The 240,240-nt window shown below is 46.8% G+C and overlaps 4 protein-coding genes across 12 annotated transcripts; 2 read left to right on the top strand and 2 right to left on the bottom strand.

Moving 5' to 3' along the window:
* Positions 1–13,850: 13,850 nt before the first annotated feature.
* LOC119972162 (interleukin-17B-like) lies at positions 13,851–19,129 on the bottom strand (the record flags this gene model as incomplete). The annotated part of the gene is made up of 3 exons (XM_038808490.1): positions 13,851–14,030; positions 14,959–15,164; positions 19,071–19,129. Coding segments are annotated over 3 exons (309 nt in total), but the record flags the coding sequence as incomplete, so codon positions are not given.
* Positions 19,130–31,250: 12,121 nt separating this feature from the next.
* On the top strand, positions 31,251–116,101 carry ano10a (anoctamin 10a). The gene is made up of 13 exons (XM_038810346.1): positions 31,251–31,351; positions 44,573–44,725; positions 46,527–46,709; positions 54,376–54,510; positions 58,289–58,408; positions 65,272–65,841; positions 69,884–69,939; positions 74,793–74,867; positions 78,377–78,559; positions 92,498–92,689; positions 97,312–97,440; positions 106,487–106,603; positions 115,534–116,101. Exons 2-13 carry the CDS (start codon positions 44,587–44,589, stop codon positions 115,597–115,599), a joined length of 1,965 nt encoding a protein of 654 aa, XP_038666274.1. The 5' UTR covers positions 31,251–31,351; positions 44,573–44,586; the 3' UTR covers positions 115,600–116,101.
* Positions 116,102–119,779: 3,678 nt separating this feature from the next.
* snrka (SNF related kinase a) lies at positions 119,780–170,535 on the bottom strand. Of its 4 annotated transcripts, XM_038810343.1 has the most exons (7): positions 170,409–170,497; positions 165,000–165,118; positions 156,460–157,183; positions 137,858–137,999; positions 136,349–136,561; positions 131,008–131,142; positions 121,636–122,821 (listed from the first exon to the last, which is right to left on the bottom strand). In XM_038810343.1, the coding sequence occupies exons 3-7, from the start codon at positions 157,046–157,048 to the stop codon at positions 121,636–121,638; spliced, it is 2,265 nt and encodes a 754-aa protein (XP_038666271.1). In that variant the 5' UTR covers positions 157,049–157,183; positions 165,000–165,118; positions 170,409–170,497. The 4 variants fall into 4 exon arrangements, with proteins under 4 accessions (XP_038666273.1, XP_038666272.1, XP_038666271.1 ...); XM_038810342.1 differs by lacking the exon at positions 165,000–165,118 and having other exon boundaries at positions 170,409–170,528; XM_038810345.1 differs by lacking the exons at positions 156,460–157,183; positions 165,000–165,118 and having other exon boundaries at positions 119,780–122,821; positions 170,409–170,535.
* Positions 170,536–194,911: 24,376 nt separating this feature from the next.
* On the top strand, positions 194,912–213,807 carry pomgnt2 (protein O-linked mannose N-acetylglucosaminyltransferase 2 (beta 1,4-)). 6 transcript variants are annotated; one of them, XM_038810336.1, is made up of 5 exons: positions 194,912–195,050; positions 196,053–196,123; positions 197,282–197,436; positions 208,277–208,371; positions 209,104–213,807. In XM_038810336.1, exon 5 carries the CDS (start codon positions 209,176–209,178, stop codon positions 210,928–210,930), a length of 1,755 nt encoding a protein of 584 aa, XP_038666264.1. In that variant the 5' UTR covers positions 194,912–195,050; positions 196,053–196,123; positions 197,282–197,436; positions 208,277–208,371; positions 209,104–209,175; the 3' UTR covers positions 210,931–213,807. The 6 variants fall into 6 exon arrangements, with proteins under 6 accessions (XP_038666264.1, XP_038666265.1, XP_038666268.1 ...); XM_038810337.1 differs by lacking the exon at positions 208,277–208,371 and adding an exon at positions 197,702–197,830; XM_038810340.1 differs by lacking the exon at positions 197,282–197,436.
* Positions 213,808–240,240: the final 26,433 nt, after the last annotated feature.

The raw sequence follows: 240,240 nt of genomic DNA, 5'->3' as shown, positions 1-240,240 counted from the left end.
CCCCCCCCAAGCCCCGGACCACGCTTCCCCCCAGCCCCGGACCACGCTCCCCCCCCCCCCCCCCCCCAGCCCCGGACCACGCTCCCCCCCCCCCCAGCCCCGGACCACGCTTCCCAAAAGCACAGATATAAGCCTTAAATACTGAGGCTCGCACGGTGGTTAGCATTGTTTTTTTTAAAATAATTTTTATTGAGAAATTTTGATTTTATACAACAATAACGCACCTTAGTAAAATACCGAAAATAACAATAATATTAACAATCATATACATTCGCCCCATCCCCATGAACAACCCAGCATTTTAACAACAACGCAAATTAACACACTATAAAGTTACAGAATAAACACTACAATAATGCACCCCCCCCCCCCCCCCCCCCCCGGGTTGCTGCTGCTATTGACCCAGTTACCTATCTCTGAGCCAGGAAGTCCAGAAAAGGCTGCCACCGTTTATAGAACCCTTGTGTTGATCCTCTCAGGGCAAATTTGACCTTTTCCAATTTTATAAATCCCGCCATGTCACTGATCCAGGTCTCCACGCTTGGGGGCCTCGCATCCTTCCACTGTAGCAGAATCCTTCGACGGGCTACTAGGGACGCAAAGGCCAGGACCCCGGCCTCTTTCGCCTCCTGCACTCCCGGCTCCACCCCAACCCCAAAAATCGCGAGTCCCCACCCTGGCTTGACCCTGGATCCAACCATCCTCGACACCGTCCCCGCCACCCCCTTCCAGAATTCTTCCAGTGCTGGGCATGCCCAGAACATATGGGCGTGGTTCGCAGGACTCCCCGAACATCTGGTGCATCTGTCCTCACCCCCGAAGAACCTACTCATCCTAGTCCCGGACATGTGGGCCCGGTGCAGCACCTTAAATTGGATGAGACTAAGCCTCGCACATGAGGAGGAAGAGTTGACTCTCTCCAAGGCCTCCGCCCAAGTCCCGTCCTCTATCTGCTCCCCGAGTTCCTCCTCCCATTTAGCCTTCAGCTCCTCCACTGACGACTCCTCCACCTCCTGCATTACCTTCTAGATGTCAGACACCTTCCCCTCTCCTACCCACACCCCCGAAAGCGCTCTGTCCATCGTCCCCTGCGAGGGCAGCAAAGGGAATCCCTCTACCTGTCGCCTAGCAAACGCCTTTACCTGCAGGTATCTGAACATGTTCCCCTGGGGAAGGCCAAATTTATCTTCCAGTTCCCCCAGGCCCGCAAACCTCCCGCCAATAAACAGGTCCCTCAATTTGCTGATGCTCGCCCTTTGCCATCCCCTGAATCCCCCATCCGTGTTCCCCGGGATGAACCGATGGTTGCCACCCAGTGGAGCCTCCATCGAGCCCCCTGTTTCCCCCCAATGCCGTCTCCACTGTCCCCAGATTCTTAGGGTCGCCGCCACCACCGGGCTCGTGGTATACCTCTTGGGGGAGAGCGGCAACGGTGCCGTTACCATGGCACCCAGGCTCGTACCTCTACATGACGCCATCTCCATTCTTTTCCACGCCGCCCCTCCCCCCTCCATCACCCATTTACGCACCATTGACACATTGGCTGCCCAATAGTACCCCAGAAGGTTGGGCAGCGCCAGCCCGCCTCTATCCCTTCCTCGCTCCAGGAACACCCTCCTCACTCTCGGAGTCCCATGTGCCCACACAAAGCTCAGAATACTCCCGGTCACTCTCCTAAAGAAGGCCCTGGGGATAAATATGGGCAGGCACTGAAAAAGGAACAAGAGCCTCGGAAGCACTGTCATTTTGACGGACTGCACCCTCCCCGCCAACGACAATGGCAGCATGTCCCACCTCCTGAACTCCTCCTCCATCTGATCTACCAGTCTGGTAAAGTTATGCTTGTGGAGAGTCCCCCAGTCCCTGGCCACTTGCACCCCCAGGTACCTAAAGCTCTCCCCTGCCCTCCTAAGCGGGAGCCTACCAATTCCTTCCTCCTGGTCTCCAGGGTGCACCACAAACACCTCGCTCTTGCCTAAGTTTAATTTATAACCTGAGAAGGTCCCAAACTCGGCTAGTAACTCCATCACTCCCGGCATCCCTCCCACCGGGTCTGCCACATACAGTAACAGGTCGTCGGCATACAACGACACCCTATGTTCCTCTCCACCTCGCACCAAGCCTCTCCACCTCTCTGAATCTCTCAATGCCATCGCCAGCGGCTCGATTGCCAGTGCAAACAACAAGGGGGACAAGGGGCAACCCTGCCTGGTCCCTCGGTAAAGCCGGAAGTACTCCGACCTCCTCCTATTCGTGGCCACGCACGCCATCGGGGCCTCATATAGCAGCCTTACCCATCTAATGAACCCTTCACCAAATCCAAACCTCCCCAACACCTCCCATAGGTACCCCCACTCCACTCTATCGAAGGCCTTCTCCGCATCCAGCGCCACCACTAACTCTGCCTCCCCCTCAATCGCCGGCATCATAATGACATTCAGCAATCTCCGCACATTCGTGTTCAGCTGCCTTCCCTTCACAAAACCTGTCTGGTCCTCATGCACAACCCCTGGCACACAGTCCTCTATCCTGGTGGCCACGATTTTTGCCAGCACCTTAGCATCCACGTTGAGGAGAGATATGGGCCTGTATGAACCACACTGCTGGGGGTCCGGTGGTTAGCATTGTTGCTTCGCAGCGCCAGGGTCTCGTGTCCGATTCCCGGCTTGGGTCACTGTCTCTGTGGAGACTGCATGTTCTCCCCGTGTCTGCGTGGGCTTCCTCCGGGTGCTCCGGTTTCCTCCCACAAGTACTGAAAGACATGCTGTTAGGTGAATTGGATATTCTGAATTCTCCCTCTGTGTACCCGAACAGGCGCCGGAATGTGGCGATTGAGGGCTTTTCACAGTAACTTCATTGCAGTGTTAATGTAAGCCTGCTTGTGACAATAATGAAGATTATTTTTTTTTAGGATGCTTTAGGAGATTGTATCAATTAGGTTGGAGCCGACTCTTTGATGTTCACTGGATGAAGTGCTTGCCGCAGGCTCTCGCTAGCCCAGAGACTCTCACGGCTGGGAGCGATCAACAAGGCAAAGCCTAAAACAGCTCCTGTCTGCAGCTCTGGCAAGTCTAACACCCTGAATATGGCCCCCAAAGGATGGGCTCAAGTCCAAGTGCAAGATCCCCGACATGGTGCTGAAGGACAACGTCCAAAATGTCTCCAACTTCGGGCAGGACCAGTACATGTGTACATGATTGGCTGGGACCCTCCCGTACCGCTCACACATATCCTCACTCCCTCAAACATCCAACTCATCCTCAGGTGCACTCTGTGTATCAGCCCCAGCCTCACACACGAGGCTGAGGCATTCACCGTCCGCAGCACCTCACACCACAACCCCTCCTCCAGCGCCATCCCCAACTCCTCCCAGTTACCCATCACCCCCTCCAGAGACTCCTTCTCCTTCTGCTCCAAAACCCTCCCATAGATCACCGAGATGACCTCCCCCCAACTCCATCACCTCCAGAAATGAGGAGGGCGGTGTCACTGGAAAGGTCAGAAAAACCTTTTTAGCAAAATCCCGCACTGCTTGTACCTGACACCTCCTCATGTGGGACCGCAAACATCTCCCCCAACTCCTCCAAATTTGCAAACCACCTTTCCAAAAACAAGCCCTTCGTCCCCAGTACCCCACACTCCTCCCATCCCTGGAACCTTGCATCATCCATCTTCCCTGGCTCAAACCCGTGGTTCCCGTGGATCGGCATCAACTACGACCTTGCCCATAACCTAAAGTGCTGCCGAAATTGCCTCCATATTTTCGGCGTGGCCACCACCACAGAACTCCCCGAGAACTTACCCGGGGCAAATGGGAGGGGCGCCATTCCCAGCGCCCGCAACCCCAACTCCTTCAAGAGCCTGCCTCCATCCTCACCCACAAAGCCCATTTGGCTGAAACATAATTGCCCCTATAAAGTGCTTAATGAATTTGGATCTTTAAATTGTTTCACCATCACTGAAATTAGGTTTCTACTCATTGGAAGGGCCATGTGTCATTAATTGCAGTACTGAGTCAGACACACACCAGGAAGGTTCCGCGGTTTACAATCGGTCAGTTGCTTTCAGCTGAGACACTAATTGGATTTTTAAAAAATCGGCCAGCCAATGGTGGGGTTGGGCAGTGTACTCTAGCATGAGTTAGCATCTTCAAGGGCTCTGCTGGAACTGTGACCTGCACGTAGAATCCCGACAGGGCAGAATGAGGCCATTCAGCCCATCAAGTCTGCACCGACCATTCGAAAAACCTCACCGCACAGGCCCAATCCTTGCCCTATCCCCGTAACCCCACCTAACCTTTGGATACTAAGGGGCAATTTAGTGTAGCCAATCCACCTAGCCTGCACATCTTTGGACAATGGGAGGAAACCAGAGCGCCCAGAGGAAACCCACATGCAGACTCCGCACAGTCACCCGAGGTTGGAATTGAACCCGCGACCCAGGTGCTGTGAGGCAGCAGTGCTAACCGCTGTGCCACCATGTTGGAAATTTCAAGACTGCCAAGTGAAGTTATATTTCTGACATGAGTCAGCACCACCACACCACGAGGGGGAGGGGGGGGGGGGGGAGAGAAAATTGAAGGGGGGAAATTCACAAATGGACCCAGCCCAACACTCCTTTTCCGATTAAAGTAAGTCTAAAGTAAGACCATGTACCCTTGTTTACTCCCGACGGAGGTCACGTGTGTTGAGAATGTGGGTGGGAGGCTTGCTTCTAAAGCTATTCTTGAGAAAGGCTATCGACCTGGACATCAACTTTGTTCCTCTGTCCACAGAGGCTACCTGACCTACAGATTGCTTCCTACAGTTCCTATTTTTATTACACAATATTGCTGTTGCCTTACTATCAACACTGTCTCCTAGCATTGTCATCTCTGAGTTCCCAGGGAAAGGTTCCCATTTGGCACTAGCCCACACAGCACTAGCCATAGGAATTTCACACCACAGCAGCCTGTCTAAGGCCCTCTCCTTGTATACAACATTCCTTAACAGCAATGTTGAAATGCACAATTAAATATACAAATAATCTAAAAGCAAAATACTGTGGGTGCTGGAGGTCTGAAGTAAAAATAAGTGTGGAAAAGTTCAGCAAGTCTGGCAACAGAAGTTTTCTGAAGGAGCATCACATTGGACTTGAAACATTAACTCGGTCTCTCTCTCCACAAATGCTGCCATCCCTGCTGAGTTTTCCCAGCACTTTCTCATTTTTACATTTAAAAATATCTGTCTATTTCTATCGCTGTCAGCTGTGAGTCAATGGACAGCACTCTCTCATAGTCAGAAGGCGGTGGCTTCAAGTCCCACTGAAGAAACTTGAACACAATGTGCGCTGAGGTGCCGTATTTAGGATGAAACACGAAACCGAGGCCCTGTCTGCTCTCTCCAGCGGCCGTATACAATCTTGCAGCAGTATTCAAAGAAGAGCAGGCGATTTCTCCCTGGCGTCTGATATTTGTCTCTCAACCAGCCCCGAAAAACATTCGCACGTTATCACATTGCTGTTTGTGGGAGCTTACTGTGAGCGAATTGGCTGCCCACTTTCCCACATCACAACAGTGACTACACTTCAGAAGCACTTTGTTGGCTGTAAAAGTGCTTTGGGAGGCTGTAAAAGATGCTCTATAAATGCAAATGTTTATTTTCTATTTGGGTTTATTTCATGCTGATCGTTTTTAGGTGATTGATGAGATAGCAGGCTTTTGATAGACCACACTGTCGGCATTGACTCAGTTATTTGAAGACAATGGTGGAGTTTTTCACAGAAACTGGGGAGGATTTTCCATGTGATGTTCCTGGTAATGGATGGCAAGGTGATGAAGGCAACAAACGCCAGAAATTGGCAACCCAGTTTGGGTTTTTTGGTATCAACGCCCATAGGTTTAGAATTATTACCATAGAATTATCAGAGCTCTTTGACATTAGGGTGAATGTTCACGAAAAATCCCATCTAATTCATAGTGTTTCCTTCAAGCACATGTTCTGATTCAGGTAAATCCAACACCTGAGGTGTCTGTTGTGTTATGCTTCTTGATGTAGCATAAGCTGCTTCCTTGATGTATGCTCTGACAAAGGAAGGTTCAGACTTGGAGATGGGTTTAACACATTTATTGAACAGTTAACAATTCTCTTACTTGAGTTCGACTCTCCTGCTGATCTTGCTATAGTAACTCAGTCTAACTAACCAGTCTGCTCTAATCCATGTGGTAGGTGTGATGCTTCTGATCTGTCCCTGACTCTCTGAGTGTCGTCTATGGAAAAGAGAAAGAGCATGTGTGCCCTGTCCTTTTATATGGGTAGCCCCCTTGTGGTAGTGTCACCTCTGTGTGTATCTTGACTGCCCATTGGTCGTGTCCTATCTTACTGACCTATTGGTTGAATGTCTGTGTGTCATGATGTCTCTGGTGCTCCCTCTAGTGTTTATTTAGTTCTAGTGTATCTATATTAACCCCTTGTGTATTTACAGTGATGCATATCACCACAGTGTCCAGGGACATTCATTAGTGAAACGATATTTATCATGAATTCTTTCCCCACAATATTCTTTACACAAATCTATTAACTCCTTCTGTAAACAAATAAGCATGATCCGTTATCTGGATGGTGAACCGTGATGTCGATATTTTATTCTTCCACTGAAAACTGTGACAATTTGTACAGAAGAAACTGCTAACTGTGGGATACATTTTATCACATAGATAGGATAACTGAATAATAGACTGCTGCTCTGTAACTAACCCCTTTCTTAAACACACTTTGACTGTGTGCGATTGGAGTACAACTGGTCATATAGGATTGGACACTCCTCATATATATCAATGTTTCCTGATTGGAGTCCGAGAAGATGGAAATAGGGAAAGATGCTGAAACATTCGCCTGTCTTATATTTTCGACTGAAAATAAAACTACTCCCAAGTGTTGGTGATTCCCAGAATCAGGTTCCAGATCTCAAAGTTCCAATATCCCGAGAAGTAATATCTTTTACATTCTTCAACACAAAAAGTCCCACTTTGTTTACAATACTTGGAATTAACTTAAACTGCCGTAGGCGGCATGGTAGCACAGTGGATAGCACTGTTGCTTCACAGCACCAGGGACTCTGGTTTGATTCCCAGCTTGGGTCACTGTCTGTGCGGATTCTTAACCGTCCCCTCGTATCTGCGTGGGTTTCCTCCGGGTGCTCCGGATTCCTCCCACAAGTCCCGAAAGATGTGCTTGTTACATGGACATTCTGAATTCTCCCTCTGTGTACCCGAACAGGTGCCGGAATGTGGCGACTAGGAGATTTTCACAGCAACTTCATTGCAGTGTTAATGTAAGCTTACTTGTGACATTAATAAAGATTATTATTATGTCATAGAACGTTACAGCACAGAAAGAGACCGGTTCTCCGACCTGTGTGCAGGACCCCCCTCGGCCTGAAGAAATCCTGGCCATTAGTATCCTTAACATAATAAAATGCTCCAGGGCACTTCACAGGAAGGCCTATCAAATCAACATGTTGACACACGTACAGTGCATTGCACTTACACAAATTCCCTCCGCAATCGTCACTTTTTTTGTGTCTCTGAAGGATGCAAATTCAAAATAATGTTGCTCCGCTCAACTCTTTTCGACAAGAAAGTATCTTCTGTGTGTTTTGTCAGAAAATACCTGTCAGAGGCAGCTGTGCTGCCCTGGGAAGCACTATTTAGATTACGTTTCTTTATTCAAAGGGTGCTGCCACAATGCTGTTGGGATAAGACGAGGCCCTTGTGAAGCACAAACATTGGCCGAGATAAGCTGGCCTGTTTCTGATCGCAAGAATGCCCAATATACACTTATTTTACATTCATTCACAGAACGTAGGTGACGCTGGCTAGGCCAGCATATATTGCCCATCTCTAATTGCCCTTGAACGGAATGACTTACGTGGCTATTTCAGAGGGTATTTGAAAATTAACCACTTTGTTGTGGGTCTGGAGTCACATATAAGCCAGGCCAGGTAAGAATGGGTATTCCTTCCCTGGAGGACATGAGTGAACCAGATGGAATTTTTAACAGGAATTTAGTTGTTTCATGGTCGCCATTACTAAGACTAGATTTGGCTTTTAACTGAATTTAAAACTCCCCAGTTGCCTGGTATGATTTTAGTCTCGATCATTAGTCCAGGCCTCTGAATTAGTAGTTTAGTAAGGTGACCATTGTGCTGCCATTCCTTAGAATTTGAAGCGGGAAAGATGAGAAAGTTGGGATGTAGTTTGACGGTCTTAGGTGAGTCAAGGGGCAGGATTCTCCATAGCCCGACGCCGAAATTGCGCTTGGGTGGAGAATGGCTCCCGATGCCAGATCCAGGGCAGGCACCGGATTGATGCCGGTTCATGTTGCTCCGCTCCTTCCAAATCGGCATCATCGGAACGCACGGCCTGCGCAGTCGCAAGGCCATCAGCTGGCCCATCCGGGTGCTCTGACCCCGATGGGCCACGTGTGGTCCCAGCGGTCGGGAACCTGGCGTGCTGGCTGCAGACAGCGTCCAGCACCGCCACACACATCCGGGATCCGTGCCACTGGCTGGGGGCTACTGCCAGGGCTGGAGGGGGTGGGCTGTGGGGTGGGGGTGGGCGGGTCAGGGTTCCAACGGGGCCGGTGCCATGTTTTGCAGCATGATCAGTGCAGCTTGTCAGCCCTGCGCATGCGCAGCCCGGGGCCCGGCAATTCTCCGTCCGTTTTCCGCGCAATCTGCGGGTGTTCCACGCGGTGCCGGTGCTAGACCCTCACTGGTACTGGAATCGGTGATGGGCTCGTGCCGATTTTCCCATCGTGAAGCACCCGGAGATTCGCCGTTGGCGCCGGCACTTAGCCGCTGGAACGGAGAATTCCGTCCAAGGTATTTGTGATTTGAAATGAAAACCAAACATTCTGGGAAAACTCAGCATGTCTGGCAGCATCTGCAAAGAGAAAGACAGCGTTAACGTTTGGAGTCTGTGTGATTCTTCATCGTAATATTTGAGGTTTAGTTTTGTGGTGAATTCATCCTGTTGTAATTCACACTGTATTGCATTGCATTGTATTATGGCCTTGTGGGCTCTGTATGTGAGTCGTTGCGCGGCTCTGCCCATAGGGGGAGATGAGGAGCTTGTACAGGGTTCCGCCCATGGCCCCTCCCACTACCGGAAGTATAAATTGTGGCAGCCGTAAGCCTGTTCTGAGTTCTTCTGGTCGCAGGCAGGCTCAGTTGTGAGACTATTAAAACTACAGTTTACTTCCAATCGTGTCTCTAGTGAATTGATGATCACGTCAATTTAAGTCTTAGAAAACTTGAAGAAAACTACTATGGAATCAGCCCTCAAACCTGATCGACTAGAACAGGGGTGGGCAAACTATGGCCCGTGGGCCGCATGCGGCCCGCCAAAGGTCTTTATGCGGCCCACCAAGATCAAGTCATTAAAAAAAAATTTTTTTTTAAAATTTTTTAATTTAAAAATTTTTTTTTAAATATTTTTTTTATAAGGTTAATGGGGGGGGGGGGGGATGTTGGGTTACTGGTATAGGGTGGATACGTTGACTTGAGTAGGGTGATCATTGCTCGGCACAACATCGAGGGCCGAAGGGCCTGTTCTGTGCTGTACTGTTCTATGTTCTATGTTCTATATGAGGCGCCCAGAATCATAACCGGGTGAAGTGCCATTTTTGAAAAGTAGAGAAAAAGAGGGCTAAAGGCAGGATGCCACCGGGGGAAGCGCTGAGGTATATGCCGCATGCTAATTTGTTACAACCGGGACTATTAATTAATATACTATGCGGCCCTTTAAAATTGTGAATTTCTGAATGTGGCCCTTGCACGGAAAAGTTTGCCCACCCCTGGACTAGAACTTGACCCACAGGCTGCAGAGGCGAAGGAAATCTTCCAACACTGGCTTCGATGTTTCAAGGCCTACCTGGCTGAATCAAGCACATCCAAGACTACAGAGGAGCAGAAACTCAGCCTACTGCACACACGGGTGAGCCATCGTATCTCTCCGCAACTCAATTGTACCATCTCATATACGGAGGCACTGGCTATGCTCGACCGATTGTACGTGTGGCCGATTAACGAGGTCTACGCGCGGCACATTTTCACGACCTGCGCGACTTAAAAGCCCTTGCTCGGGACTGCAATTTTCAGGCTGTAACGGCATCCCAACACATGGAACTCGCTGTCCGTGATGTATACGTCCCCATCTTGGGCGTAACCTCAATGTAACTTCAAGAGCTTCACACTCAGCTTCGGCGGACCCCTACCTCCACTCACTATCTGCAGTCTAGCGACTCTGAAAATTGACCCCCCTTCACTCTTCACTAATCTCACTGCTAACTGCAAACCCGTAGCCACTCGCAGCAGGCGGTATAGCCTGCAGGACAGGGTATTTATTAGAACCGAGGTCCAGCGGCTCATACGTGAGGGAGTCATAGAGGCCAATAACAGCCCCTGGAGAGCTCAGGTGGTGGTCGTCAAAACCGGGGAAAAGTTCCGGATGGTGGTTGATTATAGCCAAACCATTAACCGGTTCACGCACCTCGATGCGTACACCCTCCCCAGAATTGCAGACATGGTCAATCAGATCGCCCAGTACCGCATATTCTCCACGGTGGATCTGAAGTCTGCTTACCACCAGCTCCCAATCCGCCCGGAGGACCGCCACTACACGGCGTTCGAGGCAGATGGCCGCCTCGTCCACTTCCTCCGGGTCCCCTTTGGTGTCACGAATGAGGTCTCTGTGTTCCAACAAACAGTGGACCGAATGGTGGACCAGTACGGGCTGCGGGCCACGTTCCCGTACTTGGAAAATGTCACCATTTGCGGCCATGATCAGCAGGACCACGTCGCCAACCTCCACCGATTTCTCCAAACCGCCCAGAAACTCAATCTCACGAAAAACATGGAGAAATGCGTTTTCCGCACTACCAGACTAGCCATCCTTGGCTACGTTATGGAAAACGGAGTCCTGGGCCCCGACCCGGACCGTATCTTACAGCTCTCTCTCCCTCATTGTCCCAGGGCCCTCAAGAGGTGCCTGGGATTTTTCTCGTATTACGCCCAGTGGGTCCCCCAGTATGCGGACCAAAGCCCGTTAACTATTTAAGACCACACTCTTCCCACTGTCAACTGAGGCGCGCCAGGCCTTCAACTGCATCAAGGAGGACATCACCAAAGCCGCCATGCGGGCGGTGGATGAATCCGTCCCCTTTCAGGTGGAGAGCGACGCCTCAGAGGTTGCTCTCGCCGCCACTCTGAATCAGGCAGGGAGACCGGTCGCCTTCTTCTCCCGAACCCTCTCCGCTTCGGACCTTCGTCACTCCTCAGTCAAAAAGGAAGCTCAAGCCATCGTGGAAGCCGTACGGCACTGGAGGCACTACCTCGCAGGTAGGAGGTTCACCCTCATCACCGACCAAAGATCAGTTGCCTTCATGTTTGACAACTCGCAAAGGGGCAAAATTAAAAATGATAAAATCTTGCGGGGAGGATCGAACTCTCCACCTATAATTACGATATTATGTATCAACCGGGGAAGCTCAACGAGCCCCAGATGCCCTGTCCCGCGGCACGTGCGCCACCTGAAGGCTATCCACAATGACCTCTGCCACCCGGGGGTCACCCGGCTCGCCCACTACGTCAAAGCCCGAAACCTGCCTTTCTCCACCGAGGAGGTAAAAGCCATCACTAGGGATTGCCCGATCTGCGCGGAGTGCAAACCGCACTTCTATAGACCAGACAAGGCCCACCTGGTAAAGGCTTCCCGGCCCTTTGAACGCTTGAGCATCGATTTCAAAGGGCCACTGCCCTCGACCAATCGAAACGTGTATTTTCTTAACGTCATCGACAAATTCTCCCGCTTCCCCTTTGCTATCCCGTGCCCCGATATGACCTCCCATACAGTCATCAGAGCCCTGCACAGTGTCTTCACCCTGTTCTGTTTCCCCAGCTACGTACACAGCGACAGGGGTTCGACCTTCATGAGCGACGAGCTGCGTCAGTACCTGCTCGACAAGGGCATCGCCTCGAGCAGGACTACCAGCTGCAACCCCAGGGGGAACGGGCAGGAGAGGGAGAATGTGATGGTCTGGAAGACCGTCCTACTGACCCTCCGGTCCAGGAATCTCCCGACCCCCTATTGGCAGGAGGTCCTCTCCGACGCGCTCCACGCTATTAGGTCCCTCCTATGCACTGCCACCAACCAGACCCCTCACGAACGACTATTTGTTTTCTCTAGGGGCACTACCACAGGGGCTTCGCTCCCTTCCTGGTTGAGGACACCGGGTCCGGTTCTCCTCCGGAAGCACGTCCGGACACACAAAACAGACCCGCTAGTAGAGAGAGTGCTACTGATTCATTCAAACCCCCAATACGCCTTTATTGAATACCCCGACAGCCATCAGGACACCGTTTCCCTCCGGGACCTGGCGCCTGCAGGATCCACCACCACCACCGCCGCCGAGGTACCCCTCACACTACACCCCACCCAAATCCCCACGCCCTGCGCCCCCGCGCCTATAGGTTCCCTGCCCACGCTCGGCACCCCCGCGCCTATAGGTTTCCTGCGCCTCCCATCACCCGTCGCACCGGTCAGGAATGAAGCTCGGGCCAAAACACCCCCGGAGTCCACCCTCGTACCCACACCGATCGTCACCGCCCAGCCACCCGAAGAGGCTGCAACCACGGTGCGCTGCCGATCCCAAAGGACGACTCGGCCACCGGACCGACTCAACTTGTAGACCCGTCACTTGATTTTTTTACAGGGGGTGAATGTGGTGAATTCATCCTGTTGTAATTCAGACTGTATTGCATTGCATTGTATTATGTCCTTGTGGGCTCTGTATGTGAGCCGTTGCGCGGCTCTGCCCATAGGGGGAGATGAGGAGCTTGTACAGGGCTCCACCCTTGGCTCCCCCCATGGCCCCTCCCACTACCGGAAGTATAAAGTGCTGCAGCCGTAAGCCTGCTCTCAGTTCTTCTAGTCGCAGGCAGGCTCAGTTGTAAGACTATTAAAACCACAGTTTACTTCCAATCGTGTCTCTAGTGAATTGATTGTCACATCAGTTTTATTATGCCTCCAGGTGAATGCCTCGGTAATGGTGCAGGTCACAATCAGCCTTTTCGCACAATTAAACTTTTTCCTTTTAACGCAAGTGCGAACACTACCAAAGTTTGGAACTGCTTAAAAATAAATTGATCCAAGGTGTGCCAGGGCAGGAACATTGTCAAGGAAAAAGCCTGTAATGGTACATGAACATAAAGTTGCATGTACTAGGGCGGCACGGTGGTTAGCACTGCTGCCTCACAGCACCAGGCACCCAGGTTCAATTCCAGCCTCGGGTGACTGTCTTCGTGTGGAGTTTGCACGTTCGCCCCGTGTCTGCGTGGGTTTCCTCCGGGTGCTCCGTTTGGTCCCACAACCCAAAGATATGCATGTTAGGTAGATTGGCCGTGCTAAATTGCCCCTTAGGGTGAGGTTACAGGGCGGGGGATAGGGCCGAGGTAAGGTGGTCTTTCAAAGGGTCGGTGCAGATTCGATGGGGCAAATGGCCTCTTTCTGTACTGTAGGGATGCTATGATTCTATGAATCAAAAAGAACCAGAGAGCGCATGAGAGAAAAAAATGCTGCAAATTGTTACATTGCCTGAAGGGTGGGGGAAATAGACTCAAAGGAGTATTCGATAAACACTAAAAAGGTTCAGGGATAAGGCGAAAGAGCAGGAAAATTGGGTCAAATTAGATAGCTAGTACAGGCACAAAGGACTGAATGGCCTTCTCTGAAAAGTAACTTGAGTTTTATTTTTCTTTCTATCATTCGTGTTTTTTTCCTTTTAGGCTGAGATTTTCTTTCTCTGCCAGAAGCCTCTTTCCTTCCTCTCTTCCCTCCTTTATTCGGTCCTCGGTTTATTTTCTGCCTCCAACCGCTTCAGTCAGGGATGCGTTTTGGATCCAAGACTGCCACCTGGGGAAATGGTTGTAAAGGCTGTTCAAACTCCCTCAGAAAAATACCCAACCAAGTCTGGTGTTTTGTGAGGGTCTACCTAAAAACAGGCAGCAAAAGAAAATTGTAAAGATAGAGACACATTTTTCTAGATTTCCCACTGTGCTGCTACCTCATAATTTGATACGCAGAAGAAACATCTCCTTTTACTTTGTGCTTTGCTTTACTCAATCCAACCTAGACAACGTGAGCGCACCTTGCAACTTAGCGGCTTTTCACAGTTACTTCATTGCAATGTTAATGTAAGCCTACTTGTGACGATAAAGATTATTATTATCTTCCTATTCTGGATCCTTTCCATTCTATTTACTTTACCAGTGAGAATAAAACTAACAAACTGACTTACCAAACTTGGCTCACAACAACAGCTTGTGTTTAAATGGCACCGGTAACTTAAGAAGATGTCCCGAGGATGCTTCATAGGAGCATTATAAAACAAAGCTTTACACCAAGCCACATGAAAAGATATAAAAGACTGGTGACCGAAAAGCTTGGTCAAAGAGGTGGGTTTTAAGGAGCATTAAGTGGGGGGGTGGTGGGGTGTAGAGAGGCAGAGAGGGTTGGGAAGGAGCTGAAGGCACGGCTGCCAGTAGCGGAGTACTTCAATTTGAGGTGGCAGAAGAGAGCAGAATTAGAGCAGTACAGCTATCCCAGTGGGGGTGGGGGTGGAGATTATACTGATGGGAGGGAGGGAGGGTGAAAATCACTTCTCGTACTGCCCCTTTGGACCGAAACAAAAATATGAAAAAAGACACTGTTTCTCCAAAAATTCAGATCTTTATAAAGCGACAGCTATGGTGGAGGGATTTGTAAGTCTGTCCCCCAATTTACAACTGTAGAAAATTGCAACACAGTTCAGAGTATCTTGGTGCAATACAATTATTCTGCCAAATACAGATACAATTACAGCAAGGAACATTTGCTGTGGACAATGATTAGTTAACCCATCTTTGGTGAGATGCACGTACCGGCAACAGCAGTATCAATCCATTTAGTTTCATACCAAAACTTATGTTCTCCACAGGATGTGCGATAATACACCTGCACAGTTGTTGTAACAGGTACTGAGGCATAATCCAGCGTATGCTTCACCTTACGAAAGCTGATGCAGCCGTGACACAGACAAACTGCTTCGGGGATTGATTCAGGGATCCGTTCAGGATCTTCATTAATCCTAAACCATTGGAAGACAGAATTTGTTAAAGTTGTAAATATTTTAACTTGAGTTCATGAGCTGTACGCATTCCATAACCTCCACACACACACACCTCTGCAATACATCCTACATATCTGACGTAAAGTATTTAAATCTAAATAAGGCTAAACTAGTCTTGGTCAGACCCCCATCTAGAGTAACTGCATTTCGTTCTGGGCACCACAGCTCAGGGAGAAGTGAATGCAGCTCAGGGAGAAGTGAATGCAGCTCAGGGAGAAGTGAATGCAGCTCAGGGAGAAGTGAATGCAGCTCAGGGAGAAGTGAATGCAGCTCAGATTCACCAGAACGAAAGTAGTTGCTTCAAGGTTTAAGTTACGGGGAAAGGTTGCATAGATTAGGGGGTCGGTTAGATCAGTTGGCTGGACAGTTGGTTTGTGATACCAGAGCGAGGCCAATGGCGCGGGTTCAATTCCCCTACAGGCTGGTGTTATTCATGAAGGCCCTGTCTTCTCAAGCTCCCCAGAGGTGCGGTGAAATCACCACCAGTCAGCCCTCAAAGGAGAAAGCATCCTCTGGGACTGAGGCAACATTTACAATTTGTATTGCCTCGGGTTTAGGAGGAGTGATTTACTTGAGGTGTTTAAAATGGTAAATTGATTTAATGCAGGAAACTATTTCTGCTGGTGGGGGGGGGAATCCCGAACATTAAAGTCAGAGCCAGGCCGTTCATGGGTGACACCACATAAAGGAAACCGGAAATCTGGAACGCTGGATAGATAAAGTTACGGTACAGATCAGCCATGATCCAATTGAATGACAGAGCAGTACTGAATAGCCTCCTCTTGTCTCTGTGTTTTTATGTGTTAAAGCACACAGACTATTAATTTGAATGCATTTGAAACCTGTGGTAGTATGACTAGAGGTACTATGGTACCTGGGAGTGTGAGCCGCTATTGGTGTAGAAGGCTATCTGCCCATTGACCCAGGTGTTGTCTTCTCATTGGTTGAGAGGAAGGTAGCTCCGCCTACGAGGCGGAGTATAAGAACCCGTGTTTCCCAGCAGCCATCGTTCTTTCAGTACTCATGCTGTTGGGCACACGTCTTGTAGATTAAAGCCTTCGATTCGGACTACTCCTTCATTTCTGTGTTCATTGATCGTGCATCAAAACCCTTCAACTTACAAACTGACAACATTGACTTGCATGTCTGAATTTCTGATGTGTTTCCACCCTATGAATGCTCATGGCTGAAATGCTAATACCTCATTCTGCTAACATAGAAAAATGTCCCAAGACAGTTTACCTAGATGCCATTGGAAAAATAAATGACACCAAGCTGAAACTTGGTCAGAGATGTGGATATCCCGCTTGTGGGTGACACATCAGAAGCAGGAATTTTATTTTGACTCGCCAGAGGAGGCGATGGACTTTATGCGAATCATGTCCACAGGTTCTAGGTGTGTTCAAGATTGAAGGGGTCCTGGGAGGGGTTCACGGACGTGATGTCCGAGGTGCTGGGCGTGGGAGTGGTTCTAAGTCCAGAGGTGGCGAAATTTGGGGTGTTGGAAGACCCAAGAGTCAGGGGGCGAGAGAGGCCGATGATTTGGCCTTTGCCTCCCTAGTAGCCAGGAGACGCATTTTGCTTAAGTGGGAAGTTGGGTTGGAAAAAGTTAACTTCACTCTGTGGAGGTCGGTCGAGGGGTTCGCCTGGAGGTGGAAACCGTTCATCGATATCTTCAAGGAGGGGTCAGCAAGGGAGAGGGAGGGTGTTCTTGTTGTTGGAGTAAGGGGGTTAAAATGGGGAAAGTGGGTCTAGTGGGGTTGTTGGTGTCAGGAGAGCTCGAGGGTTGTGTTTGTTTATTGGGCTGATGTGTTCTTCTGATGGTCTGTGTATTTGCTAAATGCCTTAAATAAAAATATTTTAAAAACATATATTTTTTTAAAATGTGGGGCGTGATTCTCCGCCCCCCACGATGGGTCGGAGAATAGCGGGAGGGCCTTCCCGACATTTTTCCCGACCTCCCGCTATTCTCCCCCCCCCCCCATGGCCACCCCACGACACGAATCGCTGCTCGCCATTTTTTTTACGACGAACAGCGATTCTCCCCTATCCGATGGGCCGAGTTCCCAGGCCTTTACGGCCGTTTTCACGAACGCAAACACACCTGCTCTCACCGTTCGTGAAAACGGCCGCAAAGTTCCGTTCCCGACAACCATGGCACCAATTGGCACGGCCGCACCACGGCCGTGCCAAGGGTGGCATGGGCCCGCGATCGGTGCCCACCGATCGGGGGCAGTGGGTCCGAAACCCGTGCACCCTTTGTTCCTCCGCCGCCCCGCTGGATCAGTCCGCGGGGCGGCTGAGGGGCATGACGGCCCGCGCATGCGCAGGTTTGACGCATATGCGTGATTACATCATCCGCGCATGCGCGGGTTGGAGCCGTCCAATCCGCGCATGCGCGGCTGACGTCATCGTGCGCATCAGCCGCCGTGACCCTTGGCGCGCGGGCTTAGCGATGTTCGCTAAGCCTGCGATGCCGTGGTTCACGGGGCCCTGCTGCTAGCCCCGACCGGGGAGCAGAATCGGGTCCCGGGAGGGGGCGCGGAGGCTGCCGTGAAACACGGGCAGTTTCACGGCAGCCTTTACGACTCTCCGCATTTGCAGAGAATCGCGCCCATGGACTTCCTTCCTTAAAATTCTCTGCTTCTCTATATCACTTTCCTCCTTTAAGATGCTGTTTAAAACCACCCTCGTTGACCAAGCTTTTGGTTACTGTCCTAATATCTTCTTGTCATAGAATTGTACACGGCCCTCCAGGCCATTTGGTGCTTCATGGCCCAAGTTTTTGTTTGAGGAGGAGAGGGTGGTGCAAAGACAGGCATGTTAAAGGAGGGAATTACAGTGGGTGGAGTTAAGATTGCCAATGGTTGGACAAAGTATGGGGAGTGGGGATGGGATGGGGAACTTTGAGGAGCAATGTAGGGCTGGCAAAGAATGTGGAATTAGGCCGAGGAGAAGACATGAAGGGTTTTGAAGACGAGGAACAGAATTCAAAATTTTGAGCCATTGGACTGGGACCTAATGCATGGCAGCAAGGAGAGGGGTGAGGGGGGAGAGGAATTTAGAGTGGAATAGAATGCAGGTAGTTTTGAAGAACAAAGAACAAAAAAAGTACAGCACAGGAAATTTAGACAAAGGCATGGATGAATGTTTCGACAGCAAGTGGGAAGAGGCAGAAGAGGGGATGATTGATATGGATCTATTGGGGAGAAAGTAGGATTAGGCTATTGAATTGGATGATCATCCATGGCCATGTTGAATAGCGGAGCAGGCTCGAAGGGCCAAAAGGCCTCCTCCTGCTCCTACTTCTATGTATCTATATCACTGAGGTGGAAGTGGGTGGTTTGCGTGATAGGAAGCATTTGAAATTAGACACAGCTTACAGTTCAATGGTGAGTGGGGGGGGGTAACAGAATGGCAAGGGTATGGGGTTCCATGCTGAGGTCTGTCATTGATGTCTTTGATCTTCTCAAAGTTTAACTGGAGGAAATTGGAGTTCATTCAAGACTGGATAGCTGACAACGCAGAGGCAGTGGCAGGTCGAGTGAGAGGAAAGTTGGATGTTAACAGCCTACCTGTGAAAGCTGACCAGCCGTCTACACATGATGAAACTCACCCCACACTTGTAATTATGCACCTGAACCCCAGGCAGCGCACAATGTACCATACCTCTGTGAACTTGATTTCACAACACGTCATGTGCAGGTATTAATTTATGATTTTCGATCTTGTCTAACATGCTGCTGCACGCACTGCTTATGTTAGGATCTGGAAAGAATGGAGATATTATGCTTTTCGAGTTATGGTAGTAGAACATGAAAAACCACAATACTAAATTGCTGTTGCCAGCAGCTTTCTCCTTACCTGTAGCTCAAAGGTGAGAACTCAATGTGTGAACTTGTCAGCAGTTCAGGATCCAGCCAGGTAGAGAGTATTCCATCACACGTCTGACTTGTGTCTTGTAGATGGTGGACAGCTTTATGGGGCAAAGGGTCAGTCAGGAGGTGAGTTACTCGCCGCAGGATTCCTAGCCTCTGACCTGCTCTTGTAGCCACATTATTAATATGGGTAGTCCAGTTCAGTTTCTGATCAATGATGTTGATAGTGGGGGATTCAGTATTGGTAATGCCACTAAATGTCAAGGGGCAATTGGTTAGACTCGCTCTTGTAGTGATAGTCATTGCCTGGGACTTGTGTCACATGCTGGGCAGTTGTGATTTTCCTTTTGCTCATGTCTTCCCAGCTCTTTCAAAATGCTTGAAGGATATGTAATGATCCTTTTCTTTAGCAACTGAAGTGGAATTTCATCTCTACAATCTGAAGGTAATTCTGTACATTCTTTTGCATTAACAACCGCAAGGAAAGCAGTGAATACCATCTGGGAAAGAGAGATCAACGCAATTCACAGTAAAGTTGTAAACTATTTTTACACAACACCTCATTGTTTGTGGAGTGCTTTGGGATGTTGAGGCCAGGAAAGACACCATAATAATGTATTGTTCTCTTATATCAGAACACAAAATAGTAGGATTAGGCCATTCAACCCTACCACCTGCTCCATTCATGAGATCCTGGCTGATCTTCCACCTCACCTTCCTGCACTCCAGGTACACTCTCAAACCGTCAGTGTTCGGACTCAGACTGCGCCAAATGTTGCCAGATTTTGGGTCAGAAACCTATTTAAGTATTTGTGCATGTGGTGTAGGTGTGGCCACTTATTGGACATCCCTAATTGCCCTTGAGAAGGTGGTAGTAAGCTGCCTTCTTAAACTGCTGCAATTAATGTGGTGTAGATACATCCACTGTGCTGTTAGGGAGGGAGTTCCAGGATTTTGACCCAGCGACAGTGAAGGAGTGGCAATATATTTCCGAGTGAGGATGGTGTGTGTCTTGGGGAGGAACTTGCAGGTGGCCATATCCCCAAGCAGGTGCTGCACTTGTCTTTAACTAGATGGTCGTGGTTGTGGGTTTGGAAGGTGCTGTCTGAGGAGTCTTGGTGAGTTCCCACAGTGCATCTTGTCGATGGTGCACACGGCTGACACTGTGCATCAGTGGTGGAGAAAGTGAATATTTGTGGGTGGGGTGCCAGTCAGGCGGGCTGCTTTGTCCTGGATCATGTTGAGCTTCTTGAGTGTTGTTGGAGCTGCACTCATCCAGCCAGGTGGAGAATATTCCATCACATTTCTGACTTGTGTCTTGTAGATGGTGGACAGCTTTGTGGGGCAAAGGGTCAGGAGGTGAATTACTCGCCACGGGATTCCTAGCCTCTGACTTGCTCTTGTAGCCACATTATTAATATGGGTAGTCCAGTTCAGTTTCTGATCAATGATGTTGATAGTGGGGGATTCAGTGATGGTAATGCCACTAAATTTCAAGGGGCAATTGGTTAGATTCGCTCTTGTAGGTGATAGTATTTGCCTGGCACTTGTGTGGCACAAATGGTACTTGCCACTTGTCAGCCCAAACCTGGATATTGTCACTGTCATGCTGCATTTGTACATGGACTGCTTCAGTATCTATGCAATCATTGACAAACATCCCCACTTCTGACCTTTTGATGGAAGGAAGGTCATTGATGAAGTAGCTGAAGATGGTTGGGCCTAGGACACTACCCTGCTTTACTTTGGGTAATGGGCAGTTCAGACCAATCTGGGTCAGGTGGGGTGAATGATTGCTTGGAGCACTGGAACATACTGGTGCACAGCGGTGATGGGGATGACCAATCCGGCACCATGCAGTGCCTAGCTGAATTGTCCAGGTAAGTTGGTTTTGAGTAAAATCTAAAAGAAAATGATGTCCAGCACATTCTAAAAATGACCATTTTTTTGATGATTCCAGTTTTGTGAGAGCTGATTAAATTTTAGAGTGTACCTGTCACCTGTAATCCTTTACTCCCCTAATATCCAAAAAATCTATAGATCTGACTTCAATATACTCACAACGAAGCCTGTATAGCTTTGTAAGGTAGATAATTCCAAAGATTCACAACATTTTAAGTGAAGACATTTCTCTGACCTAAATGGTTGACCCCCATTATCCTGAGACTATGACTTCTGATTGGAGATTCCCAATCAAGGGGAAACATTCTCCCAGAATCTACCCTTACAAAATGTAAACATTTAAATAAGATCACCTCTCATTCTTCTAAATTTTAGGGGAAAAGGCTGAGTCTAGTCAATTTCTCTTCATAGGACAGCAGCCTCTTCCAGGAATCAGTGTAGTGAATCTTCATTGTACCAGCTCTGTAGGAAGCATATCCTTCTTTGGGTAAGGAGACCCGAACTGTGCACAGTACTTGTGGTGTAGGCTCACCGAGGCCCTATATAATTGCAATTATCCACCTTTACACTAGTACTCCAATCCCTTTGCAATAAAAGCTAACATACCACTTGCTTTCCTAATTGTTTGCTGCGTGTTAACGTTTCATGATCCACGTACAAAGACACGTAGATCCCTCTGAATATCAACAGTTTCAAGTCTCTCACTATTCACAAAGTGTTCTACATCGACCAGAAGTGAAAACGTTCACACTTCTGTGTGTGATATTCCATCTGTCATATTTTTGCCCACTCACTCAATCTGACTTTATTCCCTTACAGCCTCTGCGTCCTACTCAGTTTAATTTTGCACCTGATTTTGTACCTTCAGCAAACTTGCATACGTTATGCCTGGTTGCCTCATCCAAGTTATTGACATACACCTGTAGATTGTAAAGAGTTGAAGCCTAGCAACTGATCCTTGCAGTACCCCACGTTATGGGCCAAACAATCTGAAAATTATCTGTTTCAAAGAATCATAGAACCTACAGTGCATAAGGAGGCCATTCGGCCCATCGGGTCTGCACCAGCCCTTGGAAAGAGCACCCCACCTAAGTCCACACCTCCACCCCATACCTGTAACCCAGCAACCCCATCTAACCTTTTTGGTCACTAAGGGCAATTTATCATGGCCAATCAACCTAAACTGCACATCTTTGGCCTGTGGGAGGAAACCGGAGGAAACCCACGCAGACACGGGGAGAACGTGCAGACTCCGCACAGACAGTGACCCAAGCCGGGAATCGAACCCGGGACCCTGGAGCTGTGAAGCACAGAGCTAACCACTGTGCTACCATATTGCGTTTATCATGGGATTCAGGATTATTGATTCTCAGCCCGGGTCTAATTCAGGATTGTTGTCTATCTAGCCAGGTCTGATTCAGGCTTTTTGATTCACAAACCGGGTCTGATTCAGTAATGTTGTCCTCGGCCCTGGACAGTTTATTCACTGTTTTCTATACATTACCTTCTCCTTAATCCAAGGTAATATACTAGCCCTAATCTCATCATCTTTTCTTTGGTGTAGTAACCTCTCGTGTAGCCCCTTATTCAATGCATTTTGAAAATCCAAATGCACTACATCTCGTGGTTCCTCTTTATTTATCCTGTTGGTTACACATTCAAAACACTCTTCGCCAAGCGCACTTTCCCTTCCATAAATCTGTATTGGCTCTGCTCAGTCATTCTAAGATTTTTCTAAGTACCATGTTATCACATCCCGAATAATTTTGGAAGATCTAATACAAGTAGGGAATATACAGTGAATGGTAGAACCCTCAAGAGTATTGACAGTCAGAGAGATCTAGGTGTACAGGCCCACAGGTCACTGAAAGGGGCAACACAGGTGGAGAAAGTAGTCAAGAAGGCAGACGGCATGCTTGCCTTCATTGGCCGGGGCATTGAGTATAAAAATTGGCAAGTCATGTTGCAGCTGTATAGAACCTTAGTTAGGCCACACTTGGAGTATAATGTTCAATTCTGGTCGCCACACGACCAGAAGGATGTGGAGGTTTTAGAGAGGGTGTAGAAGAGATTTACCAGGATGTTGCCTGGTATGGAGGGCATTAGCTATGAGGAGAGGTTGAATAAACTTGGTTTGTTCTCACTGGAACGCCGGAGGTTGAGGGGCGACCTGATAGAGGTCTACAAAATTATGAGGGGCATAGACAGCGTGGATAGTCAGAGACTTTTTCCCAGGGTAGAGGGGTCAATTACTAGGGGGCATAGGTTTAAGGTGCAAGGGGCAAGGTTTAGCGGAGATGTACGAGGCAAGTTTTTTTACACAGAGGGTAGTGGGTGCCTGGAACTCGCTGCTGGAGGAGGTGGTGGAAGCAGGGACGATAGTGACGTTTAAGGGGCATCTTGACAAATACATGAATAGGATGGGAATAGAGGGATATGGACCCCGGAAGTGTAGACGGTTTTAGTTTAGACGGGCAGCATGGTCGGCGCAGGCTTGGAGGGCCGAAGGGCCTGTTCCTGTGCTGTACTTTTCTTTGTTCTTTAATAGATTCTGGTGTTTTCCTAATATTGATATCAAACTAACTGGCCTATGGCTATGTGTTTTCTGTCGCCCTCCTTTCTTGAATAAGTGGTTAATGTTACAGAGTTTTATAGTAAGCATCTTCCTATTTGATTATATGTATGGATGTCTTTAACAGGTATAAGCATGCATGCATGATGTCATCGGGTGCACGGGCCTGCGTGGGTTTTCAGTATCGCCACGAGGAGCGTGTGTGTAGTCAAGTAGAATTGTTGCTTGTGTCTGAAGTCAAGCTGTACTGTTGTCTCGATATTTTCATAAGAAAAGAAGATTGAATTTTTACAACCCGTTTGGCTACCATAGTTACCACAGTGGAAACTGTTCTAGATTCTAATGAATTCTGGATGATCAAAACCAATGCATCCACCATCTCTGCAGAGATGCCTCTTCTAAAAACCTAAGATGTCGGAACTGAATAGTCAGTTCCAGGGAATTAGTCAAGTTTTCATCCTATTAATTTTTTCAGTATTATTTCTCCACTGATATTAATTTCTTCAAGTTCCTCCTTTTCTCAACCCTTGGTTCTTCACTATTTCCCGAATGTTTGTGTGCCTTTTATAGGGTGCAGAGTTGCACAGTACTGTACTCGCTTAAAGTCTCAGCCATTTCCTTGTTCCCATGATGATTTGTACCTCTAATGAACTTTTGTTTTCTTTTTCTGTTTTTCACACCTATAAAAACCTTAACTCTCTTCCTTTCATCAATTTGTCTCCTTGGATAAGCTCACGTTGCTTTTGTGTACCCAATTCATTTTTTCTAATGAAGGGACAATTTAGCGTGGCCAATCCACCTGCCCTGCACATCTTTGGGTCGTGGGGGCGAAACCCACATAGACACGGGGAGAATGTGCAAACTTCACACGGACAGTGACCCAGAGCCAGGATCGAACCTGGAGCCTCGGTGCCGTGAGGCGGCAATGCTAACCACTGCGCCACCTTGCTGCCATCAGTAGCTCACATTGTTTTTTTTTATATAAATTTAGAGTACCCAATTATTTTTTCCAATTAAGGGGCAATTTAGCGTGGCCAATCCACCTATCCTGCACATCTTTTGGGTTGTGGGGGCGAAACCCACGCAGACACGGGAAGAATGTGCAAACTCCACATGGACAGTGACCCAGGGCCGGGATTCGAACCCTGGTCCTCAGCGCCGTAGGCAACAATGCTAACCACTGTGCCACTGTGCTGCCCGTAGCTCACATTGTTAAAGGTAATTGAAATATACTCACCAATGCCTGTGAGCACATTTTCCTATTCGTTCCCAGCGCCGCTACCTTCTCAGTTAGTTTTCTGTCAGTCCCCCACTACAGTTTTCTGCCCGTTTGCTCTTATATTTATTTTGCCAATCCTGAAGGAGGAGTTATAAAGCAAATTGAGCGCAGTTCTTCCTTTATACAAATGATGAGGTTTCTTAGGCAAATTGTTATCAGAACCTGCAAAAACATGTCTATGAATAAATCTGATCAGAGATAAGCAAGCGTTCTTGTCTACTCAAGCACTAAACAAACTGAGGACTGCACTGCAGTTTACTAATGAATCTAGCTCAAATCAGTTACCCCCTACTGCAGAGGACATCGCAGGGAAGTAACCCAACCACGTGGGTATACTCAGGCAACTGTTCAGTCCCATGGATATAATAATGAGTGACTTTAATCCCAGATAAAACAACAGTCACCCCAATACCCAGATATATCAGGAAGACAACCCACCCCCACAGGAACAAATGTAGGACATTCAGCTCCACAAACCTCTTCTACCATTCAACAAAATCATGGCTGCTTTGTATCCATCCCCCTTCCCTGGCTCCATATCCTTTTATACATTTGTACAGCAAAACGTAGCACGGTAGCACAGTGGTTAGCACTGTTGCTTCACAGCGCCAGGGTCCCAGGTTCGATTCCCCCTTCGGTCACTGTCTGTGCGGAGTCTGCACTTTCTCTCCGTGTCTGCGTGGGTTTCCTCCGGGTGCTCCGGTTTCCTCCCACAAGTCCCAAAAACTGTGCTGTTAGGTGAATTGGACATTCTGAATTCTCCCTCAGTGTACCCGAACAGGCGCCGGAGTGTGGCGACTAGGGGATTTTCACAGTAACTTCATTGAGGTGTTAACGTAAACCTAATTGTGACAATAAAGGTTATTATTAGTATATGAAGGCTCTTCATAATCTAACCTTTGGCACCCTTATAACATTCTGATAAATCTGCACTATGCTCCTTCTGAGGCTGCGTATACTTCCTCGGTGCAATGATCAGAACTGTAAACACTGCTCCCGATGTAGTCAGACAAGGACTTTGAATAGCAGCAGCTAAACTGCCTCCCCTTTATATTCTAGACCCGTAGATTATTTCGATACCCTGGGCTAGTGCGCAGTCAATTCCAGCCCCATATGCGCCAGAGTCACAACACATGTGAATTAACCAATAATACTTAGAAAAATACACAAAGTCTTTGGCCCCTGGCTACCCAATAATTACAGTCACCAGGTTTGTAAATGTAAACACGATTACTGTTTATTTATAACAAGGACTATAATGAAATGTGTGTCTGCTGATACTTTACCCTGAGCTGATTCCTTGGCGGTTTTCCTCAGCTGTGATTCGCCACTGCCTTCCACTCTCAGGCTCAGAGCGAGGAGGCAAGTCCCAAGTCTCCCTCAGTTGGAACAGGTATCAAACCCGTGCTGTTGGCATTCTTCTGAGCAGCACGCCAGCCATCCAGCTCACTGCACTAACTGCCCCCCCCCCCCACGTCTTTAGGTACTTCCTCAAAAAATTCGATTGGGTTCATTTGTCATTTTGTTCTATTATAAATTTAGAATACCCAATTCATTTTTCCAATTAAGGGGCAATTTAGCGTGGCCAATCCACCTACCCTGCACATCTTTGGGTTGTGGGGGCGAGACCCACGCAAACACGGGGAGAATGTGCAAACTCCACACGGACAGTGACCCAGAGCCGGGATTCGAACCTGGGACCTCGGCGCCGTGAGGCAACAGTGCTAACCTACTGCGCCACCGTGCTGCCCAGGGTTCATTTGTCATGACCTGTAGTTTACAAATCCTTGTTAGCTCTCCTTAATGAGTGTTCATTTCTCTAAGTGCGTGGTCATTCTGTCCTTAATTAGGGATTCCAATAACTCTCCACAACAGATGTTAGTCTAACAGGTCTATAATTTCCTATTTCTCTCACTCACTTTTTGCAAATAGCAGAGTTACATTTGCGAGTTTCCATTTTAAACTTCCTGAATTGAGAGAGCTTTGGAAGACTCTGGCAAAAACACCCTAAAATTTCCTCTCCTATTTCCTTTAACAGTAAAATAATCTTTATCAGTGTCACAAGTAGGCTTACATTAACACTGCAATGAAGTTACTGTGAATAGCCCCTAGTTGCCACACTCCGGCGCCTGTTCGGGTACACAGAGGGAGAATTCAGAATGTCCAATTCACCTTACAGCACGTCTTTCAGGACTAGTGGGAGGAAAACGGAGCACCCGGAGGAAGCCCACGCAGACACGGAGAGAATGTGCAGACTCCGCACAGACAGTGATCCAAGCCAGTAATCGAATCTGGGTCCCTAGCGTTGTGTGGCTAGCAACAGTGCTAGCCACTGTGCTGCAATGTGGTGGAAACCATCAAGCCCAGGGGATTTAACAGTCTTCAGCACTAGTATTTCTTTTTCTAATACTGTTTTCTTGCTTAAGTTAACTTTAGAGAGCTCCAGTCCTTGATTTGTTATTAGTTTCTCTTGCTGGAATGTCAAGTATGTTATCATCTTCCTCCGTAAGACATGACACAAAGTCATTATTCAACAAGTGTCATTTCTTTACATTCATTTGCAGCATTTCCCACTAGAGGGCCCACATTATCTTTGACTGCCTTTCTCTTCTGACATAATTGGGAAAACATTTTCTCTTAATCTTGATAGTCCTCGCAACTTTATTTCCATCTTCCCTGTTTGTAGCTCTGATCGATTTTGTCTTCCTTTGCTGCTCTTTATGTCTCGGTTCGACAGCACGGTTCGATTCCCGTACCAGTAGGGGCTTTTCACAGTAACTTCATTGAAGCCTACTCGTGACAATAAGCCATTTTCATTTCATTTTCATTTCATTAAATTTCAAGCAATGCTTGGCAGTTTTTTCATTTCTTCAAGTCGCTGGGGGGGGTCTAAACTATTCTTTGCATTTTTATACACTCTTTCCTTTAGTTTTACGATAGCTCACCTCTTTTGTCGACTATGGCTGTTTCATTTGGTAAGTATAATCTTTCCTCTTAGGAGTATTTACTGGCCCTGCATGAAGCGAAATAAATTTATTGATCAGCTGCTATACTTTTACTCAACAATACTTTTGACCAGTTTGCTGTTCGCAGTTTCCATTTCACCCTGCTAAAATTAGCTTTCCCAAAATCTACAATCTTAGTAATCACGTTAACACTCTCCACCTGCAACATAAAATTAAATTCAAGCATACTATGATCACCGTTAGGTGTTTCCTTACTTTAGATTATTAAATGAATCTGTTTCATTCTTTCCCCATGCAGGGTCCTGAGGGTTGTTGTTCATGGTTCACGTTGTGATATCATTATGGGGCTAGGCACAGGGACAGACCCCAAAAACTACCTCTGCTGGTAGGGGGATAGGACCTGAACTGTAGGTATTTTCTGTACCATACTACAGCCATCCAGCCAACTCAGCTAACCAGCCCCCATCTGGTTGATTATTCATTACTAAATCCAGTATGGCATACTCTCTTGCTGGTTCTAGAATATATTACATGGGCGGCAGGGTAGCACAGTGGTTAGCATTGTTGGTTCGCAGCACCAGGGTCCTAGGTTCGATTCCCGGCTTGGGTCACTGTCTGTGCGGAGTCTGCACGTCCTCCCCGTGTCTGCGTCGCTTTCCTCCGGGTGCCCCGCTTTCCTCCCACAAGTCCTGAAAGATGTGCTGTTAGGTGAATTGGACATTCTGAATTCTCCCTCTGTGTACCCAAGCAGGTGCCGGAATGTGGCGACTAGGGGCTTTTTACAGTAACTTCATTGCAGTGTTAATGTAAGCCTACTTGTGACACTAATGAAGATTATTATCAGAAAATTAACTTGATTGCATTCAAAAATGTTCATTACCTTCCTGGTTGAGCTACTTTGCACCTCCCAATTTAAATGTAACTAAAATGTTCCCCAGTGAAACAACTTTGCGGCAGGGCAGTGGCACAGTGGTTAGCACTCACGGCACCGAGGTCCCAGGTTCGATCCCGGTTCTGGGTCACTGTCTGTGTGGAGTTTGCACATTCTCCCCGTGTTTGCGTGGGTTTCACCCCCACAACCCAAAAATGTGCAAGCTAGGTGGATTGGCCACATTAAATTGCCCCTTGATTGGAAAAAATGCATTGGATACTCTAAATTAAAAAAAAAGAAACAACTTTGCTTTTTCTACAAGCCTCCAGGATATGAAAACAGTTTGCACCATTATTCTTATCTCCTAGTTTTTACTATTCTTTTCCGTTTACGCAACCTCAGATTATGTAATCTCAGAATTAGTGCAGCCTGCCATTTCATTGCTGCTGCTGAGACTTGTAGATAACTCCCGTCAATTCTAACCACATAGTCTGCACAGATTGCTTTCCTTTACCTATATCTTCTCTTATTAATATCATAATAAATGTGATGAATGTATTCTGCCAATAATCCACCATTGTATTTGTATCTGTGCTATGCTGTTGCCCTTGTTGGCTTCTCCTATGGGCCATTGTATGGCATTATCCACAGGGGAACATGTTGGGGCATGTGCGGGCTCCGCCCATGGCTTCTCCCCTTGAAGGGAGGTATAAAGAGCAGTCGACCTGTAGGCGGTTCTCAGTATTGGATCAGTCGCAGGCAGGCACTGTTCTAAGTTGATTAAAGCCACGGTTTACTTCTACTTATGTCTCGAGTGAATTGATGGTCGCATCAATTGATTGGGGCAGCAGGGTAGCATGGTGGTTAGCATAAATGCTTCACAGCTCCAGGGTCCCAGGTTCGATTCCCGGCTGGGTCACTGTCTGTGTGGAGTCTGCACGTCCTCCCCCTGTGTGCGTGGGTTTCCTCCGGGTGCTCCGGTTTCCTCCCACAGTCCAAAGATGTGCGGGTTAGGTGGATTGGCCTTGCTAAATTGCCCGTAGTGTCCTAATAAAAGTAAGGTTAAGGGGGGGGGGGGTTGTTGGGTTACGGGTATAGGGTGGATACGTGGGTTTGAGTAGGGTGATCATGGCTCGGCACAACATTGAGGGCCGAAGGGCCTGTTCTGTGCTGTACTGTTCTATGTTCTATGTTCAATAAGATCTTTAGTCAATAAAGCTACCCCTCTTCTCCATGGACAAGAAAGTATCCCAGTCTGTCAGATATCAACTGTACCCCTGGATATAAAACATTATTGTTTTAAAATTTTGCCACCCATTAAAATGATCTGTTCTGATGATCTGGGAAAGCTTTACCCCTCTGTATTTTAGCTTAAATGACATTCGCAGTTGTCATTATTCATACACTGATAAACTTCACCTTTCTACTGCCACTGGAGCGTTTCACTGCTCAAGGCTTTTTATGCTCGATTCTTCGCATCGATCCTTCTGCAGGTATTTATCCTGGACAGTAAACCAGGTTTGTCCATTGCTTGGAAGCTGAGCAATCTTCAAACAAGTAGGACTGATACATGATTTGAGGGAGCAAATTGAAAATTAAGATGGTAAAATGAAAATGTAAGAGGATGTAAGGCGGCGCGGTAGCACAGTGGTTAGCACTATTGCTTTGCAGCGCCAGGGTCCAGGTTCGATTCCCGGCTTGGGTCACTGTCTCCCCGTGTCAGCGTGGGTTTCCTCCGGGTGCTCCGGTTTCCTCCCACACTCCAAAGATGTGCAGGTTAGGTGGATTGGCCATGCTAAATTGCCCTTAGTGTCCAAAAAGGTTTGGTGGGATTACGGGGATAGGATGGAGGTGTGGTCTTAAGTCGAGTGCTCTTTCCAAGGGTCAGTGCAGACTCGATGGGCCGAATGGTCTCCTTCTGCATTGTAAATTCTACAAATATCATTTTTTTTGTCAACTAATGCTGAAAAGGGGCAGCACGGTGGCGCAGTGGGTTAGCCCTGTTGCCTCACGGCGCCGAGGTCCCAGGTTCGAATCCCGGCTCTGGGTCACTGTCTGTGTGGAGTTTGCACATTCTCCCCGTGTCTGCGTGGGTTTCGCCCCCACAACCCAAAGATGTGCTGGCTAGGTGGATTGGCCACCCTAAATTGCCCCTTAATTGGAAAAATGAATTGGGTATTCTAAATTTATAAAAAAAAACTAATGCTGAAAATGGAATGAAAATCGCTTAGTGTCAGAAGTAGGCTTCAAATGAAGTTACTGCGAAAAGCCCCTAGTCGCCACATTCCGGCGCCTGTTCGGGGAGTCGGGCTGGGGGGTTAGAGGTTGGGGGTTGAGGTTAAGAGTTGGGGGTTGGGGGGTTTGGGGCAACAATCCGAGTCTGCGCATTGGCTGCAGCGCCGGGAGGTGGCAGGGCGCAGGGAGCGGTTGCCAGGCAACCTGGGTTGGGAGGGGGCGGGGCTTGGCGAGTGACGGTAGGGGCGGGGCGAGTGACGCGAGTGACGGGCGGGGCGAGTGACGCTAGGGGCGGGACGAGTGACGGGCGAGGGGCGGGGCGAGTGACGGGCGGGGCGGGGCGGGGCGGGGCGGCGGGTTGACTGACAGCTGGACCAGGCGCCCGCCCTCCCGGGTGTGTGTCAGAGGCGGCGGCTGAGGGTGAGAGGCCTCGGGGGAGCCGGTGAGTAAGGAGGGCAGGGAGGGAGCGGAGAGTCGGTGCAGCCTGTGGGGAAAGGCAGGTTGGACCGAGGCCTGGGGCTCCGGTTCTGCTGCTCCCACCGATGGGTATGCACCCCCAGCCCAGGGAGACACTGCAGCCCAGGCCCTGGGGGCTGGGCACTGAGCTGGCTTGGCTGGGGGCTGGGCTGACTGGGCACTGGGCTGGGCATGGGCTGGGGGCTGGACACTGGGCTGGGGGCTGAGCTGGCTGCTGGGCTGGGGGTTAGCTGGGCACTGAGCTGGGGGCTGGACACTGGGTTGGGGGTTGGGGGCTGGGCTGGGGGCTGAGCACTGGGCTGGCTGGGCGCTGGGCTGGGGCCTGGGCTGGCTGGACACTGGGCTGGGGGATGGACACTGGGCTGGGGGATGGACACTGAGCTGGCTGGGCACTGGGCTGGGGGCTGGGCTGGCTGGACACTGGGCTGGACACTAGGCTGGGGGATGGGCACTGGGCTGGGGGCTGGACACTGGGCTGGGGGCTGGGCTGGGGGCTGGACACTGGGCTGGGGGATGGACACTGGGCTGGCTGGGCACTGAGCTGGGGGCTGGACACTGGGCTGGGGGCTGGACACTGGGCTGGGGGCTGGACACTGGGCTGGGGGCTGGACACTGGGATGGGCTGGGCACTGGGCTGGGGGCTGGGATGGACACTGGGCTGGGGGCTCGGTTGGCTGGGCACTGGGCTGGACACGGCTGGCAGGGCACTGGGCTGGCTGGGCTGGCTGGACACTGGGCTGGGGGGTGGACACTGGGCTGGGGGATGGACACTGGGCTGGGGGATGGACACTGAGCTGACTGGGCACTGGGCTGGGGGCTGGACTGGGCTGGGCACTGGGCTGGGCGCTGGGATGGACAATGGGCTGGACACGGATGGGTGCTGGGCACTGGGATGGACACGGATGGGCACTGGGATGGACACGGCTGGGTACTGGGCACTGGGATGGATACTGGGCTGGGCACTGGGATGGACACTGGGTGCTGGGCACTGGGATGGACACTGGGATGGACACGGATGGACACTGGGCTGGGCACTGGGATGGGCATTTTGCTAGGCACTGGGATGGGCAGGACACGGATGGGCGCTGGGCTGGGCGCTGGGCACTGGGCTGGGCACTCGAATGGGCTGGACACTGGGATGGGCACTGGGATGGGCTGGGCACTGGGTTGGGCACTGGGCTGGGCTGGGTGCTGGGCACTGGGCTGGGCAGTGGAATGGGCTGGGCACTGGGATGGGCTGGGCACTGGGTTGGGCACTGGGCTGGGCTGGGTGCTGGGCACGACTGGGCACTGGGATGGGCTGGGCACTGGGATGGACACTGGGATGGACACGGATGGACACTGGGCTGGGCACTGGGATGGGCATTTTGCTAGGCACTGGGATGGGCAGGACACGGATGGGCGCTGGGCTGGGCACTGGGCTGGGCGCTGGGCACTGGGCTGGGCACTCGAATGGGCTGGACACTGGGATGGGCACTGGGATGGGCTGGGCACTGGGTTGGGCACTGGGATGGGCTGGGCTGGGTGCTGGGCACTGGGCTGGGCAGTGGAATGGGATGGGCACTGGGATGGGATGGCCGGAGCTTTGTGGTTGGGGAAACGTTGGCCCGAGGTACCAAATGGGGCTGTGGGATCTTTCTGTGCACTTTTCTTTGTGGGGGAGTGGTTTCTGCAAAATCAGGTGTGACCCTGGGGATTAGGGGGTGTTGTGGGCATCCCTCAAATCAGAGCCCAGCCTATCCCCGTGGCACGGGGGCCAGCTTCCCACTGCTGCCATGTCAGAGCAACAACCCAAAACAACAACCACTTAAATTGATATAGCACCTTTAACATCATGCAGTGTCCCAGGGTGCACACAAATCCTCAACTAACAGCGCAAGGGAACCCAATGAACAGTAGGATGCTAGGAAGTACAGAGGACCAGGGGCACCTCGGAGGGGGGGGGGGGGGGGGGGGGGGGGGGGGTGGGAGTGGATGTCCAACGACCCCTGAAAGGCAGCTGGTCAAGGTGGTTAAAAAGGGAAGTGAGATACTTGCCTTTATTAGCCAAAGGATAGGATATAATAGCAGAGAGGTTATGATGAAACTGTATAAAACACTTGTTAGGCCACAGCAAGAGTACTGTGTACAGTTCTGGTCGCCACACAATAGGAAGGACGTGATTGTACTGGACTGGTTGCAGAAGAGATTCACCGGGATGTTGTCTGGGCTGGAGCACTTCAGCTATGAAGAGAGGCTGGTTAGGCCGGGCTTGTCCTCCTTAGGCTGAGAGGGAACTGCTTGAGATGTACAAATTATGATAGACATAGATATGGTAGATAGGCAGTAATTTTCCACCTTAGCGGAGGGGTCAGTAACAGGGGGCATAAGAACTCGGAGCAGGAGTCGGCCATCTGGCCCCTCGAGCCTGCTCCACCATTCAATGAGATCATGGCTGATCTTTTGTGGACTCCGCTCCACTTTCCCGCTGGAACACCATAATCCTTTATTCCTTTATTCTTCAAAAACTATCTGTCTTTATCTTGAAATAGATTTAAGGTAATGGGCAGGAGATTTAGGGGGGATTTGAGAAAAAACTTTTTCACTCGGAGGATGGTGGGAATCTGGAACTCACTGTCTGAAAGGGTGGTAGAGGTGGGAACCCTCACATTTTAAGAAGCATTTAGATGAGCATTTGAAATGCGATAGCATACAAGACTACATGCAAGTGCTGAGAAATGGGTTTAGAATAGATGGGTGTTTGATGGCTGGTGCAGACACGATGAGCTGTAAAATTCTAATGACTTTATGATGATGACTCAATGGCATCCACTCACTGTCTGTCCTTCCCTCCCTCGACACCATAGTCCTGCCACCCCCTGTAACAATTCACCCCCTTGCTAAGCACAAACCTATCCAGCTCTGCCTTAAAAATATTCAAAGAGTCTGTGTCCATCACCATTTTTTTGGAAGAGAGTTCCAAAGACGCACAACTCTCTGAGAGAAAAATGTTTGCCTCTGTTTTCAGTGGGTGACTCCTTATTGTTAAATAGTGACCTTCTCTGACAAGAGTAAACATCCTCGCCACATCCACCATGTCAATATCCCTAGATTTCAATCAAATCGCCTCTTATTCTTCTGAACTCCAGTGGATACAAACCTAACCTCAACAACCTTTCCTCGTAAGACAAGCCGCCCATTTCTGGTATTAGTCTAGTAAAGCTTCTTTGAACTGCTTCTAACGCATTTGCATCTTTAAATAAGGAGACCGATACTGTACAAAATGGAGATGCGGTCTCACTAATATCCTGTACAACTGAAGCATAGCCTTTCTACTTTTGTAATTAATTCCCCTCGCAATAAACAATAACATTCTATTTGCTTTCCTAATTAATTGCTGTACTTGTAATCTAGCCTTTTGTGATTCATCAGCGAGGCCACCCAGATCCCTCTGCACCTCCAAACTCTGCAATCTTCACCGTTTGGGTATTAAGCTTCTTTTTATTCTCCCAAAATGGACAATTTCACAGTTGCTCACGTTATACTCCATTTGACAGCTTTTTACCCACTCACTTTATCTGTCTTTTTGTAGCCTCCCTACGTCTTCTTCACAATTTACTTTCCTAGCTAGCTTTGTGCTGTCAGCAATTTACCGACCATATCTTCAGTCCCTTCATTCAAGTAATTTATATACAATGTAAAAGGTTGAGGCCCCAGCACAGAACTCGGACATTTCCTGACTTTCCTCATGTCATCTTCAGCCTTGTTTAGTTCACAATACCCCCTCTTTGCTATTTGATCCCATTCCCACTGACTCGCTCCCGCCCTCCCTCCCCCTTCTCCCTCCCCCCTCCATCCCCCTATCCCAAATTTTATTATATATACAAAATATCAAAAGAACAACCACAGAGCATCAGAAGAACATCACATCAACCCAATAAACTGCCCCAATCCTCCAGCCCCCTAGGCCGATCCCCATCCATGTCCTGCCTTCCCTGTTTTAACTCCCTTACACCCCCCTCCTGAAACCTCCTCCACCTTCTTTGCTGACCCCTCAATCCTCCTTGAAGAAGTCGATGAATGGTTTCCACCTCCAGGTGAATCCTTCTACCAACCCCCGCAGAGCGAACATGATCTTCTCCAACTACAGGAATCCTGCCAGGTCGCTCCCTGCCTTTAGCGGCTCTGAGTCCCACCACTGCAGGTGGAATTGCGGCAAATCAGGAAGGCAAAGGCAATTCGTTGGCCTCTTTGCTCCCCACCTCCTCCCCACTCCCACCCCCAGCCCCGTACTCCTGGGTCTACCGACACGCCAAATATCCCCACCTCTGGACTCGGGGTCACCCCCACATCCGAGAACTCCTGCCAGAACCCCAATCTTGGACACGCCCAGATCATGTGGAAGTGGCCCACCCCGCACCACCCACAACCAAACTCCACCCCCTCAAAAAACCTGCTCATCCTCGTCACCGTCATGTGGGCCCGATGCACCACTTCAACTGGATGAGGCTCAACGTGGCACCCGATGAGAACGCATTCACCCTCCGCAAGGCCTCAGCCCATGTCTCAGGCCCCACCTCTCCAAACCCCTCTTCCCATTTGTGATTAACCTCCTCCACCAGGGCACCCTCCCTTTCCATCAGTTACTTGTTAATATCTGACACCTTCCTCTCCCCGTCTCGTCCTCTTGCAACATCGGAGGCTGCAACCTCGGGAAGGACCTCACCTCTCTCCTCACGAAATCCCGAATCTGCAGGTACCTTAAACCATTCCCCTTGGGCAACTCGTACAATTCCTTCAACTCCTCCAGCCCTGCAAGTTTCCCCCCTATAAACTGGCCACTGAAATAATCAATCCCTGCCGGCCTCCACCCCCGGAACCTCACACCAAATCCCGTCAGCACAGACCTATGGTTATCACGAATAGGTGCCCACGACGACATAACGCCAAGTGCTGCCTACACTACCCCCACACACTCAAAGCCGACACCACCACTGGGCTAATGGAATACCTGGCTGGCAGGAACGGCAAAGGCACCAATAACAAAGCCCTCAAACCCGTTCCCCTACATGATGCTGCCTCCACCCAAACCGACCTCTCCTCCACAGCCCACTTCTTAACTATCGCAATGACTGGCGGCTTAACATTCCCGGGTATAGGATATTCAGGCAGGACAGGGGAGGGTGTCACAGAGGAGGAGGTGTTGCATTATTAATGAAGCAGTCTGTCACTGCAGTAAGGAGGGATGATACCGTGGAAGGTTCTCATAAGGCTTTGTGGGTAGAGTTTAGGAATAAAAAGGTCACATTGCTGGGAGTCACATTGCTGGGAATATATTATAGACCACCAAATAGTCAGTGGGCAATAGAGGTGCAGATATGTAGACATTTCACTGAGGTGTGTAAAAACAACACTGGAGTAATTATATTAGGGGATTTCAACTTCCCCAACATTAATTGGGATAGTCAGATTGTGAAGGGTTTAGATGGAGCAGATTTCTTGAAGTGTATTCAGGAGAACTTTTTATATCAATATCTTGAAGGTCTGGTGCAGGGGATGGTGCAGTGCTAGACCTAGTTCTGGGGAACATAGCCGGACAGGTGGTCAAGGTAGCAGTGTGGGAGCATCTTGGTGATAGCGTCAATAACACAGTACACTTTAAATCTGTCATGGAAAACGAAAAAGATGGTCTGCTAAAAAGGGTTTTGGATTGGGGGAAGGCTGATTTTATTAAAATAAAGCAGGATCTGGGAACAGCCACTTCTGGGAAGAATGTGTGTGTGTTTTGGGGGGGGGGGGGGGGGGTGTTCAAAATGGAATTGGCAAGAATACAAGTCCAACATGTTCCCTTCAGGGTGAAATGTAGGAGCAACAAGTCCAGAGAACCCTGAATGTCTAGGAATATTCAGGACTGGGTAGGAAGGAAAAAACTGCTTTTGACCGGTACGAAGGAAGCAAATCAACAGAGGCTGTCATGGAGTATAGAAAATGCAGGAAGAAACTCAATAAAGCAATTAGGAGAGCAAAGAGGGGGCATGAAACAGCCCGGGGCGGGGAAGGGGGGGGGGGGGGGGGGGGGGAGTGAAAATCCCAAGTTATTCCATATGTATATCAAGGGGAAGAGGATAACTAGGGAAAGAGTAGGACCCATTAGGGACCAAGGGGGTAATCTGTGCATCAAGCTGAATAACATTGGTAGGGTGTTAAACAAGTACTTCACATATGTCTTCACTTTGGAGAAGGAGGATGTGGGTGCAGGATTAAGACAGAGGGACTGGTAGGTTCTTGAGCAGTTTGGCATGGCGAGTGAGGAGGTAGTGGAGATTTTAGCAGGCTTAAAAATAGACACATCCTTCCTTCAGATGAGTTATATCTCAGGCTGCTGTGGGCTCCATTCCTAAAGTTACAAAGCCAATGTGCAGAGTGGACTGGGCAAGCCCTTAACTCAACTCCTTGCCTGCTCCAAAACCAATTCCAATTGAATCCAATTCATGGTCTTCACAAGAGAGACATACAAGATCCAAGCTGTCAAATAAAGGCATTGTACCCCATCTTAGGCTTGACCTGACGCTTAGAACAGTACAGCACAGTACAGGCCCTTCAGCCTACGATGTTGTGCCGACCATTTATCCTAATCTAAGATCAACCTAACCTGCACCCCTTCAATTTACTGCCACCCATGTGCATGTCTAAGAGTTGCTTAAATGTCCCTTGTGACTCTGATTCCACCACTCCTGCTGGCAGTGCATTCCACACACCCACCACTCTCTGTGTAAAGAACCTACCTCTGACATCTCCCCGAGACCTTCCTCCAATCACCTTAAAATTATGTCCCCTCGTGACAGCCATTTCCACCCTGGGGAAAAGTCTCTGGCTATCCACTCTATCCATGCCTCCCATCACCTTGTGCACCTCTATCAAGTCACCTCTCTGCCTTCTTCACTCTAGTGAGAAAAGCTCTAGCTCCCAAAACCTTTCATCATAAGACATGCCCTCCAGTCCAGGCAGCATCCTGGTAAATCTCCTCTGTACCCTCTCCAAAGCATCCACATCCTTCCTATAATGAGGCGACCAGAACTGGACACAATATTCCAAGTGTGGTCTAATTAGGGTTTCATAAAGCTGCAGCAAAACCTCGCGGCTCTTAAACTCAATCCCCCTGTTAATGAAAGCCAACACACCATACGCCTTCTTAACAACTCCATCAACCAGGGTGGCAACTTTGAGGGATCTATGTACGTGGATCCCAAGATCCCTCTGTTCCTCCACACTTCCAGGAATCCTGCCTTTAACCCTGTATTCAGCATTCAAATTCAACCTTCCAAAAAATTTTGGGGCCTCACGGTAGCATGGTGGTTAGCATCAATGCTTCACAGCTCCAGGGTCCCAGGTTCGATTCCCAGCTGGGTCACTGTCTGTGTGGAGTCTGCACGTCCTCCCCGTGTGTGCGTGGGTTTCCTCCGGGTGCTCCGGTTTCCTCCCACAGTCCAAAGATGTGCGGGTTAGGTGGATTGGCCATGCTAAATTGCCCGTAGTATAAGGTTAATGGGGGGATTGTTGGGTTACGGGTTACGTGGGTTTAAGTAGGGTGATCATTGCTCGGCACAACATTGAGGGCCGAAGGGCCTGTTCTGTGCTGTACTGTTCTATGTTCTATGTTCTATATTAATCACTTCACATTTATCAAGCTTGAACTCCATCTGCCACTTCTCAGCCCAGCTGTGCATCCTGTCAATGACCTGCAACAACCCTCAACACTATCTACAACTCCCCCAACCTTCGTGTCATCGGCAAACTTACTAACCCACCCTTCCACTTCATCATCCCAGTCATTTATAAAAACCAAAAAGAGCAGAGGTCCCAGAACAGATCTCTGCGGGACACCACTGGTCACCGACCTCTATGCGGAATACTTTCCATCCACTACCACTCACTGTCTTCTTTCGGCCAGCCAATTCTGTATCCAGACAGCCAGATTTCCCTGTATCCCATGTCCCCTGACTTTCTGAATGAGCCTACCATGGGGAACCTTATCAAATGCCTTACTGAAATCCATATACATCACATCCACTGCCCGACCTTCATCAATGTGTCTCGCCACATCCTCAAAGAATTCAATGAGGCTTGTGAGGCATGACCTGCCTCTCACAAAGCCATGCTGACTATCTTTAATCAAACTATGTTTTTCTAAATAATCATAAATCCTATCTCTCAGAATCCTTTCCAATATTTTGCTCACCACAGACGTAAGACTGATGGGTCTGTAATTCCCAGGGATTTCCCTATTCCCTTTCTTGAACAGGGGAACAACATTCGCCTCCCTCCAATCATCCGGTACTACTCCAGTGGAGAATGAGGACGCAAAGATCATTGCCAACGCGCAGCAATCTCCTCCCTCGCTTCCCGTATTAACCTTGGGTATATCCCGTCAGGCCCAGGGGACTTATCTATCCTGATGCTTTTCAAAATTTCCAGCACGTCCTCCTTCTTAATATCAACCTGTTCGAGTCTATTAACCTGGTTCACACTGTTCTCATGGGCAACAAGGTCCCTTTCTCCAGTGAATACTGAAGCAAAGTATTCATTTAGGGCCTCCCCATCTCCTCAGACTCTAGGCACAAGTTCCCTCCACTATCCCTGATTGGCCCTACTCTCACTCTGATCATCGTCTTATTTCTCACATAAGTGTAGAACGCCTTGGGGTTTTCCCTAATCCTTCCCGACAGGGCTATTTCATGCCCCCTTCTAGCTCTCCTCAGTCCATTTTTGAGTTCCTTCCTGGCTACCTTGTAACCCTCTAGAGAAGAGTCAGATCCTTGCTTTCTCAACCTTATGTAAGCTTCCTTCTTCCTCCAGACTAGAAGCTCCACTTCTCTTGTCATCCAAGGCTTCTTCACCTTACCAACCTGGCTTCTACACATTCCTTCCTCGTCTCAGTGGGACAATACTATCCAGCACTCGCAGCAAGTGCTCCTTAAGCAACCCCCACATTACTGTTGTGTATTTCCCCAAGAACAATTGTTTCCACTTTATGCTCCTCAGCTCCTGTCTAATAGCAGTATAATTTCCCCTCCCCCAATTAAATACCTTCCCATACTGTCTGTTCCTATCCCTCTCCATGACTGTGGTAAAGGTCAAGGAGTTGTGATCACTGTCACCGAAATGCTCTCCCACCGAGACATCTGACACCTGGCCTGGTTTGTTGCCGAGCACCAAGTCCAATATGGCCTCCCCCCTAGTGGGCCTATCTACATATTGAGTCAGGAATCCTTCCTGTACACGCCTGACAAAATCTGCTCCATCCAAACCATTTGCACTAAGGAGGTTCCAGTCAATATTAGGGAAGTTGAAGTCACCCATGACAACAACTCTGTTACTTCTGCACTTTTCCAAGATCTGCCACCCAATCTGTTCCTCCATCTCTCTGCTGCTATTGGGGGGTCTATAGAAAACTCCCAATAAAGTGACTGCTCCTTTCTTGTTTCTGACTTCCGCCCATACTGACCCAGTAGACAAACCCTCCTCAACTACCTCCTTTTCTGCAGCTGTGGTGCACTCCCTAATTAACAGTGCCACTTCCCCTCCTCTTTTACCTCCCTCCCTATTCTTCTGAAAACATCTAAACCCCGGAATATCCACCAACCATTCCTGCCCCTTTGAAATCCATGTCTCCCTAATGGTCACAACATCGTAGTTCTAAGTTCATCTCCCTTATTCCTGACACTCCCTGCATTGAAACAGATGCACTTTAACCCATTCCACTGAGTGCAACTTTGCCCTATCAACTGTCTATCCTTCCTCACAGATTTGCTGCATACTATTTCTGCCGGTTCAACAGCTACCGTATCCTCTGATCCATAGCTCTGGTTCCCATCCCCCTGCCAAACTAAACCCTCCCAAACAGCTCTAGCAAACCTCCCACCCAGGATATTGATGCCCCTCCAGTTTAGGTGCAATCCGTCCTTCATGTACAGGTCCCACCTTCCCCAGAAGATATCCTAATGATCCACATATCGGAAGCTTTCCCTCCTGTACCAGCCCTGTAGCCATGTGTTCAGCTGCACTCGCTCTCTGTTCCTTGCCTCACTTGCACGTGGCACCGGTAGCAATCCTGAGATCACTACTCTGCGTGTCCTGGCTCTTTAGCTTCCAACCTAACTCCCTAAAATCACTTTTTAGATCCTCATCCCTTTTCTTAGCTATGTCGTTGGTCCCTATGTGCACCATGACTTCTGGTTGCTCCTCCTTCCCCTTAAGAATCCTGTATACTCGATCTGAGACATCCCTGGCCCTGGCACCCGGGAGGCAACATACCTTCTGGGAGTCATGTTCGCGACCACAGAATATCCTATCTATTCCCCTAACCATTGAATCTCCTATCACTATTGCTTTTCTATTCTCCCCTCTTCCCTTCTGAGCCTCAGTGCCAGAGACCTGGCCCCTAGGGTCTTCCCCCGGTTGGTCATCTCTCCTCTCCTCCTCTCTCTCTCTCTCTCTCTCTCTCTCTCTCTCTCCTCTCTCTCTCTCTCTCTCTCTCTCTCTCTCTCTCTCTCTCTCTCTCTCTCTCTCTCTTCTCCCTCCCCCCCCCCCCCCCCCCCCCCCACACACACAGCGTCCAAAATGGTATACTTGTTTTGAAGGGGAACGGCCACGAGAGATCCCTGCACTGTCTGCCCTTTCGTTTTCCTTCCCCTGACTGTAACCCAGCTACTCTTGTCCTGTACCTTGGGTGTGGCTACCTCTCTGTAACTCTTCTCTGTCACCCCCTCTGCCTCCCGGATCATCCGAAGTTCATCCAGCTCCAGTTCCCTAACACGGTCTCTGAGGAGCTGGAGTTGGGTGCACTTCCCGCAGGTGTAGTCAGCGGGGACACTGGTGGTATCCCCCACCACCCACATCCTACAGGAGGAGCATGCAACTGCCCTAGCCTCCATCCCCTCTGATCTTACAGAATGTAGCTGCGCTGTGAACCAACTGGAACTCCGCCCTCCGACTCTGCTCCCAATCAGCTGTACTCTCGGTAAACTCCCGGCTCCCTTCACGCTCTTTGAGGAAGTATAGGAAACAAAATGAAAGGAGCATCTTGCTCCCTCCTCACCTAACTCCCTCAGTCACCAAACTCGCACTATGGCACTCAACTGCACCCACATTCAGCACTCAGTGCAAACAAAGTCTGCACTGTAAGCTGGCTCACCTTTATACTGTGTGACTTGGCTTGATCTTAGCCAAAAGGCCGAGAAGAGATCAAGGGAGGAAATTACAGGGGCTCTGACCCCAAGTTTGAATTCTTCTCTGGCCATCGGGGAGGTACCAGAGTACTGGAGGATAGCTAATGTTCCGCTTTTCAAGAGGTAAAGGTAGCACAAGTGGATAGCGCTGTGGCTCCACAGCGCCAGGGTCCCAGGTTTGGTTCCCCGCTGGGTCAATCTGTGCGGAGTCTGCATATTCTCCCCGTGTCTGTGTGGGGTTCCTCCGGGTGCTCCGGTTTCCTCCCACAGTCCAAAGATGTGCAGGTTAGGCGGATTGGACATGATATATTGCCCTTAGTGACCAAAAAGGTTAGGAGGGCTTATTGGGATCTGGGGATAGGGTGGAAGTGAGGGCTTCAGTGGGTTGGTGCAGACTCGATGGGCCGAATGGCCTTCTTCTGCACTGTATGGTCTATGTCTATGTCTATGTAAAGGTAAACCAGGGAATTACAGACCAGAGAGTTTCACATCAGTGGGAGGGAAACTAATTGACAAAATTAATCTCCACTTGGAGAGGCTCGGTTTGATCAGGGACAGTCAGCATGGCTTTGTCAGAGGGAGGTCATGCCTAACAAATTTGATTGGATTTTTTTGAGGAGGTGACCAGGTATGTAGATGAGGGTAGTGCAGTTGTTGTAGTTTATCTGGATTTCAGCAAACACTTTGACAAAGTCCCAAATGGGAGACTGATAAAGAAAAAAGTAACTGGAATGCAGGGTAAGGTGGCAAGTTGGATCCAATATTGGCTGAGTGATAGGCGACAGGTGGTGGTAGAAGGCTATTTGTGTGACTGGAGGCCGCTGTCCAGTGACATGCCACAGGGCTCAGTCCTGGGTCCCTTATGTTTGTGATATATATAAAGGATATGGAAGAACATGTGGAGGGGGGATGATAAATCAGTTTGCAGATGACACAAAATTGGCAGGGTGGTTGACAGTGAAGAAAGTGGTCTTGGGTTACAGGAGGATATAGATGGATTGGACGGATGGGCAGACCAGTGGCCGATGGAATCTAACCCTAAAAAGTGTGAGGTGATGCACTTTGGAAGGAGTAACACGACAAGGGAGAACTCAATGAATGGCAGGACAGTAGGAAGCTCAGAGGAACACGGGGATCTCGGGCGTTTGTCCACAAATCCCTGAAGGCGGCAGGACAGGTTAATAGGGTAGTTAAGGGGCAGTGCTTAGCACTGCTGCCTCACGGCACCAAGGTCCCAGGTTCGATCCCGGCTCTGGGTCAGTAACAAGGGGACATAATTTTAAGGTGACTAGGAGGGGATTTGAGGAAAAGACCGTTGACCCAGAGGGTGTTGGGAATTTGGAATGCACTGCCTGGGTAGTTGAGGCACCTCACAATCTTTTCAAAAGTACATGCCATGAGCACTTGGAATGTCATAACATTCGCGGCTATGGGCCCAGTGCTGGGAAGTGGGATTAGTGTAGTTTTTTTCTGTTGGTGCAGGCTTGATGGGCCAAAGGGCCTCTTCTATACTATGTGGTTCTGTGAATCTGAAGTCTTGCAAGGGTCACACCGGGTGAAGATGGCAGATTTCCTTCCTTTAGTAAATCAGATAAGTTGTTATGGTTGCCATTACTGGGGACTAGCTTTCGCTTGCAGATGATGGGACTTGAACCAGTCACCCCAAAGCATCAGCCCGGGCCTCTGGGTTGCGGGTCCAGTGACATCCCCACTACCCCACCGGTTACCTTGCCGAGGGAGTGCTGCCCTGTCTTTCAGATAAGACATTAAACCGAAGCCCCTGGCTGTCCTCTCGGATGGACACGGGCGATCCCACAGCATTGTTTGTTTGTGGGGGAGATGTAGTCTCTCACACAACGACTTTGCAAGATTGGCTTTGACAGTTGGTACTGAGCTCTGCCCGACACCATACCCTCGTTAGCACAGCCCACCTGCAACAGTGCTGTTAACCTTTCTATCATCATTTCTACCTGTTTCAGAGAGTGCTGCAAGGATGAAAAGAATCGGCTCCATTTCTGAGGATAATGAATTTACTTTTACACCACTAGTGATATTAGAGCTTGCCAAAGATGCCCAGGAAGAGACAATAGAATGGCTTGTTCAAAAAATCACAGGCAAAAAGCACCAGGGTGGTGAGTATGATGCACTTGTGTATCTATTATATGGTCTGAATAAGGGCAGCACGGTGGCGCAGTGGTTAGCACTGCAGTCTCACAGCGCCGAGGTCCCAGGTTTGATCCTGGCTCTGGGTCACTGTCCATGTGAAGTTTGCACATTCTCCCCGTGTCTGCGTGGGTTTCGCCCCCACAACCCAAAGATGTGCAGAGTAGGTGGATTGAACATGCTAAATTGCCCCTTAATTTGAAAAAATTAATTGGGTACTCTAAATTTTTTTTTTAAATAAAAAATTATATGGTCTGAATTGATTAATTTGTTCAGTTACTATAAGCGAATGTATATTGTGAGACTGCATAGCTGAAGGGAATTTTGCTCTGGAATGTGCTTTTTGGATTTCAAAACATAAAACCCTGAAAAAAATGTGAGACAGCTACAAAAATCACCAAGTTATTATTAAAAGAGAAAATGTTAGGGGCAGCACGGTGGCAAAAGTTAAAGAGAAAATGTTTATTTGTTGGAATGGAACAGAGGTGTCAAATTTTGTTTTATAATCGCTGCTGTGCAATGTCCTGGTGGGTTTTTACGATGTTACGGGTGTTGTATAAATGCAATAGAAACAGAAAATGCTGGAAATACTTGGGTTAGGAGTAAGATTTCGGATTGACGACCTTTCATCAGAATTGACCTGAAATGTTGGGTGAGATCTTAAGTCACTCGGAACTGATCCACAAGAGTTAAATTCAAGCCCATGAACTTGGTTAACAGACCCACTAACCAATGCTGACAAACTGCCTGAGTATTTCCAGAATTCTCTGTCTTTGTTTCTGATTTCCAGCATCTGCAGTCTTTTGCTTTTATGTTGAATCAAAAGGGTGGTGGAGGGAATAATAATAATCTTTATTAGTGTCACGAGTAGGCTTACATTAACACTGCAATGAAATTACTGTGAAAAGCCCCTAGTCGCCACATTCCGGCGCCTGTTTGGGTACACTGAGGGAGAATTCAAAATGTCCAATTCACCTAACAGCACGTCTTTCGGGACTTGTGGGAGGAAACCGGAGCACCCGGAGGAAACCCACGCAGACACGGGGAGAACATGCAGACTCCGCACAGAGAGTGACCCAAGCCGGGAATCGAACCCGGGACCCTGGTGCTGCGAAGCAACAGTGCTAACCACTGTGCTATCGCGCTGCCTTCAAACCCGCACGCATCACGTTTTACAGGAGGAATGGAAAGTTTGCGACTGTCTGGGTAAATGCCTTTACTGAGGTCCTCGGGATCTCCTTTTCACACTCACTGACCCCTGGACCACTCTACCCGTGCTTCTTGAAGCCACAGCATTAGTCGGCCCTCAACGACCCTGAGATCACCCTTCCCATGTCCCAGTGCATGTCCTAGTGTTACCAGGATCCCCTTTCCCTATGTACCCGGGATTCAAAATACTGCTATACCCTTCAGAGATCCATCCCTCTTTTTGCCAAATCCCAGGGCAGCCCTCATTATCAGTTAGCAAATCTCCCTGCTTTTGTAAAAATCTAACTGGCCTAGGTAACTGTTTGGGCGACCTGGCAATTGTATATAAATTCATTTCATGCTTCATGGTATTGTGCTCTTGTCTGTATAATGAATGCACAGCCAGTATGAGCTGTGCCAGTATTGTGCCTGTGTATGTAATTCTACATTAAAATCAAAGCAGAATTAGCATCTTGCACCTATCGTAGTCACCAATAAAGTCGTGCTGATGGAATCAGAGATAGGTGGCTGCTTGCCCTCAGGCCTGTGATATATTAAAGGATGTACCTATTTATTTTAAAGGAGCTGATTTGAATATTAGACCTTTGCCAGACCAGGGTAAAAACCCCCAAACATACCTTATTGGAGCTTCTTGGAGAAGATTACTGCTGGGAGCTGAAAGCTTGGGTTTGTTGAAGGAGTATCAGGATGGATCAATAAGAGTCTTTACTTATCACAACAAGGAAGATTACAAACATTTTACCAGTAAGTTTCTCATGAAGTATTTCATTGGTAACAAACATTTTGGAATGTTGAAGTGCATTTCTTCCACAGCAAAGATTTCAGAAGCATATTTTACAGCAAGATATTTAATATCCAGGCAGGTTCTGATATCTCTTGTCAGTTACTGCAGGTGGTTTTAATTCATTTGAATTCAGTTTGTTAATTAATGATATAGGTTAATAAAATGTAACACTTTAATAGTTATTTTTAGGGGAGGCGTTTCTGCCAGAGATTGGGATTTGATGTAGAATAGATGCCTTGTACAAGAGCAGAAAAGGAAGCAGGATAGTGGAATTATGAAAGGTGGATGGGAGTTGATACAGAAAAGAGCAAGTTTTGCCAATTTCTGCTAATATGGCAGACTTCCCTGCTGTTTAGTGATCTGAACAACAGTCAATTCTTTGCAAGTACAGTCAGCAATTATTGGAACCAGCTGCACCTCATCCAAGGCCAGACTTCCTTCCATTCGACATTTTGTTTTGAAGCTGAGAAATAGAAGTATAATTTTATGTGTCGAGCATGCATTGTAGTCTTATTGAACTCCATTTGTAATCACCAAACTACTTGTAAGTCTAGGCAGTAAATTTCTATACTGCTAGAGTTCAAGACAAGTTCTTCATTGTCTGTAAAGCACTCTGAGATGTCCGGTGATCATGAAAAATGCTATATCAGCTGCAGCTGTACATAACTCTGGTGCGGCCGCACCTGGAGTACTGCGTGCAGTTCTGGTCACCACATTATAGGAAGGATGTGGAAGCTTTGGAAAGGGTTCAGAGGAGATTTACTAGGATGTTGCCTGGTATGGAGAGAAGGTCTTACGAGGAAAGGCTCAGGGAATTGAGGTTGTTTTCGTTAGAGAGGAGAAGGCTGAGAGGTGACTTAATAGAGACATATAAGATAGTCAGAGGGTTAGATAGGGTGGACAGTGAGAGTCTTTTTCCTCGGATGGTGATGACCAATACGAGGGGACATAGCTTTAAATTGAGGGGTGATAGATATAGGACAGATGTCAGAGGCAGTTTCTTTACTCCGAGAGTAGTAGGGGTGTGGAACGCCCTGCCTGCAACAGTAGTAGACTCGCCAACTTTAAGGGCATTTAAGTGGTCACTGGATAGACATATGGATGAAAATGGAATAGTGTAGGTCAGATAGGCTTCAGATGGTTTCACAGGTCGGCGCAACATCGAGGGCCGAAGGGCCCGTACTGCGCTGTAGTGTTCTATGTTCTATGTCTGTCTATCTTTCCATTTCTCTCTTTTTGCTGTTTGTTTAATTACCAATTGCACAATTTACCTATCAGGTTTCCACTAATCTCTCCTAATACACCTGGAAAGAAAATTCCTTTGCTAATGTAATTAAAACTTCAAATATCCCAAATAAGAGATTAAGCAAAAGAAAATGTCAAGGAGTCTACTGTATTCAAATCCAAGAAAATTGTCAAGAACTTTTAATTACGTCCCATTCATTGATCTGACCAAAGTATTTGACTCAACAAATTGAGAGACTCCTGGATTACGCTGCAAAAGATTTGGAGATCCAAGAATCTTCATCAAAATCCAGTCACTTCATGATGATACGACGGCACCTGTTTTGAGTACGGGATTTGAAATAGTCGCCTTCAAAATCCAGGCCAGTGTCAAGCAAGACTGTGTGATAGGCTTCATGCTGTTTACATTCCACCTGACAGTCTCTATTTGCCGTATGAAAGATCAACTGTCGTCTGATGTGAGTATTAAATACTGTCTAGATTGAAAACTTTTCAACCTCCGTTGCCTCCATGCCAAAACTAAATTGACCTCCATAGATGCCCATGATCTACAGTTTACGGATGCCACAGTATTGTTACCCACTCTGCACTAGATTTACCAGACACTCATGATCTCTTCAATTCTGCATTCAGAGACTCTGACTGTCCTTGAATGTTGCCTAAACAAAACTCGTACCCCAACTCACAACTGATCAATCAACTATCTCACCCATATATGTTGAAGGAGAGATTTTGGGCTTTGTTAAGAGGTGTTGGATCTCATCAATGGTTGTCTTTTGAGAGAGGCGAGTGTCTTTTGAGAGGGGCGAGTGTTGAGATATGGAAGTGGATTAGTTGCACCAGCTCATCTTTCCACAAACCATGTGTTTGACAACAAAGACAAAAACAAAAGTCCTATTGTAAAATCAGTTGTCGCCACCACATACCTGTACTGTAGTGAAACCTGGACTGTGTATCGGCGATACAAGAGCACTAAAGAAATTCCATCAGCAATGCCTCTGCCACGTTTTCTGGATTCAATGGAAGGACTGTGGAACGACTGCTCGTGTCCCTCTTGAAGCCAGCTTCACAAGCATCCAGGCAAAACTCATGCAAAAGCAACTATGTTGGACTGGACACTATCAGATGAGCAAAAGCATCTCCTCCCACCAGGTCCTCAACTTTCATTAGGCCAAGGGGGCTACCCGCGTGGTGGCCGCACAGCGGGCAACCATGGTGGGGGCCCCCTGGACGTGGGAAAGCCCCGGAGCACAGGGGCCCGGCCGCATGGAGAGAGCAGTGACAGCGACCATCCAGGATGGCCTCCTAACAAGGGGGAACCCCGGAGGGCAGGAGCGCGTCCACCAGGTGTATATGGTTAATCTCACAGGAGCGAGGGGACAGAAGCTCCCCATCAGGATAGTCACCTGGAACGTAAGGGGACTCAACGGCCCAGTACAAAGATCCAGAGTCCTCAGCCACCTAAGAAACATAAAGGCAGACATAATCTTCCTTCAAGAGATGCACCTGAGAGAGCAGGACCGACTGAGGGTAAGAAATGGCTGGGTGGACAGACTTACCATTCCTGTTACGGGACGAGGGCCAGGAGGGTGGCAATACTGGTCAGCAAATGGACGATTTTTAGGGTGACAAAGACGGCTGCGGACCCAGGGAGACGGTATGCTATGGTTAGCGGGACCCTGGATGGGGCACCGGTAGTACTAGTTAAAGTGTACGCGCCCAACTGGGACGACCCGAGCTTCATTAAGAAGACCATGGCAGAAATCACTGACATAGCAACGCACCGACTAATCATGGAGGGGGGGGGGGGGACTTCAACTGTGTACAGGACCCAACGACTGACAGATCGAACCCCAAGACGGGGAACATGGCAAGGGAACTCGGTCACTTTATGGAACAGATGGGAGCGGTGAACCCCTGGAGGTTCACCTCGACCGTAGACCTCCTGGCGGAGAGGAAAGAGTTGCAAAGGAACTTCGATCTGCTCTCCACCAGGAAAGCAGTGCTTCAACTCTGCCAAGCACGTGGGACCCTGTACAAACACGGAGGCAAAGCCAGCCGCCTGCTGGCACACCAGCTGAGAAAGCAGGCAGCCGCCAGAGAAATTGCGCACATCAGGGATACTAGAGGCGCATTACAAACAAAGCCAGAAAAGATCAACAAGGCATTCAGGGCCTTTTACCAAGGGCTGTACACCTCAGAGCCCCCAATGGAGGAGGCCGGGATGAAACGGTTCCTTGATGGACTGGACATACCAGAAGTGGGGGAGGGCAGAAAACAGGGCCTGGAAGCACCACTAGCACTGGGAGAGATCATGGACAGCATTAGCTCCATGCAGACGGGGAAGGCACCGGGACCAAACTGATTCCGGGCGGACTTCTACAAAAAATATGCGACAGCACTGGCCCCGCACCTGTGGGAGATGTTCACAGACTCGCTGGCCAAGGGCGCACTGCCACCCACGCTAGCACAGGCATCAATCGCGCTGATTAAATAAAAAACTTTCATTAGGCCAATCTTTTAGGGAAGGATAAAGGTGAGGCTTCAAAGACACTCTGAAGCTCTCCTTGAAGTGCGGCATCAATGACATCAATAACTGGAAGGAGGTTGCTACCAATTGTTCAACATGGTGACAACCTTTCCATCAAGCTGCATTGTGCCTTGAATCCAAATGCATAATGATGAGCAGCAGCAGAGCAGGAAAGGAAAGGAAACACATTGAGTTCAATTACGACCTTGGGTAACTGTGTGTGGAGGTTGCAGGTTCTCCCTGTGTCTGTGTGGGATTCCTCTGGGTGCTCCGGTTTCCTCCTACAGACTAGGTGGGGGTCACGGGTTTGAGGTGGAGTGGGCCTATGTTGGGTGCTCTTTCAGAGGGTCGGTGCAGACTCAATGGGCCGAATGGCCTCCTTGGTTTTCTTCACTGTGCGGATTCTGTGAAATCCTACACTACAGATTCCACGACCTCGTTGGACATCCTGCTCCATATGCCGATGGATTTGTGGGTCAAAAATTGGCCTGTTCAGTCTCATGAAGACCCGTGGCAGAAACTCGTGACCCTGTGTAGACATCGTCCTGGAATCAAGGGATAACCACTGATGAATCATTACATGAGGATTTACTCCTATTTGGAAGCAAATGGACTTATTAGTGAGAGGCAGCATGTTTTTGTGAAAGGGAGGTCGTGTCTCACTAACCTGAACGAGTTTTTCGAGGAAGTGACAAGATGATCGCTGAAGGTAGGGCAGTAAATGTTGTCATTCAGTAAGGCCTTTGACAAGGTCCCTCATGGCAGGCTGGTACAAAAGGTGAAGTCACACAGGATCAGAGATGAGCTGGTAAGATGGTTACAGAACTGGCTAGGTCATGGAAGAAGAGAGTAGCAATGGAAGGGTGCTTTTCAGATTGGAGGGCTGTGACTAGTGTTCCACAGGGATCAGTGCTGGGACCGTTGCTGTTTGTAGTATATATAAATGATTTGGAGGAAAATGTAACTGGTCTGATTAGTAAGTTTGCAGATGACTCAAAGGTTGGTGGAATTGTGGATAGTGATGAGGACTGTCAGAGGATACAGCAGGATTTAGATCAGTTGGAGACTTTGGCCTAGAGATGGCAGATGGAGTTTAATCCGGATAAATGTGAGGTAATGCATTTTGGAAGGTCTAACACAGGTGAGAAATATACAATAAATGGCAGAACCCTTAACAGAGATCTGGGTGTACAGGTACACAGGTCACTGAAAGTGGCAGCACAGGTGGAGTTGGTAGTCAAGAAGGCATACGGCATGCTTGCCTTCATCGGCACTGAGTATAGCAATTGGCAAGTCATGTTGCAGCTGTAGAGAACCTTAGTTAGGCCACACTTGGAGTATAGTGTTCAATTCTGATCGCCACACTACCGGAAGGATGTGGAGGCTTTGGAGAAGGTGCAGAAGAGATTTACCAGGATGTTGCCTGGTATGGAGCGCATTATCTATGAGGAGAGGTTGAATAAACTCGGTTTGTTCTCACTGGAGCAACAGGGATTGAGGGGTGACCTGATAGAAGTCTGCAAGATTATGGAGGGCATGGACAGAGTGGATAGTCAGAAGCTTTTTCCCAGAGTGGAAGAGATAATTACTAGAGGACATAGGTTTAAGGTGCGAGGGGCAAAGATTAGAGGAGATGTGCAAGGGAAGTTTTTTTTACACAGAGGGTAGTGGGCATCTGGAACTCGCCGCTGGAGGATGTGGTGGAAGCAGGGACGATAGAGGGATAAGGACCCAGGAAGTTATTAGGTTAGAAGGTTTTAGATTATATGGGCAGCATGATCAGCGCAGGTTTGGAGGGCTTTTCTTTGTTCGTTAGAGAACCTGTTTTAAAATTATTCCACTAAATTGCCTTTTGTGTCTTTTAATGCCTTATTTAAACATTTGACATTAAAGCCTTCCAATCTCAGCCGAAAAGCCTTGGCATTTTACCCAGAACATTTACTTTGAGATGAGTATGGATTGTGCAGTGTTTATATGCAATGTGCCTAATGCCTCAAGATAATCAATATTGTTCAGTTAGTGATATTGATACAAAAACTGATCTTTTTCTGTAGCTTCCAAATGTTTTGCAGAATTATTCGAAGTGAGATTGTGAATTTGATGACCTTCTGACTGTGCGAAACGTTTTCTGCAGTCATACATAGAATCATAGAATTTACAGTGCAGAAGGAGGCCATTCGGCCCATCAGGTCTGCACCAACCCTTGGAAAGAGCACCCTACCTAAGCCGTACCTCCATCCCATCCCAATACCTCCACCCTTTCCCCGTAACCCCACCTATCTCTTTCTTTTGGACACTATGGGTAATTTATCATGGCCAATCCACCTAACCGGCACATCTTTGGACTGTGGGAGGAAATCGGAGCACCCGGAGGAAACCCACGCACACACGGGGAGAACGTGCAGACTCCACACAGACAGTGACCCAAGCCGGGAATCGAACCTGGGACCCTGGAGCTGTGAAGCAACAGTGCTAACCACTGTGCTGCCCAAACATATGTTAAGCTGAAAACTAATGTCTTTCGTTATTGTTATACAATAGATGTCATTTTTTAACAGTCACATTTTGATGCATACGAGCAGTAATTAGTTCACAATAAAGGTCAGAATAACCCGATTATTGCTTGTTTTGTGTTGATCGTTAGAAAGTGGAAACTTCCTAATGCCAAGAGGTTTGTAGTGCCCTGCCTCAGATATGCTAACTTGGTACACACTAGTCTCTGTACATTCACTCGTGAACTATTTTGCTTTGACTCAACTATTCCAGCGTTCCCCTGGCCCGCCTCCCACCGTGTACATTTTTAAAACTTGAACTCATCTAAAACTCCACTGCCTTTCACACCAAGTCCCATTCACCCATCGTCCCTTGTGTTCATTGATTTCTATTGACTCCTGGTCTGACAATGTTTCTTTTTAAGTCATCATTGTTTTCAAATCCCTCTATGGTCCCACCCTCTCCCTTATGGTCTCACTCTCTCCCTATCTCTGAAATCTCCTTCAGCCCTCTAGCTCTTTGAGATCTATGTGGTCCTCTAATTTTTAAGAACATATACAAGAACAGAATATGTGAGTTAGAGGACCGGAGTAGATCATGCAGCACTTCAGGCCTACTCCACTCTTCAATAAGACCATGGCTGACTTTGCCCTTTATCCCTTGATTCCCCAGTCTTGGATACATTCAACAATGAAGCATACACAACTCTCTGCAGTTGAGCAATCCAGATTCACACCTTCTGATCGAAGACATTTCTCATCATCTCAGCCCTGCTGGGTCAAGTCCTTATCCATGAGTCCACAACATCCCCTGATTCTAGCAGGCCTGGGGAAACCGCCTCTCCTCATCAGCCCTGTTTCAATGAGATCACCCCTCATTTCTCTGAATTCTGTAGAGCATAAGCCTGGTCTCCCCAATGGGCAATCCACTGATCCTAGAAATCAGTGGAGTGAACTTACATTGCATTTTGTCCAGAGCAAGTAAATCCTTCCTTCGATACGGAGACCAAACTGTACTCTGCGTGTGATCTCACCAAAGCCCTGTACAATTCCAGCAACACTACTTTTATCACTGGTCTCTTGCACGTTCCCAATTTTAATCACTCCACCAGTAACTGCCATGCCTTCAGCTACCAAGGCTCCAAGCTCTACAATTTGCTCCCTAAGCCTCTCTGCCCCTCTCTCCTTTTAAGACACTCTTTAAAACTATCTCTTTGACCAAATGTTTAGTCACTTGGCCGAATATCTCTTTATGTGGCTCGGCCTCAGATTTTGTTTGATGATGCTCCTGAGAACCACCCTGGAACAGGTCACGGTGTTAAAAGTGCCATATAATAAATGCATCATGTTTGTTTTCAGATGACGACAGTGATTTTCTGACCATGGGAGAAAAGCAGTTCATCATCAAGCGTGAACTAGAAAACCTGAGGGCAGTAAATGAGACCATGGTACCTGGCCACCCACGAGCCAAACTTTATCCTGGGAAGTCAATCCGTGAGTAGCTCATACTTCTGAATTTCAGCTTCAACTGATTCTTAAGGATCAGGGAAATGGGAAAGCAATAGTACGGTAATAAATCTAAGAGCTGCCATAGAGCATGAACAAAGTTGGGTTGGGGGGGGGATTCGTTTAAAGGAAATTGGTAGAATCATGGAATGCTGTCTACTTGAGCACATGTCACAAAACATGTACAACAGTGCCAGTTACTCCCTCTCTTTCTGAGCTGTTGGTTTAAAATGTTTTTTCAGGAACAATTGTTAGTATGGAATGAAACCAGAAAACATTGGAAACATTCAACAGCTCAAGCAGTGTCTGTGGTGTGAGAAACAGTTCAATGTTTCAGATCCACGACCCGCCAGAGCTGGAAAAGTTAGAGATGGAGCAGGCTTTAAGCACAAACAGGAGCAGGGTGATGGGGAGGAGAAGAGAGGAGAGGAATAAACAAAAAGAGGAAGAGCTATGATGGGGTGGAAGTAGAGATGCCAACCCTCCAAGATTGGGCTGGAGTCTCCAGAAATTGACGATCGATGTCCAGGATCATGCTGTGTGCGACCCTGGGGAAAATTCACTGGGACATTAAAAATTCCTCTTTACCAGATGTAGAAATATTGAAATTGGATGGTGAAAGGCTGTTTGACAGTCAGCCAAGCATCGCCCAATTGGGTAGTGAGTCTATTTGCTTTCCAGTTGGTGTAGGAAGGCCTTGCGTCACCAGCATGGATGTGTTGGCTGACTACTGGCTGGAGTGTGGGATAAACGTCATGTGGTGAAACCTCCAGGAATACATTTAATCACAGTTGGCAACCTAGGTGGAAGGCTGTAGAGATGAAATGACAAAAGGGATGATGGAGCAGGGCAAAAGAATGGTAATGCAGCAAGTCGAGAAACAAACATTGGGTCTACAGGAGTAGTAAGCGCTTAGTAGAATTATGGTGATAGAATATGAAGCCTATTTCCGAAGGAACTTCTATCTTGGTGAAATGGAATAAGTTATTGGAGGGGGGGAAAAAAACTGAATATGCTGGAAATAATCAGGCCAGACAATATCTATGAAGGGAGGGACAGAATTAACATATCACAGCATTGTTACAGTGCAGGAGGAGGTCATTGTCCCATCATGTCTGCACTGGCTCTCCGATTGAGCAATTCACTTAGTGCCGTTCCCCCACCTTCTCCCCGTAAATCGGCACATTAATCCTTTTCAGATAACAACCCTTTTGAATGTTTCCGTTGACATGGCCTCTGCCACGCACGCCAGGCACTGTGTTCCAGGCCTTTACCACTTACTGTGTGAAAATACTTCTCTTCTGGGGAATCCAGAACTATCAGGTACAGTTAAAAATAAGGGGTCTCCCCTGACCGTGTTTGAGGAGCTGTTCGTCACAGGGGGGTGGGGGATGGGGGGGAGGGGTGGAATCTGTACAGACTGTATAGTTGATTGTTGGGAAGTATGTTTCCTGGAGTATTTATTTGCTGCAACCTGCTTTGATACATGTTTATAATAAAATACATTTAAAAAAAAAAGGGGTCTCCCATTTAAGATGGCGACATGGAGGAATTTCTTCTTGGAGAATCATTAGTCTTTGGGATTCTCTTCCTCAGAGAGCTAGGTGGGGCAGGTCATTGAATATATTCAAGATTGAGCTAATCAGATTTTTGATTGAAAAGGGAGTCAAGAGCTATGGGGGGGGGGGGGGGGGGGGGGGGGGGGGGGGAGAGGAATGTGGAGTTCAGGCCACAATCCAATCAGCCATGATTTATGGAATTTTGGAGCAGGTTCGAGGGGCCGAATGGCCTACTCTAGCTCCTGTTTCTTATGGTCCCTGAATCTGGACAAGGTTACATGACCTCAGCTGGGGCAGGAGAAAGGTGTTACCATTGACTTCACCTCTCCTCTTGGTGAATCATCACTGGGGTTTTCCCTGGTCCCGGCCCACTTGTAGATGAGATATTGGCAACAATAGATAGTTGGATTGACTTAGTGGATGCTTCTTGACCTTTTCATTTGGGGGGAGAAAAATGATCCCGGTTTACCAGGAAACCGAAAGTATCCAAATCATGTGAAACTCTGATGTCAATAACTAATCCTAGAATGCTTCCATACATCAACTTGTTATTAAATGAGTAAGATAACCCAGTGGGACAATTCGGCTAGATACCACGCTCATAGAATCTCTACAATGCACCTGGAGGAAACCCACGCAAACGCGGGGAGAATGTGCAAACTCCACACAGTCACCTGAGGTCAGAATCGACCGGGTTCCTGGCACTGTAAGGCAGTAGTGCTAGCCACCGTACCGCCCCAAATGTTGGTATGGTGCAGCACTGGACTAGCTTCTGGCATTGTGCGCTGGTTTCCTGTGGTCGGTGGCCCAAATGACCCTTGACCCCACCTGAGCCTGTGAGTCAACTTATTTCATTTTTTTTTCAAATGTTACTCCTTCACTATTTTTTCAAACTTGTATCAGAAACTTATTTGATGTCACACGTCTCCTAATAATTGAATTAAGATTCCTATTTCCGTTTCTCTGTAAATCAGCAAGATCTGATATTCAGCATGGACTCCATCCCGAGGCTGGCAGTTTTGAGACACTGTACCTATAGCAGCATTTGGTCCATTGCTTTAACTGCCTGAAAGAGCTAGGCTTCTGGTTATCAGAAGAGGATATTGCACTAAAGGCACATTCTGAACAGAGCACGATCTGGACTTCCTTTCCACTCTATTGTTACAACTCTATTGTTCAGACTTTCTATTCGGTTTGCTGTTTGTTGTGCTTCTTTTGGAAAGAGCCAGTGTAGAATTGATGGGCTGAATGGCTTCCTCCTGTTCTGTATGAACCTACGAGTAAGTGACGGCAACCTTTTTGGATTAAAATGTCTTTTTAAAATATTTTTTAAATTTTAGATTACCCAATTCATTTTTTTCAAATTAAGGGGCAATTCAGCGTATCCAATCCACCTACCCTGCATATCTTTGGGTTGTGGGGGGCGAAACCCACCCAAACACGAGGAGAATGTGAAAACTCCACACTGTCAGTGAACCAAGGGCCAGGATCGAACCTGGGACCTTGGTGCCGTGAGGCAGCAGGGCTAACCCACTGTGCCACTGTGCTGCCAGATTAAAATGTCTTTTAGCTTCTCCCTTTTTGTTCTTTGTGCACTTGAACCTGTGTCCTCTAGTACTGGTCAATAGGAATGTTCTTTTTTCTCCTCCTATAAAACCTTCCCTTGAAAATAATCCAGGTTTGTGTGATCTCCAATCTTGGCTCCAAGGTGTCCTGAGGATTTGCCTGCAAGTGATGACCCCCAGGTTTTTTGAAGGCAGCGGATAAAGTTGGGTGTCTTGGGAACTGCAGGATAGCGCGCACCCCCCCCCCCCCCCCCCCCCCCCCCCAATGAAATGTTGCATCATCGACTAGACCCAATGTTTTGCGTCAATTGGTTTCGCTATTTATTTAGGCCTGTGACCAACACTGTCCAAAATTGGTGATTTTAATCAAGGCCTTGTGTGACCGTGTGACCTCTAATATTAGCAGCTCCTTCAACTTCAAGGGTTTATGCTCTTCCTTGCATGCATACGTGCATGCAGCAGGGAGCTTTTGGAAGTAATTTCATTTGTTCACGTACAGTAATACGGAACTGCACGTTTACTGCTCAATCGACCTTGAATGTCACTCGTTTCTCTCAGTACTTTATGTATTTGCAATATTTTTATACTTTTGAGTCTTAAAGAAATAATTACCTATTAAGAACAACGCATTTTTTCATCTAGTTCGCCGTTTGCAAACCAGTAGGCTTCTAATTCAGCTCTATCCACTACATGACCCGGCAGAACTGAAAAAGCTCAGCTTCCTCTGGTATCGGCGAGTAAAGATTTCCTTTCAGCCCCTTGGTAAGTCATCAGATTTGGCAAATCATCAATGTCATATTTGCATAAAACCTCAGCCCAGTACAAGCCAGATATTTGTAGGTGTGTGTGTGTGTGGTGTTTGCTCCCTGGAGGAGAGAGAGTCCGCCTTTCACAACTTTGTGTTGCAACAGCTCATGTACTACCCCCAGGCATCTGGCTGGGAACCGCTGTGCTCCGTAAACTGATATTCTTTCTCCTGATGCTTTATTGGCTGCATGTGGAGGTCTTGTGGTGGGGTGGTGGCACCCCTGCCTCTGAGCCAGAATCCCGCCAGGACTTGCTGGCCATGGAAGGGATATTCGTGACATGGTTCAGTGGACTGATAATCAACCCGGGGTTTGACCACTTCCCCACTATTCCCCTAAGGGAAAAAGGTGCCTGTGAAGATATGCTCTTTGGGAACAAAAGTATCTGCAAATGCTGACACCGCTAACCCCTGGTGGAGTTGAGATAATTGATTAATTTCCCTGTCAGTCATGCCTGGAGACTGTACTTCTGTAAGTGATTGGGATTGACTTGAAGCACATTGTAATATGTAACTATCCTTCACTTACCTGCATTTTACTGGAGAATTTGCCCTGCTTTTAAATAGGTGTCGCTGGACTTGTGGTTGTGAGTTTTATTTGCTGTAGATCAAATAATAATGATACATCACAGATAGAGGCCTTTGGGTCCTCGTGTTTGTACTGACTTTTTGTTTGAAGGAGTTGTCCAATTTATCCCACTGCCATAAGCTCTTTTCTCATGCCCCCTCCCATGTACTTAATCAATTCTCCCTTTGAAATATTCTGATTATCCTTTCAGGCAGCACGTTCCAGATCGTGTATTTTAAAAAAATATTGCTACATTTATTAAAAGAGATCTCTTCCCATCACCTGGAGCAGTTGCTCAGAGACTTAATTCCCAGCTGCTGAGCACAAATCGAGGAGCCTCCTTACTGGTTACGCCAAAGCTAAAGCTATAAGTTCACAGAGATCCGGTTGAAAGGAACACTGTTTCCTGAGTAAATAGACTTTGTTGCAAGTTAGACTGCTCGCTGTGAGTCCTGCAGTGTGTTATCTAAAATCATTGGCTGAGTGTGGTGACTTCGAAATTTATTTGTGACTTGATTGCAATTGGTGGAATCTGATCTTGCGATCAGGGATTTCTGCACGCAGGGCAGATAACTGGAAGCAGCATATTCAAGTAGGAGTTACAGAGAGGACCACATTAAGGTGGGAGTGAGTTTACGTGTAAGGGAGTCTACCTACAGTTATATCGGCTTTTCTGTGACTACACTTCGGGTGCCATTGTCCTTACTTCAGGAAGGACATACTTGCCTTGGAGAGGGTGCAACAAAGTTTAATTGGATTGATTGCTGGGGTGAGAGGGCTTCCCTATGAGGAGGAATTGAGTGAAACTCTCTGGAGTTTAGATGTGATTTCAGTGGCACATTACAAACTGGGATTGATTAGACTTTTTAAAAAAAATAATTTTTATTGAAATTTTTACAAAATATAAACATCTTGACTCTATTGACAAACAACCGCAGTAACACCCCAAGAACAATACCCCCCCAACTTCAAGAGCAACTTCAAACAAAAGGAAAAAGAAAAACAAAAAAGCACCCAAACAACAAAAGGGAAAGAGATAGCACCCGCCACATCCCACAGATCCATGTACACAGTTCTCCCGCCCCCCAATCCAGACCTTCCACTGGAGCAAGATCCTCCGCCGGGCTACTAGGGACGCAAAGACCAGAACACCGGCCTCTATCACCTCCTGCACTCCCGGCTCCACTGCCACCCCAAAAATTGCGAGTCCCCAGCCTGGCTCGACCCTGGATCCCACCACCCTCGACACCGTCCTTGCTACCCCCTTACAAAACTCCCCCAACGCTGGGCACGCCCAAAACATATGGGCGTGGTTCGCTGGACTCCCTGAGCACCTCGCACACCTGTCCTCGCCCCCGAAAAACCTACTCATCCTCGACCCAGTCATGTGGGCCCTGTGCAGCACCTTGAACTGTATGAGGCGGAATTCACTCTCTCCAGGGCATCCGCCCACGTACCCTCCTCAATCTCCTCACCCAGCTCCTCTTCCCATTTACCCTTCAGTTCCTCCACCGCGGCCTCGTCTGCCTCCTGCATCACCCGGTATATGTCCGAAATCCTCCCTCCTCCAACCCACACCCCCGAGAGTACCCTGTCCCGTACCCCACGTGGGGGCAACAAGGGGAACCCCTCCATCTGCCGTCTGGCAAACGCCCTAACCTGCATGTACCGAAACATGTTTCCCGGGGGGAGCCCAAACTTCCCCTCTAACACCCCCAAGCTCGCGAACCTCCCCTCCACAAACAGGTCCCTCAACCTCCTAACCCCTGCCCTGTGCCAGCCCAGAAATCCGCCATCAATGCTCCCTGGAACAAACCGATGGTTCCCCCGTATCGGGGCCTCCATCGAGCCCCCCCATTTCTCCCCTATGCCATCTCCATTGCCCCCAAATTTTGAGGGTAGCCGCCACCACCGGGCTCGTGGTATACCTCGTTGGAGGGAGCGGCAAAGGCGCCGTCACTAGCGCCTCCAAGCTCGTGCCCACACAAGACGCCGCCTCTTCCATGCTGCCCCCTCCTCGTCCATTACCCACTTACGCACCATCGCTGCGTTGGCAGCCCAATAGTACCCACAGAGGTTGGGCAACGCCAGTCCCCCCCCCCCCCCCCCCCCCCTATCCCTGCCTCGTTCCAGGAACACTCTTCTAACCCTCGGAGTTCCATGCGCCCACACAAATCCCGTGATACTCCTGTTGACCCTCCTAAAAAAGGCCTTTGGGATAAGGATGGGAAGGCACTGGAACAGGAACAAAAATCTCGGGAGCACCGTCATCTTAACAGACTGCACCCTCCCCGCCAGTGACAGCGGTAACATATCCCACCTCTTAAACTCCTCCTCCATCTGCTCCACCAACCTTGTGAGGTTGAGCTTGTGCAGAGCCCCCCAAGTCCCTGCCACCTGGACCCCTAGGTACCTGAAGCTCTTCCCTGCCTGCTTCAATGGGAGCCTACCAATCCCCTCCTCTTCATCCCCCGGATGCACCACAAACACCTCACTCTTGCCCAGGTTCAACTTGTACCCCGAGAAACCCCCAAATTCACTAAGAATCCTCATCACCTCCGGCATCTCCCCCACCGGGTCCGCCACATACAGCAGCAGGTCGTCTGCATACAGCGACACTCGATGCTCCTCCCCACCCCGCACCAGGCCCCTCCAGTTCCCTGACTCCCTCAATGCCATGGCCAGGGGCTCAATTGCCAGCGCAAAGAACAAGGGGGACAGGGGGCACCCCTGTCTCGTCCCCCGGTACAGCCGAAAGTACTCCGACCGCCTCCTATTTGTGGCTACACTCGCCATCGGGGCCTCGTAGAGCAGCCTCACCCACCGGATAAACCCCTCCCCAAACCCAAACCTCTCCAACACCTCCCACAAATACTCCCACTCAACCCTATCGAAGGCGTTCTCCGCATCTAATGCCACCACTATCTCCGCCTCCCCTTCCACAGCCGGCATCATAATAACGTTGAGGAGCCTTCGTACGTTTGTGTTCAGCTGCCTTCCATTCACAAACCCCGTCTGGTCCTCGTGAATGACCCCGGGCACGCAATCCTCTATTCTAGTGGCCAGGATCTTTGCCAGCAGTTTAGCGTCGGCGTTCAGCAGCGAAATCAGCCTATATGATCCGCACTGCAGAGGGTCCTTGTCCCGCTTCAGGATCAAGGAAATCAGCGCCCGTGACATAGTTGGGGGCAAAGCCCCCCCCCTCCCTTGCCTCGTTAAAGGTCCGGACCAACAGGGGGCCCAACAGGTCCACATACCTTTTATAAAATTCCGCCGGAAACCCGTCCGGCCCCGACTGCTTCCCCGACTGCATGCTCCCTATCCCCTTGACCACCTCCTCCAGCTCGATCGGCGCCCCTAGTCCCTCCACCTGCTCCTCCTCCACCCTCGGGAATCACAGCTTGTCCAAGAAGCGCCCCATTCCACCCCCATCCACCGGGGGTTCAGACCGGTACAGTTCCCCATAGAAGTCCCTGAAGACCCCATTAACATCTACCCCCCTCCGCACCACCTTCCCAGCTCCATCCATCACTCCCCCAATCTCCCTGGTCGCATCTCGGGGATTGATTATTGTGCACAAAATTAATTTTTTGTGCACAAAGTGAATTAAGGGTTGGAGGGAAAGTGGGGCAGTTTTAATAAATAAATAAATTTAAAGTACCCAATTTTTTATTTCCAATGAAAGGGCAATTTAGCATGGTTAGTCCACCTACCCTGCACATCTTTGGGTTGTGGGGGTGAGACCCACCCAGACATTGGGAGAATGTGAAAACTCCACACGGGACAGTGACCGGGGCCGGGATTCGAACCTGGGACCTCAGCGCCGTGAGGCAGGTGCTAACCACTGCGCCACCGTGCCTCCCCTGGAAAGTAGACCAGTTAACGAATTTTGGCCATAATATTATTGAATAGTGGAGGAGGCTTAGGGCCTACCCCGGCTCCTATTTGGCATGGTTTTGTGTTCTTAGAAACAGAACGACATTGGTAAAGGCACAGCAGCTGAATTAGCCTTTGTGGTAAGAACAAATAGTTATTGACTTGATTGAAAGTTATTTCTCGCCTTTAACACGGCAAAGCACCCCAAGGCACTTCGCAGAGGCAAGCTAAATATTTTTTAAAAAGTCAAAGAAGGAATTTGAGGAAGGTGACTCAACTGCTCCACATTTTGGCAGATCTGTCCAAGTTATTGTAGTCTTTTCTTGTAAGGGTTCCCACTTCTGATTAATGACAATTGGTCAGTCACTTGTCAGATGTGGAGGATGCCAAGAATGAAGAAAAGGGAATACGTCTGCTATCACTGCTCTTATTTCTTGAACTAAAGGGTGCTGCACAAGCCAGAGACAAGGACTGCCTTTCCCTCGAGTCTTGTTGTTCTCATTGTTTGGAGTAGAAGGCTGATTGAGTGTGGCGCTTCCTTTATAAGTGACACATGGGCAGCACGGTGGCCTAGTGGTTAGCACAACCGCCTCATGGCGCTGAGGTCCCAGGTTCGATCCCGGCTCTGGGTCACTGTCCGTGTGGAGTTTGCACATTCTCCCCGTGTCTGCGTGGGTTTTGCTCCCACAATCCAAAAATGTGCAGAGTAGGTGGATTGGCCACGCTAAATTGCCCCTTAATTGGAAAAAATAATTGGGTAATCTAAATTTATATAAAAAAAAATAAGTGGCACACGTCTGCTTTTCATTAAAGAACTTGCTGTGCTTTTGGGGGGGGGGGGGGGGGGGGGGGGGGGGGGGGGGGGGGGGCGGTCTTGAAACTTGCTAGAACATGCCACTCCTGACACCACCAGGCCCTCTACACTCGCCAGCGAACCTCATTATAACCTGTTTAAATTCTACAGTTACAGTTTATATATCTTTGTTAAAAGAAGCAGCATTTGAAATTGGTGTGTGACTCACTGCTTGGGAGGAGCTTGAAGAGCCATATTCACAGATAATGGCCAGTGAATGAATGGTGGGTACGGCAAGAAGACCTGCATCTAGCAAGTGGTGGAGCAGGGGTTGGAGGTGTCCACAGAAGTCCAATGGTGGTGGAGGCAGGTGGCATTTTGAAATTGGATTCCCATCACAGAAGCTCAATACACAGCTGGTATCCATGTTGCGTTGCAGCCTCCTCCCACCAATCTGCATATCACCTCCTCAACAGTACTTTAATTCCTCCCATGTATATTTTCTATCCTCCCCTTAAATACGTATCTGCTATTCATCTCAACTCCTCCATGTGCACCATTCTCTCGAGAAGAAGTTTTTTCCGAATTCCATATTGGATATATTGGTGACTATCATAGAGATGTGATCCCCTAGATAGCACTTCTTCCAGAAGTGAAAACATGTTATTTTTTCCCCATAAATTTAAGAGTACCCAATTCATTTTTTCCAATTAAGGGGCAGTTTAGCGTGGCCAGTCCACATGCACATCTTTGGGTTGTGGGGGCGAAACCCACGCAGACACGGGGAGAATGTGCAAACTCCACACGGACAGTGACCCAAAGCCGGGATCGAACCTCGGACCTCGGCGCCGTGAGGCAGCAATGCTAGCCACTGCGCCACCATGCTGCCCCGAAAACATGTTCTTTATGTCTATCCTATCAAACCCTTTCATAAACTGAATGACTTCCAGGTCAGCTCTGTCAGGGAAAAGAGCCACAGCCTGTTCAATCGTTCCTGAAAAACGCAAGTTATTAAAGTGCTTTTTGTTAAATTGTATTTGATTGTCTTTTGTTGCAGATGACGTGGGAACAAAGAAAGTTATATTGCGCGGCATACAATTTGGTTAATCATTAACCAAACATTGCAGGAGATCTGCTAATGTAAATGAAGTCATCCACAAATGGCATTATTGTGCACATATACCCATTGCACTTCCATGTCATTTGCAAAAATGCAAATTTCCGTGATGCACTTTCGAGAAGAACGAAAAAGTTGGGTGATTTTATTTCCAAGTACCAGTTCAAAATTGCAGAATGTCATTCAATAGGGGCCAGATGGCCTTATTAACCATAAATCAGCAATCCTTTAATACTTTCTGATTTGCATGGTACACCAACCCTGATATTGGGGAAACAAGTGACTGACCACAAGCACTATGATGGAAGAAGTGCTGGGAGATTTTTACGAATGTGTGTGTGTTAGTGACCAATGTGTCCGACGGAACTTCAGTTTTAATCAATTTTGGTTCCTACCAACACATTTTGAAATTGTGAAATGTTTGTTTTTAATGGTTAACTGTTCTACTTTCTTTTTTCCATTGCAGACGAGATCCAGCGATACTTTGGACAGAGTATTGCACTCTATTTCGCATTTTTGGAGTATTTCACCTTTGCCTTGTTTCCCATGGCTGTGATTGGTGTGCCTTATTATTTATTTGCGTGGGAAGATTACGATAAGTATATAGTGTTTGCCACTTTCAACCTTGTGTGGTCGACCATCGTCCTGGAAGTCTGGAAGCGTCGGTGCGCTAGACTCTCCTATAAGTGGGGGACACTGACAATGAAGAAAGAGTTTGAAGAACCCCGGCCTGGTTTTCACGGACCGTTGGGAGTGAATCCAGCAACCAGCAGAAAAGAGCCCACGTATCCATCTTACAAGAGGCAGCTGCGCGTCTATCTGATTTCAGTGCCCTTTGTCTGCTGCAGCCTCTACGTGTGCCTTATCATTATGATGACATACTTTCTCATGGAGGAACTTGTCTCAGCTTATAATGAAGAGGCTCAGTCAACGTTCAGCTCTATCTTGATGTTTGTCCCCAGTATTGTTTATGCTTTAGTTATTGAAATTATGAATCGTATCTACAGATATGCTGCTGAATTTCTAACCTCATGGGGTAAGTGCAGACTGCTCTTAATGGTGAGGTCACTTATGAGTTAAATTAACACCAGGACCTTTTCTCGTGTGCCGTTAAAGCTGGCCAGCTTTCACCTTAAATACAACTCTCTAGTTCAGTTATGGTAATTGGCAAACGAATGAGAGATGAGATAATGAGCGTTGAACTGCCCTGCCTGCCAGCGGTGTGAATGCAGATTCAACAGTAACTTTCTAAAGGGAAATGTGGGATAAATGCTTGAAAAGGAAAAGATTGCACGGCTAGTCCCACTAGTTGTTAGTCCCACTCACCAGTGGTCTTTCCCCACAGAGCCAGCACCAACACAATGGGCCGAACAGCCTCCTTTGCAGTAGTATTCTATAGATTCTGTGATCGCAACTGCTGATTTGATGATGAGAAAATCTTTGGAGGGAGATCCACTTATATTTGCCTCCCTATTGATTGAAGCTTGTATGCCTGTTCTTCACCACCCTTGGATTGGGAAGAGAAGTATCTGTAAAAACATTAGAGAAAAAAAAGTCAGATACCAACCCCGCAGTCACTAAGGCTGAACATCCGATCGAAGTAGTGATCGAGACTTTGAACTGGTCAAATTTTTTGTGGCTTTAATTATAGGTTAATAAAAATGGAGGATAACAACTGAAGGGGAGGGGTGCTGTCCTGAGATGAGACCCCTTAAAACCGGATAGTTAGGATAACACTCGCGCTATTCCCCGGACACCCCCATCCTTTCCAAAGAGTAAACCCAATCACAGAAATAACACTGCACAAGGAGGTAAATCATTCCATTGTACATGTGCCAGAGTTCAAATCTCATTTGCCTGCCCATACTCTCCATGTTCTCTCTGAAATAACTATCTAATTTGTTTTTCTTACATGATTCCAGTCTCTGCTTCAATTGCTATTTCTTGCAGAGTGTTCCATGTTATAATAATCCCGTGTGTGAAAATATTTGTCCAAAATTTCCCCTTCACTTTAGTGACAATCTTTAATCTCAACAGTTAGTGGAAATAATCTTTCACAACTTTTCATTACTTTGAATGTTTCTTTCACATCTTCATTATGATCAATAATTATACTTTAGTTCACTGGAATCATACTTTACTGTTCTATCCCTTTAAATTATTTTAACCATCTTTCCTAGGACAACTAATACGTTTTGGGGAAAGCAAAATATAAATATAGCTAAATTGCATCATAGAATGAACACCATGGGGCAGAGGTATAAAAACCTCCACAAACGCAAAATATTGTGGATTCTGGAACTCTGGAATCTACCCGGCAACATCTGTGGAGAGAAATAGTTACCCTTTCATCAGAACTGTCATCTGGACCTGTAACATTAACTCTGTTTCTCTCCACAGATGTTGCCGGGTAGATTCCAGATTTCCAGAATCCACAGTATTTTGCGTTTGTGGAGGTTTTTGTACCTCTGCCCCTTGGTGTTCATTCTATGATGCAATTTAGCTATATTTATTTTCTCCTTTCCCCAAAATGTATTCGTTGCCCGAATTCATCACTCGACACGTAGGCTAAACTGCTTAGTCAGATTTATTGGCGTTTTAACTGATGCATTGAAGCAGTAAGAACAAGATACGCATAGATTCGCTACAGTGCTGAAGGCTCATTTGGCCCATCGAGTCTCCTCCGACCCTCTGAAAGAACATCCTAACCCTAACTGTTCCAAGTAGAACGTCCAATTGCCCATGACATAATAGAAGACAATGTGGTATTCCATAAGAATTAAATAAGTCCTTTTAAATAATGTGTTTCTTTGTTGTCTGAGCAAGAGGGCATCTGGTTAAATAATAGATTTGGATAATACAAATTGTAGTTCAGTCTTGAATTTGGGTAAACAACCCAAGACCTGGCACCAAAAGCTGTTTTTGTGACATTGGATATCGTTGGTGTTGCAAGAACTGAAGAGAGATTAGTAGCTGTTGTGCCTTATGGAATGAGTTATAACTGACTGGATGCACACCTCCTCCTCTAGCTATTTGCTTTGATGACTGCCGATTTCTTGACCTTGTGTTTATTCCGCTGCCTGTCAAGTTTCATACGTCAACATTTTAAACAAAATGCTTCAGCTACTAAGCAGTTTTTAACTTGACAGGTTAACAGAAACCCTGTATTCCATTGAATACAATGACTAGGTTTGACTGAATGTAACCAGCTGAGTATCGTGATCACTACACATCCAACTTTGCCACACAGCAAACAATTTATTTCTAAAACTCGCCCTAACGATGCAAAATCACATGCAGAAATTTCTCCATTTGGCACACATTCCTCCAAATACTTTGCAGGAATGACTGTAGACTTCAGATACTTGAGCAATGGTGAAGGAGAAATGTGTTTTCAAGATTTGCAGCACCAGGTGTTCTGATAATGCAGTGAAGAAACTATTATGTCACGGGCAATTGAACGTTCCACTTGGAACAGTTAGGGTTAGGGTGTTCTTTCAGAGGGTCGGTGCAGACTTGATGGGCCGAACGAGCCATCTGCACTATAGTGAATCTAAGGGTAGACCATCTGGATAAGGTGCCTACACATGGGGCGAATTTCAGCCTTTATTATTAAAGCCTGTCTGAAGTCACCAGGCAATAGCTTGTGCATCACGTCTCATTCCTGAAACATTCTTGCATCTCTTAGATTATTTTCAAAGATTGTAACGAGCAGAAACTATTTAATAGCCTACTCCTGTAATGAAGCAGTATGTGTCAGAGTAAACACATTTCATACACAAATCAGACAAAATTCTGTAACTTACGATGCCTCTGAGCAACCATTTTAAATGTAGCAAATATACAGCCTTTAACTCGCTCTATTCAATGAGCCCCCCCCCCCCATCCCTCAAAACACCAATGAGAACATACACCGTGTATATGTACAGTCGTTAAAGTCTGTAAGATCCTTCTGCATTTTCAAGAATTTGTCCTCGGATGTTTTACTTGCCGGTAATGGTAATGTTACTGAACTAGTAATCCAGTGGCCCAGGCTAATGCTGAGTGGACATTGGTTCAATTCAGTCTCAGCAGGGTGGCACGGTGGCGCAGTGGTTAGCCCTGCTGCCCCACGGCGCCGAGGTCCCAGGTTCAATCCCGGCCCTGGGTTACTGTCCGTGTGGAGTTTGCACATTCTCCCCGTGTCTGCATGGGTCTCACCCCCACAACCCAAAAAGATGTGCAGATTAGGTGGATTGGCCATGCTAAATTGCCCCTTAATTGAAAAAAAAAGAATTGGTTACTCTAAAATTTAAATAGAAAAATTCAGTCTGCGTAATGGTGACCATGACAGCCAACGTCAATTGTTACAAAACCCCATCCGGTTCATGAATGTCCTTTAGGAGGGCAGCACGGTGGCCTAGTGGTTAGCACAACCGTCTCACGGCGCTGAGGTCCCAGGTTCGATCCCGGCTCTGGGTCACTGTCCGTGTGGAGTTTGCACATTCTCCCCGTGTCTGCGTGGGTTTCGCCTCCACAACCCAAAAATGTGCAGAGTAGGTGGATTGGAGATCCACTAAAGAATTGGAGAACACTAAATTGCCCCTTAATTGGAAAAAATAATTGGGTAATCTAAATTTATATTAAAAAAAAATGAATGTCCTTTAGGGAAGGAAATCTGCCGTCCTTGGCAGCCTGGCCTACATATGACTCCAGACCTGCCTCTTAACTGCCCCTGTGAAATGGACCGCAAGCCACCATGCTACAAACTGCTACAGATACCAGATGGGCTATAGCAGTTCAAGAAGGTGGCTCACCACCACCTCCTTGAGGGGCAACTAAGGATGGGCAATAAATGCTGATCATGCCAGCCGTGCCCTCATTCCGCATCAAATCACTTTTAAAACTTTTACAACGATCATATAGTAAAACCAATAAAAAATGATGACTTCTAAATTTTACCCAGTGAACTATGAGAGAATGGTACTTGTTTCTTGAATAAATCTGTTTCAACAATTTTCTACTCTTTTTGTTATCTCTCTAAGGAAGACCCTTATTTGACTTGCCTGTTGATCAGTTGTTTGTATTTTGCATTGTAGAAAACCACAGGCTTGAATCGTCTTTCCAGAATCATTTAGTTCTGAAAGTTTTGGTGGTAAGCGTGTTCATCTACAAATCTGTTAAATAACATTATTTTAATGTTGCATCACGGAAAGTTTAAAGAAACTGCAATACCCGAGAGAACGGTACAGGCAGATTTAATGGCGACATTCAAAACAGAATTGGATGATTAGTTCGAGAAAAATAGCTAAAGTTCTAACCAGAAGTCACCCACAGTGGACTAGGGTGCCCGGAGGTGTATTTTGAGGAGAGTTTTAAACTAGGCTTATATTCTCTAAAATATGGAGGGGTAATATGATTGAGGTTTTTAGAAAGGAATTAACAAGGTTAGATGGAGGAAATCTTTCTCCACTGATGGAGTATCTCATATAAGGGGACATAACCTTAAAACCAAAGCTGGACCATTCAGAGAGAAGCTAGCAAAGACATCTTCACACAGTATAAAAGTGCAAAAGTCCGTCCCACATTAAACAATAGATGCTGGGGTTCATTAATGATTTTAAACTTTTTTTAAATTTAGAGTGCCCAATTATTTTTAGATTTTTTTCTAATTGAGGGGCAATTTAGCGTGGCCAATGCACCTAACCTGGACATCTTTGGGTTGTGGGAGCAAAACCCACGCAGACACGGGAAGAATGTCATGATTTTAAACTTGAGATTTTTTTTCCTGCTGCTCAAAAGGATAAAGGGATATGGAAGCAAGACGGGTGGGTGCAGTTCAAATGTAGATCTCATCGATGGAATTTATGAGAGTGGTTCTCGGGATCAGTTATGTGGGTAGATTGACAAAGCTGATGGCTGAGAAGAGAGTTTTTAAAAATATATTTTTATTAAGGCATTTATAAATGAATGTCAAATAAAACTACAACCAACATAAAAAAGATAACCAACAAATCACAAACAGGAGAATACAGCAGAACTCGATACATGGACAACAACCGCAACCCGCCCTCTCTACCATACCCCCCTCCCCTGCTGACGTAACTGTCCTGGAAGATGTCAATGAACGGTTTCCATCTCTGGACGAACCCTTCCATCGACCCCCTTAGAGTGAATTTAATTTTCCCCAGCCTAAGGAAATCTCACCCACCCATACCCCCGGCTTCGGAGGCTCCGAGTCCCTCCACCTCAACAGGTTCTGTCCCTGAGCCACCAGAGAAGCAAAGGCCAGAACGTCGGCCTCTCTCACCCCCTGGACTCCCGGGTCTTCCGATACTCCAATCACTGCCAATTCGGGATTCGGAACTATCTTCACCCTCAGTGCCTCCGACACCTCGCCAGCGAACCCCCGCCAAAATCTCTGCAACTTCAGGCAGGCCCAAAACATGTAAACATGATTCGCGGGCCCATCGCCCACACCTATCCTCCACCCCCTCAACGAACCTACTCATTCTATCCACCGCTGTATGCGCCCTACAGGCTACCTTAAATTGGATGAGACTCAGCCTGGCGCATGAGGAGGACCCATTCACCCTCCTCAAAGCTTCCTCCCATGACCATGCCTCCAGCTCACCCATCTCCTCCGCCCACTTTGAAGAGGAGGAGATTTGATAGAGTCAAAGTCATGAGGGATCTGGACAGTAGAAAGGGAGAGGTTGTTCCCACTGGCCAGAGGCCACTGATTGAATGTCAATAGCAAATTAACAGAAGGCGACATTTTTCTTTATGCAGCAGGTGGTTAGGTGCTAGAATGCACCGCCCAACACTGTGATAGAAGCCGATCAGTTAGGGCTTTCAAAACAATTGGATAATTACCTGAAGAGAAAAAGAAAATTGGAGGGCTACAGGGGAAAGTGGGGGATAGGGGATTAGCTAAATTGCTCTTGCAGAAAGCCAGCATGGACACGAAGGGCCAAATGGTCTCCTCCTGGGCTTGTACCCTGTGATTCCGTTCTATGGCCTTGTTGGTATTTACTCCCACCAATTTTCACTCCACTCCATCAATATAACCGTTGCCATTCCCCCTCTTGTGTTTGCATCTCCAAAATGCATCTGTAATATTTGTTTCATTTAATGTCGTAGCGAGTTCAACATTCTAAGCACTCTGAAGTCAAGGTATTGATACAACAGCAGGAAGTTCTTTTTTTTTTAAATAATTTTTATTGAAAGAGTTTTTCCATACAAACATTTACCCCTACTAATTTTTAAATTATTTACAACACAATCCCTCTAGGCAAATGTCCCTCCCTCGCCCGCCCCTCTCGCGCGCACCAGTCCTCCCCCCCCCCCCCCCCCCCCAGGCAACCTTAACAAACAAGGCAGCCTACAGTTTCAGACATGAGCAGCGAGCAGACTTGCCCGCGTTACAGTCGTGCATGTCCCCCCACGACCCTTGCTGCCCCCCCCCTCCCTCCACCCCCCTCCCTCCCTCCCCCCCCTCCCCCCCCCCCCCCCCCCCCGGGTTGCTGCTGCCACGACCCCGAACGTCTATCTCTGATCTAAAAGTCAAGGAAAGGTTGCCACCGCCTGGAGAATCCCTGTACCGACCCTCTCAGGGCAAATTTGATCCTTTCTAGCTGAATATAGCTAGCCATATCGTTAATCCAAGTTTCAACGCTTGGAGGCCTCGCGTCCTTCCATTGAATTAATATCCTTCGTCGAGCCACTAGGGATGCAAAGGCCAGTATTCCGGCCTCCCTAGCCTCCTGTACCCCCGGTTCTACCCCGACCCCAAAGATCGCAAGCCCCCATCCTGGTTTGACCCTGGACCCCACCACCTTCGACACCGTCCTTGCCACCCCCTTCCAGAACCCTTCCAGCACCGGACATGCCCAGAACATATGCACATGGTTCGCTGGGCTTCCCAGACATCTGACACACCTGTCCTCACCCCCAAAGAACCGGCTCATCCTTGTCCCCGTCATGTGAGCTCTATGCAGCACCTTAAATTGAATGAGGCTCAGCCTCGCACACGAGGAGGAAGAATTGACCTTCTCCAGTGCATCCGCCCACGTCCCGTCTTCTATCTGCTCTCCCCTGCTCCCCTTCCCACTTGGCTTTCAGCTCCTCCCCTGATGCTTCTTCCGCCTCCTGCATTATCTTGTAGATGTCTGATATCTTCCCCCCTCCGACCCAGACCCCCGAGAGCACCCTATCACTCGCCCCCTTACTGGGGAGCAGGGGGAACCCCTCCACCTGCCGTCTCGCAAATGCCTTCACTTGTAAATATCTGAACATGTTTCCCGGGGGGGCTCAAACTTCTCCTCCAGCCCTCCCAGGCTCGCAAACCTCCCCTCTATAAACAGGTCCTTCAGCTGCCGTATGCCCACCCTGTACCAGCTCTGAAATCCCCCGTCGATGTTCCCCGGGATGAATCTATGGTTCCCTCTTATTGGCGCCGCCAACAGACCTCCCATTTCCCCCCTATGTCGCCTCCACTGCCCCCATATCTTGAGGGTGGCCGCCACCACCGGGCCTCGTGGTGTACCTCGTGGGGGGAGCGGCCATGGTGCCGTTACTAGGGCCCCCAGGCTTGTGTTGCCACAGGACGCCCTCTCCATTCGTTTCCAAGCTGCCCCCTCCCCTTCCATCATCCACTTGCGCACCATTGACACATTTGCCGCCCAGTAGTACCCCGAAAGATTGGGTAGTGCCAGCCCTCCACTGTCCCTACTCCGCTCCAAAAAGACCCTCCTCACCCTTGGGGTGCCATGCGCCCACACGTAGCTCATGATGCTACTCGTCACCTTTTTTGAAGAAGGCCCTAGGGAGGAAGATGGGCAAGCACTGAAATAAAAACAAGAACCTTGGGAGGACCGTCATTTTGATTGACTGCACCCTCCCCGCCAGCGACAACGGTACCATGTCCCACCTCTTAAATTCCTCCTCCATCTGTTTCCACCAGCCTGGAAAAGTTCAACTTGTGGAGGGTCCCCCAGTTCCTTGCCACCTGCACCCCTAAGTACCTAAAGCTCTTTCCTGCTCGCTTGAAGGGGAGTCTCCCAATACCCTCTCCCTGGTCCCCGGGTGTATCACAAAAACCTCGCTTTTGCCCAAATTTAGTTTGTACCCCGAAAAGTCCCCAAACTCTGCTAATAGTTCCATTATCTCCGGCATTCCCCCTTCTGGGTCTGCCACGTACAGCAGTAGATCATCCGCATACAGCGATACTCGATGTTCCTCCCCTCCCCTAGTCAGTCCTCTCCACCCCCCTGAACCCCTCAGTGCCATCGCCAACGGTTCAATCGCCAGTGCGAAAAGTAGGGGGGAAACAGCAGGAAGTTCTGATGAATCTTCGTAAAACCGGCCAGGCCACAACCACAGTGCTGATTCCGTTTCTGGTCACCGCAGTTAAGGAAGGTTGTGAACGTCTTTGTGAGGGTGAGGGGAGAGATTATTAGAATGGTTCCAGGGATTTTAGCCTCAAGGTTAGGTTGGAGAAGCTTGGAGCAAAGAGGTTTCAGGGGCGACCTGATAGAAGAGTGCAGGACTATGATTTAGGTAAGATGGACAATGAAAAGCCGTTTCCATAAGCTAGGGGGACACAGATTTAAGGTTTTGGGCAAGAGATGGAGGGAGGATGCAAGAATGAACTGTTGTAATAGTGAAAGGTAATGATCTGGATCTGCCGCTTAGAAGGATGGCGGAAGCAGAAACAATCAATTTCAAAAGGAAATTGGATCAGCACTTGAGGGAAATGAACTTGCCGGGATACAAGAATGGCAGTGACGGGATTGCTGAGAGCTGGCATGGACCTGATGGGCCAAATGGCCCACTTATGAGCCTCTGACTCTATACCATTTATAATTCTATTTGAAATGTATTGTCTGAAAAGTAATTACATCAATGTAAATACCAGAAGAACAAAACAGGATTTTGAGTTTTGAAGTCCGTTTAAAATCTTGTCTTAAGCATTTTCTCACATGTTTATTAATTTCTGTTTTCCAGTTCAATTTCGTAAACTGTTTTGCATCCCTCTTCTATATCGCATTTATTATTCAGGATTTGAAGCTTTTAAGACAGGTAAATGTTTTAATTTGAAGTGGCTTAATTAAATTGTCTGTTGAATGCCACTGAGAGGGGAAGACTTTCTTTTAAAAAAAAAAAAAAAAATCTTTTTACTCCCATTTGCAAACTTTATAAACCAGGTATGTACATTGGCCGTGTTTATTTACTGTATTGTACAGAAAGGTTTGTCTTTTCCTTCCCTTAATTTCCCCTATTTACATTCTGCCGACCTTTGGCTCGGTGTGTTGTTCCCCCTCCCCCCAGCCCGCCCTTCCCTGCCCCCCCCTCCCCTTTTGTGTGTCCAACCCCCCCGTTGCGAGTTCCTATGGTTCCCCCCACCTTTATTTCTGTTTTTCCTCCTTTTTCTTTCTATCTTTCCCGTTTCACCATCTAATTCGCTGTTGCTGGCCTCAAACACGTTCTGGAAAAAGGTCGACAAACTGCCCCCATGCTGTTAGGAAGCCTTCCTCTGACCCTCGGAAGGCCAGGTGGAGAAATTCCGAGAGGTCCCGAGCTAGTCTGCAGCTGTGGGTGGTGCTGCCGATCGCCAGCCGAGCAGGGTTCTCCGGCGTGCGATTAGGAAAGCGAAAGCGTCGGCCCCCTTCCCCAGGTGTAGCTCTGGTTGTTTGCATTTGTTCTTCTGGATATTGCAATGCCTGATGGCTTTTCCTCCAAGCTTCGTCCTGTTCCTTAACTATCCACCACATATATAAACTCTGCTTTCTTTGTGTGTGCCGCTCATGTCCAAGTTCACTATCTTACTCGGAGACCTTGATCCAAAAAGCTGCCTCATTGACTAGATGTCAGACATCCACTCATAGACGACCACTTTGTGAGCTCACTGCTGACCCGATCAGCCTGAAACTTTGTTCCTTAGATGTCAACTTTAATTCCCACCAAGCAACAGGTGCTCTCTCGTCCCTCTCTTTTCTTCCTCCACCATCCCCTCTGCCAACTCATTTTCTTCTTTCCTCGTTTCCCTCCTGTTTTCTTCTTCACCCCTCCTCTTTTATTCTTCCCTTCCCTTTTCTTCTCTTCCCTCCCCCTCTTCTGGTTTAGCACAGGGCTAAATTGCTGGCTTTGAAAGCAGACCAAGGCAGACCAGCAGCACGGTTCAATTCCCGTACCAGCCTCCCCGAACAGGTGCCGGAATGTGGTGACAAGGGGCTTTTCACAGTAACTTCATTGAAGCCTACTTGTGACAATCAGCGATTTTCATTTCATTTCATTTCATTTCTTCATTCCCCCCCCCCCCCCCCCCCCCCCCCCCATCAGAACTCAAAGGTGAACGATTTCAGTGCCTTGGCCAACATTCATCCCTCAATCAGCATGGTAGCACACGTGGCTAGTACTCTGGCTTCACAGCTCCAGGGTCCCAGGTTCGATTCCCGGCTGGGTCACTGTCTGTGTGGAGTCTGCACATTCTCCCCGTGTCTGCGTGGGTTTCCTTCGGGTGCTCCGGTTTCCTCCCACAGTCCAAAGATGCGCAGGTTAGGTGGATTGGCAATGATAAATTGCCCTCAGTATCCAAAAAAAGGTTAGGAGGGGTTATTGCGTTATGGAGATAGGGTGGAAGTAGGGGCTTAAGTGGGTCGGTGCAGACTCGGTGGGCCGAATGGCCTCCTTCTGCACTGTATGTTCTATGTATCTATGTATGTATCAACATCACTTAAAAAAGATGATTTGGCTGTGATCTCATTTGATGTGGAACCTTAGATGCACAAATATCCAACATTACAACAGTGACTACACTTCTGAAAGTACTTTTGTTGTCTGTAAAGTGATATTGGACACCTGAGGCCATGAAAGAGGCTATGGTAATGCACGCCTTTCTTTTTGTGTTCAACCAAAGGTAAACTTCAAGCCTGTCATGCAACACCCTGCCCCAGTGTGAAACTCTGATTGGAAGCGCGCCGTTTTAGTCTCCAGAATCATGCCAGAGCTTTCAGCCACAATTCTGGAATTCTTTCCCTGAAACCCTTCTGCCCTCTGTCTTTCTCAGCCTTTCAAAAGAAAATCCAGTCAAAAGATTGTTCTTTCTCCTGCTTCCTGCTCACATGAAGAATGCCCCGGAGCACGTAATCGCACGAAAGGGTGCTCTATTTGTGGTAGTCACCATTGATGTATATATTGTATATAGACTATGTTGTTAAAGGTGCTTTACGGTAAGGCCCTTTAACTACAGGTACGGGGGTAGATCCCTGCCTGCTGGCTCCGCCCAGTAGGCGGAGTATAAATATGTGTGCTCCCCGTACAGCAGCCATTTCGCCAGCTGCTGTAGGAAACCACACATCTTAGTGTATTAAAGCCTCAATTACATCCTACTCTTGTCTTTGCTTAATTGATAATGTATCAGTATTATTGGCTTATTGTTCATGCTGCAGCCCTTAATGTTTATACTGGCTAACAAATCATTATAATTGAAAGTAAACTTAACCTCTAGCTTAAATAGCAATGACATGAGGGCAAGCAATTCAATATTTAAAATTGTAAAATGATCTGTTAGTGGCTTAGTCGGTTAAACCAGGTAAGCCTGTAAGCCTTGTAGAGCAGAAAGCTCTTTGGTTTAATTCTTGGCCTGAACTGATTTTGCTGATCCTGGCCGGGTGCCGTCAGTACCTCTGCATTAAGAGAAAGAAGATTGGTTAATATTTTGGTTTCTGAAAGCTGAACTGTGCTTGATGTCTGTCTGGTACAGTTTTATAGAGGTTCCGGGAACGGAGAGATCTGGGGGTTCACATCTCTGCATCTTTGAAGTTGGAAGAGAAAACGTGCGTGATCCGCGCAGAATAAGGAATTTCAGCGAAACATTTTTTGGTTCCAGCTGGAGGACTCTGTCCAAATCTGGGCACTACACTTTTGGAAAGATGCCAAAGCCTTGGCGAGGGTAAAGAAGATATTTGCTAGAATTCTGGCCGCCATGAAGGACCTCATTTAATTGGAGGAGATGATTAAGGCGCGCTTTAATAGATTCAAACTCAAGAACAGCTTTGGCTCACGTAGATAGGGAGAAACTATTTCCTATTCAACAGGAGGGTTGATAACCAGGGGAGACGGGGATTTTGTTTTTGTCAAAGCAATGAATTATTATGATCCGGAATGCACTGCCTTGAAAGGGTGGTGGAAGCAGATTCACTGGTAACTTTCAATGGGGAATTGGAAAGGTATTTGAAAAGGAAAAAGATGCAGGGCCTGGGGTAGTTGGCCTAATTGGATAGTTCTTTGAAAGCGTTGCCATAGGTTGGGCAAACACGGGTTAACTTCCTTCAGTGCTGCATATTTCCACGAAGAAGGCAGTATGGGTGATGGACTGAAACCCTCCACGAACTAGTAGTTTTCGGGCAAAAGCACCGATGAGTTATGGTCACTTGAACAAGGTGCACAAGGTTAGCCAATGATTTTTGAACTGATCTTTCACATTGAAGGGAGAAAGCTTAGTGAGAAGAAGTGAAAATCTTAAACATGCACGTTTTAAAAATAAAATGCAATAACTTGTAGCATGTCTGATTTATTTTGTCTTCTAGAATCTGGCTGCCTTACTCATCACATCACAAATAATAAACCAGTTTGTGGAAGCCTGGATTCCTTACTGGCTTCAAAGACGTCGGAAAAATATTGTCAAGCAGAGGCTTAGTATAAAGAGCAAAGAAAAAGAACTTCCCTTAACTGATCAAATCGCACTGGAAGGAAAAATGGAACCATATTTGGTGAGTTTTAGTCTCACTATTAAGGTTGAGCAGAGTAAAATGAACCAGGTCACAATGCCTCAAACATAAGACCAGTTTGAACTCTTACTCTTCAGTTTCAAAATGATGGTGGGATTTACGGTTTGATTCCAATTTCCTGCAGGGTGCTGAGTGGGGTTGGGTTTTGTACGCCTGGACTCTGAGCAGCCCCTCAAACATCACACTGTTTGTTATTACTTACTATTATTATTAACTATTATTGACCATATAGGAAGCTGTGACCTCCAAAGTCTGGGAAAATATTCTCCAAACAGCAGTCAGCACGGTAAAAGACTCCAGACGGGGATCGGTCAGTGAGATGGACGGACAGGTGGGATGGGTCAGTGAGATGGGTGGGGAGGTGGGGATGGGTCATGATGGGCGGACAGGCGGGGATGGGTCGCGGACAGGTGGGGTGGGTCAGTGAGATGGGTGGACAAGTGCAGATAAACATAAAGTCAGAGGAGTGCAAAATAAAGCATCTCGAGGAGGAAAAGCGAGGAATGAGAGTAAGCGCTCAATGTGAAGATGCTGAAAGACTAGAGAGATCTAGATGGCAAAGACTTAATGTGGGATCTTCCGGTTGTTCACGCCGGTGGGATCTTCCAATCCCGCTGACACGCTTCCCTACGGCCGTTTGGGGTGGATTCAATGGGAAATCCCATTGACAGTGGCGAGAGCAATAGATTCTGCTTCCGAGAAACACGCTCCGTGGAGGCGCGAGAATCCCGTGGTGGAATACGTTTAATTAGATAAAACTTTATGATAAAGAAGTCAGTGGCTTTTTGGATTTTACGAATAGGGCCAGCCTGTACAAGAGCAAAGCAACAATGGTAAATTTGTACAAAGGAATGGTTGGCCAATATTAGAATACTGAATGTAGGTTTGGGAGCCCCATTATAGGTGTGGTACAGCATACTTTTACCATGATACCATTGCAAAGAGAGATCTGGGGCACCGGAACTAGTTCACCTGAATAAGGATGGTTTAAGAGGACATTCAAAGTGTTGAAATTCGATTTTGGTTTGTTGGGTCGGGAAAGACTGGCCTCCCCAGTGATGAGAGGATCATTGATGGGGCAATCAGCAATTTAAAATTGGAACGAGTCGGGTGAGGAGAAATGTCCGTACGTACACAGGGTTGTTGGAGCAAGGAATACTTTGTCACAGAAGGTAGCTGAGGGGAAAACCATTTCAGATTTTCAGGGAAGATATTGGAAGAAATATTGGAGGAGGATACAGTAACATGGGGAAAGAGCAGGAAGGGATGCACAGTGCTCTAACAAAGAACTAGCATTGAAACGATGATCCAAAATAGCTTCTTTTTGCAATATAAGGAATTTTTCATTGTAAATCTCTTCGATGTTCAGATTCTGTAGATCCTGCAGTATTCATTTTTTTCTTGCATGTAAGTGCATATCAAAATAATTCAGAAGAGGTAGCCAGTGTTCACAAGACATTTACTACATCTTGGATACATCTTGGGAATAGACATTTACTGTGACCTTAAGAACAAAATAATTTGCATTTATGCAGCGCCTTTAACAGCCTCGTACATCCCAAAGTACTTCTTCATGGCCAATTGGGGAAAGGCGCCAACCAAATTGTGCACAGCCAGCACCCACCAGCAGTGTGATCAAGCAATGTAACATAGTTTGTGCTTGCGTAAGGAATATTGGGCAGCTCACCCGAATTGGGAAAACTCTCCTGTTCTTCCTTAAGTAGAGCCAAGGGGGTTCCACCTGAAAGTGCAGACAGGCCCTTGGTTTAATGTCTCATCGAAAAGGTGGCACTTTGACAATGCAGCACTCGCCTAGTGCTACCCGTTTAATACCTTAATTAAAAAGCCCCGTGAACCCTCTGTTAAATTACAACAAAAAAAAAACGCCCATCGACGGACCTTTTTTTTTTGTTTGAAAGTTTTGAGCTCGGTTCCCACTCCAGGTCTAGAGCGCAAAAATCAAAGTGTAGTTCTGGGGGAATGCGGCAATGTCGGAGGTTCCGTCTTTCGGATAAGAGGCCTATTAAATCTGCCTGCTTGGGTGAATGTTGAAGACCCCGTATCACTTTCTCAAAGATGGATCAATGGACCAAGGTGTCCTGGCTAATATTTATGGTCAGTCAGCATCACCGAAACCGAATATCTTGGTCATTGACTCATTGATCTTGCTGTGCACAATTAGCGGCAGCATTCCCTACATTAAAATGGTGACTACACTTCAAAAAGTACTTAATTTGGCTATAAAGCTCTTTGGAACATGTGGTTGTGATTATGAGATGCACTATATAAATGCAAGTCTTTCTTTTAAACGTTGCTGACAGCAGATTGATATCTTCACTACCTGTTCAATTTTGTTTTTATAGCTGTTGTAAGATTTGAACCTGTCGGGTTGAGCGTTGCACAAAAATTTGCATGTCAAAAAATGTAATGCCCGAGGTGTTACAGACACACTCATGTAAATTATGCCAGATTTTTCTGTATGTACATGTGCATTAGGGTTGCTATGCAACATTTCTTGTTGGGAGACGTATATTGCAATGCAGGGTTGCTGAATCTCAGCAAGTGCAGAGCGTGGTCCGAGCATTTGGCTGCTCCCGGCTCTATCCTGCTTCTCCCAGTTGTGGCGATAGTCGAAAAAACAGCTTCAGTTTCCACAATTACATTGACCATACCCTTGCCCTATCTTGCCACCACCCCTCTTGATCCCTCCACTGCCTATGTCAGACTGTCAGACACCCAGTGCTGCATGAGCAGAAACTTTCTCCAGCTAAACACTGGGAAGAACAAAGGTTTTGGGGGCAGGGCATAGAGGAAGGTGGGAAATATGATGACCCCTAAATGGGGTGTCACTTACCTGGAGGGGAGGGGGAACCTGATTCCGGCGAGAAAGTGGGAGGAGGGGATCTTAAAGGAGACGCAATGAGGGGCCTTGCTGCCCACGATCCTTGGGTGGGTCGAGGGGGCTGATGCCAGTGAGAATGCAGGTGGGTGGGTACTGAAGCCCCGATGTTGGCCATGTCTGTGGGTGGGGGTTCTTGACTGTCACTTTGAGATCAGGGTGCCTTACAAATGGTGCCTCAAGCTCTCTGAAGCCAGGCTTGCTGGCGCATTTAGGCCTGCCCCCCTCGGTGTCAGTGCAAAACTCTCCAAAAACATTTCTAAGTGTGGGTGGATTGTGATCTAGAGCGTGCCCAACCACCCGGTGGGAATCGCACCTCATTTCCGGCTGGACATCACATTGAGAAATCTTTTGGCAGAATTACGCCCTCTGTCTTCAATTCCCGCCCCACACTCTTCACTAGCCAACAGCTCCATTCCTCTTCCTGAGGCTGACCACTCCTGTTTGCAACCTTGGCTGTTGTATTTGATGATGAGATTGTATTGTATTGAGATGAGCTTCCAACTGCGTATCCACACTGTCCCCAAGACCGCCTATTTCCGCCCCGCTAATATCGTGCCCCTCCCTGCATCAGGTCATCAGCTGCTTAAACCCTCACCTTGTTACCTCGAGTCTTGACTATACCAATGTACACCTGACCAGCCTCCCACATTCTACCCTCCGTAAACCACAGCTGCCCCTAGCCTAATTTTCACTTGTCCTGTTCACCCATCACCCTGGAGCTTGTAGGCTCCTTAAAATTCTCAACCTTTTTTCAGATCTCTCTCTAACCTTGCCCCCTCCCTATTTCTGCAACTCCACGGTCCTCTGAGGTAACTGTACTCATCTAATTCAAGCTTCTCGCACATCCCTGGTTTTAATCGCTCCATGCATTTTAATTCTATATACCCCTCCATGTTTTCTAGCTGCCTTTTTGCCTTTAAGATGCTCCTTAAAACCTGTCTCACCGGCTCTAATATCACTTCATATGAATAGAAACCGATTCAGAAGTTGGTTCAGAAGGTGTATGCTTGTAATGTGTAATGCCTTAAATGTAAAAGTGTAAAGATAGGCTCCAGCTCTATCCTTCACCAACTGGCTTTCTAGACTAGAGCACCTATTTACCTTGTGCCTCGTTAAACTTATTGGGACCTTTCTCTGTGTTAAAGAAGCTACATAAATGCAAGTCAAAATGTAACCTAGTGTAAGCTGTTGTGTAGTTTTAAAACATTATTCCTCAGAGGATCTGGTCATTGCTGGTACAGTCGTCATTTATTATAGATTGCCCACAGTTAATGAAGGAGCTCCAACATATTGACCTTGCAACAAAGGAACTGCAATATGCTGCTAAATCAGGCTATTGTACGACTTGGATAGAAGCTTGCAGGCATTAAGAGTTCCATGCACCTGCTGCTCCTGGTAGCAGTTTGTAAGGTGCTGCTGAAGGAGCCTTGGCGGGTTTATGCAAAGCATCTTTGAGATGGTCACACTGTTGCCCGTGTCTACCTGTGGCGGAGGGAGTGAATGTTTGTGGATGGGGTGCTAATCAAATGGCTGCTTTGTTCTGGGTGGTGTTGAGCTTCCCGAGTGTTAAAGCTGCAGTCATCCAGGCACATGGAGAGTATTCCACCACGCACTCAACTTGTGCCTTGTAGCTGGAGGACAGGCTTTGGGGAGTCGGGAAGTGAGTTACCCGCAACACAATTCCCAGCCTCTGACCTGTTGTAGCCCCAATAGTTATATGGCTGGTCCAGTTCAGTTCTGGCCAATGGTAAGCCCCCAGAGTGTTGATGGTGGGGAAACCAATTGTCACAATGCCGTTGGAGGTCAAGGCGAGGTGCTTAAAGAAAGATTTGTATTTATATTGCACTTTTCATGACCACCGAGCATTTCAAAGCGAATTAAATACTTTTGAAGTGTAGTCGCTGTTGTAATGCAGGAAATGCGGAAGCTAATTTATGAAGGGCAAGATCTCTCACCCAGCAATGGGATAATGACTAGATCATCTGTTTCGAGATGTTGACTGAGGGATAAATATTGGCCGGGATAATCCAGCTCTTCAAAATAATGCCATGGAATCCTTTACATCCACCTGACCAGACCAATGGATGCCCAAAAGAGGGAAGCTCTGACAATGCAGTGTTCCCTCAGCACTCCACTGGAGTGTCAGCCTTGAGTTTTGTGCTCAAGTCCTGGAGTGGGCTTTCAACGCAGAACCTTGCGACCCAGAGGCAAGAGTGCTGCCAACAGTGACTGACTCTCAGATCCTCTCTTCGAACGAGTCACTGCCGGGCATTTGTGTGAAGTGAATGTTGTTCGCCACTTCTTAGCCCAAGTTTCCACCTGAATGTTGTTGATCCAGGGCCGTCCGTTCCATTTGTAACTAAAAATAATAATATTTGTCAAATGGAATCAATACCATAACCACTAGTGTCATATTGCTGTCGTGTTTTTGTCTTTGGCATTTTCCTTCGCCTTCTTAGATGCAAATCTTCTCTGACTCAGCTCCACATCAATTGTTGGAGCATATCTGTGATAACACTGGAGTCAGCCTGCAGTCTTTCATTGTAAATGTTCAACTGGAATACTGCAAAAACCATCACCCGAATCTACAGGCTAACCTCTGATGGTTGTGTTAATGAAAAGCCTTTTGGAAACGGAGCATCTTGCAGTTATGTTTCTTGTTTCAAGTTTCTGTTGTTTGTAGATTCCTGTCTTTATGTTGCAACTTTAGATTGGCTCAGAAGTAAAATGAAGATTGAAGAGAGATGCATTTTTTTTTTAAGAAATGAAAATGTTTCTCATTTCCTCTTTCCGGCCCCTGGGTACGCTTTTCTATGTTAAAGGCTCGAGATAAATGCAAGTTGGTTCTCAGTCTCTCTCTTCCATCTCTTGCACTGCCTCTGTTTCCCTCTTAGATAGTTACCAGGAAAAGGTATCTGTCCAGTAGCCCAGAGTCACCTCCACTCCAATCAACAGCATATTGCGATGGTGCTGACCAGTAACTGGTAGTATATTTTGGCCTTTTTCTTAAAAAGCTGGTGTGACAATTCTATTCATTTAAAAAAAGATTTTGAAAGGAATGTGACGAATGTTGTTTAAAATCTTTTCTTCAAATTCCTTCTTCACAAGTGTGTATAAATGAGGAAAAGCTTACAGGCCATCTATGCAACAAAGTTAGGAGGATAGATTAGCCTTGCTTTACCGTAGGTATATAAGATTGAGGGGTCTCCAAGGTTTGTTAGTCTCTCTCTATCGATCCTGTGTGTCCATAGGATAGAAGGGGCATAATCTTTAAAATTAGAGCTCAGCTGTTTAGCGGGTGTTATCTGGAAGCACGTCACACAAAGGATAGTGGAAATTTAGAACACCCCCTCCCTCCAAAAAGCTCTTGAGGCTGGGTGGGGGGTCAATTAAAAATGTCAAACCTGACATTGATGGAATTTTGTTCCAGGAGGGTAGTAAGGGCAACAATAACAAGGTAGGTAAATGAAAAGAAGGTGCAATCTAATTGAGGTAGGATAGGCTGCAGGGGCTGAATGATCTCCTCCTGTTCCAATTATCCTCAAGCATAAAGCTGCAAGAGATATGCTGTTCTATTTGTAGTAACCCACACGGGGAAAACTTACTAATAGTCCCCATTTGCCCCGTGCCGGTTACTACACTATTTAGTTCACGTTGACAATTTTTAAGAAGATCCCTTTTTATCTCAGACTTACTTATTCAGTTGTGTGGACACATAGGCTGGAACTTTCCCAAAATTTCAGAGTACTGGATCAGGTGAGAAGAGAAGTATGAAACTCCCTGGTACCCCAGATCAAATGGGTCTCTGTGCAATTTCAAAGTGCTGGCGAGAATCGCCCTCCAACACCGAGGACCCCCCCCCCCCCCCCCCAATCGGGTTCCCTAGGATCCTGCACGTGGCCAGGCTGCCAGGGCCGGGGGGGGAGCGGGGGCTATACGTGCCTGTGTGCTACTGGCGTGGTCATCACAACAGTTTTTTTTGTTTTTGAAAACCAGACGCACGGGGTTGGGGGGGGGGGGGGGGGGGGGGGGGGGGGGGGGGAGAAGGGAGAGGGGGAGGGAAGTGACCTTGTCCTAAGATACGGCCTCAAGCTGGTTAATAACAGTTAAATTCATTCTAATTTATGGAAATTGGCGTGGACCTCATTATGTCAGCAGGGAGGGCCAGGAGCGTTGCACTCTGAAATCTTGCTGCTGCATTATGGCACTCGCAAGATTTTGCGGCCATAATGGGATTTGTGCCACAGTTCTGTAAAGGTTTCCTCCGGGTGCTCCGGTTTCCTCCCACAAGTCCCAAAAGACGTGCTGTCAGGTGAATTGGACATTCTGAATTCTCCCTCTGTGTACCCGAACAGGCACCGGAATGTGGTGACTAGGGGATTTTCTCAGTAACTTCATTGCAGTGTTAATGTAAGCCTACTTCGAACATAGAACAGCACAGCACAATACAGGCCCTTCAGCCTATGATGTTGTGCCAACCATTTATCCTAATCTAAGGTCAACCTAACCTACACCCCTTCATTTTACTGCTGTCCATGTGCCTGTCTAAGAGTCACTTAAATGTCCCTAATGACTCTGACTCCACCACCTCTGCTGGCAGTGCATTCCACACACCCACCACTCTCTGTGTAAAGAACCTACCTCTGACATCTCCCCTATACCTTCCTCCAATCACCTTAAAATTATGTCCCCTCGTGACCATAGAATTTACAGTGCAGAAGGAGGCCATTCAGCCCATCGAGTCTGCACCGGCTCCTGGAAAGAGCACCCTACCCAAGGTTAACACCTCCACCCTATCCCCATAACCCAGTAACCCCACCCAACACTAAGGGCAATTTTGGACACTAAGGGCAATTTATCATGTCCAATCCACCTAACTTGCACATCTTTGGACTGTGGGAGGAAACCGGAGCACCCGGAGGAAATCCACGCACACACGGGGAGGATGTGCAGACTCCGCACAGACAGTGACCCAAGCCGGAATCGAACCTGGGACCCTGGAGCTGTGAAGCGATTGTGCTAATCATATGCTACCGTGCTTCCCAGCCATTTCCACCCTGGGGAAAAGTCTCTGGCTATCCATTCTAACCATGTCTCTCATTACCTTGTGCACTTCTATCAAGTCACCTCCCTGCCTCTTCGCTCCAGTGAGAAAAGCCCTAGCTCCCTCGACCTTTCATCATAAGACATGCCCTCCAGTCCAGGCAGCATCCTGGTAAATCTCCTCTGCACCCTCTCCAAAGCATCCACATCCTTCCTATAATGAGGCGACCAGAACTGGACACAACATTCCAAGTGTGGTCTAATTAGGGTTTCATAAAGCTGCAGCAAAACTTTGCCGCTCTTAAAGGTGACAATAATAAAGTTTATTAATATAAAAGCACAGAGGTGAAGTTCAGTTTGGAGTTTGTCTGTGACCTTAACCCTCTGGGAAAGGGAATGAGAGCAATGGGAAAATGCAGCATAGATTTTGTTAGGCTGTTATGAGGGATGAGGGGTTACATTCACAGACGCTCGAGAAAGATGGGACTTTTTTCATTAGGGCATTCCTAGTTATGAGATGACTTAATGGGACCCTGTAAGATGGTGAAGAGTTATGATCAAGTAAATCTTGATGACAAATTAATGTTTGCTGAATTTTTTTTTTCCAATTTCTTTCATGAAGCTCGTAAATTTGAGATAATCATGACAAGAATTGAAGGATGTGTGTGAGGAAAATAATGTTTGCACAATGGGCCACTTAAAAATGGGGAATTCTTTGCCACCAGAAGTTATTAAGAACAAAGAACAAAGAAACGTACAGCGTAGGAACAGGCCCTTCGGCCCTCCAAGCCTGTGCCGACCATGCTGCCCATCTAAACTAACATCTTCTGAACTTCCAGGGTCCGTATCCCTCCATTTCCATCCTATTCATATATTTGTCAAGATGCCCCTTTCCACCACTTCCTCCGGCAGCGAGTTCCAGGCACCCACTACCCTCTGTGTAAAAAAAACTTGCCTCGTACATCTCCTCTAAACCTTACCCCTCGCACCTTAAACCTATGCCCCCTAGTAATTGACCCCTCTACCCTGGGAAAAAGCCTCTGACTATCCACTCTGTCTATGCCCCTCATAATTTTGTAGACCTCTATCAGACCTCAACCTCCGTCATTCCAGTGAGAACAAACCGAGTTTATTCAACCGCTCCTCATAGCTAATGCCCTCCATACCAGGCAACATCCTGGTAAACCTCTTCTGCACCCTCTCTAAAGCCTCCACATCCTTCTGGTAGTGTGGCGACCAGAATTGAACACTATACTCCAAGTGTGGCCTAACTAAGGTTCTATACAGCTGCAACATGACTTGCCAAATCTTATACTCAATGCCCCGACCAATGAAGGCAAGCATGCCGTAAGCCTTCTTGACTATCTTTTCCACCTGTGTTGCCCCTTTCAATGACCTGTGGACCTGTACACCTATTTCTCTCTGACTGCCTTCATAAGTTATTTTTAACAAGGAGTTTTAAATCGTCACAACAACTTTATTTATATAGTTCTTATTAAAGAAACGGCGTCAAGTGGCAGTGTCAGATTTTGCTTGATAAGAAAGTATTAGGGTAAGTGAGCAAAGCTTCTCAAAGAGATGGGTTTTGAAGGATGTTTCAAAGGAGGAAAAAATGGTCGAGAGTTTTAGGGAGGAGGTTCCAGAGCTTAGGCCCAAGGAAGCTGGAGGTGCAGTCATCACATGGAGTGATTTAAAAGTCAGAGATGCTTAAGAGACCAGAATTTGAGAAGCACAAAGACCTGGTAGAGTTGCGAGCCAACAGGAGAGTTGTCAGGATCTTAGTGCAAGTACTCTTCCTACATTATATATTTTCCTTTGGATTAAATGTATTTTTGTAAGATTGGACCACTTTTACTTTATAAAATGTCAGGGAAGAGGAATGGAGCAAGCCATAGGCACAGAATGTTCAAAGCAGATATTTAAAAAAATAATCTTTATTGTCACAAGTAGGCTTACATTAACACTGCAATGAAGTTACCATGAAAAGCCCCTAGTCGCCACACTCCGGCACCTATTTGAGGGAGAATTCAGAATGTCCAATTCATCTAACAAGCACGTCTTTCGGGACTTGTGGGAGGAAACCGGAGCACCCGGAGGAAACCCACACAGACTCGAGGAGAACATGCAGACTCCGCACAGACAGTGAACCAAGCCGGGAATCGAACCCGGGTCCCTGGCGCTGTGAAGCAACAGTGCTAACCACTGTGCTACCGTTCCGCAGATTCCCTGCATTTCCCTGTCAAGCACATCCCAGGTCATGTGTTGGATACATGTAAAACATCTGTCAGCCTTGCTACATCAAGCACTGCCGAGGTCAGATAGAATGCGAGTAAAACGTTATCCACACTGCCAGGCGTTTCCGTGTTAGATACAGCACCGGTTGGACTGAAGTTCGCTCTACTCCGGCTCGACTTCAGTTTTAGAGGGCCACTCATTACCCAGCCCCTCCCACATCCACCCCGTTTACACCACCGCCTGCTCAACCCCGTCTCAATCGGTGGTGTCGGATTTGGTGGTCATTTGTGCAATGGGCCTGTGGCCATTGAGAACTGCATTTGAGATTGATGACTGGATTCTCTTTATATCAGACCCTGGCACCCAGCAGACGGAGGAGACAAGTTGGCATTTTCTGACCTAAAAGAAGAGTGTGTGCGTAATTGAATATGTTGGCTTCTGTCTCTCACAGGCACCAACTAGTCGGTAGACGTTTTTAATTTAGCCTTGGCGAATGGAAGTTACAGTTTGATTAAATCACAAGGGTTCATAATTGTCTGCAGTCGGAAATATTTGACAGTTTAACTGAAGTCCAGAATAAATATTATCGCAGCATTGAGCAATTCAGGTTGTACAAGTACCCCTTGTAATAATGATATAGTTTCTGAAAAGCATTCGTAAGAATTTCTTCCTTCAATGCTGTTTGTGTAAAGATGTCAAAGCCAAAGATGACTATAAATCCTGTTTGGAAGCAGTTAGCTGCCCACAAGTCTTACATCTGTGCTTTCAAATTGTTTGACTCCCTAATTTATGGTTTGCATTGTGCAGTTTATAAAGTTTACAGTTGGTGACAAACTGTTACTGCGGGTGGTGACAATTGATTTGTCCGACTTTATGTTCCAATTTAAATTTCACAATTCCTGGTGATTGGAGACAGCATCAAGTGCTGTAAGAGAGGTAGTAAATTGTTTTCACTGTCGTCTGGCAGTTCTTCAGAATCCAAGCTTTTAGTCCCATGGACCTCAGGCAGAGTTTAAATCCAAATTCCCACTACTTTACATCTCGGCTTCGGAAACAAAAACTGGTTTGAATTCTTCGGGGTTGCCGATTTGAAAAGACATTTCGAGACTCTAAATTCAAACTGGACAAACGAGCAAATAATACAAGCGAAAGTAGGGTACAAAGGGCCGAATGGCCTCCCTCTGGGCTGTAACTATGCTGTGATTCCTTCTATGGTCATGCTGATATTTATGCTCCACACAAGCTTCCTCCCACCGATCTTCTTCACGCTCCATCAATATAACCTTTGTCATTTCCCCTCCTGTGGCTGCCCGGCCTCCTGTAGAATGCATCTATAATATTTGTTTCAGCCACTTAATGTAGTGGCGAGTTCCACATTCTGACCGCTCTGAGCTGAGGTTTTGATACAACAGCAGGAAGTTCTGCTAAATCTTCATCAAACTCTGGTTAGGTCACAGCAAGAGTTGCTGACTCCATTCCTGACCACCACAGTTTAGGAAGGTTGCGAACATCTTCGAGAGGGTGCAGGGAAAGTTTACCAGAATGGTTCCAGAGTTGAAGGATTTTAGCCACAGGGTTAGGTTGAACTGAAGGAGGTCGAGGGGAGATGCGACAGAAGAGTACAAGTAGTGAAGGTTTCGATAAGATAGACAATGAAAAGTTGTTCCCATCAGCGAATACGATAGGGATAGAGTTGTAAGATTTTGGTGGGGGGGAGCGGGACATTTTCTTACCCCGCGACTGCTAGTAATCTGGAACTCCCGAATTACAAGGGTGGTGGAAGCAGAGATGACCAATTTCGAAAGGAAATTGGATGGGCACGAGAAACTATAAATTTGTAGAGTTTTGGGAATGGAACATGGAAATGGCACTGACTGAGTTGCTCTGCAGAGGCTGGCCTGGTCTCAATGGGCCACGTGACCTCCTCCTGTGCCTTTATAACTCTCAATCTTTGAATTCCACCTTTGCAACAAAAGCAAGATTGCCTGAGCTGGGGTTTGCACTTTCTGCCTTCTCCATGTGACTGTGGTTTGAAACGTGTAGACGTGCAGCAAAGACCGCTGTGCCCATTTACACAAATCCTTAAAAGTACAAAATTAAAAGGATAAGTTAAAGTCTTTAAAAAACATCGAGGCTTCCTGGGTTTATAAATGGATGCTTAGATTATAAAGGCAAAGGAATTATGCTTCAACTTTATAATCACTGGTTAGACCTCCGTTGGAGCAATCTGGCCAATTCTGGATACCACCTACCAGGGGAGTTGTCAGAAAGGGTAAGGGGAAGTTTACCAGGTTTGAGGGTCTTTTATTTTTATTCTTTCATGGCATGTGTCATTTACTGGCTCAACCAGAATATTTATTCCCCATCTCTAATTGCCCTTGAGAAGGTGGTGGTGATTCGCCACTTTGACTTGCTGCAGTCCATGTGGTATAAGACCATAAGGAATAGGAGCAGGGATAGGCCCCCTCGAGCCTGACCCGTCATTCAATAGGACATGGCTGATCCGACATTCCTCAGGTTCACTTTTCTGCTCTGTCCCTGTAACCATTCCTGATCAAGAATCTACCTCAGCCAAGGGCAGCACGGTGGCCTAGTGGTTAGCACAACCGCCTCACGGCGCTGAGGTCCCAGGTTCGATCCCGGCTCTGGGTCACTGTCCGTGTGGAGTTTGCACATTCTCCCCGTGTCTGCGTGGGTTTCGCCCCCACAACCCAAAAATATGCAGAGTAGGTGGATTGGCCACGCTAAATTGCCCCTTAATTGGAAAAAATAATTGGCTAATCTAAAATTTAAAAAAAAAAGAATCTACCTCAGCCTTAAATATGCACAAGGGGAGTGATTCTCCGAGCCCCGCGCCGGGCGGAGAATCACCGCAACCACGCCCCGACGCCGGCGTGTGATTTTCCGAGGTGCGGAGAATCGGCGCCATTTGCGCCGGCGCGTTTGGTGTGGCGCTGGCCGCGGTCCGCTGGAATCAGCAGGGCTGCCGATTCTCCAGCCTGGATGGGCCGAGCGGCCACGCCGATATGACAGAGTCCCGCCGGCGCCGTTCACCCCTGGTCGCTGCTGGCGGGAACCCTGCGGGAACGGTTGGGGGGTGGCCTGTGGGGGGGGGGGGCAGGCAATGGGGTCTGGCCCGCGATCAGGGCCCATCGATCGGCGGGTTGGCCTCTCCTTCTCTTTCCCCCCCCCCCCCCCCCCCCCCCCCCCCCCCCCCCCCCCCCCCACCCCAACTCCAACCCTAATATCCTCCAAGACCACTGTCCCTCTCCAGTTTGGGGCAGCATGGTGGTTAGCATAAATGCTTCACAGCTCCAGGGTCCCAGGTTCGATTCCCGGCTGGGTCACTGTCTGTGCGGAGTCTGCACATCCTCCCCGGGTGTGCGTGGGTTTCCTCCGGGTGCTCCGGTTTCCTCCCACAGTCCAAAGATGCGCGGGTTAGGTGGATTGGCCAGGCTAAATTGCCCTTAGTGTCCTAAAAAATAAGGTTAATGGGGGTTGTTGGGTTACCGGTATAGGTATATGTCGGCTTGAGTAGGGTGATCATTGCTCGGCACAACATCGAGGGCTGAAGGGCCTGTTCTGTGCTGTACTGTTCTAATTAATTAAAAAAATCTCTGGGATGGGATCCTGACTCTGAAGCAGCCGTGTTGCCCATTGAACCACAGCTGGAAAGCTTTGGTTGTGTTTAGTTTTAATATTGTGTCTTCAATTTATTTTTTATCTCCTCTTTCTCATAGGGAACCTTTGATGATTACTTGGAGCTTTTTCAGCAGTTTGGCTATGTCAGCCTTTTCTCCTGTGTTTTCCCTCTGGCGGCTATATTGGCAATTTTGAACAACGTCACAGAAGTGTTCTCCGATGCCCTGAAAATGTGCCGGGTCTTCAAAAGGCCATTCTCCCAGCCTGCAGCAGACATGGGAGTCTGGCTGGTAAGTTGGGATTGTCTGTTCTGTTAATGTTTTAACTTGAGAGGCCTTGCTGTTTGTGGTTTATATAAATGATTTAGACACAAATGCAGGAGGCTTGATCAGTAAGTTCGTAGATGATACGAACATTGGGACACTAAATAGTGAGGAAGATAGTCTTAGATACCAATGAGCTGGTCAGATGGGCTGATCAGTGGCAAATGGAGTTCAATCGGGATAAGTGTGAGATGATGAACTTGGGCAAGATAAACAAGGCAAGGGGATACATGATAAACGGCAGGACCCTGGGAAGCACCGAGGATCAGAGAGTTCTTGCAGAGCAGGTGGATACAGTGGTTAAGAACAGTGGTATACTTGTTTTTATTAGCCGAGACACAGTTTAAGAGCAGGGTGGTTATGCTGGAACTGTATAAAACGTTGGTTAGGCCACAGCTAGAGTATTGTGTGCAATTCTGGAATCCACGTTATAGGAGCTTTGTAAAGGGTGCAGACGAGATTTACCAGGATGTTGCCTGGGCTGGAGAGTGTTAGTTATGAAGAGAGATTAGATGGACTGGATTTGTTTTCCTTGGAGCAGGGGAGACAGATGCCGGTCATAATTGAGATGTATAAAATTATGAGGGGCACAGATAGAGTAGACAGGAAGAAACTTTTCCCCTTGGTGGAGGTATCGATGACCAGGGGGCAGAGATTTAAGGTGAGGGGCGGGAGGTTTAGAGGGGATGTGAGGGAAAACCTTTTCACCCAGAGGGTGGTGGGAGTCTGGAACTCGCTGCCTGAAAGGGAGGTGGAGACAGAGACCCTCATAACATTTAAGAAGTATTTATAGTAATGATCTTTATTATTGTCACAAGTAGGCTGACATTAACACTGCAATGAAGTTGCTGTGAAAATCCCCGAGTCGCCACATTCCGGCGCCTGTTCAGGTACACAGAGGGAGAATTCAGAATGTCCAATTCACCTAACAGCACGTCTTTCGGGACTTGTGGGAGGAAACCGGAGCGCCCGGAGGAAACCCACGCAGCCACGGGGAGAACGTGCAGACTCCACACAGACAGATGTGCACTTGCCATGCCAAGGCATACAAGGCCATGCGCCAAGTGAGGGAAAATGGGATTAGAACAGTTAGGCTGTTGGTTTTGACCTGAGCAAGCGCAATGGGCTGAAGGGCATTTTCTGTGCTGTAGACCTCTATGACTCCATGACCTTGCTAAGTAAATGAGAAATATTTTAGCCATTATTACTGCCCGATGACAACATGTTATCATTTGGTTAAATCTCTACACTATTACGACCCCGGACCAGACCTCAACCGTTGCTAGGAAACCAGACAGAAACCTCAATCTCTTATTTACTTTGTAAGACTGAGAGGAGGAATACTTTGCTTCAGGAGTGACTCCACACACAAATAGAGATATGGTATATTAAAACAAACTTTATTACTAAGGCAATATTACTAACTTTAAAAGAAATAGCTTACAATTACCTGCTAAACAATGCTTAACAATAAAATGAAACACTTGACTCCTAACTGCTATCTTTTATCTCCACCCGAGCAAAACCCATCTCGGGTCAAAATCCACTTTTAAATACAGTTAGCCAACCTAGGAATACTTGCTGTAAAGTGATGTCCTAGATAATCTGCTTTGAGAGAGAGAGAGAGAGATCCTTCAGGAACCAGCTTGCAGATTCTTGTCTGTGTCAGACCAATGTTTAACCTGCCAGCCTTTTCAGAATTTGCTGTTCTGTTCACAGACAAAATATTTTTAACTAAACTGTTTTGAGAGAAGCTGCTGGTCTTTTCACATTCCCCAATCTAAAAACTGAATACAACACCTGACTGCTTCAACTCCTGGCCCCTTCTATTAAATACAACATCTTGGTAAGGCTTAACACAATGTCTCTTATCTAATCCCCAGGGAACATTCTTTATATAAACAAAATTCCATTAGCCCAACTTAAGGTAAACAATATACATGGTTGGAAGGAATGATCTTTAATTTATTTTTACGATGCTTTAATTGCAGAACTCTAGCCAAAGTGTCTGTATTTTAATCCCAGGCTTAAATTGTTTTACTGTAGCAGATGCATACACACAACAACCCGTACTGCCCCGAATACATATAATGCAATATATATATATGAATTCCTACATTCATTGCAACACATGGTCGTATATTTGTTTTCTACCATGAGAAAATCTCATTAGTTTTTGAGCATTTCCCTGTATTAGACAGTGATTATCCTATAATTATACTTTCAGTTTGACATTCACTTTATTTTTTTTACTTTATACTTTTATCTCTTGTAATCAGTGTTCACTTCCGTATCTGAGAAAGTCTTTCTCCAATATGTTCCTGAAAGGTGGTACTGTAATTCTATTGCGACTAGATTCTTTGTATAGCTCGATCCAGTGTTTCCTGCACATCGGTTTTAGCCTTGAATCTATTCATTGACTTCGCAGCTACAGCCTTTGTGGTAGAGAATCCCAACGATTCACAACCCTCCGAGTGAAGATGTTTTTCCTTATCTGAGTCCTAAATGGTCGACCCCTCTTCCTGAGATTACACTCCGAGCTTTAGACTCTCCAACCAAGGGAAGTAACCTCACAGCACCCACCCTTCTTGAGCCCTTAGAGAATCTTATTTGTTTCAATGAAATCACCCCTCATTCTTCTAAACTCCAAAGAATATAAGCTCATTCTACTCGATTTCCTCATTGGACAATGCCCTCATCCTTGGAATCAATTGTGCAATATCAGAGTTCTTATTCCGGTTGTACCTTTGCAAACTAAATGCATGGTTGTGTTAGTAATATTGGCCCCGGCTTTGTGGCGTAGGCGCAGAGGAACAGAGCTCACTGTTCAGCTTGCTGACCGTTGCCCACAGAGGGCTTTAGAAGGAAGATCGCTCTGATCCAGCACAGAGTGCTTTAATGGGTGCCTGTGAGCAGGGCTAGTATCAGCAAGGCTCTTCAGCCAGTCACATTGAAAAATCCTTTCTGAAACCCACAGGGGTTAGGTGGGGAGTGGGTCTAGGTAGGGTGCTCTTTGGAGAGTTGGTGCAAACCCGATGGACCGAATGGCCTCCTTCTGCACTGTAGGGATTCTATGCTGTATAATTCAATATCACCACCAGCAGGAACTTATTCGTAGAGTTTATCATAGAATTTACAGTGCAGAAGGAGGCTATTCGGCCCATCAAGTCTGCACTGGCCCTTGGAAAGAGCACCCCAATTAAGCCCATGCCTCCACCCTATCTCCATTACTCAGTAACCACACCTTACCTTTTGGACACTAAGGGGTAGCAGGGCGAATCCACCTAACCTGCACATCTTTGGATGCCTGAATCATTGTGTAAACCGAGATCCTTTTGTACAAACTTCTAATAAAACCAGCATTTTTAGCTGTAGTTCGAATCATAGAATCCCTACGGTGCTGAAGAAGGCCGTTCAGCCCATCAAGTCCACACTGACCATCCGAAAGAACTCCCCAACCCCACCCCACTCCCCTGTCTTCTGCCTGCAACCTCATCTAACCGTTGGACACTAAGGGGCAATTTAGAATGGACTGTAGGAGATGGGATCATGGAAGCTCGGAATCTCGGGCTTGGCTTTCGAGCTGCTCTCTTTTCCTCATTCCATGGGAGACCTCGGCTGAGTATGAAAGTTTAGTTGGTGCACGATCCGCTGTCTGTGTCTTTGTTATTATCGTTTTGCCGTCTCGAAGATATAGCATGGCTACCTGGTCCGGTCTGGATCGGGAGAAGTTTAGCTGGAAGAGTTTGTCGATTTCCCCCTTCACACTGGGGTTCCCGGGGTATTGTTTTCTTTCATTTTATTTTGTACCTATGGGTGAGATGTATGTCTGTAATGTTCCCTGAGTTCCCTGTTAGGGCGCTGACGGGTTATTCAGGGTTGTGCGATTTCCGAATTCTCTTCCACAAGAAGCAGCGGATGCAGAGTTTCTGAATATCTTTACAGCAAAAGTAGACGGCTTCTTGTGAAGCAAAGGGGTGAAAGGTTATCTGGGGTCGGCAGGAATGTAAAGATAAGGTTAAAATTAGATCAGCCAGGATCCTATTGAATGCTGGATCAGGTTTGAAGAGCCTAGTGGCCTTCTCCTCATTTGTATGAAGGTGTGTGAAATATTCATCGTTAAAAATATTTTGGTAACTAACGTTTGGGGCAGCACGGTAGCATTGTGGATAGCACAATTGCTTCACAGCTCCAGGGTCCCAGGTTCGATTCCGGCTTGGGTACTGTCTGTGCGGAGTCTGCACGTCCTCCCCGTGTCTGTGTGGGTTTCCTCCGGGTGCTCCGGTTTCCTCCCACAGTCCAAAGATGTGCAGGTTAGGTGGATTGGCCATGATAAATTGCCCTTAGTGACCAAAATTGCCCTTAGTGTTGGGTGGGGTTGCTGGGTTATGGGGATAGGGTGGAGGTGTTAACTTTGGGTAGGGTGCTCTTTCCGGGAGCCGGTGCAGACTCGATGGGTCGAATGGCCTCCTTCTGCACTGTAAATTCTATGTAAATCTATTGCATGTTGTGTCAAAGTAACGTGAATGGGTGATTTTAATATTATGACCGTACATTGCGCAAAGCCCTTAACGTGCTTTTGTTTATAGCTGGCCTTCGAAACTATGGGAGTAATTTCAGTGATGACCAACTGTGCACTGATTGGGATATCGCCCCAGGTGAAGGGATTTTTTAACGAAGGCGAAACCGGGCTTGTCCTGTTGATTGTGGGTATAGAGGTAAGTCAAAACATTTTGCATCTACTGAACCTTTCTGGGATTTTCCACGATGCATTAATTGAGGAACTCTCTGCGCTGCCGAGCTCAGCATGTTCACTCTTGTAGCATGCTGGTGTCATTAACCAGCCTCCCGTGTTGGCCGGCTGGCTTTATTTGATGCGCATCAACTTGTGAACAAGTAAAATCCATTTCATTTGTGTGTAGTCAGAATATATTGCCTGTATCTGACGTATTTCATTTGCAAGACTTGTTAGGAAAATGTATATTTCAGATGCTGAGAGTTGTAGGTTTGTGTGGAGCAAATTAGCTGACAGTTTGTGTAGGCAAATTAAATTATTTTAATTTTGAGATGGGGAGCATTAGTTAAAAATTAAACACAGACTCAGTTGTTACGCCTCTATAGCTTTTTGCCACAGTGTTGTGGCACCCTGGGCTGGTGCGCTGTCAATTCCAACTCCACTCGTCCCGCAGTCGCAGCTCAAGTGAATTAAGCAATAATTCTTATAAACATACCCATAAAAATACCCAAAGTCAGCCACTGGCTGCCTTCTGGATCCTTCCATTTGAATTACAGGCACAGGCCATTGCTTCCTTCTGCTTGAATTAAAGATACCTCAAAGACACATGTCCATAAATCATCCATTGATCAAAAATGTAACGACAAAAATAAAAGAAAGGAGGAAATAAGGGAACAGACAGTGAATAAGCAAGAAGGACCCTTACAACACCCTGGTTGCTTGCACAGTGATTAAGAAAACAAGTTACCAACTTCTAAGGAACATTAACATAGTGTGCCTATTTCCAGAGGCCTGGAGTAACGATTCGGGGACATGAATGAGTTCAAGCTCCACCCTGACAACTGCAGAAGATTAAATTCAGTTAAGAAAATAAATCTGCAATTAAAATGAAAAGCTAGAATCAATAACGGAGACCTGTTTAGTTACTGAAGCCTTTTAGGGGAGGGTATCTGCTATCCTTGCCCAGTCTCCTTTCCCTGTGACTTCAATCCCACAGCAATGTGGTTGACTCTGAACTGCTCTCTGAAGTGACCTCGCAGATGGCACAAAATTAGGAGACACATTAGGTTTCATGAATGGGAACAGCAAGTTGCAACGGAACGTAGGCAGATTAAGTGAGTAGACAAAATTAGCAGGTGGAGATCGATGTAGAGGTTTTTGCATGTTTGGATTTAAGAAGGACGAGTTGGAATGGTTCCTTTATGGTGCAAAATGTGCAGGCGGGCAAAGGAATTTCGTTGTCCGTGTAAACAAATGAGAAAAAGCAAAAGCACAGCTCTGATCAATAATTGAGAAGGCTAATGGGAAATGATTGCTTTCTGATCACCCTCTCAAGGAAAAGACTATGAAGTTCTGCATCAGAGCCATGGTCAGGCCTAGAGTAGTGTTCAATTCTGGAAACTGTACCTTACGAAGGATATTGATGTTGTGGAGGGAGTCCAGATAGAGTCCTTACAGTGCAGAAGAAGGCCATTTGGCCAATCCGATCTGCACCAGCCCTCCGAAAGAGCACCCTATCCTAGACCCATTCCCTCGCCCTATCCCTGTAACCCCACTGATGGATCTATGTGTCTATTCGGAACCCTGGATATCCGTTATCCCTTCTCGGTTCCCAAATAACAGAGGCCAAGTCTGTGCTTTTTGGCAAAGTCCACTTGTACTTTTATTTGTCAGCTGTGCCACTGGTAAACTTATTTTCAATACAAAATGTAGAAAGTTTCTAACTAGCCCTTCAGCAAGCTAGTCAGATTGATTGTCTTTAGCGAATACAGTAGTATTTTCATTCAATTACAGATTGTAGTAATTCTTCAAATCATAATACACAGGATAAAATAACTAAGTAATTTAAACAAAAGAAAGATGGCGATTAGCAAAAGCAAGCAGCAAAGGAAATAGGTTTCAGAAATATGGATGGGGTGATCCCGGGATGAGTTTTTCCATCCCGGTAAGTGATACTTAAGGAGATTATTATCTTAAGGTCTAGCCTTCTTTTTACTTCTGATTGGCTTTAACTAATTTATAATTCACTCAATTCGGCCAAAATATCTGTCCATCAGTTTAAGAGAAATATGTATTTAAATGTATTGGTGCAAATGTTCCATTCCATCGCGTGCCGATTTTCTAAATTATCCACATCTGCATCTAACATTAATTAGAAAAACACAGTTTTCGTTTAGACATTATCACCCTAGACTGACTGTTGCCATAGAAACTGGACTATCCGTGCTGGGACAGCAGCACCAGTTCTTACAATACAATGGGGTCTTATAGCTAGTTGACGTCACTGACCTTGCAGGCTCGAGCAACTTGCAGATGTGAAACCTAAAGAAAGGAATTAAAATGTATGCTCTGGATTACCCCTTAGTGGATTCGCAGCTCTTGTTGCACTCCAGTAATGCTTAATATGATTATAGTTAATTATTCTTAATGTGTTCTCATTTAACCCTTTTACCTCTATCATCTTCCCTTGCTCTCATGGTTATAGCTGACTAGAAAAGCCAATTTCTGTCACCCACCTAACCTGCACATCTTTGCACTGCGGGAGGAAACCAGAGCTCCCGGAGGAAACCCACGCAGATGCAGGAAGAAAGTGCAAACACCACACAGACAGTCACTCGAGACCGGAATTGAACCCGGGTCCCTGGCGTAGTGAGGCAGCAGTGCTAACCATTGTGCCACCGTGCTGTCTAAAACTAGGGGCCATAAATAATACTAAATATATGATAACTATGTATAACAATGAAAGGTATTAGTCACCTATAAATCCAATAGGTAATTCTGGAGAAGCAATTTTTATGCAGGAGTGGTGAGGATGTGGAACCACAAAGTACAGTTGAGGTGACTCGTGGATGTACAGGGAGAGAAACGAGATACGGAGATGAGAAGGGAGTGGAAGGATATGCTGAAAGGGTGAGGTGAAATGTGGGAGGTGGCTCATGTTGATCATCAACACTGGCAAAGACCTGACATGTTTCTGTGCTGTAAACACTGTGCAAAGCGGACCTTTAGAGAACAGTACAAATTCACCAGAATTATACCGGAATCTGAGGGTTAAAACATGAGGATAGGCTGCGTGAACTTGAGTTATTATCCCTTTAAAAGTGAACCATCAGAGTAATTTAAAATAACATGGTTCACCGTGTTAGATACAGAAAAACTAGTTCCTCTGCTTGGAAAATCCATAAATCATCACATTAGAGCTGGCATTAATCCGGATTGAAATCCTCTTCACACAAATGGTGCTGGAAATGTGGAGCTTTGTCCCCCAAAAGGCTGCGGACACGGAGGGTCAACGTAGATTTTTGAGAATGCAATTGACAGGTTTTTACCAGGTTAGCTGACCAAGTGACAGGCATCAAAGTCAGGCAAAAGGGGTTGATGTAGAGATCAGCTGTGATCTAATTGAATGGTGGAATAGGCTGCGGGGGCTGAATGGTCTCCAGTCATAGAATCATAGACTCCCTACAGTGCAGAAGGAGGCCATTCGACCCATCGAGTCTGCACCAACCTTCTTGAAGGGCACCTTACCCAGGCCTACTTCCCCGCCCTATCCCCGTAATCCCACCTAACCTTTGGACCAATACAACCCTTGACGACCGTCACTGTCAGATTATTATGGGTATTTAACCTCTTTGCTGTTTATGGGAGCTTGTGTGAATTTTTTTTTTTAGAACAGTACAGCACAGAACAGGCCCTTCGGCCCTCAATGTTGTGCCGAGCCATGATCACCCTACTCAAACCCACGTATCCACCCTATACCCGTAACCCAACAACCTTGCGGAGGTGGAGTTGACCCTATGCAGTGCTTCGCTCCAGAGTCCCCACCCTATCTCAATCCCCAGGTCATCCTCCCATTTCTTTCTTGTTGTATCCAGTACGGTGTCGGCCCTTTCTACCAGTCGGTCATACATGTCGCTACAGTTCCCTTTATCTAGGATACTTGCGTCCAGTAGGTCTTCCAGTAGTGTCTGTCGTGGCGGTTGTGGGTACGTCCTTGTCTCCTTTCGTGAGAAGTTTTTGAGCTGCAGGTACCGTAGCTCGTTCTCCCTGGCTAGCCGCGATTTCTCTGTCAGTTCGTCCAGTGTTGCGATCCTGCCGTCCCTGTATAGGTCCCTGACTGTCAGTGTCCCCCCGTCCTGCCTCCACCTTTTGAAGGTGGCGTCAGTCAGTGCTGGTGTGAACCTATGGTTGTTGCAGATGGGAGCCTTGTCCGACATTTTGGTCAGGTCAAATTGCTGCCGCAGTTGGTTCCAGGATTGGAGGGTGGCTGTCACCACTGGGCTGCTGGAGTGTTTTTTGGGTGGGGATGGGAGTGCTGCCGTGGCGAGGGCCCGGAGGGAGGTCCCCATGCAGGAGGCCTCCTCCGCACGCACTCACTCGGCCTCTGGCTCCTGGATCCATCCCCTTACTCCCTCGGCTGTTGCCGCCCAGTGGTAGAATTGTAGATTCGGGAGGGCTAGCCCCCCCCGTATTTTGTTTTTTGTAGGACCTTCTTTGGGATCCTAGCATTTTTACCCCCCCATACGAACGCCATGATTAGTTTGTCCAGCGCTTTGAAAAAGGCCTTGGGGATGTAGATCGGAATAGATCTAAATAGGAAGAGGAACCTGGGCAGTACGTTCATTTTGATCGTCTGGACTCTCCCCGTGAGGGAGAGCGGGAGTGTGTTCCATCTTTGCAGGTCCTTCCCCCCCCCCCTCCCTCCTTGCGGGTGTACTGGGAAGATCTTGCATGTTGAGTTTGTAGCCCGAGAAGGCTCCAAACTCTTTCAGGAGCGCAATGATTCTGTCCATGCTGCTCTGTGGGTCCGAGACGTAGAGGAGCAGATCATCTGCATAGAATGAGACTCTGTGCTAAAGAAGCACATTTTAGTCAGATGCTATCAACCTTCCCTGCCCATTTTAAATCATTTTTGGTATTGTCTGCTCAGTAGCATGTTAACTCCAGCAGAGGGCAGAGTGGGGCAGCATTATACTTGTCCTGTCAGTTCTTACACATTTTGCATGGTAAGTTGCTAAAAGTGCGGGTTAATAAAGCTGCAGTGAACAGGAGGATTACTTGTCACATACTTGCAAGCTACACCTGACGGCCAGGACAGCTTGTGGTTCTCTAATAGAAGCCACATCATCCTTCATTCGACTGGTCAGAATGCTGAATCTAACAGGTTTCTCTTTAAAACCCACAGAACTGCAATTGCAATAAAAATTAAATTACAACAGCCTTACAAGCTGCTATGTCATTGCCAATTAGCCAATCCATGTCTTAGCAAATGCAGTTGGACCCTGTGGGAATAAATAGCATTTTTACATTTTTTTTTCATCAATCCAGACATCACTAACTGGTCTGCCCTCCATAACGCAGATTACCTGTAACCCTGCTCCCTGCCTTCCACCTTCAGCCGAGTAACCCTGCTGCCTGCCTTCCACCTTCAGCCGAGTAACCCTGCTGCCTGCCTTCCACCTTCCACCTTCAGCCGAGTAACCCTGCTCCCTGCCTTCCACCTTCAGCCGAGTAACCCTGCTGCCTGCCTTCCACCTTCAGCCGAGTAACCCTGCTGCCTGCCTTCCACCTTCAGCCGAGTAACCCTGCTCCCTGCCTTCCACCTTCAGCCGAGTAACCCTGCTGCCTGCCTTCCACCTTCAGCCGAGTCCCATTTACCCATTGCCCGCTGCCCGCTGCCCGCTGTTTTCGCTGATCCACGTTGGCTCCCGGTTACATGTCTCGATTTTAAAATTCTCATCTTCGTTTTCAAAACCTTCTCGCCCCACTCCACCTCTGTAATCTCTTGCAGATTCACAATCCTCTGTGATGGGTACGTCCTCTGCCTTTGTACCGACGGTTTGAGCATCCCTCATTTTTAGTTATTCAGTGTTAGTGGTGGTGCCTTTACCTGCCGAGGCCCTCGGCTGTGGTCCCTTCCATAAATGTCTCTACCTCCCCTCCTCCACTTTCCTCTTTAGACACCTGATAAAACCCAACTCTTTGACCAAGCTGTTGAGCTTTCCCAATGTGGCTCAGCATCAAATCTATGCTCCTGAAAAGTGCCTTGAATGTCTCATTATGTTAACGGTATTATACACATAAGATGCTGCTCATGCCAGAAGGATTTGGAGACGTGGCTATTATGGGCCAGGGTTTAGAGAACCCCAAAGTGTATCATGGAGTTCACCTGGCCCACAACTTTTACTAGATTGTGGTTAGGGGAGCACAAGGCTCACTTTACAGGTGTGGTACAGCAGAAATGGAAAAGTATTTTTTAAAGCAAAACTCAAGATAACCTTTTTAAAACATACAGTGAACATCTTAGCAACCATCAATTCAAATACAACCCCCCAAAGACTACAACACTAAGTAACCCTCAAAGCTTTCCCTTTTAACATCCATACGACTTAAAAACAAAACCTTTATCAGAAGCACATCAGGTTAAAGTTACTACTGAAAACATTTATAATTCTGAATTCACCAAATGATCAAAGAGATAGTCTTTTGATGGCAGAGAGAACAGCAGTACACCTGTTCGGTCTGGCTTCAGCTCCAACACTGAAAACAAAACTAAAACACACCCTGCAGCCTGCTCAAAAACGAAAGTAAAAAGCTGACAGACAGCCCAGCTCCACACACTCTCTGACATCACTGCAGTAGTAAACACCCATTTCTTAAAGGTACTCTCACTACAGATATTTATATACACACCCATTTATAAACACCCATTTCTTAAAGGTACTCTCACATGACATGGGTGATAACGTGATGCATAATGACAGATTGACCTTGCTTTGTTTAAAAAGAAATACTCTCATGTGGAAAGTAAATAAGTTAACCACAAGAGGTTATCGTTAACACTGTTCATAGGTGACGTTCACAGATGGAGAACAAGTTGTTGTCTTTTAACGGCTCTCCAAACGTTCCCATCCTCCTGCGATGGTGCCAGCTGGTGTGGGGGCACCGGGCTCCCCTAAGGAGAACAGAAATATCTTTCTGGCCTGGGATGCTCCTCATTGAGATCCTTTTAGATACGAGGACAAACTGCTGATCCTTTCACTCGAACTGATCAAGAGGAAATCTTAACAGATGTGCTAAAGATGGGGGGGGGGGAATATACTCCCATTGATCAGTGACTTGAAAGGATCAATTTGAAACAGATGATGGAGACTGTGACAATTTATTTTTCAGAAGAGAATTGCCACTGAATTCCACCCTCGCCACTCCCCACCCAGTGGGAGGAGCAATCAAAATATAATCCATAATCCTAGGACAAAAGTTCAGCACAACATTGTTGGCCGAAGGGCCTGTTCTGTGCTGTATTTTTCTATGCTCTATGTTCTAATAGTTTGTAAAAGGGAAGTGGACAAATATTTGTAAAATAAAAAATGTTAATGGTCTGAGGAAATGGCACAGCGATCACTGGAATGGGAAGGAGGTCCGTTAACCCTTTGACCTTGTTGGCCTCCTCAGTCAGGCTGTTCTTGGATCTGCGTCTTAACTCTCTCTCCCCATCATGATCCTCCCTCCATCGCAGGCCTGAAGGGCTGAATGGCCTCCTTCCGGGCTTTAGCTTTCCTAAGGCTCTGCGATGCCCAGAAAGTAACTATTGATCTCGGTCTTGACAAGTTAACTCCCAGTGATCATAGTATTTTTGGGAAAAAGAGCGTTTCGGATTTCCACCAGCGCCTTTGTGGCAAATCGCTCTTCCTGATTGTACACCTCTGAGCAGCCTCGCTGTAAATTTAATAATAATAATCTTTATTGCGCATGTTCGGGTACACAGAGGGAGAATTCAGAATGTCCAATTCACCTAACAAGCACGTTTTTCGGGACCTGTGGGAGGAAACCGGAGCACCCGGAGGAAACCCATGCAGACACGGGAAGAACGTGCAGACTCCACACAGACAGTGACCCAAGCCGGGAATCGAACCTGGGACTCTGGCTCTGTGAAGCAACAGTGCTAACCACTGTGCTATAAGACTATTTTGTCTTTTTCTAACTTCATCCCACCAGATGGAATAGTTACCCTGCCTCCACCCTGTGAAAGCCCTTTAACATTCCAAAGATCTTGATTGGGTCATCCCTCAACACAGAGAGCTCTTTCAGAGTCCCAGTTCAGGTGTAATTGGCCTGGCCGATGCGGGGGTGTCAAATTCCATGAAACGCTGTGAAGACGATTGTGGGATAACGCAAACACACTGTCCTGCTGTTCACCCGGGTAGACCGATTCCCCGAGAAGTGCAATAAATATATAAAGATTGCTGCTTGTTTCAGTACCTGAGGAAAGATCTGGGATGTGAACTTCAGTTTAAAATGCTGGCATTTCATTGTAAAGGAACCCAGAAAAAATCCACTCGGGCGATGAGGATTTAATTTCAGATTGAGTTTCAGTAATTGAGATTTTGGGATACCTGGTCCAAGAAAGTGTAGAGAGTCGAGATGGAAATTTCTTACACTTTAAGTCCCATTAACACAGAATTCAGAGCATGATCGCAGACCACTTGGCTCAACTGCTCTGGTGTTTATGCCAATCGCCTCCTCATTTCTCTTCACCTCACCTGATCAGCATTTCCGTCTATTCCTTTCTCCCTCGTGGTGTTTATCTAATATCCCTTTCAATGTTTCTCTGCTCATTGTCTCAACCGGTCTCTGGGTGAAAAAGCTTCTGGATTCCTGTTGGGATTTATCAGTGACTGTTGCAATTACAGCCCCTCTTTTGGACTGCGCTAGAGGTGGCAACATCTTCTCTACACCTACCGTACCAACATCTTTAGCAATTTCTAAGATGTCTATCAGGTTACATCGGGAGACATGATGGGTTAACTGTGCGTGTTGAGAGCATTGGATCCTTGGGTTTAAGTGTCCCACTCTCCATTGACCTGTGTATCTCTCAAATATTATAATTACTGTTTAAAATATTTCCCCCCAAGGTGGACATTATGTAACATGCAACACGTGCAGAATATTTTGAAAAATATCAAATAATTTCCGTTAATTAAAATGTTATGATGTTGGCTAATCCTGCGTTTTACTTTGTTTTGCAGCATATCCTTTTGGGGCTGAAATTTATCCTCGCCTTTGCCATCTCTGACATACCAATTGATATCCGTAATAAGATAGCCAAGCTGGAGTTCGAGTCATTGGAGGCTCTGAAACAGAAGGTAACAATAGGGGGTTTGTTTAAGATAGTGAGTTAGACACTTGAGATGTGATAAGTGATTCATCCGCCTGATTTGTTACTAAAGCAGGGTGAGAGATATCTTGAAGAGTGACTACATTCTCTTTCCACTGGATTCCAACAGCTAATCAATGTGAAGCACTAATCCTTAACTTTGTGAATTAACCGAGCGACTGGCATTATTGTTCTGCCTGTTGGTTTGACAAACTTCGCAGAGACGGTGGATTTCTCCCGTCAGAAGTTGCTCATTTTTTCCAAATGACCACAATAATTTATGTTGAAGTAGGAAAGCGCACTGATTGGCTGGCAAGTTTGACTCATCAGTTTGGGGAGCATCTAGTTCTCCGTTGCTTTCTCCATGGCAACGCCATGACCAACCAGAGTCGACTTGCCAACCAATCGGTGCCCTTTCCTCCTGCAGTATAACTGCTGTGATCAACATCTTTTTCTTTCAGCATCTGTAAGTGATTAACGTCTGAATATTTGTTAGTTTTATACATCAAGTTTGAACTGAGAACTGTCTTCAGTCAGCAAGGTGCTGGGCCAGGCATTGTTAAACTCAGGGGCGTGACCCGTGGGTGGGTTGAGGGCGGGTGTCGGGAGGGTCACGGAGCCGTCCGTCGTGGCGCTCCCGATCGCGCAAATCCGCACGCAACAGCCACAGCAGCCGGCTTTTAATAATGGGAAGGAGCAGATAAAAATAATTCAGCTGCACTGCACATGTGTGCCCGATCATCGGCACGCATGCGCAGTGCGGCCGCATTTTTTTTTTATATGGTCGCAGTCTTTTTTTTTTCAAGTTCGGGTGTCGAAAGGGACCATTGGGGCCAAAGGGATCCAAAACCATTTCCTCCATTTTTGTCAGCAACAAACAAGGTAAGAGAAAATGGTGAGTCGCGGAGGTCGGCCGACGTGGGTCCTGAAGGTCGGCCGACGTGGGTCCTGAAGGTCGGCCGACGTGGGTCCTGAAGGTCGGCCGACGTGGGTCCTGAAGGTCGGCCGACGTGGGTCCTGAAGGTCGGCCGACGTGGGTCCTGAAGGTCGGCCGACGTGGGTCCTGAAGGTCGGCCAGCGTGGGTCCTGAAGGTCGGCCAGCGTGGGTCGCGCAGGTCGGCCGACGTGGGTCGCGCAGATCGGCCGGGTTGGGTCCTGAAGGTCGGCCAGTTGTTAATAATGAGTCTCTGGAAAAAACCGGAGGAAACCTACGAAGACACGGGGAGAACGTGCAGACTCCGCACCGACAGTGACCCAAGCCGGGAATTGAACCTGGGTCCCCGGTGCTGTGAAGCAACAGTGTACTACCGTGCCGCCACACAATATGGAACAGACAGTATAGACGGAGGCCATTCAGCCCATCGAGTCTGCACCGACCCACTTAAGCCCTCACTTCCACCCTATCCCCGTAACCCAATAACCCCTTCTAACCTTTTTGGTCACTAAGGGCAATTTAGCATGGCCAATCCACCTAACCTGCATGTCTTTGGACTGTGGGAGGAAACCGGAGCACCCGGAGGAAACCCACGCACACACGGGGAGAACGTGCAGACTCCGCAGAGCCAGTGACCCAGCCGGGAATCGAACCTGGGACCCTGGCGCTGTGAAGCCACAGTGCTAATCACTGTGCTACCGTGCTGCCTGTATTCTAGAACCAATTATAGCCAGAAAATGCCGAGAATACATGGCAGGCCAGGCAATAATTTGGAAAGAGATTTAAATAATTTCAGATCGGTGACAATGTTTCAGGTCAATTCCGCCGGAAGGTCTTTGATCTGAAAGATGTATTTCTCTCTCTCCACAGATGCTGCTCGACCTGTTGAGTATTTCCTGCAGTTTCTATTTCAGGCTTTCTGCACCTGTAGTGTTTTGCCTCTATATTTGAATGGTATGATAGGACATTACAAAACATCAGTGTTGTGTTAGCAATAGTGCTGAAAAACTAGTTCTCCAGGGATAAATTCCCATCGCAAAAATAACCACTTGGAAAACTGCCAGGGGGTGGATTTCTGGCCACACTGTTGAAGCTGTATCACCCTCTCAGAGGATGGTGAATTTGTGGAACTCGCTGCCCCACAGTGCGGTGGAGTCTGAACCATTAAATGGTTTCAGGAGGGAGATCGATATATTTCTAATTTTAAAAATGGGTTCAGGGGATATGGGGAACAAGTGCGGAGGTGGCTTTGAGACCAGGAAGAGATCAGTCATTATCTGATTGAATGGCGGAGCAGAATCGAGGGGCTGAATGGCCGACTTCTGCTCCTATGTAAGCTTATCAGCATTTTTGAAATGGACATGTAGAGTACACCAGGAAAGTGATGTGCCCAGACCACCAGGGGGCAAGTACTTCCACTGAAACAACCTGGAAATCAGCTTGGGGTTTGCTGCCATGGCCATCCGAACAAAGGGAAGATTGTCAGACTTGGGAATGAAAGCAAATGTCCAGATAAATCGCACATTCAAAGCAGATATTTTCTTTGGCATTGTTGTGGTTGTCAGAAAGGCGAGTTCAGGCTTGCAGTAACCCACATTCACAGACCACTGACCCAATTACCGCCACATGTGCAACACGGTAGCATGGTGGTTAGCATAAATGCTTCACAGCTCCAGGGTCCCAGGTTCGATTCCCGGCTGGGTCACTGTCTGTGCGGAGTCTGCACGTTCTCCCCGTGTCTGCGTGGGTTTCCTCCGGGTGCTCTGGTTTCCTCCCACAATCCAAAGATGTGCGGGTTAGGTGGATTGGCCGTGATAAATTGCCCGTAGTGTCCTAAAAAGTAAGGTTAAGGGGGGGGTTATTGGGTTACGGGTATAGGGTGGATACGTGGGTTTGAGTAGGGTGATCATGGCTCGGCACAACATCGAGGGCCGAAGGGCCTGCTCTGTGCTGTACTGTTCTATGTTCTATGTTGCTTTGCAGAGTGAGCCCACTATGTAATGTGTAAGGAGTCGGCCATTGATTTCTAGGAGAATGGTGATGTTGCTGCACTGGTAAACCAGAGGCTCAGGGTTCTGGGACACGGCTTCGAGTCCCACCCAGGGCAGCTGGTGAGATTCACATTCCATTAATAAAATCCGGAATTGAAAGCTAGTCTCCGTAACCATGCTCACGAAACCCTCGGCGATTATCCTAAAAACCCATCTGGTTCACTCGTGTCCTTCAGGGAAGGAAATCTGCCGTCCTTACTCGGTCTGGCCTACATGTGACTCCAGAATCAGAGTAATGGGGTCGACTCTGAACTTCCCCCGTCTGAAATGACCGAAGAAAACACTCCGTTCAAGGGCAATTAGGGATGGGCAACAAATGCTGGCCCTGCCCAGCGACACCCACATCCCAAGAACGAATAAAGGAAATAAAGTGTGGCCAATGTCACCAATAAGTTATCACTCAGGCTGTTCAGAAATTGGAATTCCTGCATTGAAATTGTCTTAAAACAGTGGTTATCTAACTTTTTTGAAGGACCCCTTCACAAATAGATTTGTACACCGACTCCCCCACCCAGCCTATAGATAATATCACATAACACTCCTAACATGAAATTGCTGGATGTAGAGTGTATTGTAACAATGCTTGTATGAACACTGGTATTTATGTCAAGATAACAGTGAGATGGATGTGGCTACATTTTCACTGCAAAATCTGTTGATCCTTGATGTGACGTTTGACAATGACACTCGTAAATCGCTCTCCACTTCCTGTGGGGCCCACACTTTTGTTGTGGCGCCCTTTCCTTTGGTTACCGGCAGCTCCACTTGGCAATATTCCAGCCACTCTCCGAGCTCCGTCCTGTCCCCTGCTCTCGGTGCCCACTCTGTGCTCCGTGGCGGACGTGCTCTGCTCCACGTTCTCACCTCCACGTTCTCACCTCCAGTTAACGCTCATCAGTGTACTCTGACCAGTGCCCCCACCAATCACCCAATCATATACTAGCCCTGTTCGGTAAGCACTTCTGTGTCATTTTGTAGACCCCCCCCCCCGGAAAGTCTTTACAGATCAGTTAGATTCACAGATCAGGCCAGACAGAGAGAGTTAATGGGCCGGATTCTACGTTTCAGAGACTAAGTGCCGACGCCGGATCTGAATCACTTGAGCTCTACGGTCCCAGAGTGAATCAGGACATCTTAATGGAACCAGTGCAACCAATGCCAGGGTCGGGACCGGCACTCGCGAGCCTGTCGAGCAGGAGTCGCCTATAGGCACTCCACTCCCCACACACCTTCATCCCAGCCAAGAAGATGGTACTGGTTGCCCTGTTGCCCTGGAGCACACCCATCCCGTTGATGGGTCAGCTGGGGCCAGAGGGTTTCTCGGGGGTGGGGGGGGGGGGGGGGGGGGGATGCGCGGCAGCCTGGGGAGGCACCCATATGATCTGTGGCGCTAAGTTCACAGTGGGCAATCAGCAGAGTGTGCAGCAGCATGGCCGTGCCCATTCACCTGACCCCACTGCCCACTGCCTGCCCCCCCCCCTCCCCCGCTAATACCTCCGGCTTTGGCAGAAACTATCAGCACACCATAGCGAGGTTGAACACTTTTGGTACCTCCTCTCTCTCCTTCAGCAGCCACAGCGCCTGGTTCCATATTTTAAATACCCCAAGTGAACGTCACTGTCACTAATTCCTCCTGCCAGAGGCGGAACATCGTGGGGGACTGTGAAATTGCCAGGTGGAGCCTGTTGATATATGCCAATGGCGTTTACTGTACAATTTACATGCAAACGCCAGCGTGCGACGTGGAACGCATTCACGCCGCTGTCGAGGCGCCGGAGCATGGCGTTTCATCGGGCGCCAGCCTCAATTTTCGGCTGACGCATGATACTCCGCCCAATTGCGTTTCTCGATTCCGGCGTTGCTGGGCGTGGAAACCAGCCCAATGTTTCAAGTCCAACCTGGGTTCTAAAGAAAAGTCTTATCGGACTCTATATTAACTCTATGTTAACTCTGTTCCCCTCTCCTTGGGCGATGCCAGACCTGAGTATTTCCAGCATGTTCTGTTTTTATTTCAGAGTTCCAACATCTGCAGTATTTTGCATGTGTGTGAATATGACTTCTCGTCTGGAGCATTTTTTAAGTCAACGCGATGCACTACTTTTTAAATGGAAATATTGGTGACTTGTAGAAAGAGCCCTGGTCACTGGCATAACAAAAACTGCTCTACTTTGTTTCTCTCTCATGATGGTTCTGAGATAACAGATTCTTGTTTAAAGAGTATTTGTAAATGATCAGGATCAGGTTTTTAAATTCAAGTCCAGCAGCAGGATGCATGGAGTTTTAAAAATAACATAAAGCTGCACTGTATATCTCCTCTGACCTTTAAGTAAGTCAGAGACATACTATTTTATTTCAACTGGGAATTCCAGTGCGACACAAGCTGTTATTACATATTACCACAGCCTTCTAAATGAAAATTGGACAAAATAATTATTTTATATTTGCAGGAACTTCATGCATTGATGATAATGATGATTATATATTTGTTTCTTTATCGTGGGATGTGGGCATTGCTGGCAAGTTCAGCGTTTATTGCTCATCCCTATTTTCCCTGAGCGTATTTTAACTGAGTCGCTGGGCCATTTCAGAGGGCAGTTAAGAGTCAGCCACATTACTGTGGGTTTGGAGTCACATGTAGGCCAGACCAGGTAAGGACGGCAGATTTCCTCCCTGTGCGTTTTTTACAACAATGGGTTCATGGTCATTGTTAGACTTTTAACTCTGGATTTTTATTGAATTTAAATTTCACCATCTGCCCTGGTGGGATTTGAACCCAGGTCCTTGGAGTATTACCCTGGGTCTCTGGATTACTAGTCCAGTGACAGTACCAATATGCCACCGCCTGCCCGTAATGAAAGATGCTACGGAAATGCAATTTCTTTTTAATTTTCTGTGCAGTTGTGAATTAATTTTGACATTTACCGTCCTATTGTTACTGCTTGCAGCTGCATCAATGCCCTCATTAGTTTAATTTTTTTCAATTCCCATTAGTTCTTGTCAGTCTAAATCCAATACTGCCTTGGGGGTGTTTGTCAGTGTGTGAGATGTATTGCGTGTGTTTCTCAGTTGGTTGTAAAAATCCAACTCGCTTTAGGAAAGGAAGCTGCTGTCCTGGGCTGATCGGGGCTACAGAGCGTGCCCAGTGCAGCTTATCATTAAATTCCCTCTGAATTGGCCATACAAGTTACTCTCCGCTGCTTAGAATCGCCACCCAGACTCAATGATTCAAGAAGGTTCGCCATCTCTCTCTTTGAAAATGAGGAAACGCAATAATAGCCCACCTTACCAGAAATGCCCACATTCTGAAAATGAATGACTCTTCTGTCTTTATTTCTCTCTCTCCCTCTGTGTGTCTCTCTGCCACATCCTTTATCTAAATTCATACTAGAGGCAAGAAATTTAATTGTATGGGTCAATTTAGCCTGCGAGCTAGAATGGAGCTTTAGCTGCTGGAGTGGTTTAATTTTTATCAGGGGTGTCCCACTAACCGCATCCCCAAGCAGACACATCCCCAACAACCCATCTCTCTCCTGATTCTCTACAGCGCACCCAGGATGTGCCAGTATCGCCTGGGCAGCCCATCAAAATGCGCTAAAAAGACCAGAGAGTCACCATGGACACTCTCTGGGATTTTATTTTTTGTTTATGGAAAGAGTGAAAGCTGCAAGCTCAAGGTTATTTGCACTCTTGAATACAGCTGTCAAAATGCATTGTCCCACAGGAATTAATTAAAATCACAATCTGTATCTGTCAGTTAGAAACTATTTGACGTTGTTCAAAAGGCTGAACGAATGAAAGGCTCCCAATTGCCTCGCTGATTTCTTTGTGAAATGCATGTGCAGCTTCCAGTCCGATGTGAACGTATACAGATGTATTCAGTGGGAGTTTAGTTATATCTGCTGTTTTTGTTGATGATTATAGAACCATAGAATCCCTACAGTGCAGAAGGAGGCTATTTGGCCCATCGAGTCTGCACCGGCCCTCTGAAAGAGCACCCTACCTAGGCCCATTCCCCCACCCTATCCCTCTAACCCCACCTAGGGACAATTTTGCCTGGCCAATCCACCTAACCTGCACATCTTTGGACTGTGGGAGGAAACCGGACCACCTGGAGCAAACTCCACACAGTCACTCAAGGTCGGAATCTAACCCGGTTGCTGTAAGGCAGCAGTGCTAACCACTGTCACCGTGATCTGAAATTAAATTCTCCGTTGGCAGGGAGATCAGCGGTCCATTTTCAAACCGTTAAATGATGCAATTTATTCTCAACTCTAAATCGAGGCTTTTTAATAAGCTTTGGTGGTGAACATCACACATACGTCAGTCATACAGGATGGAGCTTAAAATAGGCAAAGTCTGTTTCGCACCTGGAGAGGCTTTTATGAAACTCTGGGCTGAGTTTTCGCTGCTACTGCTGGGTGCCAGTGCCTTCTGTTTTCCACCCACCTCGATACTGATTTCAATCAGGCCCTCGATTCATCTTCACATCTACATTTAACAGTCAAAATGAAAATTTAGGCCGCAATGTTCAATCGTCGAATCGCTCGTGAATAGTTTTTATTTTTTTAAATCCTTATTTGAGATGTCGAATGTGGGAGAGTATCACTTTTATTCATTTCGTACCTATAGATTTGAGACTCTTACCATTTTAATCAGCCCCCTGATCTACTCTGAAAAGCTGTTGTAGGTTCTTCATTTTTAAAAGTTCAATCATTTGTGGGATGGTGGCATTGTTGGCAAGGCCAGCAGGGCAGATTTCCCTCCCTAAAGGATATTGGTGAACCAGATGGGTTTTTACCGCAATCTGGTAGTCACATGGACACTGTTATTTAAAGTAGCTTTGTATCATAATTTTGTGGTCTAACAATGTTTTTTTTATGTATTGAATTGAAATTCTCTCGCAACTGTGTGAATTTCTTTGAACAGAAGTCTTTTGATTGAAATTTCAGGCCTCTGTATTACAAGTTAGCAACGTAACCATTAGATATCCTCCTGATCCACTGCTGTTCAATTCGCTTCAAATTTTACCACTGAAGGAGTTCCTTCCTCTTTCTACTCTTCCTGCCAAAATGATTACAACACCTTGTTTCTGCATCAATAACCTGTTTGCCACCCTGCGTATATCCTTCATAAACAATTTGCCACATTCATGATTTAGGTGTCCATGACCAAACCCTATTCTTTTTCCTCAGTTCCTAAACCTGGAGCATTTAAACATACGGGGGCAGCTTCCACACAGACCAGTGCAGGATACTACTAATTCCAGTCAGAGAAACTCTTTGTTCGGTATCACGTTTGTGCTTCATAGCCAGCTGTGGCGTAAACCTCTGTCCCAACAATGTGTACTACCCCAACCTCGGAGTAACATCCTCTACTGAGCCTGTGTGATGTTTCCATGCCTGACACCAATCATCTGTTCAGCCCTGTCTGAGTGAGATGCCCAAAAAGGAAGAGCGGTTTTGTTACGCAAGTGTTTGTTGATCAGGAAATGCACTAAAGTCTTGGGATGGTGGAGAGAAAAGGTTTTCATCCTTTCTATCTTCAGGGGACATTAATGCAATAATGTAGTTTTTGTGTTATTGAGGCAGTCAGCATGTTTTCTGGAATATAAACAGAAAATGTTGGAGAAACTCAATATCTGGCAGGATCTGTGGATGCTTTGACTGTGCACACACCTTTGTCCTCCTATTAACACGTTCTGCTACCATTAACACTCCCTTTGTCTTGTCCATGACATCTCTATCAATCTCTCCTTAGCTCCCATCAGTTCTGCTCCATCCCCTCTACCCCTCGTCGACTGAAGTCACATGGCCTCAAAACATCATGTATCTCTCTCCGATTGCCAAACCTGCTGAGTTTATTCAGCATTTTCTGTTTTTGTTATTTTGTGTGTTTTCTGGACCTTTGTGGTTAATGCATGTTTGTTCCCCACAGCAATCGAAGGAAGCTGATGAGTCACTGACAAAGGAACAGCAGCAGACTGAAATGATGACCAAATAAAGCAAAGCAAACTTTGTGGAAAAAATGATACACTACTGGCTTTAATCGGATTTAAGCCATAAACCAAGATGTATAATAGATATGTAGCGGGCGTGAAAAATATGCAATGCATGAAAACTCTCCACAGCAATGGTGCTAAATATATTCCAATTTATTTTGTAAATTTATCCATTAATGCTTTTTGCATGATGTATTATCACTGCGTGGTTTATCTGAAACGAGGATGCTAAATCAATTATTGCTGCAGAACAAAGTATCAGCCAGGACAGTGAATGGTGAAGGACAACAAGAGGAAGATTTATTCCAGGAGGTGAACATTGAGCTGCAACTTCCAAATGAGCAAGATTTCAAGCTAGAAATATTCTCCGTTATTGGCTCTGTGCAGACTGAGTAAAACATTTCCACTGGTCTTTCACTTAAATTTAGTAAAAGGTGGAATGTTCAGGTTTTTTTAAAAAAAAAGCCTTGTATAAATCACAATAAATGAGATTGCGCAACTTGACCTGCTATCCCTCACTTTACAAAGTGTGTTTTGGAGCATGTGGCATCTGAATCTAAACTGTTGGTCATAGAATTTACAGTGAAGGAGGCCATTCAGCCCATTGAGTCTGCACCAGCCCCTGGAAAGAGGACTCTACTTAGGCCCATGCCTCCGACCTAACCTTTTGGACACTGTGGGGCAATTTAACATAGCCAATCCACCTAACCTGCACAGCTTTGGACTGTGGGAGGAAACCCACGCAGACATGGGGAGAAAATGCAAACTGCACAGTCACCTGAGGCCGGAATTGAACCTGGGACCCGAGAGCTGTGAGGCAGCAGTGCTAACCACTGTGCCACTGTTCATTAATAAAGTTATTGCAAATTAGTGACTCTTCAATGTCTGTTTCCACTGCCAGGGAGACTCCAAAACTGGAGGCCATAAATACAAGATAGTTTAAATCTGCGCGTTCAGGAGAAATGTATTTACCTAGCGTGGTGAGAATGTGGAACTTGCATATAGATTAGATACATTTAAGGGGCAGATAGATAAATAAGGAAAGGAAAAGATGAAATGGAATACAACGCTCTTCTCTGTGGTCGTTCTAGGATTGTCATTAAACCTACTGTTGAGGATGATGCTGCTGTTGTCTGGTGTACTGACCTCTAGCAGAGGCTGAAAGGCAATTCTCCAACACTACCTCCTACTGATGGTGAGCCCACCACAAAACATTGTCATTGTTTCCAAGATCGTCATCGACCACATGGAAATCTTCCCTCCATTATCTCTAACCTCATAGTCCTCTAACTCCCACCAGTGCACCCATTCCTGCTCTGCTGAACTGCTTCTTCCTAACGCACTTTCTTTTCTTCCCTTATCCAGTTTCTTTCCACCTCTGTCACTTTGACAGCTTCCTGGCTTTGAGCATCTTTTCACCATGGATAATAATCCCTTTACACTTGCATCCCCTGCTGCCTCATGGCACCGGGGACCCGGGTTCGATCCCGGCCCCGAGTCTGGCTGTGTGGCGTTTGCACGTTCTCCCCGTGTTTATGTGGGTCTCACCCCCACAACCCAAAGATGTGCAGGGTAGGTGGATTGGTCAGGCTAAATTGCACCTTAATTATTTGGGGTGAGAGAGAGAAAGAGGCAGAATTGAGTACTTTAAATTTATTTTTAAAGAACACTTGCATCCCCTATGAGAATGGACCTTGCAGCTCTCCACACTTCCTTGAACAGTCTCAAACTTGTCCTTATTCGCCTAGCCATCTGACTGAATTTTTTCTCTCTGTGAACAACTTTTCCTTCAACTCCACTACAATACTGCCAAAAAGGTGTTTCTATGGAGCCTGCATGGCTCCAAGCTATGCCAGCCTTTTGCGACTATGTGCCCCTTCATGCTCTCACCCTGGCCTGGAAAATCTAACCAACTTTGCTTCCGATATCCATTTCTCACACTTCACATTGGTCTCCAATCCTTCCCTTTCCATCTCCACATGTCAATAGACTATCAACCAATATTCACTATAAACCTATCAGGTGGAATTCTCCATTCCCCGACACCGATTGGGCGGAGAATCCCTTTTGATGCGGTACCTGTTTGATGAAGTTTTGCATGCTCTGCCCCCTCCGAAACAGCGTCATCGCGTCACGTGCCGCACGCCATTGAGACACCCTCAGCACATCACCTGAAGGCCCTCCCCTGATGCTCCATCCCGATGGGTTGAGTTCTTGACTGTGCAGGGGGGCATGTGGTCTCAGCGATCGGGAACCCTGTGTGACGGCTGTGGACTGTATGCAGCACCACCATAGCCAGGAGGGAGCAATGCTGTCAGCTTCCGCAAGGCCATGGGCCACTATCTGGCAGATCAGGTCTGCGCACAGCTGGCTGCACGTTTTACAGCATGACCGCTGCAGGTCCTCACTGTGGGCATGCACGGCCACGAACCCAGCCATTCTCTGGCTGTTTATTTTGTGGATGCCGGGAGTTTTACGCGGCATAGCTGCTAGCCCCTCACTGGTCACAGGCTTGGTGAGGGGGTGGCGTTGATTTTGTTCACGTAAAACACCACAGATCCTCCACCCTTAGGCTCAGAAAAGGAGAATCCAGCCCACTGACTCACAGCTGTCTTACTTTCCCGAAGGACTCTGTGCCATTCTCTCAGTTTCTGTCTCCATCTCATTGTTCAGGTCTTCCACATACTCATTTCTGATATCACCCTTTTTCCTTGACCAAGGAATCGTGCTGGTTCTATGTATTGTACTCGCACCCCTTCCCCTCTCCCAGCATCATGATAGGATTCCCAGCTTCTACCCCACGTCTCCATGTCCATATTAGCAAAGGATGTGCAGAACATGCCCTTTTAACCCCTCACTTAATATCCACAGCTGAAAAAGATGCTTCTGAACCAGGTAATTCTGGAATAAATGCAGAGCTCCCTCCTGCTCCAGTTCATTGCCCAAAAGGGATTAGATGAACTAATTTACAAATACCAGCTGTGAGACAACAGAGGATTTCCCCAATGGCATTTCAAATGAATCTGAATGTCAAAATGGGGAATTCATTGATTTCAACAGCTCCTGGATGATGCTCTGACATGCTGCCACTGTGGTCAAGTTTGGCTGGATGCCATCATACAGAATACAGGACACCAATATGAACACAATGGCTGAATGATCCGGCTACTGATCCTGCCAGAGCTCCTGGGCAGAGTCCCGGTGAGGTCCCTTAATTGAAATACCAGTGACTGCACTTTTACCAGTAAGGGCTCATCTCAACTACATGATTGATGAGCCGAGGGATCCTGGATATACCCAGAACAGGGATAATGATGCCATACGCTCACCTAACTAGTACCCCGTAAACCCTTAAAGAATTTACCGAAAGGGTCAAGGTTCCAAAACACAGGCCAGCTTTGATCACTTGTTCTTAGAGCTATACTTGCACTCTGGTTGAAGCTATGGCAGATGTGCACTGGAAGGGCTAGGGTTTTTTGGCAAAAAAGTTGCCAATTGCACAAGTTAGGATATAGGCAGCAGAGTTTTTGATGATCTGAAGTTTACAGAAGGTGTGCATTATTTAAGCGCATATCAAATAAGCAATGACCTTGCCTCAAAGTCAATCTCAGAATAAACACCATCTGCAAAATATGTAATCATATACTGCATGAGCATCCAGTTTCTTCATGGATTCTCCTGAAAACAGTGCTCAACTATTTACTTTTCTGGTTTAGGGTCCAAATAAAGCACTTGTGCATTTATCAGAACAGTGAATTTTATGATCATGTTTGCCTCAGCTGTTGTATTGCTAATGATAGGGCAACAGCATTCAAGACAAATCTCACAAAGGCATTTAATAACATTCCATGAGTCTCTGGTACTGTTATGTGCAGATCTTTCTTCTGAAGCTTTCAACTTGGCCATGTTTGCTCAGACCTGTGCACAGTGGTTCTAGAATTCCGCAGCAAGAGGCTGCTGCTGTCACTAAAACTGCCGCAGCAATGGTACAGGGAAGGAGTCTGTGCCAGTCAGTGATGTGTATTGAGGTGGACGTGAGTCAACACAGAAAGATAGGATGTGTTTACGTTTTTTTGTCAAAGCAGCATGTATACATGTGCAAAGGTCAACCCTGAGATTAGACTGTCTCTTCATACCCAAATAAGAAAATCACTTGTTCATAGTTTGAAAGACACCAACTGATTGATTATAAGTCAGCCACACTATTTAATTCAGTTGTAAATATACTAATTTGAAGACAGGTTGGGGCATGGGATGCCACATTTTCAGACTACTACATTATTTGGTCCAATAACATTCATAAGTAGTGGTTACTCTGTTTTTTGCACCAAAGGATGCACCACAACATACAACACATGCACAATCATCGACTTGGGACAACTCCATCCAGAACACAGACAAACTTTAACATTGGGTGTTTCCACCTACATTAATCTATTACGAATTGACAGCTGTACATAACAGCAGTGACTATGTATACACAAATATTTACAGTTCTTGTACAAATACACAGGGTAGGAGAGTTCTAAAAGGTGCCATCACAAGGCTGTACATAAAATACTGTATAAACAAAACTATTTACAATAATTTGAAAACTTAGCTGCAACTACACAATTGCTATGAATTCCCTTCACTATGTATATGTCTCCACAATTAAAATTAGATTATTTAAAAACTGGAATGCCAAGATACATGTGTAAATGACTAACCCACCCCTTTTCCCAGGCAATGTTTGGTTTGGAATATACTCCATCACTGATGATTGACTGGAAGATTTTTCCACAGGTCCACAGATCTACATTTGAGAGAATTAGATGCCGAGGTTTCCAATATCTGTGATGTTAGAGAGGACAACCCTGAATAGAATAAATCCAATAGCCATTACAGATTGAAACACAGCTGGTTCAATGATGGATTAGAAAGGGTTTACTTTTTTTGTTAAAAAATTACTCCCCACCACTTTTAACAGAAAGATGGATGATTACTGTAAGTGAGTGAAATTCTATTCAGATTCAATCAACACTAACCATCCCTCTTACTGGTCATCACAAATGTGTGTCTGAGGCCTTGAAATGTCAATATGTAGGTGTCTGTAGTCCATCCCCTTCCACACCAGGAAAGGGGTGGGAGGCATTTCAAACCTTTCACTGCCTCACATAAGCAGCAAGTAATTCACATTTTAAAAAAAAGTCACAGCTACAAAGACACTGGTCTTTCCAACAAATTACATCTTATTGGCCGGCAAGGGACAACACAACTTTGCTTCATCCATTTCCAGTCACTAGAACACATGGCTTACTCCACTGAACTGACAGAATAAGCAGAGGAAGAGGCAGACTGGGCTGATTGCAGTGTTTTCTCCATTAACAGGGAGCACGGTGTCACGGGCACAGCTCGAGTTACTTACCACCATCTCGGTCCGTTTATAGCACTTCAAATTCCTGTTCAAGTTTGCCTTATCCTCAAAGTCAATGCAGACTAACTGGTACTGATGTGAGCTCAGTGCAAATAAGTTAGGACTCTCCTAGGCGGCTGTTCTGTAGACAGCCATTTATCACCCTTGCAATATGGAATACTTCAGGAACTGTAATATTTGTGTTATTGCTTTGATTCTTTTCTGTCAGATGCACTGGAGTATGCCACTTGACCAGTGTTCTTTGATGGTTTAAAACAATATAGATTTGTTGTATTCTCCCTTAAGTGCTACATTTAGAGCTACAAAGTGCTCCATTTACTTAAACTGCATTTAGCAACGCATTAACAACGCACAAACCAGTTGATGTTAAATTCTAAGTTAATACAGATGCTTAAATTCTGCCCAGCTCGTGGTTTTCTTGTTGGGAAATTAAAAGTAGCAAGCAGCATGCACAAAGACCATGCATTGTCAAGATATTGAACAAACAAATGCAAAACAGCAATAAATAACTCTCAAAGCCCATTTAAAAGCTGAAGACTAAAAAAAAAGGATATTTCACCATACTAAGTTGAGTCACAAACTGTTAACCTGCAAGGACAACAGTCAGATTAGGTTAAAATTATTAAATAACTTGACAGCAGCTAGTCTGACTGGAGGTACACAACAACCCCTCCTTGGGGTTCCGCTGAATATTCACACAAATGGTTTTCTCACAGAGAGGTAGCTGTAGAACATTATTCTTCAAGTTCATGTTGTTCTCTTTTGACATTTCCAGCTCATTCAGCAGATCAGCCACTTGGTCAGAATAAGATTTGCTGCAGCCCGAGGGGGAGGCTTGCTCCATTATATTGCTGGAGGCGATGCACATTTTCCAGGCTGATTTCTCCTGCAGTCGGAGTGCTGAAGTCGGCTCAATGATGTATCTGCTACCATTGCCAACATGCAACTGTGAACCCAGGCAGAGGCTTATCAGCTTCAAGCTCTCCATTAAATCCTCCGCAGCTTTGGATGACTGGGAAGAGTTACCCTGGGTTGCACAGCTGCGAGTTGTTGTTCCCGTGTTGCTGGTGCTCCCACCGGAGTTGTTCGAAGGGCTGCTCCCGCCTTTGTTACCATCGCTTGGACTGCTCTTGTCAAGGCCAGAGTTACCATCACTTGGTTTGCCCTGCCCACTGCCATCTCCTTCGCTTCCCGGTGGCCCCTCACCACTGTCACGGCGATGCCAGGAGTAAGTGAATCCTCCATCTTTATCGAGAAGTCTACGGCTTTCTGAATCATCGTCACTGGTTTCAGAGCTGCTGCAGCTTGAACCTCGCCCTTGATTTTTCCGTTTGTGGTACCGCTTGTGCACCGTGTTCGGAGAAGCTATGTTCATCTTTAGTCGACTGAGTTTAGGGGGAAGGTTTTCATCCATGTCAAAGTCATCATCTGACTCCCCCTCCTCAAAGATCTGATTGAGGACAGGAGCACTCTTCCTGGTCGTTAGCCGGTTCGTTATAGATGGTTTACGTCGCAAAACTACTTGAGTGGGGAGAGGAACTGCTTTTTTGTCATCTTCATCATCCTCCTCATCCTCCTCCACCCTGAACAGACATGTCCTATTGCTTGCTCCAGTCTTTCCGGCTGACCCAACAGTCAATGTCTCTTCTTTCTTTGCAGGCTCGCCAGATTTCATTCGGTGCCCATTAATAATGGACTCTGCAGTGCGGGCTGGTGAACAAACAGGAATAGACACAGGATGCATGATGGGCGATGCTGTGATGTCTTCAATATCTTTCGGCACATCAAGCTTTGTAGGCCAAGACTGCCTAGATACAAACAAAATGAAAAAAAGAGAAAACAAAAAGTTTAAGTCACCCATTTTGTTCATTTCCTTCCAGACTTTAAAAGTATTGAAATTAAATTTCTAATTACATTTCAGCAAGATATTAATACAGAATATCATGTTTAATATTAGACATCCTAACTTACTCAATGATGAGAAAATCATTTAAATCTCAACTCCATCTCTTGTGGTGATAACAGATGAAGCTGGTCAAACAATGGGTGAAATCTAACGGCCGTGCCCGACTCGGGATGTGACACGGTCAGTAAATTGCACGAGAGGCATTTCACGAGATTCGTCCGGCTCGCTTTGCCTCGCAAGGTGGATCTCGCAAGACGTCGTGATCTGGACGCCAGCCAAAATGAGCAAGATCCAACTTTGCATATTTAAGTGTGCAGCAAAGTTCACTTGGATATGCACTCGCTGGAGTTACCCAAGGCGCGGGATCTAGCCCCCACACCTCGGAGACCCTGAGCAAGGGCCGATTAGTATAGTCAGCAAGGGATGTCCCATCGACAGTGTAGAAAGTCTTGCTTACTATACTAATCGGCCCTTGCTGAGGCCCCGAAATGAAGTAGAGTCCCGTTTGATAGCGGGGTCATTCTCGATGCTGCTGGTGCCAGGAAATACCGGCTAAACTCACTTGACACGGGACTGTTTCATTTCTGTTAAATCCCGCCCATAGTGATTGAAATTGTTGACATAATTATATTTAACTGGCTGTTGCCCCAACTAGATGACCAGCGTCCTGGTACCAGGTAGTACATTTCTGAATTGGTCTTTACACAATTGATGAGTGTAAACCCACCGGAGAAAACACTGGCATGCTGCGTCTGTGGGAAATAAGATCATCTTCAGCACCAACAAGCACATGCGTTGGCTGAACGCTCACAAATACCGCCTCACACGCTCACAAATACCGCCTCACACGCTCACAAATACCGCCTCACACGCTCACAAATACCGCCTCACACGCTCACAAATACCGCCTCACACGCTCACAAATACCGCCTCACACGCTCACAAATACCGCCTCACACGCTCACAAATACCGCCTCACACGCTCACAAATACCGCCTCACACGCTCACAAATACCGCCTCACACGCTCACAAATACCGCCTCACACGCTCACAAATACCGCCTCACACGCTCACAAATACCGCCTCACACGCTCACAAATACCGCCTCACACGCTCACAAATACCGCCTCACACGCTCACAAATACCGCCTCACACACTCACAAATACCGCCTCACACACTCACAAATACCGCCTCACACACTCACAAATACCGCCTCACACTCACAAATACCGCCTCACACACTCACAAATACCGCCTCACACACTCACAAATACCGCCTCACACACTCACAAATACCGCCTCACACACTCACAAATACCGCCTCACACACTCACAAATACCGCCTCACACACTCACAAATACCGCCTCACACACTCACAAATACCGCCTCACACACTCACAAATACCGCCTCACACACTCACAAATACCGCCTCACACACTCAACAGTTGCCAGAAATCACTATTTGTGAAAGGGAAGCTGGTGAGAAGCTGGACAGCCAGGGGTTCAATCATCTAGTCTCAATCTGGAGAATTGGGTCATTATAGAATTTACAGTGCAGAAGGAGGCCATTTGGCCCATCGAGTCTGCACTAGCCCTTGGAAAGATGACCCCACTTTAAACCACCCCCCCCCCCCGTAACCCAGTAACCCCACCCAACCCAACCTTTTTGGACACCAAGGGCAATTTATTGTGGCCAATCCACCTAACCTGCACATCTTTGGACTGTGGGAGGAAACCGGAACACCCGGAGGAAACCCACGCAGACACGGGGAGAACGTACAGACTCCACACAGACAGTGACCCAAGCCGGGAATCGAACCTGGGACCCTGGCGCTGTGAAGCAACAGTGATAACCACTGTGCTACGGTTTTCAATGTGATTTCCTACCCGGTAGGGTCTGCACAGTGTAGAAGCATAGACTAACTGCACAGGTTTGAGGGACATCATGTCACAATTTGACATTCGTCATACAAAGACGTGCAATAGGTTGTTTTGGAGATATATAGAGATAGATGCAATTTGACAGGATGTTTCTTCTATACAAGATCAATTAGAGTACTGTGTGCAGTATTGGGCTCCAAGTTACAGGAAGTATTTTAATGCTTCAGAGAGCAAGAGCGAGAGCTACATTCCAAACCTCTTGTGATAAAACAGGGTGGCATGGTAGCACAGTGGTTAGCATTGTTGCGTCACAGCACCAGGGTCCCAGGTTCGATTCCCGGCATGGGTCACTGTCTGTGCGGAGTCTGCACGTTCTCCTAGTGTCTGCGTGGGTTTCCTCCGGGTGCTCCAGTTTCCTCCCAGAGTCTAAAAAGACGTGCAGCTTTGGTAGATTGGCCATGATAAATTGCCCCTAGTGTCCAAAAAGGTTAGGTGGGGTTACTGGATTTCAGGGATAGGATGGAGGTGTGGGCTTAGGTAGGGTGCTCTTTCCAAGGGCCGGTGCAGACTCGATGGGCCAAATGGCCTCCTTCTGCACTGTAAATTCTATTATTCTATGAAAAGCTAGAATTCCACTGATTTTTCCTCTTTTTAACCTAACTGTCCAGCCAACCTGTAGCCAAAAGCCACTCTGCTGACACTATGCTCAATTCAAGATTTAACTTTTCTATTTGTTTATTTTACTCTAAGATGATCATTTTCATATATTAGTTTCCATCCCATGGGATATAACATTTGATGGTGAAACCCATGATGCAGGCTGTCCTCTAGGAGAGTTTCAACAGGCCAGCATACCAACGCTTTGAGAAATTCTTAAACAAACGTACGTCTCTGGCCTCTAGGCTTTAGCATTGTGGTTCTCCAGCCTTTATTTGGCATCAATTGGCAATTGTGTTTTTAACCATGGAATGACAAAACGACAATGACTAGATTTGTTGCTTTACCAGCTCAGTTAACTTGCTTTGCACAATTCAAGAAACACACAAATCCCTGTCCATCAGATTTTGTTTTGTGCACCGCATCACGTTTTGATCATCACAAGGAACAGCCTCTATTTTAAAGGCCTACTAATGCGACTCTAAGGAAAGCACAGGTCCTGTGCAGCACCCAGGCACACACACCACTTACCGTGGCTGAGTACAACCCATCCACAAAAACCACATGACTGGAGTGCCTGGGAGACATAAGCCAAGCTGAGTGTCTGGTGACCAAATCCCAATTTGAATTGGAGAACTATTAGGCCCATTCTTCCTGCCTTCTCATTGCAAAGCACACCTGTCCTTTGCCCCAGTCCCCCATTCACCGAAACCCATCACAACAGCAACTCACCCATCAGGTCAGCAAGGACAATGGTCCCATACCGAAAAAAAGGAAAATTAGCAGTGCCTCCTTGCACCCTAAACCCAGAGAATAAAAACAAAACCCTTTCAAGAAAGGAAACTGTATTTTAGTTTTTAAAATACAGCCTCAGAACATCCCAAAGTCCTTCACTGCCACAGGACATTTTGCTCAGTTTCTGTGCAATTCTTGAGCAACTGAGGTGGTGCAGTGGTTAGCTCTGCTGCCTCAGCGCCAGGGACCCGGGTTTCATTCCAGCCTCGGGTGACTGTCTGTGCAGAGTCTGCACGTTCTCCCAGTGTCTGTGTGGGTTTCCTCCAGATGCTCTGGTTTCCTCCCACAGTCCAAAGATGTGCAGGTTAGGTGGATTGACCATGCTAAATTGCTCCTTAGTGCCAAAAGACTAGGTGGGGTTACTGGGATATGGTCGGGGCATGGGCCAAGGTAGGGTATTCTTTCCAAGGTTTTGTGCAGACTTGATGGGCCGAAAGGCCTCTTCTGCACTGTAGAGATTTTATGATTCTAACAACTCCAAAATTAATTAACTTTTGCACAAGATCCCAGTGGCAGTGATATTGTCACCGGACTAGTTATCCAAAGACTCAGGGCAATAATCTGGGGATACGGGTTCAAATCCTACCACAGCAGATGAAGACATTTGAATCCAATAAAAATCTGGAATTAAAGGTCTAATGATGACCATGATACTATCGCTGATCATTGTAAAACCCATCTGGTTCACAAACATCCTTTAGGGAAGGAAATCTGCCATCCTTACCTGGTCTGGCCTACATGTGACTCCAGACCCACAGCAATGTGGTTGACTCTAAAATACCCTCTGAAATGACCGAGTGAGTCACTCAGTTCAAGGGCAATTAGGGATGGACAACAAATGTTGGCTCACCCAGTGACGCCCACATCCAATGATTTAAAAAAATTGAAAGACTGGTTTATTAGTTTTGGTGGCATCGATCAACAAATAGATGTCGGCCAAGATTCTGGAGGATCTCCCTGGACCTCGTTGACTTATTTTACTTTTCCATGAATAAGGCAGGCAGAGTTGCAGTTTAATATCTCATCTGAAAGATAGAGCCTCTTGCAATCCTTCAGTACTACTCTAAATAGTCAAACTTGGTTGTATAAACAAGTCCTGTCTGGGGTTTGACCCCATTTAGGAGGCGAGAGATATCCCTGAACGAATCAGACACTTAATCAAACATTTCACCCAGTCCACAGTCAAATCTTAGTATATTCCTCCCTCAAGCACTCTATATTCAAATTCATACATCCAGCTCAATTTAGCTTTAAAAAAAAAAAACCACTTTGTTGAAGCAAGGAGTTTAGAATTATACCCTGGTTATTTCTGCTAATTGTTTAATCTCAGATACCTGTATTTGCAGGAAAGTGGATTAGAAGAGCAGCTCATTCAAGACTCTAAAAGCAGGGAGATAGCTCAAGGAGAAAAGGATTCCTCAGGTGAAAACTGATTACTCAAACTTTCTTCCCCTGTGAATCCAGTGACCCTACAGTAGAAAAGTTTCTTTAGTTCTTACAAAGAAGCTCCTTACACTAAACTAAGCCCAGAAATATGAAAACGTTGTTCCAAACACCTCTGTGTAATGACTGGGTCCACTAGAATTAAACACATCAGATATAGGAATATAGACCATCTGCAGTCCATCGGATCTGTCCCACTGTTTTAGGACAGGCTACCAAGCTTACCACAAGGGTAGCCAGAGAAGGTGGTTTCACCAGGACTGCCAACACCCTTGGATGGAATTTATTACACACACATTGCGGGCACATTGTGAGGGTATTTAATCAAAAGATTAACATTGTGTAAAGCAAAACGCTTTCATTAAATACCTTCAATAAAACACAGCAAATATAATCTGATGCAGAATTTGGATAACTGATTATTGCAATACCACAGGCGTTCCTGTGTCTGTGCGGGATTTCACATCAGTTTCTTGCAGCATTGTTGATAAACTAGGTATAAAATTGGTTCCTGCAGCCCAGTGAGAAAGACAGGTCCAGCAACACAAGCATAGCATATTTGGAGCTGGTTTAGCTCAGTGGGCTAGAGAGATGGTTTGTGATGCAGAACAAGGCCAGCAGTGCGGGTTCAATTCCCGTACCAGCTTAACCCGAACAGGCGCCGGAATGTGGTGACTAGGACACAACTTCATACTTGTGACAATAAAAGGTCATTATTATTAAATGGTACAGCAGTTATCATGGGGGATTTTAATCTACATGTCGATTGGTTTAACCAGATCGGTCAAGGCAGCCTTGAGGAGGACTTATGGAATGTATCCGTGATACTTTCCTAGAACAGTATGTAATGGAACCTACGAGGGAACAAGCGGTCCTAGATCTTGTCCTGTGTAATGAGACAGGATTGATTCATGATCTCATAGGGATCCTCTCGGAAGGAGCGATCACAATATGGTGGAATTTAAAATACAGATGGAGGGTGAGAAGGTAAAATCAAATACTCATGTTTTGTGCTTAAACAAAGGAGATTACAATGGGATGAGAGAAGAACTAGCCAAGGTAGAATGGGAGCAAAGACTTTATGGTGGAACAGTTGAGGAACAGTGGAGAACCTTCCAAGCGATTTCTCACAGTGCTCAGCAAAGGTTTATACCAACAAAAAGGAAGGACGGTAGAAAGAGGGAAAATCGACCATGGATATCTAAGGAAATAAAGGGAGAGTATCAAATTAAAGGAAAAAGCATACAAAGTGGCAAAGATTAGTGGGAGACTAGAGGACTGGGAAATCTTTAGGGGGCAACAGAAAGCTACTAAAAAAGCTATAAAGAAGTGTAAGATAGATTATGAGAGTAAACATGCTCAGAATATAAAAACAGATAGTAAAAGTTTCTACAAATATATAAAACAAAAAAAGAGTGGCAAAGCTAAATATTGGTCCTTTAGAGGATGAGAAGGGAGTTTTAATAATGGGAGATGAGGAAATGGCTGAGGAACTGAACAGGTTTTTTGGGTCGGTCTTCACAGTGGAAGACACAAATAACATGCCCGTGACTGATAGAAATGAGGCTATGACAGGTGAGGACCTTGAGAGGATTATTATCACTAAGGAGGTAGTGATAGGCAAGCTAATGGGGCTAAAGGTAGACAAGTCCCCTGGCACTAATGGAATGCATCCCAGAGTGCTAAAAGAGATGGCTAGGGAAATTGCAAATGCACTAGTGATAATTTACCAAAATTCACTAGACTCTGGGGTGGTCCCGGCGGATTGGAAATTAGCAAACATGACACCACTGTTTAAAAAAGGAGGTAGGCAGAAAGTGGGTAATTATAGGCCAGTTAGCTTAACTTCGGTAGTAGGGAAGATGCTGGAATCTATCATCAAGGAAGAAATTGCGAGGCATCTGGATAGAAATTGTCCCATTGGGCAGACGCAGCATGGGTTCGTAAAGGGCAGGTCATGCCTAACTAATTTAGTGGAATTTTTTGAGGACATTACCAGTGCAGTAGATAACGGGGAGCCGATGGATGTGGTATATCTGGATTTCCAGAAAGCCTTTGACAAGGTGCCACACAAAAGGTTGCTGCATAAGATAAAGATGCATGGCATTAAGGGTAAAGTAGTAGCATGGATAGAGGATTGGTTAATTAATAGAAAGCATAGAGTGGGGATTAATGGGTGTTTCTCTGGTTGGCAATCAATCAGCAGCTAGGGATCAGTGTTGGGCCCACAATTATTCACAATTTACATAGATGATTTGGAGTTGGGGACCAAGGGCAATGTGTCCAAGTTTGCAGATGACACTAAGATGAGTGGTAAAGCAAAAAGTGCAGAGGATGACTGGAAGTCTGCAGAGGGATTTGGATAGGTTAAGTGAATGGGCTAGGGTCTAGCAGATGGAATACAATGTTGACAAAGGTTATCCATTTTGGTAGAAATAACAGCAAACGTGATTATTATTTAAATGATAAAATATTAAAACATGCTGCTGTGCAGCGAGACCTGTGTGTGCTAGTGCACGAGTCGCAAAAAGTTGGTTTACAGGTGCAACAGGTGATTAAGAAGGCAAATGGAATTTTGTCCTTCATTGCTAGAGGGATGGAGTTTAAGACTAGGGAGGTTATGCTGCAATTGTATAAGGTATTAGTGAGGCCACACCTGGAGCATTGTGTTCAGTTTCGGTCTCCTTACTTGAGAAAGGACGTACTGGCACTGGAGGGTGTGCAGGGGAGATTCACTAGGTTAATCCCAGAGCTGAAGGGGTTGGATTACGAGGAGAGGTTGAGTAGACTGGGACTGTACTTGTTAGAATTTAGAAGGATGAGGAGGGATCTTATAGAAACATATAAAATTCAGGAAGGGAATAGATAGGATAGATGCGGGCAGGTTGTTTCCACTGGCGGGTGAAAGCAGCACTAGGGGGCATAGCCTCAAAATAAGAGGAAGTAGATTTAGGACTGAGTTTAGGAGGAACTTCTTCACCCAAAGGGTTATGAATCTATGGAATTCCTTGCCCAGTGAAGCACTAGAGGCTCCTTCATTAAATGTTTTTAAGATAAAGATAGATAGTTTTTTGAAGAATAAAGGGATTAAGGGTTATGGTGTTCGGGCCGGAAAGCAGAGCTGAGTCCACAAAAGATCAGCCATGATCTCATTGAATGGCGGAGCAGGCTCGAGGGGCCAGATGACCTACTCTTGCTCCTAGTTCTTATGTTCTAATGTTAGAGCCCAAAATTAAGACATTTCTGTTTGAAAGTGTGTCTGGACATCTCGAACATCTCATGTTACACATCATTCTACAGTCCTTACCTGAACTGAGCTTTGATATGGCTTGGACTGGGAGATCGGTTCCGGACTTCTTTTTCCTGTTTTTCCTTCAAGATCCTCTCAGCCAGCAAAAAGTAAGTGGCAGTGATGTGATTGTACTTGTTAGTTTCCAGGGCCCTTCGAAAATAAACAGAAACGTATTTGTTAACAACAAAACATTTGGTGCACATTGTTTGTGACAAACAAATTTACAAAAAGCTGCTACTTATTTGGAATTCCCTTCAAGCAATAACCATAATATATCAATTCTACAGATGCTATGTTGATAGTTACCTATTTATATAGATTTTATCCTATTTGCATACAGACTAGCACAACTCGCACGTAATCCATCAAATTTGAACAACACTACTGCATCATGAATTCATGGTTGTAGCCAAACCCAACAAACTGCAACCAAAACTGTAGCATATTTTGCACTAACAATGCTGCACATGAACAAAATCTCTCTCTCCTCCAGCTATTAAATGTACTAGAGAAAAGCCCCAACCCCCAAAGGGAGAGTTTTTATTACAGGTTTGTGTGAACTTAATCAAGGAATAGGTAAGCCTTACAGGCGAATCTCCCATGAGGTTCTACACACTAAGTCAGATAATAGGATTGTTATGCCATGTCCTGCAGAATGAGTGATTCCCCCCAGGTGGAGGTATCCTGAAGGTAACAAAACCTAACTGTTGTTAATTAAACATAATGCAAGATTAATCAGAGTTTAATCATGGTCCTCATTGAAAAAGCTGGAAATTTCTATTTCATGCGGAAGGTCAATGGTGCCCAACATGAACTCCTTTCTCTTTTCTAAAGAGAGCTCTCCAAATGTAATAAAGTGATGGAGAAAATATGGACTAAATGTAATGTTTTTACATAGCACATATATCTGTGCGCCTGTATTCTCATGTCCTAGACATCACAATCACATTGTTACAAATGCATAATAACCCTAAAAGATGACTTCCGGTGGCCTGGCACCACTAGGATGCTACCTGAACCCAACAAGCACATTAAATTGCAAAGATTCCTGATGGAATAACTAAGCTCAATAATTTTAATCTTCACAAGAACATAAGAATGAAGAGTAGTCCATTCAGCTCCACCATTCGAAAATAACTTGGCTGATCTAATTCTGGCCTCAACTCCACTTTCCGATGTGCTCCACATAGCCCTCGACTCCCTTGTTGGTCAAAAATCAAAGTTAGCCTTGAACATATTCAATGACCCAGCCTCCACTGCTCTCTGGGGAAAAGAACGTCATAGACTAATGACCCAGAGGAAAAAATTCTCATCTTAATCTTAAATGGTAGACTCCTACTTTTTAAACTGCACCCCCTAGTTCTGAACTTCCTCACGAAGAGAAAAATCCTTTCAGAATCCACCCAGTGATGCCCCCCTAGGGTCTTGTGTTTTATCATCATCTCTCATTCTTCTAAACTCTAATGGGTAGAGGCCAAATCTGTCCAAACTTTCCCCATAAACTGACCTCTTCATCTCAGGAATTAGTCGCGTGAACCGTCTATAATGCAATTATACCCTTTGTTAAGCAAGGAGACCAAACAGCAAACACTATTTCAGATGGGGCCTCATTACAGTCCGGTACAACTAGAGCAACACTTTCTATTTAAATACTCAATTCCCCTTGCAATAAACAACAACATTCCATTTACTGCCCGAATCACTTGCTGTGGGTTTCCTCAGGGTGCTCCGGTTTCCTCCCATAGTCCAAAGACGTGCAGGTTAGGCGGATTGGTCATGATAAATTGCCCTCAGTATCCAAAAAAAGGTAAGATGGGGTTATTGCGTTATGGGGATAGGGTGGAAGTGAGGGCTTAAGTGGGTCGATGCAGACTCGATGGGCCGAATGGCCTCCTTCTGCACTGTATGCTCTATGTATCTATGTTCCCGCATGTTGCATTGTTTGATTCATGTACCAGGACACCCAATTCCCTCTGTACTGTAGAGTTCTGTAAATTCTCTCTCATTTATAACAGACCGCTTTTCTATTTTTCCTGCCAAAATGGTCAAGTTGACATTATCTCACATTACTCTCTCTGCCAAGTTTTTTGCCCACTCATAAACGCTTATTGTCCTCTTGACAACTTACTTTCCTGTCTTTGTCATAAGCAAATTTAGCTACCATACATTTGTCCCTTCTGTTATATAGATTGTCGAGGCCCCAACCTTGATCCCTGTTGCACAACACTAGTTACAGTTTGCCAATCTGAAAAATGACTCATTTACCCCTACTCTCTGCTTCCTGCTAGCTAACTAATCCTCCATCCCTGTAATGTTTTGACCCCTGTTTTCACCTTTGATGTGGCACCTTATCAAATGTTTTTTGGAAAACCAAGTACACATGTACAGGTTTCCCTTTTATCCATGTTCACAGAATAGAATCATAGAATCCCTACAATGCAGAAGGAGGCCATTCGGCCCTTGGAAAGATCACCCTACTGAAGTCCACACATCCACCCTATCCCTGTAACCCAGTAACCCCACCTAACCTTTTGGACACTAAGGGGCCATTTAGCATGGCCAATCCACCTAACCTGCACATCTTTGGTCTGTGGGAGGAAACTGGAACACCCAGAGGAAATCCACGCAGACACGGGGAGAAAATGCAAATTCCACACAGTCACCCGAGGCCAGAATTGAACCTGGCTCCCTGGAGATGTGATGCAGAAGTGCTAACCACTGTGTCATTGTGCCACCCTTGTTGCTCATGTAATGTTGCTCTTTATTTTCTCAAAGAACTTTAATAAAATAGTCAAACATAACTTTGCTTTCACAAAACCACGGTGACTCTGCCTGATCTTATGATTTTCTAAATACCCCATTTCCTCTTTAACAATTCCCCTTTGACAAATGTTAGGCTAACTGGCCTGTAGTTTCCTGCTGTCTCCCTCCTTTCTCGAATAAAGGTGACACATCTGCAATTGTTGAGTTCAATGGGATCCTTCCAGAATCTAGGGAATTTTGGAAGATCACAGCTAATGGATCTATCTCTGCAGCCAGTTCTTTCAGAACTGAGGATGAAAGTCATCCTGGTCCAGTTGATTTGGCAGACGTTAGTTCTTAGTTTTCCCAGTAACTTTTCTGTAGTGATTGTAATTATTTTAAGTTCTTTCCTGCCTTCAACCTCTTGATTTTTAACTATTCTTGTTATTTTTTGTGTCTTCTACAGTGACAGATAGACACAAAATACAGTCAGTGCTTCAGCCATCTCCTTATTTCCCATTTTAATTCCCCAGTCTAACCCACTAAGGTACAAATGCACATTTTAGTTACTCTTTTCCTTTTTAAATATTTGCAGAAAATCTTACAGTCTATTTTAATACTCCTAGCTAGCTTTCCCTCAGTCTAATTTCTCCTTCACTTTTACAGTTGTTCTTTGCTGGTTTCTAAGAGCTGTCCAATCTTCTGACCTACCAATAATTTTTGCAGTATTGTACTTTTTCCCCAATTTAATACTATCCTTAACGTCCTTAGTTAACCATAGATGGTGCGTCTGTTTCTTTTGCTAAAAGTTATGAAATATCTCCTTAATTAAATGTCTGCCACTGTCCCTGTATTGCCGTCTCTTTTAATCTATTTTCCCAGTTCACTTTAGCCAACTCTTTTTCATACCCTTGTAATTTCCTTCAAGTTTAAGATACTGGATTTAAATCCGTACTTATTGCTGTCAAACCGAATGTGAAATTCTGTCATATTAAAATCACTGTTACAAAGAGGCTCCTTTATTATGACTTCTACCTTCAAGGGACAGCTTCACTCTAGCAGAATTAAGCTATAACATAATATATAGACAGGTTAGGTGAATGGGCAAAAACTTGGCAGATGGACTATAATGTAGGAAAATGTGAAGTTTTTTTGGTAGGAAGAATAAAGGAGCTGAATATTATTTAAATGGAGAAAACTGAAAAACAAAACAGAAAACTGCAGCAGAGGGTTTTGGGGGTCCTATTGCATAAATAACAAAAAGCTGGCATGCAAGTTCAGCAGGTAATTGGGAAGGCAAATGGAATGTTGGCCTTTATTTCAAAGAGAATGGAGTTTAAAAATAGGGAAGTCCTGAAAAAACTATTTTATACCACACCTGGAATAGTGTGAACAGTTAAGGAAAAATATACTGGCATTGGAGGCAGTCCAGAGGAGGTTCACTAGGTTGATCCCGGGAATGGAGGGATTTTGAGGTTAAGCAGATTGGGCCGTACTCATTGGAGTTTAGAAGAGTGAGGTGATCTTATTGAGACATATAGGATTTTCAGGGTGTTTGACAGAGTAGATTCGGAGAGGTTGATTCCCCCTGTGGGAGAGTCTAGGACCAGAGCCCATAATCTCACAGTAAGGAGTCACTCATTTAAGTCAGAGATGAGGAGAAATTTCTTCTCTCAAGAGGGTAGCAAATCTGTGAAATTCTTTACCGCAGATAGCTGTATAGGCTGGGTCATTAAGTATGTTCAAGGCTGATATAAACAGATTTTTAATCTGTAAGAGAATGAAGGGTATGGGGTTAAGGCAAGAAAGTGAAATTGAGGATAATAATTTCAGATCAGCCATGATCTCACTGAATGGCAGAACAGACTCGATGGGCCAAATGGCCTATTGCTTCTACTATTATAAAACTGCTAGGAACCCCCTCATCATGTCGTGAGAAATGTTAGAAACTACCATTATTTTTCATTTATTTCCGTGCAACTGTTGCATTTGAAACAGAACCAACTCTGACGTTTGGCTAAGTGGGGGAGCAAGCAAATATCTCTGCAAACTAATTTGCCCTCCACATCTCAGTCATGAATAAGCTGACCTATTCATTAAGTCAGCTTTTCTGAAAATATGAAGCGAGTTAAAAATAAGGATATTCGATGGAGGCCATCAACTTTTTAAACTGTAGATGTGAAAGTTGATCGCAGTTTTAGAAAGTTGAAGTTTTACTGATTATATTTTGTGGCTCCATGCTCTATCCTAGCTTTATTTTCTCATCTCTACTCGGTGGTGAATACTTTAAATAAGGTTTATGGTGGTGTAAGTTTTAATCTGCTCTCCCACAATATTTCATACGTACCTCAAAGAACATTGTGATATACTCCATTTAAGTACATTTTTGTTGTGGCTGCATTTCAATAGCCTTTAATCTTGTTAAATAGGTTGTTTTCAGAAAAAAATACACAACTCAGAAACTGATGTTGTGAGATATAAATGTTAAACTCATCAATGCCAGAAATTAAACTGTGTATGTATCGTAAATGATGTGTAAATGATACCCTCCAGAAAACAAAGCCAGTATTGGCCAAGACTTGCATTTTGTTCACCAGGCTTCCTCTGCACTTACTCAATAATGGTTTCTCGGTCTGCTATTTCACCAAGCACCATGCGCTGGATAATGCCATTGTGCTCCTCCTCTGAGAGGTTCTTGTAAGAGACAAGAGGGATGTTGCACTTGGTGGCAGGTGAGGGGTCAATTCCTAGTAGCCAGGGGTGGTCCTCAATCTCTTCCAATGAGGCTCTTCGCTTTGGATCTCTCTGCAGCATCCGATTAATAAGACTGTTGGAAAGTCATCAAATTAAACAGTTCAGAAACTTTGCCTTCAATTACTTAAATGAAACAATGGAAATACCCAAACATTGAGCAGCAGCACAGTAGTTGGAACGACTGAAAATGGAACTAAATGTGAGAAATGCTCAGAAAAACCCCCTTTGTGGAATTAACACAGAAGACAGGCCAAACCGGGATAGTAAAATTAAACTTGATGGAGCAGCGGGACAAAAAGTTTGATAAGCCTAGAGCTTTTTAAAATGGTAAACTTGATGTTCCTGTTGTGCAGATTAAACACAGGAATACCACGGTACAGAAAATACAAAATTTTCAGACATCTTAAAAATTGAATTTTCTAACAAAATTAATTCTGACGAGGACAGAACATCAGAGAAAGTGTCGAGGCCTGTCATTTTTGGAATTAGAGGAAATATTTAATGTATATAAAAGGCTGCTTTTAAAAATGCATTATTGGGAAGAGAACCCTCAAAAGAGTTGGAACTTCCTCATTTCCTGTCCTCATTCGAATGTAGAGAACAGATGAAAAACTGACGTAATAAAAACACATTGGTGCAATGCAATTTTGAATATTACTCGTGCTTTAAAACGATCTTGCTTCAGTTTAGCCACTATTCAAATATTAATAGCAAAGTGACAGGCAGATTGAAACATTTTAAATAACTTCCTCTTTACTCCTTTACCAATTTAACCTTCCATTTTGCTTTGCACACTATTTGGCCCATTTCTTTAAGTAAGTTATTAAGGCTTGAACTTAAAATGCCCGTTTTCCTTTCCACTTGCTCTCTCCCAAGGTGGATGGCTGGCTATTCGTACTGATGTTCAAACTTTACACTCACTACTGACAAAATAAACATTGCACTTGAGCCGAATCAAAGTTTCTCTCAGTGCTGGGAATCAGGCAAAAAAAAAGGGAACTGCAAGGAAGGGCAAGGACAGTGGTCTGTGTGTACAGAATGTGGAAATCATCTCCCACATCTTCACTCCAGGCATCTTTAAATTAGCCTCCAGCCCACCTTCAGAATGGCTGCCCACTTTAGAGATTCTGCATAAAATGGATAGATCTGTTCAAACCCGTCTGAGAGCCAAGGTCCTTTAGGCAAGTAGGACATAAAGTTTAAGAGTTACCATGAGTCACATCTAATTGGCATCTGAGTCTCATTTTGTCATAAATGACCATCTTTGAACTTTAATGCAGCTTATATTACAGCTCTTCCAAATACAGAATCTTATTGTTAAATATATTTACATCACTTAGAAATAGAGATGAATGTTGTTTCCACTTACTCCTTGCATTCTTTGGAGACGCGGGATGGTACTGTATATCTGCAGTCCATTATCATGGTCAGTGTCTCGCTGTCATTTGCTTCTTGAAATGGAGGTTGGCCACAAACCAACATGAACAGTATAACTCCCAGGCTCCAGATATCTGAAAAAAAGAGCCAGGGGTGGAAATCCTTAAAATGGAATTATACAATGGTCAGCATAGAATGAAACCATTTAGCATACCGTATCTGTGCCAGCTCTCTGAAAGAGCAACTTGGGTTAGTCCCTCTCACTGCCCCTTTCCCTGGAGCCCTGCAAATTTTCTCTCTTCAGTTATTTATCCAATTCACTTTTGATAACCACGATAGAATCTGCCTCCACACACTGCAAAAGGTTTTGCTGTTATAGGTCGCCGTTATTTCAATCACCTTACATCAGTGTTCTCTGGTGCTCGACTCTTCCGCCAATCAGTTCCTCCCCATCACTCTGTTTAGACCCCTCGTGATTTTGAATACCGCAATCAAACCTCCACCCACTCTTCTCTTTTCTAAAGAGAACAATCTCGGCAACGCCCATCTCTCCATGTAACTGAAGTCCTTCATTCCTGGAACCATTCATGTAAACATTTTGTGCAATCTCCCTAAAGCTTCCTCAAGTGTGGTGCCTAGAATTGGACACAATACTTCAGTTGAGGCCAAACGAGTGTTTTGTAAGGTTAGTTATAACATCTGGGCTTTTGCCCTTTTTTTATGTCTCTATTTATAAAGCCCAAGGTCTGTATGCCTTTTTAACCACCATCTAAACCTGCCCGGCCACATTCAATAATTTTGTAGATACTCCCAGGTCTTTCCCCCCTGCAACAGTTTTAGAATTATACCCTTTATTTTATATTGTCTGTTCTGGTTCTTTCCATCGAAATATATCACTTCACACTTCTCTGAATTAAATTTCATCTGCTACCTGTCCACCCATTCCTCCAGCCTCTTTGTGTCCTCTTGAAGTCCATCACTATCCTCCTCACAATGTTTCCAGGTTTTGTGTCAAATGCGAATTTAAATTGAGCCCTGCATGCCCACATCTAGGTTATCAATATATAATTCCGAAAAGTACTTGTTCTAACATTGACTCCCAGGAAACCCAAAACAGCAGCCACTCACCACTATTCTGTTTCCGGTCACGCAGCCAAATTGCATGCATGCTGCCAATCTCTTATATTCCAACGGTTTTAACTTTGCTAGCAAGCCTGTTATGTGGCACTTTTATGAATTGCATTTCATCAACAAAAAACTAAAATAGTCTGCATGATGCAAAACTATGAATGTACATTTAGAAAACAAGTTCTGACAGATGTTTTGGTTCGCTTGTCAAAATTTAAAATTCTACACTTTAATTTGTGTAATATTTGCTTTAATACACATACCAGTATTATACCATTCTAATTGCAAACATTGTGAAGTTGCTCTAACAGTAATCATCACTGTTCCGAATTGGAAAATAAATTTCTGACAGAGGCGTGTTGAAATTTAAGGGCAGAGACAAATTAGCTCAGAAAATAAGCTCCCCACTCGTGGTAGACCCATAAGCATCGGTACTTCAAGATAGTTCAAAACCACACACTCCACATAAAAATCAAATTTGAAAAAATAAAATCTGCAACATAACTCTATTGTTGCAGCCATTCAAGTGGATACAGTATGAGAATTTGGACCACTGCCCATGCTAGCTAGCTCTCTTTTCCCTCTCAGGCTTTGATTTCAAGGTTCAAGTTATCTAATTCCCTCAAGTCGATTAGTGTTGCAACTCATTGTAGTGATTGGTGGTATTCGTAAATAATCATTATTCCCCTGTAATTTCCAGGAGAAAGAAAATGAAGGGGTTGCATAGGGAGAATGCAGTGACTGTATAAAGGACCGTACTGATCAACCTTCCCTCACTTGCAAGAACAAGAAATGATCAAGAGCTATCATGCTGCAGTAGAATGTTTAGCCTGCTTTCAGGAATGGCTGGATGAGACCCTTCAGCAAATGCCCAGAGCTCCAAAGCCATATTAATGCATCTCGAAATAGTAAATTTCAGGATATTATGGACATAATTACACCTAAAGCCATCCATTCAGAACCTTTAGATGTTAAAAACGAATAATGAAATATATTATTTTGAGGGGGATTGTGAGGAGTACGTTAATACGTAGTGAATAAGTTCCACTCACCCGTCACGCCTGGTCTTAGCTAGCACAACAGTATTGATTTTAAATGCCTCATCCTCATCAACAAAACCTTCCATAGTTGTGCCACCCAACATTGAAATGCATACACCACTTAGCACAAAATGATCAGGAGCCACCCAAGATTGCTCAAATTCCTTCATTCAGTCAGTTTCATGGCACTTGTCAATTTACAAATGGTAGCTTTGAAAAATAAGCAATTTCTTTCACTTGCTCGGTTTTCTGCTGATCACTTGTGCCCACTGGTACTTTGCTATATTTTGGAATCATTCGCATGTAGTAGTGAATTAGTTACTCAAATTGGTAACTTCATAGACATTTGCTTATTTCAGACAGTCAATCATTACATTTTACCCAGGGTACACGTGATGTCTGAAGTGAGGTGCATGAGAGATGCCTCTGAAAACAATAGACTCAGATTTAATTAGAACAGATCTCATGCTGTCCACAGGAAACCCAAATTAAACATCTATTTGACATTGATAATGCCTTAGTACTGGTTTAGTTGAATGAAACCAACTAAAATCCCTCTAATATTCTATAACATTAAAGGTTTTATCGAAAGCACTGGGATCAGCTGTATACTTAAGCTGCTGATCCCTGTAAAAGCAAAGAAGAAATCTCTTTAAATCAGACTGTCAGCTTAAATAGGCAGTAATGCCATCCTAACTGGTAAAGACATCCCTTCTTCAATGCAGGCAGCTTTTGGTATTAGAGGCAATTGAAACTTATCTACTACTAATTACTCATTTCAGGATCTGTAAGGCTGGTCAGTTAATAAATAGCATTCTCACTTCCCAATCAGAAAGTTGTGGGTTGAATCCTTACTATAAACCCAAACATAGAATCTGTTACATTGGTGTTGGGAGTGCTGTACTGTTGAAGGTGCCATCTCAAATGAGATGCTAAATTCCATCTGGTTGCTCGGGTGGACATAAAAATGCCAGAGTGGCCTGGCCAACATTTCTCTGTAAACTGTCTGCCACAATGATCAACTGAACAACTGCGCTTCAAAATATTGCTTCAGAATTTTGGAACATTGCAAGGGCACAAAGCTCTAAACAAATGACATGTTTGTATTTAACAGAGACAGTGGGGCAATCTATTATGTTGCCCACCGAGCTGGAAACTGACAGGATTGTATTAGCTTCCCAGTTTACATCTCCAGTTGCCACCACTTCACCCCTAACTGGTTTCATCTCCTATTGACTTCAATGGAAAGCAAAATCAACAGGCTGTAAAACTCACAGGAACTAGAAATACAAGCCCTTCAAGCCTTTTCCTCCAATATCATGACGGAGGGAGGCTGGGCGGAGGGAGGCTGGGCGGAGGGAGGCTGGGCGGAGGGAGGCTGGGCGGAGGGAGGATGGGCGGAGGGCAGGGCACCAGGTTAAAGTCCAACAGGTTTATTTGAAATCACAAGCTTTCGGAGCGCTGCTCCTTCATTAGGTGAAGTCAAATAAATATAATTTAAAATTTAAATAAAATTAAAAATTAAATTAATATTCAAACACTCTGCTCCCACTGCCTTTTGAGGAAGAGTTTTAGAAGTTCACGAGCCTCAGAAAAAAATCTCGTCTGTCTTGAATGAGCGACCTGTTGCCTTTTAAAAATGTTCCCCTAGTTCAAGATTCTCTGACAAGAGGAAACATCAGTTTTATATCTACCCTATCAACGCCCCTCAGGATCCTAAGGTTTGGATCAAATCGCCTCTTACTCTACTAAACTCTAGCGGATACAAACCTAATCTGTCTTACCTTTCCTTGTAAAACAACCTGCCCATTTCTGGTATTAATCCAGTAAAACATGTCTGAAGGAGACGAATACTGTAGACAATACTCACAGATGTGGTCTCACCAATGTTCCGTTCAACTGAAACACAACTTTCCTACCTTTGTAATAAATTCCCCCAACAATAAATGATTACATTCTATTAGCTTTCCTAATTACTTGCTGTACCTGTATACCAGCCTTTTGTTATACATGCACAAGGCCACCCAGATCCCTCTGCACCTCCAAGCTCTGCAATCTCTTACCAATTAGATAAATAAGCTTTTTTATTCTTCCAGCCAAAATAGACAATTTCACATTCACCACATTATACTCCATTTGCCAGATTTTTTGCTCATTTAATCTATGCCCTTTTGTAGCCTCCTTATGCCCTCTTCACAATTTACTATACTACCTATCTTTGTGCCATCAGCAAATTTAGCAATCATACTGTCAGTTCTTTCAATCCCTTTATCCAAGTCATTTGTATAAATTTTGAAAATTTTAGGACCCAGCACTGATCCCTGTGACACACCACTCGTCACATCCTGTCAACTAGAAAAGATTCACTTATACCTACTCTCCTTCCTGTAGCTGGCAAGGCCAGCCTTGACTGTCCATCCCAATACAACTGAGTGGCTTGCTGGGCAATTTCAGAGGGCAGTTAAGGGTCAGCTACATTGCTGTGGGTCTAGAGTCACATAAAGGCCAGACTAGGCAAGGACAACAGATTTCATTCCCTAAAGGACATTAGTAACCCAATGGGTCGTGATAATGGTTGAACCACGTCATAAATGCTCCTTCCGTAGCCATCAAGTCTTGGGGTGGGAATTGAACCTGGAGCTTCTGGGGTGCTTTCTACTAAGCCCCAATACCCTAGGATCCAGTGAATTGCCATACACAATGAGGTTTGACTGCTAAGAACGTAGCTTGATTCAAGTACAGACCAATGGGATGAAAATCTGCTCAGTCAGTAGTTTGCACAGCCCAATGAGCTTTGCAGTTTAAAATTTAGTTCCTGGTGTTAACTGACACTAACTGCAAATCTGACTCAAGAAAAGCACAGAATAATTAAACTTATGATTTTTTAAGTTAAAGGGCTCAGGCACGTTATTGGGACAGAGTAAATGGAGCTATACTCTGCCCATGTTAAAATTGACCTGCAAGTGTATAATGCTGACAATTTAGCTTACAAGCTTAAAAAGACACTAATGTACCTGATATTAAAAATTGAGCACTGTATACCAAAATATGAACTGATCAATTTATCGACATGCAAAATTTTGAAAAATATTTTCAGAATGTTAGATAACCAGTTATGTAGGTTGTATTCTGTATTCTCTCCTCAGATACGTAGTCAGGAACACCCATGGCAATTTAACAAGTTAGAACAGCCATGCACCACAAGAACAGACTCATGCTAACTGTAGCTAACCCACCTCTAATAACAAAACATGTAGTACATTCCAACCACACCTCTAACAATACCTCAAACAGGGTATTTTGCAACAGGGAAATTAAAGTTACACCATGTGGAACTCCCATTCTGGAGACGGTGGCTCTTCCACATATGTAAGCTAATTACTCAGTTTTGTAATTCACTATTTGACACCAACAGCTCCTTTGAGTGCTTTCAAAAAATAGTTTTACCAAAATTCACTGCCCATAGTCCGCATTTTTTTAATGCTCCTGATTAATGCCAGACTCCAGCAAGTGCCTTCCCAGTTTCAATACTGTTTTGACAGTAGAGGACAGCAGAATAAATTGAGTTCTAAACTGAAGTCTACACATGCACTACCACCAGGTATTACCAAATGTCAATCAGTACTATTATTCTCTTACTTTTAGTGTCCAATAGCCACATTGGTTGAGCTCAGCTAATTCAACAGAGTAGTGATAAAGAAGCATTTGCTATGAAGTAACCAAATAACTTGTTTTAGTAATTAAAGCTGTAGCCTTCCAATCTGTCTCGTTCAACTATTCACTGAAGAAATAGTCAGTTAAATAACAAATGATTGCATCTGCGTTCCTATGTACAGTGGAACTGTGGATTTCACTGCTACAAAAAATATTCGCACACTAGCTATCTGTGGCTAAAAGCTGGCTAATTAGGTGCCTGATTAAGTAATTTAAAAAAGGTAACACACCAACACTGGGTGTTTATCTCAATACTAATTCACAGGCTGTATACATGTGCCCTTTAACCTTTTGTGTATTTGAAAAATGATAACAGAAAGAAAAAGAGGATGTTTTATGATCATTGTGGGTTCCTTGGTTACCAAATGGTAGTAGATATGTTAAGTAAATATACAAGTAAACGTATTCGCCAAAGCAACACCTATGGCTAGTTAGCAATATCTGTAGGGACAACATTGTTTCAATCCTCTACGTAATTACCGTGCAGCAATTAATTTATTTGCACCTTTGTAATAGAACAGTTGTACAACTGGACACATTGTGGTCTCAAAAAGGCTGCAAAGAAACTGAAGAGAGAAATTAGTTGTATTCAACACCAAAAACACAAGCGCTTTCAAAAATTAGTTTTACCAAAATTTACTGGCCCTAGTCCACATCTTTTATTTATGCTCCCGATTGATGCCAGACTCCAGGTAAAGGGCTTTCTTGGAGGACAGCTGGTTTATTTACTAAGCAAACACATGTAGAAAAATCGGAAGAAGGATATTATGTGGATAGGTTTTGAAATACCCTAAATTTCAGGTCCACTCAGCCTATTCTCACAGATGCAACAGTTGCATCAGAAACACAGATTCTCAGAAACACCTGTGGCATTTTAACAAGTTAGAACAGTCATGCAGCAGAAGTGACTCACACTGTCACTAACGCCCCTCTAATAAAACACAACTGTAGTACATTCCAACCACACCTGTAACAATACCTTAAATGAGGTATTTTGCAACAGGGAAATGAAAGTTACACCATGTGGAACTCCTACATTCTGGAGAAGGTGGCGCTTGAGCACGTCGGCGAATTACTCAACTTTTGTACTTCACTCAGATATTGGACACTAACATCTCCGTTGAATGAGCATGTAAGTACCCAATACTCTGCCCCTAAATAGCATATCTGCACCTCACAATCTTTGTTAATGGCACATGGCTAGTGAGAGGCAAGATGCAACTGTTGCAAATACTGCAAGGAAATAAATCCCTTGAGCCCATCTCTGCACCACATGATTTTCACTGACTCATCAGATCAGCAGGGTAAGAGAGGCTGGGGGGGGGGGTGCAGGGGTGGCATATAGGTTATACAATTATTTTAGGCATTCTGGTTATGAGAAGGCAACACTGATATAACAGGCTAATTAATACAAAAGATGGAAAGATCGAAGATAGACTACCCAAGTGTGGACTATCTGGGTAGAGTAGAGCTGGTTTACTTATTAAGCAAATACACATACAGAAATCAGATTAAGGATATTATCTGGATGGTTTTTAAAGTACTCTTTGGATTTTGAAATACCCTAATCATTCAGGATCAAATACGAAGCAGGTGAACCAGGTTTGAAATGGCAGACAGTACTATCTCCCAGACAGGGCACTTTTCATCGTCCAATGGCAGGTATATGATTTCACTAATAAGCCATGGAAATCATTCGATAGGACATATTTATCATATCATTTCCAATTAGATACACATATCTAGCTCCTTTTTTGAAGAAATTGACGTTTTTATTGTTTTTGCTAAGAGTCCGCCTACACATCCACTAACCTGCAGAACTTTCCACTTTTCTTACCCGAATTGGAGGATTGTTAATTTTTAACTTCTCGCTGGTAGTTTGTGCTCAATCTCTATCAAAAACTGCTTATATCTAATAATAATAATCTTTGTCACAAGTAGGCTTACATTAACACTGCAATGAAGTTACTGTGAAAAGCCCCTAGAAGCCACATTCCGGTGCCTGTTCGGGAACACTGAGGGAGAATTCAGAATGTCCAAATTACCTAACAGCACGTCTTTCGTGACTTGTGGGAGGAAGCCGGAGCACCCGGAGGAAACCCACGCAGACACAGGGAGAACATGCAGACTCTGCACAGACAGTGATCCAAGCCGGGAATCGAACCTGGGACCCTGGAGCTGTGAAGCAACAGTGCTAACCACTGTGCTGACATGCTGCCCAGTACAAGTATCTGCATTTTAAAGATTTGGGTCATGATCCATTTTTTTCGCAAATGAAGGCGAATGAAAACAGGTCTACACCAGGACACGCCCAAGGCCCATGAAACATCCTTTACTTCCATACCCAAATACTCAGCAATCTTACTCCTTGCTGTACACCACTCAAATTCATAAATATTACATGGTAGGGATTGATGGTAAATACACAGCAAAATTAGGTTTCATCTTTGGTCATTTTATATTGCAAGTAAGTGCACAGCTAAATTGTGACTCCTTTGGTTTTACTTTCTTGATCAGAATAATCTGTGGTTAAGTTTATGGTCAACTAACCCAGCAAACACAAGAGGTGATCGTCTCCCTGGACGCAGAAACGGCCTTCGACAGAGTCGAATGGAAATACCTCATAGAGGTACTGGAGCGGTTCGGGCTGGGAACAGGGTTCACCGCTTGGGTAAAGCTCCTATACAACGCTCCCATGGCGAATGTACGGACCAACAATACCAACTCCCAATACTTCCAGCTGCACAGGGGCACCAGACAAGGATGCCCACTGTCCCCGCTGCTGTTCGCACTAGCAATCGAACCGCTAGCAATCGCGCTCAGGGCAGCAAAAAATTGGAGGGGGATCCGAAGGGGAGGTAGAGAGCACAGAGTCTCACTCTATGCGGATGATCTGCTCCTTTATATCTCGGACCCACAAAGCAGCATGGACGGAATCATCGCGCTCCTGAAAGAGTTTGGAGCCTTCTCGGGCTACAAATTCAACATGAGCAAAAGTGAGATCTTCCCAGTACACCCGCAAAGGGGGGGGTGGGGGGTGGGGAGCAGCACTAAAGGGGCTGCCGTTCAAACAAGCCCAACATAAATTCCGCTACCTGGGGATCCAAATAGCCCATGACTGGAAAGGGATCCACAAATGGAACCTCACCAGCCTGACAGAGGAAGTTAAAAAGGACCTGCAAAGATGGAACACACTCCCGCTCTCCCTCGCGGGGAGAGTCCAGACGATCAAAATGAACGTACTGCCCAGGTTCCTCTTCCTGTTTAGATCCATTCCGATCTACATCCCCAAGGCCTTTATCAAAGCGCTGGACAAACTTATCATGGCGTTCGTATGGGGGGGTAAAAATGCTTGGATACCAAAGAAGGTCCTACAAAAAACAAAATCCAGGGGGGGGCTAGCCCTCCCGAATCTACAATTCTACCACTGGGCGGCAATAGCCGAGCGAGTAAGGGGATGGATCCAGGAGCCAGAAGCCGAGTGGGTGCGTGCGGAGGAGGCCTCCTGCATGGGAACCTCCCTCCGGGCCCTCGCCACGGCAGCACTCCCATCCCCACCCAAAAAACACTCCAGCAGCCCAGTGGTGACAGCCACCCTCCAATCCTGGAACCAACTGCGGCAGCAATTTGGCCTGTACAAAATGTCGGACAAGGCTCCCATCTGCAACAACCATAGGTTCAAACCAGCACTGACTGACACCACCTTCAAAAGGTGGAGACAGGACGGGGGGACACTGACAGTCAGGGACCTATACACGGACGACAGGATCGCAACACTGGACGAACTGACAGAGAAATTTCAGCTAGCTGGGGGGAACGAGCTACGGTACCTGCAGCTCAAAAACTTCCTACAAAAGGAGACAAGGACGTACCCACAACCGCCACGACAGACACTACTGGAAGACCTACTGGACGCAAGTATCCTAGAGAAAGGGAACTGTAGTGACATGTATGGCCGACTGGTAGATAGGGACGACACCGTACTGGACGCAACAAGAAGGAAATGGGAGGACGACCTGGGGATGGAGATAGGGTGGGGACTCTGGAGCAAAGCACTGCATAGGGTCAACTCCACCTCCACGTGCGCAAGGCTCAGCCTGACGCAACTAAAAGTGGCACATAGAGCCCACTTAACGAGAAACCGTATGAGTAGGTTCTTCCCGGAGGTGGAGGACAGATGTGAGCGGTGCCAAAGAGGCCCGGCCAACCACGCCCACATGTTCTGGTCTTGCCCCAGACTTGTGGAGTACTGGACAGCCTTCTTCGAGGCTATGTCCAAAGTGGTGGGGGTGAGGGTGGAGCCATGCCCGATAGTGGCGGTCTTCGGGGTTTCAGACCAGCCAGATCTATTCCTGGGGAGGAGGGCGGACGCCCTTGCCTTTGCCTCCCTGATCGCCCGCCGTAGAATCCTGTTTGGCTGGCGGTCAGCAGCACCGCCCAGAGCTGCAGACTGGCTGTCCGACCTCTCGGAATCTCTCCAAATGGGGAAAATCAAATTCGCCATCCGAGGGTCGGACGACGGCTTCCACAGAACGTGGGAGCCATTCATGCAACTGTTCCGGGACCTGTTTGTGGCCAACGTACAAGAGGAAGAATAGTCGGGTGGCCAAGAATCAGGGGAAAATGGACGGGAATCGGGGGAGGGTAGCCGGGGGGGAGGGGGGGGGGGGGGGGGGTTACGGGCTCGTTATGGGGGTTTGCTGGCAAGCCAAGGCCCAAAACCAAACTATAAATAAATGCCTATAAACATGTGCCTCGGCCATATTGGGGAATGTAAAATATGTATGCTGGCTAAAGGGGGCGGCCACAATTGTTGTTATGAAGATGCTTACCTGTAAATATTCATGTTAAATTTTTGTGTTTTCTCTCTAATAATTTGTAATTTGTCATATATAAAATATGAAAACTCAATAAAAAACATTTATAAAAAAAAAACTAACCCAGCAAAAGAACTGGAAAAATGGCCCAAAATGAATATTATGAGTGAAAGACAGCAAAGAGATGTAACAGAAAAAGAAGTGTCCTCAGGTCACCACCAGAAACAGCCATTAGAATTAAACAGATGCATGATTCAGAGTGACCTTCATACAATAATATGGTTCTCTCAGCATGGAGATATTTTTACCCCTGATTGCAAGACAAAATGACAAAGGGTGACTGAGTCCAACTACAAAAGGCCAGAGATTACTCTTTGTTTTTGGTTATAAGCCACAGAAGATAATTGTAACCTTGCAGAAATGACAGGCTGCATTCTCCAATTTTGGGGCTATGTCCGGAGGATCCATGGTGTTTTACATGGGAAAAATCGGTGCGACCCCAGCACCGATCCTCCAACCGGAGGGAGGCTAGCACCCGCGCCACTTAAAACGCACGGCCTTCACCTGAAGAATTACTGGGTCCATGCCGCACATGCGCACGACGACGACCAGCAGTGGTCGCGCCGAACAACCTGGTGGTGGCTGTACACAGACCTGACCTGCAAGATAGTGCCCCCCTGGACACCCCGTGGCCAGCCCCCACCAAAGCACCCCCGGCCAGCAGCACAGCTCCCGCCCGACTGTTGGCGGCGCTGGACAGTCCGCAGCCGTCACGCCGGGTTCTCGACTGCTGAGACCATGAGTCAACCGCACGGTCGGGAACTCGGTCTATCCGAGATGGAGCATCGGGAGAGGGCCTTCAGGTAACGTCCTGAGGCCGTCACAACAGCGTGCTCCTCGATGATGCCATTTTGGAGGGGGTGGAGCATCCGAAAACAGGCACCGCCCCGATTCCATCGTAAAAAGGAATTCTCTGCCCGATCGCCAATTACAAAACCGGCATCGTGGAACGGAGAATCCCGCCAGACATCTTTGCTCTTCCCAAATGTGCCTCTAGTTGGGTCACCAGTTAAGTAGTCCTGGTATTTTTCCCGAAACGAGATGTCTACTGGTTCAATATTCTAGCCAAACACATCCAATGTAATTACAGCAGCATTTTAATGGAGTCTTTGATACTCCATTTGAGAGATCAATTCTACAGCAGGTGACCTGCAGATAGCATCACTTCTGGCACCCTTGATCATAGCAAAATCTTACGTCTGTACAACACTAAACCACATCATTGCTATTGGGCCTCTACATAAATCACCCATACCCTAGGAATACCTAGGTCAAAGTTAAGAGCAGAGAGGCCACTCAGTACCTTGAGTCTGTTTCAACATTCAATGATATTATGGTTAACTTTGAATCCATATTCTTTAATATCTTTACTGAATACAAATCTTAATCTTTAAAAAGTTCAACTCACCCAACATTTGGAGAGGAGAAAGAGTTCCAGATTACCAATTTTCTTTGTATGAAAAACTGCTTCCAGATTTCACTTCAGAATGGATTGGCTATGCTAAATTGCCCTGTGTCCAAAAAGGTTAGATGGGGTTACTGGGTGGGGAGGGTAGGGTGGAGGTGTGGGTTTAGATAGGGTGCTTTTTCCAAGGGCCGGTGCCGACTCGATGGACCAAATGGCCTCCTTCTGCACTGTAAATTCTATGATTCTATGATATCCCTCAAACCTAAATTGATGGGAATACCCCATTGCAGCTCCAGTTTATTCAGCCAACTTTTTAACAAGTATTTTTTATTGGTTTTGAATTTATAACATTGCCAGGAACATCACACAGTAATAAAGATATATTTATCGTTGGTATACGAGAAATAATTGGAATATAAACAGCTATGCGTACAACGGTAATGCGTCTACAGATGCGGGGGCCCCAACTTTGGGACCCCAGTGATTTATTACTCCAACCTGCCATATTAACTTTATACATGTTGCCTTCTGGCATTAAAACATACCAGGGATGTGTTTGCTGCTACCTGGGTGTACCTTGGGTTGTTGTGATCACACCCATGTGCTTCCTTGCCATTGTCCCCCCCCCCCAACCCCCTCTGCCTTGCTTGCCCTGTATCCCGCTTGGTTCAACCCCCCCCCCCCTCCTCTCCCTTATTAATTGCTGGTCACAAATAAGTCTGTGGTGAAAACCTTTCTCCGATCTTCAAATGGAGAATTTTATTATCCTTTCCAATTTACAGCCAGTCCGCAACCTTGGGTGGAGCTGCTAATCTCCAGCTGATCAGGAAGGCAAAGGCTAGGACGTCTTCCCCTTCCTCCGTAAAGAGTTCTGGCTACTCTAATACCCCAGACACCGCCATTAGTGGGCATGGCTCCAACCTCACAACCTTGGACATTGCCCCGGAAAAGGTGGTCCATTACCTGACAAGTCTGGGGCAGGGCCAGAACATGTGGGTGTGGTTGGTCGGGTCTCCCTGGCACTGCTCGCATTTGTCTTTCACCTCTGGGAAGAACTCACTCATGTGGGTTCTGGACAAATGCACCCTGTACACAACCTTCAGCTGCGATAGGTTCAGCACTGCGCACGAGGTGGAGTGCACCCTATGCAGTGCTTCGATCCAGTTTTCCCCCAATCCATGCTCAGCTTCTCCTGTGTCTCATCCAGTGGCGACTGTATCTCTTCTAGTAGTCGCCAGTACATGTCAGCACAGCTACCATCCCCTAGTTCACCCACAGTTAGAAGTCTGTCCAGTAGGGAGTGTCCTGGTAGCTGGGGGAACGTAGCTGTCTCCCTGTGGAGAAAGTTCCTTATTTGCATGTATTGGATCTTGTTCCCTTTCGGGAACCGGAGCTGTTCCCCCAGTGTCGCTACTCTGCCACCCATGTATAGATCCCCTATTATCGCCACCTTTTGAAGGAGATGGCTATCTTTGCAGGGTTAAATCTATGGTTTTTGCAGATGGGGCCATGGTGGACATTGCAACCAGCCCAAAGTGGTGCCCGAGTTGATTTCATGTTCGCAGTGCGGCCACCACCACTGAGCTTGAGTACTTGGCTGGGGTGAATGGGAGTGGAACCATGGCCAGTGCTCAAGAGGCTCACCTCCGTTTTTACCCATTCCACTCCTGGCTCTTTGACCCATCCCGTACTCTTTCTGCGGTGGCTAACCAGTAGTAGAATAGAAGATTTGGAAGTGCAGAGCCCCCCATATTCCTCCTTCTCTGTAGGACACTCTTGCAGTTCCTAAAGTTTTCACACCTCACACAAATGGCATGACTGATTTTGTCTACTTTGGTGAAGGAGGCCTTGGGGATAAAGATTGGGAGCGATCAGAACAGCAAGAGGAACCTTGGCAGTATGTTCATCTTAATTGTCTGCACTCTGAGGAGTGCAGCCTTCCCGTACCAGCCTCCCCGGACAGGCGCCGGAATGCGGCGACTAGGGGCTTTTCGCAGTAACTTCATTTGAAGCCTACTTGTGACAATAAGCAATTTTCATTTCACTCTCCCCGCAAGGGAGGGCGGGAACGAGTCCCACCTCCATAGGTCTCTCTTTATCTCCTTCATCAGACTCAACACGTTTCATTTGTGGATCCATGTCCAGTCGTGGGCTATTTGGATCCACAGGTATCGGAATTTAGTTTGGGCCAGCTTGAACGGCATTTCCCCAGCTCTGCTCCCCCTCGATCCGCTATATTCTTCTCTGCTTCTCGTGGCTGAGGTCTGGATCATCCTCTCCTGATTCTTGCTGCTTTTACTGTTTTTCTGGTTCTGTGGCTGGTTTGAGGGCATTTCCTCAGGTGGTTGTTTGTTTAGGGTATGGGGGAGGGTGAGTGTTGTTGTTTCGGTGTCCGATTTACAGGTTATAAGGGCCTGATTTAAAGTTCCCAAAGGAGAGCCACCCTTTGTGCTACTGTTCAGCACATTGCCACCACTGGAAGTCTATTCTGCCAAATCTACACTTTGCCCCAAGGCCAATATTCACTGAATGATGCTGTACCCAAACGGATTGCAGTTTTCCAGATGGGGCCTGACCGAAGTTTTAGACAACTGGAAGCATAGCAAATCCTCTATTGTATTCCAAACCCCTCAAGATAAATGCCAACATTCCATTAGCCTTCTTGATTACTTTCTGTACCTGCGAATAAGCTTTTAATGATTTGTGTATCCACACAATGTGCTTGACACGTGCAAAATGTTTATGAAGTTATACAGGAAGAGATGGAGAGATACTTATGTAATCTCTACATTCAAATTAGGGGGCCTCATGGTAGCATGGTGGTTAGCATCAACGCTTCACAGCTCCAGGGTCCCAGGTTCGATTCCCGGCTGGGTCACTGTCTGTGTGGAGTCTGCACGTCCTCCCCGTGTGTGCGTGGGTTTCCTCCGGGTGCTCCGGTTTCCTCCCACAGTCCAAAGATGTGCGGGTTAGGTGGATTGGCCATGCTAAATTGCCCGTAGTGTAAGGTTAATGGGGGGATTGTTGGGATACGGGTTACGTGGGTTTAAGTAGGGTGATCATTGTTCGGCACAACATCGAGGGCTGAAGGGCCTGTTCTGTGCTGTACTGTTCTATGTTCTATGTTCTAAAGTCAGAACCAGGAAACCACAGGCACATGAATTTCACCTCAATTATAGGCAAATTGCTCAAAGGTATTATTAGAGATATGCTATATCACATATCATAGAAAGAGCAAGGTTTTTTTTCAGAATCCCAACCTAGCTTCAAAAAGGATTACCAATTTCAACAATCACATCAAATTTTTCAAAGCAGAAACACAATTGATAGATTTCCAGTGATCATTGTGTATCTTGATTGCCATAAAGGGCCTTCATAAAGCCTTTCACAAGAGGTTGCTAAATAATATTCCATCTTCTGAGATTGCTGGGCAAACCCAGGGTTTAATAATAAAGCGATTGCATTCACATACAAGGTTGTTATTAATGGTAGCAGCTTTGCGTAGGGAGCTGGCAACTAGCGGTGTCTCACAGGAATCTTCATTAAGCCAGTTTCTCTTCATTTGTACTAAAACTCTGGATGCAGAACGCAAAGATGCATGTGGTAGTTGGTACCTTAGACAAATTAAATAACCTGCAACAGGATCTAGATGCATTGGGGAAATGGGTCCAGTGTATGACAGAGGTCTTCCAAGGTAAGCAAGAGCCACACAGTGCACTGGATTCGGTTAATACCATGGTAAACAAATGACATGAGGTTGGCTGCTCAAGACTGAAAAGAATGATTTGAAACACTATTAGTATATAACTGGTAAGCAGGCAGGGAAGAGCTTTAGGTACCTAGGGGTCCAGGTGGCTGGGAGCTGGGGGGCCCTGCACAAACTCAACCTCACAAGGTTGGTGGAGCAGATGGAGGAGGAGTTTAAGAGGTGAGATATGTTACCGCTGTCATTGGCGGGGAGGGTGCAGTCCGTTAAGATGACGGTGCTCCCGAGGTTTCTGTTCCAGTTCCAGTGCCTCTCCATCCTCATCCCGAAGGCCTTTTTTAGGAGGGTCAACAGGAGTATCACGGGATTTGTGTGGGCGCATGGAACTCTGAGGGTGTGAAGAGTGCTCCTGGAACGAGGCAGGGATTTGGGGGGGGGGGGGGGGGGGGGGGGGGGGCAACCTCTGTGGGTACTATTGGGCTGCCAACACAGCGATGGTGCGTAAGTGGGTAATGGACGAGGAAGGGGCAGCATGGAAGAGGATGGAGATGGCGTCCTGTGTGGGCTCGAGCCTGGAGGCGCTGGTAACGGCGCCGTTGCCGCTCCCTCCAACGAGGTATACCACGAGCCCGGTGGTGGCGACTACCCTCAAAATTTGGGGGCAATGGAGACGGCATAGGGGAGAAGTGGGGGGCTCGATGGAGGCTCCGATACGGGGGAACCATCGGTTTGTCCCAGGGAGCATTGATGGCGGATTCCTGGGCTGGCACAGGGCAGGGGTTAGGAGGCTGAGGGACCTGTTTGTGGAGGGGAGGTTCGCAAGCTTGGGGGAGTTAGAGGGGACGTTTGGGCTCCCCCCGGGGAACATGTTTAGGTACATGCAGATGAGGGCGTTTGCCAGGCAGCAGGTGGAGGGGTTCCCCTTGCTGCCCCCATGAGGGGTGCGGGATCGGTTGCTCTCGGGGGAGTGGGTTGGAGGAGGGAGGATTTTGGACATATACCGGGTGATGCAGGAGGTAGACGAGGCCTCGGTGGAGGAACTGAAGGGTAAATGGGAAGAGGAGCTGGGTGAGGAGATTGAGGGGGGGACGTGGGCGGATGCACTGGAGAGAGTGAATTCCTCCTCTTCCTGTGCGAGGCTTAGCCTCATACAGTTCAAGGTGCTGCATAGGGCCCACACGACTGGGACGAGGATGAGTAGGTTTTTCGGGGGCGAGGACAGGTGTGCTAGATGCTCGGGGAGCCCAGCGAACCACGCCCATATGTTTTGGGCGTGCCCAGCACTGGGGGAGTTTTGGAAGGGGGTAGCAAGGACAGTGTCAAGGGTGGTGGGATCCAGGGTCAAGCCAGGCTGGGGACTCGCAATTTTTGGGGTTGCAGTGGAGCCGGGAGTGCAGAAGGCGAAAGAGGCCGGTGTTCTGGCCTTTGCGTCCCTAGTAGCCCAGCGGAGGATTCTTCTTCAGTGGAAGGATGCGAGGCCCCCAAGCGTGGAGGCCTGGATCAATGATATGGCGGGGTTCATTAAATTGGTGAAGGTGAAATTTGCCCTGAGGGGATCAGTACAAGGGTTCTTTAGGCGGTGGCAGCCTTTCTTGGACTTCCTGGCAGAACGGTAGGGAAATAGGCCGGCAGCAGCAGCAACCCGGGGGGGGGGGGGGTTTGGATCGGGGGAGGGGAGAGGGAGAACTGTGTATATGGGTCTGTGGGATGTGGCGGGTGTTATCTCTTTCCCTTTTGTCGTTGGGTGTTCTTTTGTTTTTTTCTCTCGTTTGTAGTTGCTTTTGACGTTGGGTGGGAATTGTTCTTGGGGTGTTACCGCGGTTGTTTTGTTAATAGAGTTGAGCTGTTTATATTTTGTAAAAATTTCAATAAAATTTTTTTTTTTTTTTAAATAGTATATAACTGGTGTCGCTTGGCTGCTGGGAAAGAGACTTCCACATTAAGGTGCAGAGCTAGGATAATTAAATATAAAACCATTGAGTTCTTCTTGCCTTGTACAAGACCTTTGTCCAGTTACATCTAGAATACTGTCCCGTTTTGGTACCTTCATTGTGACAAAATATTAAGGCATGAAGTCAGCCATTTGATTGATACACAGTTTTAGTTATCAGTTTAGGAAGTGCTAGGGGCATAAATTAGAATTTTAAAATAATGAAGGGCTAGATTATGTAAGCTAGATGGGCGTGAATGATCAGAGGCATCAATACAAATTATAAAGGCACATAGTTAGGCAAGTGTGGATTTGTTGCAAGCCTTCAAAACTAACTGCGTGGGTTCTTCCAAGCGGAAGGAAGTTGCATGCTATAGAAGGTAAATGAGTTAAGTGGTATCAGTGACATCAGTCATCACGGTTAACTGGAGCTGCATTTGGGGAGTGAGATTATTATTCCTATATTAGCACACAGATAGTTTCACTTTCAGAAGAATGAGTGGGTGCAGGAGTAGGCAGCCGTGGGTTGCATCATATCATGGAAGGTTTGATGAACCAATTGATTTTTTTTATGTCCTCTATTTCTACATGTTTGTAAATAATTGGGGAAAAATTTTAAATCACCACTTCAATGTAGTATCAATTCAACATTAACAGATACTAGGAGCAATTTAACATTTGCAGTTAGCTACAACATTGTCATCTAAGCATGTAAAAGTGATCCCATTTATATTATCAAAAAATAAGTTTGATGACTATATCTCAAAAACCCATATTTATAATGAACATACCTACTGCAGGCGCATCATACTCATCGCCGAGCAGAATTTCTGGGGCAGAATATGCAAGTGACCCACAGCTTGTTGTTAACTTCTTTCCAGGTTGAAACTTGTTGCTAAACCCAAAATCTGTAAGTTTTACAATTCCTTGTTGCTCAAAGAAAACCACATTTTCTGGCTTCAGGTCTCTGTGAACAACATGTAGCTTATGGCAATAAGATATTGCATGCACTATCTGTGCAAAGTATTTCTTTGCTAGATCTTCACTAAGACCATCTTCATGTTTCATGATGTAATCAAACATATCACCTCCATCTCCCAGTTCCAGAATAAGATATAGTTTGGTCTGAGTGTCAATCACTTCATACAGACGGACAATGTTGGGATGTTGCACCAGTTTCATGCATCGTACCTCCTGGAACAAATGCCCTGTCGCTACAGAGTCCAGTTTTGTTTTATCAATGACTTTCACTGCTACTTTTTCTCCAGTGAAAACGTGGCGTGCAAGTTTCACAACAGCAAAGTGACCCCTGCCCAATGTTTTATCCAAATCATATAGCCCTGCAATTTTTCCATCATATCCACGTTTAAAACCTGCCATGCTGTTTTCAGAACTGGAAGCAGAACATAAGATGTTTATATCCAGTATCGGATAAAATGTGCCAATATGCTATTATTTCAAAAAGTTCATCAAAGACAAAGAACCCATTTTCCCTGCTGTTTAATATGATGAATCCTGCAATACAAAAGAGGAAAACATTAGCTTCACTTGTGTTGGAATACAAGAGTACAGCACTAAAGTACAAATCACAATCTGTGTACACATGAAAAAAATCTTTTCAATTCTCATATTTACAGAAAATAGAATGTGATTACAGCACTCTGCATGAATTACCCTATTGTAACTCAAGCAAAAATAAAACATTCAATGCCATCCTGCTTCTCAAATAATTGTACATCTGAAAACAGGAGAATTTGCAGAATTCACAATTTAAAACTTTGGAGTAACCTGATCAAAGTTTCATTTTGAACCTTGCTAACAGTGCAAACTGGGCTAAGAGAAACTACATGGAACATTGTTAAGTATCTCACTGTACAGGGGTACGAAGGGAAAGTTAATTATCTACTGTGAAATTCTGCCAGAAATTATTGGACAATTGCAAGTGAAGAAAGATACACAAACCCCCTTACAAATGCTGTAACTGCAGGAAAGAAGGTAAAATATTACTCAAACACGTACAATGATGCAAGATAATGGGACCCATGCAACAGATTCCAAATCAGCCTGTATATAGCTTAACAGTGCTAGACTACATCTACATCAAGAGACAACGTTACTTCCGACTGTTCACTGGTTTTGGAAGCGTGGAAAATTTACTGCGCAGGAGGCCATTTGGCCCATTGTGTTTAGGCTGACGAAAAAAAGTTATCTAATTTGAGCTGCACGATAGCACAGCGGTTAGCACTGTTGCTTCACAGCGCCAGGGATGCAGGTTCGATTCTCGGCTTGCGCCACTGTCTGTGCAGAGTCTGCACGTCCCCACGATCCCCCGTCCCCCTGTGTCTGCCTGAGTTTCTTCCGGGTGCTCCGGTTTCCTCCCACAAGTCCCGAAAGACATGCTTGTTAGGTGAATTGGACATTCTGAATTCTCTGTGTACCCGAGCAGGCAACTAGGGGATTTTCACAGTAACTTCATTTCAGTGTTAATTTACGCTTACTTGTCTGTTCACATGTTTTGGGCCTGTCTGAAGCTGGAGGGATTCTGGCGGGGTTTCGCTGATGTGATGTCTGAGGTTGAGGGTGAAGGTGGTCTCAGGTCAAGAAGTGGCAATTTTTGGAGTGTCAGAAGACCTCGGAGTCCAGGGGGTGAGAGAGGCTGATGTTTTGGCCGTTGCGTCTTTGGTAGCCCGGAGATGGATCTTGTTGGGATGGAGGGACTCGGGGCCGCTGAGCCCAAGGCAGTGGGTAAGGGACCCTGTGGAATTCCTCAGGTTGTAAAAAATCATGTTTGCCTCGAGAGGTCTGTGGAGGGGTGTGCCCGGAGATGGAAACCATTAATCGATTTCTTCCAAGATAGTTAAGTCAGCCGGGAAGGGGGGGTGGGGGTTAAACAAAAAGGTGGCTGAGTGAGGGGAGGGTAACAGCAGGGAGGGTGGGGGTGTTGGTTATTTGCTTGTTATAAGATTTCCTGTTTGTTCACTTTTTAGTTGTGATATATATTATATAATAAATGCCTGAAAGAAATATTTTTTTAAATGTAAGCCTACTTGTGACACTAATAAAGTTGATTATTATTCACTTTCTAGCTCTTGGTCCCTAGCCCTATAAGTTGTGGTACATCAAATGTACTTAAAAAAAAAAAAAAAAATTTGATTCCAGGCCATTCCATCTTACCGTGCACATCTTTGGGGTGAAACCCGCGCAGACATAGGGAGAACATGCAAGCTCTACGTGGACAGTGACTCGGGGCCAGAATCGAGCCCAGGTCCTTGGTGCCGTGAGGCAGCAGAGATAAACACTGCGCCTCCGTGCCCTCAAATGCATATTCAAGTTTTTTTAAATGCATTAAGGGTTGCTGCCTCTGCCACTCTTTCAGGGAGTGAATTCTAGACCCTGAACCTCAAGTGAAAAGACTTCCTCAACTCCGCCCCAATCCTTCTGTCAATTACTTGAAATCTATGTCCACTGGTTATTGACCTCTCTGATAAGGAAATAGGTCCTTCCTTTTAACTATCTAGGGCACTATGCCTCAATTAAATTTCCCTCATCCTTTTCTGTTCCAAAGAAAACAATTCCAGCCTATACAACCTTTACTCATAGCTAACATTCGCCATTCCTGGCAACATCGTAAATCTCCTCTGTACTCTCACATCCCAATAATATGGCCAAGAACTGTACGCAGTACTTCAACTGTGGCCTAATTAGTGCTTCCTCTTTTCACTACCGAATATCTGTTACTCAAAAACAGATTCTAAATTTATATTGGAATTTAGAAACATTGTCAAAGATATAAAAATTATAGGATTTGTAGCTTAATGCCACTAACAAACCACTAACCTCTATAAAAAACATGCTGACACCACTCATCTTAATTTTCTAGAATTACCAACTTAGATCTGCAACACGGGCGGCACAGTGGTTAGCACTGCTACCTCTCGGCACTAAGGGCCCGAGTTCAATCCCAGCCCCAGGTCACTGTCCGAGTGAAGTTTGCACATTCTCTCCATGTCTGCGTGGGTTTCACCCTCATAACCCAAAGTTGTGCAGGGTAGTTGAATTGGCCACGCTAAATTGCCCCTTAATTAGGAAAAAGATAATTGGGCACTCTAAATTTACTTTTTTTTTAAATTTGATCTACAACTGACTTAAAGTGTCATTAAAGTGCTTACAATGAATAGTATTTACCATGGTACCAAAGACAAAGAAATACTTTAAAATTCCCTCATGTACATTAGGTTCTACTGTTTCCACATCATATTTCCTCTTGGTATCCTTCACGGCCAATGTCAGCATCAATGATCACTTTAAATAACTTCCTACGTTGCTGCTTGAATTAAATAGTTTGGACATTAAAGCCGTTAGTATACCATTCCCCAATTCAAATCGAGGGCAGGCTTCAAACATGAGGTTCATAGGCTGAAAAATTCTTTACAAATTAAGATTTTGCAGTTCATCACCAAAACTTTAAGATAATTATTCAATGACTTACTCGAGTTATCAGAAATGTACTTAAATGTGAAGAACTGCCTGCCTATAGCTATTGCAAAGATCAGCTAGGTAGGGCACCACACAGTTAGTTCCAATTCTGTATTTCAACGTCTGGCTGAAAGGCTTCAGTGAAGAGGCCAGAAGTCAAATTAAGAATAAGTGCATCACATAGGTGTCACTGTTTTTTTGGAAGGCTAGTGCAACATCACCACAACGCATCATATCATTAAAATGATCGTCTAAAATGATTTTCACTGCAGCCTGTTATAATATTTCATGTGTTATGCTTCCAAAACTAAATTGGGATAGATGCAAGGAATCTTTCAGAACAAGATTAGAAAGTATACTGGAAGGAAACTGTTCAATTTGGCTTAAATCACTGGGCTGTAACTTGTATGTTCTATGGTGAAGGGCTGATGAGACTGGGTCTATAACCAAACGTTAAAAAAAAGTAACAAATATTGACAATCTAATTCAGTAAAGCAGATAAATATTTTGTGTACTGAATCCAAAGCTAAATAAAAGCAATTTTCATAATTTGATGCTTAAAAATAATACATGCATATGTAAGCACATGTATGACTTAAACATATGCAATTGGCTTTATGGTAGATGTGTTACAGTGACCATTAAGTCAGCATTCTTGGATCAAAGGTTAATGAGTAATCTGATGTGTGTGCGTGCCCAACAGTGCTGTAACCACTGTCCCTTGTCAATATTTTCTTCTTAGAGTTATAGAGGTCTATCAGCACAGAAAAAGCCCTTTGGCCCATTGTGTCTGCACCATCAAAAACAACCTAACTCCACCTAGTCTGAACATATTTGGGTTGTGGGAGTGAGACCCATACAGACACGGGGAGAATGCACAAACTCCACACGGACAGTGACCCAGGGTCGGGATCAAACCCTGGTCCTTGGTGCCATGAGGCAGCAGTGCTAACCACTGCACTGCCCTTAGACTGGGATTTAAGCAAGATTTTGTAAGCCAATTTTATAGATGCGCGACTTAGAAAGTTTTACATTTCTGTCATGTTTTTCTCAACTACAGCTCCGCATTCACTTATTTCTGTTCATTTTCTACACCCACATAAAAGATAAGTCACTCTATCACTTTGTAATACACAACTATTGGGAAGGAAGTGGTTTTGACACCCAAGAAAGTTATCTTCACACTTAAGGCAAGGTTTCACATTCTTTCCTAAGAATTTTAGCCTGAAGCTTGTGTAGTGAAAAACTCACTTTAAATATAAACTTCCGCACTTAGGCAAGTGGCAAACGGTCTTGAAACATGTATCAGAAGATACTACAGTTAGCAACAGAATGTGAGGTTAGTGTTAAACTAAACAGCAGTATTCATGCCAAATATTAGGTAACTAATAGCTGGTCAATTCAAAACAGTTTGCTAGCCAAATAGTACAGAATTAAAAAAATTAAAATGCACATGGGAAATAACTTTACAAAGTTCAATAGGAAAAACCCTCAAATGCCACAAACATCTCCATTTCAAATCAAAGTCACTGTCCAACAACAACTGAAAAATGTGCAATGCAAAACACTACTGGCCAAGCAAAAAACTCAAGCTTTACTATCATTTGATATCTGTCAATTAAGATACTAATAAACTTTGAGGCTTCTCAACTTGATCCTGATAGATGCCAGATGTTTTAAAAAACTGGACCTCTAGCCCAAACCTGTTAATTTAACTTGTTCAGCTTAGAGATTTCTCTTCAGTCTATGTATTTTGCATGTACTTTTAGATTTTACAAGCTTTCCATTTTCACAATTTCCTTTAGTTTATCTCCACATTTTCACATGTTCTGTTTCAAATGAAATGTTAACACTGATACCCCAACTCCCTGCTTGGGTGTATATTGTGTACAAAATAATGACGGCCCTATATATATTAGGAAGGACACTCACAGGAAACCTGGTGACATCACTGAGATTTTTAGTATAAAAAGTTGGAATAGACAAGAAGCATTTGTTGATTGTTTTTTAAATAAAGAACACAAGAAGGGGGGGGGGGGGGAGAAATAATTATTTCTTGCAGATTTGACAATCGCTGTGGTCCTGGAGTAACTTTGAAAGCAAAATGAACACGACTACAGTAAGCCAACTAATGATAGAGCTGAAGGAGAAAAGATGAGTGTGATGTTTATATTTTGAAATCAAATACCCAATTATTCATATATAAACAGTAGAAAATTCTTGAAGATGTTTATCACTATTCAAACTTGAAGGGACGTACTGAACAAATATTCAGAATTGAAATACTTCGCCTGATTAACCCCAAGTAATGCTGGAAAATTTTTGGTGAAGATTTAAATTAACTTAATCAAAATAAGTGGAAAGAGCTATCCCCCAATTTACAATAACTTGCACTTGTATAATAGTAAAACATACCAAGGCACTGCACTGGAGCACCAAACAAATTTAACATTGAGCAACAGGTACAGGAGGCGATATAGGACAGGTAACCAAAAACTAGGTCAGAGAGGCAAGTTTAAGCAGTGATTAAAAGGAGAGAGAGGCAAATAAAAGGTTCAGGAAAGGAACTCCAGAGCTTAGACCCTATGCAACTGAAGATATGGCCACCAATGTTACAGCAATATGGCCACCAATGTTTTCCACAATTGAAAACAGAGATTCACACAAAATCAGAACTGGAAGAACGCAGAGGTCATAGGGCTGATGGAGTTTACAGAGATAGGAGCAAGACTACAGGGTCATCTGAAAACAAAGGTGAAATTTAAAAAAAGAGAGAAAATGCTGGACCAAGAGGCCAAAGTAGGTCAGCGAGCACATAGAATCCCTACAGCGCAGAAGAAAGCCATTCGACCCATCAAGTCTGCACCGACCTCTGAAAGAGCACCCTTGGCACACACCATTCATATTGATGTAAGGAGGCTGGGCATTGCATCAAGTCATACCTGAATACCAGCACACAATCTGATCATATACTGCACTAGCATCCAGTTTTTTCAGGAAGCCCACCCACCCACCACTTGAGGCTTTCATTGTAATCCCTCAAAAGGTTAGTGGATGGTCCCAAGTACTGTCCTTCTAGTTTAGGACCTAGATAAAACAACAGACCCATGCATTAATCAGAATAGAAAGCTTTCTGAACATCTGAGACCATCCTTCACATTGACAGCACTTATATTGCACCTTTAACATGGTAAAACATTCCAAACTGCAGGAAGATTAAACAACAACTGGCACCAAGCCACATAATACGTGGGAAGATTGATAAAAAGCTTATTCAAAGAGGTAGGTTTCAAAGGGCATCTTAAAGAAGAACAATTAGAAGTGGGATCCAGGCATGGTGGAGCAAAGTGGGGATGCTCAAAAAGAGTGCAGGCATCTGAGGATTTCAGGGCTGGAGGAGATTAGAGATAGGAAAGGGCAAGACCATTGAAGGATTTAAAATCAAGGACAAAGAGTTAAAAACCAAGGAATTTAGGGGCTGATATTTCCTTATTTACAAAAGTATGATGAAGAAGAAGATCGCTTTATTGTCACGCGTAGGCTTCAATGAAGTTACTGTGAAAAGCCCCTAGTCGCCACATTCCGGCGCCTGTCCGGGGAGGCTGGTACGGGAATCGAACCGTGCTGCTGGCCTGCTTGGTCTGCTTTAAAAGCCAGCGATTTAGCTCAGTGAGCTAAACCAGCCCCTGTATGTATGTGGGAACACTGCTATCTATCCAAGGAAAACACTATTTATTTGCCAGGATACAATATAAAACAAGTTTCAGGGGCGATGCCTTACAAACCGCTTTATTGATGTGCCAAACCCATAAGGCAATGATCAAAATCACCTCTACAATCATTTACATGTGCTCATTAATCATTCATCTCACACCACTAACACCTTCACTGGCAGATCTATAACCACCAACACATCAGGCATTATACCTCAAAATGTTCTATAACTATACTATCAAGATGTTTTTCAAAATGCATGGTGATGTAAAATGATAATTTGAATGATGAATGTGAAACATGATCATAATTTCGCAATTCAACATGATGCATCAGGGAAATATGCAAGAAAATAAAATCAGCTGGGAAACAGGCAAGGGGGGAAAAAAAACTTTTGTTTATGAATCTAAACCGGTCCGACTGAGTTATTCACTGGCAGGTCAGGCAGCATCTGTGGAGACAGAAATAACATTTCATCAGGTCACTGACCGGAAATGTTAATGCTGGATCGCTCTCTCCTCACAGATGCTGACAGACCTGCTGAGTATTTCCAGCATTTTGCTTTTCTTACAAATCTGCATCCGCCTACCCCAAATAACCTTTTTATACCCTTGCTTACCAAGAATCTATCCACCTCTACCTTAAAAATATTCAAAGATTCTGCTTACACCACCTTTTCAGGAAAAGAGTTCCAAAGGCTCATGGCCTTCAGTGAAAGATTTGTGCCTCATTTTCCTATTAAATGGATGATCCAAATTTTTTAACAGATTCTCCCACAAGAGGAAACTTCCTCTCCACATCCACCTTGTCAAAACCCCACAGGATCTTAAATGTTTTAACCAAGCTGCCTCTTACGCTTCTGAACTCCAGCATACACAAGCCGAGCCTGTCCAACCTATCCTCATAAGACAACCCATCCATTCCAGGTAGTAGACTGGCAAATCTTCTCTGAACTGCTTCCATGCATTTATTCCTTCCTTAAATAAGGTGACCAATACTGTACACAGTAGTCCAGGTGCAGTCTCACTTGTGCCCTGTACAACTGAAGCATAACCTCGCTACGTTTGTATTCAAATCTCCTCACAATAAATGATAACATGCTATTAGCTTTCCTAATTACTTGCTGTACCTGTATACTAACCTTTTGTGATTCATACTCGCCTAGTGATTCTTTCAGATTTTCAGAATCTGCGTGCGGTATGCTTTGTGGCAGTGAGGTATTGTCTGTCTGGTAACCCATATAAACTCCTGCTTCTACATCTGAAACATTCAATTATACACATGTACAGAGTGCACACAGCCCCATGCAGAATAAATACAACTACCACCAGAAAGCTATAACTTAAACATTCCTTTAAAAAGCAGGCATCTTTCTGTGTGTTGTAAAACAACATGCCAATTAAAGTTTCAAAGTTCTGTGAATAATGCAGAATGATATTTCTTCCTACACAAAACTTAGCTGTAAGTAACGCTGGCAGGTATACGGATTGCTTAAACTATTACAGCTCCACTTTTCTCCGATTTAACCAAAGATTTCTCTAACTTTTTTCTTTCCGCATTCCAGCAGACAACGCATTAACGGTCCATATCTCAGATGCTGTGGAATTGTTTTATACTTGGGATTTTCTGGGGGCGGCATGTGGCGCAGTGATTAGCACTGGGACTGCAGCACTGAGGACCAGGGTTCGAATCCCGGCCCTGGGTCAATGCCTGTGTGGAATTTGCACATTCTCCCCATGTCTGAATAAGTGGAAAGAGCTATCCCCCAATTTACAATAACTTGTGCTGGTTAGGGGGATTGGCCACACTAAATTACCCCTTTATTGGAAAAGAAAAATAATTGACTACTGTAAAAAAAAAACATGGGATTTTCTGTATTACTTATTTCTGCTTTAAAATAAAGCAATTCTAATGTCACTGTGATTACATAGCTGCCAGTGATAAAGTCTGCACAGATCAACATGCTGCTTTCCCTTAGATGGGCTGAATCACGATACCTGCTGGCTGAGCATAGGATTTATCAGCACAGCCCATCAGCAGCAAACACCATGCTATGCAGCCTTGCATCTGAAGTCCATTGCCAGATTGCAGTCATGATAAACAACACAGCTGCTTTCGACATAGTGAAGTATGTGATGAATCTGATATAGGAAATGAATGATGCAATCTCAAATAAATATTGCTATTGTACTTTAGAACAATGATATGGGATTGCAGTACTTTGCTGCATGTGCGTGGTCACCACCTGCATTTCCCCCAAATAAGCTCTAAAAACAAGAAACACAGACACTGAACACAAACATCACAATTAATACTTGACATGGAGATTGTTTATCAGACTGTAGCAAATAAGCTCCATCATCAAAGGTGTAAAGCAAGAATCAACTTTGATAAACAAAGACCCACATTGTACGGTAATAACTTTAGCATATGACAAAGTAAATGGGTACCCTTCTCCCTTACAATAATTGGTAATTATCACCGAAACCGAATGCATGATGTGACAGGCATTAAATAGCACTTAGCAGGCAAAGGTGAAAGAACAAGGCATGCAGCAAAGTGCATGACAGTACAATACATACAAATTTAGTGGTGTTCTTTTCAAAAGGGCAATTGCACTGTGGTGAGTTGTAACAAAATTCACCCGAATTCCATGTTTAGTTAAAGGAACAGAAGAATGTTATTAGGATGAGTTAAAGAAAGCTGAGATGAGGATCGTGTGGAGCATAAAACATTGACATGATCTTTTGGACCAAATAGCCTGTTTCTGTGCTGTGTGTAACATGCACTTCTGTGACCTTAAAAGAACAGTAAGAAGTCTTGCAACACCAGGTTAAAGTCCAACATGTTCGTTTTAAACACTAGCTTTTGGAACACTGCTCCTTCCTTCCTCCTTCACCCGAGGAAGGAGAAGTGCTCCGAAAGCTAGTGTTTGAAACAAACATGTTGGATTTTAACCTGGTGTTGTAAGACTTCTTACTGTGCTCACCCCAGTCCAACGCCGGCATCTCCACACCTTAAAAGAACACAGTTCACCTTGCAAAAACAAAATACTGCGGATGCTAGAAATCTGAAACAAAAACAGAAAATGCTAGAAATACTCAGCAGGTCAGGCAGCATCTGTGGAGGGAGAGAAACAGTCACTATAAGATGTCATGCAGTAAATAATGTTACAGGAAATCCATGAACATTTTGTGATGCACAACATCGATCATAAGTGCTGACACTGATTTCAAAAATATCAGATAATTGGTGTGTTAATAAAACATGGCAGGGGAGAAAATCCAGATTTGTTAATGATTTCTCAAATTCTTGCAAGAGCAAATTATCCTTTCCAATTTGTGACAATAACTTGCAACTTCTACTTATTTATTTATGCTTTCAAAAGCCTGCACTGGGTGGATGGGAATAAATGAATGAAGCAATCAAGCGAATAAGAACACACATAAAAATCGGAGCAGAAGCCATACGGCTCACTAAGCCTACTCAACAACTCAATAAGATCATAGCTGATCTTCAACTACAACTCCTGCTCCCGATCTGCCCCCTAGTTCACTCAATTCCCTAAAAAAGCAAAAATCCGTCTATTCCAGCGACAAATATATGCAACAATGGAGCATTCAGATCTCTCTGGGGTGCTAAATTTCAAAGCTTCACAACATGCAGATGGGTGGAGGGGGTCATCGCTGAGAAAGAGGTGTTGGGGGGTCCCCGCTGAGAGAGACCGGGGGGGGGGGGGGGTTGGTCCCCGCTGAGAGAGACGGAGGGGTCCCCACTGAGAGAAGGGCAGGGGGCCTGCTGAGGGTGGGGTAGTCCGTTGGGGTCAAGCTGGTGTGGGCAAGATCAAGGCAGGGTCGTGGTGGGGGGCGGAGGCCGGGGCGTGGTGGGCAGGATCAGGGCAGGGCGTGGTGGGCAGGGCGCAGTGGGCAGGACGCAGTGGGCAGGACGCAGTGGACGGGTTGGGATCAGGGTGGGGCGCAGTGGGCGGGGCACAGTAGGCAGGGACGCAGTGGCCGGGATCAGGGTGGGGCGCAGTGGGCGGGGGACAGTAGGCAGGGGCGCAGTGGGCGGGGAACAGTAGGCAGGGACGCAGTGGCCGGGATCAGGGCGGGGCACAGTGGCCGGGATCAGGGCGGGGCACAGTGGCCGGGATCAGGGCGGGGCACAGTGGCCGGGATCAGGGCGGGGCACAGTGGCCGGGATCAGGGCGGGGCACAGTGGCCGGGACCAGGGCGGGGCACAGTGGCCGGGACCAGGGCGGGGCACAGTGGCCGGGACCAGGGCGGGGCACAGTGGCCGGGACCAGGGCGGGGCACAGTGGCCGGGACCAGGGCGGGGCACAGTGGCCGGGACCAGGGCGGGGCACAGTGGCCGGGACCAGGGCGGGGCACAGTGGCCGGGACCAGGGCGGGGCACAGTGGCCGGGACCAGGGCGGGGCACAGTGGCCGGGACCAGGGCGGGGCACAGTGGCCGGGACCAGGGCGGGGCACAGTGGCCGGGACCAGGGCGGGGCACAGTGGCCGGGACCAGGGCGGGGCACAGTGGCCGGGACCAGGGCGGGGCACAGTGGCCGGGATCAGGGCGGGGCACAGTGGCCGGGATCAGGGCGGGGCACAGTGGCCGGGATCAGGGCGGGGCACAGTGGGCAGGGCACAGTGGCCGGGATCAGGGCAGGGCAGGGCACAGTGGGCAGGATCAGGGCAGGGCACAGTGGGCGGGATCAGGGCGGGCACAGTGGGCGGGATTAGGGTGGGACACAGTGGGCGGGATCAGGGCAGGGCAGGATCAGGACAGGGCGCAGTGGGCGGGATCAGGGCGGGGCACAGTGGGCGGGATCAGGGCGGGGCAGTGGGCGGGATCAGGGCGGGGCAGTGGGCGGGATCAGGGCAGGGCAGTGGGCGGGGCGCAGTGGGCGGGATCAGGGCAGGGCGCAGTGGGTGGGATCAGGGCGCGGCAGTGGGAGGGATCAGGACGGGGCAGTGGGCGGGATCAGGGCAGGGTGCAGTGGGCGGGATCAGGGCAGGGCGCAGTGGGTGGGATCAGGGCGGGGTGCAGTGGGCGGGATCAGGGTGGGGCAGTGGGCGGGATCAGGGTGGGGCAGTGGGCGGGATCAGGGTGGGGCAGTGGGCGGGATCAGGGCGGGGCAGTGGGCGGGATCAGGGGGGACAGTGGGCGGGATCAGGGCGGGGCAGTGGGCAGGATCAGGGCAGTGGGCAGGACCAGGGCAGGGCACAGTGGGCAGGATCAGGGCAGGGCACAGTGGGCAGGATCAGGGCAGGGCACAGTGGGCAGGATCAGGGCAGGGCACAGTGGGCAGGATCAGGGCGGGGCAGTGGGCAGGATCAGGGCGGGGCACAGTGGGCAGTATCAGTGCGGGGTACAGTGGGCAGTATCAGGGCAGGGCGCAGTGGGCAGGACCAGGACAGGGCGCAGTGGGCAGGATCAGGACAGGGCGCAGTGGGCGGGATCAGGACAGGACGCCTTTGGCGGGATCAGGACAGGGCGCAGTGGGCGGGATCAGGGCAGGGCGCAGTGGGATCAGGGCAGAGCACAGTAGGCGGAGTCAGGGTGGGGCAATGGGCAGGGTCAGGGTGGGGGGCGATGGGCGGGGTCAGGGTGGGGGCGATGGGCGGGGTCAGGGTGGGGGCAATGGGCGGGGTCAGGGTGGGGGCGATGGGCAGGGTCAGGGTGGGGGCGATGGGCGGGGTCAGGGTGGGGGCGATGGGCTGGGGTCAGGGTGGGGGCGATGGGCGGGGTCAGGGTGGGGGCGATGGGCGGGGTCAGGGTGGGGGCGATGGGCGGGGTCAGGGTGGGGGCGATGGGCGGGGTCAGGGTGGGGGCGATGGGCGGGGTCAGGGTGGGGGCGATGGGCGGGGTCAGGGTGGGGGCGATGGGCGGGGTCAGGGTGGGGGCGATGGGCGGGGTCAGGGTGGGGGCGCTGGGCGGGGGTCAGGGTGGGGGCGATGGGCGGGGTCAGGGTGGGGGCGATGGGCGGGGTCAGGGTGGGGGCGATGGGCGGGGTCAGGGTGGGGGCGATGGGCGGGGTCAGGGTGGGGGCGATGGGCGGGGTCAGGGTGGGGGCGATGGGCGGGGTCAGGGTGGGGGCGATGGGCGGGGTTAGGGTGGGGGCGATGGGCGGGGTCAGGGTGGGGGCGATGGGCGGGGTCAGGGTGGGGGGCGATGGGCGGGGTCATGTTGGGGGGCGATGGGAATGGGCGGGGCCACCGCTACCCCACCCTGACCCCGCCCATTCCCAACACCCTGTGACTGAGCCGGTTGCCGTGGCGACTGCGCCTCCCGGCCGCTCCAGGCCCCGGATGGCGAGCGGTTGGCCTCGGCCTCAGCCTCGCACAGCCACCGACAGGCGTAGGCCTGACGGCCAGTTCAGGGAGCAGTAAGACGGAGCCCGGAGCCACCATTCACTCCCCGAGCCGAGAGCTTCACCCACTCCCCTAATCTGAGTGAAGCAAAGCGACTCACTCCGCGTATCGGTGAAGCCACCATTGAAGTCCTGGCAGGACAGCTGAGGGGGAACGCGCCTGTACCTACCCGCTCTCTGAGGCAAATATCTTCCTCCAGCGGAATCTTTCACAAGCGGCAGCCGCAAACACAAGCCAAGCTCGAGGAACCTGCGTAATGCCCAACTGCGCATCCCCGTGGACGTCACAGACAGCTCGCGGTGGGCAGGGCCCGTGCTGGATACACGTCATTGCGGCGAGTGGGCGGGGCCCGGCCTGGAAACGCGTCAACAGCCACGGGGGCGGGGTCCGGCCTGGAAACGCGTCTGCAGCCAGCGGGGCGGGGCCATCCCTGGGAACGCGTCAGCAGCCAGGGGGGCGGGGCCGCCTAGGAAAGACGTCAGCAGCCAGGGGGGCGGGGCCAACCCTGGGATCGCTCAGCTGCTGCTTCCCACTGCCCCGCCCACCCTGACCCCGCCCACTGCCCCCCCACCCTGCCCACTGCCCCCCCCCCCACCCTGGCCCTGCCCACCGCCCCCCCACCTGAGGAAGGAGCAGTGCTCTGAAAGCTAGTGTTTGAAACAAACATGTTGGACTTCAACCTGGTGTTGTAAGACTTCTAACCATGACCATTATGTACTGCAAGAATCGTGGAAAGCACATAGTTGACGGTTTTTATTTCAGATTTCCAGCAGATGCAGTGTTTTGCTTTGATTTCATAGTGGTCAGTGGTTTGAAAGTTGCTTAATACCCCAAAAACAACCCCATCAACAGTGCAGTGCTCCCTCAGCACTGCACGGTGAATAAACATATGTTTAAGTCCCTGGAGTTAGGCATGAACCCCTCCCACCTTGTGACTTGGAGGTGTGAGGGTATTGGAAAGGGTGCAGAAAAGATTGACGATAATGCTTCCAAGGATGAGGAGCTTCAGGAGAAGTTGGGCTCTTCTGGGATAATAGAAGATTTAGAGGAGATTTGATAGAGGTTTGCAAAATCATGAGGGGCCTGGATAGAAGTGACTGGGAGAAACTATCCCTAATCCTGGGAGGATTATATTTTTTCCCTTCCTTTTTCACATTTTAATCCAGATTTACTGCCACCAACAAACAATCAACGGTAGCAAATACAATGTCAATCCCCTGGCCAACAAATCCTCCCACCAACCCCCAAACAACCCTCAACATTTTAAATACAAACATCAAAGAAAAGGATTCAGGATCCACCATCCACCCATACATGGTCACCAACAACATACACAGTCCAACACCAACCCCCCACACCCCACCACCCCCAATGTTCGATGTCATCCAATTCTTTAAAGTGCATAATAAACAAAACCCATGATTATAGAACCCTTCCACATCCTTCCCGTCAACTCAAACTTCACCTTCTTGAGTGTCAAAAACTCCAACAGATCCCTCTGCCATGCCAGGGCATAGGGCACTGACCTCCACCACAACAGGATCTGCCTTCGGGCGATCAGCGAGGCGAAGGATAAGACACACCCACTTCCAACCCCACACACCGATTTTGAAGGTGATTCGTAAAAAAAGCAATGGAGATATATGGGGAATATATGATTGTTGAGAATGAACTGCCCACGAGGGTGGTGAAGGTAGATTCAACCGCGGGATTCAAAATGGAATTGGATCATTATCTGAAGGGGAGGATTTCCAAGGTTCTGGGGAAAAGCATGGAGTGGAACCAAGTGAATTATTCTTGCAAGGAGCCAGCACAGTCATGACGGACCAAATGAGCCAGAAGCCGAGTGGGTGCGTGAGGAGGAGGCCTCCTGCATGGGGGCCTCCCTCCGGGCCCTCGCCATGGCAGCCCTCCCATCCCCACCCAAAAAACACTCCAGAAGCCCAGTGGTGACAGCCACCCTCCAATCCTGGAACCAACTGCGGCAGCAATTTGGCCTGACCAAAATGTCGGACAAGGCTCCCATCTGCAACAACCATAGGTTCACACCAGCACTGACTGACGCCACCTTCAAAGGTGGAGGCAGGACGGGGGACACTGACAGTCAGGGACCTATACACGGACGGCAGGATCGCAACACTGGACGAACTGACAGAGAAATTTCGGCTAGCCGGGGGGAACGAGCTACGGCACCTGCAGCTCAAAAACTTCTTACGAAAGGAGACAAGGACGTACCCACAACCGCCACGACAGACACTACTGGAAGACCTACTGGACGCAAGTATCCTAGAGAAAGGGAACTGTAGCGACATGTATGACCGACTGGTAGAAAAGGACAACACCGTACTGGACGCAACAAGAATTAAATGGAGGACGACCTGGGGATTGAGATAGGGTGGGGACTCTGGAGCGAAGCACTGCATAGGGTCAACTCCACCTCCACGTGCGCAAGGCTCAGCCTGACGCAACTAAAAGTGGTACATAGAGCCCACTTAACAAGACACCGTATGAGTAGGTTCTTCCCGGAGGTGGAAGACAGATGTGAACGGTGCCAAAGAGGCTCGGCCAACCTCGCCCACATGTTCTGGTCTTGCCCCAGACTTGTGGAGTACTGGACAGCCTTCTTCGAGGCTATGTCCAAAGTGGTGGGGGTGAGGGTGGAGCCATTATCGATAGTGGCGGTCTTCGGGGTTTCAGACCAGCCAGATCTATTCCTGGGGAGGAGGGCGGACGCCCTTGCCTTTGCCTCCCTGATCGCCCGCCGTAGAATCCTGTTTGGCTGGCGGTCAGCAGCACCGCCCAGAGCTGCAGACTGGCTGTCTGACCTCTCGGAATCTCTCCAAATGGAGAATATCAAATTCGCCATCCGAGGGTCAGACGACGGCTTCCACAGAAAGTGGGAGCCATTCATGCAATTGTTCCGGGACCTGTTTGTGGCCAACGAACAAGAGGAAGAATAGTCGGGTGGCCAAGAATCAGGGGAAAATGGACGGGAATCGGGGGAGGGTAGCCGGGGGGGGGGGAGGGGGAGGGCTACGGGTTCGTTATGGGGGTTTGATGGCAAGCTAAGGCCCAAAACCAAACTGTAAACAAATGCCTATAAACATGTGCCTCGGCCATATTGGGGAATGTAAAATATGTATGCCGGCTAAAGGGGGCGGCCACATTTGTTATTATGAAGATGCTTACCTGTAAATATACATGTTAATTTTTGCGTGTTTTTTTTTCTAATAATTTGTAATTTGTTGGATATAAAATATGAAAACTCAATAAAAAACATTTCAAAAAAAATGACGGACCAAATGGCCTCCTTCCATGCTGCAACCACTCTGTGATGAGTGCTACCCACTGAGCCATAGCTAGACATAGTAATGAATTAACTAATATTTAATCTCCAGGATAGCATTATTAATACCATCACAAGGTTAAAGGTAAGTAGATACTCACTATCAAACCAAATCATTTCAGCACCTACATGATATGTTTTATCTTTTCCAACATTAGCTAACTTATATTTGTTCTTTTTTTTTTAGTTATTAATTGTTTTATTGTATTTCTCGTTCCGCTTAAACCTTGGACTATTAATTAAACTGTTGCAATACAGCTGATTTTCTGAGCCTCCTGACATCATCACCTTTGGCACAAAAACAAAAAATACTGGACATTCTCAGCAGGTGATCATAGAATTTACAGTGCAGAAGGAGGCCATTCGGCCCATCGAGTCTGCACCGGCTCTTGGAAAGAGCACCCTACCCAAGTTCAACACATCCACCCTATTCCAATAACCCCACCCAACACTAAGGGCAATTTTGGACACTAAGGGCAATTTATCACGGCCAATCCACCTAACCTGCACATCTTTGGACTGTGGGAGGAAACCGGAGCACCCGGAGGAAACCCACGCACACACGGGGAGGATGTGCAGACTCCGCACAGACAGTGACCCAAGCCGGAATCGAACTTGAGACCCTGGAGCTGTGAAGCCATTGTGCTATCCACAATGCTACCGTGCTGCCCACACGGCAACATCTGACAACATCTGTGGAGAGAGAAGGCTCCCTTCGAGTCTGGAGGACTCATTGTCAAAGCTGGAGGGAACTGGAAATAGGGTCAAATTTATACTGTTGTTGGCGGGGGGGGGGGGGGGGACCGTGGAGCAATGGGGCTGGATAGAGGGCCAGTGATAGGTGGCACAAGATGTCTAGTGGCACATTGAAAAATAGAATGTGTTAATGGCAGAACAATGGCAGACACAGAATGGCAGTGTGTCTAAGGGCAAATAGGAACAGGGAACAGATGGCCCAAGTGTGGTGGTGTGCTACTCAAACCCGTAGCGTGGGTTTCATCCCGGTGCTCTGGGCTCTTCCCAGAGGCCAAAGATGTGTAGGTTAGGTGGATTGGCCATGCTAAATTGGGGCCATGGGGTTAGAGTAGTCCTAGGTAGGTTGCTCTTTCAGAGGTTCGATGCGGACTCGATGGGCTGAATGGCCTTCTGCACTGTAGGGGTGCTGGGTCTGAGTTTACATGACTGAATGGATTGGGTTTTTATGATCTGAAAGCTCCAACATCATTTTTGCTGATTTTGGATTTTGTAATGACACGGAACAATATCTGATCTCAAGTAACAAACCATCAAACAGAAAATCCCAGTCAATTCCCTGATGTGAATCATTTTCAAATTCATCAATCAGCTACACAGGATGTCTTAACTAGATTGACCAGATTTAAACTTGATTTGGAAAATGATAATTCCAATTATTTATTACTTCCTTTTGTTCCCGCTGGCATCTACAGCACTGACAGAAGACAGCAACCTCCCTAATTAGGGAGCTATCAATTCAGGGGGCCATGATATATTTATCCACTTTGAATCTTGGATGCTGATGTCAGCTGCTCCCAGGGTATTAATTAGGTACACCTGGAAATACCAGAATGTACACATTTCTTTGTTACAAGGACACCCTTTAATTTGAATGTCTCTTACAGGAGTGGTAAGCAACACTGTAGTTTCATTCCATACCCATCTACTCCAGAGTCTTGACCACTAAGAAGAAGATACATATAGATACATAGAACATACAGTGCAGAAGGAGGCCATTCGGCCCATCAAATCAGCACAGACGCACTTAAACTGTCACTTCCATCCTAGCCCCATAACCCAATAAGCCCTCCTAACCTTTTTGGACACTAAGGGGCAATTTAGCATGACCAATCCACCTAACCTGCACATCTTTGGACTGTGGGAGGAAACCGGAACACCGGAGGAAACCCACGCAGACACGGGGAGAACGTGCAGACTCCGCACAGTGACCCAGCGGGGAATCGAACCTGGGACCCTGGCGCTGTGAAGCCAGAGTGCGAGCCACGTGTGCTACCGTGCTGCTCCAAGACTCCCAAAAAGCAAAGCCAAATACAATCTCTGGCAAAAGAGCACCCCTCCCCGATGACCTCAATGCATTCTGGAATAGAATAGAATCCGTGCAGTGCAGAAGGAGGCCATTCAGCCCATTGAGTCTGTACCAACCCTCCGAAACAGCACCCCAACCTAGGCCCAATCTCCCACCCTGTCCTTGTAACCCCACCTAGGGACAATTTCGCTTATCCAATCTACCTAACCTGCAAATCTTTGGACTGTGGGTGGAAACCAGAGCACCCGGAGGAAACGCTGACAGACACGGGAAAAATGTGCAAACTCCACACAGACAGTCGCCCAAGGCTGGAATTGAACCCAGGTCCCTGGCACTGTGAAGCAGCAGTGCTAACCACTGTGCCGCCTACGTGCCTGCTCGTTTCGAGCAGGAAACCAACAAACTCGCTGTCAACTGCCCCAGCAGTCTCAGACACACCCACCATCACAGCCTCCGAAGTCAGATCGGCCTTCTTGAAAGTGAACTCACAGACAGTAAAGGGTCCTGACGGATCAGATCTTGCACGCACCAACTGGCAGGTGTGTTCGTGGACTATCTTCAACCTCTCCCGACTCCATTCTGAGGTTCCCACCTGCTTCAAGAAGACCACCATCATTCCAGGGCCAAAGAAGAACCAGGCAATGTGCCTCCACGAATACTGGCCGATGGCCTTGACACTTATCATTATGAAATGAGACACATCAGCTCCATACTCCCAGAATGCCTTGATCCACTGCAATTCGCAAACCGCTACAACCAGCCCACAGCAGACACCAACTCCCTGGCCCTACACTCACCCCTGGAGCATCTTGACAACAAGGACTCCGACGTCAGACTCCTATTCATTGACTACAGCTCCGCCTTCAACACCATAATCCCAGCCAAGCTCATATCAAATCTCCAAAACCTAGGACTTGGATCCTCCCTCTGCAACTGGATCCCCAACTTCCTTCTGCAGTGTAAATTCTATGATTCCTGACCCATAGACCACAATCAGTAAGAATAACAAACAACACCTCCTCCACGATAGTCCTCAATACCGGGGTCCCACAAGGCTGCATACTGAGCTCCCGATTATACTCACTGTATAATTGTGGCAAATCTCAGCTCCAACTCCATCTACAAGTTTGCTGTTGACACGACCGTAGTGGGTCAGATCTCAAACAACAATGAGTCAGAGTACAGGAGGCAGATAAAGAACCTAGTGTAGTGGTGCAACAACAACAATCTCTCCCTGATTGTCAGCAAAACTAAGGAGCTGGTCATTTACTTCAGGAAGCTCTGCATCAATGGTGCCGAGGTGGAGATGGTTGACAGCTTCATATTCCTCGGTGTGCACATCACCAACAATCTGTCCTGGTCCACCCACGTCAACGCTACAACCAAGAAAGTACAACAGCACCTTTACTTCCTCAAGAAACTAAGGAAATTCGGCATGTCCACATTGACTCATACCAATTTTATAGATGCACCACACAAAGCATCCTATCTGATTCCATCACAGCCTAGTATGGCAACTGCTCGGCCCAAGACTGCAAGAAACTAGAGAGAGTCATGAACACAGCCCTATTGCACGATTTGAAAGAGGAGCAGGGATGTTGGTGGATGGTAAATACTGACCAGGACACCTGGTCAGTGTCCTGGTCAGTATTTATCATCCACCAACACCCCCACAACAGGTTATCTGATCACAGTTGTTTGTGGGAGCTTGCTGTGCACAAAGTGGCTGCCGTGTTTCCTACATTTCACCAATGACTATACTTAAAATGTACTTTATTGGTTGTAAAGTGCTTTAGGATGTCCTGAGGTTATGAAAGGCGTTATAGAAATGCAAGTTCTTCTTTTCTTTGAAGATGCAAATGTTGATTGTCTGTTGCACTGTCAGTTTTTCCAACATCGTCGCCGTGATCTTCCCTTCCTTCCAGAACCCCTGCATAGGGGCCAGGGCGGTTTCTCCTGCCGTGATCTCTTCCAGGCCCACTGCTGGGCTGAGAAAATGTTCCCCCAAAATGCTAAGAGGGGATGCTCTTTCCTGTTGCTCACCTCCTGCAGCAGGAGCTGCTCTCCTGCCGTCTGAACAAGGCCAGGAGCTGGTCCTGGAGCTCCATGCCATGACCTTGCCATTACCCAGATTCATGCCCAATGAAACTGCTGGCATCGAATGCAAAATTCACGATAAGCCACTGCTGCCCTTTAAATGGTGGGGCAAAAAATTCCACCTCCCAATTGTGAACCCCCCGCTAGGGCAGGAGCTCGCAAAGAGTAGCTCATTCGGTGCAAATCCAGCGGTTTTACTGAAAAACAATCAGGTGGATACCTCTAATGTGCATCATTGGGAGTTCAGTTACCAGAATATCTGGCCTCTTGTGAGAATATTGAGCACTGAAACCTACCCAAAGAGACAAGAGCCTTTTCCTGACCTCCTGCCAGAGACAGGTAGCTGGCTATTTACAATCAGTGTCCTAAAGGTGTCGGAAATTTCCAACATTGTCCGTCAGTGGCCATTGACGTCCAATCTTTGATCTGCAGCCAGGGCCACAAACTCTGGAATAGCTTTCACACACCTCTCCGTCTCTCTCTCTCTCTTTCTCTCTCCACCACTCCCCATTTTAAAATGCTCCTTAAAACCTACCTCATGTATCAAGCTTTTGGTTACCTGTCCTAATGTGACAGTGTCAGATTCAGTTTGATTATCACTTTTGTGAAGGACCAGGGGGACGTTTTACCGCGTTGAAGCTGCTTTATAAATGTGGGCTGTTTTGACATATTGTGGATGTCAGAGGCTCCTGACAAAGCTGAAAATCATAGAATCATAGAATTTACAGTGCAGAAGGAGGCCAATTGGCCCATCGAGTCTGCACCGACCCTTGGAAAGAGCACCCCACTTAAGCCCATGCCTCCACCCTACCCCCGAAACCCGACCTAACCTTTTGGACACTAAGGGGCCATTTAGCACGGCCAATCCACCCAACCTGCACATCTTTGGACAGAAACTCTTGTCAACAGCAAAGTGTAGGTTGGACAGAGACGGAGACACTGTCATGTGAGAGTACCTTTAAGAAATGGGTGTTTATTACTGCAGTGATGTCAGAGAGTGAGGACAGCACGGTGGCCTAGTGGTTAGCACAGCTGCCTCACGGCGCTGAAGTCCTAGGTCCGATCCCGACTCTGGGTCACTGTCCGTGTGGAGTTTGCACATTCTCACCGTGACTGTGTGGGTTTTACCCCCACAACCCAAAGATGTGCCGAGCAGATGGATTGGCCATGGTAAATTGCCCCATAATTGGAAAAAAAATTGGGTAATCTAAATTTATTTTTTAAAAGTCAGAGAGTGGGAGGAGCTGGGCTGTCTGACAGCTTTTTACTTTCATTTTTGAGCAGGCTGCAGGGTGTTTTTTAGTTTTGTTTTCAGAGCTGGATAGCTGCAGTCACAGCCAGAAGGTGTATGAATCTCTCTCTCTAATCTAAAGACTGTAAATCGATCCTGGTGATTTAAAACTAATAACAGTAGTGACTTTAACCTGATGTGTTTCTGGTAAAAGGTGTTTTAAGTCGTATGGATGTTAAAAGGACAGCTTAAAGGATTACTTAGTGTTGTATTCTTTGGGGGTTGTATTTGAATTAATGGTTGCTAAGGTGTTCACTGTATATTTTAAAAAGGTTAACTTAAGTTCATAGAATAAACATTGTTTTGCTTTGAAAAATACTTTTCCATTTCTGCTTTACCACACCTGTAGAGTGGGCCGTGTGCTCCCCATACCACAATCTATTAAAAGTTGTGGATCAGGGGAACTCCATGATACACTTTGGGGTTCTCTAAACCCTGACCCATAACAACATGGAACAGGGAAGGCAGCAAATATAATTTGTCACCATTTTGCTCATAAATTAACCAAAAGTTGGAGCTCCGCCAAATGGCTAACATTTCTCATTCTGGAAATATGGACAAAAGAGTTGAATTCACGAGGTGAGGACAATGACTGCCCTTGACATCAAGGCAGCATTTCACCCGAGTGTGGCATTAAGGAACCCTAGCAAAACTGGAATCAATGGGAATGGGGGCCATGGTCCACTGGTTGTAATCATACCTAGTACTCAGGAAGATAGTTGTGATCGTTGGAGGCCAATCATTTCAGCCTAAGAGTATTGCTGCAGGAGTTCCACAAGGTAGTGCCTAGGCCCAAACATCTTCAGCAGCTTCATTAATGACCCTCCTCCATCGTAAGGTCAGAAGTTGGAATATTTGCACAATGTTCAGCACTATTCACAATTCTCCAGATACTTAATTCCCCAAATTCAGCAAGGTCTGGTCAACACCTGGCAAACAAGTATAGCCAGTCCAAACAAGTGCCAGGCAATGACATCTCCAACAACAGGTAAACCGCCACCCCCCACCCACGACATTCAACAGCATTACCGCTGCTGAACCAACATCCTGGGGGTTACAAATGACCAGAAACTGAACTGGACTAGCCATATAAATACTGTATCTACAAGAACAGGTACGAGGCTGGGAAATCTGAGCCATGATCTGATTGAATGACGGAGCAGGCTTCGGGGCCGGGAGGCCTATTCCTGCTTTGTAGGAGTAACTCACCTCCAGAATCCCCAAAGCCTGCCCACCACCTACAAGGCACGAGTCAGGAGTGTGATGGAATACTTCCCACTTGCCTGGATGAGTGCAGCTCCAACAATACTAGAAGCGCAACACCATTCGGGACAAAGCAGCCCTGCTTCATCAGCACCCCACCCACGCCTTAGCCATTCACTCCCTCCATCACCAACGCAGAAGCAGCCACGTGCATTGTCTACAAGATGCACTGTCGGAACTCACCACACCTCCTTCAGCAGCACTTTCCAAACCCATAACCTCCACCATCCGGCAGGGCATGGGCAGCAGATGCATGGGAACACCACTATCTGAAAGCTCAACACCAAGCCACACAGCAACCTGATTTGGAAATTATCGGTTGTTCCTTCCTTGCCACTAGATCAAAATCCTGGCACTCCCTAACAGCACTGTGGGTACATCCACACCACATGGACTGCAGACATCCAAGGAATGGCTCACCACCACCCACTCAAGGGCAATAACCCGCTGGTCTAGCCTGTGACATCCACAGCCCATGAACAAAAAAAACCCGTAATATTTGCTCTCAAGTGAAACCAGTTTTGTTTATCTGTTTGTGATAATCACGAGTGCTGATCAGGCTGTTCCTCACAGGTGGAGAGTGTAGACCATCTCTCGGCTCGAGAGGCCGGCCATTTTGGACTGAGATGAGGGGAATTTCTTCACTTGAGGGTGATGAATCTTTGCAATTCTCTCCCGCAGAGGGATGTGGATATTCCATCATCGAGAATACCGGGCGGCACGGTAGCACAGCAGGTAGCATTGTTGCTTCACAGCACCAGAGTCCCAGGTTCGATTCCCGGTTTGGGTCGCTGTCTGCGCGGAGTCTGCACGTTCTCCCCGTGTCTGCGTGGGTTTCCTCCGGGTGCTCCGGTTTCCACCCACAAGTCCCGAAAGACGTGCTGTTAGGTGAATTGGATATTCTGAATTCTCCATTTGTGTACCCGAACAGGCGGCGGAATGTGGAGACTAGGGGCTTTTCATGGTGACTTCATTGCAGTGTTAATGTAAGCCTACTTGTGACAATAAAGATTATTATTAGCTGCAGATGGTTATCTGCAGGAGAGCACTGGGATTGTTCAATCTGGATAAAGGTGCCTGGGGTCCAATGTGGAGGGCCACCTGTCATTTTACCCGGCGACCCACTGTCAGCAGCTGTCATCCCATTGGTGCAGCCAGCCGTGAGCTGTTTCTGAGCAACACAGATCGAACACTGATTTGTGGGACTGATGGGGGGAAAGAGCAGGGGAGGGGAGGGAAAAGAGCAGGGGGGAGAAAGTGCAGGGGAGGGGGGGAAAGAGCAGGGTAGGGGGGAAAGAGCAGGGGAGGGGGCGAAGAGCAGGGTAGGGGGTGAAGAGCAGGGGAGGGGAAGAGCAGGGGAGGGGGGAAAGAGCAGGGGAGGGGGGAAAGAGCAGGGGAGGGGGAAAGAGCAGGGTAGGGGGGAAGATCAGGGGAGGGGGGGAAAGTGCAGGGTGGGGGGGAAGAGCAGGGGAGGGGGGGAAAGAGCAGGGTGGGGGGAAAGAGCAGGGGAGGGGGCGAAGAGCGGGGGAGGGGGGAAAGAGCAGGGGAGGGGGACAAATTGGATTGCACTGTCAAAGAACCAGTGCAGGCAATGTGGGCCAGATTGTTTGTTAAATCTTTCACAGAATGCGGGCGTCTCAGGCAAGGCCATGGCCTGTTGCCCATCTGTGGGCAGCATGGTAGCACACTGGTTAGCAGCGTTGCTTCACAGCACCAGGGTCCCAGGTTCGATTCCCGGCTTGGGTCACTGACTGTGTGGAGTCTGCACGTTCTCCCTGTGTCTGGGTGGGTTTCCTCCGGGTGAATTCACCTGAGGAAGGAGCAGTGCTCCGAAAGCTAGTGTTTGAACCAAACCTGTTGGACTTTAACCTGGTGTTGTAAGACTTCTTACTGTGCTCACCCCAGTCCAACGCTGGCATCTCCACATCATGGCTAATAAATATTATTATTGAAGCCTGAGATTGACAGATTGTTGAACGCTAAGGGCATCAAGGAATATGGGGATAGACAGTGAAAGTGGGAAAGGAATAGATCAGCGTCAGGATCTTATTGTGTGGCGGAGCAGGCTTGTGAGGCTACTTGACTCACTCCTCAACTATTTCTGATGCTCTGATCTGCCCTTTCTCTGTGGTGCAATCAATAAAGTCAATAAGAGCAATGGGAAAGCTGTGAATGGTGCATACTGATACCTGCACCACAGGTTTCCATTGCCCGTCCATGCAGTGAAGCTTCACGGTGCAAGTACCAACTCATAGAATTTACCCCAACACATCTTTATCATACTAACAATACCGCTATTGGCTCATTCTGTTCCTGTTAAAGAGATTCACCATTGGAGGACCAGGAACGGAACCAATTTAACCACCGCTGCACTGACCTTATCAAGACCAGCAAAACCTCCAAATTAACCCTTTTGTGACAATGTGGAATGTGTGCATTTTAAAAAAGTTTGAGAATGGGTTTTACAAATGTACTCTGATGGACCAGACAACCCGTTTGCCCCCCCCCCCCCCCCCCCAACCACCACCCCGCACCACCCCCCAAAAAGCCAGTGAAATATGTTTCTGCTATGCATAGCTCCACACCAGAGTACAAAGATGAAAAATCTACCACTTTGTGTTCCAACTGTGTTCTATCAAGTCGCGAGAATGTTCATGTATTCTCCTGCCCTTACAGGCAACATTAACCACTCAGCTTTTACTTTGCCATAGTCCAAGTTCTCCTTCTATTTTCTTGCACTCTCCGTCACAAACTGCCTCGTCCAAAACTTGGACCATAAACATAAAGTGGTCTTTGACTGGGAAATTCAGGATAAACTTCTTTACCCAGAGAGTGATGAGAATGTGGAACTCGCTCCCACAGGGAGTTGTTGAGGTGAATACCATTGATACACTTGATGGAAAGCTGGATAAATACTTGAGGGTGAAAGGTACACAAGGTAATGTTAACGGAGATGGCTTGCGTGGAGCGTAAACACCAGGCTATGTTTATGCTGGTCCCAATCCCCTGTTTCTGTGCTGTAAATTCTGTGCAATATAATATAAATAAACTTGGGCATTCGTCAACCGTCGGGTATCAGAATAATGCTCTTGGTGCCATTTTCGCACCACAGAATGTCTGGCAATGATCTTTGTCTCCTCGTTGAATTGATTCTAGCACCTGATGAAAAAATGAAAAAAAAAAAGAAAATCGCTCATTGTCACGAGTAGGCTTCAATGAAGTTACTGTGAAAAGCCCCTAGTCGCCACATTCCGGCGCCTGTCCGGGGAGGCTGGTACGGGAATCGAACCGTGCTGCTGGCCTGCTTGGTCTGCTTTAAAAGCCAGCGATTTAGCCCAGTGGACTTGCAGAACATGACTATTGTGGCAATTCATTCCTGGCACTGTGTACAAAGCCAGCGGCACGTGTAGACATCTGGAGCATCTGAATGAGCTCTGTGAGACAAACAATTTTATGCGTGTATTGGTTATTCTGCAGCCCCTTCAATACATATCCAGATGAAGAGAAGATCAAAATAGGTCTGAGTGAGAGATGCCGGAAAATCTCACGTCAACACAATTCCACAAAAAAGGTTTGGAGAAATAAATAAATTTTAATTCTTACTTGCCTTGGTTTGCAGGGGGATGGCGGGGGGGCAGGGGGGAGGGGATTGAAAATAATTTGCTAATTTCTGTTCAATTAGGGGTTGGGGGGGGGGGGGGGTGCTGCATTTCCTTCTGAGAATCCAACTTTTCTCAGGTAGTCCTAGAGAGTAAACTGAAGGGAACTGGGTAACACTGAATCTTCACCCTGTAAAAACTTTGGGGAATAAACCAAAGTGGGCAGGATCACCACCAGGTGGGTGCAAGTGGGCAGATTGCCAATGTACAGGTGGCGCAGTAGTTAGCACTGCTGCCTCACGGCACCGAGGATCCGGGTTCAATCCCAGTCCCGGGTCACTGTCTGTGTGGAGTTTGCACATTCTCCCCGTGTCTGCATGGATCTCACTCCCACAACCCAAAGATGTGCAGGGTAGGTGGATTGGCCATGCTAAATTGGCCCTTAATAAAAAAAGAATTTTGCCAATGTAGAGAATAACCCAGTTATTTCCATTTGAGGTCATGGAGAGAGGGCAGAGCATGTGCTGAGTTGGCTGTACTTTACCCCAGTGTTACCCAATAGAAATCGTTGTTTAGATGGAGGTTGGGACAACGGCAACACTATTTTAGCAGCTGCATGCACTAAATTTAGTAGGAAATCCCTTCCACACATTTTAGGCAAACGTACTTTGCAATTAAATATTTCCTTACCAAATATCTGCTGCACGGTAGCATGGTGGTTAGCATCAATGCTTCACAGCTCCAGGGTCCCAGGTTCGATTCCCGGCTTGGGTCGCTGTCTGAGCGGAGTCTGCACGTCCTCCCCGTGTGTGCGTGGGTTTCCTCCGGGTGCTCCGGTTTCCTCCCACAGTCCAAAGATGTGCGGGTTAGGTGGATTGGCCAGGCTAAATTGCCCATAGTGTCCTAAAAAATAAGGTTAATGGGGGTTGTTGGGTTACTGGTATAGGATGGCTACGTGGGCTTGAGTAGGGTGATCATTGCTCGGCCAAGGGCCTGTTCATCGAGGGCCGAAGGGCCTGTTCTGTGCTGTACTGTTCTAATTCTAATCCACCACCATTAAGTATGAAACCCTGCAGTCTTCCTCTTTCATTTTTTTTAATAAAATGTTTTTTATTGAGTTTTCATATTTTATATTTTATATCCAACAAATTACAAATTATTAGAGAGAAAAAAAAACACGCAAAAATTAACATGTATATTTACAGGTAAGCATCTTCATAATAACAACTGTGGCCGCCCCCTTTAGCCGGCATACATATTTTACATTCCCCAATATGGCCGAGGCACATGTTTATAGGCATTTATTTACAGTTTGGTTTTGGGCCTTAGCTTGCCATCAAACCCCCATAACGAACCCGTAGCCCCCCCCCCCCCCCCCCCCCCCCCCCCCGGCTACCTTCCCCCGATTCCCGGCCATTTTGTCTTCCTCTTTGATAAAGTTTGGGATTCAGGCATGCATTTTATCAGGTGCATCATATCTTAGTTTCTAGGTTCTTGTCCAGCAGCCATGTTGACCCATACAATAAGGGATCTGAAACCAGTCCCTCCATCTCTGTCCAGAACGTGACTGGATGTCGCTTGCCCTGTTGGTGCTGCTAGTTACTGGTCCGTTTGCTTTCTCCTACTCGAGCGGTTATTGTGTTTGGTCAAGCTGACCATGATGGTAGTGCCCCTCTCGATAATGTTACTGGTGGTTACCCAGTGCACTGAAATGATCAAAAAGCACTCTGAAACTCTGCTTTACATCTTACCATTTCACCAGCAAGCACACAAAATAATTAACATTCACATGTACACACTGCGTGAGAACAAGTATTGAGATCACATGCCTAACAACGTCTGTTCCCACTCTTTGTTTACTAACACAGCACAGTTAAGGATCCTGCTGCTTGTCCAGCCAGGGCAAACTATCTGATGGGCCTTTGGTTCGTCGTGTTATTTGCAGCTGAGTAAGAAGATTAATTCTAACCCTGAAAGGTCATCGACCTGAAATGTTAACCCTGTTTCTCTCCACAGATGCTGCCGGACCAGCTGAGTATATCCAGCATTTTTCTGTTTTGATTTAACCCTAACCTCTTCCAATTCGATTAATGAGGCCAGGGCGATTGGTCAACATCAGTTGTATCCTGGAGCACTGCCGTCATAGCTTGGCTCAGCAATGCTACATTTGCAATAGAGGATTTGTTCAGTTCCAAGCTCCCATCTCCAGGTATTTGAATTTGCAACCAGCTCAATCCTGCTGGCTGCAGACAGAACATATAATATTTCAGCAACTTGGAGAAGCTCGGTCATCAAATGCTGCTGAGTGGACCTTACTTCGAAAGGAAAATGCCGAGCATGACAGAGCACTTTGTCTGGCCCCGCTTTCTTCTCTGCATGAATGTCAGTTTTTGAGAAGTCTTTCTGCCCCTTTTACTCTTCCTTTGCTACTGGATCTACTCTCATAGCTGCGTTCCCAGCTCCTGATATAAGGTTTTGGTAACCTGCCCAGGACAACAAACAGAAAACCTTTCTGTAAACTGTTCTTTCACATCTTCCAAAAGTGGAACAGCGCCACTAAAGCAGACCTCATTTCAGCCTTTAACTTAAAAAAAAAGAGAATATATGGAACTAAAACGAATAAGTAGATGGATAACATTGCTATAGAACACATGTGTACAGCAGATATACTGGCCGACTTGAAGGAAAACAATAAATCCAAATATTGAGCTATTATTTTGTAGGTAACCTTTTTGGTCTGCTTGTTATTCTTTACTTGTGATCTTTTTCTAACCGCAGCTAGCCAGCCATGCCTGATTTCCTCTGAAGTTTCCAGCTGACTTGACTCAACTCTCAATCATCTCCGAAGCTTTTGAACAGTCCTAACTGATTTAAAGTTGAACAGTTGCCCGGGTTTTTTGATTTTTAAATTACAAATTCTGCAGCAAATGTTGCTTGTATGCATAGCTGTGAAAATCAATGCAATATGGGCTTGTTTGACCGAAATTTAGCTCCACCCCTCTAGCCTCAGAGATAACCCACAAAACCTTGCAGAATTTGTGTATTGAGGAAGCCTGGGGGTCTTAATTCTGGTTTTAATAATAATAATCTTTATTATTGTCACAAGTAGGCTTACATTAACACTGCAATGAAGTTACTGTGAAAAGCCCCTAGTCACCACATTCCGGCGCCTGTTCGGGTACACAGAGGGAGAATTCAGAATGCCCAAATTACCTAACAGCACGTCTTTCGGGACCTGTGGGAGGAAACCGGAGCCCCCGGAGGAAACCCACGCAGACACGGGGAGAATGTACAGACTCCGCACAGACAGTGACCCAAGTGGGAATCAAACCTGGAGCTGTGAAGCAACAGTGCTAAGTACTGTGATACCGTAACTTGCACATCATGTGATTTTTCAGTACAAGATTGAATCTCCAGTTCGCACTCCTGATGGACGGAGCTCCCCACAGAAGTAGGAAATTTATTTCTATCAAGTTCTTATGGAACAAAGTTAGCAGTTAAATGGTTCCATGACTAACAGGGTCAGTACCGTAACCAAGAACGACAGAACCATAACAATATCGAGCAGGTAACTTTAACTTTAAGGCAGCACGATGATTTTCTAAATGCTGAGCAATTGAGAAATTCAAGAACCAAACTGCAGGGATTTTATATTAGTGATATTTCATTGATGTATCTTAGCAACTTATGAGAAAGGGGTTGGAATTTGTACAGTAAATGGCCAACTGAGATCGAAAAGGTCGCATGTAACTTGACCCCAAAACAATCTTCTGCAGAGTCCACACTGCGGGCAGACTGCAGCTAATGGATTGTCAATTAACAGAACAGTGGATAATTGGGTTACTGCAGTGAGCACCAGAAGGCAGCTGATGGCACAGTGGAAAAGTACCAGAACGGGTTGGCGTGCAACCAGACCTGCGATACCGTCATTTGCAGACAACTGGTTTGCAAAAAGAAAATTCAAACTATTCACTTTACAAGTAAAATGATGGCAGTGTTCAGCGAGGGAGTGAGCTCTAGCGTGCAGAGAAAGAGGAAGTGAGCTATCTCACATTCTGGATCAACTGTTAAAAGGAATAAAAATAACTAGCAATTATCGAGAGCCTTTTGCAACCTCCGAACGTCCCAAATCACCTTAGGGCTGATTAAAAAAATATTTTTGACTACTGAAATTGAGGAAACACAGCAGCCAATTTGTACATAGCAAGCTCCCACCAACAGTAATGTAAAAAGATTCTAGTGATCTTGGCGGAGGTATAAATATTGGCACGTCAACTGGGGAAATTTCCCTGCTCTTCTTTGAATACTGCATCATAAATCCACCTGAGAGAGCAGATGAGACCTTGGTTTAATGCAACACCGCAAATAGTTCTGCAATTGCTTTTGCATTGCATTGGGAGTGTCAGCCTGCCTTTTGTATCCAAGTCTCAAAATTGGGACGAATCCTCAATGGCTCAGAGATGAGAATGCTACCAACTGAGCCATGCTGGGCTGGTGCTCTCTTTGTCCCACCTTAACTGGAACTAGCTGACGTCCTTGGCAACAAGATGATGGACGAATGTACATTGGTGATCCACAATATCCAATCCCACAACGTGATCCATAGAATCCCTGCAGTGCAGAAGGAGGCCATTCGGCCCAGCGAGTCTGCATCGACCCTCCGGAGGGGTAATCTACTTCCCTGTCCCCACAACCCCACGCATTGATCAAATCCAATCCACCTAACCTGCACACCTTTGGAACGTGGGAGGAAACCAGAGCCGGAGCATCAGGAGGAAACCCACGCAGACACGGGAAAAACATGCAAACTCCACACGGACAGTCACCCAAAGCTGGAATTGAACCCGGGTCCCTGGCACTGTGAGGCAGCAGTGCTAACCACTGTGCCGCCATATCACTCTACACAGAAACATTACACAGACTCTGCTTTAGGTTCCACCAACCTTCTAGGGTCATGATCTCAGCCCTTTTAGTCAAGAAGATAGAAGGAAGGGCCTGTAGGAATGTGCTCAGTAAAGGAAAGTAGAGAGGCCAGTACTGGAATCAGGCCAAGATTTATACAAGCAGTCATTTGATAGTACATAACTTAAATATTTCTGAAAAGGGTGCCATATTGTTGAAGCTTTCTGCCCTGCACATTTCAGGACAAACCCAAGAAAGCCAAATTTCAATTGATCACAGCAATTAATACTACAAGGGTTCTGATTGGCTGGCAGGTCAACTCCGAAATTATAGGCCAGTGAGCTTAACTTCGGTAGTAGGGAAGATGCTGGAATCTATTATCAAGGAAGAAATTGCGAGGCATCTGGATAGAAATTGTCCCATTGGGCAGACGCAGCATGGGTTCGTAAAGGGCAGGTCATGCCTAACTAATTTAGTGGAATTTTTTGAGGACATTACCAGTGCAGTAGATAACGGGAGCCGATGGATGTGGTATATCTGGATTTCCAGAAAGCCTTTGACAAGATGCCACACAAAAGGTTGCTGCATAAGATAAAGATGCATGGCATTAAGGGTAAAGTAGTAGCATGGATAGAGGATTGGTTAATTAATAGAAAGCAAAGAGTTGGGATAAATGGGTGTTTCTCTGGTTGGCAATCAGTAGCTAGTGGTGTCCCTCAGGGATCCGTGTTGGGCCCACAATTGTTCACAATTTACATAGATGATTTGGAGTTGGGGACCAAGGGCAATGTGTCCAAGTTTGCAGATGACACTAAGATGAGTGGTAAAGGGAAAAGTGCAGAGGATACTGGAAGTCTGCAGAGGGATTTGGATAGGTTAAGTGAATGGGCTAGGGTCTGGCAGATGGAATACAATGTTGACAAATGTGAGGTTATCCATTTTGGTAGGAATAACAGCAAACGGGATTATTATTTAAACGATAAAATATTAAAGAAGGTTGGTTTACAAGTGCAACAGGTGATTAAGAAGGCAAATGGAATTTTGTCCTTCATTGCTAGAGGGATGGAGTTTAAGACTAGGGAGGTTATGTTGCAATTGTCTAAGGTGTTATACAACACCTGGAGTATTGTGTTCAGTTTTGGTCTCCTTACTTGAGAAAGGACGTACTGGCACTGGAGGGTGTGCAGAGGAGATTCACTAGGTTAATCCCAGATCTGAAGGGGTTGGATTATGAGGAGAGGTTGAGTAGACTGGGACTGTACTCGTTGGAATTTAGAAGGATGAGGGGGGATCTTATAGAAACATTTAAAATTATGAAGGGAATAGATAGGATAGATGCGGGCAGGTTGTTTCCACTGGCGGGTGACAGCAGAACTAGGGGACATAGCCTCAAAATAAGGGGAAGTAGATTTAGGACTGAGTTTAGGAGGAACTTCTTCACCCAAAGGGTTGTGAATCTATGGAATTCCTTGCCCAGTGAAGCAGTTGAGGCTCCTTCATTACATGTTTTTAAGGTAAAGATAGATAGTTTTTTGAAGAATAAAGGGATTAAGGGTTATGGTGTTCGGGCCGGAAAGTGGAGCTGAGTCCACAAAAGATCAGCCATGATCTAATTGAATGGCGGAGCAGGCTCGAGGGGCCAGATGGCCTACTCCTGCTCCTAGTTCTTATGTTCTTATGTCTGAGGGGTTCTCATGGAGCAAGCAACTGGGAACTATTCTGGGTTGGGCAGCATTTGCTGGGCAATCCTGAATGTGCTAATAGCTGCACTAACAACCAATTTAAGATATTCCATTATGATTATAACATGGCTCATTTACACATGCAGGAAGCGACCTATATTCATACACAGCGGCCCATTCTCTGTGAACAAAAGGAGTTTGTTCAAATCCTGGTGCTTATTTTGAGTTACCCAGTTACTTGCGAAGCTATAGTTCCCCATTTCCTTTCTTCGTTTGAAATTTGGCATTCTTGTGCATTGCCTGACGAGTGCAAAATGAAAAGCTTTGCGACAAGTCTCCCCTTTCAGCGATATAAACAGTATAGTGAACAACAACGCAATTGCAGAGAAATTCTTGGCAGTTTCAGCAAAGAGACCAGGGTCACCACTGGGGGAGGGTTTTTCCCGAACCCATTTTTAATGCCACTCTGCCCTTTTTTGGCTCCGTTTGTAAATGTCGGGGGGGGGGGGGGGGGGGGGGGGGGACAGTGGGAGTGAGGTGATGGGGTTGTTTCTTCTCTCTAAATTATCATCATGCCACTTACGGACTAGGCTGGTCAGATGCTTGGCACCAGAAATCCTGCCACTTCCATCAATTGCGTGAAAAATGTTAAGTATGCTTGGCATGAAGTGGGTGTGCTCAGCGTGCAATGGCTACAAGTGGGCACCCCCTACATTGCCGCATCAGAATGGTGGTTGACCTATGAATGGGATCGAGGCCCTGAACTCGGAAATCTCACTGACTCTGTGAGACAGGAACATTGGAGTTTAGAAGAATGAAGTGATCTTATTGAAACATGCAAGGTCCTGAGGGGATTTGACAGGGTGGATGCTGAGAGGATGTTTCCCCTTGTGGGGGAATCTAGAACTGTGTGTGGGGAGAGCGACACAGTTTCAGAATAAAGGGCCTCCCATTGAAGACGGAAATGAGGAGAAACGTCTTCCCTCTGAGAGTCTTTGCCATTCCCTTCCCTGGAGAGAAATGGAGGCTGGGTCATTTAATATAACGGAGGCTGAATTAGGCAGATTATTGATTGTCAAGGGTTATGGGGCTGGGGGTGGGGGGGGGGGGGGGGGGGGCGGGGTGGGGTGGGGGGCAAGTAGGAAAGTGGAATTAAGGCCACATCAGGTCAACCATGAACTCACTAAATGGCGGAGCAGGCTCGATTAGCCAAATGGCTTACTCCTGCTGCTATTTCTCATATTCTTATGACTTGTGTTCTTATTTTTAAAAATTTATTCCAATTAAGGGGCAATTTAGCATGGCCAATCCTCCTACCCCAGCACATCTTCGGGTTGTGGGGGCGAAACCCACGTAAACACGGGGAGAATGTGCAAACTCCACACGGACGGTGACCTGGGGCTGGGATTGAACCTGGGACCTCGGCGCCGTGAGGCAGCAGTGCTAACCACTGTGCAACACCCCCCCCACTTGTGTCCTTGCACAGTCAGGGTAAGGATGAAAGTTCCACCCCAACCCAACTGCACTCCTGGTGTGTTAAGCACATCTGAAATTCAGGCCCCATATTTTAAATCTGTCGATTGTCTGTCCCACAATATCATGATGTGGAGGTGCCGGCGTTGGACTGGGGTGAGCACAGTAAGAAGTCTTACAACACCAGGTTGAATCAAACCTGTTGGACTTTAACCTGGTGTTGTAAGACTTCTTACCACAATATCATGTGAAAGCAGCTGAATCTCTGAAAATATCAGGGCACCAATTAAACGTATTAGTTTTAACTCAATTAAATCAAAAATATTTCCTTGACGTGTCGTTCGGAGTTAAAACAACAAACTTTTAGGCAACAAAGCTTTGGCAAAATGACTCTTGCTTCATCCTTGGTTTGGAACACTCTTCCAGCAACAGCAATTGGTGCCAGGTAAGCAAAGTACGATGATGCAGAAGATAAATGTAAGGTCGATTTATTTGCAAGTATTTACAAGGCTCTGCATAACCCAGCATCTCACTCCCAGTGCAGTCCTAGCTGGGAGGACTGATCTCACCAGGCCCTGATCTGGGCCTGTTTGTAACCTTTACTCGTCATGAACACCAGGTAGTTGGCCTCTGCCTAAACAACCCTCTTATGGACTGACCTCATTAACACTACACCCTTGCACGGCTCACCCGATGCCGGTGTTTATGTAGTTACATTGTGTACCTTGTGTTGCCCTATTATGCATTTTCTTTTATTTTATTTTGTCTTCATGTACTTAATGATCTGTTGAGCTGCTCGCAGAAAAATACTTTTCACTGTACCTCGGTACACGTGACAATAAACCAATCCGATACAATCCCCATGCCTGGGGAGCACGGGGAGATCAGTGAAAGTTTCCCCCGTGGCATAGTGGTATTGTCACTGGACTAGTAAACCAGAGAGCTAGAGTCATGCTCTGGGGGCCCGAGTTCAAATCCTGTCTCTGCCAAGGAAGAAGGTGTTCAGGCATGATGGCTAAAAACTTAGTTAAATAGGTAGGTTTTAGTGCAGGTCAGCAGAGGGGAGAGTTTAGCAGGGTAATTCCTTAACTTAGTGCCTAGGCAGCTGAAGGCACAGCCACCAATGGTGCAATGATTGAATTGGAGGAATGCAGAGTTGCTGCTTTCAGGCTGAAAGATGTCTGCAGAGAGAGGGAGGGACAAGGTCATGGAGAGATTTGAAAATGAGATTGAGATTTCAAAAATCAATGCATTAGGGCGCTGCAGCGCCAGGGACCCCGGTTTGATCTGGCCTTGGGTGACTGTGTGGGTTCTGCACATTCCCCTTGTGGGAGGAAACCCACAGTCCAAAGATGTGCAGGTTAGGTGGATTGGCCATGATAAATTGCCCTTATAGACAGCAGCGGCCCGAGGGTTGCTGGCGCCCCGGGCAAGCTGAACTTCGGCGCCCTTACAAGTGCCAATTTTAAAGGCCTCCAGCACTGCGCTCCATCACCTTTCCCCGCTGCGGATAGCCTTTTCCTGCTCCCCTCGGCGGCCCTCCTCCTGCCGAGGACCCTCCGTGCAGCCACTGCCTCACACAGACACTGAGCAGCCGCCAGCGGCTGAACCAGACCGGCAGGCGGCCGAGGCCAATCAACATGGCGGCCGCACAGGGGGCAGGGCCGGGGCCGGGGCTGAAGGAGCACCCCACGTGACTCCGGGCTGCGCGTGGGCAGCTACTGAGCATGCGTAGCTGCCATCAAGCGGAGGCAACATGTTGCAAATGCGCAGATCGTCCTTAGAATCTTACAACCTCAGTACTGATGGCGCCCCCTAGCATATGGCGCCCCGGGCGACTGCCCGAGTTGCCGGTACCTTGAGCCGGCCCTGCTTATAGAGTCTACAAATGTGCAGGTTAGGTGGGTTATGGGGATAGGGTGGGGAAGTGGGCCTAGTTAGAGTGCCCTTTCGGAGGATTGGCACAGACTTGATGGGCCGAATGGCCTCCTTCTGTACTGTAGGGATTCTATGATGAGCCAGTGAACAGAGTGGGTAATGTATTAGAATACCAGCTGGTGATTGTTGGATGAGCTTAGGTTTACCCAGGGCTCCAGGAGCTTGTTGGAACAGTCAGGTCTGCAAATAACAACGACATAGATTAGAGTTTGAGTACCTAATATGGACAATATAACTGAGATATACGGAGGCGATCTTGGTGATGGACATTAAGCCAGAAGCTCAGCGCAGGGTTTAATAGGATGCCACGGGACAGCACGGTGGCGCAGTGGTTAGCATTGCTGTCTCATGGTGCCGAAGTCCCAGGTTTCATCCTGGCTCTGGGTCACTGTCCGTGTGGAGTTTGCACATTCTCCCCGTGACTGTGTGGGTTTCACCCCCACAACCCAAAGATGTGCAGGGTAGGTGGGTTGGCCACGCTAAATTTCCCCTTAATTGAAAAAATGAATTGGGTACTCTAAATTTATAAAGACAAAAAACAGGATGCCTCCTTTACAGTGTGCTGTAGCCTGAGTCTGTGGCTCGGGGTGGAGGGGGTCGGGTGAGGGGAGGTTGAATGAAATGGCTAATCAATAACTGGAGGCAATTGTGGTTCATCAGATAAGCAATGTGACAACATTGGGGCGGGGGAATAGATGATTCCTGTCTCGATTCACATTTGTCCAATATATCAGTGCAGTCTATAGATCGAGAATCCAGGTAGCCCAGCAGCAATATACAAGTGTACAATGCAGCAGGAGCACTAAGTAAGTGGAGGACAGAAAGAGCGCAGTACAGAGGCTGTGTCTCCAGTTAAATCCCCTCCTGTCTGAGCGGGGCAGGGGGAGGCGGCAGGGGGGCAGGGGGGTGGCAGGGGGCAGGGGAGGGGGCAGGGGGAGGTGGCAGGGGGTGGCAGGGGGAGGGGGGAGGTGGCAGGGGGAGGGTGAGGGGGAGGGGGAGGTGGCTTTGCAGATACGTGCCGGGACGTGTGACGTGTCGGAGGCAGGAGGAGGAGGTTGTTGTTGTTGTGGAAGTGGCGCCGGGTCGGGCCCGTTCCTGGCAGCGTGAGAGTGGCAGAGAGAGGCAGGGGGCAGAGCAGCAGCGAGCGGAGAGGCCGGAGTGAGTGCCTGGGAGAGAGATACAATCAATAGCTGTAATGAATGCTAGAATGTAACAATGTATCGGCTCAGTGAAAGGTATCTGAGAGCAGCGGATACACTGTTTCTGTCTGTGAGCCATTCCGATACAATGTATCCGCATCTTAACCAGCTCTGATACAATGTAGATGGTTATTGTGTTGATATGACGGCCTGTGCCAAATGCTGCCTCAGACCAGGGGAAGGTGATGATGTGAGTGTGAGTCAGAGCAGGGCGGCCCACTCACACTCACCCACACTCACCCACCTGCTGGCTGGTGCTTTTTACACAACTGCCAGAGGCCTGAGCAGATTCTTTACCTCCCTCTCTCTCTCTCTCACCTGGGCACTTATTTCAGGTGCTGTAGAGGGAAAGGAGAGTATTGTTCAAAAAATATAAGCCCTTTAATTCTCTTGTTACAAAGTGAATACGTGAGAATTGTTCCATTGGTGTTTTGACTGTTGGGTATATGTGACAGAGCGTGTAATGGAGCAAAACAAAACACTTATTAAAAAGTAATTCATCAGCCTGAAACCTACCAGAGTTAAAATTACCCTCTAATCCCATTCCCAGATTGTCCTCTTTCCAGTTATCCTATTGTCAGCTAAATGTCACAGCTGCGCTCCAGACTTAAGACCACCCAATTGTGAAACCGCAAGAGACCCTTTTGAAAGAACTTGTGGCTATTTTAGCATCTTAACATAATCTGAATCCTAAGGGACTCAGTATTTGATACATATTTCGAAGTGCAGTAGTCACTGCTGTATCTTGGTGAGTGCTAAATTCTGATGGTTGAGTCATAAATTGAATAATGCGTATAAATGATATAATACATTTTTGTTGCTTCCCAAAATGATTCTCTAATCCCCACCCTGCATCCATCGTTGCTTACCTTGCTGCTGTCCCCGTTTTAATGGCCATACAGTATGAATGAAATGTTCTAGGTGTAAGTGTTCATTGACTATTTCCCCCTCTTTTTCACAGTCCACAATGGGCTTTCTCTGGGTGTCGTGTACCCCTCTCAGAAAAAGGCAGTGACTTGTCCCGAAGTCCAGGTGAGTTCGCTGGTAACCTTCGTGCCTGAACTGTGAGTTTTGGTTCTGAAAATCGCTGCAGTCTAAACTTGTGACCCTCTGGCTTTCTCGCCCTGTGGCCCTGGAAGGTGGTGGCTTCAGTAAATAGATCAAGGGGTTGAAATGACCTTTGGCGGATACCCACAATGGGCCATTGTCAATCAGCAGCACATGTCATACCCGCTCCATTTCCTTTGCTGTTGACTGGTGTCACCCATGGCTTCAGTGGGTGATGCCCCCACTTCTGAGTCAGAAAGGTGTGAATTCAAGGTCACTCCAGAAGCTCCAGCTCAAAATCTAGGTTAACTTTCCAATGTAGTATTGTGGGAGTGCTGCACTACCAGAGGGGCAGGTGAGACATCACATTGGCCCCATTTTGGGATTTTCTGAGATCATGAAAAGTTCAACATCAAATGCAAGCTTTTCTTTAGAAATAGAAAAAAATACATTGACTGACCCATGTGTACAGGTTAATACTGTTAGCCAGGTTTATTTACAGATTAATTAGAATAAGGAATCTACACACTGTGGAAAAACACTGAATTGGTGGAATGTTTATAGCAATTACTTTGGAATCATTCTATAATGATTTCATTTCATTTCCATTTCATTTAATTCATTCATTAATGTGTTTAAATTCACTGTCAGGATCTGGTCAGGTGGGTGTGATACTCCAGCTGCACAGTGTGTAGTCTGCTTCCATCTTGCTTACTGACACTGAATGACCCAGTTATGGGAGAAAACAAAACTGTAGCAATTATATTCGGTCTTGTATCCCGTTTGTTAATTCTTCAAGGGAATATTCAGAAGACCTGGAAATGAAAGCAGTTTGTCATTAACACATCAAATTGAGTGTTTAAGACTACATATGCTCCTTAGCAAGACTCCAACCCCCCCCCCCCCCCCCACCCAAACACCTCTCTGGTGTGAACACCCCCTTGGATGACACTCTGTATACCCTTCCCATATGACCCTTATAGCAGCAATCTGTAACATCTTAATCCCTTGTACAGTCCTCGGTGTATATAACATTGTTAATATAACATTCTGCTTGAACTGATAAAAGCTCAATGTCCTTGTTTAAAATGCCCAGCTCTTCTGCTAGGACCTGTATCTCACCGTTTCTCATCCTCATTATAGCTTCACCTCTGGGATCCCCTCAGTCTGTACTGGCGTCTTTCCTGGTTTGAGTTGCCGGAAAGCTCCGGGAACTCTGGGTCCATCTCCTTCTGTTAGAAAAACCAGGAGAAGCCAGTAAGTTGCAATGGACCATTAATACGCAGCAGGAGAAACAGGTATGTCAACCCTACTCCCCGTGCCATTGACACATTTTTAAATATGCACAACGCATAGCTCACAGGATTTCAAACAGTCTGCAGTTAAGGTAGGTTTAACACTGAATCTGCAGCTAACAGGTAGTCGCACACACAACATACAGTTAATAGGCATGAAACACGCAATTACAGTTGCCTCTTGATTTTTGAACCAATTTAAGGTCACAAGCGTGTAACATTTAAGGGTGTGTAATACGCCAAGACGAGACATGTTTGTGTGTCACAGGCTTACTCATGCATTGGAAAAAGATGCAAAAGGCCAGAATGTCTTCACTGAATAGTTGTGGTTGCCCTGGCGTTGGTGTCGTTCAGAACCCTGAGGCATCTTTTGGAGTGAAAGCTCCTGTATATTCAGGTCAGTACTCGCAAGATCTTCTTGAGCGTTCAAATGTAATACCGCACCTGGGACCATCCACCATTATATCCCTCCATAATGCAATGTTCCTTCTGTACTGCACTGGAGTGGCAGCCTGGTGCTGCATTCCACTCGAGGCTTGTTATTGAGCATTCACAGATGCCCTCCGTGTTTATTGAATACTGCTCAGGATAACCGGGGGTTGGATCGGGGGGGTGCACCAAATCCCCAGCAACATGAGGCCGTTTGAAAAAACAAAAATGGAGCATTGCTCAGAAATATCCTGAGCAGAAACAAAAAAACTGTCCTTGGTTAAGACTCCAGCTTAACTGGGTGACAGTGTGCCTCCCTCTATTGTGATTCTCCCAGTTGCCCTTCTACTGACCGGACATCCCAGACACAATCCTGATTGGCACTGTGATTTTACAGATAGTGCAAGAGAGGCAAGAAATGCTTTTTTTTAACAATACACAGGCCTTTTCTTTCAGCAGGTAAACACTGAGGTATTTTAGCATTATAACTCACAAATTCACATGATCCCCTCAACCGGCGCACATTCGTCATCAGATCACTGCGACCAGACCAGGAAGTTGTTTGGCCACTCTTAATTCAGGTGTTGCGATAGGTTCTAAGGTCTCTTCACTGCAGCCTGTTAAATGATTCCAGGGTTTTTGTCCATCTGTTTGATGTATCTCCTTCCTTCGAGGGTCCTTTTAGAATGCTGCATTAAGATGGGAAGAATGGCTTCCCCCAACCAGAGCATTTTGGGATGTTTCTCGTGGGTTAGAATTCATGTGAGACTTTAAATGTGAGCTAACTCCTGTGCTGGCTGCTAAAATAACCAGCTCTGAGTTTGCGTCCTGGTTACACTGTCTTGTTAAACCTGATATCTGTTCACCGTAAGTACAGCAAGAAAGAATTGCATTTCTGTGACGCCTTTCATGATCTCAGGATGCCCCAATGGGCTTTACAGCTGAAACTTCTAAAGTGTAGTCAGTGTTATAATGTAGGAAACGCAGCAGCCAATTTGTACACAGCAAGATCCCACAAACTGGCTACTTAATAATACAGGTGATCTTGCTGTGTTAACAACCGGTACTAGACACTCGACTAGAGGGCATGGGTTTAAGGTGAGAGGGGAGAGATACAAAAGAGACCAGAGGGGACATTTCTTCACACAGAGGGTGGTGAACATCTAGAACGGGCTGCCAGAGGCAGTGGTAGAGGCGGGTACAATTTTTTCCTTTAAAAAGCAGTTGGACAGTTACATGGGCAGGATGGGTACAGAGGGACATGGGCCAAATGCGGGCAAGTGGGACTAACTTAGTGATAGAAACCGGGCAGCATGGACAAGCTGGGCTGAAGGGCCTGTTTCCATGCTGTAAATATCTATGACTCTATGACCAGGCCATTTCATCGAACCGTAGAATTTACAGTGCAGAAGGAGGCCATTTGGCCCATCGAGTCTGCACCGGCCCTTGGAAAGGGCACCCTACTAAACCCACGCCTCCACCCTATCCCCGTAACCCACCTAACCTTTTGGTCACGAAGGGCAATTTAGCCTGGCCAATCCACCCAACCTGCACATCTTTGGACTGTGGGAGGAAACCGGAGCATCCGGAGGAAACCCACGCTGATTTAGCTATGTTGGTTGAGAGATGAATATTGGTCAGGGCACAGGGGAGAAATCTTCTGTTCTTCAAAATTGTGGCATGGAATATTTTACATGGACCTGAGAAGGCATAAAGGGCCCCAGGCTAACATCCCATCCATAGGACAGGAGGTGTGTCAGTGTAGCAGTCCCCTGGTAGAGAAATCGAGTGTCAGCTTCAATCTTGTGCACCAGTCACCTGTATTATAAAGCAGCCAGAAATGTCCCGTCTGCTTATCGCATTGTGAGGGAGACAGAAAAAGCCAGAGCAATTATTACTGGAAAAACTAAATTTTACAAATAAGAGTGCATGTTTCGATTCAGGTTAAAAATGTTAATCAGCAGCAGTTTCTGAGCAAGTTGTTGAACTGCTCTCCGATCACTGATTGTGATAACCAGACTGAACAACAACGGGCTGTAACCTGCCCCAGAAATCAGGCTAGAACCTGGTGCATCTTATCGTTTCAGAGTTTATTTTTAGTTAAAGCCACTGATGTCCATTGCAGTTTATGTCAAAACAGCAGCAACAGTCGATCTCTGACTATTTAGCTGTCTCATTACAATGCTACTCACTAATTACTGTCGCCACTTTTCGTCAGGCCAGAAGTGTTAATTTCACAGGGCGTCACGGAGGTGCAGTGGCTAGCACTGCTGCCTCACGGCAACGAGAACCCGGGTTCAATCCCGGTTCTGGGTCACCAACCGTGTGGAGTTTGTACATTCTCCCCGTGTCTGCGTGGGTCTCACCCCCACAACTAGAAGATGTACAAGGTAGGTGAATTGGCCACACTAATTTCCCCTTAATTGGAAATTTTAATTTTGAAAAAATGATCATTGAACTTTGTGCAAACCCTCTTCAGCTTTAAACCAAGAAAACTGAAGGAGGCTGAGGTGCTGTGAAAGAGATGGTAGATGAGGGTGTAAGGGAGGTGGGACTGAGAGAGGGATGAAACTTAGTGAGGCTTTAGAGGAGTTCCAGGCTGAAAGCTGCAAAGTTTCTCTTGCCCTCTTGAATGTAGATGATGGCCATGATGTGGAGATGCCAGCGTTGGACTGGGGTGGGCACAGTAAGAAGTCTTACAACACCAGGTTAAAGTCCAACAGTTTTGTTTCGAATCACTAGCTTTCGGAGCGCTGCTCCTTCCTCAGGTGAATGAAGAGGTTTGTTCCGGAAATATATATATATAGACAAATTCAAAGATGCCAGACAATGCTTAGAATGCGAGCATTAGCAGGTGATTAAGTCATTACAGATTCAGAGATAGGGGTAACCCCAGGTTAAAGAGTTGTGAACTGTCCTGGCTTGAGACAATTCACACCTCTTGAACCTGGTGTTGTAAGACTTCTCACTGTAGATGATTAGTGAGGCTTGTGCTGAGCTGCAGGGGATGAACTCAGTTCCTTTGCCTGTGTGCAAAGGATTCAAAATGAGGTGGTGGAGGATGATGCTGACAGGATGTGCAAACATGTCTTCCACTTGTGCCAGGCAGTGCTGATGGTGAACAATAGTCTAGGTTTTCTATAATAGTGAATGATGTTGATGTCCAAACATGCCTCACAGATTAAGCAATGAATATTAGAACAAGAATTGACAGCTGCCTGAAGGTATGGAAAACAATATTTTTATGACAGCTTTGTACTGATGCGTTCAAGCATATTTTAAAAAAAGTAATGAGGCAATTTAACCAGTTCAGTCCTTCATGAAGAAGTTCATGTTTAAATCTGTTTTGAGCGATGCTATTCATTGTCTAAACCAGTTGGCACACACATACATTTTTAAAAATAAATTAGAGTACCCAATTCTTCTTTTCCAATTAAGGGGCAATTTAGCGTGGTCAGTCCACCTACCCTGCACATCTTTGGGTTGTGGGGGCGAAACCCACGCAGACACGGGGAGAATGTGCAAACTCCACACGGACAGTGGGCCGGGATTGAACCCGGGTCCTCAGCACCATGAGGCAGCAGTGCTAACCACTGCGCCACCTTGGTGCCTGGTATACATGCCCTTACTTTACAATACAGTATTTTGAAGATTTATTGGCTCATAACCTCAAATCTTCAGAGGATCTTACCCAGAAGGTACCCCAGAGTTTGCTCTGGAAGCTGCCCCCAGAGATCCCTGTGCAAGGACTGTATGGGATTTACCTGGGATGTTCGAGTGTCCGCTGGGCAATGACTCTACACTGGGAATCATCTGAAACACTGATTTAAATCACAAACTTCGGATGGGTTCCCAAACCCAGCCCCCCGCCCGACTACTCTGACCCACCAGACTGCACCCACTATCCGATCCACTCCCAATGACCACCTGACAACTCCTACCCCCCCCCCCCCCCCCCACCCACACTCCTTGACATCCCACCCAGCCATTTACCTTGCACACTTACCTTCTCCCTGAGGTTGGGGTCTTTAAACTTACCTGCTTTATGGCAGCTGCTGCCGTTAAACAGGGAGTGCCTTCACTGGCCCTTACGCTGCTATACTCAGCCTGGGCTCTGAGTTTTGAAATTTGCCCCTCTGAACCTCTCTGATTCCCGGCCCTCCTATGAGACGCTCCTTTAAACCTCCCTCTTCAACCACGCTTTCGGTCACCTGATCTGTTATCTCCTTGTGGGGCTCGGCGAGACCTTCTGGCCCAATGTTACTTATCACCGATGGATGCTGAATGACTACAACTTGGTCTTTTTGGTTGCTGAGCAGAATAGTTTGGCATTTGAAAAGTTCACTGGCAAGAGTCTGTGTTCATCCACCTGTTATGGTGAATCGATGTGCTTAACGAGGCCATCACCACCTAATTTGGATGGAAGTTAATTTTTAGGTAGCTTAAAAAACGCAATGGAAGTCCGAAGAAACGGCTACAATGTACCAGCTAGGCACAAAACAAATCAAAGTGCCTAATGGAATGTTAGCCTTTATAATTAAGGGGGGGGGGGGGGGGGGAGTGTTGCTGCAGCTATGCAAAGCCTGGTTAGATTGCGTGTGAAGACCGTGAACAGTTCTGGGCACTAAACCATAGCACAGATGTATTGACCTTGGGAGGAGTGCAATGCAGATCTAACCAGAAGGTTACCACAGTTCCAAGGGTTAGATTTTGAGGTGCGATTACAAAAAACAAATTTGTATTCCCTAGAATATAATAGGCTCAGAGGTGATTTGATTGAGCTTTTTGTAACTTTCAAAGGAATCGTTGGGGTAGGCGGAGAGAAACACGTTTTGCTGGTTGGGGACTGGGGGAGGTGGGAATCTAAAACGATGGGTCAAAACCGCAGAATCCGAGCCAGGCTGTTCAGGAGCGAATTTGGGAACACATTGCACAAAGGGTGGTAGAAATGTGGAACTCTCTCCCACGAAAAGCAGTGTCTGCTAGCTCAATTAATCTATTTAAGTTTGCAATCAATAGATTCTTGCTCGACAAGGATGTGGAGCCAAGGCAGGCAGATAGAGTTATGATACAGATTAGCCATGATTAGTCATTGAATAGCAGAACAGGCTTGAGGGGCTGAATGGTTCCCTCCTGGTCCTATGTGCTTTGTTAGGAAACCAAAGGTATTTTGAAGGAATTAATATTTGTATAGGTAAACAGGAGAATGAAGATATGGTTTAGAGTGTGTTTAATTTCATGTTTCTGTGCCTCGAAGGGGAAACCCTATAGTTAGATTCATGCTGGAAAAAGGTGTTTGTATGTGTGGGGGGTAGTTAAGTTCCAACTGTGATTCTATTGTTCTTGTAGACGGCTACAGCATGAAGAATAAATAAAAACCTAGAGAAGAATAACTCATTGCTTAGCAACTGAGGCCTGTTAAGGTAAAGAAGCTTTTAAGTTTTAGTTGTGGCTGAATTTGCTCGCAGTTGGAGGCAGGAGCTCGGGCAATGACCAACTCTGACAGAAGAAAGACTGGACAAGATGGGAGCTGTAAAGAGGCAGGCTTCCTAAAGTACAGGTTACAGTCCAGATAACCAGGGAATTGGGACAGAAAGAATCTTTAAGTGGACTGGAGTTAAGTGAGCAGAGACCAAAGGGTAAACAAAGTGTTCTGAGTTAATGAGACAATTGCAGTAAGCAGATTTAAAGTGGGACAGCAGCCTTCAAAGGTAAATCAAGCATCTGATGCTATTTTAACACAGTCTGGGAATCGTGAATTAAGGTAATTGTGAGCAATTTGCACAGCAATCGAAAGAAAGAAATCTTAAAGGAGTTGGTGTAAAATCCTGGACTGGATTAACTGTTAAAAGTGGAGTGCTCTGTTTAAGTGTCATTTGGAAAACCTGGACTGACTTTTGGAATGCAAACTACTCGGGGAAAGCACAATTTAAAAGAAGATTTGAAAGTGTGACTTTTGAAAGTGGTATTTGAAATCACTTTGTGTGGAAGTAGGAGTTCAGTGAGACAAGGTAGCTCACGATATAAGAATCATCTAGGGGAAATTTGAGGAGAAATCCACCGACATTCACTTGAGTTCAGAGAGGAGTGTGTCTGACCACAGTCATCCTGTGTGCTTCAAAGAGACTCTGTGTGTTAATGAGACCATTGTAGTTTAGGATGTACTTTGTAATCCGTGTTAATCTTAAAATCTGTGTAATTGTTAAGATGAGGTGGGAGTAAAGTTGTGCAATCCAACTTTTCATGTTTAATAAATGTTTTTTTTCTTGTTGTTGAAACTAATTAAAGGTAAGGTAAAGTCAGCATAGTCCCAGATTACCATAGGCTGGGGGGGGGGGGCTGACTGGTGGTGATTTAACCGGAGGTCACCACACCTCAGGCGAGGGGCAGGGTTGAGAAGGTGGGGCCTTCATGAATAACCTCAGCCGATACGGGAATTGAACCCGCGCTGCTGACCTTGCTCTGTATCACGAACCAGCTGTCCAGCCAACTGAGCTAAACCAGCCCCCAATTAATTAGCAGTCATGTGACTCTGTTCCTCCACGTTTTATTAAAAAAATTTAAGTTCCGGGACGAGATTCTCTGACGGGATCCTCCGGTTCACCAGCAGCTCACTGACACCCGCAGACTTCCCGACAGTGTGGGCGTGGCCACAGTGGGAAACCCCATTGGCCGGCTGCCGGGACGGTGGACCCTGCTGCTGGCGGGGGCGTGCCGGGCCAGAAAACAGGTCTGGCGGGTCAGAGAATCCGGCCCACGGTTTTTTGAATCGGGTTCCATTCTGGGATCTTCCTGTCCAATTATAACATCAACTGGGATGGTTAGAGTACATGAATAGAAACCGATCTGGAGTCTTTCATTATGTGAAGCGCGGTTGATCTGAGTGCAGAATATTTTTTGGCGTCAATTAGGTTTACAGCTGCGAGCAGCCAATTAAAGCACATTCACATACAATTGGGAATTAGTCATCATGGAAACAAAATTGCCTTTCAATGCTTAATTCACTTTGCTAGTTAACCCATTATAAAACGGTGAAGCAGGAGGCAATCAGATCGCAACGTAGCAGTGCTGTGAGCAAATTTCTACTTCACTGTGATTCTGAAGTTACGTTACCATTCTGAGGGCAGGTCCCACCTAACTCCAAGCCCAGCTGAGTTAGACCCCTGGAGGAGCCCATTTGACAGTACATGATTTCAAGGCCAAAACGGGGATAAAAATGCTTAAGAATCTTCGGAGAGCAGAATCCTGGACAGGAGCTCTGTCGTTCCAAGTCTGGGAGTAAATGTTGGCTGCTTAGAAATAACTGTGCGGGGCGATTTATGGAGTGTCAGAAGACCCAGGAGTCCAGGGGGCGAGAGAGGCTGGAGTTTTGGCCGTTGCCACCTTGGTAGCCCGGAGACGGATCTTACTGGCGTGGAGGGACTTGGATCTCCCGAAATCGGGGGTATGGGTTAGCGACATGGCCGGATTTCTCAGGCTTGAGAAAATTGGTTTGCCCTGAGAGGGTCAACGTTAGGGTTCGTCCGGAGGTGGCAGCCGTTAATCGACTTCTTCGGGGGAAACAAAATTGTTAGCAGATACAATAGGTGGGGGGGGGTTAGGGAATGAGGGGGTAAGGGAGTTAGTTCAGTTCAGTTAATCCGTGATCAGCAAGAAGAGATAGAGGGACTTGAGAATTGTTTGTATGAGCTGTGTTGGCGAGGTATAGTTTTAAAAAATAAATTTAGAGTACCCAATTCATTTTTTCCACTTAAGGGGCAATTTAGCATGGCCAATCAACCTACCCTGCACCTCTTTGGGTTGTGGGGGCGAAACCCACGCAAACATGTTGAGACTGTGCAAACTCCACATGGACAGTGACCCAGAGCCGGGATCGAACCTTGGACCTCGGTGCCGTGGGGCAGCAATGCTAACCACTGTGCCACCGTGCTGCTCTCTGGTGAGGTATAGTTGTTGGTTGGGGGGGTGGGGGGGTGGGGTTGTTACATACTGAATTATGTTTCCATTTATAATTGTATATTTTGTTGTTATAAAACCATAATTCCTTAATAGAATGTTTGTTTAAAAAAAAAGAAATAACTGCAACGTTTGATGGGCCGGAGATGGCAGTGATTTATATTGGTGAGTTCTGACCCAATAATGCTTCTGTAATAAAATGCCGGACCCACCTCTGAGTAACCTCCTAGCTCTCAGCATCTCAGTTGCTCTTAGATCAGGGACGGTCAGTTTGGGGGTGGAGAGGAGACACGTTTGGGCTTGGCCAATAAATGGAAAGCCATAATAGGCGGTAAGAGAGAACCTACTGGGGGAAGAGAGGAATGGGGATAAGATCCTGTTAAGGCAGGGACGTTAGGATACGTAACCTGTTGTGATGTGAGAATTGGAACATTGAAAAAGGTGAGGAACTATCCAGGGCTTTTTCCGGATGTGGTAGTCAGTATTAGGGGTATTACGGTACCCAGGTTGATACTGTAAGACCATTGGTGTGGGAGGTACCTAAGACAGCAATATCTTTGGTGAAGCCTGCCTGCAGGTTCCGCCCAGTAAGGCGGAGTATAAGAGCCTGTGTCTCCCTAGCAGCTGCATTCTGTACCTGCGCTGCTGGGGGAAACATCCAGTCCAATAAAGCCTTCAATTATCATCCATCTCGCTTCTGGATGCAGCGAATGCATCCACAAACAGATGTTCTGATCCGAGATAGAAAAACAATATTTTACACAAATAGCATTCATGATTAAAGATTTTGCTGTACCTGAGAAAACCATTTTGCACTGTTTTATTCATGTTGCACACAAGGCTGCTTTGCAGCTCATTTCCACATTAACATCTGCTGTTTGGCTGTGAAAACGTTGGCCTTGTGTTTATTTCTGTCCTTGTTCCCAGCTCTTGGGGAGTTACAAGGAGCACTGCATGAAACCAGCCTTTTCGGGATGCTGGCAAATAGCAGGAAGCAGTTGTCAAAGTGGCAGAGCAGGCTCACTACCGGGGAGAAGATTAGATACAGCAGGGAGGGTAGTAGTGATCAGATAGATAGTCAAGGTGGACAGACCGAAAAGATGGGATTTTGTTGCAGTTTAACTTGTGACAGGAGCAATGTTTGATTTAAAGTATTGATGCCAAGAGGGCTGCAGAATGTAAAATACTCTGGAGAGAATGCAAGGCTACCTGGGGAGAGTAAATGGAGAAAAATATGCTGGAGCAAAATATGCTGGAGGGAGCAGGCAAGATTATACACCGTCATGTGGAAATACTGAGGAATTATGTTTTTTGGACTGATTTGTGTGCAAATTGCTTTCAAAATGTTTTATTCCACCTATTTACATGATTGCATCGTGCTTTAAATACAGCATCACCTTGCATTTATATCTCACCTTCACCGCAATGGGCCGTTATACATGCACGCTCCTTGCTTGTTTGGTCGTGTAATGGTTACATTATTGGTTGTATGAGACGGTGCAGAGTTAAGGTACAGGTCAGCATTATTTCATTGAACGGCAGAACAGGCTCGATGGACTCAATGGCCAAATTACGTTCCCATTTCCTGCTGTGTTGTGGCCACTGTATTATCTTCTGAGGGGACATGTAGGGGCAACCCAAGGGGAGGTCTTTAAAATTAGGAAAGGTTTTGATAGGCATAGGGAGAATATTTATTTCCACTTGTGGAGAAGAGGAAAACAAGAGGCCATCAATATATCAGATATAATAAAGAACCAGCAAATTCAGAAATAGAACATAGAACATAGAACAGTACAGCACAGAACAGGCCCTTCGGCCCTCAATGTTGTGCCGAGCCATGATCACCCTACTCAAACCCACGTATCCACCCTATACCCGTAACCCAACAACCCCCCCCTTAACCTTTCTTTTATTAGGACACTACGGGCAATTTAGCATGGCCAATCCACCTAACCCGCACATCTTTGGACTGTGGGAGGAAACCGGAGCACCCGGAGGAAACCCACGCACACAGGGGGAGGACGCGAAGACTCCACACAGACTGTGACCCAGCCGGGAATCGAACCTGGGACCCTGGAGCTGTGAAGCATTTATGTTAACCACCATGCTACCCTACTGCCCCTTCCTTATCCAGAATAATGAGAAACTCGCTACCTCAGGGAGTAATTGAAGTGAATAGTATGGATTCATTTAAGGGGAAATTAGATAAATCTGAAAGGGAGAAGGGGATAGAGGGTTCGGATCATACAGTACAGCAGAGACCCTTCAGCCCTTCAAGCCTGCACCTTTACTCTGGACTACTCGAATCCCATTTCCCAGTTATCCTGATAGAATTAGATGCTGAAAGATGGGAGAAGTTGCAAGTGGAGCATGGAAGCCAATAAAGACTGGCCAGAACTGTTGCTGGCCAACACTTTGCATTTTAATAATTGGAATTGACCATATTTTTATTTTCCAGTGCCTTCCACGTGACCAACACTCTTTAAAAAAAAAAAAAAAAAATTGTGAGCACCATTTTCTTCCTAGTTGGGAATGACTATCTGTTAAGAAGAGGTAACTAACTATTTGTTAATTATGAAACTATTCCACCAAGCTGGCTTTTGTTTGAGTTGATTTAAAGTGGAAGAGAGCAGCAGGAGTAGGTGTTGGTGCAAAATATTGTCTCCCAGCTACACAGGAGGAAGGAGTGTTGGGGCGGAGGAAAGAACTTAAGAGATAGGAGCAGCAATCACCTGACCCTCCAGCTTCCTCTGCCAGTTAATAAGATCCTGCCTGAATTTGGGTTCTAAACTCTAGAATCATACAATCCCTACAGTGCAGAAGGTGACATTCAGCCCATCCAGTCTGCACTGACTCTAGGAAAGACCACCCTACCTAGGCCCACACCTCCGCCCTATCCCCGTAATCCCACCCAAACTTTTTGGACACTAAGGGGCAATCTAGCATGGTCAATCCGCCTAACCTGCACATCTTTGGACCATGGGAGGAAACCAGAGCACCTGGAGGAAACCCACGCAGACACGGGGAGAAAGGATACACTCTGCACAGTCAACCAGAGCCTGGGACCCTGGCTAACCACTGCAAATCTGCCTTTTTCCTCTTCTAAGATGTGCCTTTTGATAGTGTCTGTGTGAGGCACATTGGAACATTTCACAAAATTAGAGGCACTATATAAACGCAGGTTTTCTTACTAATAGTTCTTCTTGCTAGGGGGCTGTAATGTGATTTCTCAATGGTTTTGATCGTAAGTATTTGCCTGATAATGCTATCTTGTTCTTTTTTAAGGATCCTCACTTTTGCCTTGGTTGAAGGAAATCTCATCACCATCTCCTCGCTGTGAAATGCATTCATCCCTACATGCATAGACCAAATTGCAGAATGAGCATAGCAGTTATTTTCAACGCTCTGCTCGTGTCCATCCTGGCGGCTGTGTTGTGGAAGTACGTTAAGTTGTGGGAACATGCCGCGTCCATTGAGGAAGAGTTGATGCTGTCCCGGCAGACTCATGAGCTGTCCCAAATTAGGATTGATTACCATGTTGCCTTGCAAGCACTCATGGAAGATGGCACCAGAATGGTTTGCACAGGGAGAATGCACACTGAGCGAATCTGCCGCTTCGAGTCGCTCTGTTACTCTACCGAGGCTGAGGAGTTTGTCTTCTTCCATAGCAATGCTTCTGTCTTGCTGCCAAATCTGGGCTCCCGCCGGTTTCAGCCTGCTCTGCTAGACCTGTCTTCTGTAGACGATCACACCACACAATACTTCAATTTTGTTGAGTTACCTGTTGCTGCTCTTAAGTTAATGCCGAAGCCGGTGTTTGTGCCAGATGTTGCATTGATCATGAACCGTTTCAACTCAGACAACCTCATGCATGTCTTTCATGATGATCTCCTCCCAATCTACTACACCATGCAGCAGTTCCCAGACCTGGACCAAGATTCGCGATTGGTGTTTATGGAAGGTTGGAGTGAAGGGTCACACTTTGACCTCTACAAATTACTGACCAACAAGCAGCCCCTACTGAGGGAACAACTGAAAGGTCTCGGCAAGTTACTTTGCTTTACAAAGTCTTACGTTGGATTGTCAAAAATGACAACTTGGTATCAGTATGGGTTCATCCAACCTCAGGGACCAAAAGCAAATTTATTGGTATCTGGGAATGAAATCAGACAATTCACAAACTTCCTAGTGCAAAGGTTAAACGCTACCACAGACTCGGGTGGTGAAGGGTACATTGTGGTATTCAGCCGCACAGTCAATAGGTTAATTCTGAATGAGGCGGAATTGATATTGGGCTTTGCACAGGAATTTCAGATGAAGGCTATTGCGGTCTCTCTGGATGACCATTCCTTTGGAGACCTGGTGGGACTGATTAGTGGAGCCTCCATGCTGGTCAGCATGCATGGATCCCAGCTGGTGATGGCTCTCTTTCTACCCCCAGGAGCTGTGGTTGTTGAACTCTTCCCATACGCTGTCAATCCAGATCACTACATGCCTTATAAAACCCTGGCATCTCTCCCAGGCATGGACCTGCAATATGTTGCCTGGCAGAATACTAAGGAGGAAAATACGGTTGCCCACCCCAACAGGCCATGGGAGCAAGGTGGAATTGCTCATCTCATTAAAGCAGAGCAAGAGCATATCATTAAGAGCAAAGAGGTCCCTCGCCATCTGTGCTGTCGAAATCCCGAGTGGCTGTTTCGTATTTATCAGGACACCCTGGTTGACATCCCCTCACTGATGAGCACCATTCATCAGTCCGTGAAATCCAAACTTCCTCTCAGAAAGGTGAAGTCAAACAGTGTAATATATCCTGGAAAAGTGAGAGATTCCAAGTGCCAAACCTCTGTCCAGAGCGCCAAAGTGGCAAAGTTGTCCATTTCATGGCAAGTACCTTGGAATCTGAAGTACTTAAAGGTAAAAGAGGTGAAGTATGAGGTCTGGATACAGGAACAAGGTGAGAACACATACATGCCTTACATCTTGCCTTACCAGAACTACACATTCATGGAAAACATTAAACCGTTTACAACCTATCTGGTTTGGATAAGGTGCATCTTTAACAAAAACCTTCTTGGCCCGTTTGCAGAGGTACTGACTTGCAACACATAAACCGAGATTGTCAGACAGACGAGAAGGAGATCCTGCTGTACTTCATTAAGTTGCGTGGCTTAAAAATGTGTAATTCAATATTCGTTTAGCCCCTGTAGTTGAAAATATTTGTCGCAGATAACGGGACAGACCTTAAATAATGGTTATTTTGGGGCTTTTGTGCACAGTTGAGTGAGCCTGTAGCTGACCTGACATAAAGAGGGGCAGGTTCAAAGCCAATTCTGCTGTGGCTAAAGTGAACTTCCCCCTGGTTGTGATGAACAACAACTGAAATGAGCAATGTTGTTTTGGACTGGTTCTTAACTAGTGGTTGGATAAAACTCCAGGGGTATCTGAACCCACAAGTTCAATGTCTAAGTAAGGGTGGTACCCATTGGCTGTGACAGTGCGTGAGCCAGAGAGAATGTGAATATTTGGATTCATAATTAAGGCGGTTTTGAAGCCAAGGCAGTTAACTTGCTCATGTGTGCAACCTAGAAATATTAAACATCATTTGACTGAAGTGAAGAAACCAAGCAAAGCTTCACCAACAATGTACCATGAGAACTTCACACAGGCCTGCTTGTGGTCTGAGCCACAACTGCACACGAGGGATGTCGATCGGCTCTAGTGATCCTGCTTGGTAAAGCGTTTCGACTTTTTATAAAGCTGTTATTTACTTCTGTCGGATGTTCTCATGAGCAAATCTCTCAACTGGAAACGTCTTTGTGACACCGATATTGCGGAGTGGTGAAGAGCAGCTGTCCTCTCACCGTTCCTGCCTGAAATATAATAAACCACATCTCCCTTCAGATGCTAAAAACATGTTCCTTTATTGAACTTGGCTGACCCCCATCTCCACCAATTGTTTTTTCTCAAACATTGATGAGCCCTGTGTCGATTTTCTCCTGTTCCCCTCACCTTGAATCAATTTTAGTAAAACTAAACTTACCCGATTCTAAATTATGATCCTAAAATCTTCTTTCCCTCCGTCTCTTTTCAGAAACGAAAAAAAGGTCCAGAGTACACAGCTGCTGCTTAATGTGCTAAATTCTGGTCCAAATCTTCCACCATTGGCTGAACCTGTGATAATGTAATACGTTGGACATGGTTCCTCCAATTCCAGTCTTTGAAATCTCCCTCTCGGTTTATATATTTATAATCTTGCCTTGTGTTTACAACTGTGTGCTTATTTGCAATAATCTTATTGGATTAAATGTTGAAGTAGAGTTAACAAATTTGCACTCCCCAGTTCGAAGCATCAGACATCGGCCATTCAATCCAACACAGGAACCAAGGGCTGAATGGCCTCTGCTTCTGTGCTGCATCATTCTATGATTCTAATTAAAATTGATGGGACAGAAAAAAGTTTCCCTCAGTTCCCAAATGGCTTGTGCTTTGGTGCTAATTTTTAAGCCAGGATGATGTGAGCCTGGGAGGTGATGGCGTTCCAATTATATGTCTACTGTCATGCTTCTCAGTGGTAGAGTTTGCGTGTTGGGTTTTGCCGTTGGGATACATTTGGTGAGTTTCTGCCCTTCTCCAGGTGAATAGTGCACACTGAAACCAGATTGCAGCAGCACTGGAACTGGTGGACATTGGGTTCGGGTGCGAAGGCACCAATCTGGTAGACCGTTTTGCTGCCCGTGACGCTGAGCATATTGAGCCATATTCCGGTGACTATCCCATCACATTCGAGACACAAAGCTTGCAGATGGTGGAGAGTTATCGAGGGGTCACTTGTCATCGAGTATCCAGTGGCTGACCTTGAAGTTGGGTTCAGTTTGGCTTCTGGTCAAGATGTCAACAACGGGGCCCAATGTAATGGGGAAGTTCACTGAAGGTCAGGAATGGGTGCCCGAGTTTTCCTCGGACTTGCACTTATGTGGTACAAATTATGGAGGAGTAAAGTCTAACTACCTTGGTTGAATGCAGAGGCTGAGTAATGGAATTTGCTTGATTGGAATCTGTAACTCATGTTAAAGGAAGACGAAAAGGTCAGGCGGTCGGGTATGAATCAGCAAAGTTGTTTCATTTTGAAAATTAAAGGGAATGTGAAATTGGGGGGAAAGAAAATGCTGCCAGAGCTGGGATTGGGGATTGCAGTGCTGGTTAAAGCAGGAAGCAGCTGCCAACACCTGTAACAGCAGGTTAGCGTAAAGGGTAAGAGACCGTTTTGTCAACACAGGCATCTCCTTCTCCATGCCGCCTTCTATTGAAGCATCCTAATGACCAGGATTGAGTTCCATGAATAGCATTCATTGGATGTTAACTGTGCTGAATGACATCAATTACGGTAGATGAACAAAGGAAGCCGTGCCTTTTATATCGCACCTTTCACAACCTCGGCATGTCCCAGAATGCGTTACAATCAAATTCCACCTGGATAGAAGAGAAAAAGTGAAAACCTCGCAGAGCAACAGGGTAGACTGATTAACAACAACTGCATGAGCTTTACATCAGTAAGTGGGACGAACACAAGAACAAATATAGAAAAACAGATATTCAATCTTGTGAGCCAAGCAAAAATAATCTAACAATGTAATAATGTAAAGTGTGAACTGTGAGTGTAAAATGGTTGTCTTGTGAATGTTTTGAAATGTCTTTAATATTTGTCTGGTTTGTAATCGATGTGCTACACTTTTTTTGATTCAGGGAATATTGACTATCAATGACTAATTCATTGTATTGTTGACCAGGGTGTGGTGAACTATACAGAAGAAAGATGCTGCTTTCATTCTGGTACTGCGGGTGATTTCGTACTGTGTCCAGATGTGCATTTCTGTTTGAGCAGAGTTTGAGCCAAAGGCTGTGTAATTTTTGTTTTTAGTGTCAACATAAATCTGTGTGGCATCTCTGTACCTTGGAAATTAAACGTGGGATTGGCGGATTCAAGGATTTCTGTTCTATGTCTGCTTTGGTCGTTTTAATCTGCACGTTCACTTGAAATTAATGTTCCAGAAAGAAGCTGCCAATGTTCTCCGAATGTGTGGTTATTAGTTTATGGTCTGATAATTGGAAAAATAAGAGAAACGCCCCTCTTGTTCCAAGCTCTTCTGCGTTTCTGTCTCTCCCTTTTAAATACCAGACCATTGGTGCCTTCAGTTACCAGGGGCCTAAACTTTGGGATGACCTCTCCATCTCTTTATCTCTCTCTGCTCCTTTAAAACCCACTTCTTTGACCAAGCTTTCGGCCCTCGTATCTCCATATGTGACTTATAGTCTTATAGACTTATGTGACTTATAGTCACACTTTCCTCGATGATCTCTCCTGTGAAATGTTTTAAGGACATTTACTGTGTGAAGGGATGCCTGGTTGCCCAGTGGGTCGTGCCCCTGTTTCTCAGCTAGAGGCTCTGGGTTCAAGGCCCAAAGGAGATGTGTTCAATATGTGGCTGACCGGGGTTGAGTATCGACCTGCAAAATCCTTCCAACGCACATCAGAGAATCATAGAACTTACAGGGCAGAAAGAGGCCATTCGGCCCATCGAGTCTATCCCGGCTCTTGGAAAGAGCACCCTACTTAAGCTCACGCCTCCACCCTATCCCCACAACCCAGTAACCCTGGCTAATATTTTTGGACACTAAGGGCAATTTATCATGGCCAATCCACATCTTTGGACTGTGGAAGCCGGAGCACCCGGAGGAAACCCACGCAGACACGGAGAGAACGTGCAGACTCCACAGACGGTGACCCAAGCCGGGAATCGAACCTGTGCCCCTGGAGCTATGAAGCAACAGAGCTAGCTACTATGCTGCCCATATGCACCAATGAAAGGTGGTAAGAGTGGGAAAGATTCCTGGTCAACCGTGATGGGAAGAAAGTCTGAGCTTCTACTCCCAATACCCCAAGCTTCAGACTATAACATACATGTAAATATGTGTTTTGCCATAGCAACTCTGACTCAGAATGAACTGTAACACATGCCCAACAGTGTGTTAAAGGCACTACATAAATGCAGGTTGTTATAATTATCGTCGTCTTGACAACTTGCCCGATTATAAAGACAATAAATCTTTTAAACTAGAGGTTTAGTCCGTCTAATTTGCTAATCTAGTTCACACTCCGATTTGGTCTCAATAAGTTTCAGCAAACTAAAGAGTGAGGGTCGTGCGCACAGTATGAACGCCAGATAATAAAGCAAACTTTGTTGTTGATTTCTGCTCCAATTTGCTTGGTATTTTGTCAAGGCTGTTGAGTGGACCTTCTCCGTACTTTGTGAAGGTGTGCAGAAGGTGAAGTGTTTGTGATCACCTTTCGCCAGAAGCATCAAGTGGATCGTCCTTCTCGCTGTTCCCTCCCAAGGCTCCTGCACTAACACAGATTCAGATCATTCCAATCACTCCATGGTTATATAGAGATACAGAGTACAAAAGCAAGGAGGTTATGTTAAACCTTTGGCTGAGCCTCAGCTGGAGTGTTTTGTTTCAATTGTGGGCACCACATATTTTGCAAAGGATGTCGAGGCCTTGGAGAGGGTGTGGAGGAGTTATAGTAGACTGGTATCAGGGTTGAGGGACTTCAGTGATGTGGAGCGACTAGGATGGTTCAGGGACTTTTAATCCAGTTGTTGAAAATTATGAAAGTTTTGATCAAATAAAGAAGTAGAAATTGTTTACACTGGAAGGAGGTTTAGTAACCAGAAGACACATTTATTTATTTTATTTTTTTATAAATTTAGAGCACCCAATTTTTTCTAATTAAGGGGCAATTTAGCATGGCCAATCCACCTACCCTGTGCATCTTTGGGTTGAGACCCACGCAGACACGAGGAGAATGTACAAACTCCACACGGACAGCGAGCCGGGGCCGGGGTCGAACCCGGGTCCTCAGTGCCGTGAGGCCGCAGTGCTAACCACTAGGCGATCGTGCCCAATTCAGAGGACATATTTAGGGGCGATCTGTTGTCTCTACTCCCAGATGGACAACAGCAGGATGGGAAAACTATCACCCACAGGTTCCCCCCCAAGCCACACACCACATTCTGACATTGCTAATTCTTCATCATTGCTGGGTAAAAGTCCTGGAACCCCCTCTTTAACGGCACTTTGGATTTTCCAACACCACATGGACTGCAGCAGTTCAAGAAGGCGGCTCACCATCATCTCCTCAGCATAATTAGGGACCGACAACAAATGCTGGCCTTGACAATGATGATCACATCCCATGAAATAAAAAACAATCTGTACTGCGTCCAGGTTATTAATGCATAGGATCTCTTATTTTCTAATAACAGTCAAAGTCCGGTGGTAGGTTTAGATTGAGTTTATTGCAAAACATAGTTGGTACAAATTCAGATATTAAAACAAAGGAACAAAGAAAAACCTACTGCGCACTGAAGGCCAAGCTTCCCCCCTTTGTTCCCCATTGAACAAAGAACAATGCAGCACAGGAACAGGCCCTTCGGCCCTCCAAGCCTGTACCGGTCATGATACCAACCTTGGCCAAAACCCTCAGCACTTCCTTGTGCCGTATCCCTCTATACCCATCCTATCCATGTGTTTGTCAAGATGCCTTTTGAATGCTGAGTGTTCCAGGCATTCACCACCCTCTGCGTAAAAAAACCCCTGTGTCACACATCTCCTCTAAACTTTGCCCCACGGACCTTAAACCTAGGCCCCCTGGTGACTGACCCCTCCACCCTGGGAAAGAGTGCCTGCACATCCACTCTATACATGACCCTCATAATCTTGTAGACCTCCATCCGGTTACCCCTCAATCTCCGTCTTTCTAATGAAAACAGTCCAAGTCTATTCAGCCTCTGCGCATAGCCAACACCCTCCAGACCAGGCAACAGCCCGATAAACCTCCACTGCACCCTCTCCAAAGCCTCCACATCCTTCTGGTAGTGTGGCGACCAGATTTGTGCGCAATATTCCAAGTGCAGCCTTACCAAAGTTCTCTACAACTGCAGCATGACTTGCCAGTTTTTACACTCAATGCCCCGTCCAATGAAGGCAAGCATTCCGCCTGCTTTCTTGACTACCTTGTCCACTTGTGTTGCCACCTTCAAAGATCTGTGGACATACACGCCCAGATCTCTCTGACTTTCTGTACTCCTAAGATTTGACCATTTACGGTATATTTCCCCTCTATGTTAGACCTACCAAAATACATTCCCTCACATTTGTCCAGATTAAACTCAATTTGCCATTTCTCTGCCCAAGTCTCCAACCTCCCTTGCTTCCCTCAGTATTCTGGGGTAAATTCCATCCGGCCGAGGAGACCTATCTACCTTAATATCTTTTAAAAGACCCAATATGTCCTCTCAGGCTTAGTAATCCTGAATTGTGACCCCGTTATTGGTGAACCACACCTGCAACTTACATCATTCCAGTGTTGAAGGCTGTTCCTAATATCAGCAATTTGTGTCTGAAGTTTGCGGGCTACAGCTTAACTTCTAATTGGCTTAGTCACCTCTGCATTTTGTCAGGCATTTACATTTGTATCTGACTTATTAACGGCTGGCCTTACATTGCCACATTTGTGGTTTGACTTTAAAAGCTGATGTGTCACTCTGAATATTCAAACTTTCCCCACAGTCCCCTCTTTGATTCTTCTAAAGGGTAAAAGAGAATGAATCATTCAGAGCAAACAAGTGGAAAGTAGCACAGAGGGACACATTCATAGATGCCTTTGATGGTCCCTTTGTTTAGGAATAGCCTTCAACACTGGAATGGGACAAGCCGATATACTGTTACAATCCTTTAAATATCGGAAGTGGGCTAATTAGGCAAGAGGAGATAATGAAACATAGAATTTACAGTGCAGAAGGAGGCCATTCGGCCCATCGAATCTGCACTGGCTCTTGGAAAGAGCACCCTACCCAAGGTCCACACCTCCACCCTATCCCCATAACCCAGTAACCCCACCCAACACTAAGGGCAATTTTGGACACTAAGGGCAATTTAGCACGGCCAATCCACCTAACCTGCACATCTTTGGACTGTGGGAGGAAACCGGAGCACCCGGAGGAAACCCACGCACACACGGGGAGGATGTGCAGACTCCGCACAGACAGTGACCCAAGCCGGGAATCGAACCTGGGACCCTGGAGCTGTGAAGCAATTGTGCTATCCACAATGCTACCGTGCTGCCTTAAATAACGGGTAGTCTTGAGAGGCATAACCTTAGAAGCGGCTTCGGTTAATTGTTTGCAGCAACACTTAATAAGCAGAATACAGATTCAAAATAAGAATGAAACATTGGCAAATGAGAATTGCCCTTTTAACAGATAAGGGGCGGAATTCTCCGCTCCCGGGAAAAATCGGGAGGGCCATCGTGAACTTGGCCGAGTTTCACGACGGCCTCGGAGGCCGCTCCTCGCCCCCTATTCTCCCCTCCCGGCGGGGCGAGGAGCGGCGCTCCGTAAATCTCAGCCGCGGGGACGTCACGCCGAGAATGACGCGGCCGGCACGCCTAATGACATCAGCCGCGCATGCGCAGGTTGGCCGGCTCCAACCCGCGCATGCGCGGCTGACGTCATGACGCTGACGGCACGAACCCGCGCATGCTGGTGGCCATCTTTCTCCTCAGCCGCCCCGCAAGACATGGCGGCTTGATCTTGCGGGGCGGCGGAGAGGAAATAGTACGTCCGATTTGGACGCCGGCTCGACGATCGGTGGGCACCGATCACGGGCCTGTCCCCTCCCGAGCACAGTCGTGGTGCTCTTTCTTTTCTAGGCCACCTACAAACCCCAAACGGGCTTCTCACTCCCGTTTCACGACGGCAGCGACCAGATGTGTTTGCCGCCGTCATGAAACGGGCGCGAACGGCAGGCCGCTCGGCCCATCTGAATCGGAGAATCGTCATTTGCCATGAAAAACGGTGAGCGGCGATTCTTCCGAGCCGGGGGGGGGGGGGGGGGGGGGGAGAGAGGAGAATCGCGAGGGGATCGTGAAATTTGTCGGGGGGCCCTCCCACGATTCTCCCATGCCGCGTGGGGAGCGGAGAATCGCGCCCAAGAGTTTTAATTACAGCGTGCTTGTTTAACTTGAGATGGGTGAATCGAAGCTTTCTTCCCCTGGACTTTAACAGCTGCTTGAGTGATCAGTATGACTTGATAGAGTCCTTCCCACTTAGCATCCAAAGGTTCTTTCCGTATTTTCTTCACGTAAACCCAAACTCTGGGATCGATATAGTGTCCTCCTCCTGGCTGATCTCTCCAGGCTGCTGATACCTGTTGGGAAGCAGAACTATAGCATTTGTTAGATTCTGACAGTATTCTGGTAACGCGTCACTTAGCAAGTGACAATCGGCTTTTCGCAAATCAATGGTTCCAGGCATAGACGTGGATCTCCTTGTTATCACTTCAAATGGACTTAGACCTGTCATTCTATTCGCAGTTGCCCTAATACCACACAGGACTATTGGTTGTGCCTGGGGCCATGGCATTCCTTCCTGATGATATTTGGCAAATCGTTGTTTAGAGTTCTGTTAATTGCTGAAGGAATTCGTCTCCGAGACGTCCAGAGGGGCCTGCTCACCTTTGATGGTGGTGGGCAACTGTTTGTCCATTTCCTCTGCCATAATACCCATTCTTATTGGGGGTCTCAAACCGAGAGGCGTTTTTAGCCAGGTCAGTATATATCCATATTTTATATCGCCGAATTTCAGACTTCTATAGAACATAGAACATAGAACACTACAGCGCAGTACGGGCCCTTCGGCCCTCGATGTTGCGCCGACCTGTGAAACCATCTGAAGCCTATCTGACCTACACTATTCCATTTTCATCTATATGTCTATCCAGTGACCACTTAAATGCCCTTAAAGTTGGCGAGTCTACTACTGTTGCAGTCAGGGTTCTGTTAGGGGCTTGAGCCATCCACCAGACCAGACGGGTTACCGAGTCTAAGCAACGGCCGAGGACGTTTTAGAATAAAGAGTTGTCGTTTCCGGGGGCCGATATAGGCTCGATGTCGAGATCTTTGGTTCTTTAATCCTCCAGCGACCCTGCTTGCAGCGCCAAGTTGTATTAAGGGAATACTAAGTTAGGAGGCACAGTATGTTACATTGTATAGACGAGATTACCAATTTACAAAGGGGCAGAGACAGTCTAAGTGAGTGAGCTGGGCTGTGCCAGATGTAATTCAATATGGGGAAGTGTGTGGTCATCCACTCTGGATCATGTTAGCGGGAATGAATCCCGAAGAGTCACTCAACACTCGGGTGCACTTCAACGTCAAATGGTTAATTACGCTAGCGGGAGGGCAGCACGGTGGCCTAGTGGTTAGCACAACCGCCTCACGGCGCTGAGGTCCCAGGTTCGATCCCGGCTCTGGGTCACTGTCCGTGTGGAGTTTGCACATTCTCCCCGTGTCTGCGTGGGTTTCGCCCCCACAACCCAAAAACGTGCAGAGTAGGTGGATTGGCCACACTAAATTGCCCCTTAATTGGAAAAATGATTGGGTACACTAAATTTAAAAAAAAATAAAAAATAAAAAAAAAAAATTACGCTAGCGGGGAGCTGTCCTCTGGGAATACCAAGCGTCTGACTGCTGGACATGAGGAATCATATTAACATTTATAGTTACACAGCCTATGTCGGCTGGACAAAATTCCATTACAAAACTTGGTTGCTAGGCAGTGCAGGGCCACTCAATAACGGATGTAATCCTCCCTTCTCAGCTGTCCTTGGGTTCCCAGGCTACCTACAGACTAGGACTACCTTATCTGCATCTCTGTGTTACAAGCAGCCTTCCATAAGGGCGGCTGCTGATAAAGATTATCTTGCAGAATAAACCTTTTCTGTGTGAACCCATGGGAACGACGGGTTTAAAGATGCGGCCAATCTAGTGGGCTAAAAAAAACCCATGATGCCTCACAGCTTGTTATGTTGCGTTTGGAAGCAGGTTTTAGGATTGTCCGTGTGTAATATGGTATGTGTGTCAGTAAGTGTGTATAATTAAAGTTAGTGTGTGCATTATTACTGTGTACTTATGATTAGTGTGAGTCTATAGATTGTGCAGGGATATACATTCAACACACATACATATATTACAGGTGTCTCTGCCCCAGACCCCACACCTACAATCTCAGAAAGACAAATCAGAATAATTTCTTCAATAAAAACAGAAAAAGCTGGAAATACTGGGTGTGATTTAACCATCGCGTTGGGCCTGGTGTGCCAGGTAAATAGTGGGGAAGGCCAAAATTGATATTTGCGCTGGGCACGAACCATTTGTAATTCCCCCGGCCCAAAGGCGAGTTCAGGATCTCACCCAGAAATGGTGAGGATATAATGAACTCCCATTTGCATTCATTTCAATCTCATTAGTGAGATTGAAGTCGAATGCAGCAGCCTCCCGGGAATTACCCGACTCACCAGCGGGAAATCACGTGGACGTCCTTTCCAGAAACATGAAGCTGGCACAGTGGCTGCTGAAGGGAAGCCTGGAGGTGAATGGAAATTTCCATTTTCTGGCATGCAGCCCACGGGCACTGGAACTGCTGCCCCAGTATTTGGGGGTGGGGGTAGGGGGGGGGGGGGCTGGAGGACTGGAGACATCAGGAGCTTGGTCAGGGGGCTGAAGCATTCTCGGTCGGGCATCGTCCCTAGGCTGGTGGAGGGGGGGGGGGGGGGGGGGGTGAGGGGCTTTGCGTCTTTGAGGCCTTCAAGCCATCTTTAAATATTGTGGAGACCCATAACAGGGTCAACCATAGTTGTAGCTGTCTGCCCTACCAAACATGCCCAGGAGAGAGTCCTGTTGCTGCTTGTATCCTAAAGCCAATTTCACTCCCTTTGACTGTGAGCAGCCTCTAGCTTCACAGCTGAAGGCCTTGTCAGTTGTGATAGCACTTCACGCTCTTCAACTCTCAAGTGCCTCCTTTAGGGCACATGTGCCATGTCTCAGAGGATGATTAGTGTGTGTCCAGCAAACTTTGAAGCCTGGGCAGTGAGCCTGAACTCTAGGAGCGTCAGCACCATAGAGGCAGCAGCCAACAATCAAATGCTGAAGAACAGGCCTTCAGCTCTGGGAATCACTTGCAACCAGTGGATCGGGGAGGTCAGCTGAACACAGTCTGCCTAATGTTCCCGGCAGAGATTTGGGATCTAGGGACTCCTGTGGCCGGGGGTGAGTGTGCAGAGCAAGGTTTGCCAGCACAACTGGCTTACTGAACAGCACTCTGAGAGAAGGCGTGAGGGATATGAGGGTCCCAGGGTGGAAGGCCGAAATGATTGTCGGTCTCTCTCCTTCTCCAATCCTTCCAGATACCAAAGTGGTTGCTGGAGTTGATCTCACAGAGGGTGCCCTAGAGTTGCTGGTGGCAGCCAAGGTGGCCAGAGGCCAGAGAAGGCAGCAGCGATGACGCAGGTTGGAGGTGGCACCCCATATGCAGTGGGCCATCCACACCCTGAAGACCCGGCTGCCCATTATCCGAGGAGGGACCCAGAAAGGGAGGCCAGCGACGGACCAACGTGTACAGGTGTCGTTGGTCATTCAATGGGATGATGGACAGCATGTGCCGCAGAAGACACCATCTTGTGGACATGGCACCCTGTGAAGGAGGAGGACACCCACTCCCAGTGGCCGTGACGTCACCGCTCTCCATAGCCTTTATGCCACTGGTTATTTCCAGGGCTTGGGGAGAGGGGGGCTGTGCAGCATTTCACAATCTACAGCACGCAGTTCCCGTTCAGTGCTCCTCAATCTTCTTGATCTATTGTGGTCTAGTCCTCAGTCCCACGTCGGCGCTGCCGCCAGGAAAGCACAACAGCGCCTATACTTCCTCGGGAAACTAAGGAAAGTCGGCATGTCCATATTGACTCTGACCAACTTTTACAGATGCACCATAGAAAGCATCCTAGCGGGCTGCATCACAGCCTGGGTATGGCAACTGCTCGGCCCAGGACCGCAAGGAACTTCAGAGAGTTGTGAACACCGCCCAGTCCATCTCATGGACTCGCCTCCCATCCATTGATTCCATCTACACCTCCCGCTGCCCGGGGAAAGCAGGCGGCATAATCAAAGATCCTTCCCACCCAGCTTACTCACTCTTCCAACTTCTTCCATCGGGCAGGAGATTCAAAAGTCTGAGAACACGGACGTACAGACTCAAAAACACCTTCTTCCCCACTGTCACCAGACTCCTAACTGATTCTCTTATGAACTGATCTGATCTCTTCACACATCCTCTCTACTGAGTAGTGCTACACTCCATAAGCTTCACCCGATGCCGGTGTCTATGTATTTACATTGTGTATCTTGTGTTGCTCTATTATGTGTTTTCTTTTCATGTACGGAATGATCTGCCTGAGCTGCATGGTGAACAATACTTTTCACTGTATCTCGGTACACGTGACAATAAACACATCCAATCTTTACTCCTTTCTCCACAACTTTTCCAGACAAAGAGGGCGGGATTCTCTCAGCCAAGGGCCGGGTCGGAGAATCGTCAGGCCGGGCACGATTTGCGCGATGCCGCCCCGGTCACCGGAGAATTGGCGGCAGGCGCGGCGCCGGTCTATGCGGGGCTCTATGCGGACCCCCCCCCCCCCACCACCCCCCCCCCCCCCCCCCGCCGATTCTGCGCCCGGGATGGGCCGAGTGCCTGGCAAGAAAGCCCGAGTCTCGTCGGTACCGTTTACATCTGGACTTACCCATCGGTGTGGCACTAACAATTGTACACAAAGACTCGAGTGAAGTACAAGAGAGGCTTTATTGCTGTGAGATGCTATTCCTCCGGCGGCAGCTGTAGAATAGTATCTCAGTGAAGCTAGCGCATATTTATACACAAGCTCCCTGTGGGCGGAGCTAGCCAGCAGGGGCTTACTGGAGAAACCTGTATTACAGGTACGGCCATACATCCCCCTACTGCAAGTACGCATCACTACAGTGGTTATATCACCACAATCGGGACCTCGGCGTCCATCCTGTTGGGGTGGCCTGGTTTGGGGGGGGGAGGGGCCTCCACCGTGGCCTGGCCCGCGATCGGGGCCTACCAATCGGCGGGCCAGCCTCTCCTGGTAGGGGCCTCCTTTACTCCGCGCCGGCCCCTGTAGCCCTACGCCATGTTGCGTCAGGGCCGAAGCGGGGAAGGAAGCTACCGCGCATGCGTACACCCACGGAGCACATTTGACGCCGGCATCGGCAACTGGAGCGGCATGAGTTGCTCCAGCGCCGTACTGGCCTCACGTAGAGCCGAGGATCGCTACACTTAGCGGCCGATGATGCCATTGTTAAACTCTCCAGTTTTTACGACGGCGTCAACGCTCTGCCGGCAGCAGGGAGAATCCCGCCCAGGGTCTCACTTAATCTTTTCCAAGATGAATTAAATCACACATCCTTCTTCATAGGACAACACAATATTCTCCCAAATTATTTTTTAAGATAACATCCATTCTCACACGTGGTTCAGTCTGTGTGGTTGAAGAATCGCGCTGTTGCTTGCCCTGCGCACACATGCCGCAGATCCTCTGTAGAGGGCACGCTTCGAAAAGGATCCCCAGGAACCATAAGTTGCCATTCAAAAGACTGCCAAATGCCTGTAGACAGCTCTAACTGTAAAGGATGGTGACTGCAGTTCCTTGGCCACTGACTGCAGATTCTGAGACAGGGGAACAGTGAAAAAACAATTCAGTCAATCTGCAGTCCCAAAGGCCATGCGATGTTCAAAATAATTCTTATTTTCAAATAGTGCATGGCCCAGTCCAGACAATACATGCCAGAGACTACAGAACCCCTAGCCTGCAATTGCACTGAGTGTTATTGGCACATGGATATGTCCCAAGGAAAATTCTTTCGTCTGTTACATCAATAAAGGCCTGAAACGCAGACTGAAAGCTACTGGAACCCAGCAACATCACATCCCAATGGTAATATAATTCCCTTTGTATTCCATACTGGAAACATGCTACGTGGAGAACCCATTTGACTGTGACATCTTTTATAAAAGAGACAGGTCCTGGACAGATATTCTGATTGTCTTTAATGCAAATACTCAGCCATCTTGTAATTTAGTCTCCCTCTGGTGTGACATGAAGGTGGCCCCTGTAAAGCTGAGAGTAAAGCTGAGAGTCCATGACAAAGAGAATTGAAAATAGCTGGAGATAGAGCATTCCCAAGGATTTCTCCCTTTGTGCTTCACTTCATTCTCATCATTTCCGATGCTGATTCCTGTGTCTGATACATTGAGGGATGTCTGTATCAGATGACAGCCTCCTTCCAGATTCTGCTTTCCTTCTTCCCAAGGTCATATTCTGCAAAGTTAAGCTGCCAGATGTGACCAAATGCAGCAGTTGTGGCTGGTATTGGGGCCCTGCTATTGAAGGGCTGACTCTCTCTTTCTGGCTGTTTGAAACAAAACCCTTTCCCTTTTCCAGTCCTTATCCGTTTGCTCGGCAGTTTAGTCGGAGTGGAGTATTTGCACACAGCTGACAGTGCGACCCCTCTCAATAAAACGCCCTCGGGACTAAGCCCCGTGCAGAAATGGGGCTGGGATTTTCCATTGCCCAACGCCGATATCGCAATCGGCAATCGGGCAAAGGATCAACTCCAAAGCCCAAATTGGGGCCGCTGCCAGGTTGATGCCGGTCAGCTATAGTCCACCCCCTCTGAAATGGTGTAATCACGGCGCGCGCTGCCACACTTGTGAACAGCGTCGCCACACTCGGCTGGGATCCGTGCCGCTGGCCGGGGGGGGGGGGGGGGGGGGGGCGGCTTCCGCAAGGGCTGGGCGGACTGCAGGGGGTGTCCAGGGGGTGACCAGGGGGGTCGCGGATGGCGGGTCGGGTCCGCACACGGCCGGCGCCGTGTTGTACGGCGCATGCTGCAGGTTGTCAGCCGGGGGTTTCACCCGGTGCCGCTGCTAGTCCTTCACCGGACCCACAATCGGTAAGGGGCCGGCGCCGCTGCTAGTCCTTCACCTGACCCGCAATCGGTAAGGGGCCGGCGCCGCTGCTAGTCCTTCACCTGACCCGCAATCGGTAAGGGGCCGGCGCCGCTGCTAGTCCTTCACCTGACCCGCAATCGGTAAGGGGCCGGCGCCGATTTTTTCATCGCAAACCTCCCGTGAATCCAGTGCCTTCAGCCATTTCTTGATATGACGTGGAGTGAATCGTATTGGCTGAAGACTGACATCTCTGATGCTGGGGACCTCTGGAGGAGACCGAGATGGATTATCCACTCGGCACTTCTGGCTGAAGATTGCCTTTTGCGCAGATGTGCTGAGCTCCTCAGCATTGAGGGTGGGGATATTTGTGGAGCCTCCTCTTCCAGTGAGTTGTTTAATTGTCCACCACCATTCACGGCTGGATGTGGCAGGACAACAGAGCTTAGACCTGATGTGTCCGTTGTGGAATTGCTTAGCTCTATTACTTGCTGCATTACTGTTTAGCACACAAGTAGTCATGGGGTTTTGTAACTTCACCAGGTTGACACTTATTTTTCGGTCTGCCTGAGGTTGCTCCTGGCATGCTCTCCTGCGCTCTTTATTGAACCAGGGTTGATCCCCCGGCTTGGTGGTAATGGTAGAGTGGGGGATAGGCCGGGCCATGAGGTTACAGATTGTCGTTGAAAACAATTCTGCTGTTGCTGATGCCCACAGCGCCTCATGGATGCTCAGTCTTGAGTTGCTACATCTGTTCGAAGTCTATCCTCTTTAGCACGGTGGTGGTGCCACACAACACGATGGAGAGTATCCTTAATGTGAAGATGAGACTTTGTCTCCACAAGGACTGTGCGGTGGTCACTTCTACCGATACTGTCATGGACAGATGCATCTGCAGCAGGCAGATTGGTGAGGATGAGGTCAAGTATGTTTTTCCCTCTTGTTGGTTCCCTCACCACCTGTTGCAGTCCCAGTCTAGCAGCGATGACCTTTAGGACCCGGCCAGCTCGGCCTGTGGTGGTACTACTGAGCCACTCTTGGCCATAGACACTGATGTTTCCCACACAGAGCATATTCTGCTCCGTTGCCACCCTCAGTGCTTCCTCATGGTGTTCAGCATGGAGGAATACTGATTGGTGGCCGGTACGTGGTAATCTTGAATTGTTGCAGTCCATGTGGTGTAGGTACACCCACAATGCTGTTAGGGAGGGAGTTCCAGGATTTTGTCCCAGCGACAGTGAAGGAACGACTAATATATTTTCAAGTCAGGGTGATAGAGAGATGCCTCAAGTGAATCACCTGAGGAAGGAGCAGTGCTCCGAAAGCTAGTGATTTGAAACAAACCTGTTGGACTTTAACCTGGTGTAAGACTTCTTACAAGTCAAGCTGGTGAGTGACTTGGAAGGGAACTTGCAGGTGGTGATGTTCCCATGTGTCTGCTGACCTTGCCCTTCTAGATGGTAGAGGTAGTTGGTTTGGAAGGTGCTGCTTAAGGAGCCTTGGTGAGTTACAGTGCATCTTGTAAATGGTACACACGGCTGCCACTGTGTGTCAGTGTTGGAGGGAATGGATATTGAGGTTAGTGAATGGGGTGCCGGTTAAGTGGACTGTTCTGTCCTGGAAAGTGTCGAGCTTTGTGAATGTTGTTGGAGCCGCACTCATCCCTTTTCTATGAAGTATGATTCTCAGTGTATGATGAGGTCAGGCTGTTGCTTGACTAGTCTGTAGGACAGGTCTCCCAATTTTGGTATAAAGATCAGCAGGGCTGGCTTTGCCATTATCCTTTCCAGAGCCTCGGTCGATGCCAGGTGATTCGCCGGTTTCATTCCTTTTTGTAGGCTTTGTAGCCGTTTATACAACTGTGTGTCTTGCTAGGTTAATTCAGAGGGCAGTTAAGAATCAATCGCATTGCTGTGGATCCGGAGTCACATATAGGCCAGACTGAGTAAGGACGGCAGATTTCCTTCCCTGGAAGACATGAGTGAACTGGGTGGGTTTTGATGTCATTTGACACTGGTTCACTGTTCCTGAGAGTAACTTTTTAATTCCAGATTTATTAACCGCATTTAAATTCCACGAGCTCCTGTGGTGGAATAGAAACCCGTGCCCCCGAATCATTAGCCTGGGCATCTGCATGACTAGTCCAGTGCCAGTACCATCACGCTACCATCTCCCATCTCAATCACATTGGCCAAGATCTCAGCGCTGTTAATGGGATCCTTCTGTGCAGATTGCTTGTTTTCATTATTATCTGACCTTACAGCAGTGACCACACTTCAGAAGTACTTCATTGGCTGTGAAGTGTTTTGGGAAACCCTGAGGTCATGAAATGTGCTATAGAAATACAAGACTCTCTTTTTGTTTATGAGTGGACAGGTGCAGTGTCTCTGGTTACATCATTAATCTTGTTACTTGGATGTAAGTTGTGACTGGTGGATCCATTTCTGTGTCCATGTATCACTTGTGCCTTTTGTAACATCGCCACCTGTTGATGAATGAAGGATTCTCACCCAGAGAAAGAACTCATCAACAACAACAATTTGTGTTTCGATAACGTCGTTAATGTAGCAAAAAGCCCCGAGGGTTTCACAGGAGGAGGAAAAGCTTGGACGATGCGATACGTTTCAAGGAGGATCTTTAAGAAAGAGAGAGAGGCAGAGAGGCCGGAAGGTTGAGGGAGGGAGTTCCAGAACTGAAGTCCCAAGCAGCTGGAGACGTGGCCGCCAATGATGGAGGGAAATCGGGGTCGGAAGAATTTTTAATAATAATAATCTTTATTTTGTCACAAGTAGGGTTACATTAACACTGCAATGAAGTTACAGTGAAAAGCCCCTAGTCGCCACATTCCGGCACCTGTTCGGGTACACAGAGGGAGAATTCAGAATGTCCAAATTACCGAACAAGCACGTCTTTCGGGACTTGTGGGAGGAAACCGGAGCACCCGGAGGAAACCCACGCAGACACGGGGAGAACGTGCAGAGTCCGCACAGACAGTGACACAAGCCGGGAATCGAACCTGGGACCCTGGTGCTGTGAAGCAACAGTGCTAACCACTGTGCTACCGTGCTGCCCCAAACTGGAGAGGGACAGTGGTCTTGGAGGATGTTAGGGTTGGAGGAGGTTGTGAAGATAGCAGATGTCAGTGTTTTCTGTGAAACCCTTTGTTGGTGCCGTGAACCACAGGGTCAAACACATTTCCCCCCAAATTATAGGCGGGATTCTCTAATCCCGCGGTAGAGTGTCCACACCATCGTAAATGGCGTCGCGTTTTACGACGGCGTGAATGGGCCGAGCCGATGACTAATTCTGGACCTACAGGGGGCCAGCACAGCGCTGCTCCAGCTGCTGATCCCGGTGCGACCTGGGCACTGTGGGATCCGTGCATGCGCAGTCGCCTTCTTCAATGCGCCAGCACAAACGCAACATGGCGCAGGACTACAAGGGCCGGCTCGTGGGAAAGGAGGCCCCCAGCCAGAGAGGCCGGCCAGGCCAAATCGGAGGCCCCTGGGGGTCGGACCCCCCACCCCCCAACAGGACCCCCCCCCCCGACCCTTCCACGCCGAGGTCACGCCGGCTGAGAACAGGTATGGACGGCGCCGGTGGGTCTCGGCGTTTTCACGACGGCCACTCGGCCGAGAATCGTCGGGCCGGCCATGTAGAGTGGCCCCCAACTGGCACCGCGCTGTGCCAACCACGCCGGCGCCAATGGCGGCGATTCTCCACTCTGCGGAGAATCGCGTGCTGGCGTCAGGGCGGCGTGGTGCAATTCGCGCCGGCTGTGGGGATTCTCCTGCCCAGCCCCGGGATGAGAGAATCCCGCCCCATGTTTGAATCAGAGCTGTAACACCTGTCTGGAAAATTGTTCATTCACAGCTACTTTGAGATTGTTAAAAAAAGTATTTTTCCAATTAAGGGGCAATTTAGCGTGGCCAATCCACCTAGCCTGCACACCTTTGGGTTGTGGGGGTAAGACCCACGCAAACACGGGGAGAATGTGCAAACTCCACACGGACAGTGACCCAGAGCCGGGATCGAACCTGGGAACTCGGTGCTGTGAGGCAGCAGTGCTAACCACTGTGCCATCTTGCCATCCAGGTTTGATAATCAAAAAATGCTGACAGGCAAAAGAAAGTTAGTTACGCTGAGGTTGCAGCACTGAAACAGGGCCTTTGGCCCAACTCGTCTCTGTGTGTTTTTGCCTCAAACATGTCTACTCCAACTTTGGCAAGTGAGTCGCTAACTAGAGGTCAGAGAGTTAAAATAATTGGTGAAAGAACTTGAGGAGAAATAGGGAGAAATGTTTTCACACTGAGAGCTGGAATACACTCCTGGAAAGTATAGTGGAATCGAATTCCATAGGAATTCTCAAAAGGGAACTTGTACTTCAAGGGGACTCATTTGCAGAGTTCTGGGAATAAAACTGGACCAAATTAGCCAGCCCTTCAAAGAGTCAGCACCAGAAAGGTGGACTGAATCACTGTAACATTCTACAACTCCATGAATGATTCTCATGCATTTTGTGGCAAATGAGAAAATTTCCGAACCCTTTGCAAACTACCTGGTTGTTTTATGCGATCATTGCCTGTTCAGCTCATGTTAACGCTCTGGGATTGATCATTTGGGCCTGTTCTATCTGTTGGTTCCTTTCAGACCTGATGTCCTGTGCAGGCTGTGGGATTGTCTGTAAATAGCGGCCTTCACTTTCTCCTCTGGGTTCCTGTGAATAAAGTACAGCTACCTGTAGTTTTCTGCTAGTGAAGACTGCAAGTGACATCCTTTTTCTTTAAAAACACAGCAAACAATCCTGTTGATGCATTCGAGTGTTACATCCAGACTTGTGCAGTAGCGGAGTTGTGGAGTTGTGGAGGGATGGTTTCAGTGTACAACAGAAGCCGCACTTCAGAAACCCGTCAAGTTGCCGCTGCTCCATAACAGTTAAACATCATCCCTTCATGATATTTGTCAAGGTGATGTGAAAGAATTTTAGCATCAGGCTGAAAATGTCTTTGATTGTGCCTTGGCCATTTTACACGTTTGGATGAGCCAGCAGTTAGATATCAGCGCCTTGCGGGCTTATACCGTCAAACATATGGCCCATACTTTGACTGTAGCAGGGAAGCTAATGCCATTTGCTATTAGTTAGACATTTCCCCACCTGTTTAGGTTGCTGAAAGTGCAAGTTAACGATGTCCCAGTGAAGGAAACATGGGGCGGGATTCTCCGTTTCAGAGACTAAGTGCTGACGCCGGGACTAAATCAGTGGGGATTTCTACGACAGCAAAATTGGCGCCGCTCCCGAAGCAATTCAACAACTGTTAATGGGCTAGCACAGCACCACCGAGGTGTGTGATCCCGGACAGGTCTCCACTCGGTGCCTGGAAGGAACCCATGGCATAAAGGTTCAAGACAACCTTCACCTTGACAGCCGCAGAAGCGGGTGTTCTCCCCCAAACCCCCGCGGTGCCAGGTACACCATGATCTGGCAGATATGTCGCACTGTCTTCAACGGCATTCCCGGTCTGGCTGGTCCTTGAAAGGCAGGCATTGCATTACCACACAAGGCCTGATGCTGTGCCTCCTTCCCACCTCCAAATCAGCCTGCTGAGCGGCTCGCTCTCCATCCTTAACAGCTGGCTCCGGTTCCTCTGGGGCAGGCCCCGTTGCAGCTGGGTTCTCCTCGAGCAGCTCCAGCTCGTATAGCCTCAGGACATCCCCCAGGGCTGCAGCGACCAGGATGAAGGCCAACATTCCTGGTTGGATTCTGATAGCTAGTGTCTGCACGGGGTGAAAGGCCAACATGTTAGCATGGTGCATACCCCGGTGCCCAACCAGGTCCACAAGGCTACATGGCGGCCCCGATCTGCGTTGCAGACCCTGCCCCCGCATGCCCCTATTCCCCCCCTTCTCCCTCTCCCATCCCCATACGCACTCCTGGCCCGTCAGTGCCCAGCGCCACGGGAGCCTCTGGCCCTGCTGCCCAACCCAGCTGCCGGGGTACCATTGATTGGCTCTATCCATGCCAGCCGTGTGCTCCGCGGCCGCTGGTGAGGCACCGGAGCATGCCATTTTGTCGGTCGCCCAGCGCCAGCGATGATTTTGGCCTCATGGCCGATTATCCGGCCAATCGCCTTTCCCAATTCCGGGGTCGGCCAAGGAAGAATCCCTCCCATGGCACCTGGTCAAGCGAAGATCCAACTCCTTAAATTAGATTTAAAGATTGTGAAATTAGCAGCAGAAGTGTAAATTAGAGTTGATGAATTCAACGTCAAATCGGGTAAAGAAATTGAAATAAAGGGAGAGATAGAAATGAAATGAAAAGAGGTAAAGAAGACACAAATAGAAAGTTAAAAACAATTAAAAACTTTACACTTTAACAATCTCCAACAATGAAAACCTGGAGGAATGAAACTCCAAACATGTTAATTTCACTGCAAAAGGAGCTAACTGCAGTGATATCGCTTACCCTGTGGTAAAAGGGTATTTAGGTCTAAGTCGATCAGGTTTCATTTTCTGTGGTGAGTTTATTGTTATCTAATGTGTGACTATAACAGCTTCACGTCGTTCAATGTACATCATGAAGAGGCGGAGAGCAAGATGCTGTTTTTGCAAAGTTAATGGCAGAACTCAGTTTGGAACGCAAATATTAAAAATGTTACTTTAATCACACATCTGCTCTCTGGCCTGCGGTTATACTGTTTACACATAAATAACGTTAGGCTCCACTGCAGACTTGGCGGCCTCTGTTCCTAAAGGGCTGAATTTTCACTGCATTATGTTCCCTGTGTCACCAATTCCCAGTGGGAATGTGGAGCAAAAAGGCTCCCCCACAGCTGCTCCTCGCCTTCCTCACATCTGGTTGAGGGTCGATGGGAGTCAAGTCAACTCCTGCAAGAGATGTTTCAATGTAAAGACATTGATAAGACCTGCAAGTAACGTTACTGGGGCATGCACACCAACCCCATTGAAAGCCAGCTGATGGAAGTGCTCACATTGACTGGGAGTGACACACATCGCGTTTCAAACCTTTGGGAGTTTAAAGACCAATTCATTAGATAATGATTTTTGGTGACTAGAGGCCAGGAAACTCTTCACAAGTTGCCTTTGCAGAAGAGGTGCCATGGGGGGGGGGGGGGGGGGGGGGGGGGGCAGAAAATACCAAGAAAAACCCGTCCTTACCATTGGCACGAGGTGCGTCCCATTTGGACTCCCTTTAGCTTCTTGTTTCATGGTGGGAGAAAGAGACACATTTGGATGACAGTGGATAGGAAGCACTCTATGAATATATGAACTCTTTTTCTTTAGGCTTCTTACAGAGACCCTTGAAGACAGAGAATATCATAGACTAGAACAGTAGGCTACTTGGCCTATTGCATTTGGTAGGATTATTTTCAAAAAATGATAACTGAAGGGAATTACTTTGAACGCGTTGCCATCCTTCAGAAATGTTTGATTGCTCTGCAGATCAATGTAGATAAATCCAAGAGCTCCTTTTATATAGCAATGGCCTGAATATGTGTGAGCCTCTGTACCTTAATAATTAACCGGTAGAAGGTGTAGAGTGTTTCAAGTATCTGGGAACATATATAAACCAGGAGCTAAGTTTCACAGAGAATACGGACTGTACCTTTAGTCAGAGCCTATATATACTTAGAAGGGGTTTGGAGTGAGTCATGTTTCCGAGATGGTACACAAACCTGGTAGAGAGAATATTTTATCATTCAGCATGACTGTCTAGTATGGTAACCTGAATGTGAAATGGAAAAGTAAGCTGGCCAGAATTATCAACACTGTAGGTAAAATCATTCCTAGACAGCAGACACACCTCGATAATTGATTTAACAACGCAGTAGGGGCGGCACAGTGCCACGGCCCTGAGGACCCTGGTTCAATCCCGGGTCACTCTCCGTGTGGAGTTTGCACATTCTCCCCGTGTCTGCGTGGTTCTCACCCCCACAACCCAAAGATGGGCAGGGTAGGTGGATTGGCCACGCTGAATTGCCCTTTAATTGGAAAAAATTTAAAATATATATTTTTTTTAAATAACAGTTAAGAGGAAAGTGCAGGCCATCATCAGTAATCCCTCTTACTCTTTATATCATCAATTTGAAAGGTCCCCCTTCGGGCCGATGCTTTCGAGTGCCTTTTGCGAGGAAAAATCTGTTCAAGTGGTCTTTTGTTCCCAGTGTCATAAGCTTACTAAATAACATAATGTCAATTTACATAATGTCAAGATACAAAGAACAGTACAGCACGGGTCCTTCGGCCCTCCAAGCTTGCCCCGACCATGCTGCCTGTCTAATGTACAGTCTTCTACTCTTCCTGGGTCTGTATCCCTCTATTCCCATCCGATTCATGTATTCGTCAAGACGCCCCTTAAACGTCACTATAGTCCCTGCTTCCATCACCTCCTCCAGCAGCGAGTTCCAGGCACTCACCACCCTCTGTAAAAAAAATTCCCTTTCACATCTCCTCTAAACTTTGCCCCTTGCACCTTAAACCTATGCCCCCTAGTAATTGACTTTTCCACCCTGGGAAAAAGCGTCTGACTATCCACTCTGTCTATGCCCCTCATAATTTTGTAGATCTCTATCAGGTCGCCCCTCAACCTCCGGCGTTCCAGTGAGAACAAACCGAGTTTATTCAACCTCTCCTCATAGCTAATGTCCTCCATACCAGGCAACATCCTGGTAAATCTCTTCTGCACCCTCTCTAAAGTCTCCACATCCTTCTGGTAGTCTGCGGACCAGAATTGTGCGCAATATTCCAAGTGTGGCCTAACTAAAGTTTTGCACAATTGCAGCATGACTTGCCAATTTTTATACTCAATGCCCCAGCCAATGAAGGCCAGCATGCTGTATGCCTTCTTGACTACCTTGTCCACCTGCTTTGCCACTTTCAGTGACCTGTGGACCTGTACACCCAGATCCCTCTGTCAATACTCCTAAAGGTTCTGCCATTTACTGCATATTTCCGACCTGTATTAGACCTTCCAAAATGTATTACCTCACATTTGTCCGGATTAAACTCCATCTGCCATTTCTCCACCCAAGTCCCCAACTGATCTGTATCCTGCTACATCCTCTGACAGTCCTCATCGCTATCCGCAATTCCACCAACTTTTGTGTCCTCCGCAAACTTACTAATCAGAGCAGTTGCATTTTCCCCCAAATCATTTTTATATACTACGAACAACAAAGGTCCCTGCGGAACACCACTAGTCGCAGCCTTCCATTCAGAAAAGCATCCTTCCACTGCTACTCTCTATCTTCCTTAACTTGCTATTTTTATTTATTTTAACATAACAGTTATGCAGTTATAACTAATATATAACTGGATATATTATTTTAACATATATCCATACCGTACAAACATAATACATTGCATAATACATTTTAGTGCAATACGGTATGGATATATGTCATATATGCACAAATATATGAATGTAGGTATACATGAAATCCTTACTGTTTCTACCTAATGACTGTATGATTATATGTTATACTGAAGATGAAGCTAAAGGCAAATTTCCACTTCTGTGTGGACAATATAATTCTATTCTAGTCTGAAGCTGAAATATTTTGATGACATGCTAGTGTTAGAATGGACTCTTTCTATGTTTAAAAGTGCTCTCTTTAGATATTGTAGACAGGAATTGTAGAAATTGCAATTCCACCTCCTAAACCTCTCTGCCTCTCTCCCCTCCTTTAGGATGCTCCTTAAAACCTACTTTTGGGGCAGCACGTAGCATTGTGAATAGCACAATCGCTTCACAGCTCCAGGGTCCCAGGTTCGATTCCGGCTTGGGTCACTGTCTGTGCGGAGTCTGCACATCCTCCCCGTGTGTGCGTGGGTTTCCTCCGGGTGCTCCGGTTTCCTCCCACAGTCCAAAGGTGTGCAGGTTAGGTGGATTGGCCATGATAAATTGTCCTTAGTGTCCAAAATTGCCCTTAGTGTTCGGTGGGGTTACTGGGTTATGGGGATGGGGGAAGGTGTTAACCTTGGGTAGGGTGCTCTTTCCAAGAGCCGGTGCAGACTCGATGGGCCGAATGGCCTCCTTCTGCACTGTAAATTCTCTCTCTGTACTTCATTTGATCAAGCCTTTGGCCACCTGTCCCAGTGTCTCTTTATGTGACATGGTGTCAAACATTTGTCTTATAATCACCCCCGTGAAGTACCTGGTGACTTTTAAGGAGGCTAAAGGTGGTACATAAATGCAAGTTGTTGTTGAAGCATCCGGATACTGGCCATTGAAGAAGGTGACAATAGGTTACCATGGGCAGCCTCCTGCAAAGGGGGTGTTACTGGACAAGAGTGTCTGCTGGAAATTGCGCAATGCAGGATAAAGGTGACCCCAGGAAGGGGGGAGGAAAGTGAAGGAATCGACAAGATGGCAACAGCTGGTGATGTACCTCCATGTGAACTGATGTTGCGAACTTCGATTTGGCCTGTTCTGGTGGAATTTCTAGCAGTGCTGTAGCCATGTCCTGTGAATGAAGCTGCTGGTATTGCTACAATTACAACACATCTGGTACTGATCCAGTAGCCAGACAGTGTCCCTCTAGAGACGTAATTTGTTGCTGCGAGATTTCAACCACTATGCCATCAAAGCAGGAGCCTTTACTGCCACACTCCCCTCAACAGACTGTCAGGCACGTGCTCAACCAGATTCACAGACCTTTACACATGCACCTTTAAGGAGCATCTGAATTCCCACCACTTCTTGGGTTTGCGATTGACCTCGGGCATTAGGTGTGATCGCCCACCCTCACTATATTTAAATGACCCTTCAGCTCAGAGATTAGGATGAACTCAGGCGTGTTTGACTTGGGTACGCTTTAGCCGCGCACACCTAATTTAGGCAAAGGTTTAGGCAAAGCAGGGGCAGCAGGGTAGCATGGTGGTTAGCATAAATGCTTCACAGCTCCAGGGTCCCAGGTTCGATTCCCGGCTGGGTCACTGTCTGTGCGGAGTCTGCACGTCCTCCCCGTGTGTGCGTGGGTTTCCTCCGGGTGCTCCTGTTTCCTCCCACAGTCCAAAGATGTGCGGGTTAGGTGGATTGGCCATGCTAAAAAGCCCGTAGTGTCCTAATAAAAGTAAGGTTAAGGGGGGGGGGGGTTGTTGGGTTACGGGTATAGGGTGGATACGTGGGTTTGAGTAGGGTGATCATGGCTTGGCACAACATTGAGGGCCGAAGGGCCTGTTCTGTGCTGTACTGTTCTATGTTCTATGTTGAAGGGGTGTGGGGTGAAGTGGGAGGGCATTCAACCCCCATGTATCTAAGTACGTAATTCAGGCTATGTGCGGATCAAAACAACAACAGCACAGCCACAGGCCAACATTAAATAATATATTACTGGAACAATCAAAGCAAAATGGTGGCGGAATCTCCGATTTTCAAACTAATGCTCCTGCCAGCAGAGAATCGGTACTGTGTCCCGCTGGCCCCGAGGTGGGATTCTTATACCTTCACTATGCTAATTTATGCATATGAAGAGCACACCAGACGGTCTGCACTTATTGGTCCCAGGCCGCCATTTTGATCGGACACCCCAATCCCAGCATCAAGAGACAGACCTCCCCTCCCTCCACAATGCAGATGTTGACCTCACCCCACAACCCCCCCCCCCCCCCCCCCCCGAGTGCTCACAAGGGGAGCACCTCCAACCCCTCATCAAAGAGGGGCACCCTCCTCCCACTATGGCGATAATGGGTCACTCCCCCCCCTCACACCACACACATGAGGGCAACCCCCCCCCCCCAACTTAGCCTCCTTCAGCCCCCCCCTCACAGCCCTCCCTCTCCCTCAGCCAACCTCCCCCATCAAGCACCCCCTCGGCCCATTCCCTGGCATTGACACAGTAAACTGCGCCCTGCCACCATGGCACAGACACCCTAGCCTGACGCATTGGACCCTGAGGCAGGTCAAGGAGATAAATCCATTGGTCATGTGCCCCTCTGCTGCTACCAGGCTTCAGAGGGAGGGTCCTGGGGATTGGGTGGGCTCGGACTGTGGGTAAGAGGTTGCCCTTGGGTCTGTTCCCTGGGATGGGGTTCCTGGGTGGGATTCTCCGACCCCGCGCATGCACAGGATCACGCCGGCCCTTCGGCGCATGCGCAGACTCACGCAGTCCCTTCGCCGCCGGCTGGGGCGGCGCCAACCCCTCCAGCATCCACCTAGCCCTCAGAAGGAGAATTCCCCTACTTCTGGTCGGCCTGACGCCGGAGTAGTTCTCGCCATTTTTGACGCCGGCGTCAGACCATCGCGCCGATTGCGGAGAATCCCGCTGCCTGTATCTGGAATGCCCCTGCTAGCCTTGGGCAACCTGAAGATCACTCTTGGCCTGGTGATCTTAGACAACCCTCTGTTCAAAATCATCATCCTTGTCTGTGAACTGTTTAAACTTTGAAGTGGCTTTCTCACTTTGAACTGCTCTGCCTGACAGCTGATGAGCAGATCAGACAGTTCATTGAAGAATCAATCCAGGAAGACTTTCCCTTTCCTCACATCTGTACCCTCAGAGTTATGCTTTTAACATTTGATTTTTGAAGAGTCTGAGCCTTCTGAGAAAGCCCACACTTCAAATTCTTTGAAATCCCCTGAGATTCTTTGAAATGCTTTCCATTCATTCAATTTCACAATGCAGTACTTTTAACTAGCCTTTGATTGGCAGCTTAACAGTTTAAACACAGCAGGCAGGAGGTTTGTTTATTTCTTTTTCACTTCATGCTTGAATGCATCTAAATGCAATTAATCCTAATGCAATGTTTATAAACATCCTTCTTCTGATTGACAGCTGGTGGCCACTTCAAAAATGCTAAGTGCTTTCACGTCCTCTTTTCTAAGGCAGAAAGCACTTAGCAGCGGAAGATTGCCTGAGATCACCATGTCAAGAGTGATCTTCAGGTTACCCAGGGCGAGAAGGGGAAATCCCCAGGACACTTTATGGACCCTCTTACTGCAGCCTGGTAGTAGCAGAGGGGCACATGGGCAATGGACGAACCTCCTTGATACCCCCTCAGGGTCCATTGTGCCAGGGCAGCACTTGTCAATGCTTACACCAAAACCCACTTGGTGGAGTTCCCATTGGGGTGTTGGGAGGTGGAAGCATAACTGGGGGGGGGGGAGGCCTTCAGATTCGGGCTTCCAGTCCATTAATTGCATTCAGAAAATTACAGCCAGCTCCCAATCAGACGGCGTACTCGAGGGGTATGCCACCCGCCTTCGGGTCAGTCTCAGGACGTCACCTGAGGCCCTCCCCCGATTTCCACCCCCAATGGGCCAAGTCCCCAATGGCGTGGGGCCCGTGTCCTCTCACTTTTTGGGGACCGTGCGTGGCGGCTGCGGACTGTGCCCAGCGCCGCCACAGTTGTGGGGAGAGCTGTTCCGCTGGTAAGGGGGGCTTCGGCGGGGCCAGGGGGCGGGGGACTGGTGGTGGGTGGTCCGGGGGTGGAGAAGGGGAAGGGGGTTACAGGGGGGCATTTCTTGGCAGGCCATATTGTATGGCGAGGCCGCCATGCGCGGCCACGGACCCGGCATTTGTGCGTCAGTATCGGCAGGTAAAACCGGGGATTCTACGTGCCGCGGCTGCTAGCCCCCCCCCCCACCCCCCCCACTGGGAGGTGCATCGGTGCAGCGTCGCCGCCGATCTTTTGGTTGTAAGACCAGACTGACCCTCCGGACAAAGCCACAAAATCAGAGAATCCAGCCCGATGTTTCTCTTTACAACAATATTCAGGGTGGACAAATGAGCACAATTTAAATGGTGTGATGTATATAACTGAATTGCCTCTGTCTGTGAGGAGCTGTATAAACCCACTGTATCCTGGCCTGTGCCACATGTATAATGAGAGGCATTGTTCCATTTATCAAACCACCACACCGCTCTTAATGAGGTTTCTGGCTCAGCATTCATCAGTACAGGACGAGTATGATGTGGTTCACAGAGAGATAAGTAAGAAATATAGAGAGAGGGAGGGAGAAAGCCAGTAGCCCCGTCTTCTACATTCAAGGCCATATTGCAACCTCGACAAGGTACAGATAATCAAAAACCTTGAACGCTTCAGAAAATAGTGGGTTTTGTTCAATGGGACATGTGGTGTATCTCCTGCTCCCTGGCTGCCGTGTGTTCCCAGTTCAATTGAGCGGATCTGATCCCAGGCTCCCCCAGGGCGTTCACTCAGTCAGATGGCACTTTTTGCTTGTTTGGGCTTTATCTTTATTTTAGAAAAGCTCGATTAACCATTTCACCTCGGGAATCTATTCTTCGATGGTTACTTTGTGAGGAAGACTGGATTCTACTCTGTATCTTGCAGAGCTGTTTTACTGCTATATTTTAAATGGAGTCTATTTCAAAACTTTATTACATGAGATGGGTACAGGTACAGGGGACAACTTTAGAATTTAGAAGGACGCGGGGGGATCTTATAGAAACATATAAAATCATGAAGGGAATAGATAGGATAGATGCGGGTGGGTTGTTTCCACTGGCGGGTGACA

Source organism: Scyliorhinus canicula, chromosome 10, assembly GCF_902713615.1.
Source record: "Scyliorhinus canicula chromosome 10, sScyCan1.1, whole genome shotgun sequence".
NCBI lineage: Eukaryota > Metazoa > Chordata > Chondrichthyes > Carcharhiniformes > Scyliorhinidae > Scyliorhinus > Scyliorhinus canicula.
This window is presented reverse-complemented; position numbering and strand designations above follow the sequence as displayed.

Excerpts from the sequence above, each read along its gene's own strand:
- snrka (XM_038810342.1), bottom strand. The coding sequence starts at position 157,048 with ATGGCAGGTTTTAAACGTGGATATGATGGAAAAATTGCAGGGCTATAT. Across the intron at positions 131,143-136,348 it reads GACCGAGAAACCATTATTGA|GGCCCTGGAAACTAACAAGT; the intron begins GTAAGTGCAGAG and ends TTATTTTCGAAG. Across the intron at positions 122,822-131,007 it reads CATATCAAAGCTCAGTTCAG|GCAGTCTTGGCCTACAAAGC; the intron begins GTAAGGACTGTA and ends GTTTGTATCTAG.
- ano10a (XM_038810346.1), top strand. The coding sequence starts at position 44,587 with ATGAAAAGAATCGGCTCCATTTCTGAGGATAATGAATTTACTTTTACA. Across the intron at positions 46,710-54,375 it reads AGATTACAAACATTTTACCA|ATGACGACAGTGATTTTCTG; the intron begins GTAAGTTTCTCA and ends GTTTGTTTTCAG. Across the intron at positions 74,868-78,376 it reads ATTTGAAGCTTTTAAGACAG|AATCTGGCTGCCTTACTCAT; the intron begins GTAAATGTTTTA and ends TTTGTCTTCTAG.
- pomgnt2 (XM_038810338.1), top strand. The coding sequence starts at position 209,176 with ATGCATAGACCAAATTGCAGAATGAGCATAGCAGTTATTTTCAACGCT.